This window comes from Notolabrus celidotus, chromosome 12 (genome assembly GCF_009762535.1).
Source record: "Notolabrus celidotus isolate fNotCel1 chromosome 12, fNotCel1.pri, whole genome shotgun sequence".
Classification (NCBI taxonomy): Eukaryota; Metazoa; Chordata; class Actinopteri; order Labriformes; family Labridae; genus Notolabrus; species Notolabrus celidotus.
The window spans coordinates 33,156,975-33,445,332 of record NC_048283.1 but is presented as its reverse complement, the minus strand read 5'-3'; the positions used below and the strand labels follow the sequence as shown (position 1 = coordinate 33,445,332).

At 41.4% G+C, this 288,358-nt stretch overlaps 4 protein-coding genes and 2 long non-coding RNA genes across 8 annotated transcripts in view; 2 read left to right on the top strand and 4 right to left on the bottom strand.

Moving 5' to 3' along the window:
• LOC117822367 (nuclear factor of activated T-cells, cytoplasmic 1-like) overlaps positions 1-40,162 on the top strand; it is a 77,698-nt gene extending 37,536 nt beyond the window's left edge. Inside the window, exons 8-10 of the mRNA XM_034697062.1 lie at positions 518-650; positions 8,598-9,233; positions 38,359-40,162. Of these exons, the coding sequence (XP_034552953.1) occupies positions 518-650; positions 8,598-9,233; positions 38,359-38,414 (825 nt within the window). The 3' untranslated portion in view covers positions 38,415-40,162. The remainder of the gene's footprint in view (positions 1-517; positions 651-8,597; positions 9,234-38,358) is intronic.
• On the bottom strand, positions 4,050-8,002 carry LOC117822368. Its single transcript, XR_004633159.1, has 3 exons — positions 7,917-8,002; positions 5,365-5,459; positions 4,050-4,177 (listed from the first exon to the last, which is right to left on the bottom strand). It is a non-coding gene; the product is annotated as an uncharacterized LOC117822368 (long non-coding RNA).
• Positions 40,163-62,680: 22,518 nt separating the features above from the next.
• zgc:91890 (solute carrier family 52, riboflavin transporter, member 3-B) lies at positions 62,681-74,016 on the bottom strand. Of its 2 annotated transcripts, none has more exons than XM_034696870.1 (4): positions 73,868-74,016; positions 67,092-68,178; positions 66,817-66,940; positions 62,681-62,946 (listed from the first exon to the last, which is right to left on the bottom strand). In XM_034696870.1, exons 2-4 carry the CDS (start codon positions 68,126-68,128, stop codon positions 62,734-62,736), a joined length of 1,374 nt encoding a protein of 457 aa, XP_034552761.1. In that variant the 5' UTR covers positions 68,129-68,178; positions 73,868-74,016; the 3' UTR covers positions 62,681-62,733. The 2 variants fall into 2 exon arrangements, with proteins under 2 accessions (XP_034552761.1, XP_034552762.1); XM_034696871.1 differs by lacking the exon at positions 73,868-74,016 and adding an exon at positions 70,973-71,260.
• An 11,253-nt stretch (positions 74,017-85,269) lies between these two features.
• Positions 85,270-139,514, bottom strand: macf1b (microtubule actin crosslinking factor 1b). Of its 2 annotated transcripts, XM_034697114.1 has the most exons (41): positions 139,423-139,514; positions 137,090-137,201; positions 119,767-120,500; positions 119,530-119,586; positions 117,343-117,513; positions 116,587-116,753; positions 116,340-116,499; positions 116,163-116,247; positions 115,759-116,003; positions 112,783-112,902; positions 112,513-112,620; positions 112,172-112,390; positions 111,686-111,889; positions 111,359-111,590; positions 111,007-111,233; positions 110,806-110,928; positions 110,622-110,723; positions 108,914-109,015; positions 107,509-107,673; positions 107,175-107,330; positions 105,487-105,684; positions 101,920-102,045; positions 101,630-101,800; positions 101,381-101,536; positions 101,074-101,280; positions 99,481-99,600; positions 99,227-99,396; positions 98,973-99,132; positions 98,557-98,751; positions 97,421-97,546; positions 96,616-96,759; positions 96,308-96,496; positions 94,266-94,380; positions 93,965-94,131; positions 93,665-93,827; positions 91,850-92,004; positions 91,664-91,738; positions 89,395-89,512; positions 89,042-89,187; positions 87,225-87,354; positions 85,270-87,094 (listed from the first exon to the last, which is right to left on the bottom strand). In XM_034697114.1, the coding sequence occupies exons 3-41, from the start codon at positions 120,418-120,420 to the stop codon at positions 87,069-87,071; spliced, it is 6,354 nt and encodes a 2,117-aa protein (XP_034553005.1). In that variant the 5' UTR covers positions 120,421-120,500; positions 137,090-137,201; positions 139,423-139,514; the 3' UTR covers positions 85,270-87,068. The 2 variants fall into 2 exon arrangements, with proteins under 2 accessions (XP_034553005.1, XP_034553004.1); XM_034697113.1 differs by lacking the exons at positions 137,090-137,201; positions 139,423-139,514 and adding an exon at positions 123,549-123,960.
• LOC117822411 lies at positions 87,755-99,670 on the top strand. Its single transcript, XR_004633166.1, has 3 exons — positions 87,755-87,835; positions 98,551-98,881; positions 99,023-99,670. It is a non-coding gene; the product is annotated as an uncharacterized LOC117822411 (long non-coding RNA).
• A 5,759-nt stretch (positions 139,515-145,273) lies between the features above and the next one.
• On the bottom strand, positions 145,274-235,494 carry LOC117822409 (plectin-like). The gene is made up of 35 exons (XM_034697115.1): positions 233,931-235,494; positions 231,594-233,795; positions 201,052-201,113; positions 194,138-194,227; positions 191,357-191,434; positions 190,029-190,133; positions 188,520-188,686; positions 182,869-182,984; positions 182,650-182,753; positions 180,262-180,381; positions 179,465-179,560; positions 179,244-179,371; positions 176,424-176,517; positions 175,402-175,556; positions 174,939-175,257; positions 174,765-174,842; positions 174,487-174,648; positions 173,152-173,256; positions 172,959-173,054; positions 172,708-172,833; positions 172,419-172,571; positions 172,172-172,326; positions 171,662-171,788; positions 170,532-170,715; positions 169,621-169,778; positions 166,725-166,903; positions 166,483-166,621; positions 165,911-166,267; positions 165,738-165,821; positions 165,526-165,630; positions 165,308-165,406; positions 159,330-162,683; positions 146,506-153,559; positions 146,203-146,319; positions 145,274-146,036 (listed from the first exon to the last, which is right to left on the bottom strand). Exons 1-33 carry the CDS (start codon positions 235,492-235,494, stop codon positions 147,389-147,391), a joined length of 17,232 nt encoding a protein of 5,743 aa, XP_034553006.1. The 3' UTR covers positions 145,274-146,036; positions 146,203-146,319; positions 146,506-147,388.
• Between the last annotated feature and the right edge of the window lie 52,864 nt (positions 235,495-288,358).

Genomic DNA, 288,358 nt, shown 5'->3' with positions numbered 1-288,358 from the left:
CCTGTCAGAGTGCCCCACTGTGGCCTGTTCAGGCCCCCACAAATTAGACACCAACACTCAGACAAATCCTCTACAAGTTCCCTTGTCATAGAGAGAGCAGTCAAAAGTTCACATCAGTCCGTACTTGCCTTGGTCTAGCCTGGGGGGGACATGCGAGCTGCTCCACAGGGATGCGTGGCTGTGCAAACAAATAAGATGGCTACCTCTTACGCTGTATGGGGACAAAGCTGATGCCCTGGGGTTCTCCTTAGAGACAAACACAGGCACTGGACCAACCTCAGGGGCTCTAATCATGCGTCTACACAGTCCAGACGAGCTCATTTAGACCAGGTCCCAGTCCAGCCTCTAGCAAAACAGTACACTAAGTGCACACCAGCTGCAAAATAAACACAGGTGTTGATTAATTTACCACACATGAAACCAGAAGAGCTAAAGAAGTGTTTTTATTGGTGATATTATGAGCTGTCTGATCTCATTCAGGTGAAATATCTTACGTTATGTTGTTTATTTGTTTTAGAGTTCCCTCGTGGTGGAGATCCCACCGTACAGGAACCAGAGAATATCCAGTCCCGTGCAGGTTAACTTCTACGTCTGCAATGGCAAGAGGAAGAGGAGCCAATACCAGCGCTTCACCTACCTGCCTCCTAATGGTAATCATCACTTACTACTTTCATTACCACTGACATTGAAATAAACTCTAAACAAGCGGCACACTTTACATAATCAAGTAGAGTATTTCTCCTGGCCTTGACATCCATCCACTGAAGTTTACTACAGCTGTCAACATGTCATGTGAAATTTGGACTCGTCTTTGCTTGGTGTTTTTGACACTTTTATGCCTGGCACCGCTCGGCCTCAGCCCACGAGCCAAAGCAGAAGATGTGAGGTGTGTTTATTCAATAGTGAGACCGCGTTCCCCAGCGATGAGGTGTACCTGCTGAGTGACAGCGCCTCCGAGCGCTGTTGATGAAGAAAAGTCAATCCCCCGGCGACCTGACTTTCACACCCCGCCTCACACAATGCCCCCCCCCTGGTTCACTCACACACCTATGAATGTGCAAACACACAGCCCAGCACGAGCACATACACCACCTTAGTGCATCTACCAGGCAGAGCTTCAGCCTGTCATTCATGTAGCAACCTGAAAACCTAGGAATACCTTCCTCTGATGTGTGTTTATCATGTGTCCTTGGCCTCAGTGTTTATAGACGGCTTTCACGCTGGAATTTGAAGAATGTATTGCTGAGAGTTTGGAGAAGAGTTCAGCCTCAAAATTAGATTGTGAGGTATTGACTTTTCTCAATGGGTGCAGGTGAAATATCAGCGATGGTATCACTTTCAACCACCCGACTACAGGACTTTATTTTTATCTTCATGCATACAGAGAAAGGTTGACAGAGCATGTTTGCTCTAAGATTGGCAAAACAACTTCACAAAACCAATGTTTCTGTCACCTGAACAATACTTGAAGACAATTCAGTGATGCTCTCACTTTAGGGATTCCAACCAGCAACCTTCCAACCCCGTCATGATGACCAGTGAGATCCATTAGATCCAAACAATGGTATCTTGTTTTCATTGATCAGTGTCTAATGGCTTTAATGCTGCTGGGATAGCATACTCTGTGTTTTGAGTCCATAGCTGTTAACAAGATGTGACTTTTAGATTCTCAGCAGATGTATTTATGGCCGCAGGAGATAAGTGATTAGGATTTTGGAAGAGGCTCTGAGAGAAAGTAGATCAGGGCAGAGGCCCTATTTGGAGATGCTTGATTATATGGAGGAAGGAGTGCATTATGGGTAACTAGACCAGCGCTGGGGCAGACAAACTATGGCCATATATAGCATATCCATTTCATATACTGCGTGTTTACGAAGAAAAGACAGAGAGAGAGAGAGAGTGGGGGGAGAGGGAGAAAGAGATGTGCTGTGCATCTCTAAGTCATTTCCCTGAGCGTAAACACGACTCTAATTAAAAGACGACTCGTTGTGTTCCCTCTTTCTCTGCCAAGTAAACCACAAGTACAGTGTGGACCACACAAGCAGGGATGATGTGTCCTCAAAGGAGCAAAATTAACTCACAAGTGTTATAACCAAAGAGACAATGAATCACAAGACTTTGGGGGTTCTATTTTGAGATTTATCACGCATTAAAAACACACAATGCACTTTTTCTCAATACAAATATTCAGTCTTCAAAGCAGAGGCCGAACTGCTCTTTTGTACAAGTTAAGAGTGCTGTCAGACAAGATACATGGGCGTCTCCATTTATTTCCTGTTAGATTAAGTCCAATTAGTGTCATGAGCAGAGCAAGTGCAGGCTGTATGGTATAGCCTGATGAAAAACTGCAGACTTTCAGTTCATTTTTTTAAATTTAAATGTCAATAAAAACACATTTGTAATTGCAGTAACCTGTTTCTCTTTTTTGAGATAGCAAAAAGCATAGAACAAAAGATAGCTAGCTGGCATTAAGACTAATCAGCTCTCACTGGTTCATAAAAGATTACTGTATACATGTTATAATCAGTGTAAACAGACCCTCTGTGGTAATGATGACTGTTATACATTCACGGTTTCAATACAGCAACAGAAAACAAGGAAATCCTTCTCAGGCTGTTTGCTTTTGAGGGTTTCAGTGTGTGTGTGTGTGCGTGTGCGTGTGTGTCAACACTGAGAGAGAAACGACTAACACTGTGGCCAGGTACCCAGGGTGGGCCGGGGAGGAGAACACCCACACACACACACACACACACACACACACACACACATTCACACTTACACACACACGGTTGTCAACAGGTTTTTGCTCGCTTGTATGAAAAGACTCTTCCGGCCCGCTGTCCCACTTCAAGCACAGTTGTGGTCACTGACGTTGTTTAGAGAGAACATTTCTTTCACACCCTGGTGTCTGTTCGTCTATAAAAGGCAAGCCCAGGCCCTAAAATAACCCAACTTGTTTGAAACAGCGGAAGGATGAAGCAAACACTCTCTGGGACACAGATGCTCACGAAAACCACCTTTATTTTCCATTCAGGTCATGTGACCTTTTTGTTGAAAGTGCAGTTGACACCTGTTATGTCCAATCACCGATGCATTTAAAGACCAAAATAAATAAATGAAAAGTGAGATCCAAAATGATGTCTGTTACATACACTCATAAAGACAATGGAAACAAAGACATGTTCTCCAAGCTTCATCCTGTATCTGACATGTAATTCATATGAAAAACACAGTGTAGTTAGACACTGTAACTGCTTTCTAGTAAAGACAAATTATCTTTAGGGAAGGACAGGGGTGTGTCCAGACTTTTTTAACTGGGGTGGCCCATCTGGAGTACTGACATAGGCACATATGCAGGGGTGGCCAGGATGTGTGTGTATACCCAAATAAATAGCATTCAATCTCACTGTCTTCAATATTCACTTTAATCACTATTATTTGATTATGGTTGTTAGAGTCCTGTGTTTCATTTTTAACTTTAAAAAGTAAGACAACAGAATAATGAAAGATAAATCTTCTACTTAGAACAGGGCTTCCCAAACATATCAGTCCAAAGACTCGTGACCCCCACTGTCCCTCAAAGTGATTTAATGTGGCTTCATTTAGCTGGTCTGCAGAAAATGACCGTACCTATATGAGCATGTGTCTCCTGTGCTGCTATGAATGAACCTGCTGCTACTGATGCTTTTGATAATTAACTGTTCACTAACTCTAAACTTAGGAGTCATCTGGAAACAAAGACAGGCAGAAAACTCATTACATATTCTATTTTCAAGGTTTTATATCAAGTTTAGCTACTATTTTTGTCAATATTTTTTATTACAAATAAATACAATTTACTATTTTTCGATCATTTTTGTCATTCAACTTTTTTATTGCATTTTTTTCAGTATTGCTTTGTTCACCACAAGTTAACAAATAATATGATAATACTAATAATAAAGAAATAATAGTAATCATATAATTAACAGTACAAACAAAAAGGAAGATAAACATAATAAAACAAGGTAAATAAACAAAAACTAATTATAATGGTGATAAATATTTTGAGATAACTTTAAAAAAAATCATTCTGGAAGACATCACACGACCCCACATTTGTGTCTCGCAACCCCCCAGGGGGTCCCGACCCACTCTTTGGGAACCCCAGACTTAGAAGACGGTTGTCCAAAAATGTCTGAAATACGGAGAAAAGCCACATTAAAAAGGACATAATCAATCAATCAATCAATCAATCAATCAATCTTTATCTGTATAGCGCCAAATCACAACAAACGTTATCTCAAGACGCTTTTACAAACATAGGAGGTCTAGACCACTCTATGTCAAATTATGAACAGAGACCCAACACCAAGACAGGGTAAGACTCAGTCTGACCCCACCTTAATCCATCATGAGCATTGCACATCGCAGTATTTAGGTAGTTACAGTGGAGAGGAAAAACTTCCTTTTAACAGGCAGAAACCTCAGGCAGAACCAGACTCATGTTAGACAGCCATCATGCCTCAACTGAGTTGGGTCTGGAAAGACAGATAGAGGGGAGTAAGAGAGAGAGGTGATAGTGATGAGACGAGTTGTAGAAGCTGTTGCCGCTGGAGTCCAGCACGTCCGTATCAGCTGGAGTCCAGATCGTCCACAGCAGGAGGACGTCTACGGCAGCTCAGAGGAATCTACGAGACAATGGAGCTCAGGGACTCCAGAAAGGTCTATGGTTAGTAACTTTAATGGGACAGGCAGAGTTAAAGTAAGTGATGAAGGGGTTGGGGGGAAGAAGGTGAGCTAGGATCCCAGTGTGTCAGTTTGCCAGTTCCCCCGGCAGTCTAGGCCTATAGCAGCATGACAAAAGCTGGTCCAAGCCTGATCCAGCTCTATCTATAAGCTTTATCAAAAAGGAAAGTTTTAAGTCTACTCTTAAAAGTGGAGAGGGTGTCTGCCTCCCGGACCCTGACTGGTAGATGATTCCAAAGGAGAGGGGCCTGATAACTGAAGGTTCTACCTCCCATACTACTTTTAGAGATTTTAGGTACAACTAGCAAGCCTGCATGTTGGGAGCGTAGAGTTCTAGAGGGGTAATAGGGCACTATGAGCTCTTTAAGATACGAGGGTGCCTGATTTTTAAGGGCTTTGTAGGTTAAAAGAAGGATTTTAAATTCTATTCTACATTTTATTGGGAGCCAGTGTAGAGAAGCTAACACTGGAGATGTCAGTAATGTTCAATTTTCAGTTGGTTAGTTTCTAAATTTAAGGTGAAGCTGCCCAGCCAATGGATCAAGCTGACATCTGCTGTTGGGATATACCATCAGCAGCAATTGTGGTCTGCTTGTCAAGCATAAGTGCTCGTCTGGGATGTTGAGATGTACATACAGAACAAATGTCCATGTCTGGCTCCCGGAATGAGTCTCCCTTTTCCAAGTTCTCGTCCAATCATTCTTGCGTGAGAGGGGATGTAACGTGTTGCTCTGCAAATAAGAAACAGTTTTTTACCAACCACATGAAACAACAAATGCCAAAAAAAAAGTGCTGGCAATGACCGAAGCTAGAACGAAGAACTTCTCGGAACCCCTTTATTTTTACAGGCCGTTTGGAGATTCCTCAGTAATATCAAGTTCTATTCTTAACGCAAACGGCTGCCCGCTCCCCCCCGCTGCATTGGTTTGTGGTTGGATTTGAAGAGCGGAGAGTCAGAAACATGTACTCTGACACATATAGGAAAAGTTGACGAACCACACATTGTTCTTTTTTTTTCTAAATATTTGAATAGTCATGTTTTTTCCCAAAACTGGACAAAGACTGGGCTGTTTCTGCCATGTCTTCAGCTCTGGGTTTAGTCAGCTCAACAGATACTGGGTGACCAGATTGGCTACACAGTAGGACATGGTGCACCAGGTACCTTTGAGTTAATGAATCACCACCTGCTCCATGTTAAATGTCACTGCAGATTCATGCTGTTTAAGAAGATGACTTAAGCACTCCTACAGCAAGAAATCTCAGATTTTATCCTAGTAGCACAGTAATGTCATATCCCAGCCAACAGGCGTTAGATATAAGGATCAGACACATTCTGATCCCCCAATCACTGCTGCTCCATGACTATCATTTTTACATTGCATATATTATCTCAGCCTTTCTAATGAAATGCATTGATAGACGCAGACACACATGTCCTGATTCCCGTTCTACTCAGAGGAAACAATTGCTCAATGAAATACCCAGATCAAGCCTGATGACTTTAATACAAGCAGACAGAGGGGGAACTGCCAGGGATAGAGAGAAAACCATATGCAGAACATCAACTGTCTGTGGGCCATAACCCACAGGTTGGGAGGAAATAAAAGCCAGCTGAAGTTGGGACTCGCCTTGTGAATCTGTTTTCTCACTCCACATACAAATTGGAAAAGAGACACACAGTAGGATCAAGCTAGAGGGAGACCACTGTTTATATATGTGTAGCAGAGGAGGGAGAATCTTTGAAATAAAGTGGTGATTTTTAAAGAAGGCCATTTGTCCAACATTGCTGGGTTTTCTTTTGCGAGTCTTGCTCAAAGCTGGGGGACTGATAAGGAGAAAGGCTGACAAAAGCACACCTGACCCTTCCATCTGGATTACAAAGTATATCCACAAAGGATAACAGTACAGAAGCACTTCTGAGCTTCTGCTGATTCATTTTTTATTTCTAAATTATCTCTTTATGTTGGTTGGTCTGAGACAGGAACATAATGTGACTTGTAACTCTAGATTTGTCGAAAGGCTAAGAAAGGAAGTCCAGAGAAAGCCACAATTAGAAACAATTTTCTACTCTTATGCTTTTGCTAATCTTTGCTATGAATCACTTCAAACCTGCACAAATGGTAAAGATCAATGGGATAAAACTTGACATCTCAATTAAGACCTCAAAGCCTTGGCCTTTTGCAGGCTCTTGCGTAGCTGCCTGAGTACGATGTTAAATACGTATTAGTAATGTCAGATCTATCACGGCTAACCATAATTCAAGGTTGTGACTTTTTTTTAACAGGATTTTTTACAGTAAAAGGTCAAAATAAGTTTCAGCACACAGAAAACAAGGCAGCTGTTGATTTAAACAAGGATTGGGAAAATGATCAAACTTGTTTATGTCATTTTCACATGATAACTCTCACTGAGCGAACCATGCACACTTAGGAGAATGCAGGGAGGAGGAAGAGAACCACTGAGGGAGATGATTGTGGATGTTGTGTGTGCACCATGTGCCCTGCACATTATTCCCCCGGCTGTTGAGAAAGGCCTGGAATCATGGGACTTGCCTTACGACGCTCCCCCAGACACCAGGCCTGGTCCCTGGGCTCTGAAAGCAGACAGGGTTGACGTAAATGTGCTCCCTGCTCTGCGTTGTCGCTGCATTGTAGCTTAGTACTCAAGAGGCTGCAGGCATGTCCTCTCAGATGTGCCTACGAAAATAATAACACATTGAAAACAGCCTGTGTTTGCACACGAATGCTTCAGACCTTTGATATACAGCTTGTGCTTTAAGCTCAAAGGTTCTAAACAGGTTCTAAACACATAGTTGAGACAGAAATCTTGTTCATATTGACATGTGTACGCCTTTGAGTCGATGTCACTTGGGGTAAGTTTAGCCAAAACCTCTTAATGGTTGGCATCAAACGCTCACCACACCCATTAACACATTTTAACAATGTGCAGAAATAGAAACAGTGCGCCCATTGTGACTCAGAAGCCTTTGCTATGCATCTGGGTGTCTTAACACTGCCCTATTAGTTTTGTGCTGGCACAGTCAGTGCATGTGTACTTTCATAAAAACTGACCGGCAAGTTTTTCAACGTGGATCCATCTCCATCACTCAACCCAGGCAATGTAATCCTGTTTTGAAATGTTCAGTTTTCAATAACAACTCATGACAGCAAACAGGAAGCAAATGATACCTGTCAGTCAGGACTAATCAGGAAACAGTGCAGACGGTCTGCCCTGGATTAGAAACTGGAAGAGCAGCAAGATGATCAAGTGGGGTCACAGCACTCTCCTGCATTAGCTGAGGCCTGAAGCTTCTGAAACCACAGGAGCAGCTCTTCAGCCTTTTAAGGAGCTCAGGCGGCCTAATCAAAATCAAATCATCTCCTTTTTTCACTCTCCCCACTATCTTTGGTCCTGAGAGAAACAATTATTTCTGCAGCGTGGAGGAAACCTCGGGGTCCTTGAGCAGCAGCAGCAACAGCAGCAGCCCAGCACTTTAAAGTAGTCTTTTATTGCATATCAGAGCTGGAGGATAGTCCAAAGAAAATAGGTCTTATTCATTATTAGAGCCAGCTGTGGCTTTCCACACTGATGACTCATCCATTTTTCTTTCCCCCCTATTCTTTCGCTTTTTTTCATGGTGTGGTAAAGAGGGGAGGGAGGCCCGAGGGTTTTTTTGTTAGAGAGCTCAGCCAAGTTGACACAGCGCCCAAATCCACTGGTGGTTGTTTGTTTGGATTATGGAGGGTATTGCTGCCGCAATTATGCCTGCTCACTGCTTTACTCAGCCTGACTCGTGCACTCACTGAGCCACGTGGACTCCCTGCACGTTTTTTAATATCTGCACCTTTCTTTCTACTTTTTCCCCCCAGTGCCGATAATAAAGACAGAACCCAGTGATGAATATGATTCTCTGGGGACTGCAAGACTGCCAATGCATTCAAAGCCCTATTACAGCCAGCCCAGGCTCACTCCCATCATGCCTGTTGCCGATCCTGATGCCTGCTTGGTTGGTGGCTACCCTCCCTGCCCGCCCCGTCATGCTGCCATGCCATCGCCATCTCCCAGCTCCAGCCCAACCCTGCATGACCTGTCCCCTGTGGTGTACACCAAGTGCCTCCCCAACAGCCCGACCCATGCGGCACCACCAGGCTCTGTGGTACCCCCAATCCAAGAGACCCCTGGCTGTCCAAGCCTTGGCCACTCAGCATCACCAGACCACAACACTTCCCTTGGTATGCTCCATTCCCAGGGCAGCCCCAACCACCTCAACAGTCCAGGGCCTCATGGTTACCATCCAATCTATGCCAACAGCAGTCCCTCATCATCCCCGGTATCCCATCCATCCACTCCCGGGGCATCAGCAGAGAGCCCATTCGTTCAGGCCTACAGCCCCAGTCAGGCCCAGGCAGCAGCCAGCTCACCAAGCCTGTTACCTGAAGATGCCAGTCCCCCTGTCACCGTCAAACAGGAGCCCCAGGAACTGGACCAGATGTACCTAGATGATGGTGAGTAAAGAGGAGCAAGGTGTACCTATACTCTTGGCAAATCTCCAGTTGCTAATCATTGGAGTAATGGAAGGCTTTTGGTTTTTCTAGATGAAAGCTTCTATTTATGAGCTCTTTGTCCAGGCTAAAAGCAGCTGTTCACGTAGCACATTACATTTTTTAGCACCTTTTTCTTATCTGCAAACCCTCACACATGGCCGCACCCTGCTGCACCTCTCAGTATTTCCTGATGGAATTGTGGCAGCAGACCTACGTCAGATTTGTATAAATTTAGACTCAGCACATTTATTTGCTTTTCATTGTAACATGCTGTCCGGCTTGTGTTGTCCAATAGGCTGCTTCACTTGAAAACAGTAAATTGCCTTGATGGGATTTTGAAACAATCTGTCAAAACATCAGAGCGCTGAGGTCATCCGGGGGTTCAGCAGAACTAAAACAGTGGCACACGCGTAGCCAACCAAACTGTTGACACAAGGACTAATGAAGGAAGCAAAACAATGGGTAGGGGTTTCCTGAACAGAACCATTTTTCCCCCCATATTTCTGGGAGGGATGCTGAGAGGAGGGAGGCAGAGGCTTTGTTTTCCCGTCTTTTCCCCATGGAGTCGACACCATGCGGCTGTCGTCATCAGGGGAGGCTGTGGGGTCACCAGCCTCCCTCTGGCAATGTACCAGTCACACCCAAGGGACCATATGGTCGAGCTTATTACCTCCTGTGTCCATCACACATCACGTCTCTCAGGTCACCAACCTGTTATCTCTGTTAGCAGAGGCTCCACTTGTTGTTATGATATATATTCAAAGTACACATCAATGGCACGGTGCCAGGTTGAAATGTGAAAATCCCCAGGCATCCTAAGGGAGGAGGGGGGAAGACAACTCCATGTGGATATTTCCCTTCCTGTGCACCTTTTGTTCAGTTAGCTGATGTAGTGTGTGCATGCGTATGCATAGCTGTGTGTGTGTGCATATGAGTGTGTGCAAACTTCACTCAACAGCTTTGGGAGTAGAAGGGTGATAGGCATGAGGGGACCTGGGGAGCTGCTGTGGAACTGTAATTGAGTTGAAATGTGGTTGTCAGCAAATCTGTCAGTCCTGATGAGTCCCATTAGTTCTTAGCTCATAAACACAACACAGAGACAAGAGGTATGTCTGTCTGTTATCGGCTTTATAAACTGATATCAGCTTTGTAGTTGTTGTGTTTTTCTTCGGCTTGTCTTTTTTCTCTGAGCCGAGCAGGATGTGCTGGAAATCCAATTTGAAAGAAAACTTCTCATTTAAACTTCTTCTTGGAGGTTTTGAATAGTTATAGCACCAAGAAGCTTTAATTTCAGCATTGATTGAATGAAGTGAAACTGTAGCTTCATTTAGCATTTTGTAATAAGGTTGGCAAGGGATCCTTTTACACCAGCAGTATAAAGATATACCAAATATACAAAGCAGTGCTAAGGGGAAATGGTGTAACCTTGTTTCTCCTGCCCACTACTCCATCCACTGTCACTTTAGCAGGCTCAATCTCTCTCCAGCCAGGTGGCCAAATGTATTCAGCCAGTGATTACAGCTACATTAGGGACGCACAGGAATGTGTATTGATTGACCAAGGACAGAGAGGCAGCCCCTTTTGGAAACCTCAGTGAGCTGCCGTTTTGAATCACCTATCGTCTGTGCAAGCATCTGTGGTGAGCTCCTGGAGTCCCTGTAAGTGTGCGGTGGTAACAGCATACTCCAAAGGCATCTCCTGCTCCCAGGCCCGGCCCAATCCCAAACCCCTCAAATGAGCCCTAAGCTAAAATAAATAAGATCGGAAGGCGGCTCACAGGGCGTCCCGCTCCCCGTCTGCACGCATTACCACCGTACGTTAGTGAGCTGAGCGCTCCATTAGAGAGGGAAGACAAGCGGATGACCTCATCGCGGCAGCAGTGATTTAACGCCAGCCATGCAGAGTAGCGTTCCTCCCCAGCAATTGGGGGCCAGTGATTTGGAGTCTGTGGGAGCGCACTTGATCTTCCCCAAGAGTGGAGCGCCTCCTACGCTTGAACGCTGAGGCCTCCTGCTCCCATCAACCTGAGGAAATGTGTCTCCCCGGCTAGGTCTAGGTTTTACTCAGCCCCTGAGAAATCACTCAACTTATCAGCGGTGAGCTACTGTACCGTCAGGAGCTGGGTTAGTATGTAGGGAGTCTGAGATGTAAACCCCCCTGGCTGCCGTTTGAAAGCTCTCATTGTAATCTGCTAAACTCTTCCCTCTGCTGTGATAGAAGCTTACTAACAACAATGTGAGACATGAGGCGATTATTCTTATATCTGCAAGGACGAGAAGAACCCAGCCAGCAGCAGGTTTGAGCAGCCGTTTCTTATCCTGTTGCTCGACGGTTCTCACCTGCGTCAGCCTCACTTCTCAAACCTGGGAATTAACATCACGTCAGCACAACTGAGGATGAAATATCCATGGCTGGAAGAGTTGTTGCATCGTTGAGTCACAGCTGTAAACAGCGCGTGGTGGGATTCACATAAAACAAAGTTTTCAGACATGTGGTGCTCACTCACAGACCACTGTACTTTACAAGACGTGACTGTGAGAATCACGCCAGTCAAATGACTTCAGTGTATATAAGAATAGAATTTATGAAAAACACAGCCTGAAGCATTTACTTTTGGCTTGTTAGCAATACTAATAAGGCCCCAAAAAAAGAAACGTGTGAATGATGGCATGCTTTGTCACGTCTGTGCTGCGGTGACATCATACCCCCTTTGTCTCAGACAACATATCACGCACATATCAGTCTTCGTACACACACGCAAACACAGTCTGAGAATATGTGGCCCACATTACTTATTGCACACCCTTTGCTTGGACCTCTGCTCTGGGTGTTTTTGCATGTGTGTGTGTGTGTGTGTGTGTACATAAAAAATGTCTGCTGGCTGCAGCCATAGGTGTGTGTTCCTGTTAGGCTGCTGCCGTGTGTCCTGTCTAATTAGCCGCGGCTGTGATGGGTGATATCATGAAGTGCAGCTGAATGCAGCACACAGTAAATGAGTGCTAATCAGAGCGGCCAGATTTCTACCAGCTGCCTCTCTGCAAAACAGAGGTCCTTTATTCCCCAGAAATAAGAAAAACAGAGTGCAACGCAGCCTCTGCCGATTTCTGACATTTGACATATGTGCTCTGATTGCCTCGAGTTGTAGGGTAGTTTTCCTTGTGATTGTTTCCTCCGTAATTCAAGGTTTGTGCATTCGAAACTCCTGGGCTTGTTTTCTCAAAACGAAAACAGAATTGTTGTCAGTCCTCCTTTCCTCCTTCCCTCCCTCTGGCAACAAAAAAAAAGCATTCTAACCTTCCCGAGGATCTCCGTCCGCCACCGAATCTGAAGGCAACTCCAGGCTTTCCTCATGGAAACTTTTACACATCCTGGCAAACTGCCCAGACCCCAGGACTCCGCAAAAACCCTAATGATGATTGAGAGCTCGTCCGCACCGCGCTGAAAACATGCTGAGTCGCTAACATTGGAGTGTGCCGCAAGGCTGGCTCTGGGATCGGAGGGGGGTAGAAGAGAGAGGATTTAGGGGGGTTAAGGGTGTTCATTAAAGTGTCTAATGGGACTCACTAAAGCAGTGCTGCTCCTGTATGTTTAGACAGTATGTATTTGTGTGTATTTGCATGTGTGTGTCTGTGTCTGTGTGTGTGTTGGTAGAGTCAGGGAGATGTGGAAGCACTGCAAGAGCCAGTGACAGCCTGGGCTTTCACAACACTCCACCTCTGACCTGCTGGCCTTTTGGGAGCAGGTCAATCTCCAGCTAATAGTGCAAAGAACGAGAGGCTGTCATGTGGTTAAGTGCAACGTCAAGAACGTAGTCTCCTCCTAGACATAGTGATATTGACAGGTGCAAGAAGAGGGGTGATGGCTTTTCTATTATTTATGATTGCAAAGAGGATGTGGATTTGAATTTTAGATTCTCGTTTCCCCTGCTGCATTCCCATATGGAGAATCTTGTTGCCCGGCAGGTCTTGACTTGATGAGGTATAAGATAAAGTTTGAGCTTGGAGATTAATTGTACAGAATAAAAGTTTGTGCTCTCCAGCTTTGCACTTTAAGTCATTGGCCACTAAGCTAGGGATCAGCAACTACATGTGGGATCATCAATAGTTCAGATTCAAATGTGTCCCTTTAGAGTCAAACACATTTACAGTGCAGAAAGAGCTGCTTTGGCCGTAATACCCCTTATCTGATTTTAGACCTCAGGGACTAAATATGTGGAGGGTGTGTATGACACCAATAAAGTAATGTATACAAGTTTATTAAAACTCACGACTGTGTTTAAGGGTCATCAACCCAATGACCACACACAAACACGAGTCCACTGTGATCTTTTCTTTACTTTCCTTCCACAACACGTGAAACACAAATCCACTTCTATTGCTCAGAAGCTCCAACTCAAAAACCTGCACGGCAGGAAACCGGTCTTGCTCCTCCTGCTCATCCCCTCTCTCTGCCTGGTCCAGCGTGCTACTGCAGGGAAGAGGAGAACAATCGATAAGCAGTCTTCACCTGTGTCAATTAACCCCGGCGCTGCTCCCACAAACCCCTCCCCCCATCTCTCCCGTGCAGCTGAGCCTACAGTGCCTTGCAAAAGTATTCACCCCCCTTGAACTTGAATTTTTATTTATAAAAAATCTTTAACACCACGTATAATTTTCCTTCCACTTCACAGTTATGCGCTACTTTGTGTTGGTCCATCACATGAAATCCAAATAAAATTAATTTAAGTTTGTGCTTGTAACGTGACAAAATGTGTAAAATTTCAAGGAGGACGAATACCTTTGCAAGACACTGTACACGATGCCCCACCACAGCTTATATGATAGATTTGCATAGCACAATCTAATTTTGTTTGTACCCTGTGGAAGCACACCTTTGAAAATGAAGTCACACTTTTTAATTGAGGCCTGATTTGTGAGACTGATACAGATTTTAGAGGGGGAGACTTGACCAAGACTGCTTCAGATTTTGTGAAAAGTTGAGCTAAAATGAAGAAAGACCTTGTCTGTATGTGGTCTGTGCACTTTATTTTCAAAATGATGACAATGCAAAGGCACTCAGCAGGCAGCCCCTGATCCGTCATGCTCTTCTGCATGAGATAGACTCAAGCAGCATCCTCCAATGTTCCAAAAACGAAGCCAATGCAGAAGGGCAAAAAAAAAGCACGTTTTTGAGTGTCCACTTAAAGCTGACTACAAACGCTGAGGAATTTATGTTGGTCCTGTATTAAAATGCTTATTTTTGCAGCAAAATTAAGCATGTTTGCAGCCTTGTACCAAAGCTCATATTTATTCTTACACACACACATATTTTAAAAACACATTAGGCACATTGTAGCTGTTTGTCAGGAGGTCTCAAAGCGACCTCAGCTCCGCCTCTTTGCTTCTATCTAGATTTGTTGACAGGTTGAGTCAGTGTTTCCACTATGGCGGCCATCATAGCTGGGCTTCCAACCATCTCATCCGAAACCAATTGGTGACATCACAGAGACTGTGTCCATGTTTCATCTAATCAATAGCTACACTACACAATGACACCATTTCTGAATCACCCCAAATAATGTTTTTTGCATTATCTGGTCTTTTAAAAATTCTAAATCAGAAAAATGACTGCCCAATACAGATGTATCCATTATGTCAGCCATTGATATGTTGGTCAGACTCAAATTGTAAAAGCAGATAACAGCTGAGTTAGGTTATTTTTTCATGTACTGTATGTTTGCCAGCTAAAAGACAGTGATGGTACCCAGACGTTTCATGGTGCCTCTCAATTAAAGAGGAAGACTCTCTCAGATAAGATCCTCATTATTGTCTTCACACTCTCTGGTTCCTGTTACATCTCTTTACCCTTGTCATATTGGCTGAACTCAAGAGCCTGAAAATTCCTGTTTGTGATCAGGTTTTTTTTTCCAGAGAAACTTAGTAAAGTAGAGAATCTTTAGTCCCAACTGCTTCCAGTTTGGCGAATAATTGGTTGTAAGTGGTTACGTATGACTTCGGCAATTGGGTCACAGTATTAGTGCTTTGATTTTCAGCTTTTTTAATAAAACCATTGGGAAAATTATTAGTTTTGATAAGTGCAGCTAGATGAATCTGTGAGAATTCAATCCATTCATTACCGCAGCGCTCAAGCTTTTATGTGTGCATGTGCGAGCCAGAAGCTCTGGTCTGGTTTCAGTCGCTCCGTCATAATATCCACAGTCACTGAGGAAGAATGTGTCTGCTGAGAAACTGTGCTAAATTATCTAAACAAATTGGGTTTCCTTTGTGTCTGGGATCTGATACACCCACATGTAGATGTGAGACTATGATTCTGATTTTTAATGAGTTTCCTGTTTGTTTCGCTCAATCGTCAAAAATGTGTGGTGCAGGTCTGCTCCTGTAAACTGTAATAGTTTGTTCGTTATTCTTCAGTCAAATTTAAAATCACAGAGCACAGTAAAGCCATAAGATGCATGCTTCCTTCCCCCATTCAAGGCCTCTTCATTAAAGCTATAGCCCCTCTGTTCACCATACGTCATGTATTTCTTACAGTTTCTCCTGATGCAGCACTTTGCAGGCTCGGTTAATGTGGCTCACATTCTGAGGTTTAAGAAACACGCGTTGAAAAGCCACCGAGCCACACGGATCACAGCAGGTCAGGACTCAGACAGGGCCTGTGGCTTGGCTGGGATCTTCTTGTGTACATCTGTGATTATAGAGCTACCACCTCATGCCAGACACACTCATTACTGAATCATTATACACCATATGTCAGTGGTGTTGACTGCTTTGACAGGATGATCACTAAGAGAGCCTTATTTCTTACAAAGCTTTGAGGTATGTATCTTCGCCTTGGTGAAGTTTAGTCAAAAGGTCTTTATGGCACAAACAGGACTTTGGTCCCTTCAGTCGAACATTCCGTAATAACCGCAAACGCTACACCAAAACCCTAAAATTCTGTTCCTCTGGGGAGATAACTGATGTTTCTGCAAACACAGAGGAGTTACAGAAACCATAAATCTGAAATGAATCTTGGATATTTCCTGCTGGCATTGAAAATATGAGCACATGGAAAACTAATAGAATCCAGCCACATACAAAACCCCAAACAAGCACATATGATTTGCAAGATTTTTGGACACTCTAAAAGGGACATCAGGGGTCAGGATGAGCCGTTGGACATCCTCTCTGGAGCTTGTGGGGTGCCACGCTTGAGAACACTTAAATAGTCACAGACAGTTAAATGTGGTTCAAATAACAGAAGAACCTCACTGAGATCCTGACCCCCTGGCAGTTGCATTGTTTTCGGGGTAGTATTTTGGGGATGTAAATACAGGCGTCATCGGTAAACAGGAGCAGGTCTGTGTCCCAGAGCACTTAATAACAGCTCCCCATCTGAAACCTGTTAGCCCAGTGAAATAGAATCCTGTAGTGACGGATGTCAACAGAGGAGTCTGATCCAGCCGGGTGGGATGGGGAAAGCCGTTGGGTTTTGCAACTCTTGGCAAAGTTTGCCGTCTCTTCCATGTGCAGATATCTCTGAAGGAAGGGAGTAGAGAGAGGGGAGGAGGGAGAGCAAAGATGGAAAGTATAAGAGAGAGTAAAATACAGAGACTGATATAAGCTTTGAAAGAGTTTGAGTCGCAGTAGAATCTGACACAAGGCTATAAACGTAATGCAGATGTCCCCTTTTTGAGTGTGACAGTCCATTGACTACATAAAATGCAACTATCAAAACAGTGAATCTGTCTAAAGTGGTTAAAATCATGTCGTTCTCCATCTCTCTTTTCAAAAACAAACTTAAAAAGAGAATCTGTCTTCTTTTTCAGTTTTGTATCTGCGGTCATCGCTCATTGGCCTAAATAAAAGGGACAGCCACCAGTCATGAGACTTATTTTAGTGTTTCGAGAGTTTGGGGTCAGGAGATTCTCATCATGTCCTCACATCCAGGAATATTCAGCGAGCATGAGAGAAAGCAGGTCAGCCATAGAAATGAAGGAGACAGACAGACAGATAGACTTTGAGAAAGAGAGGAAAATCTGAGGTGGAAGAAAGTAGCATGCGATCTTGGTGATTTTCCCTGGCAGCTTCTCCCACTGCCCCTGTTCTCCTCACACACACACACACACACACACATGGGGACACTCTGTGCTCCTTTTACAGCTTGAACTGTTAAAACTTAAACACTAAAAGTCAAAAGGAAGATAAACACTGGCAAAGTTCAAGATCACGTTTTCTTCCTCTCCCACCAGCGGCCGCTCGCAGTGCAGAGACTAACCAAGCAGTGGGTGAACGGGTTTACTTCAGGGGAGGGAATGATCATAACCGCTGAACTGTTAGTGTCCTACTGCTGACATACAACCCATGGCTGTTATAAACCTCAACGGGTCCCCCGACTCTCCTGATCGTACTCAGCTGAGCTCAAATCCTCTCAAAACAACAAACTAACAAATAGAGAAAAGCTGAAATGCTCACTAAGTGTTTTTTATGGTGAGATAAAATGATGAACGCGTACACACACCTCAAATTAATATCTCTTCCTTAAGACAGGCCAGGGTGCTTTTAACCAAGAGCTGAGCTGTGTTCGGATCCTTTAAGGTAGTTCAGGTCAATCTTTAAGCAGCTTACATCCACTCCTGTTATTTAACTACGCAGTATATTACCTCATCTCTTTTTACAACATACAGGAATATGTTGATGTAAGCATAAACCAGGGCATTTAAGTATCCATTAATATATGTGCTTACCATCATAGCACATTATTCAAATAAAACAGATTTGGAAAAATATGTATATTTTATTATTTTCTACAAACTCTGTTTGGGTAATTATATATATAATATTAACCAAGTATTTAATATTATTTTTTATCCACTTGTCAGATCTCAAAGCTTAACTTTTTGTGAGGTTTTTTTTCTCCTTGTATTTTATTATTACCATAATTACAACTGTTGTTTTTATTTTCCTTGGCTTGTGATTCCTTTATTGAGAGGATTCAGTGTAGCGGTGCAACGGATCATCGTTGATCCGTGATCCGTACGGATGCCTCTCCACGGTTCGGCACGGACGTGGTCCGCGGATCGGTTGATGAAAAAAGTTGCGCGTGTTCAGGTAATGACCGCATGTTCAATCCACACTCACTCGTTAAGCGCAGCAGTAGTCATGGCAAGTGAAGGAGCAGAGGAACTTGAAAAAACCTCCTGCATCTCTTAAGTCACATGTATTGGAGCATTTTGGTTTCCCTGTGAAATACAGTGAATGCTGAATGTGATTGAGCCACGTTATGAAATTCCGTTGCGCACCCACTAGACCAGAGGCTGTCAATACGCGGGCCACGGGCCGCACCTGGCCGCCTATATGTGGTCGCCGAACTGTTATTCCTTCACTCTGTGTTTTGGTCGGGTCACAGTGTGTTTACCAGGACTTGTCTCCATGCCAACGATACGCAGACAGGCTGTTACTGGGTCACTTAGAATCCAATGCTGCGAGTGCAATTTTTAACTTTCACTTTCGTTTATGGAGCAGTTCGCATATTGGCACTTTGCCAGCTGTAGGACCCTAGCATAAAACGTGTGTTCCAAGTTTGCAGCTCAAAGAAAAGTGGACGGTGAAAATCAGCAAATGAAAGAAGAATGGAGTGAAACTTTTGAAGTTCCTCTGCTCCTTCACTTGCCATGCCATGAAATACAGTGAATGAGGCAGGACTGGGTCCACAGAGAGGGTGCTTTGCACATGCAGTACATTTTGAGTTGAATCTTGTTTTTATTTAATGGGCAAAGTGTTTTACAAAATAAATAGAGGGACAAAGTTATATTTATCTTGTCTTCTTTCTTTTTTTTGCTGATCCGAAAAATGATCCGTGACTCAAAACCGTGATCCGATCCGAACCGTGAGTTTTTTTGATCCGTTGCACCCCTAGTTCAGTGGATAGTAGGAAACCTGAAGAGAGAGTGTGGAGTGACCTGCAGGAAAGGGTCCAGATTTAAACCACTGAGTTCTTTTTCCAGCCTTCTAATCAAACATTATCCCGCTTATTACCCGGCTACTAACTTAAAATACAAACATGTTGTCAAAACATTGATTGAAGATTATTTTATTGATTTTTTAAAAATAGTACCAGTGATTCCTCGTCAGTGATCGTCCCATGGTGATGGATTCTTCTCTGCCTGTTGTGGTGGATTGAACATGAAACTGTCCTCATTCAGTTCTCCTTCTTCTCTGAGCTCTGTGGTTCACACACCTTTAAAAAGAAACTAATGTCACAACTTTGAACCCTGCTGCTATCATCACCACCACTCATGGGTTAACTTTCTTTGTAGAGATAGCTAACCTAAAGTTTCTCTCACCTGCTCCACTCCTTCATCATATTGATGGACAGGATCCAAGATGTAAACATCCTTAGCCTGTTGATTTAGCATGCTAACAAAAGCTATCGGTTTAGCCACATTGTTTACCAATATGATGCTAACGAAAGCTAACATTTCCCCCTCACCTTACGGTCTATGGTGTCAACAAGCAGAAGCTAAATGTGTCTGAACTCTTTTCCTTTGGATTCATTTGACATGACGTGTGATCAGTTTGACTCTGGTATTGCTCATGTTAGTGAAAGTTAATAACCGTCGTCAAGGGGTCTGGACCAATCAGAATCAATATTCTTACACGGCCGGGAGATCTATAAGACAGCCGGGTATTAAGTCATTACATTTGACTCCAGCTGATTACACTGTGCTATCAATGACTTGCTAGCTGTCACTGGTTAATACAACATCTAAGTTATTGACAAGAAATCAAAACAACTATATTCCACCTGTTATTAGTGTACTCAATGTTAACGTGAACTATAGGAGGTTTTTATTAGAAAAGGCATTCTTTGTTTTAATGTTGCTACTAGTTTTTTATTAGCATTCTGACAGGATGAGGGGGAGTGGGAGGCAATTGTGGACCACGGGGGGAAGAGGTTCTTAAAGTTATTCCAAATGGAATAATCACTAAAATCACAAGCGATCAGATGGATAGGGATAAATAAATAAAATACAAGGTCAATACAGAGAGGTTCCTTTAATTAAACAAGGCTTTACAAAGATAAGGGAAAAAACTAGACCACTGCTGCCGAGCAACTGACAGAAAACCAAAGTGTCTGGAAACCCAAGAACACTCCTTAACTCTAACTCAGGGGCTATGAGAGACGCCGTCAAAGAGAACTAAAAGACTGTTGAATAAGAGAGAGGGGGCAAAACGCAAGAACGGTCTTTTAATGTTTAGGCAACAAACAACACAAAGAACATATAAGAGATCCACTCAGTAACTCAGAGAGAGAGCTGAGTCAGCACAGAGCACTGGAGTCAAAGAGTCTATATAAACTTCACACACCTGCTCCAGATCAGGGGCAATCGGGCTCACACACCTGACTGTGCTCTGGGATGACTCCTTCACTACACACAATGTGGCCAACATGAGTGCCCCTCACACATTCCTTACTTTCTTATGCATTAATTATTATATATTGAACATCAATGATATTAATAACATTGAACATATAAAAACGTACTCAGAAAGTAGTTCAATGTTTTTACACACTGATATATAAAACACACACATCTGTTAGATGACTTCAATCCCTCTGACCTTTTAGTACCTGAAGACAAGACAATTCTTTCTGCTCACGCTTGAATTGGAAATCTTGGCTTCTAAGCCCTGCGTGAATGAGAAAGTCCCGTACATTTTAATTAAATCCATTAGATTTACTGCATCCTGGAGTAAAAGAGGAGGCTTTTATTTCTGTTAAGGTAGTTATGAAGCAGATTCAGTCCCTTAACCCCAGCGACTGTAAAGTCTGTGTGATTTGAAACATTAAAACAGAAGCAGGTGAAAATGTGGTTCTATGATTTGTAGGTGACAGCAAATGTTTCTGTCTCTTTCACACAGCCTGCCTTTACTGAAAACAATACACTGTCCAGATGGATGGAGGTCTGTGTGTGTGTTAAAATCAAAGCGAGAAAGGCCGAGGGCGTCGGGGAAAAGTGGAACATTTGCCAAAAGCTGCTATGAACTTCCCCTGACTGGTCAACTTGAATAAGTCCACGACTTGACCTGAGGCGACCTCCTCCTCTGTGTCTTTGAATCCTCTCGGGTGCTGAAGATTTAATGTTGTAAGGAAATCCTTGGGGTCAACAGACAGAGCTTAAATCTGATCAAACTCTGCTTCAGCACAGAGTCAGGTTGCTCCAGCTCAGCTGGATGTTTTAGAGGCCCTGGGAACCCAAATCAACAAAAACGTTCTACCTATGATATTTCAGACCATATGTAAATACTAAAAACTATGTAACAATATTAGAACTCAACTTTAATCCAATTTTAAAATATGTTCAATTACATTTTTTAACACGTTTTCACACTGGGTTTTAAGGGGGCTGGTTTAACCTGATATGTATAACATAATAAATATCCAACCAATCAGAAATGAAACACTGAGTCACGGGACCGGTTCACTAACTTTCCCCAGGAATGGTTCGTTAACTTTCCTCAGGACCGGTCCACTAACTTTCACCACGACCGGTTTGCTAACTTTCCCCAGGACCGGTCCACTAACTGTCCCCAGGACCGGTCCACTAACTGTCCCAAGGACTGGTCCACTAACTTTCCCCAGGACCGGTTTCCTAACTTTCCCCAGGAATGGTTTGCTAACCTTCCTCAGGACCGGTCCACCAACTTTCACCACGACCCGTTTAATAACTTTCCCCAGGACCGGTTCACTAACTGTCCTCAGGACTGGTCCACTAACTTTCCCCAGGACTGGTCCACTAACTGTCCCCAGGACTGGTCCACTAACTTTCCCCAGGACCGATCCACTAACTGTCCCCAGGACTGGTCCACTAACTTTCCCCAGGACCGGTTCACTAACTGTCCCCAGGACCTGTTCACTAACTGTCCCCAGGACCGGCTCACTAGCTCTCCCCAGGAGCGGTTCACTAACTTTCCTTAGGACCGGTTTGCTAACTTTCCCCAGGACCGGTTCCTTACTTTCCCCAGGACCGGTTCCTTACTTTCCCCAGGACCGGTCCACTAACTGTCCCCAGGACCGGTTCACTAACTTTCCCAAACAGCTCAGAGTTTAGACAAACTGCTCCGTCTGACACCCGGAGCCGAGCTCCTCTGTATGCACATACTACACTTCAGCCTCCTCTGCTCTGGGCGTCCCATGGTCCTGATCCCCCGGAGACTACGGAGTGATAAAACTAATAAATGATAGAAGTCCTGATTCTGAAGTATTTTGTGACTCAGCACTCAGAGACCATTGTAAATGAATCATTTTCAGATTCTGGAGTTTTTATGTCTTTAGATTCAGAGTCAGACGGTTCAAACATGCAGGCTGTGAACTCTCTCTTGTTCTGTCAACAATCAAAGTGTTAGGCCACGCCCACACAGTCCTGAGAAATGCTCTGACCTGTAAAAGAAGCTGTTTTTGAACAGAGTTTTTTCAGAGTTCTTGATGTTTATTTTCACTCTGATTTTCATTGAAGCTTGATTACACATTACATTTTGATATTCTATTTGAATTTTAAATATTCAATTTACGTTTCCAAGGCCTTAAAGAAGAGAGGCCATACTCGTGTGTTCAACCTGAGATTTTTCACATTTAGCTTCTGCTAGTATCTTTTAGTGCCTTTTCTGGAACTTGAGCCAATAACAGGCCTCTTCCAGCTCTTCGACAGGTTTGATCAGAGTGTGTTTTCTTAAGAAGGAAAACAACCCATAAGAGACAAGAGGTGCCAGTTTGAGGAAGAGAGCTGCACTGGAGGATCTAAATTTGCTGCAGTTCAACTTCTTATATAGAAAAAAAAGAGGAACATGGTTTCCTAAACAGTTAACAAACTGAGCCAATTGTTTTAAACAGTTTTAGCTTGAAGATTAAATGAACACAGACAGGTTAACCCAAGGCCAGGATGTGCAGATACACACAGACAAGCAGTCATGCACATTTAAAAACAGGAAGAAGCCTCACTCAGCCATCTATCTGTGATGGATGGTGAACAATAAAGCTTGCACTGAGGTAAGCCTTTTTGGACACGCAGCACCCAGCGCCTCTGTGTATAAATAAAAGAACACAATTGTGAATCCCACGTACCAACTGACAGGCAACAGGTGATTTAAAGAAGCACAATACAAATGCAGCCATAAATCCTACTCTACGCTGGTGCACGGCCAAATTCTCACTCAGATGACTGTGACCCACCAAACTATGATTGTTTCAATATGCTCGTATTTTCTTCATCTGTGCCATTTGCAGAACCATTGAACTCCCCAGCCGTCTGCATCAGCCTCGGCTGGAGCATACGTTTCTAATTCTGAATCAATCACTGCAAGTTTATCAGATGGCTGAGTTATTTTACCATAAACCCACGAGTAATGAGCCGTACAAAGGGTCTGAATCTGTCTCCTTTCATATCTCAATCTCAGAGATGTGTGCATTTTGTAGTTTACTTTAAAGTCTTTGCTGTTTGCTTTATGCAGTTCTGCTCCACTAGTCGTGTGAAACCGAGCTTTTGATTTCTCACAGTCTTGAGTCAACAACACACGCTGTATGTCAAAAGCTTTTTGGCTTCTGTCTTTCATGTTTGTCTTGATAAACACTTTGTTGAGCTTTGTCGTGCTTTTTTTTCCTCACTGCTGCTAAATTTATACTTTACAACTCAGCTGTGTAATGAGTATAAGTGAAAGCATCATTTTGCTGCTGAGCTTTTGAGCCTCTGCTCAGCTCGTGTTGCTTCGGCCTGCAGAGCTGTCAGTGTGGGCGGGACTGTGGCTTCCTTCTCTTTTCCTGTTGGGAAAGTACAAACTCTGTGCAGATGTAGAGTCCCCTTGTGTCAGGTTTCTAGTTCAAAGCCTACTCTCTGAGGGGTGAAAACACATTTGAAGGATAAGAAAGCAATTCAATTAATTGATTAATGATCAGTACTCACAGACAAATTGATGATGTTTCTGTTAATGTTATTTTTTTTGTAAAATATCGGATAGTTCTACTGCTTCAAGTTCCAAAATGAAGAAGAAATAAATATGATTGAACCATCAACTGTATTTTTATATGGGCAGCGTGCCTCCATCTCCTCTCATTGTAAAAAAAGTGAAGCCAAAATACCACTGGGATGGGCATTAACACATTGAAAGCATGGAGAAGCAATTGGACTGGCACTGGAGGCTACAATGTCATGCCCCTTCCACTAACCAAAACACAAGTCTGGCTTATGCCTATTAACACACGTAACTAGTTTGAAGGAGATAGCATGTTAGCTTGTTAGCAGCCTGTTGGCTAAGCTAGCATGTTGTCATTATTGCCCCTCGGATATGTACCCGAAAGTTACATTTCTTTAACTTACTCCAGGCAAGTTCTAGACCCAAATACAACAAAGGGGAAGAGGCACATCGGATCTACATTTATGTAAGTGGTAATGAGGTGTTATGGATAAAATGTGGATGATCCCCCAGGTGTGCACGGTCCACAGCTGAACAGATTATTGTGTTGATTTGAAGTTCACACTCATAGTAACAGAAAGGTTGATGGAACTTTCTTGAGCTGTCAGTCATGATTTTCACATGATTCATCACAACAAACGTTATCTCAAGACGCTTTTACAAGAGCAGCCTAGACCACTCTATGTGAAACTATGAACAGAGACCCAACACCAAGACAGGATAAGACTCAGTCTGACCCCACCTTAATCCACCATGAGCATTGCACCTCGCAGTATTTAGCTAGTTACAGCGGAGAGGAAAAACTTCCTTTAACAGGCAGAAACCTCAAGCAGAACCAGACTCATGTTAGACAGACATCTGCTGAGACCGAGTTGGGTCTGGAAAGAGGGATAGAGGAGAATAAGAGAGAGAGGGAGCGGTGATAGTGATGAGACGAGCACTAGTAGCTATATGCGGGAAACACAATGCCGCCAAGCTGACCAATCACAGGGCTTGTGGTCCGCGTCGATTCTATGTGTAGTTACATTTTGGAGGAGGTGCACGTCAGCTACGTGTGTAGGCCTCTGCGTAGGTACGGGAGCTTAGGCTACGCCGTCAATGCGACGCAGAAGTATAAAGCAGCCTTAAGCCTATGGCAGCATAACTTAAAGCTGGTCCAAGCCTGAGCCAGCTCTAACTAAACGCTTTTTTAGGACGCTCTACAAGTTTTGGCGTCACTTTGGGTTGAGTAGTGGTGCTGTCCATATTTTTATATAGTATACAGGTTAAACAGTCACAAATTATGTCCATATAAGGGCCTTTTCAATTTTAATTTTTAACATTTTGTAAAATATTTTTTTATATTAATGATATTTGACCTTTACTAACTTTGCTAACTTAATAGCTGTATATATAATGTACAATAACAGTATAAATCTGTTTTTGTATTCATGTAGAATCATTACATACAACATCTTAAGACACTAAACTTGACGACAAATCTGAATCCTAGTTTTTTCTAATAGTGTCTCTGATGAAGATCAAGAACTTTGTAGAAAATCTGAACAAACCCTTAAAGTAAATCTAATTTTTAGTTTGGTATTCTTTGCTCTGCAGTCTAAATCAACTGCCCTACGTTTCAGAGAAGTCAGTGATGAGGGCACAGGAGAGCAGCTCCAACCATGTAAACACCTCCTCCTCATCCTCCCAGGAGAGCGACCTCAAGCGAGCACAGCCACGGCCTCCTGGGTCTGGGAGGAAATGAGGGAAGGAGGAGGAGGAGGAGGAGAGGGAGGAGAGGAGGGAAGTGGCACGCTCACAAAGAGAGACAGAGTGAGGTGAGATAGGGAGAGGCAGCACACCATGCAAGATCAAAGACTGAGGTTATGCTCCACTGCGGCCAAAATAAGCACATCAGTGGTGGGGCTTTCAGTAAGAGTTGTTGTCTTTAGATTTCTAATTTGGGACACTGCTGTTTTATTGTCCTCCAGCCCACATCACAGAAAGTGGAGCTTATTTGGCTATTTTCACGTGAGTTTAATCTGGGCCAGGCAGGCTCCTAAATTCTCCTGGGTCAGGTCGTTTGCTTTGGCAACATGTCAGATTCAGCTGACGACAGAGAGGTCATAAAGCACGTCCTCTGAAAAACGAGGTAGATCAGAGGCTCACAGGTGGAGATAGAGCTCAGCTCCACTCTGTCTCTCCACATGAGGCACAGCGAGTGTGTCATCGTTATTTCTCAAGACTGCTCCAGATCTCTTATCCAACTGAGCCAGGAGGCCCCGTCTAAAAACAGCAGCAGACGTATCGATTGGAAATCACTCTAGTGACATCAGAGTACTTACTGTTTACACTTTCTTCTCTTTTTCTTCTTTTTCAAACTCAAAGTTCCTGACATTATATCTCAAACTCTTCTTTTCTATAATCAGAGTCACTGCCCAGTCTGTCTGTGACTCTTAACATGAGATTTAGTTTCATAATGTGGGGGCTAAACAACTAGAGTTAGTGATCATAGTTTGCACAGTACTAGTATAATTAGAATTTAAATGCACTTATTGTACTCTGGAGTTTTTATTCTTTTTTAATTCATTTGTTTTGTTTCTTTTTCAGAAATGTCATACTTTTTGATTGATTTATATTTTCACTTAAAGCTCCTTCGAGGAGTGTTTAGCTGCTTATGAATCAGACTGTAATTAATATTGATTTCTCTTTATGACCTACAGGGGCAAAGTAGTCTATCAGCATAAAGATGAACAATTTCTTTATCACTTTATTTACTATCTGAAACCACTGAGAGGTTGTAGGTGCCAGTCATAGTCTACAACTAAGGTTCTTAATAGGCGTTTTTCGACCAGAGGACCTTTACCCCAAAAATAGGGACTTTACGCCGGAACTACGTGCGTCTCGACTGGTGGACCCAGGATCTAAATTTAGTTCAGGGGTAGATAATCTCCCCCTAGAAAAGCCCCAGCTAGGCCCCTGCAATGCTGAATGTGTCTGATTGGTAGATTAACCTCAGTGTTTTTATTCCTCCTGCCGTCCACAATAACATCACACACATCTGTGATTCTCTTGATTTCTCTTTCTTTCATTAGTTTCTATTTGTTCTATCTTTTTTTGTATGTGTGTGTACTTTTCAAAAGAAGAAGCTGTGATTCTCTTGATTTAGCAGCTTGTAACAGTAGTCTTCTCTCAGCCCACCGTGAATGCGTCTCTCCTCCCGGTGTTACAGTTTTAAAAGTGACCCTGTAAAGTGGAGACCTTCAGCTGAACGTGTCAGTGTTTGTGAAGTTTACACAGCTGTTGAAACACAGAGGGAGTTCCTGGGAATGCAAATTAGTTTAGTTTTTATTAAGATTTCAAAATATCCTCATCAGATATTTAATGATCGTCTAAAGACGTTTATGAGGGATGCATCCAGCTGAAAGTCTCCAGTTAACAGGGTCGCTGTTTAAACCAAAACACCGGGCGATCTCTGCCACGGCTTTTTGAGTTCAAAAGGATTTTAAAGGCGTGTTGAAACGTCTTTGCTACTCGCGCTTATCTCCTCTCACGTGTTGATTCAGTGAATCCATCTGTGATGAAATATAGCACCATCTAAAACAGACCAGCTGAGTCTCTTCATGCTAACAGGCTAACTGTTGAGTTGCTCATAATGATACCTGCCTGTCCGTCTGCTTCTATAGTGTCATCTGTGATGAATGGCATTCGTCTTTGTTTTACTGCACTCTACTGGTCTGGTGGTGTAGTGCATTTACTTTTCTCCCCCTCCATACGTCACTGGCCTGATTTACACAATCTACCCTATTTTGGTCGAAAAGCACCTAATGAGTGACATAATTGACCATCAAAATAAAGCAGGATGAGCTTATTTGTTAAAAAATATTACTTATTCATGTCTAGGACAAAATCACCTAAGAAATGAGAGGTACCATTCTGACCACCGGGGGCGCCAAAATCAACATAAACCAGAAGTTTCTAACTGGAGCTTTAAATTGATGATCTGATAATGTTGATAAATTCACTGATATTCATTCAATAAAATAACAGACTTTAAATATGGATTGGTTTGGGCAGTAGTGCCTGAGAGGCAAAGCCCTGGGCAAAGAAAATTGACCCCGCAATCACAGCTCACAGCTGCAAGTTAAGCTTGAAGCACTGAGAGCAAAGTAAAACTTGAAGGAGTGTCAGCATTTTTGTTCTACTCAGATCTTCTCTCTTATTGAATCACATTGTTTATGTCATCGCTGTTTACCTTTTAAGTGTGAGATGATTCGCTGGGCCTGTTGCACACATTGTTCTGGTGATATCACAGAGAAACTGCAGGCCACCTCAGCTCTCAGGGTAAACTCAGATTTTTATAAACAAACGCTCGCTCTGCAGCCATATCCCTTCCTTTTTTTCTGCTTTCCGTCTACTCCGTCAGTTACGGAGACTGATCGGTTCCACATGGAGAAGCCCGAAGCTTCACACATCAAACTAACCATGGGGTTGAAATATGCTGTCTGTACATATCATCACATCATTAGGTCCAAAGGGGCCTAAGCGATGGATTAGACGCTGTCTACCTGAGGGCTCAGATGAATTTATGAAGCACTTTATCATGATGAAGCATTAGTGGAACGCTTTGTCTCTTACCATGTGTGTTTATCTGTGAGAATAACGAGGATGTCTCCCACCTTTTCGCTCATCCTCTTTCAGCCTCTCCATCTTTATTTCTGTCTCTCTGTGTGTCATTAATGTGTGTGTTCTGACCTTTGACCCCACCCTATTTTTGACGCTGCCGGTTATCAGGGCAAGATAAGTGACGCTGTCCGAGCCTCTCCGTCCAGCCGTGCGTGGGAGGCGGCAAATTGACCATTGAGTGTTTGTGCTGAGGCTGAGAGAAGATTTGATATAGTGGGGAAACAAAAGTAATATGTAGCAGGAAATTCAATTGTCTCTCTCAAGCAAGTTTGAGCTTTAGTTTGGCTTCCCCAGCAAATCAATTTCACATGAAGCAGTTCAGATGAGGTTTAACTCAGTCTGTCCTGCAGCCAGTTCTTTGAGCACAGATTTGATGCCTGTGTTCATGTGTTTATATGAAGAAAAAACTGCTTTGTGACTCAGACTGCATGCCACAATAGAAGGAAACTACCTCTTTTCTCACAAACCTGATGTGTAGCTACAGGCAGGATTAGGAAACAACCCACTTAGCTGAAGTGTGAGGGTCCTTGACCCAAACACAGCTGCTGTTTATTCATGTAGTGAAAGTGAGATTTGTCCAGGAAGGTGCCCTCTGCTCATTCGGCATCAAGAGACTCCAAGTGAGAACAGAAGTCCCTGGCAGGGAGCCTCGGATACAACCTTGAGTTCAGAGGTGGTGTTGTTGATAGTCAGCTGAGGGAAGCCTGGGGAAAGTGAAGTCACTCTCTGCCAGGTCATTGCCAGTCAGGCCTGATTTGGCTGGAGGAGATCGTGTTACGACAGCAGGAACCTCAGAGGCTGGAGGCTCTGGGTCTCAGCAGACCACAGGGCATCCTCTGTTCTCTGAGGAAGCCCGGCTGTTATCGAACCCCAATGCACTGCGCTCGCCTCTAACAATGCTAACTAAATCCCCAGTGCAGGTCAGGTTCACACTGAACTCATACACTTAAGGTAGCCAAATGAAGTCATGACCTGGACGCCCCAGCTTGGATTACTGAATTAAAAGAAGGCCAGCATCATACGTTTTTGTTACTTATATCTGTCAGAAATTCTCAGCTGTGTCTCATTCACAAGTTTAAACACAGGCTGTTTATCATAACGTCCCCTATCTGTAGAATTGGTTCTAAACTGCCCTTAATTCCAACTCTGCTGTTATTCAAATATTCAATGTGGGCTGCTTCTTTATCTATTAAAGGTGTGGTTAGACTTATGGCGAGTAATCGTGCCAGAGCAGGAAAAAACACTGACGGAAAAAACACAACATAAATGGAAACCATAGAGCAGATCAACAGTCAGTTACACAAATCATAACCGAGCTCCCTCAACATGTATATGAACAGAACTGCATGCCCTGTGAGTTTACACACCATTATATAGCTGGAAAAATACAAACCTTAAGGTGTGCCCATCATTTCAACTCTACATCATCTGCATTATAAATAATTACTCAATGTAAATTGCTATACATTACCTGCCAGCGCTATGTGGTAGTCAGAAAGTTTGCAACTCTATGTTGTAAACATGAGGTAAAAGTCAGACATCCCTTTTAGGAGTCAGAAGTCACGTCTTAATGATGTTGATTGGTGATGAGCGTGGCGGTGTTCCAAAAACTACTTTTTTTTTTTTTTTTCAACTTTATTTATAGAAAATTTTCAACATTTTAGACAGACAGTGTGACATACGGAGGTATATAAAAAAAGGTAGAATAGACATCAATTGGCACATCTGAATGTTAACACCCTTCCCCACCAACCCATTACAAGGCCATTCAACAACAAACAAAACAAAAACAAGACAAATAAACAAAAACAAACAAAAACAAACAAAAAACAAAAAAAAAACAAATAAAAAAAAAAAAATAATAAAAAAACAAGAAAAATATGTGTATAATACAAACACAGACAAATAGCAAAATAAAACAATAATGGTAATAAATAAACGTTGCACACATCAGTCCTCCAACTCAGAGGAAAAATCTAGAGAATGTATCGTTCCAAAAACTACTTTAAACTAAGAGCGCTGTAAACACATCGGGGTCTTTCCTGTTTAGGACGCAGAGTGCTGAATATTTGAGTTGTGTCCATAGACTGTATAAAATATGGAGGTAGTATCCGTGATGTCACCCATCTGTTTCTGAAGTGCTTATTTACAGCCATATTGCTGCTGTCGAGCGATTGTGACGGAAAGAGGCGGGCTTTGAGCCTCCTAGCCAACAGCGACAGTGTTCCCACCTGTCAATCAAGTCAGCTGTGCCTCTCATTGGAAGACTTGTAGTCTTAATATCTTTGAAATTGCCACGTTAGAAATAAATTCACCCCCCGTACAGTGTGTGCCGATAGAGACATGAGCTATCCAGACTACAGTACACTCGTTTTTTGTACCAGACTGTAAACATGTTTATTTCTGCTGTAAAGATCGTCTTCTTTGAATTGGTGTGTATGTGGTTTCCGGTACTTCCGGAGCCAACCTCAAGCGGATCCTCGATGAGCTGCAGTTTTGAGCACTTCTGCATTGGACTCATATTTTTAGACCAGAGGTTTCCGCTTGGTTGTGTCACCATCAGGCAGAAACCTTGTATCTCCATAATCACAACTTTCCAGGAAGTAGAAAGAAACCCTGTTTTTCACATGACTAAACACGACATGAGAGTTAACAACAAGGTTATTTTTTAATCTTGTTATATTTTAAAAAGCCTACTGATTGAATAATGGAAAAAATGTTACAATGAGGAAACATTGAGATACGAGGTTTCTGCCCGGCAGTGACGATTGGTATTGTGTAGTCATAAAAAGCTGTTAGTGGAAACTGGTCGCATATTTGCTGTTTGGCTAGAAACACATTTTTTAATTAGTAATAATGCTGTTGTATATATGTAGGATGTGTCAGTATTTAGGATTTGCTAACAAGTTTGGTGCATCTCCTTGAAATTTAATCACATCAGTGTTGTGTCCACTGCATTTGTGAAAGGAAAGAGAGTTAATCAAGGCTAACCCTTTTCTTGTTGTTCAACCTTGGTAAGGCAGCACACACACGTGCATACACAAATGCTGCTAACTGACTGAATGCTAACTTTCTACAGTCACATCCTGGCTCATACTAGTAAACAACACTGTGTTGTGTTTTCTGTCTTTTAAGCCTTCACAGCATTGTTTACTCGTATGCCATCCACTCTGAATATCCTAGCTTTATCAAGATTGTATTTTCACAGCAGTACCTGTAGCAACATGCCCGCACCGACGCAGCCCCATATGTTTTTTTAAAGCTGAGCTATTTTTGGTGTGACAGCCCGCTGGGCCTTCTGCTACGGCTGGTCTCAGGCAACCTGTCACACACGAGCAGACTGTTACCCACCTGTGTGTACTTAATTTAATAACTCGCAGTTAATAAAAGCTGACCTGTACTGAATTGTTTATATATGCACCACAAGGGTAAGCTGGAATACTTTGCAACACCCGTTCTAGTATGTAGAAGCGAAGTACTCCATGTCACAGTTAATACAAACAGATTGTTTTAGTGACTAACACAGAGGTTCCCAAAGTGTGGTTCGGGACCCCCTGGGGGGTCGCGAGACACAAATGAGATGTCTACCAGAATGTTTTGTTTTTTTAAGTTATCTAAAAAAATGGAAAGGTATCATATCTAAAAAAAGCACATTTTACCCATTATAGTAAAAAATTTAGACAAAAATAGTAGCTAAACTTGAAATAAAACCTTGAAAATATAAAGTGTAATGAGTTTTCTGCCTTTCTTTGTTGCCAGATGACTCCTAAGTTTAGGGTTAGTGAACAGTTAATTATCAAAAGCATCAGTAGCAGCAGGTTAATTCATAAAGGCACAGGAAACACAGACACATACTCATATAGGTAGGGTCATTTTCTACAGACCAGCTAAATGAAGCCACTTTAAATCACTTTGAGGGACAGGGGGGGTCGCGAGTCTTTGGCACCTATATTTTGGGAACCCCTGAACCAACACATAGTTTGCCTGGCTGACATTGAGGTTTAGTTTCAAGCACCAGCCAAGAAACACCGGTGTGCTTTCACACAAAAAAAGAAAGCCTCGAACCGCTCAACATCACAATTCAACTCCATCATATTTGAACGTCTCTCTCACACCTGCCTGAAAAACATCTCCCAGCCACACAGCTCTGAGTGTACGTCCTGACAGTCTGGGCTGTGGTTTGCTGATTGCACTGGCACTACGGCTAATAATGGATGTCACTCTGTTTAACTTAGACTAACAGAGCATGTGTGTGTGTTTGTGTGTGTGTGTTATTCAGCAGGGGAATATTGGGAGTTCAGTTTTCCGCTGTTTTTGTTTATTCATGAGAGGGTATCCTCCCAGTTACAGCTTTCCATTATTAACCTGGGCAACTGAAAAAAGAAACAACACAATCAGTTTCCACTGAGACTTCATGTATGTACAGTACCAGTCAAAAGTTTGGACACACCTTCTCATTCAAGGGTTTGTATTTATTGTAATGCTTGTAAACACTGTAGATTAACACTGAAGACATCCACACTATGAAAGAACATATATGGAATTATTGAATGAACCAAAAAGTGTTAAACAAATCAGAATATGTTTTATATTTTAGATTCTGTAAAGTAGCCCCCTTTTTCCTTCATGACAGCTTTGCACACTCTTGGTATTCTCTCAGTCTGCTTCATGAAGTGGTCTCCTGGAATGGTTTCTAATGAATGTGTTTGAGACCATCAGTTGTGTTGTTCAGAGGTAGGGTTAGTACACAATGGATAGCCCTATTTGACTACTGTTGTAATCCAGATTATGGCAAAACCAGATTATTTCATAGTTTTGATGTCTTCAGTATTAATCTACAATGTTGAAAATAATTAAAATAAATACAAACCATTGAATGAGAAGGTGTGTCCAAACTTTCTTCTAGTAGTGGATGTAAGACACAATAAACATTATTTGGCGTCATAATTGTATAACATAACAAAGCCTTCTTTTTACAATAGCATAAAAAGTGGGGAGGAAAACATTCTGGCATGTTCTTTTAAGACACCACAACTTGCTTTACAAGGCTTAGCGTACAGAGGAGGTCTTGTGCTATACCCCTTCCATTCTATATTATACAAGACGAAGAAACTGTGGTGCCAAATTCCACCCTGAACAAAATGTTCCTGAGCACGTCTGACTGCCTTCCCTTATTCTGCATATTTGTGGTTATCTAGTCACTTTGTGGAAGGTGGGACAGAACCAAAAAAGGAGAAGTGTCCTGAAGGAGAGCTTCACTTAAGAGGAAAAACAGAAAAGTATGCACTGGCAGAATGATGATACCTTCACTTCACTTATCAAACTAACTGAATAAACACAAGTTTACCTAACAGAGCTACAGGAGATTGGAGAAATGCTGCCAAAAACAGTCAGAGGGGTTTCAAATCAAATGTTATTACCTGCATGCTTTATCCTGTATCATACATGTTTCATTACTTCTTTTAAAAATTCTCCATTTCCCAGAAGGTGTTGCAACTAAAAGGTGACACGAGTGCCCCATTAAACAGCTATAAATAGCAGCTTGGTGTTGCCTTGTGGTGTAACAGTTTGCCACATCCTGTTTCTGAGATTCTCACGTAGCCGACAGAGTACACAGATGAAAACACACAAGGGCCAGTGTCTCACCTTTCTTCTCTCTTTATCACAGTTTTTTTTTTCAGAGTGGAACATTTTGGGCCAGCCAATGGAAAATATTAGTTGATTAAAATGAGAGAAAAACAACAGTGCAGTTAATATGTGGGTGGGGGAGACGTCATTTTTTTGTAACCGTGACTGAAAAGCAGAAAGGAAGCCAGTGCTTTCCTCTGAGAAAAGTAAAGAGCGCGTTTGTGGCTCTTTGCCGCCGAGCTTTTGGGTTTTCCCTTTCTTTTATCAGAATTACCTGGAGCCTTCTTTTCTCACCTCAGCTAACTGTGAAGAGCAGCAACGTTTAATTTTTGCTCATTTAATTGTTGCATGTACTTGCACTTCCTTTTTCACTCGGCGATGGCAGAGCTATAAATAACCTGAGCGTGTAAATACCTGTTTAGCCCGGGGTGGAATAGAGTTGAAAACAGCAGAGTGTGTTGGCACAGATTGGATTTTTCCAAAGGGAGTTCCTCCTGTTTAGGGAGGTGAGCCCCAACCAATGTGTGTGTGTGTGTGTGTGCGTAAATAGGTGGCTGTTTATGGAAAGCAGGGCATGCTGTTATAGGTGTGTGGCCTACCTTTTAGAAATAGTAATCTGTGACCCATTATTAGCTGTTCATGTATTTTCATCTGTATTTTGTGTCCATCCTTGGTAACAATTTCCCATTCTGTTGTGATGTTCCTACACGGTACATCATGTCAGCTGACAGCAGTACCACAAAATGATACAAAAAAACAACATTTTTAATTTTGAATCAGCACCATGAACACCAAACGTGGCCTTTTTGAAAATCAAAAACAACAACATCAACGTGTTTTGCATTTCAAAGAACTTCATCTTGTTTTTGTCTGGATCAGTGCAGACACCTCACCAAACAGTATCTAGTGATAACAACCTGCAGGCCTCAGAGTGGGTGGACTTCCTGCCTCGGCTCCTTACCGCTGATGGTGGTTTCACCAGACTCTTGCGCTCTCTCTCTCTCTCTCTCACTCTCTCTCTCTCTCTCTCTCTCTTTGTCGACATCAGCCCTCTTTATCACAGCCGGCTCTATAACTGAGAAGCTTCTTGTTTGTATCCAGCCACAGGACTCAGGGTCTGCGCCATCTTCTCAGTCACTTCCCTCCGTTCTGCCAAAGAACACAGAGCAGATAAAGACTGGGGAGTGATCTGTGTCTGCCCGAGTGTGGGAAAGGCGCGGGCACAGGAACTAGTGCAGGAAAGACAAGACGGTGACTTCAAAAAAGAGATGTGTGCACGGAGCCGATAGGAGCCTCGTAATGACAATGATATGTTTGGATTGACTACATACATGACAAGTATTACTATGGGACATATATTTCATGCACTCAAGAGTCACATATCCCTTATTTCATTTAGAGTTTTTCTTGTTAACAACATCAGCCAAATGGAAGGAGAGTATCAAATGTAACACACAGCTCACAAACTTAACATACCTTATATTTATGACACACAAAGGAGTAAAATAGTAGCGGTGTCAAAGTACATGTATTCACAAAATGATTTGAAAATCATCAAATACTGTATTAATCAAAATTTGACACAGCATCCCAGCTTTTTTAAAGACGTTTTTATAGTCTTTGTCAACATTTTTGTGACGTTTAAGTTGTTATTTGTTTTTTTTTCTATTTTTCAAGCTGCCTTCGTTTCAGAAAAAGATTTAATTTCTTTAAAATTAAACTTGTGTACACATGGGGCGGCTGTGGGTCAGTGGGTAGAGTCAGTTGTCTATCAATCAGAAGGTTGGCGGTTCGATCCCAGCTCCGGCAGTCACATACCGAAGTGTCCTTGAGCAAGACACTGAACCCTGAATTGCTACCGCTGTTGTTCAGAGGTGTGTGAATGTGTACGAATGAGATCAGCTAATACTGATGGTCCCTTACTGTAGCAGCCTCTACCATCAGTGAGTGAATGGATATGAATGGGTGAATGTGAAAAGTAGTGTAAAAGCGCTCTGAGTGGTCAGATTGACTAGAAAAGCGCTATATAAGTACAAGTCCATTTACCATTCTCCATATGCAGGTGTATGGTTATTCATACAGCTCCATGACACACTACTTAACTCATTCAAAATATGGCAACTTATCTGATTAAAAGTATCAAATCTGCAGTGTAACCATTTTCAACTTCCATCCATCCATTATCTTGACCGATTATCCCGTTAGGGGTCACGGGGGGGCTGGAGCCCATCCCAGCTGGCTTCGGGCGGAAGGCAGGGCACACCCCGGACAGGTCGCCAACCCATCACATTTTCAACTTGCCAACACCAAATGGAATACAATGAGCTTGAGTTCAGGGTTCACTTTTTCTCATTGGAGATCGAGCCTTAGCTGGAATATAATTAAGGGATAATGTATGGTTAGCAGGTAGTTATGGGAAATAGAATCCCAACAGGGTGAGACAAGACCCTGACACAAAGCGTCAGGGACTAACCTTCCTGACCATACAACATCCCGTTTATTACCCAGCTACTAACTTAAAACACAAACACGTTGGCATAAAACATTGAGTTCAGTTTCAGTTTGCCTCTGATGTTTCTCACGTTATGAATTGGTTTTAACCAATCAGAATCAAGCATCTTACACAACCAGAAGATCAGTGAGAAAGACAGGTAATAAACAGACATATTGCAGGACACCAGTTTGGCGTTTAGTGGTTAAATCATGCGCCCCATGTAGAGCTGGGTGATATCACGATAAAATATTTCATATCAGTCGATGTCGATAATTATCACGATAAATATCAATTCATTATTTCATTTAAATGTAAAGTCAGATTTTTGCTCCTGAGTGAAAGTTGAAGACAGTTTGTTAGTTTGTATCTGGATTTAGTTTTCTGATGAACTTCTTGAATCCATCATTTCTGACGGTGCAAACAGGAAGCAGGTCTTTAATGTAAGATGAGATTTTTGGGATTTTTTTAATTTCTAGATTCTTATTTTTCTCAGATTGAGGTTATTCCATGATTTGATTAAAATTTGCAACAAATAAATATCAAATTGTATTCTGTGTATCAGTTGATAGAGTATTGTTTTGAGTTGTGCTCTCCCCTTTAAGATCACTAAGGATTACAGGCAGAGTAATGTTGTTTCCCACAGTGCAGTGAATGCATCACGGTTATTCAGTGTTCAGTTGTACTACGGACATTAAACGTGTTCACAGCAGAAGTTGTCTCTGTGCTCTTCCTTTACCCACATCCTGAAAGTATATCTAGTAAAGTGTATGAAGTTAATAGTTAAAGCAGAGTCAACAGTGTCAGACTAACGACTCTGCTTTGAGCTGCTAGGTTTTCAGTTTTCTTCAGTGTCGCTGGCCCTCGTCTCAGCTGTGTTTACATTCCGCTCTGAGCATCTGTAAGCCCCGCCTACCTCTCATCCTGCGACATGATTGGCTGTTCAATGCTGTCTTCTTCTGTCTAATGTTGGGTGGCATCTAGCACTTAAGGCTTATTAGTGCCCCCTCCATTTTAAGTGGCTAGGGGAAGTAATTACATGTTTATTCATATCTATTTTTTATTGAACATTTTTTATATTTATATCGAGAAAAATTATATCACTATAATTATCATTATCGAATTATCGCCCAGCACTAGCCCCATGTCCAGAGGTCGTAGTCCTCAAAGTGGACAGCCCTAGTTTCCTCCTCTATCCACCACCCTATCCTCTGAACATAGGTATAAAAGCCTTGCCTTTTGTAACTTGTAGGCCACCTCTCTCCATTAAATCCAATAGTGTTTTTAATGAAGTGAATTGTTATTCAAAGTGACAGACCAATAATGATCTGCAACCTCTCTTTTCTTTCCACAGTTAACGAGATCATCAAGAACGACCTCTCCAGCATCTCCGTGCACACACACGCATAGACGTCCAGAGGTCTTCTGCAGCATACACTCAAACAACAACATCAGAGGACAAACAAACAGAGATCCAGATGATGAGGAACAAAGTTTTGACCAGGATCTCCCACCCGACCACCCCTGCCCTCAGATCCTCCTCCCTCAAAGACTCGCTGAAGAAACACATCGACAATCACTGGGAAGCTCAAGTCGGGGGACAAAAAACAGATGAATGTCAAAATTCCACAAAGGGAAGTGATATCAGGGGCAAAGTATACAGCGACACTTGCCTTAATTCACAGCAGATGTTCTTTTAGTGGACCAAACAGCTCATTGAGACTGAATTACTCCAATCGTTGACTAATGACAATCTTCAATCTAAGTGTGATCTGTGAGTTAATGCATGGACAAGCTGACAGGACAAAAAGTGACACGTTTTATCACTTTGGTTCATTTGTTTGTGCAGTCAGTCCGCAACAACCGAGTCAGTGCCTTACAGCAGTGATATAGACAGCAAGCAACAGCAGCAGCAGTCACACAGATGCAAAAGGTTCATTGTAACCCAAAGTGGAAGTTTTTCTATGATGGTTTTGTATCATTTCAATGATTTGTTTACAGGGAAACAGGATTCAAAGCTGGAAATATGTAGGGATTATGTGAATAGATACATGTATTTTTTCTTGCTTCCTCATTATCTCATGGTTCATTTATACTGAATGTTATTGTATGATATTCTTTTGTATAAACATGTATTTGAAAATGTTATTATGTACGCCTTATGCTCATATCATGCAGTTTGCTATTTAGCCTCTTGTTAGTTTCATTTGTCTTCCCCTGATTTGATTTCTATTACTCTGCATACTTCTTTTCACCTTTGTGCCTATTTTTTATTACCCTGCCCCCGTCTTCCACCTGAACCATGACATGATGATGCAAAGACAATCAGAGAAATATAATGAACATATCCTATGGTGACAGTCCCTTGTTGCAGGGACGTTTAATGCAGGTATGAGAGTTTTCTCCTTTCCCAGCTGTCTGATAGTTAAACAATGGTATACTTACCTGCTGAATATAAATGAGAATACTCATGGGGAAGATGTATTTGTCTGTTACTTACTTGCACTGCAGGTCTGCATGTAAATAGGCACAGGGATAATCTAAGAACGCCACAGGCTCAGTTTTACTCGTCATTCTGCTGAGGAGTTGGCAGGACTGTTACTTACTGCTGGCAATAATTGATCTGAGTAAACCAAAGGATTTTTATCTTTGGTGAAATTATTGTCCAAGTTTCCGTTTTTCTGTCCAAGACTTCAGTGCAGAGCGGCTTAGAAAAATCATAATGCACTTTACAGAGCAGCTTTTCTTGCCTCCAAACCAAATAGACTGATGTCCTCTGTCATAAACTCACCTACATCCACTTCTGTCCCTCTCAGCAGCAGTCTTTTCCACGTGATCTGTCTTTTGGAGCATGCATATCGTACCGATGTTTGGGATCATTTAGCTGACAGTAGCTCACAGTATAGCTTCCTTATACATTTTTGGACAAATAGTATAATAGCATGACTAAACTGCATAAATAAAGTTTCTATTTTGTGCCTTACTCTCTTTCTTGGCCACAAAATCACTGCAACTCTGTAATGCTTTCTGTGTAGGCACAAGGTGAAACATATTTCTCTTTAATATGAAATATTTATGAAAAATGAAATGTGTTTTAAGTGCATTCAATGTGTTCTCAACAATGAATAAATAAATGGCATAATGGTGACCATAAATAACCATTTCTGCTTTCTGTGGGTGTTGTATAACATTTGAGGAAGTACACTACAAGTTCCTATTTTGGCACTTTGGTATAGATCAAAAAAGGTTGAAAAAATATTCACTCTTTGTGGAAAACTTTTGTACTCAATTTAAACCAAAGCTTTCCTTGACCTCAACATGTTTCATGCATGGTCCATATGGCTTTGCTTTACTTTAAAGGCCTTTTATTTGAACTTGGCTGCATGATTTCCTCGTGTTGTAAAGCTAAGATACGCAGATTTGGCAGCAGAAGCTGAACAGCAAGGATGGGAAGTCGGGGGTTTGTCATATAGAAGCGCGATGCAGAGGGTTCACGGCACAGTCAACTCTCTCATTAGTGGGAGAGCTTGGAACAGAGATTGTGAAAGACAGAAAAGGAGACGTCAAAAGAAGCTTTTAAAACATGTCAGAGGATTTACAGGAGGAGGAATAATGGCAGTTTGGGGATAAAACTAAGATAGAAGATAACCGCTCGGCTACTTTTACCTTTTTCTTCACTCACCTCATGAAAATGGGGGAGGAGGGAGAGGTGGAGCGTACAGCCTAACATGGCTAGGATGAGCACTAGCCCAAACAAGCTCCTCGCCCTGGCCCTGCTTTCACTGACCTCTTTCTAACACCGCTTGTCTCTCTGCTTTTGTCTGTCCGTATTCCTCTTCACATGCAGGTATGATGTGCAGTGATATGTAGCATGGAAGGAGGATGGTCCTGTGATGCTGGCATGACGCGGACATGAGCACTAGATACTTGTGCGTCGATGTGTCTGTGTTATCCAGCATTAGTCTGCCGAAACGCTTGAGTGCAGCGTGGTTTCTCTGACAGTCAGGTCGCCTGTTTCCGGCCCCTGTGTGTTTTCTGTTTGCTTTTTCACAGCGATTCTGAAATTATTATGTTAATTTAGAGCTGATACATGTTGCATATGTGCTAGGGGTGCATCGGATCAAAAAACTCACGGTTCGGATCGTATCACGGTTTTAAGTAACGGATTGGATCATTTTTCAGATCAGCAAAAAAAAAAGAGAAAAAGAAAGAAGACAAGACAAATATAACTTTGTCCTCCATTTATTAAGTAAAACACTTGTAAACGTGTGCCCATTAAATAAAAACAACATTCAATTCAAAATGTCCAATTCAGGCATTTAAATTATATGAAAACAACTTAAAGTGCAATTTAAAGGTGACATATCACGCTTTTTTCATCAATATGTATTGGTCTAAGAGGTCCCCAAAACATGTCTTTAAAGTTTATGCTCAAAACACTTTGAAATCAGATTTTGGTCTGCCTGAAGAACCCTCTTCTTCAGTCCTGCTCAGAACACTCTGTTTTCTCTCTGACCACGCCCCCTCAGGAAGTGGATGTGGCCTCGGCTCTCCAGCACGTTGATCTAATGTTTACATGTTGGCTGAATATACACGGCTGCTCAGAGATCACGTTACTTCAACCCTCTGAATCTGATCCAGAATCTGATCCTGACGGAGAGTCGCCTGTAGCAGGACCTTTCTGAAGGATTGGTCACAGATTTAGTGTTTCTTGTTGTTTTATTTATCAGTATGTAGACGTGTGTCTTGGTACACAGCTACGAACATGCAGCTATGTGGCTATGCTAACTAGCGCTAGCACTTATCCATGATAAATAAAAATCATCCACTAGATCTTCAAATCTGCAGACGTGGGGAGTAAAACCGACCTCTGCCAGAAAGACAGCAGGACCTTTATGAAGGATTGGTCACAGATTCTGTGTTTCTTGTTGTTTTATTTGTCAGTATGTCGACGTGTGTCTTGGTACACAGCTACAGCTATGAACATGTAGCTATGTGGCTATGCTAATTAGCGCTAGCACTTATCCATGACAAATAAAAATCATCCACTATATCTTCAAATCTGCAGACGTGGGGAGTAAAACCGACCTTTGTGTTTATTAAGACAGCCTACAACTAGCATGCCTCCCTCCTAAGCTCCTTGTTAGCACACATGTGTGCAGGGAATGAAAAACAGAGGAGGGGATTCAGTATTATTTTATACAGTCTATGGGCTGAACAAGCTCCGAGCTCTGACTCCGTGACAGACCGGATATTGTTGTTACGTAACAAAAACACTGAAGTCTGAAACGGCTCGTTTCACACACATTTACAGAAAGGTGGAGAAATCAGAACAGGGGCAGAATGGATTTTTTTCATTCTCGGGGGGTTTGTAGACATGCCAGGGAAACATATTTCAGGTAGAGAACCATTAAAAAGTCCATTTTGCATGATATGTCACCTTTAAGGGAGGTGTCCACTGAATAAACCCATTAGTTGGGGTATGGGGGCCATTAAGGGCCAAATGGTAAGGTGGTAGCATCATCACGGTCAGTACCTGGAGATTGCATAAATGGAGCCTAGGCAGTGGTGAACAGTAACAGAGCAAATGTACTTGAGTACTGTACTTAAGTACAGTTTTTGAGTATCTGTACTTTACTTGAGTATTATTTTTTGGGGAACTTATTACTTTTACTCCACTACATTCAGAAGACAATTATTGTACTTTTACTCCACTACATTTCTATCAGTGCTCTAGTTACTCACTACTTTAACTTTGAAGTCAGCTCATGAATGTCCTTCTCTTTTCTGAAATCTGATCCTAAGACAGTAAACTGTGTTTGTGTAGTTCTGTTTGTCTCAGTGGTTTAGTCTTCATGGTTGAACGTGGAGCAAACACAGAGCATCACTCAGATCAGACAGTTCATGTAGAGGTGGTAATGAAGGCTATAATTCTCCACCTGAGCACCCATGGTCATATCTTCAGCCCGGGTTAGAGGTTTTTGAAATGAAGAATGATACATATGGTTTGAAATGTTCTTCCTGTTTCCCACTCTGCCCAAACAAACAAACATTCACTGTCCAACCTGAGAGAGCGTGTTGAGCTACGAAACGTTTGTTTCATTCCAGATGAACATTTCAAACTAAGGTGTCTGTGCTTGGAGTAACTTAGTTTCTGTTTTTATTCCATGGTGTAGTTTTTAGAGATTTCAACTAATGGTTTCTAAATAAACATAATGTAACAGAATGTACTTCTATGTATTCTTGACTGCATCTATGTATTTTGAAAATACAACATTTAGAGATATTTTAAAAAGTTCTTTGAATATTTCACTTTTTTTAAAAGCAAGTACTTCAGGACTTTAACTCAAGTAATAATCTGACAGAGCAACTTTCACTGTCATTGGAGTAATATTTGGCATGGAGGATCTATACTTTGACTTCAGTAATGAAGCTGTGTACTTTGTCCACCACTGAGCCTAGGTCGTTTGAAGGTGCAAATGCTGTTTGATTGCAGTAGACACTAATGGCCATTTTGATAGACCCTGAGGGTACAACCAGGGGCGTTCCTCACTGAGCTCTGAACCGTTTCGTTAGGCCCATGTATCGGTGTATTTCGATCTGATTTGTTGGAGTTATATAAAGTTTGAGGAAGTACATTGCAGGTTACTATTTCAGCACTTTGGTTTTCGGTATAGATCTATAACTGAAGAAAAAAAAAAGTGCATTTTTGTGGAAAACTTTTGCACTCAACTTAAACTAAATCTCTCCTTGACTTGGACATATTACATGCATGGTCCATGTGGCTTTGCTTTAAAGTTTAAAGGCCTTTATGTGAACTTGGCTGTGTGATTTTCTTGTGTTATAAAGCCTGACCTCAGTAAACCTCAGACTGTTCCAACCTGTACCTGTATCTCTTATAAAACCTGAAATGAAGACAGTTTGACAAGTGTAGCGGAAAATTGTTCACTTTTTCTTTTTATCTGGCACACAGAGCTCTTCAGTATAATTATGATTGCTAACAGTTTTGGTAGCTACAAGTAAGGGTTTAACATTCTTACAGTGTTTCCTATGCCACTGCCAGAAAGGATGAGCCTTAAATCAATCAACAGATGGCATTTGGTCTTGTCTTCTACTTTAGTTTCAAACCCAATTACAAACCAACCTACACTTTACTTTAGCGGGATTAAAGGAACAATCTGCTGATATGACAGGTAGCCTACAAGCAGAGGCCTGTGTGTTTTCCAATGAGTATTGTTAGTAGTGGTTAGTTATAAGTCAAATGGCTCCTCGCCATGGGAGCAGTGCCATGCTCCTGTGTACCACCTGCCAGTCCTCCAGACTTTTTCCATGCAGCGAAGTTATGAAGCACCCATCCCCATAGTGACAGAAGGCAGGCCTAGGCGGTTCTCCCCCGTACGACCGTGATCAGCCCAAAATAGCTCCACTATTTGCAGATGCAGTCACGCCCCTTTTTCCTGGCACCCTGTCCTTCTTACCTTAGTCTTCCTCCAACAGCGCCGTTTGACACAGTGGAGAGATGACTCAGGGCCAGAGTTTCCATCAGAGCAAATAGAAGGCTAACTAAAGCAGCATATCCATGGTGTGCAACAAGCACAACACAAGTGGTGTTTGGTTCAACATAGCTGGCATAGACCCAGAAGAATAAAGGTTTTGATGTTGTTATTTTTTTGATAATATAAGTTTTGTTTTGTGGTTGAAAGAAACATATTACAGCAAAATGAAAAATTCAATAATGTTGTTTATTTAATTTTTATCATCTGTCCCTTGTTGTGGACATCAGGTCTTGATAAGTCACAGAATGTAATTCTGTTATTTCATGAACATTAAAACACTTACATGGTGGGAACACATCACAACATTAACATGTCATTTTAAACTGCATTCTCAACCCTTGATAGTCACCTAAATACAACGTATAACTGAGCATGTGTGAGTGTGCATACATGTGCGTGCATGTGCATGTGTGAGTTTGTGTGTGCGTGTTCATGTATGTGCGTGTATGTGTGTGCGTGTGTGTGTGCATGTGTGAGTGTGTGTTTGTGTGCATGTGTGTGTGTGCATGTATGTGTGTGTGTGTGTGTGTGTGTACATGTGTGTGTGCATGTATGTGTGTGTGTGTGCATGTATGTGTGTGTGTTTGTGTGTGCATTTGTGAGTGTGTGTTGTATGTGTGTGTGCATGTGTGAGTGTGTTCATGCGTGTGCATGTATGTGCGTGTGCATGTGCGAGTGTGTGTGTGTGTGTGTGCATGTATGTGCGTTTGTGTGTGCGTGTGTGTGTGTGTGTGTTTGTGTGTGCATTTGTGAGTGTGTGTTGTATGTGTGTGTGCATGTGTGAGTGTGTTCATGCGTGTGCGTGTATGTGCGTGTGCATGTGCGAGTGTGTGTGTGTGTGTGTGCATGTATGTGCGTTTGTGTGCGTGCATGTGTGTGTGTGCGTATGTGTGTGCATGTGTGAGTGTCTGTGTGAGTATGTGTGTGCAGGTAAAATCCTCTCAGCCTCACTCAGCCCTCTGCTTCCTGGAGTATGGACATTGTTTAAACACAGATGTATTTAGTCCTGCTGTCCACTACAAAGGACACTGAATAAAAGTTGTGTTTTGAAAGGGTTAAAATGACTGTACATTTGTGGAATCTTACTAAATTGATGTTAAGACTCTTACAGTGAAGAATCAATTTGATTATTAGCAAGAGAATTATTTGATTATCTGCAAAAAAAGATCCCTCACCTCCTTTGGTGCAATAAAATGTGGAAGTTGAGATTTTGAAAAGAAAGTTCATGTGCTCTGTTGGCCACACGTCCACCAGTGAGACATCATTAGAAGGCCCAGGATGTCCTCTTCACAGGACAGTGGGGTTTTCACAGACTGGATATATGGTGCTTGACTTAGGTGGCTAAAATTCATGTCCTCCACAGAGGACAACAATGAATTGCCGGGTCTCAGGAGGACATAGCCATGCTGCATGCATACTCAATAGCATGGTCAAAGCGACATATTCACAGACATGCATGCTATATATTCACAGCTCAAAAGGGTGCCTTGCTTAATTTAGTATGTATGAAAGTCAATGTTCATGCATTTTCATGTCTTGTATGGTTTCGCGCAAAGATAAGAAAACAGAAATCAGACGTCCATCCCTCGCAAAGAAACTGGCTTAATGAAGTGACATCATACTGTACTCCAGAGAAGATTCTTTAGAATGGGAGGAGAAGACCTGTAGGTGGCATGTCCACTGCCGGCTTTTTTTGCGCTGGTAGGGCCCACAACCTCATTTTCTGAGTGCCTCTCACCTTTCATTCAATGACATTTTAACATGAAGCTGTAAAACATATTGATAGAGATCATGTCAGAGCATCAGCAGCAGCTCTAAACCAGGAAATGATATCTTGAAAAAACGAGTGTGATGACTTTTCTCCTCTGCACGGACCTCCGCCATTGTGTTGACAAAGATGATTGCAGAAGTCCCGCCCCTTCTTGATTCTGATTGGTCGGTGATCAAGAAGTGACATTGATGAGCGCGGGCGGTGTTCCAAATGTTGAACTTTTTCAACTGAGAGCGCTGAAAACGCTGAATCACATAGAGTTTTAATAGAAAATCGTCGCTGCCAGCGCAAAAACAGCCTGCAGTGGACGCGCCGCCTTAATGTTCAGGCTGATTTGGGGAGCATTTATGGATGCTCTACCTCGACTAAAATGTGAGGAGTGATGCTGGATCATGCTTTTATTTTATTTTTTCCTTATAAATTCTGGACTTCAACATTATGTTATTTTGTATCATACTGTTCTGTCAATTATATAGTACTTTTTTACAACAAAAGAAATGTGTATGAAATGTATGTAATGAGAACCAAACCAAACCAGACCAAACCAAACCAAACCAAACCAAACCAAACTAAACCAAACCAAACCAAACCAAACCAAACCAGACCAAACCAAACCAAACCAAACCAGACCAAACCAAACCAGACCAAACCAAACCAAACCAGACCAAACCAAACCAAACCAAACCAAACCAAACCAAACCAAACCAAACCAGACCAAACCAAACCAGACCAAACCAAACCAAACCAAACCAAACCAAACCAAGGGTTAGGGTGGGTGGGGGGGTGGGGGGTATATGTAGTTGTTTCTGTTCTCAAATTTTTCTTATACTTTTTGTTTTGTATTTTATTGTCGTTCTTATTGTTTGTTTTCTCTTTTTCACTGTGAGGTTAGACTACTCCCTTTTTTTTTTGCTCTTATCCCCTTCATTTAATATTCTTATTATTGCTATTATTATTAGATTTTTGACTCATTTAATTTCAAACTCTGAATTTCAATTCCATTATAATTGATATTACTTTTTGTGTCTACATTTCCTTTATTTGCATAAAATGTAAAAAAAAAAAAAATCTGAGCACAAATGATTTTCTTTGACTGTAAGAAATAAAAATATCATTATAAAAAAACTATGATAAAACTAATACAGCTCTCATATCTTGTTGCAAAGTCAGGCTGTTTGTGTGACATCTTTAAGTTGTGAACTTCTGTAATATTTGGATGCAAAGCTATGATACAGCTGACCAAATATTTAATCCCCTGGTGCAATCAAAATTCAGCAGTGCTTTGTTTATTGAGTACTCAGCTGCAGCACATCAAACAGTGTGTATACAGCACATGTAGTACTTGCAAATGTCACTTCTATCCAGTTTGATTCTGATGTGGGTATAACTATTCATAAGAACAACATACATTTCAAGTTTGTCAGTAGCGGTTGTCTATGAACACAGACAATGACGCGCCCCTCCGGCCAGCTAAGACAAAAAGGAGTATATCTGAGATTTCCATGAAGAGCCTCTTTCTCCCTTTTCTAAACTCATGGCAACTTATAAATCAAATCAATTTAACATTATTTTACCGACAAATTGGGATCTCTTTTAGTTTGATTTCAACTCGGATAGACGCAGCAACTTCCTGCAAAACCATGTATGTTAGTTCAGTCAGACGTCTCAAGTTTGCAGTGGTTTCTAATGTTTATTGCAGCAGCAGCAGAGCATTGTTTGTGTCTGGCGTCTCTGCTCTGACCTCATCACTCTTTGCAGATTTATTTGACATGCAGAAATCTGAGGAGTGGTGAGATAATATCTCAAACCCTTTACTCAGAGCCTGCAGGTGCATGCTGGGGAGAAATGGGGCTGAAAGTAGGGGAGACCGGGTATGGTTGAAACACTTTTTGCTTCAGCATTTGTAACTCACAAAATGTGAGCTAAATTTCAATGTATTTATTTTTTACACAGCCCCCTCATTGCTTTAAAATACATAGAATCAATTCACACCTGTACAAGAATATCACGGACCCTGTGAGTCATGTCATAGCTGATTAACCAAACTTAATATAGTCTTTATCATTAATGTACTTTCCCTTCAAGTCTTTTTTTTTCTGTAGAAACAAGCTGTACCTGTTTCCAGACTTGCAAATCATGAGATTGGTGTTGAAGTGGGTTAACACTGAAATGATCATGTGACTCCAATGTTATCCATGATTGGTGGAAATGATGGTGTTGCAATCATACCTGGTCTCCCCCTATACGAGGCAGCACTCTTGCAGGACAGTGGTGGAAATGACAGTGCAGAGGAGACTGGATGTGGTGCAGCTATAGACTGCCAAATTAAGGGGATATATTTGTCAGGTGATTATGAGAATGACACATCATGGGCAGCTTGAGTTGCCTGCCTGGACTAGCTTGCAGGAGTTGCTGCATTTAGTGAGCATCAGAGGTCCTGGCTGACTTTGTTATCAATAAGCAGGACAGGCCTGCTGTGACATGTGTTTCTACCATGCTACATTTAGCTTACTGGTACTGACAGATATGATGGTATTTTTAATTTTCATGTATTTCTGCTTAGAAAATAAAGGAGCTGATTCTCCAAGACTGTAGTTAGCACTATTATAAAGGCAATACAGCTGTGATGTTTTGATACTTGTGGTACTGAAAAGGTTGAGAGCAGGATTCAAACACTGAAACAAATTGTGTTTAGATAGATAGATAGATAGATAGATAGATAGATAGATAGATAGATAGATAGATAGATAGATAGATAGATAGATAGATAGATAGATAGATAGATAGATAGATAGATAGATAGATAGATAGATAGATAGATAGATAGATAGATAGATAGATAGACAGATAGATCTTTATTTGTCCTTAATAAGGAGATTTGTTGCCACCGTCTGTACAGGAATACATGTATGAACACAATAACCATAACCATCCACCCAGCCTCACAGCAATGGTGCCCCGCATCCCACAAATATACACACCAGACACATATGCACACACTGGGCACATATAAAACACACCGAACACATATGAACACACTGGACACATATATGCACACCGGACACATATAAACACACCGAACACATTACAGTGGCATTCTGTTTAGCAGTGCTATGGCCGATGAGACGAAGCTTCTGCCAAACCGGGCTCGCCTACAGTAAGGGGATCTGTATCTGCGACCGGAGAGGAGTAGTGTGAAGACTGAGTAGAGGGGGTGTTGGGGGTCCAGTGTTATAGTGCGTGCTCTGCGTGTGATGGCTCTGTTGTTGAGGTCAGACAGGTTGGGTGTGGGGAGGCGGATGATTTTGTGGCAGTGTTTGTGGTGCGTATGAGTTTGTTTTTGTTGGTGACAGTTAGCATGTTGTAGTAGCAGGGGGAACAGTAGAGGAGAATGGGTTGGATGATGCTTTGGTACAGTAACAGTAGAAGGTGGGGGGAAGGTTTGAGTTCTGTTAGAAATCTTTGCTGCTGCAGCTCACATAATTATTGTGAATAGATGGCTCAAATGCATCATTTATTGTGTACTACTGTAAGAAGCTGTGGCTCTAGAGAGGTTTTAGCTCTTAAAGATGCCTAGGAAACATTAAAATAGGTGTTATGGCAGACAGTCCCTCAGCAGTGCATCACTCAGCTCTTGTGTTAGATTCTGGATCAGAGCTATGCTGATATCCTACAGATCTAAGTTATACAATGACCTTTGAGACTGAAATTTAAACTCAAAATATATTTTAATTTGAAAAAAAAAAAACCCATCCCATATTATTATTTTGAAAAAGTAGATGTGACTTTACTCATATGAATATTTCTTTGAATACTTTACCAAATGTCCAAATGACTGAACTGACTATTAAACTGACATATGCAGAATCTGATCAGAGCCAATGCAGCGCGTGCCATTTTTTCCCCGGGGTCCACCTGCACACAGCACCTGGCAGAGGGCATGACTTAGAAGTTTCATTGTAGGCTTTTATAGCATCTTTACGGTTCTGCCTCTTCCTCCATCGTATTCCCACAGAGCCCTTGATTTGGGCTTTTATAAAGTGAGTGCATAGGCACAGTGCTGAAGCTGCTGCCCTCTTCTCTCACTGGCCATCTGCAAGCAGTAAATCCTCAATATGCCTCTGTTATGAAGGGCATGTTGAGAGAAGCATGGGGGTGGCTTTAAGAGACGCTTTAAGAGATAATTGCTTGACCATTCTCAAGGACCTTTGATAGTTTTGTCCCGTAAGACAGTTCTACATTTGATCTTTTTTTTTGTCCATTGAGTCTCTGATTATTCTCTCTTCTTCTGAGACATACGTCAGCGGACTATAAACAGACCGTTTTGTCAATTACCTAAAGGAAGATAAAGGAAGAAGATGATGACCATATGTGTGTCTGAGTGAGCATGTGTTTACATGTGTTTTCTTTATCTGTTCAGGGTGGGGTTTTGGGGGCTCCACAGGTGTACACAGCCCCCTTTCATGGGGCCATTTCAAATGTGACAGGACCAGCAGATGACCCGCTGACATGCTGACATGGTCACATGGTTGTGGACCAGCAGACAAATCACCCTTTTAAAAGACACTTTAAGAGTCACTCAGAAAGGCAACCATATGTGTCCTGGAAAATCTTGTGCCGTCTTTTATTCTCCATCTGCAATCATTCAGCTTGATTTGCTCTCTCTTTGCGATGCGTGAAATGTTGTGCAAGGTTTTATAAAATTTTGCAGCAGGACATATGTTTGTGCTTAAGAAATGTGAAAAGTGAGAATTAACTTTAAAGGTCTGTTTATACGACGGTGACACGTGAGTTCTCTATTCTGCACATCAAAGTGGATGCATTCAAAAGCCTTTCTCTGAGTTCACTGTGAGAGCTCTAATTCTTCATTGACAAAAAGAAAATAAAACTCAAAGGCATCCCAAGCAATCCCTCTTCCATTGTTTGCTGTAAATGTATCGGGACATATGCAGAATGTTTATGTTGAAGTACATTGTAGCACACATTAGGGATGCTCTTAATGGGCTACAGTAAAAGCCCTTGCTAGTCAAGAGTTCAGGCAGGTGCAGACTCTTACAGTAGATAAAGGAGCCTGGCACTGGAGATGAGTTCACGACAATCACTGTGAGGCTTTTAGACGCCTTCTCCAAGCTCAATCTTCATTTCCCCTGACACTGATTTTGCAATAAGGATCCGGAGAAAAGGGGAATGTCCATCTATTCATTTTAATGATCCCTCATTATTGACTGCTGGCAGGGAGGGGGCGGGCAAAGGTAATGATTCTTTGTCTTTGCTGGCCAATCACTCCTCTTAAAGGAATCAGACTCTAAATAAGGCCACTAATGGATGCCCAGTGTGACCTTGATCTGACCCCATGTAAACCTATGCGAACTGACTTCCCGACATGAAGGAGGGAGCGTTTTCTGCTTTAGTCATTTCTCTTTCTCAAACTGGGTTTGTTATGATAAGTCAAAAAAGAATGAGGAATTGTAATCAGAGATGTCTGACCACAAATTCCATGTGGTTTCTAAATGTCAAATGTTTCATCAAGAAGAGTCATTGTATATCGGTGAAGGAACCGCCAGTGGCAGGTTTATCAACTCGAATAACAGCAGAAAGACTTTGACAATCAGGGAAATGAGTTTACTTAATGTCTACCTGAGAGCTGGAGAAAAAGATGTATTGTTTCTGTTTTACTTCAAGTTAAAGTTAGAGCATCTGTGAGGAACTTAAGGTTGGTTTTAGCAACATCACATGGTCAAAGCAGTATGTCTTATCTCTTTGTTGATTCTGTCTTGTACATGCAAAGTCCTGTTATCTAAAAAAAAAATTGTAATCCTGCTTTCTTTTAACAAATATATCACTTCAGCAGATTAACTGCGTGCTGTTAATCTACTTGTCTAACAACCAAGGCAGTGGTGACGAGCAGTGAAAAATAAACTAATAATAATAATACTGCCTCACTGATTTAAAAAACTGGATGAGCAACAACTTCCTCAAACTCAACCGCAATCAATCTGAACTCATTCTCATCGGCTCCAAATCCCTCCTCCCCTCCACCCAGAACCTTTCACTAAGCATCGACGACCACACAGTCACACCCTCCCCAGGAGTCCGTAACCTCAGCATCATCCTCGACTCCACTCAGATCCTCTCTCTCCTCCTCTGCTGCCAAAACATTCATACACACCTTCATAACCTCCAGACTGGACTACTGCAACAGCATCCTTTACGGCCTTCCCTCCACTGACCTCCAAAAACTCCAATATGTTCTCAGCTGCCAGGTTCCTCACCCACTCCCGCTCCAGAGCCCACATCACACCCATCCTTCAGAGCCTCCACTGGCTCCCCATACAGCACAGAATCCACCTCAAGATCCTGCTCAAGCCATCAAAAACCTCGCCCCCTCATACCTGACCGACCTCCTCAAATGTCACTCCCCATCTCACCGCCTCAGATCATCAGATGCCAATCTCCTGTCCCTTATCACCAAGTCCAAGCACCACACCATGGGGGGCAGAGCCTTTACCATCGCTACCCCGACTCTCTGGAACTCTCTCCCTCCAAAAATCCTCAACTCTGACTCTATTTAATCATTTAAAATCCACCTCAAGACCTTCTTGTTCAAAAAAGCATACAACACATGACCTCTACTCCCGCCCCACCTGTCTTTGTTCTGTTTTATTCATCTGCTTTATTTTATTTTATTTTTATTATTATTTTCTGTAAAAAGACTTTGAGTATCAAGAAAAGCGCTATACAAAACCTATCAATTATTATTATTATTATTATTATTATTATTATTGCTATTATTATTATTATGATGATGATGATGATGATGATGATGATGCTGATGATTATTATTATTATATATATTATTATTATTATTATTATTATTATTATTATATATATTATTTATACACATAAATAATAATAATATTAATACTAAATACAGAAAAATCATATCAAAGTATGATATTAAATAGTCTCACTGATGGTCGTGTGCCATAATCATAGTGTATAAAACATGGACGTCTCTGTGACGTCACCTGTTTTTATTTTGGAGAGCTGTCATGAAGTCCAACAATGCCTGACAACATGCTGTGCTAACTTAAGCTAACCTTCAATCATCCTAGACACAGACAAAGAGGTGGAGCAAAGACTGGTTTTAGCCTCCTGCAGAACAGCTACAGTGCACCCTCCTGTCAATCAACTTAGCCATGCCCCTGATTATGCAAACTAATATAAAACCCTTACCCTGTACATCATCTCAACAGGTGCATTCTAAAAACAAAAGCCCCGCTGTAAAAACAGGCATTTTAACATGGGACCTTCTTGGAGATTTCTTGGCCTTAGCAACAAGCCTTAAGTGGATACTTGAGGAACTGCAGTTTTTTGCACTGCTGCATTGTCTTCATTTATCAACTCTTAAGGCTGATTTATACTTCTGCGTCGAACCGACAGCGAAGCCTACGCCGGGGGTCCACGTAGCTCCCGTACCTACGCTGAGGCCTACGCACGTAGCTGACGTGCACCTCCACCAAAATGTAACTACCTGTAGAATCAACGCGGACCGCAAGCCCTGTGATTGGTCCGCTCGGCGGCATTGTGTTTCCCGCATTTACAACACTTCTGGGATCCCGGACATCGGCCGCACATCGGCCGTGTATTTCATCTCCTCCTCTCTATTCTTCATGTAATCATGTCTGTATGATAAACAGCAACATGTATCAGCTGTAGATTAACATAACACGCTCTGAATCTCTGTGGAAAAGGAAACAGAGATCATAGCAGGGCCGGAAGCAGGCGACCGGCTATCAGAGAGACCCCACTGCTCTCATGTCCACGTCAGCCCCTGCTGCGTAGAGGAGACGCAGAAGTATAAATCAGCCTTTAAGGTCGCAGCGTGACTTTTGAAGCTCCAAAAAGCATCAGCCTTGATTTCAGTCACTCACATAATCAATCTAAAATGTCACACAGCAGGGATGCCCCTGGCCAAATTGGAGCCCTAAGCAGAATTTGTTTTGTTAAAGAAACATCTAAAAAAATGTAAGCCGGAGATTTATTTATACAGACAATTTTTTGTTAGAGGTACAGTGTGTTGAAATGGAAATATTTATCTACCAACAGATTCTAGATTGAAATGCTCCCTTGCTCACCCTTCCTGTTGGTGAAACTCAACAAGCTATGGTGGCCTTTGAGGACAAGAAGCTGCTGTGATACATGAGATGTTGGATTCTCCATTTCTCAAGTTTAAAAACATCTATACAAATTATTTTGAGGACATCAACAATCACTCTCTTCTTCTTCTTCTTCCAACTGGTGCATTTCACACAGCCACTTTCTAAACACAAAAACGCACACATGTTACTAGTTTGTCCTTTCTATGCCACTGTACAAACATGACAGTGCAAGACTCCATGGAAGCGTATCCTCTCCTTATGTGGATATCAAAGGCTCATTCTACCTTAACAAAAACAAAGCTTTTTTTATATTCAGGTGATGATACACTTATTTAAACATACTTATGATTACCACCCCATAACTTTGCCAGACTCCTCTTCATCGACTTCAGTTCTGCCTTCAACACCATCCAACGTCACCAGATGATCAGTAAACTCCACCATCTCCACGTCTCTCCACTTCTCATCCACTGGATACACAGTTTCCTCAGCAACAGACCACAAGCAGTCAGAGTAGGCACAATAACATCTTCAACCACCATCACCAACACAGGTGCCCCTCAAGGCTGTGTCCTGAGTCCCTTCCTGTACACCCTCTACACCAATGACTGCATCAGCCCCTCAACAACCACAACATACTTCAAATACTCTGATGACACTGCCATACTTGCCCTCCTTAATGACAATAACTCTGTTCTAAATTACCAGGATTCCATCTCCCACTTCACATCATGGTGCACGGACAATCACCTTCAGCTGAACATTTCAAAAACAAGAGAACTGGTCATTCACTCCTCCAGCACTCACAGCCCAGCTCACAACCCCATCCACATCAACAATCAAGCAGTCGAAATAGTGGATCACTTCAAATATCTCGGACTCACCCTGGACAATAAACTCAACTTTGATCAACACACCACTGACATTCACAAACGCTGCCAACGAAGACTCTCTGCCATCCACAAACTCAAAGCACTTTCTGTCGCCCCCCACCTTCTACTGTTACTGTACCAAAGCATCATCCAACCCATTCTCCTCTACTGTTCCCCCTGCTACTACAACATGCTAACTGTCTCCAACAAAAACAAACTCATACGCACCACAAACACTGCCACCAAAATCATCCGCCTCCCCACACCCAACCTGTCTGACCTCAACAACAGAGCCATCATACGCAGAGCACGGACTATAACACTGGACCCCCAACACCCCCTCTACTCAGTCTTCACCCTACTCCCCTCCGGTCGCAGGTACAGATCCCCTTACTGTAGGCGAGCCCGGTTTGGCAGAAGCTTCGTCCCATCGGCCATAGCACTGCTAAACAGAATGCCACTGTAATGTGTCTGGTGTGTTTATATGTGTCCGGTGTGCATATTTGTGTCCAGTGTGTTCATATGTGTTCGGTGTGTTTTATATTTGCCCAGTGTGTTCATATGTGTCTGGTGTGTATATTTGTGGGATGCGGGGCACCATTGCTGTGAGGCTGGGTGGATGGTTATGGTTATTGTGTTCATACATGTATTCCTGTACAGACGGTGGCAACAAATCTCCTTATTAAGGACAAATAAAGATCTATCTATCTATCTATCTATTATAATATTTAATTCCCACCAAGTCTGTTCTGCTAAATGCCGTTGAATACTCCACACTGTGCCTTTAAGCTCTCTCTACAGCATCTATAAAGCTGAGTCAGGAGCACATCATACTTCCCTTTTTGCCTTTAAATAGTTTTATATTTTTTTCCCTGAATTCAGTTTGTCTGCTAAGCTAAATGCTAGCCATAGCTCTGCTTCTATCAGATGAATGTCATTCTCATCTTTCTCTCAGGAACTGATCCACTTTCCAAAATGTTGTCAATTCTCTCAAAACCTTTTCCCACCAAACTTTGTCGAGTTCAGGATTATCGGCCTCCACATCATCTTTATCACATATTGATTTGGATGCCTTCAGCAGATGACTTTCAAGTGAAGAAAAAAAAAAAGGAGGAGAGAAAGTGATGTTGCATTTGAGAGCTCCAGAACACACTGATGGGCTTTATTCTCTTCTCTGACTGTAGCTCTGCGGTTTTCAAAGAAAAGATCCTCCTGTTTATGCATGGAGCAAGGTGCGATGATAGCAAATTATTTAGCTTTTAATTCAGTATTTATGTGCGAGTGTGTGCACATCTCAGCCCGTCTGAGCTGTCATCAGTCTGTCAAGGTAATGAACCCTACTTTACTGCAGCCTCCAACAGCTCTTTAAGGCCTACTTCACACCACTGAAGAAATACACTCAGGTATCGGTTGTTTTGCCTGGACGGTCCGCCGGATGATGGGTGGGCGGGGATGTTATTAGGAGCGTTCATCTACAAAGCTCCCCAAGCCATACTATACTGAAACTGACCACAAGACAACCCTATCATCCTCAAAGATTACCTGTCTCCTGCACTGTATATGAATGTTTTATCATAAAAGCTTTTCTTTTTTGCTAAGTGCCTCCTTGAGTGTTTGCTTTTAACTTTTGATTACTTTATGTCTTGTTGTGAAGAAGAAAAAACAAAAGGGCCCGGGCCATTTGAATATAATGGACATAACGGGAAAGGTAGTCTCTGTTGCTTCATTGAAACGATATATATCACGGCGGTGTAATCCAACACAGCGGGTGCAAAAAAGTTTTCAGAAAGTGGTAATTTCAGGGCACTGGAGTAAGCAGATTGTAAAAGTTTTGATCTTGGCATCGTCAAAGTGGGCCAAGCAGGTGGAGATACTCAAGGGAAAAAACAGACATGACACATTCCTGTAAATAAAACAGTATGGCAGGCTTTGTATGAGATCCATATGTCTCCGTCTGTGAGGAAATATAGGATGTCATGCATTACAATGTAAAAAGACTCATTTACAACCATTAAAAGCAAACCAATTCACCATATCTACGTTTGATGTGGCGGATCGCTTCTCACATGCCTCAGCTTTTATATGATAGCTGCGTTTCTCTCTTTATATAGCCGTGAGTCATTTAGAAGAAAAAATATTTTTCTCTCGTTTGGTCTAGACTCTAGACGTTGAGGTTTCCAGGCCGGAGCACCCCCCCCCCCCCCCCCCCCCCCCCCCCCTCCTGCTCCTCAAGGTTTTACCAGACGTCGCGTTGTGAGAGGGGAATGGTCGATTGCATAACGGAAGGCGAGACTTGATCGTTCCTGGCCTTCTCACAAAATTCAATCATTCTCTGCATACTCCAATCCCATGACGGCCCATTAAAGAGCAGCGCGGGCTAGGATTTCCCCTCATGTGTTTTAAATTGAAATTACGGTCCCAAAGTCTGCCATATGCATGAATCGAGGAAGACAAGGAGCCTGGGGAGAAGGAGATATCAAAATAGTTGGACAGAGGGAGAAAAAGAGAGGGGCAGGCAGGAAGATAAGGAAAACTCCTGTCTCTTCTTCTCTCTCATTATGTGACTTGTGTCATCATGCCACCCACATTCAAAGGGACACACTGTCTGAATCTTAGTGCCACGTTTTGTAATGTTAAAGAGAAAACACTCTCCTTTTCGAACGTTAGAAAAATTCAGAAAAGCATTCAAAAAATCTTCCTTATCTTGACTGTTTTCCCATCTTAGATAAATCCTCCACAACAGGTCTGCAGCTTTTAAACTCAGCACACCATAAGTCATAGAAAGTACGAGAAGCGATAAGGAGAATAGGCGAAGTATGAGACATCAGGAGATGATCAACCCAGATGTTCTTTGAGGAACCACTGGGATCTGAATCAGATGCTGACTGGCCATGAGTTCCTCATTCTAATTTGTCCCTCCAGACTCAGATAAGACACACACACACACACACACACACACACACACACACACACACACACACACACACACACACACACACACACACACACACACACACACACACACACACACACACATAAATACTCTGACATGACACCCCCTCTGTTTTAGTGTGAGGAGGATATGATGCAGAGAAGATTCTGATGACCCGAGCAAACCCCTCACAGACACCACTTGTGTTTCTTAAAGGCTGCACAACAGATTTGAAGTTTCTGTTTATGTAGTAACATAATCTGAACTGAGTATACATTTGTGTATGTATAAAATCATAATCTAGATTCATTTTCACTGAGGACTCCATCTTTTCTAACTCAAGTTGTTCATGTGGCTCGACCTGCAAATCACAGAAGTACTTGCATCTCAAAGCGTTGATGTGCAGGCAGACTCAGGTCCTGTTGGGGAACCTTTGGTCATACAGCGACCTCTAGTGTTACTTTTGGAGACATGCAGTGCAAGAATATTGAAGTATAATTCAAACAGCACTCTATTTACAGACGGTTTATCAAACTGAAGTGTGCAAAACTGAAAATAATCTGGTGGCTTAGCATAGCAATAGTTTAGAGATTAGTTGATACGTGCAGGACACAAAGCCATAGTTTTTCTAGCTTCAAATTTCAGCAGAAAACTTGGCATTTTAGATAGTTTAGATCAGGGGTTCCCAAATATATCAGCCTGCGACCCCCAGAATATAGGTGCCTAAGACTCGCAACCCCCACTGTCCCTCAAAGTGATTTAATGTGTCTTCATTTAGCTGGTCTGCAGAAAATGACTCTACCTATATGAGCATGTGTCTGTGTTTCCTGTGCTGTTATGAATTAACCTGCTGCTACTGATGCTTTAGATAATTAACTGTTCACTAACCTTAAACTTAGGAGTCATCTGGAAACAAAGAAAGGCAGAAAACTCATTACATTTTCGATTTTCAAGGTTTTATTTCAAGGTCAGCTACTATTTTTGTCCATATTTTTACTATAATGGGTAAACCTGCCTTTGCTCCACCTCTTTGTCTGTGTCCTGTGTCTAGGATGAATGAAGGTTAGCTTAAGTTAGCACAGCATGTTGTCAGGCATTGTTGGACTTCATAACAGCTCTCCAAAATAAAAACAGGTGACGTCACAGAGACGTCCATGGGTACTATTTTTAGATAAGTTAAAAAAAAGAAAAAGTCTGGAAGACATCTCACGACCGCACATTTGTGTCTTGCGACCCCACAGGGGGTCCCGACCCACACTTTGGGAACCCCTGGTTTAGATAAGTAAAAATACTTAACATGAAAGGAAGAATCACTTACAAATAAATGTCTCCCTAATATTTGCATGAACAGTTTTACACTACCATATAAACCCATTTGGCACCTTGGTACCATGCAGTGTCAACAGATAGATTCATGTTAAAGGTAAAGCTTATTAATGTGTCCTTCTTATTTTAAAATGTGATTGATTTTCCAAGAGTAAGTAGATTTAATGTCCGTATTGATGGATCAATTAAAAAATAATTATTGCAGATAGCAACCACTAAAATTCAATATCTACTCTCTTTAACCCTTTAACGCCAAGCGTATCATATTTGATACATCAGTTTTTGAGACCTCTCCATCATCACAAGCAACATATAGTCTTTGTGTTATTTAAGAACATGTTTAAATGACATAATCAGGTACATTTAGAGGAGAAACTGAGATATTTATGACATAAATTGTATTTTTATATATTATGCAAACTGCTGTATAATGATGATTGATGACTGGTTGAATGCTGACATGGCTCCCTGGTAAATAATTATCTTTTTCTCATTGATTTAAACAAAAATTGAACAATTCAGAGAAGAAACATACAATAAATTAGTTTTTTTTTTGCTGTGTAGTGGATACAAAATAAGTATGACTTTGTCGTGCAATACGGAAAAAAATTACTTCTATTTTTTAAATTTTTTAAATTACTTTGGGAAAAAGTTAGTTTTTATATGTTTTAGTTTGTTTAAATTGCACCAAAATGCCTGATTTATCAAATATGATAGAAATTAAAACTCATATATGAAAACTGCTATTTCATTTCTTTTTTGTTTATTTGCCAGAAGGTCCAATAAACACTCCATTTTCAAATAATTAGAATTTTCTGGCAATTATTTAATGGTTCAGGCTTAACAGGGTTAACTACAAGTAAAAAAAAAAATGCTCATGTACCCAGGTCATTATTCTTGAATCTCTTTGATTGTCAGTTTGTTTTACCAAATATCACCATGAGGCACATATACACTGCAAATAATTTGGCACTTGCCAAGTTTTTAATTCTTAGATTGAGACATGTTAGATGAATGACCTTGTTTTTAAAGTTATTTACTTGTTTTTAATATTCGTATGTATGGTTAAATCTTAAATTGATTATGAACATGTCTTTTTTTGTCTCATTAGTCTGGGAATCTTAAATTGAGTGAATGTTAAAATAAGATACATTAGGATAATATAACATCAATAGTGTTCTTGATGTTATATGTTGTTAATCCTGACTTGTATTAAATGTTGCCAGTAATCCAGCTTGCTGTTGTGGTTTCTGTAGAAACATTTCAGAGGTATATTCTAAGAATAAGACCTGGTTCAAAGATTTTAGTTTAAGATGGATTAGGATTTATTTTAAGATGAGTCAGCTTATATCAAGAAACAGTGTAATCGTAGTTTTCTAACAGTGAGTCATTTTTACTTAAATTGGTGTTGTTGTTTTTGTCCCCATGCCTTCATTTACTCAAATTAAGTATACAAATAAATGAATGAGATTGTCTTTGCTTATATTCAATATATTTCACTTCTAACTGTGCTGTAGGAAGTTTGTTTTCAAGTAGTTTGAGCTAAAAATCATCATATTCTACTTATTTTAACTCTTTTTTAAATACTTTTCAGAGCCTGCTTATTTCTAGATTTGACAATCTCATTTAAGATTCAAGTTAAATTAACTTGCTGCATGGGCAGATCATTTCACTAGTTTTAAGAAGTTTTAAGAAATTGTTTTAAGCTACCCTTTTTTTCATGTGTGGGGCGTCTGTGGCTCAGTGGGTAGAGTTGGTCGTCTATCAATCAGAAGATTGGCGGTTCGATCCCAGCTCCAGCAGTCACATGCTGAAGTGTCCTTGAGCAAGACACTGAACCCCAAATTGCTCCCTCTGTTGTTTCAGCGTAGTGTGAGTGCATAATGTGCTAATACTGATGGTCCCTATATAGAGCAGTCTCTACCATCAGTGAGTGAATGTGGCGTGAATGGGTGAATGTGAGTGGTGTAAAAGCGCTTTTAGTGGTCAGAAAGACTAGAAAGCATCCATGTCTATTTACTAATACTACTACAACCTGAAAACCGTAATTGATACATTGATGGTTGTCTATGAATTGCATAGAGGCAAAAGGTATGACCTAGACAGTCTGGACAGAGGTATGATGATTCATGCAATTCCTTGTATTTCTTTCCCATCATTTCATTGTATCTGACTCTCTTTATATATATATGTGTGTGTGTGTTTATGGTCTCAGCAGATGTGTGTCTAACATGAGTCTGGTCCTGCTGGAGGTTTCTGTCTGTTAAAGGAAGTTTGTCCTTGCCACTGTAACTTGCTAAATGCTGCAAAGTGCTCTGCTCATGGTGGATTAAGATGAGATCAGACTGAGTCCTGTCTGTAAGATGGGACTGGATCTGATCCTGTCTTGATGTTGGGTCTTTGTTAATAATAGAACATAGAGTACGGTCTAGACTTGCTCTGCTGTGAAGCATCTTGAGATAATGTTTGTTGTGATTTGGTGATATATGAATAAAGATTGATTGAGTGATTAGCATGTAAGGTGATTTGCTCTGTAAGGCACTCATTTTGGAAGCTTTGAACACATTTTTATTTGGTATTTTTTAACAGTTTCTTCACTAAATAAACAAATACAAAGCAAACAATACAATCATGTACTTGAAAAAAGCACAGCTCTTTCAGTGTCTCAATTTAAGGCATTTTTTTAAAGCCAAAAGTACCATAGGTTCTTATAAAAGCAACATCCATCAGTAATACTTTCACATTGTGTTAACAGTTCAAGTAAATTGGCTTTAACCTCAGAATTGAGAAGGAAGTGTCTTATACCCAGCAAAAAAACGGTCATGTATAGTCTGACACGATCATAATTTAGCTCTCACTTGAAACCTTACTCCATGAGTAAATAAATACACTACATTAGTCACAACTCTGCCATCTGACTCTCATAAGAGTTCTTATGATCAACACATCAGGGTCTGTGGATTGTAACAGCTCTTACCTCTCAGCTGTAGAATAAGAACATCTGTAAATCTCATGACTGCAATAAGTTCAGTGCTACTAAAATAAGCTCAAGTTATGTTTCAGTTTTGTACAACAGTGTTTATACAGTCTATAACTTACACATATATTTACTACATTGGACACTTAGTGTTGCAAGCATCACCTGACTTAAAAAGTCCATAGACACTGACCAGTGGGAACATAGACAAAGCCCCAACCATGGAGCCCAACTGCACTACTGCTCCACACCACACGAGGGCGCTGTGGCCCTCATCCCTAAGGATCACCCCAATGATGACCTTTACATATGACAGGGACAGGACAAACATGATCCAGGCCAGCACCTGCAACACAAAAGAGGGGAATAGAAGACAGTGTAAACAGGGATTTCAAACCAAATCTTTGTTGTACAGACACCTCTAAAAATACTGCATGGCGACCCAGTTTGACCTCTATGGGGCGCCGTTTGTAAAGTTTTGCACACTGAAAATAATATCTACAATTCTCCACATTTAGCCCCAAAAACGTCATAAAAATGTAGTCAGAACTGACCGACTATAGGATATCGGTATCGCTTTATGAAGCTTTTATTTTGGTACTAACGGCGCCGAATACAAATTCACACTGCTGCCTTGCGGAAGTACCAAAATAAAAGCTTCATAAAGCGGTACAGATATAATAATAATAATAATAATAATAATGCATTTTATTTATAGGCACCTTTCTTGGCACTCAAGGTCACCTTACAACATTAAAAACAAACAGAGTTTAAATAACAAACAGAAAATAAAATACAGTTTAAACAGTTTTAAGTGAATGGACAGAGGAGTTGTGGTCAGATGGAGTAAGCCAGTTTAAACAGATGAGTTTTGAGTTTGGATTTAAAATGTGGGAGTGAGTCAGTGTTACTGAGGTCAGGTGGGAGAGAGTTCCAGAGCTGGGGAGCAGAGCGGCTGAAGGCTCTGCTCCCCATGGTAACAAGGCGAGCAGGGGGGACAGTGAGGTGGATAGAGGAGGAAGATCTGAGGGTGCGGACGGGTTTGGCAGTATGGAGGAGGTCAGAGAGATATGGAGGGGCGAGGTTGTGTATGGATTTGAAGGTGAGGAGAAGTATTTTGTAGTTGATCCGGTGTGTGATGGGGAGCCAGTGGAGCTGTTGTAGGATGGGTGTGATGTGGTGGATGGAGGCGGTGCGTGTGATGATACGGGCGGCTGAGTTTTGAATCAGTTGTAGTTTATGGAGGGTTTTGTGGGGGAGACCAAACAGAAGGGAGTTGCAATAGTCCAAACGGGATGTGACGAGGCTGTGAACAAGAACGGCAGTGGAGTGGGGAGTGAGTGAAGGTGGAGACAGTTAATATTGCGGAGGTGAAAGTAGGCGGAGCGGGTGACGTGGTTGATATGGGAGGTGAAGGAGAGGGTGCTGTCGAGGACGACACCCAGACTCTTTACCTGAGGGGAAGGGAAGAGGGGCGAGTTGTGGATGGGAAGAAGAAGAGAAGTGATGGAGTTTGTTTAATGTAGATTTTGTGCCAATTAGAAGAAGTTCAGTTTTATTGCTGTTTAATTTGAGGAAGTTTGAGGTGAACCAAGATTGTATTTCAAGGAGACAATCAGTGAGGGAAGAAGGTGGAAGTGAGGAGTCAGGTTTAGTGGAGAGGTAGAGCTGGGTGTCATCCGCGTAGCAGTGGAAGTGAATATGATGTTTACAGAAGATGTGACCAAGGAGGAGGAGGTAGATGATGAACAGCAGGGGCCCCAGGACAGAGCCCTGGGGCACACCTGTAGTGACGGGGACTGGATGGGAGGTGAATGATTTAAGTTGAATGAACTGAGTACGGCCTGAAAGGTATGAATGAAACCAGTTGAGGGGTGTATTAGTGATACCTATGGAGGAGAGTCGGTTCAGCAGAATGGTGTGTGAAATAGTGTCGAAGGCCGCACTCAGATCAAGCAGGAGGAGAATGGAAAAGTGAACCGGAGTCAGCAGCAAGGAGGAGGTCATTGGTGATTTTGATAAGTGCTGTTTCAGTGCTGTGGAGGGGACGGAAACCAGACTGGAATTGTTCATATAAATTATTGCAGAGTAGATGGGTATGGAGTTGAGCAGCAACTGTTTTTTCAAGAATTTTGGAGATGAATGGAAGATTTGAAATGGGACGGAAATTATTGAGGTCGGTGGGATCTGAACCAGGTTTCTTGAGTATATCCCAATCATAGTCTGTCAGTACTGACTCCTATGGGTTATAGCCAGACTGCCCGTCTTAAAAATGCTGGATAGGCAGTTTTGGAGGCCACAAAGAGATTTCACAACACTCAGAGACAGAACTGACCCAGTCTATGTCACGGACAAGCTGTTGCTATTGCTAAGTCTGTATCGCTTTAAGAAGCTTTTATTTTGTATGTCCGCTAAGTGGCAGTGTGAATTTGCATATTAACTAAATATTTAGGATTGCAGAGCAACATTTAACATTTATATTCATATTTAATATATTTATTTTTATTTAATATTTATATTTAGCGGTGTTATCATCTTAAATATATTTGTGGCGAGAAAAATAAATGTGAAAAAGGTTACAAATATTGCTCCAAATGTGATAAAAACTTAACTTAAAAATGTGTTGTGATATTTTCAAAGACGTTTTGGAGTGTGGAGAAATGTTGCTGTTATTTTCAGTGTGCACAACTTTACAGATCAGCCGTTTTCAATGGCTTGACCAAAGCCTGTATATTAAAACTTTGCAGCACAACAGTTCCCCAGAAAGGAAGCCAAAACCTTTAGGGCTCCCCCTGGTGGCTGCATTATAGGTCATTAGGCATGCTTCCTCCATTAAAACAGATAGGGGACATTAAAGTGGTGGAATACATTTTTCTTTAACATGATTCCCGTAGGGTTAATGTGAGATGTGTGGGTTGATGTGCACTAATGGTTGTGAGGTCGGGTGGAGGTTAAGTAGTTATGTTTTATATGTATGCATTCTTGTACAAATTTTCCTTGCTATGGACAACAAAGGTCTGTCTGTCTGTCTGTCTGTCTGTCTGTCTGTCTGTCTGTCTGTCTGTTTGTCTGTCTATCTATCTATCTATCTATCTATCTATCTATCTATCTATCTATCTATCTGTCTGTCTGTCTGTCTGTCTGTCTGTCTGTTTATCTATCTATCTATCTATCTATCTATCTATCTATCTATCTGTCTGTCTGTCTGTCTGTCTGTCTGTCTGTCTGTCTGTCTGTCTGTCTGTCTGTCTGTCTGTCTGTCTGTCTGTCTGTCTATCTGTCTGTCTGTCTGTCTGTCTGTTTGTCTATCTATCTATCTATCTGTCTGTCTGTCTGTCTGTCTGTCTGTCTGTCTGTCTGTCCGTCTGTCTGTTTGTCTGTCTATCTATCTATCTATCTATCTATCTATCTATCTATCTGTCTGTCTGTCTGTCTGTCTGTTTGTCTATCTATCTATCTATCTATCTATCTATCTATCTATCTATCTATCTGTCTGTCTGTCTGTCTGTCTGTCTGTCTGTCTGTCTGTCTGTCTGTCTGTCTGTCTGTCTGTCTATCTATCTATCTATCTATCTATCTATCTATCTATGATTTATTCCAGGGGTACATTTGGTATATTAGTTCTTATCATGCTGGTAAATGTGAGTTCATATATTTGAGAAGTTTAGTTTTAATTAGTTAATTGATGCTAAAAATTGGGGATGTGATGCCATGATTGGCAGCTCTGTCGACAAATGCAGGCACCTGTACTGGATTAGCTGAGTAGGAGAGGAACAGTGTGAGTAAATGTAACAAAAACCTACACAAGAGTCACTAAACTTTCCATAATTGTGAGTCTCTGCTTCAAATCAACACAAGAATCTGTTCTGCTGCACACTGCACATGTCGGCACTTGTATTGGCACCAAAATACGCTGCCAACACGATATATTGACGCCCATTGTGGTGGTATTTTGGCTTTGTTTACTGGAGGCGATGAAGGTGTGTTTTCCTTATCTTTGCACAGTTAATGGGGTTTTGATAGTATCGTCTTAAATCGGGTAAGACAGGTTTTTTTTTCATATTATAATAGAAATTGACATATGCCACAAGTAAGTGGTGCCTTTCCCAACAGTGAGCATGAGCCCCATTTGCAAGTCAAAACAGTCTGTGTGGCATAAACTGCACCTAACTGGTCTAATATCTGTGTCCCAGTTCATAAGAACAAAGAGTCTTACTATGACTAAAGTTCCAGAGGTACTGTGGACCAGCAGAGGGCAGGGACTGAGAGCAGCCATGGCCATGATGTAGGCTCCAAATCCAGTCCCAAACATGGTCAAGAATCCCATGAAGAAGAGAGATCTGAAAAGAAAAATCAATCATGTTATTTGGCTTAGCATCTCTTTTCACATATGCCAGCTTTGCTACCAAAAACACTCCTGCTACAGTTTGAATGAGTTCATCACTCATACATTTTTAATAGAAAGAAAGGATTCCAGGTTGTCATTTTTACCTGATTGGTACAAACATGGCGATGAAGCAGGCCACTGGGTTGGCAACAGCTGCCATGGTGGCAGCCAGATGGTAGGCCTTGTTCCCATAAGGCAGACAGGAGTACGACTGGACTGAGGGCAGGATCGCATTGGTCAGAGCATTGACCCAGGCCAGAATGACAAAGATGAACAACACCTCAAGACTGCTGTACGTCCCCATCCCGAAAGAGCTCCTTGGTTCCCTCCTCACAGCTTCCAGGGGGTTGAGCATGGGCTTCTGCTCTGGCGTCTGGGCGTGCAAAGACAGACCCTGTTCCCTTTTCCCAGGAGCCAGATCACCACTGAAGTACAGGTCGTTCATCCTCTCCCGTGCCACAGCTGGGTGATGGTTCAACAGGATGAAGGCCACCAAGCACACAACCATCATAGCACTGAGAAACACGAAGAAGACCTGTGCAGAGAATTTAGCTGGCTGATAGATGGCTTGTAGCACTCCACTACCAGCCATTGTTGTGTTTCCAACTGTTTTGTTGACAGCATCTGTCAAAGTGGCATTCTGACAGTGGACTACACCAACACCTTGAATCAGAGCCACCAGTGCAGGCACCAGACCGCTGAGGCCTTCGCCTACAAAGTAAGTGGTGAGGTACTGTGGACGAAGCCTCATCATGAAAGGCAGAAAGGTAACCGAGGAGGTGCAGTCCACCACAGAGAGCAGGAAGCTTAACACCAGCAGGGGCACGCTGTGCAACGAGCCCCCGATTGTCACTGTGTGCATCCAGAAGAAGGCAAGCAGGAATGTTGCAATGATCCCCAACCCAACAATGAAGTAGATCACCGGCCGCTCATCTAGTGCCCCTGGGCGAAAGCGGTGCATTAGAGTGATGAAGAGTGGGCCGACGTTGGCCATCTGGATGAGGACTGTGAGGTAGGATGGAAGATACCAGCCCTCCGGGATCGCCGGTACAACCAGGGGCAGCTCCACCCACATCCCGTTGATGGCCACCCAGGAGCCCATACCGAACAGGCAGGCCAGCACATGAGTCAGCAGCGACATGGTGGAGAGATTATGATGGAATGAGGTAATGCAGGAAATGTTCACTCAATCTGAAATGAAGACAAGAGAAGAGTGGACAACTTTGAGAATCTTTACCAAAATACTTTTAAAAAATACAGCTTACATTTTACTTTCAAAAAGGAACTGTTTTCTTGTTAGTTTCAATCAAAAAATATATTTACCTGCCTTACATTTTGGAGTTGTATGGGATTGCTGTGATGTGTGGGTGCAAAAGGACTCAGGCTCTACTGCAATGTCAGCAACTCTGTGAGGCTCTGGTGCAGCACAGGCGCAGCAGTTATTTGAGCTACGTGTGATAGCTGTTGGGTAACTGTAAATCTCTTGCATCTACCCTGGACTTACAGTAATAATTAAGCCTGCTATGTTCCTTTTTTTAGGTTCAGTATGTCAGCTTACTAAAGTTTGCTTTTCAGCATGGAATAATATATCAAATCATATCCCCATTTTGACACTGAACCTTTTGCTTTAGAAGTAATGATCCATTAGCTCTGCAAGGCTGCACTTAAGGATAGTGCCATTTGAGCTAAATGCTTTTAGTAACAATATATACACGCATTAAACTCACCAATATTTGCATGTTTGGTTTTTGGGACATAAACCAAAGTTAAGTGCTAATATTCAATTTTGAAGTAGTGATGCACTCTTTGGGTCTGCATTTAAGGCTGGTGTCCTTTGAGCTAAATGCTAAAATCAACGCATTAACATGCTAATACAGGGGTTCCCAAACTTTTCATCCTGCAAATTGGTGCCAAAGACTCCGAGCCCCCCCCCCCGTCCCTCAAAGTGATATTGAAGTATAGTTCAACAGCACTTTATTAACAGACGGTTTATCTAACTGAAAATAATCTTGTGGTTTAGCATAGCAATAGTTTAGATATTAGTTTCTACGTGCAGGACACAAAGCCATAGTTTTTCTAGCTTCAAATTTCAGCAAAAAACTTGGCATTTTAGATAGTTTAGATCAGGAGTTCCCAAACTTTTCAGCCCGCGACCCCCAAAGTATAGATGCCAAAGACTCACAACCCCCCCTGTCCCTCACAGTGATTTAATGTGTCTTCATTTAGCTGGTCGGCACAAAATGACCCTACCTATATGAGCATGTGTCTGTGTTTCCTGTGCTGTTATGAATTAACCTGCTGCTACTGATGCTTTAGATAATTAGCTGTTCACTAACCCTAAACTTAGGAGTCATCTGATAAAAAGAGAGGCAGAAAACTCTTTACATTTTCTATTTTCAAGGTTTTTATTTCAAGTTTAGCAACTATTTTTGGCCATATTTTTTTACTATAATGGGTAAAATGTACTACTTTTAGATCATTCAAAAAGAAACATTCTGGAAGACATCTCACGACCCCCCGTTTGTGTCTCGAGACTCCCCAGGTGCTAACAAAACCACATTTGAATTTGATGGCCCTGTTGAGCCGCATTTTGTAATAACGGTGCATTTTGTAATAAACGTCCAAAATGTAAAAACCTTTTTATTTCATTTTGTAATAAAGCCGCATTTTGTAATAATCTTCTCAAAATGTAATAACTTATTACATAATGCGGCAAAATTTATTACAAAATGCGTTGGGGCAGTTTATTACAAAATGCGGCAGTTTATTACAAAATGCGGCTTATTACAAAATGAAATGAAAAAGTTATTACATTATGGACGTTTATTACAAAATGCACCGTTATTACAAAATGCGGCTCAACAGGCCCTGTGATAGGTTGGCGACCTGTCCAGGGTGTACCCTGGCTTCCGCCCGAAGCCAGCTGGGATAGGCTCCAGGCCCCCATGACCCCTAATGGGATAAGCGGTCAAGACAATGGATGGATGGGGTATTATAAATTTTCACTATATTATGACTAGCATGATAGCATTTGCTAAATAACACAAAGCTGAGACTTATGGAAATGTGATTGTAAGTTTCAAGAGTTATTTATTTTTAAACCAAAGTTTTGAACAAAATGAATTTTAAGACAAAAATAAACCTTGTTTAGATTTCAAGAGGTTAATAAAGTTGTACAGTTCATCCTGTAAGACACATTGATGTCTTTGAGACATTTCAGTCTGAATGATAGCAACAATATTACCCTATAGCCTCTAAGCACCAGGTACAGATGAGAGAGATGATGCTTCCTAACAACTTAATTAACAGATACTGAAATCAGGGCTGTATTTAATATGTTTTAATGTGTATAAAAGCACATACACATGTGACTGGAGTTGACCTTCACAGTCTCTCCCTCATGTACTATTTGGCACGGGATATCTGACCTTTCACTTACTGACACACTACTGCTATAAAAAGCACCATGTGGTCGTGACATAAACACAAAACACATTAAGGGGAGAGTGATTGTGAAGCCAGGTCATGAGACCACATAACAACTGTCATTTGAAGCTCTACTTCAAAACATAACAGTATTGTATCATGGTTCATTGTGGTGTATGTCATATACCCACATACATCAGGATTCTATTGTCTTTCAATCAGAGTCAAACACACGCTGCAAAGTTGAAAAGACCCTAATAGACAGATAGTGTTTATAAAAATGATCCTCTGTATGGTTTAGAAATAAAAGTATCTTGTTCCAGTTTCTGAGAAAATAAGAAGCAGGCACGTGTAACAGTATTAAGAAACCATACAGTTGCTACGGAGGCCAGCTGTTCACACTTCCTGTTCCTCTTAAATTCATCCTTCATCTCTGATCAAACAAAAGTCTGGAGATGTGAGACTTGTGTTTCTAGGATCACCAGGAAGTCCAATAACCCTGAGGCCTACTTCTGTACTTCTTCCACAGTACTATAGAGGTGACAAAACATAACCTTACCTTGTTCAGAGCATAGCCAGGAAGAGACTCATCTCCTCTTCCTTCTCTCCATTCAAAAAACCCTCACTCCATCGTGACCACAGTTTTTTTTTGTTACATCAGCCGCAAGTATGTGTGTGTTTGCTTTCCCTCCCTCCCCCTTTTCTCCTCCACACACTATCCACAAGCTGACACTCCGTTTCCGTGTCCCTGCTGCACTTGACATGGGAGGGACTGCACAGGCGCACATGCTTCACACCACCATGACACTGTGAATGTCCTCCTATTGGAGGCCGGTTTCAAAATCAGACAGCCATATGCTCACAGTCTGCCGGGGGCTTAGTGATAGGAGGAAAGAGAGTGGAGGGGGTAGTCTTTCAAAGAGTAGCTCCTCCTTTTGCTTATCCCTCCCCCAATCAGCATAAGACCTTGAAGCCTGCCCTCCTTTTCACAACCAGACTGCTCTGTTGTGAAAAGGTTGGTTACACACTAAAAGAAGTTGTACACTAGATACTGAGAACACTAAATAGACATTCCTCCCTTTTTTGTACCAGTTTATTTCCTCTCACCTGCTGAGCCTCCATTGGCTGCTCACAGCATCAGCTGTTCGCCTGTACAGACCAGTTTGTTTCAGGTTGACTTCTCAATAATCTAAGGTGTGAACAGAATTGCTCAACTAGGAGGACCAGTTTAACTTTCATGCCACCCACAGGTTATTGCAAGTTAGATTTCCAAATATAAAACAGCTTACAGGGAAGCCTCACAATGTACAGTATGTTTGTTTAAGCTAATGCACCAACTGAATACAGGCAGAAACTCACTTTTGACACAGTTACTATAAAGGTAAAGTCCACTGTCTTGTATTGTATAAGCAGTATTGCAAATTGTTTTCCCCATAGCTTAAAGCTTAAACCTACACATATCCTAAATCTGCTGAGGTACTTCTTAACCTGACAAAGCTGTGGCTGTACACATGAGGCTTTTAACTCCTAAGTCAAAAGCAAGTGGTGTTTGAGAGGTTTCCAAAAGTCCTTCAATAAACCCCTTTAGCACCTCAGTGACACCAAGACCACCACAATAGGGCCAGCTCCCTTTATTCCCCCCCATTTAACCTCCTCCTACCATCACAGCAGGCTTGCATTATGGAAGTCCATGATAGCAGGAATGTGAGAGGCTCAGCTAGGATGAGGACCCACATCTTACCACCAGAGAGCCAGATAACTTGCCCCAGCTTTACGTTCCTTAACAAATCCCTACAAACAAACAAACAGTCTGCACAGCTAACCAGTTCACACACTTCACAATGTTTATGTTTTTTGACCATGCAGCAGCATAGATTCAAGATCATTTTGGAAAGTAAATTGGCCAAATTGAAATATCTCAAAATTTACTGAATGGCTGTGATCAGTTAAATTAGTTTAACATTCACAATTCCCTATGAAGACTCTGGTGGGCTGTTGTGAACCTTGACTCTGCCTATGGGTGACTCAATGTAAGGTTTGTAATCTGAGTTAGAGTGAAAAGTGTTTTGGATAGATTGAAGAGGGAATTCTTACATAATTCTTAAAGAAAACTTTATTTTGATCTTTTCTAATTTCCATAAATAATGTTATAATTTCATTAAATGGCTTTTTATTGTATTTTACAAAGAGCCTGCAGAGATCTGAAAAAGTCTCTGAAAATAAACCTCCCATGAATCTGTTGAGATATTTCCACAGACAGTCAAAACAGTAACTTTCTCAAGGTTGTTCACAACAACTAAAAAACATCTGCCACAGTAAGGTTGAGAGTGTGGGAGGAACAAGAATCTACAGCTGACAGCGACAGAGCAGTGTACATTATACTTTTAACAAAAACCAATACGAGAGAGCACACTACTCCTGTTGTAATGACCTTACACTGGCTGCCCAATGCTTTTAGAACAGATGTTTTAAGGTTCATCACTTTTAAAGCACTTCACGGCCTGAGCCCCTGAATATATATGATTTGCTTTCACCCTACCAGTCCAGGCGCAGCCTCAGATCCGCAGGCAGGAACCTCCTCAAAGTTCCCTTCACAAAGTTAAAATCAAAGGTTGACCGAGCGTTTGCTGTGCAGGCTCCACGACTTTGGAACGACCTGCCTGAGGATCTCAGGAGAGCTGCATCAGGATCTTCTTAATGGCCTTCTTGTAATATTGTTTTATCCACGATGCTACATTTATTTTTAATCTACTTTTATTAATGTTTTTCTTTTATTCACTCATTGTTTTTATTTGTTTTACTAATTTTTAATGTTTTATTGTTGTGGTTGCTTTAAGTAGTTTCTCTTTTACTCTTTTATTCAGCTGTTCCTCTTAAATTGTCTTGCTAGCTCTATATGCCCCCATGCTTTGTTTTTTTTAATGTGGGTTTTTTATGATGTAATGCACTTTGTAACGACTGTTTTGATAAGTGCTTTATAAATAAACTTTATTATTATTACTATTATTATTGAATTACATTATAGGCATCCATCCTTTCTTATGTAATGTAAATTAATTGATTAATAGTGCCTATGATGATCATTTTATTTTGCTAGTGTTATACTGCAATTTCTAACATGTACAAATGCATTTTTAAATATGGACATCAACATTTCTGAAGTACAGTGATAAAACTGATTTATTGTGTCATATTTGCCCCTTCTGTACTATGTAATAATAAAATAATCATTGGTGATACTTGCTGAGATCTTAAGTTCAGTGAGATGAAAGCAGTAAGAACGAGCCTACACTTAGAAACATTTCTAAAACTGTAAACTGGGACTTTAATGTCACAAGTTACCTAATTCCCAAAGAAAAAAACTTCACATTAACCACCATAACAACCATGAATTCCATGTGACACGTTAAATTACACCAATTCATCAATCGGAGTTACACAAGCTACCACCTACCTGCCCGTGGGAATGGAAGTGTGGCGTCAGGTCTGGTGAGAAGTTACACAAGTGCAGCGATGTCTGCTGAGCGTGGCTGTTCAGAGGCGTAACAGCACAGCAGCCCTCTGATGCCTCTGTCTTATGAACACACAACGAGAGCGGTGCTTGAACTTTACTACTCTCTCAATCTGTGTCATGTGATTGCAGAGGGCTGAGCCAGGGGTCCAGTTTGGGAAACCTCAGCAGGGGTGGGTGCAGGGAGGCGAATGAGGACAGTGAGAGGAAAGAAAGGACAGACAATGGATGAAGGACAGGTAGTTTAGAAAATGTCAGAGAGAAAGTACGGAAGACTCAAAGAAAGAATAGGATGAGTTACAGCGTGTACACTGTGGTTCTTTTTGTAGAGGGCTGTTGCCGTGGGCAGTCTAGTCAACCAGAAGACGACATTGGACGGTTCTTTCGGAGTGGGTGTTTGGTCGGGGTCAGTCCAGCTTTTGTGTTGCTCAAATTCCAGCCCAAACGAATGACCCCTGTGAAGCCGACTACATGGGGTTTCATTCCTCTGCCTTGTACCCTGACTGGCACTGAGTGTTCCCTCACTGAACAGTAACAAACACAACATTTCAAACTCATGACATTCAAGCAAATTAATCTGATTTGGTGAATTAAAATGCTTTCAGCAGTCTGGATGAGTGGTTTGGGTGGCTGTTGCATAACAAAATGTTTTACCATGGACTGTTTATAGCAGTGAAATCTTTGTTCTTACTTGCTTTCAAGAATATTTCGCTTTTGCTTAACTGGTTTGAAATGGAAGGAGTTAGTGCCCCATTCTTTCTTGTTTTCAAATTAGACGTTGGCATGTTTCAGGATTTTTTTATGTTTTCAGTTTGGGAATAAAATTCTGGTGCAATATTAATAATAATAATAATAATACATTTTATTTAAAGGTGCCTTTCTCGGCACTCAAGGACACCGCACAGATATATATATATATATATATATATATACATGCACAAATTTACATAAAAGGAAACAAAATCAAAGTCAAAATGAAATCAATATAAACTAACAAAGTGGTAAGAAAAAATAGAAACAATAACAAGATGACAATTGGAGTCAGACGGAGTAGGTGGTTTTGAACAGATATGTTTTGAGCTGTGATTTGAAATGGGGGAAAGAATCTGTGTTTCTGAGTTGAGGTGGCAATGAGTTCCAGAGACGGGGAGCAGAGTGGCTGAATGCTCGGCTCCCCATAGTGGTGAGACGGGCGGAGGGGACATACAGGTGTATGGAGGAAGAGGATCTGAGGGAGGAGGAGGTCGGACAGATATGGGGGGGCGAGGTTGTGGATGGTCTTGAATGTTAACAGGAGGACTTTGAACTGAATGCGGAACTGAACAGGGAGCCAGTGGAGCTGTTGGAGGACAGGAGTGATGTGGTGGATGGAGGGGGTTCGGGTAATGATCCGGGCAGCTGAATTCTGGACCAGTTGGAGTTTATGGAGGGATTTGTGAGGGAGGCCGAAGAGGAGAGAGTTGCAGTAGTCCAGACGGGAAGTGACAAGGATGGCGGCAGGGTGAGGGGTGAGGGAGGGGCGGAGACGATTGATGTTACGAAGATGGAAGTAGGCGGTCCGGGTGATGTCATTGATGTGTGATTGAAAGGATAATGTGCTGTCAAGGATGACACCCAGACTCTTAACCTGGGGGGAGGGTGAGACGGAGGAGTTATCAATGGTGAAGGAGAAGCTGTTGGATTTGGATAGAGTTGGATTTGCAGATATCAAGCCCTTAAAAATCAGGCACCCTCGTATCTTAAAGAGCTCATAGTGCCCTATTACCCCTTTAGAACTCTACGCTCCCAACATGCAGGCTTGCTAGTTGTACCTAAAGTCTCTAAAAGTAGTATGGGAGGTAGAACCTTCAGTTATCAGGCCCCTCTCCTTTGGAATCATCTACCAGTCAGGGTCCAGGAGGCAGACACCCTCTCCACTTTTAAGAGTAGGCTTCAAACTTTCCTTTTTGATAAAGCTTATAGTTAGAGCTGGATCAGGCTTGGACCAGGTCTTAGTTATGCTGCTATAGGCTTAGACTGCCGGGGGAACTGGCGCACTGACACACTGGGATCCTATCTCACCCCCTTCCCCCCAACCCCTTCATCACTTACTTTAACTCTCCCTGTCCCATTAAAGTTACTAACCATAGACCTTTCTGGAGTCCCTGAGCTCCATTGTCTCGTAGGTTCCTCTGAGCTGCCGTAGACGTCCTCCTGCTGTGGATGATCTGGGCTCCAGCTGATACGGACGTGCTGGACTCCAGCGGCAACAGCTTCTACGACTCGTCTCATCACTATCACTTCTCTCTCTTACTCCCCTCTATCTGTCTTTCCAGACCCAACTCGGTCGAGGCATGATGTCTGTCTAACATGAGTCTGGTTCTGCTCGAGGTTTCTGCCTGTTAAAGGAAGTTTTTCCTCTCTGCTGTAACTAGCTAAATACTGCAATGTGCAATGCTCATGATGGATTAAGGTGGGGTCAGACTGAGTCTTATCCTGTCTTGGTGTTGGGTCTCTGTTCATAATTTGACATAGAGTGGTCTAGACCTCCTATGTTTGTAAAAGCGTCTTGAGATAACGTTTGTTGTGATTTGGCGCTATACAAATAAAGATTGATTGATTGATGATGATATCAGCTACAGCAGGGGTTCCCAAACTTTTCAGCCCACAACCCCCAATATGTAGTTGCCAAAGACTCGCGACCCCCACTGTCCCCCAAAGTGATTTAATGTGTCTTCATTTAGCTGGTCTGCAGAAAATGACTCTACCTATATGAGCATGTGTCTGTGTTTCCTGTGATGTTATGAATGAACCTGCTGCTACTGATGCTTTGATAATTAACTGTTCACTAACACTAAACTTAGGAGTCATCTGGAAACAAGAAAACTCATTACATTTTCTATTTTCAAGGTTTTATTTCAAGGTTAGCTACTATTTTTGTAAATATTTTTTACTATAAATGGGTCAAATGTTCTATTTTTAGATACATTTAAAAAAAAAAATTCTGGAAGATGTATCACGACCCCCCAGGGGATCCCAACCCACACTTTGGGAACCCGAGCTACAGTAACAAAAGATGGGAGCGTGGCTTTACTAAAAAATAATAGTCCGAAGCAAACAACAACACAGCAAGTAAATAAATTAATGACAGGAACGTTATGAGTTAGTAGGAGGTGTGCATGTGAGGAACGCAGGTCACGGGAAGGAGTGTGATGGTGAAGTATCTGACATAAAATAAGTCAAAGAGAAATCTATGTTGTCTCAGACTCTCAAGGACTTTTAGATAGAGACCCCCTTCCTGTTTTGTGACTTGCAGGGATAAGTTTTGCGACCCTTAGGTCAGCAGAGCCAAGGAAAATACACAAAAGACTAGATGTTAAGATAAGTTTGTTCTCTGTAGTGGGCTATGTCACTGGCTCTCGAACCTATAAGAAGTGCTGGTAAACTGCAAACAGCAAGACACAGATTGACACGCTGTCTTTCAGGCATTCCGCGGTGCTTGTCAGATACTGGTATTGTTTTCTTGTAATAAATGCATTACTAAACAAGCAAGCCAGTGTCACGAAGATTCCCTCTGCATCTACACATCACGGGCAGTCAAGATACGACAATGGTGGAGGAGGTCAGAGAGTTAGGAAGGGGCCTGGTGGTGGAGGGCTTTGTGGGTAAGGAGGTGGATTTTAACCCTTCTATTATCCTTGGGGTCAACTAGACCCCATTCAATGTTTAACGTCTCTAAATTAATGACTAACATCATTTTTTTGGCTTCATATTTCATGATCTTTCCTAATTTAATGGGGACAACTGGGAAAACTAAAATTAAAATGTTGATATGTTCAGATTTCCTGTAAAAAAAAATTAAGCATCATGTTCCTTTGGGTCAATTTGACCCCAGGCTGTTTTAGCTGTATTTAACATAAGAAATATCAACATTTTACACACATTTGTTTTGGTTGTTTTTGATGATATTGAGGTCACTATAACTAAGGACACTTTCACATGTAACTGCAGGAGCTGGGATCAAACCGCCAACCTTTATATTGAGATATAATATTTCCAGCCACCATGTCTCTAAAGACATTCAATGATGAGTCCTGTGTCATACATTTTGATAACATAGAAACAAGGCTGTGTCAACGAGAGCATGACAAACTCACAGCAGTTTGATGTTCTGTTTTACAAATTAAGTCCTTCTAATGCTTTAAATTGTGTTCATGCTTGAAATATATTTTATTTAAAGGGTTATTTAGGTAGTCAACAAAGAAACACAAAGTACCTGACACATAAACCTGGGTAACAATCAGTTTCTGGAGGTATAAATTGCTGGGGTCAAATTGACCCCAAGGATAAAAGATGTTAGTAAATTTGAGGGTAACAGGAGGATTTTAAACTGTATGCGGTATGCCCATGTGGGTGCAGGTGAGGAGGCCTGCAGCAGAGTTCTGTATGTATTGCAGCTTATGGAGGATTTTGGAAGATGTGCTGTAAAGGATGCTGTTGCAGTAATCTAAACGGGATGTGATGAATGTGTGGATTAGTGTTTCAGCAGCAGAGAAAGAGAGGAATGGACGGAGGCGGGCGATGTTTCTGAAGTGGAAGAAGGACATTTTAGTGAGCTGGGTGACGAGGTGCTGAAAAGAAAGGTTGCTGTCAAAAATGATTCCAAGGTTACGGATGTGAGGTGCAGGAGATAGAGTTGAGTTATTGAATGTGAGACTGAAATTTGGAATAGGCAAATAATTATGAGTGATGTCAAAAGGACTCATTTGTGCCTCTCTGCAAAATAACAAACAACCAGAGCCGTCGCATGGGCTTTGCAAACTGTGCACCTGCACAGGGCCTCGCGCCACTAGGGGGCCCTGCACCTGCAATCCTGCTGTGTTCATTATTATTTAGGGCCCGAGCACCGCTGGTGGCGAAGGCCCTATTGTAACCCTAAGGATTGTTCTTTCTTCCGCCACTTAAAACGCATTTTTGGACCCCTGACCGTGAATGAAAGCGTGGATATTTTTGCACACTCATCGGGTCTGGTGAAAATTGCAAGTAATTATAGGTCTTGCAAAAAAAAAATCAGTAGTGCCCCCTAGAGGTAAAAATAACATGCTACACATATAGTTTTTTTGAGCTAAATGCATGAAAAGTCCTACACATATTCATGGCATCATGACGCACAAAAAAGCTTCTTGCACCCATATTTGAAACTCAACAGGAAGAGCGCCACCTAGCTTTGAACATGAAAAATGGGGACAAAATGGGTCCGTGCAAGGGTGCATACTTTTGCTAATTTTTCCTAGAGCTTTTCTCTGATTCAGTCCAAACGAGGCACATTCTATAGTAAACCCACTGACGATTAATACAAAGTAAAGGCATTCCATTCAGACGAAAGATGTGGGCGTGGCAGACTTTGGGGCGGGGCATCAAAAAAAAAATTCGGAAAAGGGATTTTTGTGACTTTAAAATGCACGTAATCTCACCTCATCCAACACACTCATCCGTCTTGGTAAAAATTGCAACATTTTATGGGTTTCGCAAAAAAAGTCGAAAAAATGTGCTCACTAGCGCCCCCTACAGTTTTCAAAAACCCCTCCCCATAGGGGTTATTTTGAGCTACATGCTTGAAAATTTTTACCCATATTCATGGCATCAGGACGCACAAAAAAGCCACTTGCACCCATATCCCAAACTCAACAGGAAGAGCGCCACCTAGCTTTGAACATGAAAAACGGGGCCAAAATAAGGGTGCATACTTTCGCTATTAACTTCTAGAGCTTTTCTCCGATTCAGTCCAAACCAAGGGAAACCTATAGTAGACACCTTGACGAGAAAAAATTCTCAGAACAAATTTTGATCAGACAAAAAATGTGGGCGTGGCAGGCGTTGAGGCGGGGCATCAAACACAAATACAGCTTTGAATGTGAAGAATGACGCCCAAATAAGGGTGCATACTTTTGAGAGCTACTCCTAGGGTTTTTCTCTGTAGCAGACATATTGACGATTAAATTATTGTTAAAAGAATTCTGTTCAGACTAAAATTGTGGGCATGGCACACTGTCAAGTTTTGAGGTTTTCTTGGCAATCTGCCAAAAACTTGGAACAATTGCACCACCTGAGGCAGTATATGCTCTCAGATCTAGCTTTCGCATCATGCGATGGCAAATATCAGGCCACCGTTTACATGTGGCAGCGGCTCGCGTAGGCGGCGGCCGCGGGTGTGCGAGGGCCCGTTCATCGCCGCTTGTATTATTATTATTATTGTTATTATTATTATTATTAATATTTATTTATTTATTTTTAAATAAATACATTAGTTCTATATGATTTTGTCAGTCAGAGACACTGGATGTGTGTCTGTAAAAGCTACTACTACAGAGATTGCTTCTGATATGGACACTGAGCCTGTAATAAAAGCAACACGGTGAACGTGAAACAAAAGCAAACATGATGAAAAAGAAAACGAGTGTACTCCAGACCCAGAGCAGGTGTATATAACGGACTGTTTTAATGTGATAGTGGACCAGGCCCTCACTACTCTCCATACCCATGTTAAACAAATGCAGGAGTTTGGCAACATTTTTGGATTTCTTTTTGATCTGACCAAACTGCGTGAAAAGGAGGAGACTGACCTGCAAAGACAATGCACAAGACTGAGTGATGCTCTGATCAAGTCTGAATCTCAGGATAAGAATGCACCGGACCTCTTCGAGGATACCTCGAGAGATAATCCCAAAGGGAACAACTACAGCACTTGAAACACTTTGTTACCTCAAAGGAATTTAAGAAACTTTCCTGTGAGATTGCACTCAGGGTCCATTGACTTTTCCAGTAACGGTGGCATCGGGTGAGCAAAGCTTTTCAAACTTGAAACCAATAAAAAATTATTTGCGCACCTCCAACTCACAGGACAGACTGTGTGGGCTTGCCCTGCTATCAATTGAGAAGGACATCCATCCATCCATCCATCTTCTTCCGCTTATCCGGGTCCGGGTCGCGGGGGCAGCAGTCTCAGCAGGGAAGCCCAGACACTCCTCTCCCCGGCCACTTCCACCAGCTCTTCTGGGAGGATACCGAGGCGCTCCCAGGCCAGCTGAGAGACATAGTCCCGCCCGAAACACCTCCCCAGGGAGACGCCCGGGAGGCATCCTAACCAGATGCCCGAACCACCTCATCTGGCTCCTCTCGAGCAGCGGCTCTACTTTGAGCCTCTCCTGGATGTCTGAGCTCCTGACCCTATCTCTAAGGCTGAGCCCAGCCACTTGAGAAGGACATTGTATCCAAATTGGATTATGAAGATCTTATTGCTGAGTTTGCGGCCAAGAAGGCAAGGAAAGTGACTCTGACGTGATCGGTTCCTCATCCTCCAAATCATCCCACCTTTCAAAACGACACTCGATGGCAACCGGTACCCCACGGAGGACTGTACACCTACTAGTGGCTAAGTGTAAGAATTAAGTTCTAACTTAGGCTGACGTTGGAACTATCTCAGCTGGTGCAATGCCCAAGACGTTAGTAGAGTGTAAACTCCATCCTAATTGAGAAATTAGATTCAAACTAGGCTACGTTTGAACTTAAGCACAGCTGGTGCAACAGGCTGCTGGAGTATATATAAGCTTCCCACACCTGCTCCTAATCAGGGGCAATCAGGCACATACACCTGACTCTGCTCTGGGATGATTCCTTTACTAAACTCAATGAACAGTACCATTCACCAAAACTACCAAAAAGTGTACATGCTGACATTACATGCCATTTTCTCTGGTGGCTTCTTTAAATCTTTACATTCATGTTGAGCTTCCAACATGCTCCTTGTTATACGCCTAATGTTGGTGCCTGTTCCTGTGTGACTATTAAAAAAAGTTGTATTATCCCCTAATATAAAATGATTGAATGCTGATCATGTTACAGTTCATTTGATTTTCGCATGATGTGTTAAAGGTCTGCAATATGATCCCAGTGGACACCTACAATAGCATTAAAACAAGCTTTCACAGCCATCACATCAAAGTATAATGATCTAAATCATCATAATTTATGTCTCCCTTTCAGCTCACATCTCAGCTGGGATCTCATTCAATGACCTCAATGGTCAAAACTAACAATCCATCATTTGTGAGCAGAGGACTCTGATGTCCAGTCACAGGACAGAGCTGTTTGATAAATCCTGAATAGTGTACAGGCTGCTCCAGTGACCTGCAGTCAGGGTGAGTATTTATGTAGAAGTACAATACTCTGCTTTCTTTCTCAGAACTGCTGGGCTCCGTGTTTAAACTAATATGTCTGTGTTTTTGGTACTGCATGTACATTGTGGAGTCTGAAAGAGTCACTTGTTCAACATCAACAGGAGGGGAACTTGATCTAGTTATTCACAAGAGAAACTGCTGCCTGTGAGAATGTATCTTTAAATATGAGAACACCTGACCTTAAGCCTCATTCTTTCTCTGTCTACTTTCATGGTGACCTGTTACACAACATGTTAACTTAACATTTAGGTGTTTTCATCCAGTATTATTACGTATTCACTTTTATTTAACCAAAAACAACTGAGTTTTACACAAAAAATCTTACAATGCAGAAACATTCATTTGAATGATGAATGGAAAGCACTTACTTTGTGCTTCCTCCAACCACTCAATGCACTCCATGCACTGCAGTACCTGTCCCATTCACCCTTTCATGCACACACTGTTCACTCACTGATGGCAGAGGCTACTATGTGAAGTGTCAATCTGCTCGTCATCCCTTATCTGATCATTCATTTGGGATTCAGTGTTTTGCCCAAGCGGCAACCTCTGGACTTAAAATATGAAGCCCATGCGGAAGTGTTATAAAGTGCAGTTCATTGAGGATCCGCTTGTGTCTGGCTTCAGAAACACCGAAAACCACATACACACCCATTCAAAAAGACAATCTTTACAGCAGAAATAAACATGTTTACAGCCTGGTTCAAAAAATGGCTTGGCTCTACGTAGCTAATCTCTCTATCGGCACACACTGTACGGGGGTGAATTTATTTCTAACGCAACGGTTCAGAAGATATTAAGATTATGAGTTTTTGCCCATATAAGGACATGACTGACTTGACTCCCATACGGGAACACATAGCAGTTGGCTAGGAGGCTCAAACCCCGCCTCTTTACGTCACAATATTCCTGGATGAGTTCTGCATTTCAAATATGGCTGCCGCCGCCGCCTGGCTTCAAAACAGCGCTCAGGAACAGATGGGTGACGTCACGGATACTACGTCCATTATTTATACAGTCTATGGTTTTGCCCAAGGACACCTCTGCATGTAGACTGAAAGAGCCAAAGATCAAACCACCAACCTTCTGAATAAGAGATGACCTGCTCTTCCACTGAGCTGCAGACAACAACGCTTTTATGGTTAGTGGGAGAAGCTGCTGCAGGCAGTATGTCAATGTAAGTCTTTGATACTCCTGAACCTTTGTAGAATAACATCCTACAGTGCAGCGCAATTTGGTCATTCTTTTTGAACAAGAAATGGATATAGTTGTATGTAGGCTGTGTCTGGTTAAACTGGCATAGAATCACTCATTCACAATGCATAACCAGCACAAGCATGTGGACAGGAACTTGCAAGTACTGCACTGCACTGTTCTTCATACTGAGTATGTTTTTTTAAATAACCTGGTGCAATTTTATCTGTGCAATAACTTACCTTGTCTATTTATCAGATAGAAGTGTACATAGTGTGTATATATCTGTAATAGTTGCCATATTTTTTATTATTATTTCATTTAATTTCATTTTATTTTATTATTTTCTATTTTATTTTATTTTATTTATTCAATTTTACTTTATTTTATTCTATTTTATGTTTAACATTGCTATTATTATTGTTATTATATTTTTTTACTATGTTAGTACATTGTTGTATTCCCCTGTCCCGTGTTGTAAGCTGCTGTAACAAAATAATTTCCCCCAATGGTGGACCAATAATGTATATCTTCTCTTATCTTATCTTAAAGGTGACATATCACGCTTTTTTCATCAATATATATTAGTCTAAGAGGTCCCCAAAACATGTCTTTAAAGTTTATGCTCAAAAAAACACTTTGAAATCAGATTTTGGTCTGCATGAAAAACCCTCTTCTTCAGTCCTCCTCAGAACACTCTGTTTTCCCTCTGACCACGCCCCCTCAGGAAGTGGATGTGCCTCGGCTCTCCAGCACGTTGATCTAGTGCTTACATGTTGGCTGAATATACACGGCTGCTCAGAGATCGCGTTACTTCAACCCTCTGAATCTGATCCTGATTTAGTGTTTCTTGTTGTTTTATTTATCAGTATGTAGACGTGTGTCTTGGTACACAGCTACGAACATGTAGCTATGTGGCTATGCTAACTAGCGCTAGAACTTATCCATGATAAATAAAAATCATCCACTAGATCTTCAAATCTGCAGACGTGGGGAGTCAAACCGACCTCTGCCAGAAAGGCAGCAGGACCTTTTCTGAAGGATTGGTCACAGATTTAGTGTTTCTTGTTGTTTTATTTGTCAGTATGTCGACGTGTGTCTTGGTACACAGCTACAGCTACAGCTATGAACATATAGCTATGTGCCTATGCTAATTAGCGCTAGCACTTATCCATGACAAATAAAAATCATCCACTAGATCTTCAAATCTGCAGACGTGGGGAGTAAAACCGACCTTTGTGTTTATTAAGACAGCCTACAACTAGCATGCCTCCCTCCTAAGCTCCTTGTTAGCACACATGTGTGCAGGTAATGAAAAACGGAGGAGGGGATTCAGTATTATTTTATACAGTCTATGGGCTGAACAAGCTCCGAGCTCTGACTCCGTGACAGACCGGATATTGTTGTTACGTAACAAAAACACTGAAGTCTGAAACGGCTCGTTTCACACACATTTACAGAAAGGTGGAGAAATCAGAACAGGGGCAGAATGGATTTTTTTCATTCTCGGGGGGTTTGTAGACATGCCAGGGACACATATTTCAGGTAAAGAACCATTAAAAACTCAATTATGCATGATATGTCACCTTTAAGTAGGACTGATAGCTGGAGGTGCTAGCTGTACTAACGTTTGCCACATTAAGCTAACCAATTTCCCATTGTTTACCCACAGACTCTGAAACCAAAATAGATTCAATGGCAAAAAACATATAATAATTTGTTAAATGAAAGAATGTGAAAGGGGCTGTATTGAAGGCAATAGTACATCAATTAAGTGTTAGCAACTTGTTCCCTCCATATCCAGAAAAAGTTGCCAAAAAATCAGTTTATTAAGCCAGACTGACCAGATGATCATGGTCTAGATTAAGTCTACAGGAACAACAGTTGTGTTATCACAAAGCTACACATAAAAACTCTACTGAAGAAGACTAAGAATTTCATTGGATATTTGTTTTTTATTACAAAAAGATTCATTTTTATACAAGTGGACGTAAAATCATTAGTGACATTAATCTACAGGTTTCCTAAATTAGACATCAGAAAGAGTGCTGGGTATAGAAACATTTACAGTACAGAAAGATCAGGGTGCATAGCAAGAGAAGTGAAATCCAGCCATTGTATTTTCAGAGCAAAATAAAAAGTACCTTCCCTAACATCACGTAGAGGCCAAGAGGAAAAAGTAATTATCACATAAAAACATTTTTTTTAACTTTAAAAATCTTTTTGACAACTGCATAGACAATATGCAACTTGTTACATCAGCTACTGTCTCCACTCTCAGGTAGATCTGGTACAAATGTTCATGTACAAAAACGGTACTTTTACAATACATTATTAAGAAGTATACAATGAAACCAGAGAAGAAGCCAGGCACAGTGCAACACTAAAGCCTGTACAGCAGACTGGTGGTGGAGTTGCAGTTGCTTCTCTCTAAGGAAAATGTACTTCAGGACTTTTTGCTGAAAGTATGCATATAGGTACCATCAGGATCATGAAAAAACCTTGTAAAAATATGTACATGTTTCTTTACACACGGTTGAAAGAATGACAATAGAATAAAAACGGAGGCAAGACTGACACACAGGAAACTTAAAATATACTGCTTTTGGTTAAAGTGGCTGAAAAAAAGGAAACAAGGAAACTAAAAAGTAGATTTACTGAAGGAATCCAACATTTAACCAAACATTTCCAGTGTGTTACCGTGTCATTTTTTCTGTTTCATATCATAGCAACAGCCAAATTCTCCTCTTAGCACAACAATATATCTACAGTAGTTGGACACAGCAAAGTGCATTTTTAATGAAAACAATGTGCTAAACAAAACGTTCCCAGGAAGTACAGTGTTATGAAGAAAGAAACTACATTTTCACAGTAATGTTCCATAGAAAAACATAAATCCACAGGCAACCAATCCTGAGAAATAATCTCTACAAATCAACAATGACTTTGTCGTACTTTAGTGCATTGCTCGTTACACAATCTCCAGTGTTTAAAACATCCTTACAGTAAAGAACAGTCTTAAAAAAATACACATTAATTTGAAATCATTGATTCAAAAAAAAGGTCAAAAACAAAAACAGCGTGGCCCTGCCAACAATGTCAACTTCATGGACTGACATAAAAACAAAACATCACAAAGCTGAAGGACAGCAAACTGTAACCTTCACATACTTATGGTTTTGGTATATGTTTGTTATTTTTGGATGGTATGTGGACAGTCAGACAGCATGACACCTTAACACACCATGTACTAAAGTGTTTTTCCTGTGTCCCATGGTGGAGTGTGATTCTCAGGGTCTGGTACTGTCTCACTGTCTCTTTAAACCAAATACAAATAAAAGCTGGAAATAACAATATTTGATTCAAGCAAGGCTCTGTCTCTCATGCAATAAGCATCCATGCAGAACTTATTGATTCTATCTTGGCATTCTGATACCTCTGTATGAGATGCAACAAGGAGCAAAAAAGAAAATCTTGTCTTGCACAGAGTGACGTCCTCTTTGTCCACACAGAGAGGACTTTATTCACAGATCCTTTAAAGGGACCCTTCAGCATCACCTCTGATGACCTTTGCTGTGCGTTTCTTCCAGTGTCTGCTCTTCAGATGGGGCTGAAGCATTCCTATTTGGCCCTCTATCACGTTTTTTCTTCTTATCGCTCTGTTTCAGGGCCCCAAGGCTGTGTTTGGGTTCAGCTCTGCAGCATTTACACGTGGTGCTCAGGGGCAGAGGTAATCATGTGGGTAACCTCTCTGCTTCTTCTGGAGGGGAACGGGAAGGAAAACAGAAGAGTCAGGGTTGTCAAGTTCGAGGTTATTTACATTTTTGTACATTCATTGAACACTGTAATTCTGCATGACAGAGCAAAGTTCAGGTAGATGATTTGCTAACCTGATGGTGAGGGAGAATTGTCCTCCCCTGTTGGTGTTGTTGTTCCAAATTGTAAATCAGAGCCCAAAGCAGCAATGGAGCTCCTGGGACGGATGCAGCGGTCACCTGAGAAACTTCTGCGCAGCAACGCCTGAAGAATGACATGCTTGATTAATAAGAGCATCAAGACAACACTGAAAGGTTACATGTTCCAGAAACACGATTTTTCTACTAACACGTTATCACTGTATCACGTTGTACAGGATAAGATTCTGCATTTTGTGTACATTGAATTATACAATGAAATAGTCAAACATACGGTGGCCCTGAGAGCTCACAGCACTGCAATTTAGGAATACACATGCAAAAAGACAAAACACAAGCAAATTAAGAAAAACATCTTCATAAATTTGACAACACATGCGCAGCCTTAAGAAAACGCGCTGCAAAGACCACAGCACAACACATTAGAAAAAACGCGCTGCAAAGACCACAGCACAACAGAAGTGTTTCCAGAGGACACTTAAAAGTGATGCACACGTCCGGACATGCTTGTTGTTGACGCGGATTTTGTTTCACAGCGCTAATAAGGTTATCTTACCGTCAGTGGTGTTGGAAAATGAGATAAAAAAGTAAGTGTCTTTGATTTATTTTTACAATGTGATCGCATGACTCAGCCTATTGCAGTGATCTGCTAAACTACAAGCATGTCCGTATATGTGCATCACTTCTAAGTGTCCTCTGGAAACACTTCTGTTGTGTTGTGGTCTTTGCAGCGTGTTTTTCTAATGTGTTGTGTTGTGGCATGTGTTTTCAAATTGATGAAGATGTTTTCTTAATTTGCTTGTGTTTTGTCTTTTTGCATGTGTTTTCTTAAGTTGCAGTGCTGTGAGCTCTCAGGGCCACCGTACAAACATATGGGGATGTGGGCTGAGATTTGTGCCACTAGAAACTGAAATTGAATAATAATATTGAATTTTAAAAGCATGTTTTGAAACTGAATTTATTTGATTTGAAATTGAATTTAACCCACTTGAAAATTCAACTCTATTTTCCTTACATTCAAAAAAAAAATAAAAAAAATTTCAGTTCAGCGTGGCACAACCATTACTCTTCCTCACGGACATACATGACGTAATGGTTGTGCCACGCTGAACTGAAATTGAATTGTGCAAACTGAAATTGAAATTTTATTTTTGAAGTTAAGGGAAATAGAGTTGAATTTTCAAGTAGGTTAAATACAATTTCAAAGCAAATAAATTCAGTTTCAAAACAATTTCTATTTCAAATCATGCTTTTCAAATTTAATATAATTATTCAATTTCAGTTTCTAGTGGCGGGCTGCATGGTGCTGCAGTGGGTAGCGCTGTTGCCTCACAGCTAGAAGGTTCCTGGTATGAATCCCCGGCTGGGCAGGTGCCTTTCTGTGTTGAGTTTGCATGTTCTCCCTGTGCATGCGTGGGTTCTCTCCAGGTACTCCGGCTTCCTCCCACAGCCCAAAAACATGCTCACCAGGTTGATTGGTCACTCTAATTTGCCCGTAGGTGTGAGTGTGTGCGTGAATGGTTGTCTGTCTCTCTGTGTTAGCCCTGTGATAGGCTGGTGACCTGACCAGGGTGTACCCTGCCTTCCGCCCGAAGCCAGCTGGGATAGGCTCCAGCCCCCCGTGACCCCTAACGGGATAAAACGATCAAGATAATGGACGGAGTTTCTAGTGGCACAAATCTCAGCCCATATGAGGATTACTTAGGTAGACCCTGCAAAACTTCTCTGGGGTGGATAGGCAAGTCTAAGGATATATCAACAACATGGCCTTAGCAAAAGGAGTGTGGTCTTGCCTTGCGTGTCATGGGGCTGGTGGGGGCAGAGGCACTGCTGTAGAGGCTGAGGCTGGAGTTTGACCTGCTGACAGTCAAACCCTTAGAGGAGCTTCCAGCTGGGGACAAGTACTTCTCCTTGATCTTCAGGTTGGTCCGGCCTTTTACTGTGGGCGGCAGAGCGGGGGAAGTTAGCAGAATACACTGGAGACTGTGTGTCGAGCTCTTATAGATAGATGCATGCATTCTTAATAATATGAAAGTGTATGAAAACATTACCTAACATCAGCAATGCACTCAAAGATTGATTGTGCACAGGGTTTTTTTTTTATGAAAGCTAAGTTTGCAGGAATTATTTGGAGTAGGTTACTGACCTCTGCAGGGATCGTTCTTGACCAGGAACTCATCCAAAGCAGTCCAGCCTCCGCCAACTCGGACCATCAGCGTGCTGCGCAGAATACGAACCATTCGCAGCTGTTGGGAATCTCCAAACTACAACAAACAGACGGAAAACCAACCATGAACTAGTGTTGTAGTCAAGACCACATTAACCGAGACCTAGACATGTCCGAGACCAGAGTGCACCGAGACCAAGACAAGACCAAGATATTTAGGGACAGAGACCGAGTCAAGACCAAGACCAAGGCAGGGCGAGACCGAGACAAGAACAAGACCACATATATCAATGAAAAATCATGATGAGAGTTCCCATATGAAAATAAATTTAGAGAGGAGATCTCAAAAGTGTTTCATTTCTGTCTCCTAGACAACAATGAGATCTGTTTGAAAGCAAAATGAGATTATAGCTTATGTCTCCTGTTTCTCATTCTTGCCTCCAGAAAAAAAGTTGTAAAAAGTCTCAGCTTAGTCTCCCTTTCAGTTCAAAAGTAGATCTGGTCAGAATCTGAAATGATTCTCAGGTATTCCTCAAGTGTTGTGACTCCTTTAGAGCTCAGGAGGAGAAATCAGGGAGCTCTCTCAACTGTCTCAATCTAACCTCATCCATTTGTTTTTGTCAGACTCAGTTTTTGTGTCTCAAGTTGAGCTCAGATGGAGCGAAGAAAGAGCCTGAGCTCATCTTTTCATCAACATTTATAGTGCCCTGCAAAATTAACATTTCAATGTAATTGTCCACAAACTTACAATTCTCATTAAAACATTTGAACCACTTGAAAGATCAGCTATTTAGATGTCAAATGATCTCTTCTTTGACTTCACAGTCTGGTCCTTCCTTTACAAGTCTGTTTAGAACAAAACAACTTCACAAAGATTTAGTGGATTTGAGAGAAATTGCAAAAGATAGAGATTTCATACAACAGGTATGACCGACCATTTATTTAAAATATGGGCTGCAAAAGGGCTGACCAGATTTAGCCAGATTATTATAATTAAAGGGGTGGATTATTTTGGGCGCTGGTGGCCTAGCGGTCTAAGTGCCCCACATACAGAGGCTACAGTCCTCGTCACAGGGGTTGCCGGTTCGATTCCCGGCCGGTTGACCATTTCCTGCATGTCTTCCCCCGCTCTCTACTCCCCACATTTCCTGTCTCTCTTCAGCTGTCCTCTCAAATAAAGGCAAAAATATATTTTTAAAAAAAGAGAAGAAAATTAGCCAGTAATGAGATCTCTCATTTAAGTCTCAAATAAGACTCATGTCATGGTCTCAACTATTTCTCCTAGTGAATTTTAGGAGAAACTAACAAGAAACCAATGAGAACAATTTGAAACTTGAATGAGGCTGAAGGGAGAATCTCAATTTTGTCTCCAGAGACTTAGAAGAGAAAGCCTTGAGCAGTAAAGTTTTCCTCTGGGTTAACAAAATGAAAGACTTCTGTTTATTTTATTTAAGCTTGATTTCAATACAATTAACAGCAAAAAACAAGGTTTGGTTTTGTCTTTGTTGTCTTTCTTTTGACGCGCTGTGAGAGACTTTTGACTCTTTTGTTTTGGTCGTCTTTGGTTTAACTTTCGCTTCAGATCAGAGATAAAACTGTGTTTTCTGTTTCCTGTGATCTCAGCAGAGGTTAGAGGTCGTAGCTGAGCAGGATTATTTTGTCAAGCCTTTTTTTCCTCATTAGTTTTGTGCATTTTTTATTTTCTAACATTTGTAGTGTTTTTATCTGATGGGTTATAGGTGTTGACTGTGGTAATCCTGTGGCAGGTATTTAGCTTTACCCTTCTCTCAGTGTGCCTCCAGAGTTTGTTATTGATTGTGTAATTATTGCTTAATTAAATGTTTTAGCAGACGTCTCTGGTCATGGGCGCACAGTCTCTCTCCTGTCGTCTGTCTCCATTCATTAATGTCTGAGTGCAGGGGAAAAATCAGGTGGGAAAAAAATGAATGAATTGAGAAAGGAGGGGGGGTTCTCTCTTATCACAGTAATGACAGGGACACAGAGTGCATCATTGGTGGTCTCAACTAGTCTATATAAAATACGGAGTCCGCCCAGTCCGAGACCGAGTGAAAATGCTTATGATTCCAAGACAAGGCCGAGACCTTAAATAAGCGGTCTCAAGACCAAGACTGGTCTGGAGTACTACAACACCACCATGAACTACAAACTATATCACTTGCTGTAAAATCATTGGAACTCAGAGAGCAGAGCACAATATGTTTTATCACATTCAAAAAAAAGGACTCACCCTGTATCTATTGGCACTTATTTGTTCCACTTGAAACCTCTTGGGACAGTTACACTGTGACACCTGTCGACTCACCTAAAGAAGGAAAAATAGAAAAGATGCGTCACATTAATATAACCTGCTGTGAACAATCAGACAGTATTGTTTTTAATGGTGGGTGTTTCCCTTCACTCTGCAGATCCATACCTCCTCGTTTATTTGATCTGCATCCAGTGTTCTTCTGTACGGATCTCTGCTGGGGTGAAGCGCGCTCACAAACTCGTAGTAGTCGATGAAGCCGTCGCTGTTCATGTCAAAGATGTTCGCCACTGCGTTCATCTCCAGGGAGTTGGTAGGGAATTCTGGAGAAGGGAGATATTTGGAACTGTGAGGATTTATTTACATCAAGTAAGATTCCTCATCAGTTATCATTCCATGGTGATGGATTCTTCTCTGCCTGTTGTGGTGGATTGAACATGAAACTGTCCTCATTCAGCTCTCCTTCTTCTCTGAGCTCTGTGGTTCACACACCTTTAAAAAGAAACTAATGTCACAACTTTGAACCCTGCTGCTATCATCACCACCGCTCATGGTTTAACTTTCTTTGTAGAGATCGCTAACCTAAAGTTTCTCTCACCTGCTCCACTCCTTCATCATATTGATGGACAGGATCCAAGATGGAAATGTCCGTAGCCTGCTGATTTAGCATGCTAACAGAAGCTAACGTTTTAGCCACATTGTTTATCAATATGATGATAAAGGAAGCAAACTGTTTTACCTCACCTCACAGTCTATGGTGTCAACAAGATAAATTTGCCAAATTTCGTGTGACGTGTGATCAGTTTGCCTCTGGTGTTGCTCATGTTAGTGAAAGTTAATAACTGTTGTCAAGGGGTTTGGACCAATCAGAATCAAGCTTCTTACACAACCGGAAGATCAGTAAGAAAGCCGGGTAATAACCATAGACTGTATAAAATATGGACGTAGTATCCGTGACGTCAACCATCTGTTCCTGAAGCGCTGTTTTGAGGCCAATCGGCGGCGGCGGTGGCAGCCATATTGCTGCTGCTGAGCGATTGTGGCTTAATAAAGAGGCGGGCTTTGAGCCTCCGAGCCAACAGCTACAGTGTTCCAGCCTGTCAATCAAGTCAGCTGTGCCTCTCATTGGAAGACTCGTAATCTCAATACCTTTGAAATTGCCGCTTTAGAAATAAATTCACCCCCATACAGTGTGTGCCGATTGAGAAATGAGCTATCCAGACTACACTCGTCTTTTTGAACCAGGCTGTAAACATGTTTATTTCTGCTGTAAAGATCAGCTTCTTTGAATTGGTGTGTATGTGGTTTCTACTTCTGGAGCCAGCCTCAAGCAGATCCTCGATGAACTGCAGTTTATAACACTTCTGCATTTGACTCATATTTTTAGCCCGGAGGTTGCCGCTTGGTAATAACAGGCATAACAGATGTTTAAAACCTCAACATGAGAAACAATGGAGATATTCTCATTGGCATCAAAAGTGGGGATTGCTCTCGTTCAGGCAGGCCATGGCGTCAAGCTTGTCCTATCGCACATCAGCTGCTCTTAACACCAGCCCCAATCAGCTGACAGCTCAGCTCATTACATATGCACATCTAATTGGCAAATAGCAATGATTTGCAGTTATTTTTACCACTGTCATATCATCATTAATGCCAGCTCTGCCTTCACTCTGTGGGGTCTTTGCTGCTACTGCTCTGCCTGCCTTGGCTTTTCATGTATGCACATGAAAGAGAGGCGAGGTGTGCTCTCTCTACCTCAGGTTATGCCCTTCCATGTAGGCACATGGAAGGGCAGGGAGCTCCCAGAGCAGAGCCGTACCACCAAATATAACTTATTGCAAGCAAATAACTGATTATTTATGACAGAATCATTCATTTAGTTAAGATAATAATTAAAATTGTGTAAATCAGGTGTTTCAGATTTGAATTCTCTGAAATGAAAAATACAAGATTGTATTTTTGGTTGTGACAAGTTGGTCTTACTGGAGCAAAGGACATAATCGACAAACTCCTTCTGGCTGATGCGTCCGTCCTGGTCTCGATCGATGCTGCGGAATACGTCCAGGATCCGTGACTTCAAATGACTGATCCACTGCATGTAACGCTTTCGCCAAATATTGAAGTCAAAGTTTGCAAACTCTTCCATCTGTGTAGAAATGTAAAATAAAACATCTTTATCCAACATATCATTATATGAATGCAAAAGAACCAAAAAGGTCTTTAAAGCCATGGTAGCTTATATTGTAAGATGTTAAGCTGTGTACATTTTAAAAGTACAATTACCTCTTTGAGCATCTGCTGGTGTTGCTCCAGACGGGTTTGTCTCGCCACAGCCAGCAGCCAGAGTTTCTGCCACTGACGGACCAGCTGACTGAGCTCTGGGGTCTGGGGGTCAAGGTGCTCCAGGGGAATGGGTATGACAGGCTGAAGCTTCTGAGCGCTCCTCCTCTCTGGATAGAGAAACAGCAGCATAGGGATCAACTTTATGACCTTGTTGGTACTAGTATTGCTATTGTCCTCCAGCAGTCACTTGGAGGAATTTCTTTTCACATGTTAGTAAGATGCACTGTTCATGGTGGCTTACTCATGAGTGGTCGTTTGCTGGGGGAAACTTGATGTTTAGGAATGCTCTTGTGTCTGCAGATCTTGGTGGCCTGTTCAACCTCTGGAAACTTTTTGTTTAACTCCTCCATGAACACCTGCAGAGAGGGATGATCAGCTGAGAGAATTAAAACATTTTGGTGCAAACTCATAATGACCGCTCTAGATAACAAAACAAAGAAAACACTTTGAAGAGAGTGAGATTTACTTCAAACTGGAGAATATGAGTTGTCTATGTAGTTTATATATTCACCCTGTTTTCGGCGGTTGAACGGACACAGGCAATTAACTGTTATTTTGTGAAGTACTTCGGTTCCTTACTTCCGGCCAATGCTAAATGCCACAGTTATGTCTTTGCGGAAAACAGAGTGTGTGTGCCGTCAGAGGTTGCCATAACAGCTGGTACAAAAAGCTACTCAATGACGAATATTTTAAACCGGATGTCCGGCACAAAAAGCAGATGTATTGAATAGATTAACTTCAAGGTACTTAAGGTGAAGAGCTTGACAGATAAGTTAAGAGTAGTACAGAAGTCACTAAAAATAGATTGCGGCTGCTGATAGCACCAATATTGCTCATCAATTGTTCCTGCTATCCATTCCATCTCAGGGTATTGTGAAGTTGATTCATGACTGAAGTGATACAGATTTCATCATTATTGACAAAGTTTTCTCATGGGCAGAATTTTCTTTTTGTTTTTCTTGTGCACACCAGAAACTATCCTGTGCTCACGAGAACATTTCTTGAGATCACCAAATATTATTGCGTGCTCATGAGAAACTTTGCCATGCGCACAAGAAACTTTCTCGTGAGCACGTAATAATTTCCAGTGAGTATGAAAAAAGTATTACGTGCGCACGCGAAATAAACTGCATATCCCATCGGATAAAAAACACACTTCAGCGAAGCAGAATGTATGTTTTAGGTGATGTTCTGAGACAATAAAGTGGTGACGGTGTGCAAGCAAAGCCGTAATATCTTTATAATGAAGCCCAATGTTGAAATAAAACTCAACTAACTGCAGTACTGTCATTTTTAGATTAGAAGACAGCGATGCACTGGTTGATCTCAAGTGCGCACATGGTGCCTAGTGCACATGGGAAACTTTGTCGTGAGCACGTCAAACTTTCTGGTGAGCACGGAAAACCTTCTCATGAGCACGCAATAATTTCTTGTGATCTCAAGAAATTTTTAGTGTGAGCACGGGAACATATCAAAAAAAATAATTCTGCCCATGTCACTTTAGGGGCTCCGTAAGGTTGTTCAGATTAAGAAAAAAAAATTCTATAAATAATAATACATTTACATTTTAATAACAATAATGATAATTAGAATAATAATAAAATCCATAACGAAAATAAGAACCCTAATAAATCAATCAATAAAAAAACAAATAAATAATACATAATCATAATGATAATATTAATTCTAATGATTATTATTCTGATTCTGTTTAGTATTAGTATTATTTTAATAATTATAATTCTAATCATACTATCTATAATGATAATAATCACCCTAATAATAATGTCAATTATAATGATATCAATAATAATATCCATAATAATAAAATACAGTCTTTACACATGTGAATAATGCACCAGGGTATGTCAAATTTTGAGCCATAGATGTATCTAACATCTGGTTATAATAACAACAGTAAAGTAACAGGCTTGATGTAGAGGTTAACTGTCAGAGGTCATCCTGAGTTGGATTTATTGACATGATCACTAAAGTAAGAGTGTATTTTTTAATTGGGCGTGTTTGGCGATAAGGTCCATTTGTATAAAATGCTTTGCCCAAATGAGTGTATATAAGCTCATTTAAGTGTATGCAAACTACATCAGCACAAAGAGATACTATTTGATATGTAATACAGTTCAGGGTGCATTTAACACTGTGCATGCTCTGTGTGAACTAGACAGTGTTGTGTTAGCTCATTCAAGCTCACATGTTTAATCTGCACAGTTCTTTTCTGAATCTTGCCTAAAGTGTAGTGAGGGAAAAGAGAAGAAAAAATCATACAATGTGCTGCTGGATCAGTTCTTGGTTCTGCTCTGTGGTCTCGGCCAGGGGCTCCTGGTCTCTAAGGCTGAGGGACTCCTCTGCTGATGAGATCCAGTCCAGAAGCCTCTGGATCTCCTCTTTCTCTGCTTCAATGGCAGCTAAACTAGTCTGGATCTTCTGGCCCTGCTGCTGAGCCCAGGTTTGAACCTGAGTCAGAAAACAAGAAAGACAGGGACAATCCACCAGTTCGATTTAGATGCTCTGAAAGGCTGAGTCCACAGTTTGATGGTGACTTTTGGTTCCCAAAATGAAGAAGTCACACTCACCTCCTCATAGCGTGTCTTGGTGACACTGATCCAAGACTTTAAGGTTATAATGGAGTCTGGGTGACAGGAGGCCAGGATCTCCTCACCTAGACACTGGATGTTTTGCAAGTCCACCGCCTGAGCCTGCAAGGCACTCATGGATTCCTTTGAGGGAGCAGAATAAGATTCAACATTTTAATCAGTGAAATGCGTATTGTCATGGAGAGGCCTTATTTCAAAGTAAAACCACATGTTTGATGACCAGTTAGAACAACAGCTAACATTAGCATCCAACTTAGCAAATGTGACATGAGCTAGAAAGTTATTTCCTGGGAAACATTGTGCTAGCTTAATCCTATTGCAGTTTAAAGCAATACCAAACAATAATATGACCAATAAGCAGGGATAACAGTTATTCTAATGGAGTAAATGCTAACATTCATTGTTTGACTGCAGCTAACAGGTTAGCAAATGTTTTTGTGACAATCAAACTAGCCTCTGTGTTATGGTGGATTCCAAACATGCCGTACATTTTGATTATTATTAAACAGTGGTGGAACAAAAGGATTCTGTCTCACGGCCACATAACTGCTCCTTCATCAGGTTGAATGAGTTCAAGCATGAGCATCCATAAAACCCACCCTCCTTCACTACCCTTGAGCCAAACACTGAATCATTATCCACATTAACTTGTTGTTCTGAAGTACATCCTGACCCTTGACCTGACCTTTCAGGACACAGACAAAGATGGGGAATAAGCATTTCCCCATAGGGTGGGGGGGGGGGGCGGGGGCGTGGGGGTGATATGGTATCATGTTATACTGACCTTGTGTTGTTTGCGGAAGGCTAGCAAGCTTTCCTCCTCCTCTGGTATGACTCCATACTTCAGTATTCTCTCTGCCTCAGTGAGCCGCTCCATGAAAGAGTGCACAACGCCATCGAACTTTTCAGCCTGACAAGAACAAAGACAGAGATAAAGATAGAAGTAGAGCAGGGGTTTGTGGCTTTGAATATTTCTATTTAGATTCACCTGAGACCAAGACTTGTAGTTTGTAATCATTAATGGTTACACTTCATTTTTTGGACACTGTTTTTCATGGAGCTCTGAGGTTCATTACAAGTTTTAAGTCTCTAACTCACTGCTCCCTGTATGCTTGAGTTGGCTGGTCTGCATTGTTTACCCCTAGACTACATCACTGGCATGTCCTTGTTTATAAGGCGATCCATAGCTTGCTATTTATGTGATTTTATTAAGTTAAAAAATACTGGAGGCTAGAGTCTCCACGTGTGTCTTAAAATGGTTAAAAAGAGTTTTAGATGCGCTGCTCCTGAGTTTGAGTGAGCTTGTCTCTTTAAATGTTTTTAAAAGCAGACTGAAGGCGTTGGAGGAAGATGCATCAGCTTGTAGAAGCTTTGACTGATGACTTTTGTTCTGAAATTCATGATATGTTGTCATCTCTTAGAATTCTGTGTTGTTTGTCTGTAACTTTGTTGGAACATGCTGCTGCAGATCTTGGCCAGGACACACATGTTAAAGAGATTCTTAATCTCAATGTGGTTTTCCTGGTTAAATACATTAAAATATATATATACATTTGTAGTGTTATGGTTTCACTTAAAGCTACATTCTGCACATCTCCAATCCTGCAAACTGACCTTCATTCCAAGGGCATGAAAGTATATTGTCCCTGTCAGGCCGAAACCTTGTATCTCCATTTTAATTTTTTTTTGCATGAATCAATGCTAATGATCTCCCTTTATGCCTGTCAGTAAGCGTTCTAAAATGTAATGAATGCAAAGTATTAAAAGAAAGCATATAGTTGAATCTCATGCAGTTTTTAGTCATGTGAAATACATAGGTATCTTTTTACTTCCTTGAAAGTAGTGGTTTTGGAGATACACGGTTTCTACCTAACAATGATGACATGCACATTTTTTTTCTTCTTTTTCTCTGAGGAGTACCTGCTGAAGTGCAGCCTCCAGTCTGTCCTGCTTGCTGACCGACAGTTTGCACACAGCCTCCCAGCGGCCCTCCAGCTCATCCATCTGCTCCTGAAGCCAGTGAGCATCAGCTGTGCTGCTCCGGGTCAGATCCCTCACAGAGCGCTTCAGAGTCCTAATGCATCCAGCCCTCTTCCCCAACTCCTTCTGGAAGGCCTGCAAGAAGAAAAAAAACAGTTCTGCAATCTTACACTTTTAAAGTCTGGGATATAGAAATTAAATGACAAGAAGTCATGTGGAGATTGGAAGTGGGAGCTAATCCTTGAAGACTATCATAACCTTCATTGTGAGTTTGAACTTTTTGATTCCAGCAGTTTGAGAAAGACTTTTAAGTTATTTTTTACAGATGTACAGGTGATAGATGATAGGTATTGTACCTTGTGTTTGTCTATCAGGTTATGCACCATGTCTTTGTCTCCACCAACAGGAACATCCTCAGCGAGTTGGGGCTCTGCTCTGTACAGCCAGTCATTCAGAGCCTGCAGAGCGTCAGTGAATCTACCTGAGAACAGCAGCGCCTCCTCCAGCTTGTGCTGCCTGAGCAAATCATATAAAGATAAGACATCAATATTCAAAGATCAAGATTGTGTACTTAAATGGTATTCTTAATCAGCTGTTGGCAGTTCCATACCTCTCCATAGACTTCCCACTGATGGTGTCCCATGTGTCTTTGAGTTCAGCCAGCAGGTTTTCAAGATGCTGTCTATCATGGCTGGTTTGAGCTCTCTCATGAAGGGTGCGTCCACTCTTTGATGTTGCATCATACATCGGCCTTTTTGACCTCAGTAGTTTCTGGAACTCCTGTTATCAAATTAAGTATTCAGGTTAGGTATTCATAAAAAATCTAATATTACCAAAGAGTATCCCTTGTAATGTTTACTGCACCTTTTGCTCAGTCAGTTGTTGTTTAATCTCCTCGTGGGACACAGCGATCTCTTTGTGTGTGTCCAATGTCTGTTCTACCTCCGTCATCCAGTCCACTAGCAGGCGCCATGATTCAAGGAACTGAAGTATGATAAATATAGACAGATTTAAAACTCAAGTTCCTCTGAGTCACACTTTAAGTCAGGGGTTCCCAAAGTGGGGGTCGGGAGCCCTGCGGGGGTTGCAAAACACTAATTGGGGGTCACAAAATATCTTAAAAAAATGTCAAATTAAATGTATTTATTTTATCAATAATTCTACAAAAATGTAATTAAAATAGAAGTTGAATTTAAAATAAAAATATGTGAAAAAAAAAAAAAATGTAATCTGTTTTTCACTTCTCTTTAGGTGCATTTCGACCAGGAGTTCTGGGGTCTTTTAGCCCCCAGAACTACTTTGCCCTGAACTAAAAGGTTCCTGTGCCCCATTGTTGTCTGCATTTCGACCACGGGCTGAAGTCCCGGGTAGATTGTGCAAATCAGGCCAGTGACGTATGGAGGAAAAAAAAGTAAATGCACTACACCACCAGACCAGTAGAGGGCAGTAAAACAAAGACGAATGCCATTCATCACAGATGACACCATAGAAGCAGACGGACAGGCAGGTATCACAACACAACAGTTAGCCTGTTAGCATGAAGAGACTCAGCTGGTGCTGTTTTAGATGGTGCTATATTTCATCACAGATGGATTCACTGAATCAACACGTGAGAGGAGATAAGCGTGAGCAGCAAAGACGTTTCAACACGGCTTTAAAATCCTTTTGAACTCAAAAAGCCGTGGCAGAGATAGGCCGGTGTTTTGGTTTAAACAGCGACCCTGTTAACTGGAGACTTACAGCCGGATGCATCCCTCATAAACGTCTTTAGACGATCATTAAATATCTGATGAGGATATTTTGAAATCTTAATAAAAACTAAACTAGTTTGCATTCCCAGGAACTCCCTCTGTGTTTCAACAGCTGTGTAAACTCCACAAACACTGACACGTTCAGCTGAAGGTCACTTTTAAAACCGTAACACCGGGAGGAGAGACGCATTCACGGTGGGCTGAGAGAAGACTACTGTTACAAGCTGCTAAATCAAGAGAATCACAGCTTCTTCTTTTGAAAAGTACACACACATACAAAAAAGATAGAACAAATAAAAACTAATGAAAGAAAGAGAAATCAAGTGAATCACAGATGTGTGTGATGTTATTGTGGACGGAGGGCGGAATAAAAACTGAGGTTAATCTACCAATCAGACACGTTCAGCATAAGTCCCGGGACTACCCCCTAGCAGTTTTTTTTAGGGGGGGAGACTATCTACCCCTGAACTAAATTTAGACCCTGGGTCGAAACACACATAGTTCCGGGGTAAAGTTCCTCTGGCCGAAAAACGGATTTGTATGTTAGTCTATGAGGAGGAATATTTCACCTCCTCCTCGGCTGACAATGGGGGTCGCTAGTCTCCAGGACTGCTATTACAGAGGCTGCGGGCTGAAAGGTTTGGGGATCCCTGCTTCAAGTGAACCTACAGTTTTAGAAAAAGAAAGGTTTGATATGGTGGTATACCTGTCTGGCGTTCTTTTTAACCTCCTCCAGCATCCTCCCTCTTTCTGAAGCACGTTGCTGTAACTTTTTGAAGCGATCCTGCACGGTCATGATCAGGTTATGGATGACATCACAGTCTTCCTTCCTGCTCAGCTCTGTCAGTCTACGGGCCGTGTTCTCCACTGTGTTCTTCTTCTCGCCATAACCTTTCACCTCGTTCACCAGGGTCTGTGTAGATAAAGTATTTAACATCACCACAAATGAATATTCAGAATGTGTATGTTACTGCGGATTTAAAGCAGATGCACAGCAGGGTAAGAAGACGTACTCTGTGATCCTGCAGCTGAGTACAGACTGTGTCCAGAACAAAGCTGGCAGCAGGCAGAAGCCCGATGTACTCTTCACACTTGTTCATTTTAGTGAGAAGTTCCTGCACGTGACTGTGGAACTCCTTAGCCAGGCTCAGTCCTTCTGTGAGCTTTGCCTGTGAAATAAAAAAACATCATAAATCTTTCACCCAACTATTGTTAAAACAACAAACAGGAGAAAGAAAACAAGAGGATGAAGAGTTAGTAACCTTTCTGTCCTGGACTTTGCTGTAAACAGACACCCATTTCTGTTCAAGTATGGACAGGCTGTGTTCAGTGCTTGATCCCCGCACTACATTGCTGCTCTCCAGCATCCTGTGGATGGCATTCTTCACATCTGTGTAGGCGTGGTGCTTTGACTCCATCTCATTGCACAACTCCTTTTATGGTGAGAAGAAGGAAGGCAGCCAGATTTTAGCAAAAAATATGTTAAAATTGGGTTTTTAAATTATTGCATATCTTTTTATTTTGTGAGTTAAAAAAGTCATGCAGGTTTTACCAAATGAGCACTAAGCCTCTCGGCGGCAGAGTCCGGCATACTCCATATGGTTTTAGAGGACAGTCTCAGGTCTGTGTTTTCCAGCCACTGCAGAAGATCCTGAATCTCCATCGTAACATCTTGCACCTGCAATGAATGCAATACAACAGAGCAATGCTAAATGCTGTGGTGTCCTGAATCAATAAAACCTTTTTACAGTACATATATTGATGTATTTCATGTCCAAATATTACTCTTTTTTTCATGTACAGTACATATAACAATCAGAGCAAAAGTCTGTGTGCATGATGGGCTGTGAGAGTATGAAGAGGGATAATTCTGGGACACTCAGCTAGCTATCAAGCTTCCCTGAGGTGCTGTCGGCCTAACTTGATGTAGGGAAGGGAAGGGAGATTGATCATTCATTCAATCATTCAATCATTCAATCATTCAATCAATCAATCAATCAATCAATCAATCAATCAATCAATCAATCAATCATCTGTATAGCGCCAAATCACAACAAAAGTAATCTCAAGACGTTTTAATAAGCATAGCAGGTCTAGACCACTCTATGTTAAATTATTAACAAAGACCCAACATCAAGACAGGATACGATCCAGTCTGATCTCATCTTAATCCACCATGAGCAGAGCACTTTGCAGCATTTAGCAAGTTACAGTTGCAAGGACAAACTTCCTTTAACAGGCAGAAACCTCCAGCAGGACCAGACTCATGTTAGACACACATCTGCCTCGACTGAGTTAGGGTTGGAAAGAGGGATAGATGAGATGGTGGGGGGATCCCAGTGTGTCAGTTCCCCAGGCAGTCTAAGCCCATAGCAGCATAACTAAGAGCTGGTCCAAGCCTGATCCAGCTCTAACCATAAGCTTTATCAAAAAGGAAAGTTTGAAGCCAACTCTTATCTGATCTGTATATGTCCCCGGACTGGAAGACATATACAGATCCTGCTGCAACAGAAGAGCCTCAGCCATCATAAGAGACTCCACACACCCTGGAAACTCCTTGTTTGCCCTCCTGCCATCTGGGAAGCGCTACAGATCACTGTACGCCCGCACAACCAGACTAAAAAAACAGACTTTCTACCACAGAGCTGTGACACAACTCAACTCCCAAAAGACACTTTCCGGCCCCTCACACCAATGACCCCCCGACCACCCCCTGGACTCATAGCGGTCACCTGCCTCCCTCCCTGTCCCACCCCCTCCAACTGACTTCTCAGCAGCCACCAGTCCCCTTCCCTCTCTCCCTATCACCCCACCCCCTCCAAGAACCTGTGCAATATTTCAGCACCTGCCACAACTGCCAACAGTTACTGTATTTGCACACACTTGCACACTGTACATACTCTACTGTCAATGTCTATACTGTTTAAACTGTTATGCATATATATATATATATATATATATATATATATATATATATTTTCTTTATTTCTATATAGCTTTATAATTTATCCTATTGTACATTTTATACAGTGTATTTGTGTATATTTTTAGAGTTATACATTTATTTTCTTATAGTTAAATACTTTACTTTAGACTATTTCTTTTTAAGGCATCTGGAGGACTGCTCCTTACAAATGTCACTGTTACACCGTAACAATGACAACAAAGATATCTTATCTTATCATAAAAGTAGAGAGATTGTCTGCTTCCCAGACCCTCACTGGTAGATGATTCCAAATGAGAGGTGCCTGATAACTGAAGGCTCGACCTCCCATACTATTAGAGACTTTAGGTACGACCAGCAGGCCTGCATGATGGGAGTGTAGTGCTCTAGAGGGGTGCCCACTAGATAGCTCCACTGATTTACCTGCTCTTCCTGCCAATCTATCTTCTGGATTAAGTTCTGGGGTCATTAGGGGTCATTTGGTGGGGTAGGTGGTGTCAGGGTTGTTGGTACCTGGAGTTGTTTTAAACAGATCCCGGGTCAGGATGCAGTGGCCACAAAAGGCCATGTGGTAGATTATATGTAGCTTATTAGTTGGGTAGAATTGTTGGGATGAGGACGACACACATGTATTTAGTGTTTATTTCAAATATTTTTAGGTTTTCAAGATATGTTTCATAATTTTAGTCTAGATTTTTCCCTTCCTGGGAAATAGAAGACACCAGTTAATATTAAGGCTGTTCAGCGTTATAATTACCACAAGAGGGCACCATTGTACACTGGTAGTGAAACACTTAATAGAGTAATAGAGGAGATTATTCTATAATATGATATAATATCCATGCTTTGTCAGAACAAAGCATGGAGAAGCAGCATTTTGTTATTATGCAGCACAGACCTGGAATAACCTCCCAGAGAGTATTAGACAAGCCCCGACTCTGACCACTTTTAAGTCCAGAATAAAAAAGTCCCTCTTTCATGCTGCTTACACTGCTCAATAATGGATGCAACCCCATTTTTAAACCTTTTAACTCATTTTACGTCTTAATTTTGTCATTTCATGTCTTTTTTTTTAAAAGTTAGATATTTTTATTTAATGTCAGATTTTAAAATCTGATTTTGTTGGGCTGTTGGGCACCCTGCGGGGGTGTCAAGAGGTCTGAGTCAGCTTCGGGCAGCGACTCGACACAGAAAAGACTCAATGTGTGAGTCTTAATCCTTGGGATGAAGTTCTGAGATGAACTGATAATTAAAGGGTATTTAAAATAATCATTCCCAATTAAAAAACAGACCCAACATACTAAAAAACATTCCTTTTTTTAGCTGCTTACTCCAACCCTTAAATGGATGCAAACTCATTTTTAAACCTTAGGTTTTATTTCTGTAACTACAAACTTTTATTTCTTTTACCAAACTGAGTTTTAATGACATTTTGTGAATCATTTTACTTTCTTTCTTTCTTGATCTTAGGTTTTAAAATATTTTATGTTTTCATGCTTATGTTTGTTTAATGTCATATTTTAAATTGGATATTTTCTGACAAGGTATGGCGTTATGGAATGAACCTGATATTGGATCTATTAGATGTTGGGCATACGGGCACCCTGTGGGGGGGTCAAGAGGTCTGAGTCAGCTTCGGGCTGCGACTCAACACAGAACAGATTCAATGTTTGAATCTTAACCTTTGGGAAGAAGTTCTGAGATGAAACGAATGATTTAAGGGTTAATTTTGGTTAAGACAAGATCAGTTGTGATTCTGTGTCCGGTGGGACAGTAAGACTCTGCAAGTTACAGACTTCAGAGCAGTGAAGGGGGCTGATTATTTATAATAATCCCTCCTAATTTAAGTAAATAATAAGACCCAACACTATTAAGTTACATAAGTACAGAGAGAGAGTAGATCAAACATAACTGGCCGCATATAAAATGTAAATGTTTGAAGTGTTTGCTGTGTGTTTCTGTTGATTGTTACTGTTCTGGTTTTTGTTTCTTAACTCTGTAAAGCCCTTTGAATTGCTCTTTGTATAAATGGTGCTTTATAAATAAACTTGCCTTGCCTTGCCAATATTCTAAATACTATAACACTCTGATAATGTACTGCTTTACAACGAATTACATGAACCATCCTCTGTATTTCTTTGTATCAGAGAACTGGGCTTGTAAACATCCCCTCACCTGACTCAGTCTGTTCTCCAGCTCCAGCTGCCTGCGCTCAGTCTCACAGCGGACAAACTCCCAGCTTTCATTAAGTTGCTCCAGCAGAGACTGCAGACCATGCGGGCTGTCCCCGGACCCAACCTCCAGCAGCCCCCTGCCTGCCGTGTTCAGTGACTCGATCGTGCGAACATGGGACATGACATCATTACGCAGCACCTTGGAGAAGGAGGAAGCATTTGAGGTTAGAGATTTGTTGACTCTTTGAATGTTTGTCAAAGTTTTGCACTTATTGGCTAAACTGTGTGTGGCAGGTTCGACAATTTCAAACATTGAAGACAGTTATATCATGAAGTGTGTGCTGCTGGTAAAGTATACACTTACAGAAATAATAGACAGTAGGGATGTAAGGATATATCACAAGACGGTAAAAAATCAATACGAATAAGGGTATTGTATTGCAATATTATTTTTAAACAGTAGGAGGCGCTATCTGCATTTCACTCCACTTGTTCGGCATCATGAAGTCTCTTGCGCTGCTCTCTCATCACTCGCTGCGTTGAGCATAACAGACGTGGCAGCAGGTGAAGACCGAGCAGTTCAGGATCATAGACTGTATAAAATATGGACGTAGTATCCGTGATGTCACCCATCTGTTTCTGAAGTGCTGTTTTGAGGCCAATCGTCTGCGGCAGCCATATTGCTGCTGTCGAGTGATTGTGGCATAAAGAGGCGGGCTTTGAGCCTCCTAGCCAACAGCTACAGTGTTCCTGTTCACCCTCCGTACAGTGTGTGCCAATCCAGAAATGAGCTATCCACACTACACCCGTCTTTTGAACCAGACTGTAAACATGTTTATTTCTGCTGTAAAGATCGGCTTCTTTGAATAGGTGTGTATGTGGTTTCCGGTACTTCCGGAGCCAGCCTCAAGTGGATCCTCAATGAACTGCAGTTTTTAGCACTTCTGCATTGGACTCATATTTTTAGACCGGAGGTTGCTGCTTGTTCAGGATGCACCTTTGTGTTTCAGGTCTGAGGTACGGCAGCATTTTGACTTTCCCTGATATTCCTGAAGAAAAACATGTCAATTCACAGCAAGGAGCAGAAGCTGCACTTTAGTTTAGGTAAAGAGATTGACCTTATTTGTTTAAGTATTTAATACTTTCATTTGGGAATCGTTCACTTTCCATTTCTCTAGAATTGTTCTGAAATTTTCCAACAAGGTATTTTTGTACGGTCATTTTAGTTTTTTTGCAAGGTGCTGGAAAAAAGTGTGCAGTGGTTTTATTTGAGTTACAACACCTTAAAAATGAAAAAGGATGACTTTGTTTACAAAGAAATATAAGAGAAAAAATATATATTGCAACTGTCTATATCTGAGAATTGAAATAAATAATTATTATTTAAATTTTGAGTTCAATCCATTTTTCTTGAAAATCGTTAGAGAATGTGAGTGAATTGTATCATAAACCAAAAAATCAGGATTCAAATCGAATCATGTGTCTTTACATCCCTAATAGACAGGGTAGAAAACTGTAGACACAATGTTAAAAGCTTTCAGATGGCAGAAGTAATTCATTCAAGGCTGTGTATTCAGTGTTATCTGGCAGATAAACCCAAGGTCTCTGAGAGATGTGAGAGAGCAGCTGCATGATGAGTAATTATTCTGTAATGTTAGTCAGTGTTATTATATTTAGGCTGCCACCTACCTTGTGTTTTGCCAGCTCTATTTCACAGGCCTGAAGGTCGATGCTGATTGGCTGGCTGCCCTGAAGTTGTTCTGCGGTCCTGGACAGCCATGTGTGCAGTTCATCCAGAGTGTTTTGGAACTGACCCAAACCCAGCAGAGCGCACTCCAGCTGATGCTGATGACAGCAGGGGGGAAGACATTTATTTTTTTTTCATTTTTACAGTGTTTTTTCAGCTGACAGTAGTTTGTACGGGGCTCTTGTTCAAGTAACATATCTCAATAAATAAAATTGACGTGTGCATATAAAGGGTTGAGCTGGTATTTCATAATGGTATCTGCTTGTGTGTTGTTACCTGTCTGTTGACAGTCTCTGACTCCAAGCTATCCCAGCGCTGTCTGAAATCACAGAGCGGTGAGACAGAGCCTGGACGCTCCGAGCCTGGAGACAGCCGGCACACAAAGCGATGGTTCTGACTTTCTATATCGATCTTCTTCTGGTAAAGTTCTCGTTTGAATTCCTAAATGGGGAAATATAAAAACACAGAAAATATACAGTATTTGTTATGGTCCTGATTTGTTGTGTGATTTGCCCTAACCCTCTCTCTCTCTGCCTGCAGGTTGCATGGGTAGGGGCGGGGCCGGTCTCCTCAGCAGTGAGGCTCATCAGGCACACCTGTCCCTGATCTGCTCATCAGCACTGGCTTCTTAAGCCACCACCAAACACTCCTCCAGTGCCAGATTATTCCTCTAGCCGCATGCTCCATGTCCCGTTGTAGCCTTGCTCCTGAGGAGATTCAAGCCACGCTTTTCTGTTTACTTATCTCGAGTTGTTTCCAGAGGATTGATTCCTAGTTTTGTTTGTGAGTTTTTGATAGAACCTTTTTCCCCTTTTGGGTGATTTTGTGTTACTCCTAGTTTTGTACTTTTTCTCAGTTGTTTTTACCCGCAAGGCGCTTTTTGTTGAACCTTGGTTTTTGCTTAATAAATACTTTTTCCCTGTACTCTGCATTTGGGTCCTAGTCCTTTGCTCAAGCCTTAACAGTATTTGTTATTTCAGTTTTATGGGACAAGAAAACACTCTGTGAGGTAAATTTTATATTCTTATATAGCACTTTCTTGGGTTTTCTGACCCCTCAAATCCCTCACCCATTCACACTACAGTACATTCGTACACTAATGGTGTTTGGGGTTCAGTGTCTTGCCCATGAACACTTAAATCTGGAGTTGGTGGTCAGATTTAGATCCACTTTTTGTTATACTGGTTAAAATGGTCTTTATGTCCTGATGGCAATCAATACATAATGTGTTCTTAAAAAAGAGGTAAAAAAAGCTGCTATCTACAGCCAGAGTAAACCTGTGAAAACACCAACCAATCCCTGCCATCAGGAGCCAAATGATGAAACCAATCAAATCCCGTCCTGTCGTTCTGCCCGCCTCCTGCAAAGCGTACATTTCATGTTTGTTTGTGTTTTCAACTTTCACTGTGAGTATGTTTTGGTGTTTTCTTAAGGTCGTGAATCAGCGGCAATCGTGCATGTGAGCGGGGGCGTCATTTTGGAGGAGCTCTGAGGGGAAGGGGGGAGGGGTTAGACGGAGTCCTGTGGAAATGCTACATTCAAATTCATGCTAGTTTTCCGTGACTACCAACCCTAGCTTTAAGGATGTAACATTGGAAGCTCACCTCTACATGAAATGAATAACTGTTTGCAAAGTTTTGATCCCTGCGTTCTCTGTGTGTACTTCAGCACCTGAACTCACCTTGAGATCACACAGCTGCTCTTTGACAGACTCCAGATCAGGTCCAACCATGAACTCCTCAGTAGACCTCAGCTCAGCTGATTTAAGCCACTCAAAAAGACCCTATGTGCAAAAGAAAAATAAAACAGAGTGTGTGTCAAAGCATAATAAATGATGCTGTACTCAACCCTTGTTCCAGGCAGTCCAGAACTATCAGTGTCCCATTCCAAATGTTGCTCCTAACAACAAAAGTGTATCCCCGTTGGTATAAGCAGCTGGATTCATTCACAGTTTGCCTTCAATACTGTCCCACACAGTTTGCTCCATTAAACTCATTTGCCTTTGGAAGGGGGCCACACTGTCTGTCAGCACACATAAAAAGCTGCAGGGAGTAAGAGTCTGTACTCTGCTACCACAACAGAAGAAAAGACTAGCTCTGTTTTTGGCAGGAGGCCACAGCACTGCTTGAGTCAGGCAGTGGTAGCCAAAGGGCCAAGTTTGAAATAGCCATGATACTAACCAAGGACTGTTTGGAATATTTGTATTTCAATCAATCAATCCAGCTTTATTTATATAGCACCTTTGATACAAATCTAATGCAACCTGGAGTGCTTCACAGCGATTGAAAACAAGAAAGAAGCAGAAATCAAATAACATTACAAAAATAAAAATGGATTTTAAAATAGAGACTAATGCACACAGACAACAATAAAATATGTGTAATTGAAATAAGTAAAAGCATTAAATTAACATTAAGAATTTAAATAGTTAAAATAAATACATTTAAAAAGGGTAAGGATAAGAGTTGGAAATAAAATGAGGGCTAAAAATATCAATAAAACTAAGTAGATAAAATAAAATTAAAAAAATGAATGAATAAATGAATAAAAATGAAATAAGTTAGAATTAATAAAATAATAAAGCAACATTTAAATCAATATAACAGGAAAAAGTAAGTAGTAAAATTGTTAAACCCTACATAAAAGCCAGACTGAATAAATATGTTTTTAGTTTACGTTGAAGAATCTGAATATCTCCATCAGCTCCTCTCAGATCCTCCAGCAGGCTGTTCCATCGCCTCAGAGCGTAGTGGCTGAAAGCAGCATCACCAAATGTTTCTGTTCTCCTCTGAGGAACAGCTAAAAGAGAGGAGCCGGAGGATCTGAGAGGCCTTCCTGGTTCAGACACTAAAAGCATCTCTGATATGCAATTCTGGTGCACGGCTATGCAGCGCCTTTAAAACTAGTAAAATAATTTTAAAATCAACACTGAAAGAAACGATGTCTGCTCTCCTTCTGCTCTTCTTTAAAACTCTTGCTGCTGCATTTTGTATTCATTGCAGTTTGTTTATTGTGTTCTTTGGAAGACCAGAAAGGAGAGCATTGCAGTAGTCTAACCTGCTGGTTATTAAAGCATGCATTAGTCTCTCTGTGTTGCTCAGAGAGAGAAACGGCCTCACTCTAGAAATGTTCTTTAAATGATAAAAAGCTGTTTTGGTGATAAAACGAACATGTGGTTTAAAATTAAAATCAGAGTCAAATAAAACACCTAGGTTTCTGGCTTCTTGGCTTGGATTAAGTCCATGAACATTTAGTGTGGAGGCCAGTTTCTCTCTTTGAACCTTTGAGCCAATGACAAGTACGTCCGTTTTGTCCTGTTTGAGCTGTAAAAAGTACAGCTCTATATTTGGGCACATACATCCAGTTATAAAGTGTACAAAGGCACAAACCTGCATGGTGTCCTGATAGTGTAGAGCCATCTGCAAAGACTCCTCCAGCTTTTTGTGACATTCATTCCACAGTTTGCTCAAGTTGTTCCACGTGCAATAGAGCTTTAAAACACAAGAAGAAGTTATAAGTTATACAACACATTATTCTGAGTTAAAAGGGATTTCATTGAGATGCATTTCTTACTTCATCCAGGCTCTTTGTGACATCTGGTTTATCTGTATCCCCACATGCCGACATCAGATCCATTCCCAAAACGCCAAGTGTGTCCAGATCCCCCTGTAAACTGTCAATGTCCTCCCTGAGAGTCTACAGACAGCAAAGGGTGAAAGGTTATATAGAACTTGTATATGACAATTGGGAATTCTTAAGGGCTTCCAAACAAACCTGCATGGTTTCAAGGCTCTGGCGGATGGTTTCGGAGTCTGTGCGGCTTGCATTGAGATCCAGCACTGCCTGCTGAGCATCATTGAGAGCAGCTGTGACATCGTTAACATCGCTCCAGAATTTCAAGGCCAGATCCAAAAGTTTCAGCAGCCAGGTTTCCCTCTCCTGGGCCTGGATGTGCGTCTCATCCCACAGCTGGGACAAGCTGGACACTCGCTCCTGGATTGCTAAGGTGAGAAGTATTAACAGAGCTATTGCTTAGAATCGTCCCTTTTCCCCACAGTGTATATCATCTGTGTCATCATGTGTCCGAAGACAGGATCAGATCTGTTGACGAGTAACACCAAACTACCTGTGCCGACTGACGCATCACCAGCTGCCTGTGTGTTAGCCAAAAGCTCATCTGCCTGTGTCTTGACACTGCTGAGGCCCAGCTCTAACTTGGACAGCTCAGCCAGTGTGTGTTTGTTGTCCTGCAGCTGCTCCTGGATCCTCGGAGTGAGGCCTTGAAGAGAGCTGGGACTCTGTATGCGATTATGCAGTCGGTCGAGACTCTCTCTGATAAGCGTCATCCTCTCATTCAGCTGCATTGGAAGAGATTTGAAGATGTGTGTATTAGCATAGTAGTGAAGTTTAGCCTTAAAAAATGTTGACCTTTTATCTACCCAAGTGTTGTTACCTGTGTGAATCTCGGCAACGACTCCTCGAGCAGATTAGCCGTCTCTCTGACCCGGTCTCTGATGGCTCTGTGCTGCTCCTCGGCCTCTGAAGCCTTGCGACAGAATTCATCCCCATGAACTGGGTTAAGTTCTGACAAGCGTTTTGCCAGGGAGCACAAGCGTGAGATCAAGGGTCTGTGCTCTGCAATAGACTCTCTTAGACCCTATGCAGAGGAAAGAAAAAAAATGAGTTTAATAAAAAATAGGGGATGCCACTTTTTCCTGGCCCACCTGAAATCTTATATGCTGTTATTTTACACTGGCGGTAAAAGTAACCCTGTCAGGAAGTGAAGAACATCAGGGAACTATGTTTGAACAAAACACCTTATTTGCCCAGAGGAATTGTTGCAGACTGGGATTTATAAAAGGACCTCTTTGTTGAACTGGACAAAAAAGAAAAAGAGAGAGCGCTGGCACTCTAATGTGGAGAAGCAGGTTTCTTCTACCTGTAAGAGGTCCTGTTGTTCCCGAAATGCTTCATAGCTAATTGTGCTCAGGGAGAGCTGGCCAATTAGGGATTGGGTTTCTTCAAGCCAGGGTGAAACTTCAGCAAAGCCTTCTGAGAACTGAAGAAGAAGCGACTGAGCATGCTCAAGCTGCAGGACCACATGGGAATTGGTGGCTGAGGTGGTGTTGCATTGTTCTTGTAAGGCCTCCATAGGTGTCTGCATGAGGAAGTGACAGTGATGCAAATAAATACAACATTCAAACTTTTTTTTTTTTCACTTTAGAGTTATTATTTACATTTTTAGAGAAATAATTGCATGACATGAAGTGTAGAGTATACCCGCAAATCGCCTGTTTCTCCTTCATCACTGTATGTCAGTAAAATTTCAGCAATCTTTGCCATCTTCTCAATATTAAACCTGTGCTGCAGAATCTCCACTGCCAAAATCTGGACGGGAGAGAAAATAAATCAAATTAAGACACTTATTTTAAATCATTGAAATTCAGTTCTACAACTTTTACAATGAACACAAACCCATTTCTTACGTAAAATGGGAAAATTAGTTTTTTTTTCATTCGTTTTGAAGTGATAAGTGTATGATGTCCTCACCTTCTGCTCATAAAGTTGTTCTGCTATGAACTCTGGATTCAGATTGATGGTTTTCAGCCTCTCCAGATTCAGCGCTGTGTTTCTGAACCAAGCCATCTCCTTTATCACTGCCTGGTCCAGCTGAGAAAAATAAACATCATGTATGTTAGCGAAACAGCACTTCAGAAAACCTGACACTGTTTCATCTAAAATCACAGGGTCAGCCCTATGCTCCCACATTTCTAGGACATTTTTAAAATTAGGTTTTGTGTTCCTGCATTTCCCTTCAAATTAAGCCCTCTCCTCCCACAACATTTTTTGGAAGCACTTTATAGTAAATGAATGAATGAATGAATGAATGAATGAATGAATGAATGAATGGATGAGTAATTTAATTTCGAACAGCAGCAGAATGTGGGAACGTAGGGCTGTGGGAACATAGGGCTGTGGGAACGTAGGGCTGTGGGAACGTAGGGCTGTGGGAACATAGGGCTGTGGGAACGTAGGGCTGTGGGAACATAGGGCTGTGGGAACATAGGGCTGTGGGAATGTAGGGCTGTGGGAACATAGGGCTGTAGGAACGTAGGGCTGTGGGAACGTAGGGCTGTGGGAACATAGGGCTGTAGGAACACAGGGCTGTGGGAACATAGGGCTGTAGGAACACAGGGCTGTGGGAACGTAGGGCTGTGGGAACATAGGGCTGTAGGAACACAGGGCTGTGGGAACATAGGGCTGTGGGAACACAGGGCTGTGGGAACATAGGGCTGTGGGAACATAGGGCTGTGGGAACGTAGGGCTGTGGGAACATAGGGCTGTAGGAACACAGGGCTGTGGGAACATAGGGCTGTGGGAACATAGGGCTGTGGGAACACAGGGCTGTGGGAACATAGGGCTGTGGGAACATAGGGCTGTGGGAACGTAGGGCTGTGGGAACATAGGGCTGTGGGAACGTAGGGCTGTGGGAACGTAGGGCTGTGGGAACATAGGGCTGTAGGAACACAGGGCTGTGGGAACATAGGGCTGTTGGAACGTGGGGCTGTGGGAACGTAGGGCTGTGGGAACATAGGGCTGTAGGAACACAGGGCTGTGGGAACATAGGGCTACACAGTTTCATTTGGAAGCTAATACTTTTATTCTGAGCTGCAAATAATCTGAATGAGGGGTTACTTTTTTATGATTGGTTGGCATTTTATGGTTAAATGTGCAAACCTTCTTCTAGCAATGAAAAATAATCATAATATCAGTTTGAACTGATAGCGCTTTCTTTCTTTTAAGAGCGGTTGTATGAGATACTTGTCAATAGTAAGTTTATTACCCACAAGGGATGCTGGCCTCTCTGTAGAGAAACAGGCAGAAGAACCAGCACAGAAGCTAGGCTATCAACCGCAACCAGGACATATGGTCACCATACTCATACATCAAAGACCTGATTAGCTGATCAGTTTCTTCAAATTAGCTAAATTACATGGTAGAACCAAGTGGCAACCTCCGATCTTTACAGCAGAAATAAACATGTTTACAGCCTGGTTCAAAAACGGCTTTGGTCAAAGTAGCTAATTTCTCTATCGGCGTACACTGTATGGGTAGTGAATTTTTTTGTAACGCGACGGTTCAGAAGATATTAAGATGATGCTAGTTTGGCCCAAATAAGGACATGACTGACTTGACTTTACAACCCAACTTCTATAAAAATGAACTATCCCTTTAAAGCAGTCCTGGGCATTTTACAGCCCCCAGGCCACATCCGGCCCTTTGGGTGTCCCTGACTGGCCCGCATCAGGTCAATGGGTGATCAGATTCAGAAATAAAATGTACAGTGAATAATCATACACCATGCATCCAATGCCAGTCAAATGCTTTTATTTTGAAGGCAACTTTTTTTGTTGTGATTTACTTGCGGATGCATGCCCGTCCCATACATGCGTGGCAGGTGGCAGCGTGTGAATGTATATGCCGCAAAGCATACAGCACGTGATTGGCTAAGTAGGCTAACTGCTAGCCCTCAAGGATGTCCGCTCCCATTAAAAAAAGAAAGATTGACACTGAATGTAGAGTTTTTAACAAGACATGGACAGCTAAGTGTTTATTTTATGAACTCAAAGGTAAAGCTGTGTGCTCAGATTGTGGAGAACAGATCTGTGTTTAAACCGCCACTACATGACAGAACAAGCGGAGTTGATGTTACGATTGGTTGCAAAGATGTGCACATTTTCAAATCTGTACTATTTATGAAAGAGTGTTACAATATTGGTATTTACACAATGCCTGTTTTTGATGATACCTCAAATGTTTTGAGTTTCTAGTCAAAACCCCAAAATGTGCTGCTTTTAATAAACAGCTGTAATTTATGTTGAGCAGAGTTGGGTTTAGGTTTTTGTCCAGCCCTCCTAAACAGTCCCTGTCTCTCATGTGGCCCCTTGGGAAAATGAATTGCCCACCTCTGCTTTAAAGTATGTACAGTATACTAGAAATGAAATAGGTTATATGATATCAATGTACATACCTTTCAAAAATAATGACTGAAATTACACCCTGAGTTGCTTTACTCAATATCCTGTCTGCTAAAGCTAGCTCGTTAGCTTGATGGATAGCAGTGGAACCCCAAAAATAAAAACAAACCAGTGGAAAAACTGAAGCTAAAAACTAGCAAGCCAATTATACTGAAAGTTAGCACTAGCGTCCAAACCCTTTGATGCAATCTAAAAATGATGTTAGCAAATGTAATGTTTTTATGCTATGCTATGCAACACAAGCCTGAGCTACATGATTATGCCAAATCTCAAAATGAGCCACATTCCATGACTCGTCAGAAATAGCTAGGAGTTATCAATAACTGTTTTTAAGTTGAGCTATAACAGCTGATTGTGTCCTACTGTACATCTACCTGTATTAAGTGCTATGTGCTATGTGCTCCAGGCTTTAGCCATTGTCCATTTACAGTATACACTTCTGCTAAAAGTTCAACAGGTTAATTGTAGTTCGTGTTCAGGACATTACCCTCTGCCTCTCAGCTGCACATAGCACTGAATCTCCAGCATGTGTCTGCGCTCCTGCTGCCCCAAGAAGCTCCCTCTCTATGCGGCCAAGCCACAAGTGGAGGTCCTCCTGGCTGGACGTACAGCGACTGGAGGCCTCCAGGGCCTGCTCCAGTCTCTGCAGCACATCCAGACTGCTCAGACTCAGCACAGAGCAACGGATACGCAGAGCATCTATCTTCTCCTGCACCTGCTGAGCTTCCTCCTCTGAAACAAAAACACAATCCCCAAAACATTGAGCAAATCACATTTTTGCATATTTTCACACTATAAACAATGAATGTAAGACTGCATTAGGATTGATTGATATTTGAAACGACCAAATAATGACTACAACCTTCAGCTTAGCTGTGTAGTAGACTTTACCTGAGATTGCTTCCATGAGATCATGCGCTGAATTTTGTATTTTTCCTAGCTCTGCAGTTTTGACTTGAATCTCTTGAACAACAGCCTTAGAGAAAGTGAAAGCATATCAAAATTAAAATCCTATGGCCGTAAACTTAACTGTACATGCAGCTGAATCATACATGAAACATTTCCAACCTTGGCCCTCTCTGTTGCCTCTGAGAGATGCAGCATTACTCTCTCTGCGTTCCGTAGCTCAGCCAGAGTCTGCTCTGCAGACATGAGCCATTGTTGCAAACTGTCTACTCCTTCCTGGAAGAGCTGGGCCCTTGGAAGAATGAGCTCCAGGGTGGCTCTCCTATGAAAAACAGAACATCAACAGATTGTTAAGTTACATTTTTTGGGTGTAATAAGCCATGTGAAATTGCCAGTAAAAGAATCCGACCTTTGCTCTGCCTCCAGCTTTAAGGCCTCCCACTTCTGTTGGAGAGCTGAGAGCTTGACCTTGGCCTGCTCCCCTTCCTCTCCTGGGTGGGCTTCCACCAGCCGAGGGCCCTCCAGCATCATACAGTCCATACTACGCCTTCGGTCCGTGAGGAGACGCTGCAAGAGCTGTGAAAGAAGAAATTTGCCATGCTTCAAATCTATGTCATTGATGGTGGAGTCTATAATATGTAAGCCTTATCTGTAGAAACAGAGAGAAGCTTCAAGAAAAGGCATGAATAAATATTTTCATGCCTTTGCAGACATTCAAATTTCAAGTATAATTTCTGGCAGACAGATTTAACATTTATTATAACTCTATTCTTGTTGGGGTTTTTTCCATTTTCTGCAATTCCATCATTGCGGAAAAGCACCTGTCTCTTGTGACAAGCTTACATTGTGATAAGCAAGCCAGGTTTCACCTCATTCAGGAGAACCCACAATGGGTGTGATTACAGCTGAAAGGTGAGATTGTTCCCTTTTTCTCGTACCCCCAGGAAATGTTCACAATGACTCACTGAGGCTCATTGTGGCTCTGAACGCCACCCATCCACTGCAGAATAGAACTGCATTTAAAGTCTAAAGGAAGCAGTTGAGCAGTTTCTAAGACCTGCAGCACACTTTTCTATAGGTGAACCATTCAGGTGTATTCCCCTGGGATCGCACTTGAGTTTTTTGGAACAAGAAATGAGGTTGTGTGATGTCAGGGATAACAGACCTTTTGTTCTTGAAGCTGTGCCTTCACCACTTTGACCTCTGAAGATGGAGGTTTCTGATTGGCAGTGAGCTCCTCAATCTCGCTGACCCATGTGAGCAAAGCGTCCAGGTTTTGGAGAAATGACTCAGGATCTGTTGATGCATCCCTCAGCGCCAAGGCAGATCTTGTTCCCTTAAGAAAGACCATTGCCAGGTATTAGCTTAGGTATGTATGAATGAAATGTACTGAAGGTGAAACATGATCAGACCGGGTTTGTTCTGTAAATACAAGAAGAGGTTAAAGGCCCTGGAAACGTAAATGGAATATTTAAAATTCACATAGAATATCAAAATTAAATGTGTAATCAAGCTCAATGCTCTGACCTGTAAAATAACCTGTTCAAAAACAGCTTATTTTACAGGTCAGAGCATTTCTCAGGACTGTGTGGGCGTGGCCTAACTCTTTGATTGACAGGTCAAGAGAGAGTTCACAGCCTGCATGTTTGAGCCGTCTGACTCTGAATCTAAAGACATAAAAACTCCAGAATCTGAAAATTATTCATTTACAATGATCTCTGAGTGCTGAGTCACAAAATACTTCAGAATCAGGACTTCTATCATTTATTAGTTTTATCACTCCGTAGTCTCCGGGGCATCAGGACCATGGGACGCCTGGAGCAGAGGAGGCTGAAGTGTAGTATGTGGACGTAGAGGAGCTCGGCTCCGGGTGTCAGACGGAGCTGTTTGTCTAAACTCTGAGCTGTTTGGGAAAGTTAGTGAACCGGTCCTGGGGAAAGTTAGTGAACTGGTCCTGGGGAAAGTTAGTGAACCAGTCCTGGGGAAAGTTAGTGAACCAGTCCTGGGGAAAGTTAGTGAACCGGTCCTGGGGAAAGTTAGTGAAGCAGTCCTGGGGAAAGTTAGTGAACTGGTCCTGGGGAAAGTAAGTGAATTGGTCCTGGGGAAAGTTAGTGGACTGGTCCTGGGGAAAGTTAGTGAACCGGTCCTGGGGAAAGTTAGTGAACTGGTCCTGGGGAAAGTTAGTGAACCAGTCCTGGGGAAAGTTAGTGAACCAGTCCTGGGGAAAGTTAGTGAAGCAGTCCTGGGGAAAGTTAGTGAACTGGTCCTGGGGAAAGTAAGTGAATTGGTCCTGGGGAAAGTTAGTGGACTGGTCCTGGGGAAAGTTAGTGGACCGGTCCTGGGGAAAGTTAGTGGACTGGTCCTGGGGAAAGTTAGTGGACCGGTCCTGAGGAAAGTTAGTGGACCGGTCCTGAGGAAAGTTAGTGGACCGGTCCTGAGGAAAGTTAGTGGACCGGTCCTGGGGAAAGTTAGTGAACTGGTCCTGGGGAAAGTTAGTGAACCAGTCCTGGGGAAAGTAAGTGAACCAGTCCTGGGGAAAGTTAGTGAACTGGTCCTGGGGAAAGTTAGTGAACCAGTCCTGGGGAAAGTTAGTGAACTGGTCCTGGGGAACGTTAGTGAACCAGTCCTGGGGAAAGTAAGTGAACCAGTCCTTGGGAAAGTTAGTGAACTGGTCCTGGGGAAAGTTAGTGAACTGGTCCTGGGGAAAGTAAGTGAATTGGTCCTGGGGAAAGTTAGTGAACCAGTCCTGGGGAAAGTTAGTGGACCGGTCCTGAGGGAAATGAGCTGAGCATGTGCGGGACTGCTTTAGCCACTTGGCCGTGGCTCAACTCAACCGCGTCCCAAAGTTTCCCCAAATCTACCACAGTTATGAAAATAGAAGAATGACAACAAGCTGTCATCTTCAGCGGTGGATGTGCAGACAGGGACACACGAGCACAGCGGTGCAAAGAGCAGAGAGACAGCTATACAGACAGATTACAGGCAGGACATGATTAACAAACAAGCTAACAGCTAAGACAACACTGAGGGGAATTAGCTGAGACGTCAGGATACGGTCTGAGCAGGAGCGGAGTAGATTTGTTGAACATGTGTGCACGTGACTCAGTGTTTCATTTAATATTGGTTGGATATTTATTACGTAGCCTAATAAATATCAGGTTAAACCAGCCCCCTTAAAACCCAGTGTGAAAACTTGTTAAAAAACATCATTGAACATATCTTTGAAAAATTGATCAAAGTTGGGTTCTAATATTTTTACACAGTTTTTTGTATTTACATATGGTCTGAAATATCATAGGTAGAACGTTTTTGTTGATTTGGGTTCCCAGGGCCTCTAAGGGTTAAAACATACCCTCCATCTATCCAGGCTGGAGTCCTGGTCTGAGCTTGAGTGGCCATCACTTTGGAGCTGCAAAATAAAGACATACCAGTTTCATATCGTTTAGTTACCATCTCCAAAAGACCCTCCCCAACATCATGGATTCAAAGAAGAGAAAAGGTCAGAATGGAAGGATCAGATGAGGAGAGGTAAGAATGAATGGAACACAGATGAGCCGACACGTGTCTGAAAGTAGGTGTTTTTATAAACCTCAGCGAGTTCCTCGGCGACACCATTCAGGACTCTAACGGTTCTGGTGACTACAGGATCACCTCCTTGTCCTGACGGATATTCAGTAACTTCCACAATCTCAGTGACGGTCGTCTCGGTCACCTCGGTCACCTCTGTAACCTCTCTTGATGACAAAGTCTTCCAGGACCAGGGACTTCCTTCTCTGGAGTCTCTTCTCTGGAAACTGGCCCTCCTCTCTGCAGAACTCCTCTCTGGATGAGCCAGGGGGGATCTGGTGTACTCTGGTGGCACTGTCCTCCTTGTAAGTGTCCCATTACGTGATGTTTTTATGGGAGAAGGGCTGTTGTGCCACGCATTTTCCAGAGTACTGGTGCTCCTGATTGTGGAGGCAGGAGAGCTGCGTAGGAGTGTGTCTGAAACAGGAGTCTGCGTCCCCTCTTCTCTCTTGAGCTCAATTTCCTCCAACTCCTTGTCACACTCCAAATCTTGTTCTGTGATGGCATCCTCCTTTGGGTCGTCCTTGACAGAAACTTCCTGTTTGGCTTCTCCATGATTTTCTGGAAGCTGCCACTCTCTTCTTCGTTGGTAGCACTCCTTTATGAAAGCCTCGTCCGACCTCACATGCTTGGACTTCTGGCCCAGGCAGCTGGGCCTGCTGATGAGGTTACCCATAATCCTTCAGCCCAGAGGCTAGTGAGGTAACAGGTGAGGTAAGGCCCCTTGGCCATGCATGCAGGAGATCCTTCAGCTACCTAAAATAAGACAAGGGGGCTCTGGGTCATCATGCAGTGAACAAATGCTCATTATGTACATCACCAGAACATATACCATCACTCCTGTCTTTAAGAGTACAACTTCCCTGTTTTAAAGCTACAAAGAATTGATTACCACTGCTTATATTTTCAGGAAACTCACATTAGACAAAATGCAACCAGTTACCCTTTACTTGTTAAATCTTTGTGCCAACATTGCTGTTTCTTGGCACAGACCTTAGGGAACTACAGCAGGGATACTTGGCCTAGATAGTCCCTGACCCTTTGTCTTCCTCTAACTACATAAACACATGCTCCCCATCTATCCCACATCACCAACTAAAATATTCCGGGCTTAGAAATCAATGTGACAGGCTTGTCGAGGATCCCACTGTTGCGCCTGGCACAGAGTACCAATGGCAAACAGCCAGCTTTTTCTCTAACTTAGCCTGGACCAGTCCTGGGAAACCCGTTAAGGTCCTGATCAAATATGACAGCCATAAAAACGCAAACATGGACTCATTTCTCCTGGGTGACAACAAGAGGGGGGGGGTTGGAACACAGGGTGGCATGGCGGAAGTTTGGGGGAAGGGTAAAGAAACCATACAGCAATCAACAAAGCACCTAAGTGTGCAACTAATACGGTATGTTGGGGAAGAACAGCAATGTGAATGCTATTCCGTCATGATCCAAGTAGAGCTAGTAGGGTTCCCATCAGCATCTTGCTGGAGCAAAACTTGTACATCACTGAAAAGACTGATTGGCAGTGACAATTTCAAACTGTGTCAGCCCGTCTGCTTCCTCTTCTGCTCTGTGCCTTCAATGCTTTGACAAAAGGGTTAAAGGTGAATGTAATTATCTTGATCTAGAGGAACTGAGGTGAGCCCATCAGGAGATCACAGGGAGGGTCCCTGTCGGAGCCGGGTCCTCTCTCTGAGGCGGGGTTGGACCACTCCATTCAGAATTATACAGGTCACCTCAGGTCAAGCTTGGTGACTAAAGATCTGTTGGGGGGCAATATGGGTTGACAAGGGGGCAATTGGGCTGTTGGTTCTCCAAATCATGGCGAGGGATTTTTTGGCTGGCTTGAAAATCCAGAAGGGGTGGATTGTAAGTGCTGTATGGGTACAATCACATGCTGCAGTCATGCTGCTGTCAGACGGGATTATGCTGAATATGCAGCTCTTTAATCTTGCCAGAGGTTAGACACAAAGAAAGTCTGCAGCCTATGAGGACTCAAACTGTCAATATCCATGCCACTTCTGAAATAGATCAGAACTCATTAGCGTGTCTCCCAAGTATGAAACTAATTATAATTACCATATATCACAGCTTTTAACTAAATGGGACTGTAGAAAATGACCCAGTTTTATGTGATGCCTCCATGTGCATTAGCCCAGTAATTACCAACATCATGCATGTCTCTGCTGAGCAGATGATGCAGTCAAGAGATCCACAGGGGAGCACACAGTCTGATCAGAGAGTGGTGCCCAGACAAAGCCTCAGCCTCTGGATCAATGATTACCCAGTTAGCTCAGATCACTGCCCAGCGGTCTCCTGAGGAGGACAGAGAGAGTGCCTGTGGCCGTGTTCACATGGGTTAACAATTCAAAAGAGAGGGTGTGCCGTGTCTGGTTACTGCTCAGCATGTGCGGTTGTTTCATAAATTACTCGCTTGCCTCTACAGTAATCTCACTGCAGCGTACAGTAAGCCACGATATGCTGCTCATTAGAGAGCACATGGCGCACTACCAGAGGGATGTTATTAGACATAAACATGCAAATATACTGCCATGTTGTAACCATGAAGCGGCTCAGACACTAATGTACAACCTACTTTTTTTTAAACTAAGCATTAATCACATGAAAGAGTATTAAAATCCCATGACCTACATTCTCCTACAATCAAAGCACACATAAGCCCTCTCAAAATGCCCCAAGCCTGCGTTTGATATGCACCTCTCTTTCTGGTATAATGGTACTAGAGGGGGAATTGGAGGACCACTTTACCATTTGACTCATATTGCAGATGACCTAACCATCCCATCACTTAACCTGTTTTGAAACGGCCCTTAATTCAGCCCAACCCTTTCTCTGCTCTCAACTGATTTATGACACATGACTGCAGTCCATTTCCTGATGAATTTGATTACAACCATAGTAAAGGTTTTTTTCTAAGAAACGTCAAAGATAATATCAATACGAATCTTTAAATTATGGCTCAGAAAAGAGGAAATACTTTGCTTCCGTTGTTCAAATCTAATTCTTAGCTTAATCTCAATGGGGTGACATGCTTGCTTGTATTCCAATGTTTGGGCTTACACTTTCATCAATATTTTCATGAAAGATTAATTTATTTATAATGCCAATTGAACCAAATATATCAATGCATATGGAAAAACAAGTCCCACATTTTAGTAATTGCATGATAAAAGAGGGCAGTATTAAGTAGAAGAACAATAATCATCAATCACAACAGTAGAGCCCCATCATGTGGTGTCACTGCTGTGTGTCTGCTTCTGTTAAGGGAGGTCCTGAAGTAGCAATCAGGGTAGTGGTCCCTAATCAGAGGTGGCAGCTGTGCACTCACCCATGAGACTCATAACATCTTAGGGTGGATATTGTATACAAGGTCACAAAGTACATCTCAAAGACAGCCCTCTAAAAGCGCAACAACAAAAGGTATTTTATGGAACCAAATATCAGCGTGGATGTAGTGAAATTATGTGAATAAGATTTTTTTCCTAAAGTGTGCTCATGTTATTTGAATCCTGCCATAAAAACTGCTAACAAGGAACTAACTGTTGAATGAAATAAAATGTACTTACATCAGAGGGATCCATCCACACTAATGTTGGATCTACTGGAGTATTTCTTTGCCTCATGCATTTGCTTTTTACACTTGTTCAGAATTAATGAAGAAAAAATCCTCCAGCCACAACTAATTCAATGTCACATGGATCCCTAAATCACTGACCAACTCTCCCTGGACCAATCCTGACTAACTGGCAGTTTTGGCGGTTTGAAGCTCACGAGAACCACACTTACCCCTGAAGCACAGTTGAGCCAAACAGCATGAGTAAAGGAATCCAGCCAGTCCTCAATCACCATTCAAAAAACAGGGGGAGAGAGAGGGGGGAAAAATCCAGCTTTGTTTGAGCATCCTTTGAACGGCCTCCCAGCTCCAACATCCCAAACTGAAGGCTCCTCACACACACATACACAGGCATACTTTAAACAACACACACTCAATCAAGTCTGCTCATTCACAGATGCTCACATACAAATACACTTCCCCAAACACACTCACACATGCCCTGATAACTCATGCTTTCCCGTTGCCCACAGTCACAGGCAAACAATGTCCTCCCTTCCCCTCTCAGTGCACCCCTCCCCTCCCCTCCCCTCACTTCACTTCTCCTCCCACCAGCTCTGCTCCTCTCCCTTTCTTCTTTGTTGTGGGAGCTGTGATAGAGGAATTCCTTCCTTGTTAACGCCGCCGATGGGATAGTGCGCCCAGATGGAGACAATGTATTCCAACGGCTCAGTTGAACTCCCACAGTTCCCAGCCAAGAGCAGTTTTCACATAGAGTTCAGATCGTGCCAGTTCCATATAACGACAAGGCGGCGGCAGCATTCTGCTCAGGTTGCTCCTGTACCCGGCAGCTAGGCGGCAAAGTGTCCCCTTTACCTTCCCCAGGCTTTTTCTCTCACTCTCTCCCTCTTCTTATCCAACAAAGCCCCTCCTCTGGGTCCGACTGTGGCTCACAAACTCCATGCTGCTTCTGCTTGAAAAATGGGTTGGGTGGGGGGCAAAAAAAAAGGAGAGTTTTCTAAAGACCCCCGGGCCGCCCCTTGGAACATTCACATGTTAAGTGACAGCTGCCTCAGCCCATTCCCTCTCTCGATGGCGAAGGAGAGAAGTGCAGGCTACAAAAGAAGACGGGACCCACACCCACCCTGCTACCATCCCACTCACACATTCACCCCCAACCCCCTTGCAGTTCCCCCCCTTCCCCATTCAGAGCCAGTGCAGCAGTCTCCACAGCAGCAACAAAGACGACTAATTACTGTAAAACATCTCAGATTACTTTTCAACTCACTTCCAGCCATTGCAAACTCTGTCCCATAAACAAAGGGGCTGGAGGAAAACACACATACACACAAATAAAAGCAGTGGGATGATGATGCAGAGTCTTTTCTCTGCTTTTGGCATGGTAAAGCAAAGGAAGAACCCCTATGGTGAAGTTCTATCATTCCACTTTGCAGGAAGTCACAATATTTGCCTTAGAAATGCACAACACCAAACATACTGTAAGCAAACTCCACTACAGCAACATTAACTCTCAATGTCTGGAGTCGTTGCTTTACATCTCAACCAATCCTGTCCAATGTGATTCAACTTTACATTCCAGTAATAACAGACCAACAATCACACCGTGTACAAGGTGCAGTAACATCAAACAAAAGCTTACAGGTGACTCTTACACAGAGAGTCTTCACGCCCCAAATCCTGCCCTCTCTATTCTTTTCCTTCTGTCTTTGTCCAGCCAACCAAATGATCAAGCAATCGCTTGATCCGCCGAATGCGTGCATGCATGTACAGCACACACCCACACACTCTCTCTCACGTTGTCTTGACTATAAACACACATTCATGCACATACCAGGGACTTGGCCTCCTTCCTAATTTGAAAGGTCATTCATTTGAGGGTTCAGATTGGTTAGAGGAGAAAGTATAAAAAGAGAAGTTTAATTATTGATTTTATTTGCAGGTTATATTTCTCAAGACAGATACAGTTTGCATGTATTTATTCTGTCAGGCATTGCTTTCAGGGAATAACATCTTCTATGCGTGGGAGGAATGTATCCCCCTCTCTCTTTCCATGCATTCCATTGTGTACGTACATATATCACCTCGTAAAATATCACATAATCAATACCACTCGCTTCAGCAGAGTGCCTTCAGTGTTACATGTGAGTGGGATGTCTCTGAACATGTCAATACAAACTGAGTTTATCCTGTATGAGGCTTGTGCAGAGACCTGATTTATTCATTGTAGACAACAGGATCATAGTGTCACTCCATGAACAAAGACCAGCATATTCTGCCAAAGTGTCTTTCAGGGTTTGTACCTTTTAAGATTTGAATACTATCAAAGATGAATATTCTTACTTTATTCATTAAAGGACTCTCCGCAGCAATGCTAGCAACCATGGGAGGCTCCTTCATTTTTTCTGGTATTGGCTCATTAAAAGTTGTATTGGACAAATTAGAATTCGGTCAAATTAAGACCTAAACTCTTTCAATTTCGTCTGAGACTCTTAAAGGTGTAGTGTATAGGAATGGGAATATTTGGTGGAATCTAGCTGTCACATTCTGGATTGAACCCTCCCCCCCAGCACATTGGTGTAGTATCAGTGATGTCAAAATGTTAACCAACAAAAACACCTGGGATCTATTTTCTAGAAATATGGCGTCTCATTTCATTGTTTTGCTGATGATGTGCAGATTTATATGCCGTTGAGCTTAAAAAGGAACGGATCCCTGCAGTCCTAGTTCAACTGTTTGAACGACGTCAAGTTATGGCTGAGCCTAAACTTTCTGCACCTGAATGAGAAAAAGACTGAGGTCATTGTGTTTTGACAGCCCCAACGGTTCTATGGGAGCACTCTCAGCCCTCTTGCAGCAAATATTCACTCCTAAGGAAGAGCCTTGGTGTTTATTACAACAGTGCCTTTAAATTTGAAAAACAAATCTCTTCTGTTGTTAAGTCCAGCTTCTTCCAGCTGAGACTTATAGCTGAGGTAAAAAACCTCCCTCCCAAAGATTTAAAGAGAGTGGTCCATGCCTTTATTACTTCTAGGCTTGATTATTGCAATTCCTTGTATGTGGGCTTAGACGTGTCGTCTATTCAGCGCCTGCAGCTTGTTCTAAACTCTGCAGCTCGCCTCCTGACTGGCAGGAAAAAGAGGGAGCACATCACACCTGTGCTGTGTGCTCTCCACTGGCTCCCAGTCCGTCACAGGATTGATTTTAAAATTGCACTTTTAACATACAAGGACTTAAATGGATTGGCACCATCCTACTTGACCGATATCCTTTATGTTCACAACCCAGCTCGAGCACTGAGGTCAACAAACCAGCTGCTCCTGGATGTGCCTAAAACTCGTCTTAAAACCTGGGGCGACCGAGCCTCTACAGCAGCGGCCCCCAAGCTCTGGAATGGCTTGCCACTCCAATTACGATCGGCCCCCACTGATGAATGTTTTAAACCTTTGTTGAAGACCCATGTCTTCTCTTTGGCCTTCTCCTGGTGAGGAGGACATTAATATCCTGATATGTTGTGTTGTTTGTTTTTGTTTTCATGTACTTTTGACTTTTTACCTTGTAAAGCACTTTAACACTGGTTGTTTTTAAATGTGCGATATAAATAAAGTTGACTTGACTTGACTTGACACCTGTCCGTACAAATTCTTCAGGGCACTGAATTAGTGAGAGGTGCATTTCACATTGCCACTCACTAAATACAAAAACACGTATGTTACAGATTGTCCTCCTGTGAAACAGAAACATGACAGTGCAAGATGGCGGCCTCTGTAAGGGGACCTGCTCCTTATGTAGATATTATACTAGATGTTATTTATATTAAGGTGATTAAACACTAACTCAAACGTACCTATGAGTATTATTCTACTTCTATCAAGTCTGTTCTGCTAAATGGTGCAAAATATTACATATTTACATGCCTTTAAGTGATTACATTTCATGGCAACACATGTAAAATAATTTATTCAAACCAAAGTTTAAACCTTGTGGTTTATTTTTAACTCATTGAATTTCGATATAATGTATATTTTATGTCAATTGTACCATTAGTATTTGTTTTGTCATATAAAACACAATAAATATATTGTTAAAAAAAACAAACAAAAAAAACCTCATTCAATTTCAACTAATGGTAATAATAAATATGTGACAAAATTGGGTAACACTTTACAATAAGGGTCCCTTAATTAGCGTCAGTTAATGCATTATTAAGCATTAATTAACAGTTTAATAATAGTTAAATAATCGTTATAATGTATTACCTAACATTAACTAACACAGTAGTTAGTGCATTAATAAGCAGTTAATTAATGTCCACTGCTCAGAGTTAATTAATACATTATTAAGCATTAATAAAAGTTACAAAACTTAATTAGTTAACCATTAGTGAATGCTTTCTGGACCCTTATTGTAAAGTGTAACACATGCATCACTTGAGTAACACATTATAAATGCTAAACTGCCTCATAAGCATTACTTAACCATAATTAAGCATTAGTGAATGCTTTTTGGACCCTTATTGTAAAGTGTAACACATGTATCTCTTAGGTAACACATACGCTGAAGCAAAATGAGTTGAAATGTAGTTGAAGCAACACATATAAAGAATTCAACACATTTTATTTAGAATAAAACAGATAATCACAGATAACATCTCAACTGGCACAGAGAAGTACGGTGGCCCTGAGAGCTCACAGCACTGCAACTTAAGAAAACACATGCAAAAAGACAAAACACAAGAAAATTAAGAAAACATCTTCATCAATTTGACAACACATGCGCAGCATTTAGAAAACGCGATGCAAAGACCACAACACAATACATTAGAAAAACGCGCTGCAAATAGACAGCAACACAACAGAAGTGTTTCCAGAGGACACTTAAAAGTGATGCACACGCTTATGCTTATGCTTATGAGGCAGTTTAGCATTTATAATGTGTTACTTAAGTGATGCATGTGTTACACTTTACAATAAGGGTCCAGAAAGCATTCACTAATGGTTAACTAATTAAGTTTTGTAACTTTTATTAATGCTTAATAATGTATTAATTAACTCTGAGCGGTGGACATTAATTAACTGCTTATTAATGTATTAACTAATGTGTTAGTTAATGTTAGGTAATACATTATGATGATTATTAAACTATTATTAAACTGTTAATTAATGCTTAATAATGCATTAACTAACGCTTATTAAGGGACCCTTATTGTAAAGTGTTACCCAAAATGGTTTATTTGGATACTTTATTCTGGACCAAGCGGTGGAATAACAGAAGCCATTGTGGTCTATTGAGAATACTTCCTGCCATTTGAGATAACAGCTAAGAAAGACCTTGATAAGCAAAATTTAACAAGGATGGAGCAAGTTTTTTATTTGCACTATTACATTTTCCATAAAGGATTGCCGTTCTAGATTTTTAAATCAGTTTATCAGTCATTTTTGTCCACTCGGCTGTTCTTTCAGTAGCTCTGCAACCTCAAGGAATGAGCACTAAAGCTGCTTGTGGTTGTAAAAATAGGTGGTTAATTCTTCCTTTTCCACAACATCACTGCCCCGTTTTGACCCACACCCCCCCTTGAAAAACACACACACACACACACACACACACACACACACACACACACACACACACACACACACACACACACACACTGCTCCAGCTGTAATTTATGCAAATGGTGATAAAAACAAAAGAAAAGGGTGAAAAAAAGTGAAAATGCCTGTCAGTGTGGCCTACAAGACGGAGAGAGGGAGTGAATTGAATAGAATGACCCCTGCAGGGTCAAGTTATTTAACCCCTGAGTACTCCAGTGCTGATGCAAGAGTTCTCACTCTCAGAAGATGTCCTGAATCTCACAGTTTTGGAGAGTTTTGAAGAGTGGTTAAAAAAAAAGGGCGGGAGGGATGTCATATATTGTGATCAGTTTTGGACACAGATCAGACATTTAGCTGTAAAAGATTCACAAACTCACAGATAGAAGTGTCTTTGGGTCACTCAGGGGGCTAATGTCTTAAGCTGTTTAATGAGCAAGCAAGGCCCACATTCCCTGTGCCCCCTTTCTTTATCTGAATTGAGCTGGCAGTGTTGACGCACCACTTTGCCAGGAAGACATTGTTGTAAAACCACGACACCTGATCCCAGCTTTCAGGATCCTCCACTCCCCTCTGTACTAATTAAATGATTTTGCCAAAAATCTCTCCTCTCCATTTCACAGTTAGGTGCACACAGAGCATGCACAGAGTTCTTAAGAAGACGGGAGCTGATGTGGCTAAAGAGCGACTGGCACGCTGAGCTATGTGGTGATGCAATAAGCTGCTACTGGCTGCAAGAAAGAAAGCTCATTTCTCTGCCTGCAGCCTTCATTATGCCTCCAACATGCAGTGATAATAGAGCGGCAAGGTCGGGAGATGGAATAAAATGAGTTTCCAAATGAATGTGATTCAAAATTAAGGCCCAATGGGAGTCTAAATGTGATCACAGATCCCATGTGTCAAAGGACCAGAGAGAAAGAGAGAAAAAAAAGATTAATTTTACGGGCTGGTTTTCCCCCCCTCCTCTCCGATCTCAACCTCTCCGCTGCCTCCAAATTAAATAAGACCTCAATGGCTCCTCTACAGAGCATGGTAATTAGTCCTCTTCATGAGACATGAAAAAAAGAGGGGGTCCCTTGAAAGGGTCAAACCAGAAGCACCATTCAGCATGCACACTGTCATTTATCACCAACAGAAACTGCTTCCAAGAAGAGTGGATGAAAGGCTGATGTGCTTCCCCGCTGAGTTCCTTGGGCCCTGCTGGGCTCCCCGGACACTGGAAATGTACCACAACAATCGTGAAGGAGACAAGGATTTAGCCACTTGGGGACGGAGGGGTACAAACACCATCTTCTCTGTGTTTTATGCAACTGCTCTCTCTCAGGAAGTAGGGATTTACACCCAAAAGTCCAAAAGTTTTTCCTTTGAGCAAGGGAAGCAGTAAAGAGGCCCTAGATTGCCGATAACTCTGATAAAGCGTGTGAATCAAAAACCGTCCCTTTGAGGGGATCGAAAGGGCAAAAGTTTAAAATCAATCTGACTCACCAAATAGGACAAAAACAAGTGGATGTAAGATTTAACCTTATCTTAAGATGGTAAAACAAAACTGTTTCACTCCATCTTATAAATCATCTGTTTTGTGAGTTATTCACAGCAAGAAAAACAAGCCCCGCCCCCTCCCTTATTTGTCCCTAAAGGTTATGACAGCGTCAGACGGCGAGGATGCTGTTTGCTGGCTGTCAGAAACAGAGAGCAGAGGATAATAGGCTGTGATCTCTCACCCCTCTTCCTGGGTCTGTTTGTAAGTAGTGTGTACACGGCTTATTTGGGATGCAGCATCTGCCACATCCAGGGAAACCAGAGACCTTTAAGAGACACAGAGAGCCTTTATCCAGAGGAGTCTCATCAGCAGGGGGGGTCCAGGAGACCAAAAGGAGAACTTTTGACCTAGAACTGACTGTCAAAGTGAAGAGATGTCATTTTGACTTGTCAGTGACATGATGTTCAGACACTAGGGGGAGAGAAACGTTGCATTGATAAATTGGAATAACTCTGCTGACATTGTATCCAAGAACATTTGTAGAAGTAATCTGTTCCATTAAGGATGCTTTAAGACAGTGTTGTAGTCCAAGTCCAGGACTCAGACTCAAGTTCAACTCGAGTCCTGATTTTCATGACTTGTGACTCAACTCGGACTTGAGCACTTGTCACTGGGGCTTAGACTGGAGCTGGAGCATTGACTGCAGTAGGACTAGGAAGATTGAGGGGAGGACTGTTTTATCAGTTTTTTTTAATATATACTTTATACAAGCAAGAGCTTCGTCTGCACCTGCATTCACATGCTGTCTTGTTCAGCAAAACACCTCCTACCAGGATGCCTTAAAGCTAGGGTTGGTAGTCACGGAAAACTAGCATGAATTTGAATGTAGCATTTCCTCAGGACTCCTTCTAACTCCTTCACCCCTTGATTCAAAACCGGTCCTCAGCAGATGGTTTGTGTTTTGGCACTACGTCAACTCATGTCTCATAGTGAAAGTTAAAAACACAAACAAACATGAAATGTACGCTCTGCAGGAGGCGGGCAGAACGTCAGGACAGGATTTGATTGGTTTCATCATTTGGTTCCTGATTGCAGGGATTGGTTGATGTTTTCCCAGGTTTACTCCGGCTGTAGATAGCAGCTTTTTATACCTCTTTTTTAAGAACACATTATATATTGATTATTATTTTAATCATTGCTTTAAAATGTATTTATCTTATTTAATTATCTATTTATCTATTTATTTCTTGTACTCATCTGATCTTGTCAATGCCACCTTATTTTTATCTTTTCTTTCCAATATTAAGTATTTTATTAATTTTTAGAATTTACAATTTTAACTGTGTTGATTTATTTCATTTTTAAGTATTTTATTTATAACCATTACTGTTGTTTTCTGTCTCTCTGATTATTTTGTGAAGCACTTTGGGCTGCATGTTTATATATATATATGAAAAGTGCTATATAAATACTGTAAAGTTAAGTTGAGTTGATTGGCATAGTATGATCGGGACATAAAGATAATTTTAACCAGTAGAACAAAAAGTGGATCTAAATCTGACTACCAGCCCCAGCTTTAGGAAGCGCCACAAATCTTGCATTCTGATTTTGAAGATTTGACAGTAAATGCAAACAAGAGCAGTGCAACATGTATGATATGTTAAAGAAGTGCTAAGAAGAAGAGGGAGGACAAACTTCCACAGACGTCTGTCCAGGATGACCATTGGGTCAGTGTTTGGTTAGTTAAAATTCTGGTGAAGGTAATTTTGAGCTTGTTAGACACCTGTTGTGATCCCACCACATTAGGAATGAGCCTCACTGAGAAAGGCGTAAGGCACGTTTGTGGACAACAGTATTAGTCAGAGAATCTTCATTTTTTTTTAACACATGGAAAATTTCCTGCAGAGTCATCCAAAGTTCATACAGTGAACAGTTCAGAGCCCAACTTAGATAAACAGTACTATCTATAATGAAGACTGGACTTAGACTCGGACTCAGATAACAGGGACTTCACTCCTATTCTACTTTGGTGACTGCACTTGACTCTGACTTGAATACTAAGGACTCGACTTGCAAAAAAACACTGCTTCAAGACACTTATAGGAAACTGTTTCTGTCTCTGATAAATTCATCAGTCCATCAGATATAACTGATGCAGTTTTAAAGCCTTAAGATGATAAAGTTCTTCTTTTCAACCATCAGACCTTACATGTTTTTTTAATGGCAGTATTGACCATAAACTGTGAAGCATTTACAAAATATCTGTAAAATTTTGAGGTGATTTTATTGGATTAGCTTACAACACATGGTCTATCTGTCTGTATCACCAAATATCAAGATGTAAAGCTTAGTTATTTGCCAGGGAATTAGCTTTTGACAAAAAAATTGAAAATCTAAAGATGTCATTCAGCATCTGCTTTGGAGCTCATTGCACCGCACATTCTTTCTTAAGGAAACTTTTCCTGTAATGAATCCTTAATGTTCCCAAAGGGTTGGAAATTTGAACATCTTTAATCCCAGGGCATCTGGAGAGCTCCATCTGCCAATGGATACTATGTGACACCATCAAAAGCCCTAGAGTAGCTACTTCATGGACCTCATGGAATAGCTGCCATGATATCAAACTGAACAAAGAGTAGAAAAAAAAAGTGTATGACTACGTCATCCATCCAGGGCTAATGTGATGTCATTCTGGAAGTGGGTGCACCTTTTTTAATGAATTGCTCCTTGAGCTCTTGGTCCTGCATATGTTTCTCATATTTATGCTCTCCTAGTCTATAAGCTATGAATTTACAAGCTGAATGGTATTTGCATTTGAGAGAGCTTATTATCAATGCTTGACAACCTCCGGTTTGAGGCTCCTGTGTATCCCAGTGTTCATGAGAAAAACAGCTTAAGATGTGTCGGTGCATGCCTGGTGTTAAGGAGCAGGTGTGTCTCTCTCCTGTGTATTGAGGGTCTGTGTGCAGGGGGCTGCTGAGGGATATCCTCATTCATGCTGCTAACTAACAAGTCCCCCAGGCCCAGACTGAAACCAGCAGCGCAGCAGACTAACAGCATTACCATGACAAAGGTCTGTGGTCGGATGCAGTATGATAAAGGCATGGTGGAGATAAAAAGACCCGTCCAGCTTCACACATTCTCACTGGGGGTCAGACTGAAGCTCTCCTAAGTGTCCAAGCTTTTGTGACGTGATAAGACATGCCTGTGCATCTCACACATCAGTCACCAGAGAAACGCAAACAAACGAGTTACAAAAGAATTGTCAACTTAAGGGAACGTCATACTGAAAAATGTTCTCTTTAAATCGTTCCTAGTGATGGGAATCAGTGAGCTTCTTCAAAGGTCACACGGGTTCACATACAGATCGTATTTCGTCCCTTGGCTCTCTTGAACCACACAATCAATTAATGGCTCAAACATTCAGTCAGAACAATGGAACACATTCACATGAATGGACCATATAACTAAATCAGCCAACACCAATTTTTACTATAACAATAAAAACATCAAGCACTCTTGATCCTTTTGTGTAATTGATTCACAGCTCATTGTGGAAGGCGAAGTCAGCCGACACTGAGGATATTCAAATCAATTATTAGCACACCATGTTGCTGCACTTTGGAGCCCTTTGGTGATAATATTTGATGCTAGAATGGCTCTCACTTGATGCTGTAAAATAATCAAGCCAGATAATTTTTTTTTTTTTTTTCTTTATCTTAAGGCTAAGTTAATTATTTTAGCATCAATGCAACGTAAAACTAAGAGATGAACAAAACAGTTCCAGGGTGCTATTAGCAAATAGCTAATCCAATTAGCACTATTCAAAGTCAGAGGAGGCAGAGCTGCTTTTTTAGAAAGATGTGATTTGATTGGCTGAGTTCCACCGAATGGGAGGAACCCAATTTTAACAGGTTTTATGACCAGTTAGTCTAATTGGAAAAGAGAAAAGGTGACATTAAAGGTGACATTTGCTAAGCTGGTGCTAAAGTTAGCTTATTAACAAACCCCCTGATCTGTAACGACCAAAACTAGCCTTCATGAAATAAATGGTATAATTCTAAAGGCTCTTGCTGGGCCTTTCCCAGAGCTCTTTAGCCCAAACCAGTGCCACTGTGTCAGACTGTGGCTGTAACTGACAAATCTTTGAGCAAATATTGGTATAAAAGGCTGTACTACAAAATCTACAGTTGGTGTTCAATAAATGCCTCAATAGACAGATCAGAGTCCACTTACCATAAAGATCCAGCTCTTCTTTTTTCTGTCCCTTTGCCTCTTCCTCCCATCGGAGTCTAATATCTTTTCAGTATGTGCGCTCATGTGTGCAGGGGGCCTCCAGTGCCAAGCACTTCTGTGGCCTGGCTGTCCAGGCCAGGCACAATGGAGCCTGATCCCCCATCCCCTCTGTCCCCCTGTGGCCTAAAGAAGTCTCTCTGCAGGAGTGGAGGAGGACCACCTCGGTAACCTTCCAAGTATGTGCAACTAAAACTACTGCTTTTAAAATAAGAGCAACTAGCAGTGATCTGCATTGGGGAAGTATTACACTGCCATAGCTAAAGCAATAGGAAGGTATAATTACAGGGTGCTTCCTGGGGTCATTTAAATGTAAACAGATATTTATGTCATGAAAAATGTGAGATAAAAATGTTAAAATACTGTTGTCAATGACCATCCATCTCTACAATACGCCATTTAGATGAATTGAGTCCAGAATAAAACATGAGTTTGCACCTTTTTTGGATGAATGAGTCTGAACACAACTCACTGACTTCATCCGGAGTCTCATTACAGAGTAACCAACATTTGTCAGTTCACATCCTTCAACTGAGTGCCCAAAAATTCAACCATTTACAGTAGAGCCTGTTTCTTCTGAACAGTCAAAAAGGCTTATAAAACCTTGTATCTTCAGTCTGTTTGATAATAGTTTAGTTTTACTTTTTGTTCATCCCTTTGGATTTATTAGCTTTGTTAGCATTTTTACAATTATAAGGCTATTGGTTTGTTTGTCTGTCCACCACTTCGGACCAGACAGGAATACTAACAACTTTAAGATGGCGTACCATGAAATTTAATGTTGCTTAAAGGGCCTGGAAACGTAAATGGAATATTTAAAATTCACATAGAATATCAAAATGTAATGTGTAATTAAGCTTTAACAAACATCTGAGTGAAATTAAACATCCATAACTCTGAAAAAACTCTGTTCAAAACCAGCTTCTTTCACAGGTCTGAGCATTTCTCAGGACTGTGTGGGCGTGGCCTAACTCTTTGATTGACAGGTCAAGAGAGAGTTCACAGCCTGCATGTTTGAGCCGTCTGACTCTGAATCTAAAGACATCAAAACTCTAGAATCTGAAAATTATTCATTTACAATGGTCTCTGAGTGCTGAGTCACAAAACTTCAGAATCAGGACTTCTATCATTTATTAGTTTTATCACTCCGTAGTCTCCGGGGCATCAGGACCATGGGACGCCCGGAGCAGAGGAGGCTGAAGTGTAGTATGTTCACGCAGAGGAGCTCGGCTCTGGGTGTCAGACGGAGCTGTTTGTCTAAACTCTGAGCTGTTTGGGAAAGTTAGTGAACCAGTCCTGGGGATAATTAGTAAACCAGGCCTGGGGACAGTTAGTGGACCGGTCCTGGGGAAAGTTAGCGAACCGGTCCTGGGGAAAGTAAGTGAACCAGTCCTGGGGACAGTTAGTGAACCGGTCCTGGGGAAAGTTAGTGAACCGGTCCTGGGGAAAGTAAGTGAACCGGTCCTGGGGAAAGTTAGTGACCCGATCCGGGGGAAAGTTAGAGAACTGGTCCTGGGGAAATGAGCCGAGCATGTGTGGGTTTTCTGAACATGTTAGCATGCTATCATTTAGTAAATGGCAATGGTAAATGGTGCTTTTCTAGTCTTTCTGAGCACCCGATGCACTTTAAGACTGCCAGTCACATTCACCCATTCACACACTGATGGCAGAAGCTGCTACATTAAGGGCCCATCAGTATTAGCTCATCTAACTCATACACATTCACACACTGCTGGGAGCAATTTGGGATTCAGTGTCTTGCCAAACGACACTTCGGCATGTGACTGCAGAAGCTGGAATTGAACCTACCACCTTTGGATAGAGAGACGACCCACTCTTCCACTGAGCCACAGCGGCCCGTTAGCCGGAAGCACCGCTATGCCTGAAAACAGAGCCAGCAGCTATACTGTAGAGACCTGTTGCTTGATGACAGCAATGTTGTGACATAATTCCCCATGTGATGGAAACATAGGGCTGCACACAGTTCTTTGTAACCTTCAGAATAAAAGGAGTTGACACATTTTCACAATGAAGGGAGAGAAAGGAGGAAGAGAGAAAAAACATGGTAGATGAATTATGTAGCCTACCTTGATAAGATGTGTAGGAGTATAAAACCTCTTCATTATAACTCATTTTCTGACAGAAAATATACTATAATAAATGTATATTGTCAAATTCCACATTGCCTTTTCAACCAGGTATGATGTTTTTAATCTAAATTCCATCTTAATGTCTAGTAACTTGAAATGTGACTGAAAATTCTCCTTTAAGTGTGAGCAATAGATGTAATACATTAGATGTAACTGTTCTGATAACTTCAACATGGTGTATAGTGGAACAATAGAGTGAATGGTTGACAGACAGCAAAAATCAGACAGTAAACTCAACAAACCCTGGGGTCCAGAGGAGGCAGCCTCATCTCCATACTCTTCAGCCACTGCCTCAGTGCCCGGATTTGACCTCTGAACTCACACTGCCATTGACTTAAGTCTTCCTCATCCCTCCTGAAACAGAGACAAGTATGTTAGATTGAATTTAGGTTGTATTTTCTTTGTCATGTGTGTGTTTTTATAAAGAGATGATGATGCCCACTGCTGTCAATTCTTTTCTATGAAGTTAAACAATATGATCTCTGACTGAAGCAACAGGAAGACGAAAATTGGAAGGACAAACACAATGGCAAAACTGTGACCTGAACTAGGCAGGAAGAGGTAACACAAAGCTGTCAGGGAGCATTATTCTTATCAAAAGATCATGTAACAAGGCCTTTGGAAAATATCTCATTAGGGAGGCATATGCTCTTTCTCTCTCTGCTGGGCTGGAACCTCAGTCTTCTTGTTTCAGTATGTTTCATTCAGATGTGCTCACTTCACTATTCACTGTGTCTCTTATTGTTGGTGAATGCAGACGAACCGGTCTACAAAGCTGATACAGTTGACCAACTGTCTTCACAAACAGACTGTTGATGGACACTTTTAGGAGAGCAGGTCCAGCTTTTCCCAAATTTGTCACTTATTAAATAATAATGTAAGCTTTAACTGGAAAGTCAGTTTGTAATTTGAGTTAGGGTTAAAATATTTTAAAGGTGACATATCATGCAAAATCGACTTTTTAATGGTTCTCTACCTGAAATATGTTTCCCTGGCATGTCTACAAACCCCCCGAGAATGAAAAGAATCCATTCTGCCCCTGTTCTGATTTCTCCACCTTTCTGTAAATGTGTGTGAAACGAGCCGTTTCAGACTTCAGTGTTTTTGTTACGTAACAACAATATCCGGTCTGTCACGGAGTCAGAGCTCGGAGCTTGTTCAGCCCATAGACTGTATAAAATACAACTGAACCCCTCCTCCGTTTTTCATTACCTGCACAAGTGTGTGCTAACAAGGAGCTTAGGAGGGAGGCATGCTAGTTGTAGGCTGTCTTAATAAACACAAAGGTCGGTTTTACTTCCCACGTCTGCAGATTTGAAGATCTAGTGGATGATTTTTATTTATCATGGATAAGTGCTAGCGCTAGTTAGCATAGCTACATAGCTACATGTCGTAGCTGTAGCTGTGTACCAAGACACACGTCTACATACTGACAAATAAAACAACAAGAAACACAGAATCTGTGACCAATCCTTCAGAAAGGTCCTGCTGCCTTTCTGGTAGAGGTCAGTTTTACTCCCCACGTCTGCAGATTTGAAGATCTAGTGGATTTTTATTTGTCATGGTAAAGTGCTAGCGCTAGTTAGCATAGCTACATAGCTACATGTCGTAGCTTAAGCTGTAGCTGTAGCTGTGTACCAAGACACACGTCGACATACTGACAAATAAAACAACAAGAAACACTAAATCTGTGACAAATCGTTCAGAAAGGTCCTGCTGCCTTTCTGGTAGAGGTCGGTTTTACTCCCCACGTCTGCAGATTTGAAGATCTAGTGGATGATTTTTATTTTTCATGGATAAGTGCTAGCGCTAGTTAGCATAGCCACATAGCTACATGTTTGTATCTTTGTACCAAGACACACGTCTACATACTGATAAATAAAACAACAAGAAACACTAAATCTGTGACCAATCCTTCAGAAAGGTCCTGCTACAGGCGCCTCTCCGTCAGGATCAGATTCAGAGGGTTGAAGTAGCGTGGTCTGCTAGCAGCCGTGTATATTCAGCCAACATGTAAACATTAGATCAACGTGCTGGACAGCCGAGGCACATCCACTTCCTGAGGGGGCGTGGTCAGAGAGAAAACAGAGTGTTCTAAGGAGGACTGAAGAAGAGGGTTTTTCAGGCAGACCAAAATCTGATTTCAAAGTGTTTTTTGAGCATAAACTTTAAAGACATGTTTTGGGGACCTCTTAGACCAATATATGTTGATGAAAAAAGCGTGATATGTCACCTTTAATATAATGTACAGAGTGAACTATATGGAACAGGATTAGGGCCACTGAAAAAATATTTCTCAAAAGTCTGAATTTAATCTCAGAATTCTAACTTTAATCTCAGAATTCTGACATTTTTCTCAGATTTCTGCCTTTTTTAAAAATATAATAATAATACAAAATATATATTGGACCCTAATTGTTATTATATTTTCAGTGGCCCTAATCCTCTTCCATAGAACTATTACATATAAGTTTGCTAAAGTTATTATTTATGTTTTATGATGTTAGAATTATTTCTACGGCATCTTGTAGTTGGGACCAAAACATGATAAATGTACTTATGTGGTTCTCATTACATTTCCCTGAAGCTCGGTCATCCTAGCCTCTGATTGGTTGGTTCTGTGACATGTGATTGAGTGACAAGGAAGTGTTGATGTTATGTGGATCTAGTGTGGCTACAGTAAAGTGCTCTTGAGAAAGTTATCCATCTCCATCCTGCTGTTTCTTATTGATAGAGTGACCTAACCGCCACACAGTGAACCGTCATGTTACAATGACAACAATAATCATACATTTTAATTATGGGCACCGTTCAAGACACTCAAGGTCAATTTATGAATGCGACAACAAAGAGTTAAATAAACATTTAAAATAACTTACATTCAAAAGTATCTAGTTAGGATGTGTGCAATTAGTTAACTAAATGATTGGCACCAGAATTACAAGTGTGTTCTACAAATTATCAATATTTGTATTTATGTATGCCCCTAAAGCTGCTCATATGTTGTTTTGAAGCTGTAGCACTGCCACCTGCTACTAGCCAGGGCTGTAGCCCGTTAATGGCTAGATGTAAACAATCACTGATGACAGGTGGAATCTCAAAGCATGGCCCAGCCTGGCAGGATTTTAATGTAGAAAATGGAGATAAAGTTGTATGTAGGCTATGTCTGATTAGCTCCATTGAAGCATAACCAGCACAGGGATGTGGATTTTAACCTAAACCAATTTGACATTATTCAACCACAGACTGTGATCTCGTGTTTAGCCATGTGAAATTAATTGTGCTTAATATTGTTTGTCCCTTGAGTTTTTCTTACTTTTAGAATTGTCATTTAGTTGGAATTTACATTTCTGTTTAAACAACTAAAAAATGAGTCGCCTCAGAACACCCCCAATATCAACATACACTTATAAGCCAACATTATGACCACCTGTGCCATCAAATGCAGCCCACTTTGCAGCTTTACCATTAATTCTTCTGTTACAATGCCTCTACATTTAAATTTTGAGTTGATGTGGTCAGAGGTGATTTTTATTTATCATTGCAGACATAGTTGTTGGTGATGGTGTTCATGAGTGAATTATGGAAAGGTGTTTTGTCATACATGTTCAACATAATGCTATCCAGTATACCACCATCACCCACAAGACTTCGATTATGTATACAGTCATGGCCAAAAGTTTTGAGAATGACACAACTATTAATTTTCACAAAGTCTGCTGTTTCAGTTTTTAGAATGGCAATTTGCATATACTCCAGAATGTTATGAGGAGTGATCAGCTCAACTACAATTAATTGCAAAGTCCCTCTTTGCCTTGAAAATGAACTTTATCACCAAAAACACATTTCCACTGCATTTCAGCCCTGCCACAAAAGGACCAGCTAACATCATTTCAATGACACACAGGTGTCACACACATTAACACAGGTGTGGGTGTTGATGAGGACAAGGCTGGCGATCAATCTGTCATGATTGAGTGACTGGACACTTTAAAAGGAAGATGGTGCATGACACCATTGTTCCTCATCTGTTAGCCATGGTTACCTGCAAGGAAACACGTGCAGCCATCATTGCATTGCACAAAAAGGGCCTAACAGGGAAGTTTATAGCAGCGAGTAAGATTGCACCTCAGTCAACCGTCTATCCAATTATCAAGAACTTCAAGGAGAGAGGTTCAATTATTGCCAAACAGGCTCCAGGGCGCCCAAGAAAGTCCAGCAAGCGCCAGGACCGTCTCTTGAAGGTGTTACAGCTGCGGGATCGGGCCACCACCAGTGCAGAGCTTGCTCAGGAATGGCAGCAGGCAGGTGTGAGTGCATCTGCACGCACAGTGAGGCGAAGACTTTTGGAGGAAGGCCTGGTGTCAAGGAGGGCAGCAAAGAAGCCACTTCTCTCCAGTAAAAAACATCAGGGACAGACTGATATTCTGCAGAAGGTACAGGGACTGGACTGCTGAGGACTGGGGTAAAGTCATTTTCTCTGATGAATCCCCTTTCCCATTGTTTGGGGCATCTGGAGGAAGGCTTGTTCGGAGAAGACGAGGTGAGCGCTACCATCAGTCCTGTCTCTTGCCAACAGTGAAGCATCCTGAGACCATTCATGTGTGGGGTTGCTTTTCGGTCAAGGGAGTGGGCTCTCTCACAATCTTGCCTAAAAACACAGCCATGAATAAAGAATGGTACCAGAACGTCCTCCGAGAGCAACTTCTCCCAACCATCCAAGGGCAGTTTGGTGATGAAGAATGCCTTTTCCAGCATGATGGAGCACCTTGCCATAAAGCAAAAGTCATAACAAAATGGCTCGGGGAACAAAACATTAAGATTTTGGGCCCTTGGCCTGGAAACTCCCCAGATCTTAATCCCATTGAGAACTTGTGGTCAATCCTCAAGAGGCGGGTGGACAATCAAAAACCCACAAATTCTGACAAACTCCAAGCATTGATTATGCAAGAATGGACTGCCATCAGTCAGGATTTGGTCCAGAAGTTGATTGACAGCATGCCAGGGAGAATTGCAGAGGTCTTGAAAAAAGAAGGGTCAACACTGCAAATATTGACTTATTGCATGAATTCTGTGTAATTCTCAATAAAAGCTTTTGATACTTATGAAATGCTTCTAATTGTATTTCATTATACCATAGAAACATCTGACAAGAACACCTAAAAACCCTGAAGCAGCAGACTTTGTGAAAATGTAATATTTGTGTCATTCTCAAAACTTTTGGCCATGACTGTAGAGTTATCACCTTTCCGACCATGTCAGTGACCATGCTTCTGAAAAGCAGAATTTTGGAAAGAGCTGTTTTATTGGACTGCACAAGTGGTCTTGATGTTATGGCTGATCGGAGTACAGCATTTGATATTCCATCAGTCTCTCCATTGGACAGAAAGGTGATTTATAATTCTTTATTGTATTTCCCAATTAAAGATGATCAATCTTATTTCAGCACTTTGGTGAGAAATAAAAAACAAACCACTACAATGACATACCCATATGTATGATCCAGGGATGTAGGTGTTGGTGATCCAAATACAACACTTCCTTTATCCTGCAAAGGACCATTGAAAAAAGAAATACAAACCACTTTACAATTATTGTTCTCCTGACTTTAATAGCCTTCGCAGCTGCTCCAGCTGGCACAGTTCATTCAACACTCTAAACTGTGTACAGGATTTAATGATGTGACTGCTTTACCCTCTCTTCCTGCGTTCTTACCTCCCTGCCTGCAGCTTCTGGTGGAGTTAGAGGTGGCAGAGAAAGGCTCAGATCAGAGTAGTCAAGGGAGCTGAGTGAAGAATTCTGGGAGGTGAGTGCCCCATTGCGTCTGTTGGCAGGCTCCTCCATCAAAACCAGCGGCTAGTGTTGGCACATAGAGCCAAAAGTTACTAATGAAGGACCCAGGAGGTAAAACAACATGCATACAACTAATGTGCAATGGGGAGGTAATGTTTAATGGTGGTCTTAAAGCAGTATCAGGGGTTTTGAAACCATGATCACTTTTTTGATTAAAACTCATGTTGAGGTGAGTTAAAATGTTGTTATACTGCAACATCCACAGCCCTCCAAAACTTAGCCCATCAATTGTTAATCTGACAAATGCATTAGCATCATATTGACAGCTCTATAGAACAGGTATTAGACCACTGTTGTCATTAATGTTGGGCATTTCTGCTTCACCTGACTCCCAGGCTTCCTTTAGGAGGCACTGGCTCCCTGTTTCTTTTAGAACTGATTTTAGAGTTATTTTACTTGATTTTAAAACTCCTAACAGCCTTGCTTCTCCATACATCACTGATCTCCTGTCATTTTATGTTCCAGCTCGATGACTGAGGTCCTTGAATGCTTCCCTTTTAAATGTTCCTCGTGTGTCTCACACACAGAGAGAGAGCTTTCTGTTTTTATGCCCCTAAGCTCTGGAACTCTCTGCCTCTGGACATCAAAACGGCGAGCTCTCTGAGTGTTTTCAAAACTATACTTAAGACTTAACTTTTAATCTAGCTTTTAATTTGAAGTAATTTATTTTTAGCCCTGGACTGCATTATTATTTTTTTTATCATTATTTTAATCATTGTTTTAACATTTATTTATCTAATTTATAAAAAATGATTATTTATTTAACTTTTTATTTCTTGTATTCACCTGATCTTGTTAACGCTTCCTTATTTTAAACTTTTCTTTCCACTCTTACTTATTTTGTTAATTTTACTGCATTGATTCTATTTTATTTTTAAGTATTTTATTTATAATCATGCCTTTTATAACTTTACCGTTGCTGTTGTTTTCTGTCTCTCTGTTATTCTGTGAAGCACTTTGGGCTGCATGTTTACATGTCTGAAAGGTGCTACACCAGGGGTGTCAAACATGCGGCCCGCGGGCCAAAACCGGCCCGCCAGAGGTTCCAATCCGGCCCGCTGAACAACTTTGCAAAATGTAAGGGTTACATAGAAGACATTAAGACTGCAACTTTTCAATAAAAGTAACTGCGATTTCGGATTTGTCCTCTAGGGGTCGCATTTAATTATATTGTTGACGGAGCGCACCTGAAAGGAGCTTTTTTTCTTAAAGTGAGGAAATAGATTAGGCTACTTGCTGTTTGCATAATCCGGTTGAGATTCATAAAGACTTTTTAGAGCACTATATGGTGATCCACTAAATAGTCAACTTTACCTTCTTCATTATTATAATCTATCTTTTCTTTTGCAGTAAACATTACACTCTGTCAGGTGAATGGGTAACCTGTGTGTTTGATGTGTTCACAGCAGGTTTCAGGGCTTAAAGAGTAAAATATTCGGCCCAATATGAGACTCATCATGGCAGAAAATACAAGAGTTTTTGTAGAAAGATATTTCATTAAATGTGAACATTGTCAGAATGTGCTTGTACTTTTTTGCACTAAAACAAAGGGAACATTTAGAGTTGTCATTATTTATAGGTTGTTATGTTGTGATTTTACTGGTCCGGCCCACTTTAGATCAACTTGGGCTGTATGTGGCCCCTGAACTGAAATGAGTTTGACACCCCTGTGCTACACAAATAAAGTTGAGTTGAGTTGATAAGAGAGTAGACCAGGCTAACATTGCCCTCATGTGGTCAACTACAGTTGTTTCCTGAGGCCAGTTCCATACCACTGGGAGGCTGCTTGTTTGATCAGATCACATTTACATGATCAAGAATGTTTCACTTAATGTTCATTAGCACAGGCTGTCACAATCCACTTTTTGACTCTACTCTAAACAATGCAAAAGATACCAAACTACCTACTTTTATTGTATGTTTCTTCTGTATTCATATAAAGAATTAACTACTCTCTTATGGTTGTGCTCTGATTTTGCTGTGGTTGCACATTAAGCAATCTAAATTGGGCATTTGAAGCATCTTATTTCTGATTCTGCAGTTATTTTTTGTCTTTATTGATATTCCCTGTCCCTTTGTTTATCCTCATGTAATCTTTCTTTCACTTTCTCTTATTTTTTTTTATTTTTTTTGGCCCACCTAGGTGTGCACGCCCTCTTTTACAGAACATGATATTAGCTGTCAATAAAAGATAAGCCAGAGTTCTAAGAGGGATGGTGATGGTTGCATGCACACAGTCACAAGCACAGAAGAAAAAGGTTTTCTTTCTTTTCTTTTGCTGCAAGAATAAATTGCATTAATATTTGACAGTTTGTGACAAACATGACACAAACCAGAAATATATATGCAGACAAGAGGAAAAAAAAAAAAGAAAGAGAGGCAGGAAATGTGGGGAAAGTGGTTGAACCAGTGACTGCTGCCATGAGGACGATAGCCTGACACTGCTAGACCAACTGGATCCCCAGATTTCTTTATATTCTTACACAACTTCAAAAATGCCAAATGAAAGACTTATTTTAAAACTTAAAAATAGCTTTGGATTTGTGGGTATTGACATATGAATGACAAGTGGGTCTCTCCAGAGCATATTTATTTACAACATAGTGTTATTTTCATTAAGTACATCAAAATCCACTCACCACATCATTCAAAGCAAAATCTGCCTCATAAGCAAAGCGAACCAGTTAGTTTGTGAACTTCTACATTTTACGTAGATGGAAATCAGGACAGTGACATCTGCTGTTGTCCTTTGCTATTTTACACTAACATATTTCCCAAATATCCTTTATAAATGTGGTTACGCATGCAAGGCAAATAAAAAATAAAAAGATTTACAGAGGTAAAACACGTTAGAGATACATAAAGAAACACTTGCAGTGAAAAATAACTGAGCAAAATAAAACTTAAAGGAAAAACGTGGCAAAATGTCAACTGAAATGAACTGATATATGTGATACATACATTCATGCAATGTGGTTCTTTATCAAATATGTCAAAAACCAAGTGTGTCTTATTACCACTTTGGTTAGATTCAATTTACTGAGAGATAATACAAAAATATACTCAGTGGACTTAGGATCAAATTTATGAAGACATGCTGTTCTGCCACTATAATCTCAATTCAAATGACAAAATACAGTTTGCTTTGGGAGTGTTCTCTAAAAAAAGTAAAGATATCACAGCATAAAAGCACATTAAGCATTCAAGTAATAAATATATGAAAAAAAGGTCATGAATGAAGAGTGTCTCTAAAAAGCATCCCAAGATGATGTCAGGTTGGTTCAGCCTCTGTTTTCTTCATATATGACGTGCAATGGAAGAAAGGACATGGCAGATCTAGAAACAAAAGAAAGTAACTATGAATCAAAATGAAAAATAAACGAAGCCATGCTGCAAAAACAGAAACAAAAAATAAAATAAAAATGTTTAAATATTGATGAAAAAATGTCTTCATATATTGCAAATAAGAATGATATTCATAAGATATATTTTGTTTATTTACCTGTGCAACTGGAGGAGGATGACATGGACTCCCCAAACCATCCAAATTGAAGGGAGTGGCTCCAGCCAGCTGCTGATCCACATCTGTCATATGTTGGATTCTGAGGGACTGAGGCAGCTGTGGAAGCAGCAGAATAAAGAACACTCAGTAAGCAGTCATGTAAACTTTCTACGGACACAGTTCTCCAGTGGTGTATGGAATGGAGACAATGACATAAATGAATGGACTGCTTTCTGTTCTAAGATGTGATAATCAACAGAATAAACAAAAGGAAAACAAAACAACAAAACAAAGTTAACTTACAAGAACCAAAATAACAGGAGGCAGGTCTGTATGGGGTTCAGGATCAATTCTGACATCATCTTGGGATTTACCAGGGACACTTGGTGGATGGTGATTATAAAGAATCCAAAACTTGGAGTGTGTAAAACAATGGCTTAATGAAGTCAAAGGATGCATAAGTCCACAAAATAAAATTTGTAACAAGTACAAAGTAATGACAGATATGAAATTAGATTCAGAACAGTCTGCTTGTTTTTAATTCTGGCACTTTTTTCAGTGTTGCATTTCTTTAGTGTCTCCTTTTGTAGTGTCTGACTCGGTATGATATGTAGTAAGGAAACATTTCAAATAAAAACATTAACAAAATCTGTCCATACTCTGTACAAAAAGTCAGAAATTTGAAGGCATCTATGTATTTCTTAACCTGTTAGTATTGAACTAAGTTGACGTACAGTTTCTTCTGAAGTAGCACTGTCATACAAAATAGACAATTTAAAAGGAAAGAAGTTATTCTGGAAAAATATTTCTGTTTGACATACATACACTATATATTAGTTTCAGAAAGCACAAGTGTACAACTTTTTCACTAGTGTGAAATGAAAACTATAAGGTCACTTTAAAAAAACAGCACAGATTTCATGCTTTGGAAAATATAAACTTGGTGATCAATACTATGAAAATGAATGTCCTCTATATCTAGCAATGCTTGTTATGTCTCCATAGTTGAGGCACGTGTTTAGACATCATTTATATTTGATAAAAATTCAGTAAGCTATGTAGTTCTGTGACCATTTGCAGGGTAGAATAAATAAATCATATTTGTCTGTTAATGTAAATATTTCTTTTCAGGTGCATTACTGTTTTTGGGCCTAAGTAAAAAGTTGTTAGGAACAGAACTAGCTAACTAGAATCTGCGGCCGTAGCCAGTTGAAGAGGATGTGTAGGAAGACGATGAGAAGTTCATGCTGAAGCCAGAGCCAGCATCAATGCTGCCTCTCCTGGAGCCTGTTCGAGATCCAGTCCTTGAGCCGGTCCGAGAGCCATAGGCAGATCCAGGACCACTTGCATTGTAGGGACTGTACAGGCCTTTGCTGGATGTTGAGGAGGCCTCAAGAAGCCTCAGGCCGGATCCTTCCTCAATCATGCTTTTGTCCATGGCTTCTTTAAAGGAGATCTTTAGTTTGGTTTTGGGACACGTCAGGTATTTAGAATATGAAGTGACATCTCTTAGTTTCTGGGCAGTTCTGGCATCAATTGTGCCCTTCTTTATGGATTCATCTATTGGCACTCTGTTTTCAATATCAGGCTCAATAAGTCCACCAGTCAGATATTGGACCTCAAGGAAACGTTGCCCAGCCTCATAGTATAACCAGCCTTTCTTGAGAGCCTGGGATGCAGACATCTTGACCTTTGATTTAGGGTCTTCAAATCCATTGAATGCTTTTTGAGCCAGGTTGAGGCGATCAACCATGATTTTGTCCACTAGGCCTTTCTCTGTGGCCTCAGCAACTGAGAACCTTTCTCCAGTTGCGGGGTCAATAATACCTCCTGTGCAGGCTTGAGCTTCCAGCAGTCTTTGGCCTGAGATGTTGTCAACCAGGTTTCTGTGTATGGCCTCAGTAATAGACACCTTCTCCAGTGTGTCTATGTCTAAGATCCCAGCTACAGGGCAAGTCACCTCTGATGGATCATTCCATATGATTGCAGGTGGTTTAATGGAGGGTACGGGGCTCATTGGAGAGGAGTAGGTGGAACCAGTGGTGGAACCAAAGGAGGATGAGCGTGAGCGGAGGCCTCCCACATTTCCAGAAAGCATGTCAGCAAATTCTGTAATGGCCAGGTTTCCGGATCTGTATGTATCAAGAGCATTCTGATCGATGAGTCCACGGTTAAGAGCATCATCAACATCATACTGTCTCCCTGACCGCCTGTCAATGATGATGGATTTGACAGTGCCATCAGAGGAGGTCATTGTGATCTCTTCCCATTCACACTCTTGCTCAGCAAGCTCCAAGTAGGTCTGATGATCAATGAGTCCCTTCCTGTAGGCCTCATACACAGTCATTTCTTTCCCGGTCTCTGGGTCTACGATGACAACTCTGCGTTTACGAACTGAGGATTTGGAGGAGGTCTTTCTTTCCCGCTTCTTTTCTTTCAGTAGCAGGAGTGACAGGCCGGTGTCAGGATCTGTGATGCATCTATCCATGAGCTGGAGGTAGGTTAGATTTTCCTCTGTGTTGGGATCAAAGAAGCCTTTGGTGTCATCAGATGGATCTGTCAGGATCTCATTCATTTCCTCGTCAAAGAAGCCACGTTTGTAGGCCACCTCAACTGGCAGACGATGACTTTCCTCAGGGTCAATGATGCCACCTGTGGCAATCTGTGCCTCCAAGAGTCGGATACCGTGGTCTTTCAGAATGAGCCCCTTCTTCATGGCCTGGAACAGGGAGATCGTTTTGCCTGAATAAGGATCTCTGTATCCTGTCACTGCACGCTCAGCAGAGAGGAGCTTGTCTTTGAATTCAGGTCCTACAATTCCCATTTTCACTGCCTCATTGACAGTCAGTTTGAGGTTCTTGATTGGATCAATGACATACGCTGTGGCTGCCTGGGCCTCAAGAAGTTCAAATGCTGTGCCTGGCCTGATCATGTTCTTTTTCATTGCCTGGTAAATAGATAGACGTTCCTTTGAGGACTCTAAGAATACGCCAGCAATACAGCTTGTGCCCTCAAGGTATCTGGATAGTTTATCGCTAACCTCCTCCACTGTAATTAGACCTTGGTTCAGGTCAGTGACAGTCTGCTGGTCAATAATTTGTGAGCGGAGCAGCTCCTCCATTGTGATCTGTTTCCTCAGACCCTTGAACATCAACCTCTTGTCTCCAAGAGAGAGTAGGCGCAATCCACCATCCAACTTGCATCTCTTGAGCAGCTCTGCATAGGACACATCCTCTTCAGTGACAGGGTCAACAAATCCCTTGACATCATCAGTCAGCTTCTCATTGGTCTCCTTGTTAATGTAGCTTCTTTGCATGGCAATGTCTGCTGGCAGGTGGAACTGGAACTCAGGATCAATAATACCACCGGTGGATGTTTGTGCCTCCAACATTTTCAGAGCATAATCCTCTGGAACAAGATCTTTTTTCATGGCCTGGAAAAGAGAGATGACTTTCCCACTGTATGGGTCTTTGTATCCGGTGACTGCTCTCTCAGCTGAAAGAAGCTTATCGTGGATCTCAGGGCCGACGACACCTTTACGAACAGCTTCATCCACAGTGAGGGTTTCATTTTTAACTGGATCAACAATGAATCCTGTCGCAGCTTGTGCTTCTAGGAGGCTGAGTGCGATTTCTGGTTTAAGGAAACCTCTCTTCATTGCTTGGTATATGCTTATCTTGGATGTGTCAGTTGTGACCCCAGCAACACATCCTGTGCCATAGAGATACTGCTTCACACTGGTCATCTCCATAATGTCATGGATGTCCCTCTTGCCCTGTTTAAGGAGGTTGTATGTCTCCAAGTCAATGATGCGAGCATTGTAGAGCTCCTCAATAGTGATCCTTCTCCTTATAGTTTTACATGTCAGTGGACTATCCCTGACGACCTCTCTCTGCTCCATGATCTCGATAATAATGATTATCATGCGCTCTTTGGTGATTTTTCCAGAGCGGTATTCATCAATGAGTTTCTGCCTCTCCTGCTCTGGAAGTAAATTGGAGTTCATGATATCCCAGAGGTTCATTGATTGGTCTGCAAGACCCTCAATTGGGATGTCAATTTGGGTGTTGATCAGATCACTCTGTGTTTGTTCCTCTGTGTAGAGGTATGTCTTCTCAACAACAGTTGGAGACTGAGGCTTTGAGAGTGGAAGGATGTTCAGACCCGTCTCTGGATCTCTTTGGCACTTGTCTTTAAGCTGTCTGTAGGTAACGTTCTCATCAGACTCTGGATCTGAGAAAGCCTTGTTATCATCAGACGGTTCAGAGAGGGTTTTGGCGATTTCTTTGGTGAGAATCTTCTTCTGATATGCCGCATCAGTTGGGACACGATGGCTGTTCACAGGGTCGATGATTCCTCCGCTAACCATCTGTGCTTCCAGTAGGGGCATGGCATGCTCCTTCAAGATGAGATCTTTTTGCATTGCTTCACAGAGGGAGATTTTGTTGCCTGTGAATGGGTCTTTATAGCCAGTGACAGCCTTTTCTGCAGAGAGGAGTTTTTCATGCAGCTCTGGGCCAACAAGGCCGGACTTCACTGCCTCATCCACTGATGCACACTGGTTCTTTACGGGATCTACAAGGAATCCAGTGGCAGCCTGGGCCTCAAGCAGTGAAAGACCTGTGTTGTGTCTGAGGAGCTTCTTCTTCATAGCCTGGTAGATGCTCACTGTCTCTTTTGTGGGCTCCAGGTAGATGCCAGCTATGCTATCAGAGCCTTGCAGGTATTTATTGACATCTGGATTCTCGCTGACTTTTTTAGGTGTTGTCTTGCCTTGTTTAAGATTGTCAAAGGTTTTTTTATCAATAATTTTGGAATCATACAGCGAGCTAGCAGGGACAGGAGATCTGAGCCCCTTGAAGCTGGACTGTTCTTGTTTCTTGGCCTCTTTCTCATTTACAACTGTGATTACAATTTTGATTAATTTTTCAATTGTAATCTTTCCTGATCTGAACTGTCTTAACAGGTCGAGCCTTTGCTCCTCAGTGAGATACTCAGAGTTGAGGATATCCCAGATGGTCATCTTCTTGCCCTTAAATGGTCCAGAGTCAAGCTCAACAGTTGCCTGAGTCATAGCCTCTTTAGTCTGGGCCTCAGTGAAGGCTGGCTCTTCCTTTGCATTGATTGCATCGTCAGAGAGAGGCAGAAGTGGGAGACCAGTTTTCTTGTCAGGGACGCATCTCTTGAAGAGCTCTGAGTATGTGACATTTTCTTTTGCGTTGGGGTCATAGAAGCATTTAGTTTCATCAGTGGGCTTGGCGAGGAGCTGTTTCATCTCATCATCAAAGTAGTTTCTCTTGCATGCCACATCGTGAGGGATGCGGAGGCTCTTTACAGGATCGATAATGCCACCGGTGGTTGATTGGGCATCGAGCAGGCGTATTCCTTGTTCTTTTGGTATGAGATCCTTTTTCATTGCTTGGAACAGAGACACAGTTTTTCCTGTGTAAGGATCTTTGTAGCCTGTTACAGCGCGTTCTGCTGACAGGAGTTTCTCATGCAGCTCAGGACCAACAACACCGGCTTTGACAGCTTCATCAACGGTGTACTTCTGATTCTTAACAGGGTCAACCACGTAACCTGTTCCTGCTTGGGCTTCAAGCATATGCAAGGCTGGTCCTGCTCTCATCATGTCTTTCTTCATAGCTTGGTAGAATGACATAGTCTCCTGAGATGAGTCAATGACTACACCGGCAATGCCATTTGTGCCCTTCAGTGCTTTGTGGACAGGCTCCATTTGAGACACCTCTTTGACTGTCTTATTGCCCTTGTGCAACTTATTGTACAGATCTTTATCAATGATTTTGGACTCAAGGAGCTCAGTGGCAGGTACAGGTGCTCTCAGACCATCAAAGGCAATTTCATTCTTCTTCTCTTTGTCCTCTGCCACAGTAATCACAATCTTTATGATCTTTTCAATTGTGATTTTGCCTGTCTTGTATTGACGGAGGAGGTCCTTCTTTTGATCTTCAGTGAAGTACTCAGAGTTGATTATTTCCCAAATGGTGACAGTCTTTCCTTTGAACTTTCCAAATGGCACAGACACAGTGGTTTTGCTGAACACATCCTTTGTCTCCTCCTCTGTGTACATACTTGAGCACTGGGCAGCTTTGTCTGTAATTGGCAGGAGTGGCAGACCGGTGTCAGGGTCAGTTGTGCATCTGGTCATTAGCTCAGCATATGTCAAAGGTTCCTGAGTGCTGGGGTCAAAGTATCCCTTTGTATCATCTGTGGGCTTCTCCATGATTTTGTTCATTTCTGCATCATATTGTCCCTGCTTGTAGGCAATTTCATTGGGTACACGATGACTGTTGATGGGGTCGATGACACCACCGGTTGCAATCTGTGCCTCAAGGATTCTGATGGCATGGTCATGCTCGATCAAACCTTTCTTCATTGCTTCACAGACCGAGATCTTTCCACCAGTGTATGGATCTTTGTAGCCAATAACTGCCCTCTCAGCTAACAGCATTTTGTTGTGCAGTTCAGGGCCAATCACGCCTTCTTTGACAGCCTCATTGACAGTCAGTTTCTGGTTCTTGATAGGATCTATAATGTAACCTGTGGCTGCCTGCGCTTCAAGTAGGACCATGGCTGTGCCAGGAGTAATCTTCTTTTCCTTTGATGCTTGGTAGATTGACATCTTCTGTTTGGATGGCGACAAAACACCAGCAATGCAGTCTTTCCCTTTAAGAGTTCTTTTCAGATTTTCACGCTCACCAAGCTGTTGCACAGTTGTTTTGCCATTTTTCAGCTTGTCAAAGTCCTTCTTGGGCAAAAGACCAACCTCATGAAGTCTACTGGCAGGTACCTTTTCACGGATGCCATCAAAAGATAAGGGATCTGGTTTCTTCTCTGCACCGTCCATCAAATCGCCTGTATTTTGACCATTGAAAACTGACCCTGTTGTCCTCACATTTGTAACTTGGATGAGCTCTTTGTCTGGAATGTTGCTCTTTTGGTCTTTCTTTGCTTCCTCAAGCTGGTGCAGCTGCTCACGCAGTTTCTGGTTCTCTTCTGCAAGAACTTTTTCCTGCTCTAATCTCTTCTTTTCTAGTTCTTGCATTTCTTTTTGCTTGTTAAGCATCTCTTTCTCAGCTTCTTTTTGTTTGTTGAGGGCTGCATCCATGTTAGCCTGGAGTTTCTTCTTCTCCTCCTCCATCTGCCGTTTTTGGCGTTCTTGTTCTTCTTTGAGAGCTTGAGCCTTTTTGAGTTCCTCTTCAAACTGGCTCTCCAGCCTCTTTTTCTCATCTTCGATTAGTTTCTCCTTCTTTAACAGCATCTCCTTTTCTGTCAGGAACGTCTGTTGCAGGACTGTCTTCTCATGCTCAATTTGTTTCTGCTGTGCGTCAGCCATCTGGTAGGAGAAGAAGTAGAAAAAACAAGTTAAAGTAGGAATTAGGTTCAGGCAAATGTATCTTTGACATGTTTTGTTTATGTAACAATTGTAGGTTTTGTATCTAAATGTTTTAACTCTAAGTTCATTTTAAATGTTTACTTTTTCTACAATGCACTCTGCTTATGCTTATTGAGATATAGATAACCCTGCACTGAAGTGATACAGAACAAGTGGTTCTATTTTAAAAGGGGATTCTTAATCAAAAATGAATTCTGCTGCACTTATTTTAAAAACATACTTTTACTCTAAAACCATCAAATGGTCGCTTTTGGTACCATAGACGACATATTTAAGTTCAGAAAAAAAGTGAAAATTAAATAAATACTGTTGTCTGTAAAAGCATTTATGGCTGTGCTACTAAGGTAAGATGCCTTCACATTTAACAAGCCAGAAGAGAAAACTACTGGCACTGTCAACCTGCATAATAATAAATGTAGAATGCTTCCAGTGTTTTTGCCCACCATGTCACATGTTTCTTTTTTTCCTTTTTTATAACCGTGCTCTTTTTCTTTTCTCAGATCTTTAAGACAACTCCGGGTTTTTATTTTCTCTAACTTCATGTTCTGAAAAAGTTAAGAATAAAAGTATGGAGCTAACTACTGTGGACAACACAAGGAAAAAGCTGCAATAGCCCAAATTATTTTTGGTATTATACACCCCAGACTGAAAAAACAGATATAATGCAAACTCTAATAGTCAAATATAAATTCCCTCCCAGGACTGACTCTGCCAAACCTCTTCTCATGTTTCCATGGCAGGGCATAAACTGATGTCCAACCTCAGGGTTCCTACTAGGGATGTCAACAATTAATCGACTATCGATTAATTGATTGTTAAGAACTTACTCAAACACATTTTTTTGTTTGGATCTTCTATCACGTGGAACAAACATCATGTGGTCTCATATTTGGATTATCTATCAGGGAGGTGTTTAAGTTTAAAGCATGTTTCAGAATCAGCTGACTGAAGGTGTTGCTCACAGCAGAGACACTCAGCTGGGGGCTGCAGTTGAGTGACAGGTCTCCACGAGCGCTTTTTTCCTCCGCCGCCGGACTGATTCTGACCCGGTTGCGCTCCCGCCTGACACATAACCTTGTTCACATGCTTATTTTACTCAATAAGAAAGAGACAGAAAACTGGACACTGTGAGTCTGAAATATGTTTCTGTTCAGTTCCCTTGTTGAAGTCTGAGCCTTCACTTTTATGACTGTATGTCCACAGAGATTATGAGCCTGCTCCACACGTTGATATTCAGCATGTTTAACATTTTGAACACCTCAATACGATCCATAGATATTCAATACTGTCAGTTATACACATTGTGTCGTGAAGGAAAATTTGATTCAGCGGAAAAACGCATTTGGCATTATTTCTGACATGGAAAACTTTAATTTTTTTGAATGATTAATTGATAATTGATCTTTAACATTTCCAAAGATCGATCACGGAAAATACTTTAAATTGACATCCCTAACAGGAACGCATCATGTCTTCATACAGTACATTTAACCAGAACAGTGACACACTGCATTTGAGGAGACAATCCTAGCAAGGGAAAATAAAATAGTACTATTCTCCAGTATTTAGACTGTTTGACTTGTTCAGAGTTTGGCTGCCTTTTATATTTTTAACCTCATTCAGTCTCCAAACAATGCCCAACTCATTTGAAACTAACCCTCCAAGCCAGATTTGATTCACAAACCTTAAATCTTTGCATGCTAAACAAGCTAACTAGCATGTCAACTTTAGCAGCTGAACCATTTAGCATGGTGCACCTAATAAGAGCTACAGTAAGCAGCCAGCAGTGACTCATATTTGTTCATTTGAAACATTAATCTTACATTATATGAAGTTTGGGCCACTGCAGCTGTAACGTTACCATAGTGTGATCCAGCCTGCAAGTTCACAGTGTCTTTTTTTTTTTTTTTTTAACAGCATGTAGCCCATTCTTAACACTACTGTCCATAAACTACTGCCACTGTTTGATATGATCCTTTACATAATTTAACTCTGCTATCAGTCCCTTTTCAACTTCAGCATGGCTCCTGCATCAGTTAGAGGTGTGAAGCCCACACTCTTCCTTTGGTCATGGCTAGCAGAGTGAGCTAATAGTACTACACAGCTATCTAAGTTAGGTGGCTAACAGTAGCAGCTTGTGTATCTTTAGTGAAGCTACCTGTTCATCAGAAGCTATTCCTACATGAATGACCCAATTTCACAGAAACCAGAATTGATGTTGTTTTTACATAAAAGTCAGAGTTGTGTTTCTGCACAGCTGTCAGAAATACATCACCCATTCTGACTAATGGAAATCATCTGGGCCATTGCAGCTTTCCCCTCCTTTGCCATTGTAGAATATACTATTGCACCCCATTAAATACAGAAATAAGAGTAAGCTATATGATGCTTCGTAGGGGTGTGACTCAGCTCACAAGATAAGACGATGCACAAGACTGGTTTGGCGAGAACGAGACGACAATATATAAGAACTCAGCTGCCAGGGTTTTAACCAGAAACATACAATTCGACCATATCTCTCCTGTTTTAGCTTCCTTGCACCAGCTCCCTGTATGTTTTAGAATTGATTTTAAGATTTTACTGATTACTTTTAAAGCTTTACATGGACTTACTCCGAGCTATATAGCAGACCTTTTAACACCCTACAAGCCGACGCGTGCATTGAGAACCTCAAGCAGAGGTTCATTGTGCATTCCAATTACAAAAATGAAAAGGGGGGGTGTGGATTTAGCCTAATGGTTAAAGTTGCACGCTCATGTAGCGGGTGGCCCAGGTTCGAATCCAGCCTGCGGCCTCCCTCCCGCATGTCATTGCCCCCACTCTCCCAGTTTCCTTCACTATCCACTGTCTTCTTCTCTATAAAATAAAGGTGTAAAAGCCCCCAAAAATAGAGCTAGCACACTGCTTACTGCAGGGCTATTGGGACCACATACTGTGCATTCCTCCATCACATGCACAGGTGATTTCTAGAATCCTGCAGAGGCTAGGTTTCAGAAGCTTGAGGGAAAATGCTTTTTTATTTAACATTTTAAATGGGACTTTGTTGGAGGGAGAGGGTCTCTTTTCATTTAACATTTTGAAGGGGACTTTGTTGGGATTGCATTGTTGTTAATTTTTTTAATGGGTTGGGTAAGGAGGATGAGTAATATTTAACTCAACATTCATGTTTTTGTTCTTCAATGAAAGAATTGATTGTTCAATAAAATATTTAACACTTGATAAAATTCTACTTACAAATAAATCTGTTTTAATTGTGTTATTATGGATGGATGTCTGCTTATAACAAAACAAATATTTATGCTTGGATGTGACACCTTTCCATAAATTCCCATAATTCTCATGGAATATTTCCAAAATTTGGAATATTTCCAAAATTCCCCAGCTTAACTTCCCATGGAAATTTACCGGAAACTTTCCAGGAATTTACTGGAAATTTTCCACCCTACCAGATTCAGACAAGGGCCAGTTTGGATTTGGAATTTTGGCTTGGGTTTTTCTCATAGTTTGTTATTGTCCTTCACTGCTCTCCCAAGACAGCTTATCACCTTTAATACAGTCTTTAGTATTGTGATCTCGCCACACCCCTAATGCTTAGTGTTGGAAGGATAATACCTCAACATCTGTTTGATAACTTAATATAATCTTGAAAGGCACTGTTTTGTATGGTTTAAAATAATGACAAACTTCACTGATCAAATGTCCTTGGTGTAGTAGAAATGAAAATCCTACCAACAACACTCCCAGTTGAGTACATGGTGCAGAACAAACTAAAGGGTGGGGGATGTGGGGTGAAGCCAAGAGAATGGTGTCAAGACAGAGGTAATGACGGTTACATGCCTTTTGTGTCAAATGATGAACACAAGTGCACATGCCAGTCGGGGGGTGGGCAGGTTCAACTGTGTTAAAATTGATGTGTACGGCTTTTACTTCTAGAGAAGGTTTTAGCCTCTTAATGTTTGGTGCGGTGATGTGCTTGTCTATCTGGGGTGAAGGCTAATTGGTGGAGTTATCTGGATCCTTTAATGCACTTTTGGGCTTCTGTGGTGATAACTAATAAACACTGGTCATTGGAACAAATTGGAGAGCCTTGGGCACTACTGGCTGTTTGAATGTTCTTTTTGCTCTACATGGTTCAAAACTCAAGATTGGTCTACTTTTGGTGATAAATGCAACGTACATTATATTTAAAGGTGACATATCATGCAAAATTGACTTTTTAATGGTTCTCTACCTGAAATATGTTTCCCTGGCATGTCTCCAAACCCCCCGAGAATGAAAAAAATCCATTCTGCCCCTGTTCTGATTTCTCCACCTTTCTGTAAATGTGTGTGAAACGAGCCGTTTCAGACTTCAGTGTTTTTGTTACGTAACAACAATATCCAGTCTGTCACGGAGTCAGAGCTCGGAGCTTGTTCAGCCCATAGACTGTATAAAATAATACTGAATCCCCCCTCCGTTTTTCATTACCTGCACACGTGTGTGCTAACAAGGAGCTTAGGAGGGAGGCATGCTAGTTGTAGGCTGTCTTAATAAACACAAAGGTCGATTTTACTCCCCACGTCTGCAGATTTGAAGATCTAGTGGATGATTTTTATTTGTCATGGATAAGTGCTAGCGCTAATTAGCATAGCTACATAGCTACATGTCATAGCTGTAGCTGTGTACCAAGACACACGTCTACATACTGACAAATAAAACAACAAGAAACACTAAATCTATGACCAATCCTTCAGAAAGGTCCTGCTGCCTTTCTGGCAGAGGTCGGTTTTACTCCCCACGTCTGCAGATTTGAAGATCTAGTGGATGATTTTTATTTATCATGGATAAGTGCTAGCGCTAGTTAGCATAGCCACATAGCTACATGTTCGTAGCTGTGTACCAAGACACACGTCGACATACTGATAAATAAAACAACAAGAAACACTAAATCTGTGACCAATCCTTCAGAAAGGTCCTGCTGCAGGCGCCTCTCCGTCAGGATCAGATTCTGGATCAGATTCAGAGGGTTGAAGTAACGTGATCTCTGAGCAGCCGTGTATATTCAGCCAACATGTAAACATTAGATCAACGTGCTGGAGAGCCGAGGCCACATCCACTTCCTGAAGGGGCGTGGTCAGAGAGAAAACAGAGTGTTCTGAGGAGGACTGAAGAAGAGGGTTTTTCAGGCAGACCAAAATCTGATTTCAAAGTGTTTTTTTGAGCATAAACTTTAAAGACATGTTTTGGGGACCTCTTAGACCAATATATATTGATGAAAAAAGCGTGATATGTCACCTTTAAATTTTGAGTCCTAGACGTATGGTGGTGCATGTATTGAAATGGTAAGTTAACTTTCCAACTTTGTACCTAATTAAGTTAATTTATAACTCAATTTCTCAATCAGTCTGATCTGATTTAAACAGATGAGGTCTTTGTTTTGGACCTGAGTTGTAAACGAGGTTTTAAACTGTAAGGAAAATGAAGCATGTCTGAAAAATGAAGACACATTCCAGGATAGGAGGGAACATTCCGGATGCGATCTGCATGAGCACAGTGCACTGTAAAAAGATCAATCTAAATCAGAATTAAACATTGACAATCAGAGATCTGGATTGATGATTAGTATAATCAGATAAGGAGATAGAGGAAATTTAAGAAAGAAGTGGGTTAGTTTTAAGATAGTTTCAACAATGACATAAGCTGCTCTGTTATGCCATTTTTGACACAATACCTCTTTAGACTTATTTTGTAGTTCTTCAGCCTCCTTTTTCAGTCTAGCCTTCTCGTTTTCTAGGTCTGCAATAGCTTTGCGTAAGGTGTCTGCCTCTTTGCTGGTGTTTTTTCTGTCAACCTCCAGTTTTTCCACTGCCGTCATTTTTTCTTTGGTGGCTATTTCGGTCTCATGAAGACGGGAAGCGATAGTATCCGCTTGTTTCTTGAACTTCTTAGCCTCCTCCTCGGCTTTGGCCTGGGCTTCACTGAGCTGAGAAACTTGAAGTTTGAGTTTTTCCGCCTCTGCAATGATCTCCAACTGCCTTTTCCTCTCTGCTTCAAGCGACTTCTGGTACTCCTCTGTTTCCTCCTCCAGGCGCTGCTGCATCAGTTGTTTATCCTCCAGCAGCTTCTGTGCCTGCTCCTGAGCCAGGTCCTTCTGCCTTTGGAGCATCTCCGCCTCAGCTCTGAGTTTAGATGCCTCTTGTATGGCCTGCATTTTCTCTTTCAGCATTTTATCTGCAATAGCTCTTTGCTGATTCAGGTCGTCCTCTGCGGCCTGCCTCAAGCGCGCAGCCTCTTGGGCCTCTACACTGAGTCTAGCTGCATCCTCTGCAAGCTTCTTCATGCTGTCAGCCTCCTTAGCCAGGAATTTCTGCGTGTTGTCCTTGTCTTTCTTGATGAGGCGTTGATTTTCCTCCTCCATTTTGATCTTCAGTTTGAGTAGCTCCTCCATCTGGACCCTGACTTTGAACAGCTCCTCCTCGACCTGGGCCCTTTGTTTGACGGCATCATCGACTTCATCCTTCAAGCGCTGCAGCTCATCGTCCAGGACAGACTTCTGTTTATCCGTCTCATCGAGCTTCAGTTTAACCTTTGTGAGCTCTTGCTCCACTTGGAACTTCTGTTTTAATGTCTGCTCTGCCAGTTTTTTGTGCTTTGCCATTTCAGCGTCAGCTTGCTGCTTCTGCTTGAGCGCCGCAGCTTCTGCCTGTGCTCGCTTGGCAGCTTCAAATTCAGCTTCCTTCCTCAGCCTCTCAGCGTCCTCCTGGGCTTTGGCTTGGTTTGCTGCCTCTTGCTCGGCGGCCGCCCTCTGTCGTTCTGCTTCCTCTGCTTGTTGACGGAGGAGAGCTGCTTCTGTCTCTGCCTTCTCCTTTGCAGCCTCGGCCTGTTTGGCGAGCTTCTTGGCTTTTTCAAACTCCTCCTTCATCTTCTTCTGCATCATGGTGTCTTCCTTCTGTTGAGCGAGGACACTTTGGACTTGCTCCTCTGCCGCGTTGCATTTCAGCGCTGCTTGTTGGGCCGCAACAATCTGTTTTTCCGCCTCTTTGTCAGCCTCTTCTTTCTGCTTCCTGGCTTCTTCGGCTTTCTTTTTCAGGCGATCCAGTTCGTCTAGGGCTGCTTTGCGCTGCCTGGCTGCCTCTTCCTCTGCAGCTGCGATCTTCTTGACCTTCTCCTCTGCTTCTCTCCTCCTCTTCTCCTCCTCAAGGGCAAGCTTCCTTAGTTTCTCCGCCTCCTCTTCTGCTCTAAGTTTGCTTTGTTGAGTTTCCTCTGCGATGTTCTTGAGTTTGTTGAGTTCGAGCTCCAGGTCAAGTTTTCCAGACGAAGCTTTTTCAAAGTTGACTTTGAGAATTCTGATCTCTTCTTCTACAACTCGTCTCTGTTTGAGCGTGTCGTCCACGATCGCCTTCTGTCTATCCATTTCAGCCTCTGAGGATTTTTTCAGCTGTACTATCTTCTCCGCGATCTCTTGCTTGTGCTGGTTGGCCTGGTCTTCCAGAGCCTTCCTCTGGTAAGCCTCATCCTCGGCATGCCTGCGGAGTCTTTCGTTTTCTGCCTCCTTCTCCTTCAGGGCGATTTCAGCCTCTGTTTTCATACGAGTAGCGTCGCTGATCGCAGCAAGCTTGTCTTTCAGGATCCTCTCAGCCTCCAATCTCTGGCGAGCTGTCTCCTCCTCAGCGACCTGTCTCTGATGTTTCGCCTCCTCCGCGATGGCCCTGAGCTTGCTTGCTTCCTCGGCTAGGTCCTTCATCTTGGTGGCTTCGGCCTCGAGGAGCTGTTTGCTCTTCTCTGTGTTGGACATGGTCTCCTTCTCTGCCTTGGATTTAAGCTGAACGAGTACATCCATTTCACTCCTCACTTTGGCCAGTTCATCCTCCAGCAGTTTCCTGTCTTGTTGAGCTGCGACGACTTCGTTCTTCAGACGGTAAAGTTCATCTTCAAGGAGGGATCTCTGCTGCTCTGCGTTGTCAAAGTCTGCGCGAAGACGAATCAGCTCCTGCTCTGCAGTGAGCTTCTGCTGAGCGGTGCTCTCGGCGATCTTCCTCTGCCTCTCGAGCTCTTTCTCAGCCATGTCTTTCTGCTTCAGGGCGGAGTCTTCGGCTTTGGCTCTCTTTTTAGCCTCGCGCTCGGCCTCATCCTTTTGCTTTTCAGCGTCTTCCTGAGCGAGGCTCTTTTTGTGAGCTTCTTCCTCGGCCTGCAGTCTCAGACGGAGAGCCTCGTTGGCTTTCTGCCTCCATTTCTCCAGCTCTTTTTCTGCGTCTTCTCTGGCAAATTCGGCTTCCTCTTGTTGCTTCTTGAGACGTTCGGCTTCTTGTTGCAGCTGGAGGACGGTGCCATGCTCTTGTTTGAGTGACGCTTCCAGCTTTGAGGTCTTTTCCACGAAGGAAAGGTGCTTGCTCTGGAGCTCAGCCGAAGCGCTCTTCTGGGCTGCGACTTGAGCAACTTTGATTTGTTTCTCTTTTTCAATTTCTGCTTGCTTGACCTGCCTTTCAGCGTCCTCTGCTTGCATCTTGAGGTTTTCAAGGTCTTCAAGTGCTCTTTGCTTTTGCTTAGCAGCTTCCCTCTCGGCCTCAGACTTGCGCTTGAGTTCCTCCTCTGCCATGCGTTTTTTCTGTGTCTCCTCACTGACTTGTTTGCGGAGCTTCTCGGCTTCTTCCTGCGCGGCCTTTCGAAGCCTTTCAGCCTCAGCTGCTCTGTCACGAAGCTGCTTGAGCTCAGATTCTGCAGTGGACTTCTGGTTGACTGTCGTCTCCAGTTGGAGCCTGACGATACGGATTTCCTCTTCAATCTTGCCCCTGCTTTGAAGCGCTTCGTCCACCTGTTGGCTCTTGTCCTTAATCTGCTGCTCCGACAGGTTTTTGAGCTCATGGAGTTCAAGCTGGATGTTCTGCTTTTGCTTTTCTGCATCTACAGCAGCAACTTCTCTCCTGCTCACTTCTTCCTGCATTCTGAGCTTCAGCTCTTTAGCTTCTTTCTCAGCTTTGGCAATGGCCTTTGCATGAGCTTCAGCTAACTGCTTTTGTTTGTCTAACTCAGCCTGCATCTTGGCCATTTTTTTCTGCTCTTCCGCTTTGAGTTTCTCTGCAGTTTTCTGCATTAGTGGAAGCAAATGGTAAAGAAAGGATTACAATCAAGCATGACATGTTAAAAGTAACACTTTACATTAACCAGCTCAAAACAGCGTGGGATGAAACTGGAATCACTTCAGTAACCACAGCTTCCTCACACCGGAATATGAGCAGCTTAATGTACTGTATTACCCCAGCAATGTTAATGTTAATGTTAAAGTTAGCTTAGAGATCAAGTCAAAGTCAATCACTAGATGCAAATTAGATGCACATTCATTAAGGTGATGTTAAATTCACGATGCGATTAAAACAATACATGACAAGACAATTCAGAGAAAAAATGGATTCGGGGAAAATGTAATGATTAATGTATGGAAACAAAATATCACTTCACAACACAGCAAGGAAATCATATGGCATGCAACTGTAGCTGTAGCAAATTGTACTGACTGAAAACTGCACTGAAATTATAATTCCAATATTAAATTTAAAGGCAAAAAGACTAATTTTTTTTAGTTTTAACGAAATATTTCATTAAATAATATTTTATGTAAATTAAAAAATATATTTATATTTTTTATTATGCAATAAGGTAAATCCCACATTTGTTTTAATGTAAATTCAATCATTTATTGATTATTTTATATATCTAAAAGTGTCTATTCTACATTTTTATATATACTATATATGCAATAGAGTATTACCCACACTTATTTTTTATATACTTTAAATTATTTAGAGTTAATTTATAGATATGCAAAAGCTTTTTTTATATATGCATAATAGTATATCTTGCTTACTTTTTATGTGAATTAAATTATTTACAGATTTTTTTTATATATATACAGAAGTGTCTATTCTACATTTTTTTATTTAAAATAAATCATTTTTATATATACTACATATGCAATAGAGTATTACCCACACGTATTGTTTATGTAAATTAAATTATTTACAGATATTTTATAGATATGCAAACTCATATACTCCACACTATTCTTCATGTAAATTAAATCATTTATAGATTATTTTTTATATATGCAAAAAAGTATATCCTAACTTGTATTTTATGTAAATTAAATTATTTACAGATTTTCTTTATATATAAAAAAGAGTCTATCCTACATTTATTTTTGTATGTAAAATAAATCATTTATATATATTTTTTATTTTTGCAACAGAGTATATCCCACAATTTTAATATAAATTTAATAATTTATAGATTATTTTTTATAGACACAAGAGTACATCCAACACATATTTTTTTATATTAATTAAAATAATTTATATATTTTTCTATATATGCAAAAGAGTATATCCCACTTTTTTTAAAATATAAATTAAATCTTTTTTTGCCACTTTACAAAAATATATACTCATGTTTGATGTTGTTATGTTCAACAGGCATCAGTTCCTACGTCTTCAGTGCTAATGTGGGAACTTTTATTAAATGATACTTTTGTTTAGTGAAGATTAAATGCTTAATGTTATAGTGTTATTCAAACCACTCGCTTATGCACAACTGTATCTCATCCCATGCACTGGGGGTTCTTTAAATCACTATTAGCCTCAAAATGAGATTGAAAAAGAAAGTAAAAGTCAAGAATAAAAGGTTGAGATGATGTCACCAAGGTTAAGAAACCAGTTTATGCCTCCAGCAAGAGAGAGTGTTTTAACTCCACAGAGAGGATACTAATGACACTGATTTAACGGCAGTGTGGATAGTTAGTGTAACTCTACCAAAGGCTGCAGTTAAAGCAATAAATAATTAAATAACATGGAATGAAAAGAAAGACAAGAAAGAAGACGTTTAAGAGGCAAACAGATGTTAGAACAACAGGAGGAATGGGGGTTATAGAGTGGAGACTTGTGAACAATTTACCTCGTTAATGCTCAAACAAGTTAAGCATTCATCATGGCAAAGGACTGGCAAGCAGTTAAGAGAAGCAAAGAAACAAAACAAAACGTTAGGGTTAGGAAAGAAAAGAAAAAAAAAAAGTAAACCCTTCAACCTGTGTGAATTTGGGGGAAAAAGGAGAGCTGAAGACCATGAGTGAACCATAGAGACTTAGCTTTGATTTCAACCTCAGGACATAAAGTAACCAGAGGGATGAGAGAGGAAAGGATAACAGCAGTGAAAGAAAGAACCCCTCACGTTTTAAATCTACAACCACAAATGAGACACAATGAACGGAGATGAGGACTGATACTGACGGTGTAATGAATTCATAGAGATAGTTTTAGAGGCACATTGAGAACTCTAGTCTCAATGTGGCTTCTTTGTGATGAATCTATTTGAACACTGTGTATATGTACACACTCTCAAACCTCATGCAGCGTCTGTGCTTGCCACTGTTTTCACTTCTTAGTCCTACATGACGACTATAAGAAGTATAGATCTTCTCTTGCTAACAGATGAGCCACAGCATGCCAATGTTTCAAGTGTAACCTGTGCAAAGGAACTTTTGTCGCCCGTACATTAATGTACTCTGTGTGTGTGTGTGTGTGAGAAAAGTGGGTGCATGCATGTGTTCTGATGATCGGCGAGTTCGAGTTTGTTTTTTGTTTGTTTGTTATTATTTAGTTTGTTGGTTAGCTTCATGTTAGAGTTAAGTTTGTTTGGGATCCTCAGCCAGTTGTCACGCACCTCCTCGTCGTCCAAGCGGCGCTGTGTGTCAGTGATGAACTTGATGTACTGACTAGTCAGAGTCATCAGCTCACTGTACCTGGTCCTCAGAGTTACATACTGATACAGGGAGAAACAAACAGCACTTCAAATGTTAATTTTAACAGCTTCATGGGAAACAGTTTGAAGATATTCACTACTAATAAAGTGTATCCTGTAAAGGCTGTAAGATAAAACACCTCCTGAATGATGTTGTCAGAAGCAGAGTCCATTTTGGTTTTCTTCAATGGAGAAGCAAGTGGCTCCACCTGGGCTTTGTAGGCGACCAACTGGAGTTCGTAGTCCTATTTAAGAAGAAATACAGTCTCCATACGTTAGCTGTGCTGCTTTTAAATCCTCAAAGTTGCAGATTTACAGGATTTAATTTCAAAAAATGTCGTTTGAAGCTCACCTTGATAGAATCAATGTATGCCTTAGCATACTTTTGACATTCATCAACGTTGTCCTTGTTGCCCTCAATCTCCTCCAGCAGTTTCTGGTATTTAAAAAGTTGAAGTTAGACCTCAGCTCTCTCGTTTCATGTGAAAACCATTACAGCAACGCTGCTAGCAGAACAGAGCTCACCTTCTCCTGGGTCAGCTGCTCCTTCAGGGTTTTGCTGTCAGTGATGGGCACCGCCTGGATCTTCTCCTGCCTTTCCTTGGCGTCGCCAATCCAGCGGATCAGCCAATCGTAGCTCTCACGGTAGTAGCCAAGTTGACGGCCAAGCTGGTCCAGCTCTCTCTGGCGAAGGTCCACCTGCGTGAACACGGCCTTCCAGCGATCCTGGAGACTAGACTGCTGCTGGCGGTAGTGGTCCAGCTCGGCGTCGCGCTCGCTGTGCACGCGGGACATCTTGTCGCTCACTTTGGAGGCCTTCTTCAGCTCCTCGTCCAGAGAGTCGAACACCGGCTGCTCACCCTCGGCTTCAGCACGCATTTTCTGCAGATTGTGTGCAAACAGAAGTCAATTAGCGGGGCAAATGAAGTCAAACACATCAGTTAGTACAAGGCTGAATACATTTTTATGGCTGATCCCTTTAGGCTTTAAGGGTTGATTTGTATTTTTATACCACTATACAATCCCTTTATGAGGTTTTCCTCTTATTAATGTTATTTATGGACCCAGAAACCCAGGAACAGAATCACGCTGGTTACCTTAAGCTTTGATCTGTAAGTCTCCACTTCCTTGATATCACTGGGCACAGTGTGAACCTCACGCAAGCAGTCCTCGTACTGCTTGAGAACTCCCTCAGCACCCTGTGTGTTACGAATCACCATTTCCACGGTCTTCAGCCTGGAGCACAAGAACAAGTGGTAAATTAAGCAGCAAAGCATCGCTCCATCGGAGAACAGTGCGTATTCTGTTCATCTCAAAGAGTAAGTGTGTGGGGACTCACTTATCCAGATAAACGGAGGAAAGCATGTGGGCATGATCCATCTTCTGCACGGTGACGTCAAGCTCTGAGCGCAGGACGGGAGCTGAGGCGGACTGCTGCGGAGAGGCCAAGACTTCTTCTGTCTTTGCAGAAACCTTGTTCAGGTCTTTCTTGAGGCCATCGAGCGTCACCTGGACTTTCTGTGTGACAGGAGAGGACGAGGAAAGTCAACAACACACGACGAGAGTTTGAACAGAAGTTAAACATGAACACTGAACTGATACATAGACCCCGAACAGCCTGGTATGAGGAACAGGTTTGACAAATGTGCTACAGGGCGGCTTTAAAATTTAAATGAACATGCAGAGAGTTTCTCTGCATAAGGACTGGCCAGAGGCAACGCACCAAATATCGACGGTCTGAGATCAGCAGGGATCTCAGCAACTGTAGTAAGAAGTTCGCCAGCAGGCCTGTGATTCCAGCAACTCTCTTTGATCTGAGCACTAACTCCAGATCTCAAAGCAAATCCAATTCTCTGCTGTATTTTCACACTTCACACCATTTAACACCACACCCAGTGATACAGAGGAAGCAGGATATTCAATCACTACTTGTTCTTTTCCTCAAATCAGACTCCATCCTGTATGGATTCTGCATGAAACAAACAGTAAAGCAGTGTTCGGCCTTTTCATTCAATTACAGAATCAAACCGTTATCAATTTAAATATAATCCAGTCCTTGTGTTTCAGCATCAGCTGCTCCTTTCATGCCTCGTTCCCTGTTGAGTGATTTGCTCTGTCTCAGGTTTAACAGGCTGTGGATCGTTTAAGTTGAAAAATGTTGGGTGATTATGCTAAATGGAAAAAACAGTGCCACGAGGGGTCATTTAATGCAACGCACACAATGACCACATTGTGTGTAATAAATTCAACTTATTCTATTTGTATACCTTTGCCCTACAAATACATTTACAGTGAGGCAAAATAAGTGATGAATTAGCCCTTTAGATCATTCTCTATAAGTGCAGTGCTGCCAGATGTTGACTTCTAGGAGAGGACAGGAGAGACTGCTAAAAATAGACTAGATCAGAGGTGGGCAATTTATTTTTCTAAGGGGCCACATGAGAGACAGGACTGTTTAGGACAGGGGCGTCAAACTCATGTCAGTTCAGGGGCCACATACAGCCCAAGATGATCTGAAGTGGGCCGGACCAGTACAATCATAACATAATGACCTATAAGTAACAACAACTCTTAATGTTTCCCTTTGTTTTAGTGCAAAAAAGTAGAAGTAAATTCTGAAAATGTTCACATTTAATGAACTATCTTTCTACGAAAACAGCTGTTGTATTTTTTGCCATGATGAGTCTCTTGGTGGGGCCAAATATTTTACTCTTAAAGCCCTGAAACCTGCTGCGAACACACCAAACACACAGGTTACTCATTCACCTGACACAGAGTGTGTAATGTTTACTGCAAAAGAACAGAGAGATTATAATAATGAAGAAGGTAAAGATGACTATTATGGACCCCCCGCAGCACAATGATTTTATGCAAACCCCAGAGGACAAATTTGAAATAGTATTTACTGTTATTGAAAAATGGCAGTTAATGTCTTCTCTGTAGTTTTTTCACTTTGCAAAGTCATTCCGCCGGATTGGAACCTCTGGCGGGCCGGTTTTGGCCCGCGGGCCGCATGTTTGACACCCCTAGTTTAGAAGGACTGGACAAAAACCTGAACCCAACACTGCTCAACATAAATTACAGCTGTTTATTAAAAGCAGCAAATGTTTTGGTTTTGACCAGAAAACATTTGACGTATAATGAAAACAGGCATTGTGTAAATTGCAACACTCTTTCATAAATATTAACAGATTTGAAAATGTGCACATCTTTGCACTATTTCAATCGTAGCATCAACTCCGCGTGTTCCGTCATGTAGTGGCGGTTTAAATTGTAATCCTTAAACAGAGATCTGTTCTCCACAAACTAAGCACACAGCTTTACCTTTGACTTCATACAATAAATACTTAGCTGTCCATGTCTTGTTAAAAACTCTACTGTGTATATGTACACACTCTCAAACCTCATGCAGCATATGTGCTTGTCATTGTTTTCACTTCTTACTCCTACATGACGACTATTAGAAGTATAGATCTTCTCTTGCTAACAGATGAGCCACAGCATGCCAATACTTAGCTGTCCATGTCTTGTTAAAAACTCTACATGTCAATCTTTCTAGCAGTTACACAAAGAGCTAGCAGTTAGCCTACTTAGCCAATGACAGACTGTATGCTTTGCAGCATATACCGTCACACGCAGCCACCTGCCACGCACGTATTGGACGGGCATGCATCCGCACGTAAATCACAACAAAAAAAGTCGCCTTCAAAATAAAAGCATTTGACTGGCAATGGATGCATGGCGTATGCATATTTACTGTACATTCTATTTCTGAATCTGATCACCCATTGACCTCACATGGGTCAGTCAGGGACAGCCAAAGGGCCGGATGTGGCCTGGGGCCATAAAATGCCCATGACTGGAATAGATAATAGAGTTGCATATGATTTTTCTTAATATTTTTAAAATCAATAGTACGCAGCATAGAGAGCATATATACAGACTGTATGTAGAAACAATCAATCATGTAAAAAAAAAGCTGTTGGTGACCACTATTTGGAATTTATTTGCAAATTAGTTGCACCTTTTAAACCACAGGCACTGTTCAGTAGTCTGTCTTTCTTTTAAGATGAAGCCAAACGCTTCAAGTGAAATACAATCAGACAATTTCAAGTCCTTCTGGAGTGTATTCCAAGCAGAGGGTGCAGCAGAACGGAATACACCATATGTTAGATCAATGTTTAGAAGATGGTTTCTTAATGTCAAATAATTCCAGGCTTTGTTTAACACCGTACCTTCTGCTCTGTGTTCTTCTGGATACACTCTTTCAGAGGTTCCTTCTCCACAGGTCTGCGTATGCGAGCCACAGTCCCAGTTTCACAGTCCTCGATGCGCAGACGCAGGTCCTTTATCTCAGAGATGTAGTTCTTACACAGGGATTCGTTCTGTTGACCTGTGTAGAAACATGTGTTTGTTAAGTATCTCAGATTAAACCTTTTACTTTTACAATACATTACCAGGGTATCAGGGTATCAGGGTACCACTACAATTTTGACATTTCAAAACCAAACTGCCACAAAGCTTGGGAAAGATTTTTTGTTTGCTTTTCTTTGCAGAGTGTGATAACAAGCAATGTTCATGAGTTGGTATTTTTTAAGATGCATCTATTTAAGGACGTCCTTATTACTTTTCTTCAAATCACTCTTTTTGCAACATCTACCACATACTGTATATGCAGTGCACGATCATACATGCATCTCTTTGAGCGTTGTGTCAAACACACACAGCACAGTATGCACTACAGTAATAGCATACACTATAAAGTCTTCTACCTGGTAGTAGTTATTGCTTTATTAGCTGAATAACAAAAGCACAACAAACTATAAACTAATGAAAAAAAAACATTTTTTGCAAAGCTGCAGAAAAGAAAAGCATCATGGGAACCAAAACAACATGCCGCCACTCTGAATTCTACTCTAGCAGTCCTCATCAAGGCTCATCCAAGGCCTAAAGCGTGTACACACTTCAGCTTGGTGAGCTTTAGCTTTGACGGCCTTGACATGACTTACCTTTGAGCCTAACAATCATTTCTCCTGTAAGGTGAATGACAATTATATTCTGAGGTGAGGTTGCTGCATCATAATTTGTATAATCCTCTTTTACCTTATGCATAAATGATCATGAGCTAAGAGACAGAAAGGATTACCTTTCTCCATGGAGCGGAGCAGGCCGTCGAAATGCTGGGTAGACTTGGAGTAGTCCTCCTCGATCTGCATGCGGTCATCTGGGCCAAAGAGCTGCGAGTCCTGGCTGTCGCGCATGTAGTCCTGGTAGTGGAGCTCCAGGTTTCTCATGATCAGCCTGTATTCCTCTGGTTTCATGGTCTTCAACTGGACAGGGTGGAAAAAAAATGGAGGGACATTAAGAGATGGGACTTTAGTGGATCTTCTCCTTCATAGTCTGAGGTTTTAATACTGTGAGTCATTTAATGATGTCATTCTGAGAGCTGGGTTTATTGCATTGACAAACCTATTCCTGGAATCATTAAAGTAGCAAAAAAATCCTCAAGAGTACTCTTGTTTTTAAAAAACACTAGCTTTGATAATTGTGATTTACGTGTACACTTCATATCACCCCTCTTAAAGACTCTGGAAACTTAAATGGAATATTTAAAATTCACATAGAATATCAAAATGTAATGTGTAATCAAGCTTCAAGAAAAATCAGAGTGAAAATAAACATTCATAACTCTGAAAAAACTCTGTTCAAAAACAGCTTCTTTTAAAGGTCAGAGCATTTCTCAGGACTGTGTGGGCGTGGCCTAACTCTTTGATTGACAGGTCAAGAGAGAGTTCACAGCCTGCATGTTTGAGCCGTCTGACTCTGAATCTAAAGACATCAAAACTCCAGAATCTGAAAATGATTCATTTACAATGGTCTCTGAGTGCTGAGTCACAAAATACTTCAGAATCAGGACTTCTATCATTTATTAGTTTATCACTCCGTAGTCTCTGGGGCATCAGGACCATGGGACGCCTGGAGCAGCTGGAGTGTTGAACATGTGTATGTGACTCAGTGTTTCATTTCTGATTGGTTGGATATTTATGACGTAATAAATATCAGGTTAAACCAGCCCCCTTAAAACCCAGTGTGAAGACGTGTTAAAATCTTTATTGAATATATTTGACAAATGGATCAAAGTTGAATTCTAATATTTTCACATAGTTTTTAGTATTTACATATGGTCTGAAATATCATAAGTAGAAAGTTTTTTGTTGATTTGGGTTCCCAGGGCCTTTAAAGGAATTTTGCTGTGTTAAAGGTAATTCTACTCACTGTGGTGATGTTCCAGGTGCGGATCTGTGTATAGTCTCTCATCAGGTACTGCCATGACAGCAAGCTCTTCATGTCTATGTGGAGCGTCTGCCACAGCGTCACCATCTGCTGATGACCTGTATCCAGGCTGGAGTAGGAGAGGGAACACAGATATCGCAGGGATTAAGAGACTTTGACTTCTACTACGTTTTTAATTCAAAATCTGTTTGATGCATCAGAATTGAACTTTCAACCAACTAAAATAACACTTGGCATTACATATCTTTAAAAAAAAAAAAGAACCACATTTCCAAGAAGCCTTGCAACTGAAGTATTACAGAGTTGTCTTGACCTTTAAATATCTAAAGCCCACCAGTCATATGATGACTCGTGGATCAGTGATCAGAGATAATCAAGATCTCTTATTTTTGCTTCTGTGTTAAAACAGATAAGACCCTGAGTGAAGCTGAGTGGCTGAAATCCTCGCCTTCACATGACTGACTCTCATGTTTTGTGTTTCTGTGTTCTCACCTGTTCACACCATCCACAGCCTCCTTGTTAACGGGAGGCACCAAGAAGCAGACGGAGGGCACCACGGCCTCGTTTCCGGAGCGGTTCAGGACCTTCCACTTGAAGGGCTGGGAGTTGTTGAGGAGCGCACACTCGTCTCCTTTGTGGACGGTGATCTGAAACACGTATGATAAATACGCATCAAATAAGGGGGTCTGTGATCACTCTGATGTTAATGATAATGATATATACCAGCGGGTGCTCTGACCTCTTGCTGTTTGAAGTCACAGACAGCCTGAATGGGCAGTTTGCCTTTAATGGATGTGGTTGGGTTTCGTGGTTTCAGCTGGATGATGGATTTGGCTCTCTTGTTCAGGCCGGTGACAAGCGTCTTATATTCATTCAGCTGTTCTTTCTCCTCCTGTGGAATCCAAAAAATCAGAATGAAGCAATTTCATCCAGAATTGATCCCATCCCATTATACCTTGTTATTCTCTATATGGTTTCTTTACAAACTCATCATTGTGAGAATATCAGTGTCAGCAGTCATTACTCACCGAAGCATCCTGCAGCAGATCCTCCAGACGGGTGGCTGTAGTGGAGCGATCGCAGCTGTATTTCTTTTTCATGTTCTCCTGCATCTTCTTCATCTTGTCCTGAGCATCTTTAACATCAGCAAAGAACTGCAAGAAGACAACATCAAGGAGGACAGGGAGTTTAAATCCAGCTCTTTGAATAGCAATTCCTGTTTGGAGTTGGGATATTGAAACCATTTGAATCATTCTATTCTAAAAGTCCTGTTCCGTACCTGGTAGTAGGCTGTGTTTTCTTTAAGATGAGCCTCAATGCAGCAGCACAGCTGCAGGATCCAGCTCCACTGAGTCTGCAGGGCAGCTGTGAAGGACTGGACAGGACGAAGATAGACAAAGACATCATGACAATGAATGAGAGAAACTTTTAAATGGCTTATAGATTGTCACTGGTTTTTCTAGAGCTATTACCTCGACTGTCTTCTTGCCAGGATGTCCATCTTTGACAAGTCTGTCTCCTAAGGCCTGGATGTCATTGACCTTCTTCTCCCTCAACTCCAGCTCTCGCATCAGACCCTGCACGATCAAGTTAAAACACTTAACAGGAATCCTTGGAGGAAAATCATGCGCACTAATTCATTTACTTTATCGGTAACACTTTACAATAAGGGTCCCTTAATTAGCGTTAGTAAATGCATTATTAAGCATTAATTAACAGTTTAATAATAGTTTATTAACCGTTATAATGTATTATCCAACATTAACTAACACATTAGTTAATGCATTAATAAGCAGTTAATTAATGTCCACTGCTCAGAGTTAATTAATACATTATTAAGCATTAATAAAAGTTACAAAACTTAATTAGTTAACCATTAGTGAATGCTTTCTGGACCCTTATTGTAAAGTGTAACACATGCATCACTTAAGTAACACATTATAAATGCTAAACTGCCTCATAAGCATAAGCATAAGCGTGTGCATCACTTTTAAGTGTCCTCTGGAAACACTTCTGTTGTGTTGCTGTCTATTTGCAGCACGTTTTTCTAATGTGTAGTGCTGTTGTCTTTGCATCGCGTTTTCTAAATGCTGCGCATGTGTTGTCAAATTGATGAAGATGTTTTCTTAATTTGCTTGTGTTTTGTCTTTTTGCATGTGTTTTCTTAAGTTGCAGTGCTGTGAGCTCTCAGGGCCACCGTACTTCTCTGTGCCAGTTGAGATGTTATCTGTGATTATCTGTTTTATTCTAAATAAAATGTGTTAAATTCTTTACATGTGTTGCTTCAACTACATTTCAACTCATTTTGCTTCAGAGTATGTGTTACCTAAGAGATACATGTGTTACACTTTACAATAAGGGTCCAAAAAGCATTCACTAATGCTTAATTATGGTTAAGTAATGCTTATGAGGCAGTTTAGCATTTATAATGTGTTACTCAAGTGATGCATGTGTTACACTTTACAATAAGGGTCCAGAAAGCATTCACTAATGGTTAACTAATTCACTTTTGTAACTTTTATTAATGCTTAATAATGTATTAATTAACTCTGAGCAGTGGACATTAATTAACTGCTTATTAATGCATTAGCTAATGTGTTAGTTAATGTTAGGTAATACATTATAACGATTATTAAACTATTATTAAACTGTTAATTAATGCTTAATAATGCATTAACTAACGCTAATTAAGGGGCCCTTATTGTAAAGTGTTACCACTTTATCTAATAAATTTGGTACAACGTGAAACAGTGAGCAATTACAAAGATGTTAAATTTTGAGGCTTCTTTTCTACATCATTAACATACCGAGTAGTTGTCCTTTTTAGCCGTCATGTTGCTGTTCCTGTCACTCCAGTCGAAGTTGACCTCCTCCTCTTCTTTGTCGTTTAACCACATCAGTTCCTTTGTGGCGGCGCTGACGAAGGCATGAAGTGAATCCAAGTTCCTCAGGCGAGACTTTGAAGAGTTCTGAGTAAAAGAACAACAACAAAGACTTAAAGACTTCATATTCTGTGCTGAGCTAAAAGTGTAAACACAAATCCAAATATTAGCATCATTAAATGTTTAAATTTAAAATCCTGTACCAGCAGTTTGCCGTACTGAAGGTCCAGTTTGCCCAGGTAGTCTTTGTAGGCGCCCTTGCTGACAGGGGAAATCTGGCTCTGAAGAGTACAAACATGCAGCATTTGTTACTTTAAAAGATCAACAGCACACAATCCGACAGAATATAATCCCTTTCATTGGTTCTGATAGGGTACCTCGTCGGCTCTGGCCCGTTCAATCTTAGATTTGAAGTCCTCCACAGTTTGGTGCAGGCCTCTGTGGCTCCCCAGCTGGGACTCCACAGTGGGCAGATCAGAGCCCCACTCAGACTTATCAATGCGCAGCTGGTTCTCCTCCACCCAGGCTAGAAGGTCTTGGACATAGCGGAGGGTGACATCATCCATCTCAGGCCGCACCTTAATGGTTTGTTGGGTGGTCTGCACCAGGTTAACCGTGGTTTTAGTCATAGATGACTTCAGGCGAAGGTTGTAGTCACTGCGCAGGTTCACCAGACGCTCATGGAGGCGGTAAACCCTGTGATAATGAGAAACACCATCACCTGTTAGTCTCCCTTTTATCTTAGCCTCTTTGACAAAACTGTTCAGACACCTGAACGTAAACACAACAATGCAGTAGTATGTTATATTAAATCATTACTGCTACAAACATAGCGCCCACCTGCGGTACATCTCTTCAGCCTGAGGGTGGCGCCCATCCTTGAGAATCTGCACATCATTGAAGAGCAGGCGGATCATGTTGTCAGCCTTGTCCAGCTCTCTCTCCACTTCTGCCGTGTGCTGAGGTGGTTTCCCTGCATTCATCAGACGGATATCCTGAGGAGGCAAAAGTCAAATAAAGTATTCATTTACATTCTCTTTTCTTTATTTACACATCTGGCACATCTCTTAAGAGTTTGCACTTCTTTAAACATCTGACTGGAGGATATATGACCTGACTTTGCTTTAAACTAATCTTATTTATAACTCTAATGTATGCTACTACCTGTAGCACTCTGCTAATCTAAACCAGGGGTTCCCAAACTTTTCAGCCTGCGACCCCCAAAATACAAGTGCCAAAGACTTGTGACCCCCACTGTCCCTGGAAGTGGTTAAATGTTTCTTCAAAATGAGTTTACCTACATGCACATGTGGCTGTGCTTCCTGTGCTGCTGTGAATTAACCTGCTGCTACTGATCCTTTAGTTAATCATCAGTTAGCTAACCCTAAATTAAGGAGTCATCTGGCAACAAAGAAAGGCTGAAAACTAATGAAATGAACTTTTTTGCAGGGTTTTATTTTAAATGTAACTATTTGTGTCTACATTTTTACAATAATGGGAAAATAAGCAAGTTTAGATTATTGGAAAAAAAAACAATAAAAAATGGAAGACATCTCGCGACCCCTCCATTGGTGTCTTCCGACCCCCCAGGGGGTCCCGACCCACACTTTAGGAACCCTGATCTAGACCCCCATGCAACATCACCGTTTTTAATATTTATCATTTATTTATATTTAAATCTAAACTAAGTTCCAGGGAAGGACCACAAAATCAAAAAAACAGACAAAAAGTTTCAATAGTTTTAATTTAGTCAAAACAATGAGTAAATAATGTTTGATCATTATCTAGATTCTTAGCAGTCTGTCCCTTTTAAGACATATCAAAATGTAGTTATTCTAATACTTGACAATGACAGGGCTCACCGTCTGCAGCAGGTTCTCCAGGAGGCTAAGCTGGTCATCACTCGTCCTTGTCTCCATCTGGACTTTAGTGACGATCCTTTGCAGCCTCTCAAGTCTGGATAAGATGAAAAAATTAACATAGTACATAAGAAAAGTAAAACAAAATACAGTTTGTTTGACCCTGTCCCAAAAATTCCACAGGTTCCTAATCCTCCCAAACATTTTAACTATCAGATGCTGGAGCTCACAACTTACTGATATCTGTTGTGCAGCAAATACTCCAATTTATGAGGGTCGCCCACAAATGCCATTCCTCAGCTGTTTTATAACTGATACAGTTCCAGCTACAAAAAAACATGGCTCTTCTCACAACCTCATTACGCCTGAGGACAATCTGCTATGTAGCAGCCCAAAGTGCGACACAAATCTCTCTGTTTTTTTCTGACAAAGACATCCAGTCTGCAAAATGAGTCATTCTGCATCTCACAACCATCAGATTGCAAGAAGATCGGACTTTCTCGTGACTCTAAACCATCCCATTTCCCAGGAATGACGCAATTCTTAATACATGGAAGATGGCTCATTTTTATTCATCAGAACTAATTACATATCCAATCAAGAGAAAGAGGCCTCTCTCATGGTACTACAGACCAACACAGGAAGAACAAGGAAAACAGTCTTTCACCAATCTTTGTCTATCTTCTACGAGAGCAGGACAACAAATCTGTAACTTCAATCTGTGACGGCTAGTAGTTTGATAAAGAGGACAACTCCATCGAGGTAAATGAAAGTGTAAGATGTGTTTTATATCATTTAATATCACGTCTTTGTTAGCGTAACTTTGGTTAAGCAAACGGGCCAGCTAACACGCTAGCTAGCTAGCTAACTCAACAACCTTGACGCTAAAGCTAGGCTATCAGCTAGGTAACAATCATGAGCCATCTTGCGGCCTTAGATCCTCAGGTGGGGCATTTTTGGGCATTGTAAATGAAATTATTTCACCTTGTGGATTTTAAAACTACACAAATTGTGAATAAGGCAAGGAAAAATCTCCTGCCAGGAAATATTCAAGGGTTGTTCTTTGAAAGAGAGGGGGGTTATAACTTAAAGGTGACATATCATGCAAAATTGACTTTTTAATGGTTCTCTACCTGAAATATGTGTCCCTGGCATGTCTACAAACCCCCCAGAATGAAAAAAATCCATTCTGCCCCTGTTTTGATTTCTACACCTTTCTGTAAATGTGTGTGAAACCAGCCGTTTCAGACTTCAGTGTTTTTGTTACGTAACAACAATATCCGGTCTGTCACGGAGTCAGAGCTCGGAGCTTGTTCAGCCCATAGACTGTATAAAATAATACTGAATCCCCTCCTCCGTTTTTCCTTCCCTGCACAAATGTGTGCTAACAAGGAGCTTAGGAGGGAGGCATGCTAGTTGTAGGCTGTCTTAATAAACACAAAGGTCGGTTTTACTCCCCACGTCTGCAGATTTGAAGATCTAGTGGATGATTTTTATTTATCATGGATAAGTGCTAGCGCTAGTTAGCATAGCTACATAGCTACATGTCGTAGCTGTAGCTGTGTACCAAGACACACGTCTACATACTGACAAATAAAACAACAAGTAACACAGAATCTGTGACCAATCCTTCAGAAAATGTCCCGCTGCCTTTCTGGCAGAGGTCGGTTTTACTCCCCACGTCTGCAGATTTGAAGATCTAGTGGATGATTTTTATTTATCATGGATAAGTGCTAGCGCTAGTTAGCATAGCCACATAGCTACATGTTCGTAGCTGTGTACCAAGACACACGTCGACATACTGATAGATAAAACAACAAGAAACACTAAATCTGTGACCAATCCTTCAGAAAGGTCCTGCTACAGGCGCCTCTCCATCAGGATCAGATTCTGGATCAGATTCAGAGGGTTGAAGTAAAGTGATCTCTGAGCAGCCGTGTATATTCAGCCAACATGTAAACATTAGATCAATGTGCTGGACAGCCGAGGCACATCCACTTCCTGAGGGGGCGTGGTCAGAGAGAAAACAGAGTGTTCTGAGGAGGACTGAAGAAGAGGGTTTTTCAGGCATGCCAAAATCTGATTTCAAAGTGTTTTTTTTTAGCATAAACTTTAAAGACATGTTTTGGGGACCTCTTAGACCAATATATATTGATGAAAAAAGCGTGATATGTCACCTTTAAGAGGGAAGTTAAGATTAAAGATGGTGAGTGCTCGGACCACAAGGAGATGTTTTTATATTTCAATCTATGGAGGAAAACTGTGGAACAGACTCAATATGGAGCTACAGCATGACAGGACATAATACAGTTCAAGAAGAAGTATAAAGAAATGATTTTCATGAGGTACAAGGAGGAAGACAACTGCAGATAATCATGAGGGGTTTGTTTTGATTGTAGGAGTAAGTATGAAGATAGGATATGAAGATTTGTTTGGTGGGAATGCTCTCGTATAATGCCAGAAAATAGTGAATAAAGGGGGAGGATTAGATCAGTTTGAACTTCTTCCTACTCCTTTTTGCACATGTAGAGTAAATGTTTCAGTGCTTGCTAATGGAACTGAGTGATTTGTGTTTTTTTTGTATTTCACTTTTACATGATCGAAATAAAGACATCAAATCAAATCAAATCAAATCAAATCAAATCAAATCAAATCTAAATCACCTAGAGCTGGCTGATATATTTCAATACTTGTCTGTCTTCTTAACACTAAAACACTTTATATTTGTTCTCAATTTTCCCCGCTGCAGTCCTCGCTTTAGCATAATTCGCCAACATTGTAATAACATAGCATATCTTGTTACACATACACCACTGTCCTTACCTCTCAAACTCTATCCTCAGCAGCCTCTCTCTTTCCAAGATGGCCACATGAAGCCGGCCCCATTCTTTCTCCACATCAATGGGGTGGTAGCCTGGTGGGACCTTCACCTGACCGGCCTGCACGGCGCTCTGTGGGCAGATGGGTGTACAATGCATTAGTCACGAGTCAAAGACTCAGAAAACAATCAAACACAAAAGAGTAGAAAACCAGGGTCAGCTTGCCTCAAAGGACTGGTAGATGTGTTTGGACCGGTTCTTGTCGGTCTCTTTCACCGGCAGCTCTGCCTCTTTGAACTTCAGGAACTGGCGCCAAAGAAGCTGAAGAAAAAGGACATTAGAGTTGAACTCTTTATATCTACACGCCTTCACAGAACAAATACCAAAACCTGGACTTCACTGATGATCACTGTGCTGTCTTTTTTTAAGTAGAAGTTATGCAACCGCAACAGTTAAAGGAATCTAAAATCCTAATTTCCTAAATTAGATAAGTACATTAAGGTGGCACATCACGCCGTGGTTAATAGTTTATATATAGTAGGTTGCTCCTCTCTACATGATCATGTTTTATTCCCTGCTGATAAGCTGCCTTACTTTAGTAAAACGTTACCCCTCTGTTACCAGACTTTAAAGAAATGCACCTAAACTGTAATTGTGCTGAAGCAGCTCCTCTGTTTATTTGACTTCAAAGGAAACTGAAAGAAGTACTAAAGTCACGCTATGCTTTTGTTCTGCAGCTCTGGCAGGGAGTGGCACAGTGGTGTCTCTTCTGAGGATTAGATTTTGTATCATTTGCCTTGTGGCTGCATTTTCTCAGCCCAAGCAGTGCCCCACCTACAGCACATCAACACATTTGGATCTTTCAGCAAAAACTGGATGGCTAACAAAACTTGCACCTTAGAATAACATTTGTAAGTTTGATTTTTTATTCTTTGGTATTGCTAAACTCTGGACCCTACATGGGAGACCAAAACTCTAGCTTTTAGGTATTACATCAGATTATCATCAGCATATAAGCTTACCTCAATCTCCTCATAGCTAGCTGGGAACTTCCTCTCCTCGAAGATCATGACATGGTGGCGGATCCACTGGAGCAGGAGAGTTATCAGCTCGTAGTACTCCTGCCAGCGCAGCTCCAGCTCCTGGAGTTAACACAGGAAAACAGACAGTTGGACACTAAACAACAGCAGGCAGGAGAGCTCTTCTTCTTCTTCTGCAGCTCTGTTTTCAGTCATTCACACACCACACTTAACTCAATTAGGTAGCAACAATCCAGGTCTTGTGTGAATGCACAGGGAGGCAGACAGCAGGGCAGGGGTTGATGGAGGGGGCAGTGTATGGAGAGAAACAATGGTGGGAGGCAGACAGAGAGACGTATCTCTGTAGTTTTTTCCAATATGCAGTGTGTTCAGTTGTTTTTGGAAAGACATTTTTAAGATAAGCTTTCATCTTTTAACTAGCAAAGATCATGATCAAGAATGTGCCGCCATAACACGTCTAATGAGTGAGCTTGTAAAACCCCCTACAGTGTGTTTAATGTGGACAGATGATGCGTAACAATGCATGCTCGCCCCTCCCTTTGGCCTCTCTACAGTAAACACCACAGGTTGCTAATTTCCTGCTATACTTGGTTTCACAAGACTTCTATTTTTTCTTTGAAATTCTCAAAGGCTTGGACAGTAACAAAAACTTGTTTATAAGTAGAGTCACATGTCTGTTAGAATCTGATTGAGTCTGAACAAGCCTACAATCAGATTTAATTACAGCAAACACTTTCATCACCCTGAAATGTTTGTTTTTTATCCGTTTTTAAGAAATCAGTTTTGAGGAACATTCAATCTGATAAGACTTTGGCAGACCCTGTGAACAGTCTTATATCTTTACTCTGTCAGCCCTTTGTCTGCCTGTTTAGTGCACTCCTTATGCCCTTATGCCTGCCTTCTTATAAAGGTCCCATATTAGGCTATTTTCAGCTGTTTAAAACTAGTTGTCTTTCTAGCAAAATGTTGAATTTGGAGGATCTGCAACCTCTCAGTTTCCAACCTCTAAAGCCTGATTTATATTTCTGCGTTGAGTTGACGGCGTAGCCCACGCCAGAGGTCCGCGTAGCTCCTGTACCTACGCAGAGGCATACCCACTCATAAATGTAACTACGCATGGAAGTGACACGGACTGTAAGCCCTGTGATTGGTCCGCTCAGCGGCTTGTATTTCTCGCATTTACAGCACTTCCTGGATCCCCGCTCATCGGCCGTGTATTACATCTCCTCCTCTCTATCCTTCATGTAATCATGTCTGTATGATAAACAGCAACATGTATCAGCTGTAGATTAACATAACACGCTCTGGATCACTGTGGAAAAGGAAACAGAGATCATAGCGGGGCCGGAAGCAGGCGACCGGACTATCAGAGAGACCGCACTGCCCTCAAGTGTTTCGGAGGAGTATTGCTGCTCGACACGGTCACATCGACGCACAAGTATGTGGTGCTCATGTCTGCATCGACCACTGCTGCGTAGGGGTGATGCAGAAGTACGAATCAGCCTTTACTCCATGAAATGATCTAAGTGGGCGGGGATGTTATGATAAGGAGGTGCTTTGCTGATAGGCTGCCTGAATCTTGTCTGAGAGGGGAGGGTGCAAACTAGAAGGACATATGCAGAGGTGGAAAAACACCCCCCAAAAAACCTGGCGAGCACTCCAGGAGAACTCACGCCACTACACTACACTACACTGTGATCCAGGAATCTGACCCTGAACTGGAAGAGACAACTTATGAAGTGCTGAAGCTGCAGTCACAGCAGAATATCTCTGAGTGGTATGTCAAAACTTGAGTTTCATTCCTACTTTCTTGGCTCTCTGATGGAACTTGCTTGCAACAGTGAAGCAAATTGTGTTGGGGGAAGTGTACTTGCTGGAAGTGTAGGAGTTGGATTGTTTTTGCATGCATGCCTATGCATATCACTTCTGACATTAAGTCACTACAAGAGCCAATTCAATTTGCATGCAGAGGCTATGTTTTCTGAATAGGTGGGCCAGAGAAAAAATGCAAAGGCTTCTAAACCTCCACATACAAAGGGTTGGTAGGCTGGAGGATAACACAAGTGTTTAAGTATAGGCAGGGAACAACATGTTTTTTATTGTAAGGGACCTTTAAATAGGTAATGCACCCCTGTGTAACTTGCAGGTAAATATCTGGATCCTTCAGTTTGCATGCTACAAATTGGTTTGTCCAAGAAGCATACAGATGAGGGATGGGAATTACAATAGAGGTATAGTTAAGCCTCAGGCTCATGGCCTAGTCTTTTTCAGGTCAAATAGAAGCAGAAGCATCAAATCAAACATTTTCAAAAGCAGTTAAAACTCTCCAAAGTTCAAATATTGTGAAAGTGTCAGATCCATGGTGCTCACATTTCCTCTGTGGCCATCATGTGCGTCCATCCGCGGCATGACATCATACAAGGATGACACGTAAGTGATGATGGACTTCTCATCAGGGTGTGCAACATCAACATCTAAAAGCAGAGGGACATAAATATATTAGAATGCAGCACAACATGAAAAATAAATACTGCATGAAAGTGTCATCATGTGTCTGGTATCTCAGATTAAACTCTGGGTCAGCCTTACCTTCAGGGTCCAGAAGGCGTGTCACTCCAAGGTCTCTCTCTGCCACACCAAAGGCCTGTTCCAGGTTCTCCAGGTTGGTCTGTCGGTACACTTTGCCCATGTCGATGAGTCTGGGACTGGGAGAAACAAACATAACATAGACAATAAATCACCAATGACAGTCCAAGTGAGAAAGCTATGATGCTGTTATCACCAGGTGTTGTATACTGAAATAAGTCAGAAGAGTATGTTGGCTGTGAGCTACAATGTAAGCACAGACATTAAGAGTTTCCATTATAGGTGCACAGGGTACTGCTCAGGCAATAATTCAAAGTATAGTGTGATGAAAGCTACCTTATGTTCTATCTATGAGATTTAAAGCTAGGGTTGGTGGTCACGGAAAACTAGCATGAATTTGAATGTAGCACTTCCTCAGGACTCCGTCTAACCCCTCCCCCCTCCCCTCAGAGCTCCTCTGATTCACGACCATATGATGGGGACTGATTCCAAACCGGTCCTCAGCACATGGTTTGTGTTTTGGCACTACGTCAACTCATGTCTCACTCAGCGGTAAGAAAACACCAAAACATTCTCATAGTGAAAGTTAAAAACACAAACAAACATGAAATGTACGCTTTGCAGGAGGCGGGCAGAACGGCAGGACGGGATGTGATTGGTTTCATCATTTGGCTCCTGATAGCAGGGATTGGTTGGTGTTTTCCCAGGTTTACTCCGGCTGTAGATAGCAGCTTTTTTTTACCTCTTTTTTAAGAACACATTATGTATTGATTACCATCAGGACATAAGGATAATTTTAACCAGTGTAACAAAAAGGTGGATCTAAATCTGACTAACAACCCCAGCTTTAAAGTCTCAGACATAAAGAAACACAGTTCAATTACAAAGACTTGTAAGATGTAAACCTTCCTTAAAAGAAGAAAGAGAAAGTCTTGTTATGTAGTGTTCTTTGATTGACATTTAAAGTGGTAGGGACTGAATGTTTTATTAGCCAATAAATGTGTGTACGCCCTGAATTGCTGGATGAGTCATCAGTCTTTTTTTCATGAATTCCTGAAATGGAAATCTGCAAAATAACACTCATCATACTTAAAGGTAGGAACTTTTGATCTGTGTTGATTTTGGCACTGCGAGTGAAGGTGTACATTTTATCACTTGGCTAACTTTGTCCTGCACATGCCATGGTAGTATTTTCTGACACGAAAGATCTCACTGCTTTCATTTTACAGTCAGCTGGTTCCAGTGGTGGACAGTGACAAAGTGCATTTACTTGAATACTGTACTGAAGTACAGTTTTTGAGTATCTGTACTTTACTTGAGTATTATTTTTTGTTGAACTTCTTACTTTGACTCCATTTAAAGACAAATATCATCCTTTTGACTCCTCTACATTTCTATCAGTGATCTAGTTACTCACTACTTTATCTTTGAAGTCAGCTGATGAGTTTTCTTTTCTGAAATCAGATCCCAAAGACCGTAAACTGTTGGTGTCCTTGTGTTTGGTTTGTCTCAGTGATGATGATGGCTATGACTGAGAAGGATGATGATTCTCTACCTGAGCACCACGGCCATATTTTAAACCCACGTTTGACGTTTTGAAATGAAGAATGATTGTTTCTATTGTTGTAAATCTCTGATCTGTTTACCACACAAACTTCATCACAGCCTCCAAAACATCAGCATCTAACCTGAGAAAGCATGTGGAGGTCTGGAGCTAACACACTGCTTTGATTCCAGAGGAACATTGTAAACTTGTCTGTGCTTGTAGTAACTTAGTTTAGATTTCATGGTAGACTTTTTACATATGAAATCATGTTTTCTAGAGAAACAGAACGGAGCAGAATGTTCACACATGCATTCTTGACTGACCTCATGCTTTGTGAAAATACATTTAGAGATATTTTAAAAAGTACTTTGAATACTTCAGTATTTTTTAAAAGCAAGTACTCCAGGACTTTAACTCAAGTCATGATCTGACTGAACAACTTTCACTTGTATTGGAGTAATATTTGACCAGGAGGATCTATACTCTGACTTCAGTAATGAAGCTGTGTACTTTGTCCACCACTGGCTGTGTCACTAAATCTGAATATTTGATGTTGAAAAAGTAAAAAAGGCATTTCTTCATTGTGCCGTGAATCGTCTATCTGACACCCACCCCCTCACAGCGTATCAGGCATCAAAAAATACAATAAAGAAATTGTCAGTCTTGTTGATGATTGTCATATTTGCTTGTGTAGGTCATACAGAGGTGTCAGTCAGTTTCAATGTGTTTCACAACCAGGTGATACGTTTTCAGGCAGGATACAGATGTCTGTGTGCCAATCAGTGAAGGACACTTCTTATTTGATTACATGGAGAGTTTAAAACTTGGCGGATGGGATTAAACCCAGGGCTAAATTTCATTAACATTATTAGATGTACAAAATTAAAGCAGTCTGTACGTGTCTGCTCACTTATAAGGTATGACACTTACTGCATTACAAGCTCTGAATGGACTTTTTGGCCAATGGCTATATGCTTTGAAAAGCCCACCTGTTCATCTTATGACAAGCACCTGCCTCTTTCTGTCCTCTGGGTGTTTGAGTTTCTCTGGTACATGTCAGAGCATCTATAGGTGGAATGTAATTTATAGAGCAGCTGACATAATCAAAGCTGACAGTTTGAAGACATGAACTTTAAGCTATGGTTGGCCGTCAACTTCAGAGTGCAGGACGCGTGATTGAAAGCATCACAGAATCTCAACTTTGATCCATACATCCCTGACTGTTGTTTAACTTTTCACCACAACACAAACTTTTGCAGCTTCAAATGCAAGACATAATCTACTCACTAAATAATGCATTGCACTACACATCAGCACTGATTGTAATATTAGGAATGTGAACTCAGCATGTGCACGAGTGACAGTGGGTGCAGTTTCATACAGTTCTCTGATGCAAAAGGCTGAGCGGCTCGGATTTGGCACGTAAACAGGAGGAGACTCCACATGGCGGACTTCCCGAACAGAGTACTGCTTCACTGGCCTCATGGAGCTGCTCCCGCTCTGTCTCTCCCTCCCATGAAAGCTATGAGACCTCAATCCATGGCCCAGTTCCTCACTGCTAGAACGGGCTCCCGAGCTCTGGGATCCTCGCCCAGAGTCCGCGGAGGATGCCTCTGACGGGATATCCTCACACAACATGACCACCCGGTTGTCCACATCGCTACTAGATCCTGACCGACTAGAGAAGCCCAGGCTCCGTTTCCTAGCCTTTGACTTCTTCCTGATACTGAGCATCTTAAAAATCAAGGAGACGGTCTCTTTCCAGTGGTTTTGATGGCTGGTCTTACAGCCTCATTCATTCATGCTAAAAATAAATTTGATGTCTTGATAGTTTCCTGTAAATCCATTCAAAAAAATGTCTCAGGTGTCCAGCTTCATGTGAAAATCTTAATCCTTTTGCAGGGTTTCTGTGACTAAAAAGCTTCCTAGTGGCACAGCCAAGTCACTGCTCCTCCATTCTGCTCTTTACCTACAACCTGATCTCATCTGAGGCTTTGAAATGTAATATTTAAGCCCTGAAATATCTAAAATTCTGCTGATATACGCATACTCTGCGCTAATGCCTGGACACAAAGTAACACCTCAGTGTTCATGCAGGAGCCACCGAGCACTACAGCTACGCCCACACACCACACCCCTGCCCATTATGAAAAGCAGCACTAATCCAGCCTCAGGTGTCACCAAAGAGGGAAAAAAAAATGCAGGTACATGTCCAAGTTCAAGAAAACTTGCCCCTGCAGGCATATCTTCTGCCAAAGATAATGGCTCTAAAGAACATCTTGTATGGCATCTAAAACTGTCTCTTATTTTATTCCTCTTTTTTCCTGTCTGCTTCAACTGTTTACCTTCTGGTCTGGCTTTGTTAAAACGTCTAAAAGGAAACCAAGCTGTATTGACAAACCTTCCTGAGAATCAAATGTCTATAGAGTTCCCATGATGCTCCCAAACAAAGCAATCCTTAACCGCCAATTCAACTTAGAGACGCAAAACAACTTCAGGGGAATCCGTGTATGTGTGTTTTCAACAGCAAGACTTGCAAAGTTTACTCTTAATCCAATGTTTCCAAATGTTCAATGAGCTATGCATTTGTAATAGAGAATTATATCATTTAAAGGCCATGTGATATTACTCACTGCAGACGCCTACCAGTGGTATTTCTAGCCTGAAGGTCTGAAAGGTTCATGTAGAGGTATTAATACAGATTTGATTAAAGCAGCATGAGGCCTGTGCTGTCGGGAGCAGGCATGTAAATGGGTCAAAGGGAGTTTTTTGCTTTATGGGCAGAGGAGATCAAGAGGTTTAAGTTTTAAAGACTTGTTTTTAAAATAAAAAGACAGCTTTTCAGAGGCTCTTCATTATTATCTGTAACTGTGCTGCTGCCTATCTTGGCCGGGACTCTCTTGGAAAAGAGATTCTTAATCTCAATGAGCATTTCCTGGTTAAATAAAGGTTGTTTTAATAATTAAATCAACTAAATACTGCACCTTAATACCCTAAAGAAGTCATGTTATGGTTATTGAATTTCTTCCTTCATGTCTCAAACACAGCTGCGTTGAAGTTAATCTGGATTATGTGTTTAACTTCTATATCTTTTTCTAATATCAGTGCAGTGTTTAAGAAACATGTCGGTGTGCTGACGGCAGACTGTCCGTGTCTGTGATTGGTCACATGTTGTCATTCATGTGAACACGCTCAAGGTAATTCTGGATTGACTCAGCATGTTGATAACCAGCTTCTTGTGACAGCTTAGAGCGATCTCCTTTGTTAGGTTCAGTGAAGCCACATCAGGAGAAGATATCTGGGATATGATGAACTCACTTGGTAGTATACCCTTCAGGTTGGAGCTGGCATTATGGGGTTTAATTTGACATTTAAAGTATTCTAAGGTCTCATTTCTGCCCCTAATATTCAATAAACTAATGGATGGTGAGATGTTGTGACATGGCCGTCATATCACAGGGGCAAGAATACATCACATTTTGACACTGTATGGTGAAAATTGCGCTTTTCTAATTATGTTGTTTAGAGCAGGGGTTCCCAAACTTTTCAGCCCACGACCCCAAAATACTGGTGCCAAAGACTCGCGACCCCCACTGTCCCTCAAAGTGACTTAATGTGTCTTCATTTAGCTGGTCTGCAGAAAATGAGCCTACCTATATGAGCATGTGTCTGTGTTTCCTGTGCTGTTATGATTTAATCTACTGCTACTGATGCTTTTGATAATTAACTGTTCACTAACCCTAAACTTAGGAGTCATCTGGCAACAAAGAAAGGCAGAAAACTCATTACATTTTATATTTTCAATGTTTCATTTCAAGGTTAGCTACTATTTTTGTCCATATTTTTTTACTGTAATGGGTAAAATGTACTATTTTTAGATAACTTAAAAAATAAAAAATCTAGAAGACATCTCACGACCCCCCCATTTGTGTCTCGCGACCCCTAGGGTGTCCCAACCCACACTTTGGGAACCCCTGGTTTGTAAGGGCCCATGCTGTGTTAACTCACATTCGTTTGTCATAGCTATATGATTCCACGATAGCAAACCACAAGATATGCTTTTAATCATGTGCAGTCACAAGCCCTCAGCAGTAAATTGTCCACTCACTGGTGCTTGTGAATGACGGCGTTGAAGAGCTTGCCGTCCCTCCAGCTGGTGCTGAAGTTGTCGCAGCGGATGCCCTGGTAGTTGTCCGTCATCCTCTGGGACCAGAGCAGCAGCTTCTCCTTGGCCGTCATGTCCTCTGACTGACCATTGATCTGGATGTCTGAGATCTGAGGTGAAATATGAATAAGATATTAGGACGGTGGAGATGTGCAGAATGAGTGATTGATCCTTGATGAGGGAAAAATGAGGAAATTAGTTATTAGTGGAAACCAAAAGGATGTGAATCAGTGGACACCTGTGATTAACAATCAAGGAGGCATCATCATTGAATACCTTTGCTTGGAATCTTATTTGAATCAGCAGTCTCATTGCACATCATATATTTATAGGTTGTTTTCACTGCTTCTGACTTTGCTTGTAAGATTCAGAAGGATTTCTTTCTCGCCCGGGGAGACGGGGCTGTGACTGAGGGATCAAGTTCACTTTTTATTCTGGAAATTAAAAGGTGTGGACGATGAGTCACTGGCATCAGGTTTTCCATTTGTGTGTTTATCCTCCTCTCCTATCTCTGCCATTCAAATCTAAAGATATTCTTAAACCTTTCATAGGTTTTCACATTCAAATCATTCATTTTACCAACAAATTATTTCCATTTTCTTGCAGAATTTTGATCTGCTTCCTAAAAAAGCACACAGAGTAGACACATAATGGATGTTTTGATAATCAATGCACTTTTTTAAAGAGAGTTTATATAATCTGTGTTTATCTGTAAATGAAGTGAAATTTGGATAATCATGATGTTGGATGCAACACTAGATAGCATTTTAAGGAGGATTTCACATCCCCCTTTGATCGCTGTGACTCATCAGAAACCACAAGCAGTCATTATCCCCCCTATTCTCTGAAAGTCTAAAGACACTGGGAACACTTTATCTGCAGGACTCAAAGGCACCATCACTAGATTACCTCACCGGAGCCTCTCTGAACACCAACATCTCTTTTGTTTCCCGTGTTTAGTTCCAGCTTTATTTGCAACCCGAGCCTGAATCATGTGACATCAAAGGGTGTGGCGCTGCCTATTGGGCTGATACCCGGGGATTTCTGTCTGTCAGCTCTTGGCATACACAAGAAAAGCAGGAAAAGGCCTGGGTACATGAGTGTAGCCTGACAACACGTTGTACAGTCAGCCAGACACACCCTTCTCTTGGGAGTCAGACAGAGTGACTCATTCGTACACACCCTGAGAGTGTTTCATTTCTTCAAACTGCTCATAAATTACCTTACTAGGTTCTTCATACTTGACTGAAGAGTTAATTTGTTTTCATGGCTGTAAATGTTTCTAAGAATCAGGTAGGGTTATCATGTTATTTTCAGAAAATGGTTTCTAGATGAATTTTGAAGAGTAGAACCCATTGGGATTGGTTCCAGGCAGATGGAAACAGCAGCTGACAGGTGCAGATCCCAGAGACAGATGAGGGGAGGGATAATAAAATTACAAACAACACTGACAGAGGAGGAGACCTGGAAGTGGAGAATGATGGTCCAGATCAACCCCAAAGTGAGCTTGGGGTTTCCATCTGCGATGTCATCGTTTCTGATGTTCACCAGCTTGACCTGAGAAGACAGAACACAGCAACAGTCTTATCCGTTAAGCAGGAACACACAGAAGGTGCATTTCGACCAAGAGTTCCGGGTTCTATCAGCCCCCAGAACTACTTTACCCTGAGCTAAAAGGTTCCTGTGCCCCCATTGTTGTCTGCGTTTCGACCGTGATTGTGCAAATCAGGCCAGTGACGTATGGAGAAAAAAAAAGTAAATGCACTACACCACCAGACCAGTAGAGGGCAGTAAAACTAAGAGGAATGCCATTCATCACAGATGACACCATAGAAGCAGACGGACAGGCAGGTATCATTATGAGCAACACAACAGTTAGCCTGTTAGCATGAAGAGACTCAGCTGGTGCTGTTTTAGATGGTGCTATATTTCATCACAGATGGATTCACTGAATCAACACGTGAGAGGAGATAAGCGCGAGTAGCAAAGACGTTTCAACACGGCTTTAAAATCCTTTAGAACTCAAAAAGCTGTGGCAGAGATCGGCCGGTGTTTTGGTTTAAACAGCGACCCTGTTAACTGGAGACTCTCAGCCGGATGCATCCCTCATAAACGTCTTTAGACGATCATTAAATATCTGATGAGGATATTTTGAAATCTTAATAAAAACTAAACTAGTTTGCATTCCCAGGAACTCCCTCTGTGTTTCAACAGCTGTGTAAACTCCACAAACACTGACACGTTCAGCTGAAGGTCTCCACTTTACAGGGTCACTTTTAAAACCGTAACACCGGGAGAGACGCATTCACGGTGGGCTGAGAGAAGACTACTGTTACAAGCTGCTAAATCAAGAGAATCACAGCTTCTTCTTTTGAAAAGTACACACACATACAAAAAAGATAGAACAAATAAAAACTAATGAAAGAAAGAGAAATCAAGTGAATCACAGATGTGTGTGATGTTATTGTGGACGGAGGGCGGAATAAAAACACTGAGGTTAATCTACCAATCAGACACCTTCAGCACTGCAGGCCCTGCCCCCTGAAAGTCCCGGGACCTTTGAAAAGTACTACCCCCCTAGCAGGGGCTTTTTAGGGGGGAGATTATCTACCCTGAACTGAATTTAGACCCTGGGTCCACCGGTCGAAACACACATACTGTAGTTCAGGGGTAAAGTTCCTCTGGTCGAACAATGCCTAGAGAGGTGACTTATGACAAGTCAGTGAGATTGTTTAGTTTAGAGGTTTTTTAGGATTCAAGGTATCTTATATTTCTCTTACCTGCCGGTGTCTGAGGAAGTCCAGTGCTATCTGTACATTCTGCAGCTTGTGGAATCTCATGCGGCCTTTCTCTCTGGGCTGAGGAGGAGAAAAAAAGAGATGAGAGGATGTTCAGTCAAATGACTCCTACAGTCAGAGACAATCCGCTTGTACACTCACGTTAAAGAAATGAAACATTAGATTGAAAAAGTAGAAATCAACTGAATGGAAGACAGAAATAAAAACAGGAAGAGATAAAGAATAAACGTAAGGTTAATGGTGAATCCTTGTGATTTTATACCCAGGACAATATTTACAACAGAAAAGGTTTCATCTGTTTTGAAGTGTTTTTAAAATCGGCCTCCAGTATTTACAGCTGATAAAGAAGGCGGAGTCTGTTGTGGTTCTGTAGCTGGACAGGCCTGATGCCAGATAATACTGGGGAAACAGTTGGATATGACGTACAATGACTCCCACCCTGTTCACAGCATGTTGAGCATTGTGAAAGGCCTTTATATGTTATTGAACATATTGACCTGGCTGTCCATCACTGCGCTGACCACTTTGCTTTTTGTACATCTGGTGTCTCTATATTTAGAGTATATTTAGTAATGTGTGATATCATCTTTTTCATATTACAATATAAATATGTTGTATCCGATATCATCTTTTAGGATATTATCAAATATCCTATCGTAGCATATCATAGCTGTAGCTTTAAATGTTTATATATTTATTACTGGGGAATGAATGTGCAGTGTTTCTCACATGATCCACCAGCACACATTGAATTCAGCTCACCAAACCCCAACAGACCCACTTCACCGCCTCTGATCTGAACACGTTTTTAACTCCAGGGCGCAGGTACAGCATACACAGGGTGCAGACTTAAAGGGCCATCACAGCCTTCGTCTCACTCTGATACACAGATACTAACCTTTGCATGCTGCACTTTATCCAACGTGGCACTTGATAATCCTTATAAGTAATTATGCAATGCTCTAATAACTTACTTTTTAATGACTTTTCTCCTTCGCATGAAGTGCCGACTTGTACGGTTGTTGATGTCTTTACCATTTATGTGTTTGTATGACCTTAGGGCCAAGCAAATTCCCCTGGGGACAACTAACTTTACATTCATTGCTTTAATTCTTTCTTTCTTTCTTGTTATATTATTTGCACATTCTTATCTATATCCATTGGTCTGGACATGTATGTGATATGATAGCTATTAAGATGTATATCAGCATCTTTATATGTATTTGTGTCCTTTTATACTCTGGTGTTTTTCACTTTAATGTTAAATGTCACTGGCTGCTACAACAAAGCAGCCCCCTTTTCTCTAGCTCTTTATCTATCAGTCTGTCATTAAGTCCATCTGGTCAATCCATCGATCCATTCATCTTGTTATCTATGTATTTATCTGTAGGGCAAATAGGAGTGGTGTATTAAACTTTTATCTAAAATGATTTTACTTCTTCTATCAGTCCTGTTCACTACTTCCCCACTCGTATGAAGGCAACTGACAGGCAGCGGAAATAATAAGTTGGGATCAGCAGGAAATTCACATTGGATGAGCCAGTCACAGGATTTGTATTACTTCAGCAATCTGACAGCAAATCAAGATGGGCTCATATTGTGAAATGCTTACTTTTTACACTGAACTTAATAATAATAGTACTAATAATACTAATATTATTATTATTATTATTATTATTATTATTATTATTATTATTATTAATAATAATAATAATAATAATAATAATAATAATAATAATAATAATAATAATAAATAAAAATAATAATATGTCCATGATAATAAAAATACAAATAATAATAATAATAATAATAATAATAATAATAATAACAACAACAACAATAATAATAATAATAATAACAATAATAATAATAATAATAATAATAATAAAATTAATAATAATGATGCAACCATAATAATAATAATAATAATAATAATAATAATAATAATAATAATAATAATAATAAAGGAAAAAGGCAACAAAATGCTTGAACTGCAATGGAGCTGTGATCATCATGCACAGCCAGATATTTTGTGAAAGCTGGGATGAATAACAATGGTTAAAAAGAAGAAGATGTCTACCATAAGTCATGAACCCACTCACCATCCGAACACTCCTGACCATATCTCTCTCCCTCGGCTAGATTCGAGCAAGAGCAGTGCAAAGAGAGGAGCAGAAGGCCAGACATAGACACACAGAGAAGTTAGAGGAAGGTAAAAGGAGGCAGTAGAGAGAAGGAGAGGGTATTGGAGTAGTAGAGAAGGAAAACAGTAGATCTGATAAGAGTATAGTTCACACACAGGCCAGTGACCGGGTTAATGTGTTGAGGCTATGGTGAAAAGATGCTGAGCTTGAGCTGGTGAAGGAGCAATGAGCCACAGCAGCAGAGAAGCTTCAGCACAGATCTGAACACCAACATAATGCCCTGCTGCTGGCTTTGAAAGAAGTCTGATCAGTAAGCCATGAGAAGAAGAACAAAGCTAAACAAAGGTAACAAAAAGAATACAGCAAGCCAGAAACTTGAGATGGGAAGGGTTTGCAAACTCAAAAGCCGCCAAAGTTAATTATTAAGCACTCTAAGAAAGTTCAGCTCAGGTTAAGCCTTTGACTGACACATTAGCTCTGATCGGTTACATTTTGTTGCCACAGGTGTAATGCAACTGATGGTTCCAACTGTGATTAGTCTGGATTAGATTTTAACTGAAAGAATGTGGGATGACAGAGTTAGGACACAACGCTTGTGTGCAAATGAGCAGAAACTCACCAGTGATTCCCCGGAGAGGACCTCCAGCAGAGAGATCAGGTTATGTCCATCTCGAAGGTCTTCATACAGGTCTGTGACGTGACGCTGTGACTGTGGTGACAAGAAAAAGAAAAGAAAGAAAGAACGTTCATGTTAAAGGGATTCAATGTTGCAAAATAAACCAACGTCTCTCTCCATTAAAGTTGAGAACTAAAAGTTGGCATATTCTTTTTACTCTTGAGTAGGACAGAAAGTTAGCTTGTGACAATTATCATACTTAATTTGCTTGTAGCCACAACATGACAAGGCTCAGACAGTTAGCCTATTTGATCAACATGTAGGTCAGGAACATAGTGCAGTTGTTGTAGCTAAGGATGTGTGTGTGTGTAGCTGACTAAACTTAAGTGCCGGCACCCTTGCTAGTCAGCACTAGAATTACTAGTAAGTGAAACAGATCACTAATATTTTATAATAGGTTGTTTGTATCTTGCTAAACTGGTATATAACCACTCGACTGGTGCAGTGTATAACCAGCACAGGCATGTACAGTTGACTCGCACTGTCCTGCTCTACTCTGGGAATCTGTGTTCAGATCTTGAGTGACCCAGCACTTGGTACTTTGGTCATTATTGTGCTGATGTTAATTGTTGATGATGATAATGGAAGGTCTTAAATTGTTGGTTGCTTCATTGTAGATGTTCCTTATTTTGAAAAAAAAAAAAAATAATAATAATAATTCCTTACTTACTTTTGTGCATTGCCTTTACACTGCTTGGCAGTACCTGCACCCAAATTGACTTGAAGCACTTTGTTACTCTTACTGATCTTGTTTCCTCTTGTCTAGATCTTTGCTTGTGTTGTTCTTGTTCTCGTATGTACGTCGCTTTGGATAAAAGCGTCTGCTAAATGACATTGTAACATTATAACATGTAAATGTAAACCTGCAAGGAGGACAGAGAGCCAGCAGTGCTAGCTCTGCTCATGACAGCCATCCTCAGCTAACAATGCAGACTCTGTAATCCTGTTTATGTGTTATATTGTGCTAAATTTGGACTGTTTTCTGATTGTTTCTTGCCTTTAGACTAGGAAAGTTGTGATTTAAATTTGCATTCAAACGGCTAGGAAATGAGTGGCTTTAAAACACTCCTAGATGTAACTCTGCAGTATATTGCTAACCCTGTACATCTTCAAACTCTATGAGGTGTCAGATATGGTGGTGAATTAAAAAGCAACATCTTCATCAGTTGTAACAGAGGCACTTTGTGACACATTTCAGACTTTTTTCTAGCTGTTATATAAGTTGACTTTAGTAGTACAAGGTGAGGAATTCATCGCTGTGAGCAGCCAAGTCTGGCTCCTGCTCCAAACCAAAGTGCAGCTGTCATTTCTGACAAATGATAGAGAGGTATACATAACACATCAAGTGGGATGAATAAAGGTGAGCTGGTGACCTCAAAACAAACTAAACACAACAATACAGAAAGTATTTCATGACTGTTTTGGAATTCAATTCATTCACAGTCATCACTTGTGTACAAAACTGAGGTGTATGCGGCTGCAATCAGACGGTGACACAAGAGAGAGGTGATTGGACGTGTGGTGACAGTGCAAGAAAACAGGGAACAACAGGAAGGAAAGTTTCAAAAACTGACGGATGGGACATCCTTCATGCAAAGTCTGCATCACCACACAGACATGTAGTAGAGTCATTAGAAGTGGCAGTACTTACCTCTATACTATAATAATGCTGGCAGAAGACAGATCAAATATGGAGGAATAAGAACATTTGGATGCGTGATGGAAAGAAAGCAAACAGGTTAGAGCGATTAGAGATTATGAGGATGAGAATTAACTTGAAATGGGGAGCAATTATTAGGAGAAAATGTAAATGTAGTTTATTACAAGGAATCATAATGAAGTAAGATAAAGAGGAATGGATATTCATGAGTCGTATGAAAAAGTGGAGTGGATCTCTTTGACTGTGTTTGCTCATGGAGGTGAACAAGGCCTCGGCCCTGAATTGGAATGGAAGTAAATTTCCCCTGCAAGTTACAACAGTGTCTGATTTATGTTGGCAAGAATTTCAACTCAGTTATCCAACCTTGTGTGTGCTCCTCCCTGCCTGCAGAGACAAGACTGAAGCTACAGGGTGGATCTGAGTGAGCGAGTGAAGGCAAGACAACACTGCCACCACTAGGGTTCAGTGTCTACTCATGTAAAAATACTTCTGACTGTTTGTTGTGCAATGGAAAACAAGCAAACGTTCTGTACTACAGTCCTCAGCTTGGGAAAATATATGCATGTTTGAGCTGCAGACTCAAACATATGAAGCTTTAATCATCATAACCCAACACTTAAAGGCATGATGGTTCACTTCCTTTGTTCAAACAATGATTTTTAGTGTGCTGTGTACTCATGAGCCATCCATCACCACCCCTCAATTACTTTGCAGTGAAAGGCGGGGGTCTTTGAGGCACACTGTCACTGCTGAAAGGCGTGTGTCATGCTACAAATTGCCCTCTCAGAGCTGCTATGTAAACTTTTCAAGGTGAAAACAATTAGCACACGTCTGACAGCTCCTTCCTGGTCCCCCTACAGAACGACTGTCTGCTAACAACCACTTAAGCATGCCTCAAGTTTTACGTAATGAGAGTATCTTCTAGTGTACCTCCTCTAAGCTCCCATGGGTTCCTTCATTAATGGGTAGGTAAATCACCCTGCAGTAAAAGCAGCTTTTAATCTAATATGGTGTGGCTTCAAGGAATCAGCTTTTATTCTGCAGCTGCTCTGACACTTAGCTCTGTCTGACACAGTGAAAAAAAAGATTTACTGAGCAGAGGAAACCACTGGATGGCCTATTTACAGCTTTCGTGATGGCACCCAACCTACACTCTGCTCCTGTCGGGTCAGTCATAAAAACATTAAATCAGTTTAACATCAGTTTAGTGTAAGGGGAGCAGTCCTGCACAGTCAGCCAGAGTTAACACTCTCTACTGCATGGATGCTCCTTGTGATTTCCTCTGCTGTTCAATACAGGTGGTGGGATGCTCCCACTTTTTGGAGTTGATGCTGCTCTTAGCTAACATATCAGGATGGGGGGGAACTTGTTCTTTAATTTAACAAACTGGGTTTTTTCTTTATCAATTAAGAGCATTTTTTTCTTTATCAATTAAGAGCATTTTTTTCTTTATCAATTAAGAGCATTTTTCAAACCTTTTTTGCATTTTGTTCTCTTCACAATTAATAAATACAGCTCCAGAGTAAATATGTGTTATAAATGTGATAATAAAGGGGTTAAAAACTCAATTTCTACATACAAAATTTTACTAAAAATGATATTCAATGCCAAAAATCTGGGAGTGACTGCTTCCTTTTAGAAGATTATTGGGAAAGCAAATAAATCTGTGATTGTTTTCACCACAACCTGTGACTGTGCTTCAATTTTGATTCTATTTTTTGCATATATTTGACATGACAGCTGAAGAGAGACAGGAAATGTGGGGAACAGAGAGCGGGGGAAGACATGCAGCAAATGGTCGCGGCAGGGAGTTGAACCAGCGACTTCTGCGGACTTCTGCGGATTTCTGAAGACTTCTGAAGACTTCTGCGGACTTCTGCGGACTTCTGTTGACTTCTGAAGACTTCTGAAGACTTCTGAGGACTTCTGAGGACTATAGCCTCTGTATGTGGCACGCTTAGACCGCTAGGCCACCAGTGCTCCAGTGATTTATAAAACCCAAATCACATTTATATACGTTTTAGGGTATTTTACACAGAATAATAACACAATCCTAATCATTGTGTATTTTTGTACCTTTTGCCACTTTCTTTCAGTCTTGCATTTCCATCAATGAAAGCATTAAGTTTAAGTTGGGCATGAAGCTAGCCTCCCAAACTCTGGAGTCTGTGCAGCCCATGTGCAGCGGTAGACCCTCACCATCATGGGGCTCTGGAGCAGAGGCTAGGATTTGCCATTTCAGAAGAAGCTAAGTGAGTCCAGATGTTTATGACTCACCCTCATCATTCACAGAGAACACTTAAGAGAAACTCTGTGTGTTCACATAGTAGCAGAAAATATTAGCCCTGCACATTCATGGAAAGGAAAACATTCGCTTTGTGCTTCTTTTTTCTCCCTCTTATTCCATTTCTGAAATAATAAAATAAAATGAATGGCCTTGTGTTTTTGAGTGAGGATGCAAATAATGTGGAAGCACTTAATGTCGTAAAGTTGTAAATGTGCTGCTGCCAATGGGGGGAAAGGGATATTTTACTGCTCTGTGGGAGGGGAGTTGTGTTATAGGGGATCATTTTTCACTCTTAATGAGGAGCTCCAGAGTGAGGAGCACCGCCTGTTTGACTTCAACCCCCACCCTGACCTGTTTACCTTGCTCAGTGCGTGATGCATTGGAGGGCTTTCAGGTCAGGGGCGAGTGAGGTAGGCGAGAGTGGATGGATGCTGATGGATATATCACACGGTCTCTCAGTTGGTGACAGAGTGGACTTCTGGTGGGCCTCCCCATCACAGGTGATGTTGGCAGAGGAGTGTGATGTGCTCATGTGTGTTTATGTGAGTAGGCAACGGTTGGTAGTTAGAAATTCCTAGTAGTCAACTACAGTGCACAGGTGTGGTGATGACTATATTTCAGACAATGATAACCTGTGAGTCAAAGTAATCATCTTTACAAGGCAGGCTGGGAATCTGATGACTCTATTGTTCTATATAGTTATTATGTATAAAATCTGGGTCATTTTGTTCAAGGACTGTGATGTTTATACCATAGACTCTATAAATAATGGACGTAGTATCCATGACGTCACCCATCTGTTTCTGAGCACTGTTTTGAATGGGTGTGTATGTGGTTTCTGCAGCCAGCCTCAAGCAGACGCTCGATGAACTGCAGTTTATAACACTTTTGCATGGGCTTCATATTTTGAGACTGGAGGTTGCTGCTTGGTTTATACTCACATTATGTCATAAAACCTCTCACATGTCAAAAGATTATCTCCCTTATCTAAGGGAGATAATAATAACTGCCAATTTATCAAGGCAATATATCTCATTACCTCGATATGATCACATGAGTATTTGTTTATCAGTTAGACTTAAGGCTGATTTATACTTCTGTGTCCAATCGAGGCATAGCCCACATCAGTGGTCCGCGTAGCTCCCGTACCTACGCAGAAGCCTACGCACGTACCTGACATGCACCTCCTCCAAAATGTAACTACCCGTGGAACTGACTCGGACTGCAAGCCCTGTGATTGGTCCACTCGGTGGTATTGTATTTCCTGCATCCTGCATTTAAAGCACTTCCCGGATCCCCGCTCATCGTCCGTGTATTTCATCTCCTCCTCTCTCTTCTTCATGTAATCATGTCTGTATGATAAACAGCAACATGTATCAGCTGTAGATTAACAGAACACACTCTGAATCTCTGTGGAAAAGGAAACAGAGATCGTAGCGACCGGCTATCAGAGAGAACACACTGCATTCAAGCGTTCAAGGAGAATTACTGCGTGTCACGGACACATCGACGCACAAGTATGTGGGGCTCATGTCCGCGTCAGCCACTGCTGTGTAGGGGTGACTCAGAAGTAGAAATCAGCCTTAAGAAATGAGAACTTGTGGAATGTTGCAGAATGTTTTTTTCTGGTCACCATCTCATTTTGTAAAAGAAGCAGCAGGTAAAAAAAGATTAAAAACTTTCTCTGAAGGGAGAAGCAAAACAAAGCTCACTCTAACACACTGGCAGCCATTTAGATCAATAGGGGACAAATAGTTAAAGCTCATAAGTCATGTACATTGAGCACAGGCAGAAATCTTTAATATCAAATTTGTACAGTAAAACCAAGCGGCAACCCCCCGTCTTGAGAAATTAACCCAATCAGGAAGTGTTGAAAACTGCAGTTCCTTGAGTGTCCACTTGAGACTGGCTCCAAAAGCACCAGAAGATACATACACACCCATGATAAAAAAAAGCCCATCTCTACAGCCTGGTACAAAAACAATATTGGTCTGAATATCTAATTTCTCTGTCTGCACCTGCTGTACAACTTGACTGACAGATGGCGACTGGCAGCCGTTAGCGAGGAGGGTGAAGTCCCCCCCTCAGCTCTGCTTCTTTGTCTCTTGTAATCAAACATTAGGATGAGTCAACATTTCCAGTACAGTAACCACCATCTTTGGGCTTCTGCTTCAGAGACCAACGAGTGATATTACTAATCAATGATTCATACAGTCTATGTATAAACCGCACATCATGCCACATTACTCTTCCTGTTTTACCGCAAAGCTTTGAGTCAAGGACTGAATAAGCTAGCTAGAGGCAACATCCTGTCACTCAAAGCAACCATGCCCTTAACTATTCATTACTTTAAGCTTTGAGACAATGTTGTATGAAACTTGTAATGAGTGGATTGCAAAACTGACAAAACAAACAGATTAAAACAAGCTTAAAAAGGTGTTTAAATCATTCTGAAAACAGGACATATTAACATTGTGCTCTATGGGGATTAACTCACTTTTGGAGTAAGCCTCATGTGGCCTCTTGAGGAACTGCACTTTTTGGCACTTTGCTTATTCTGACATTTTCAGCTGCATATTTTGCAACATTTATTAAAGACTCAACACAGCACCCTGTGGCTGAAGGCAAATCAGTGTGATGACTCATTGAGAGAAAATCTGCTGTGTGCCTAATGTATTATTAAGACCTGAGCCACAAACAAGGAATGTCAACCTTAGATGTTATGGACATTTCATTGACTGCTTTCTTGCATAACAATCATGGAAAGTAAAACTCTTGATCACTTTTGTTTGGGTCTCATTTTTTTTACATATGCACCTGATCTGTGTTTAAATGAATGTGGATCATGATGCTGTAGGCATGTGTGAGCATGAATTTAGGAATGACTACATCTCAAACACAGGCTCTTACCTTTATTAAGTGCTTGTTCACCCATTTTGTGAAGGTCTTCTTCTGTACTCGATCTCGCTCATCTGCGAAACAGAGAAATTACGGTTAAAGATCAGGCACTCATAAAAAGAAATACAAATATTCACACACTTTCTTTTCAAGGTATGAATTACATCTTGGGTGCAAATGAAAAATAACAGCTTATGAATGCTGTATGTATAGAAGTTTGAGGTTGTATTTATCTGAAACACAAGCTGTGAACAAAGGAGGACATCCACTCGTCCATGTAGGACTAACAGATTCATGCACGCCTGCATCTGAGTCAGACCACATCAGAGCTCATTTGTTGTCTGCAGATGCACCCTTATTGTCTCAGAAACATTGTGTGTGTCAGGTCACGACACCGGTGCCAGCTGGGCTCTTGCTGACAAAAGGATTCCTTCACCAAATGTTCTTGATGAGTGGAGACATGCTGTACGATCACCACAAGACCTGGCTGGTATAACTATTAGAGTGCAATTTTCGAACAAGAAATAACAAGATCTTGGCAAGGAACACACCCACTAAAACAACAACCCTGCATACACCCACTCAGTGATGTGTTATTGGATTCAGGTAAAAAACCCACAGGGTGTGTCCCTGCAGCATTTATTATGGACACATCGGCCTGTTTTCAGGTCTCTGATGTGGACTCACATGATCTCCAGTGTCAGGTTCAATGAGCAGTTTGAATTTCACAGGATGGAAAGTGTCACTGTGAGACTGAAAATTCAGACATGTTTAGGAATTTTCCTCACTCACTAAAGAACCATCCTTCATTGACTCACATGCAGGGTCCCAGATAGGACTCTAGACACAAACTCAAAGTCCTCTGTCTTATCACTTTAAAGGGAGTCATCACACTGTCTATCCTGACACACCCTGCAATGAAGATCATAGGGCAGTGATTCAAAGCTAAACTGGCGCCCACAGGCTACATTTGTTTTCTCAGTCGGGTGTCAGCAACCACTTCTGCAAATGTGTTATGGAACTGCGTTGCCATGGAAACCTCATACGGAAACCACAGACCTTTAACCTCATCGTTTATCATTTCAGCCTAAGCTTCGACACCGCGATCCCGTGTGGTTCTATTTTCTGTCAGGGGGGTCAAAAATGTCATCCTGAGTGGAAGCGTTGGTGAGCGGTGGAGGGGATGTTGCGAAATGCTGAAGTAAACAGCACAGTTTCCCCGGAGGAGTCGCACCTTGAACTGGTGGGTCTCTGAATTCTGTTCGCACTACATTACCTGATCAGGTTTCAACCACTGAAACTCTTTATGGCGCTGTTTGCACATTGTAAGTGGAGGGTATGTGAGTGTATGGGGGCAGAGGGAACTTCAGGATCAAATGTCAGCAGAAACAAACAGGTTTCAATGAAGTGGAAAGTCTACAGTGTAGATCTGCATGGATGTTAACAGTCCATTTCCTTTTTGTGCCACTTCATATTTCTACTCCACTAAACATCAAAGAAATATACATTTTTATTTTACTTAACAGCTTTAGTTCTTACTTCCCCTGCTGACAGGTCAGTGTTTTGCATGCAGATTACAAGATGAGCTGATCAAATATGATAACAGCTCAGCTCCACTATAACCAGCTACCTATGCATTAATATCACAGGCTTATATCTAATCCCACCCCAGAGGAGCATTTCTTATTTACTTTACTTGTTGAGTGATAGTAGTCAAACTATATCCACCAATGATCAACAGTTCTCAGACATTATTATAATGACTGTGAGACACAAGATAAATACAAACAGATACCTGCAGGATCCTATCGTGTTAGTGAAATGACTGCTTTTGTAAAATATTCAAGTTACTTCAAGGTGTTATGTCTAAATTTGAAGTTGAGTTTTAAGAAGAAATGGAAGAGAAAAGGAAGAAAATGTCAAACATCATTCACTCCGGCTGCTGTACAGCTAAAGGGAAACAGTCCAGTGACTCACTCGCCCCAAAACACACACACACACACACACACACACACACACACACACACACACACACATGCTGCTCAAGAGAAATTGTGAATGGGCTTTGCTGACCAATACAGAGGGAGGAAGCTGCTGATGCATTAGGAAAGGGGTGTATCCTCTTGTAAGTCAGTGTTGAGAAACACTGGACAGTAAGACCAAGCATGAAAACTGTATGTTTAAAATAGAGCAGCAAATTGTGCTGTGACATCCAACTGATGTACCAATTCATGATATAGACTGCATACAAGTTTCACTAAATAATCCTCAAATGATGCAAACACTCATCACGTCAGTCACCTCATTACAGGGAAAAACCCACTTAATTCTTGCCTGGCAGTATCTCACACAAACAGGAACAAACAGTTTAAGATCAAGATAATCTGGTCTCCATAACTACCATAACACCGGTACCTTTTCTGCCGTCTGTAGCCTTCAGCATCCCCTGGTAGTACCCATCGTCTGAGGGCAACCTGCCTCTGCCCACGCTGTCAGAGGAGTAATTCCTGTACCTCTGCTGCTGAGAGTTCATTGTCAGCGTTTGTCAGCACACACAATAAAAATCCTAATGATAAAATATCCTTGGTGGTTTTTCCCCTTCGATGGCAACTTCTGCTTCCCTCGCTCCTATCTGTCCCTCTGGCCCTCAGCTGGTCCCAAAGTATGCAGTCCTGCGGCCAGCACTTCACAAACCTATGATTTCTCTCTCTCTCTTTCCTCTTCAGCCTCCTCACTCCCTCATTCAGCTCGACTCTGCCCTTCTTTTTCCTCCTCTTTCTTTTTTTTTTCTCGTCCTCTTTCCTCCCGCTTACTTTATTCCTTTCATTGCAAACGGTGCCTGTGGGCTATGAAGTCTGGGCCTGTCCCTGTGAGTGATGCGTGAGTGTGTATTTAGTGGCGCTAGTGTGTGGAGGACATGGTGGGTAGGGCTCTGAACACACCCCTTCCTCTTACAGCGTGCTGTGTTTCGCTGAGGCGAGGAGGAAGAAGGAGAGGCGGGCGAAGGGTGAGGTGTGGTAACCTGCATGCGCTATAACCTAATCTCTTCTTTTGCGCAAGACACACAAGCTGAGTCATTAAGACCACTAAAAAAAACCAGGATGACTTTGAAACTCATTTAAAGTCTGTTTAATACATTATGCACAGAGAGATACTATATAGATTTTCAACAAGAGCCTCTAAAGGTAAAAAGGTCTTTACAGTCCAACATAAACTCACATCTCACTGTTAATCATTACTTATTCACAGCATTCCTCAGAACTCTGACACTGAGAGTTACTCACTGTGTCCAAAAAAGAGAAGTGAGAGGGGGGAGGAGATGATTTTGGGAAGGGCTTCAATGGATTCCAGAAAGTGATGAATGACCACACCCTGAACATCTCTGATTTACTGAGAGACTTTATTACTGAGTGTAACTTCATCTAGGTATGAGAAGGGCTATCTTCAACCAAAAACACACACTCTTTTTCTGTTTCTGTCTATGTTGTACCTCTGTAATCATCTATGTAATGCACTTCTTATTTTATTTTGAATGCAAGCATTCATCCAGGTGTGTGGGACACTTTGCCTTTTACTTGATGGAGTCTTTGCTGGTTGAGTTCCTGAAGCCAGAGCTCCTCTCTATTGCAGCCACTGTAGTTTCTTAGTCTAAATGATCATTTCCTGCTCTGTGGCATTCAACCCAAACAAATTAGAGAACAGCAAATGCATCACTTCCTGTGGACCAGTGTTTTCCCATTGTGGCGTAGACTGATTGCCTAAAAGAGCAAAAACTGTTCAAGATTACTCCCTAGATATACAAGATATTTTCCATGAATCATTTTGCAGAAAGTAGAGGAAAGTAACTCTTTGGATTCATCAACCAGTGACTGGTTTAGCTTAGCATTTACACTGCACCCCATTTGCAGAGGCTATAGTCCTCAAAGTAGGCGGCCAGAGTTTGAATGTTGTCCTCCATTCTCTCTTTCCAGTTTCCTGCACTATCCACAGTCCTATTGCTAAACTAATGCATAAAGAAGCCCCAAAAATAACTAGAAAAAAAATATCTAAATGACAAGTAAAGGAACTTTTCGCAGTTTAATCAGCAATGGTTTTATTCCATCAACCCCTATTACCTTCTGCCAAGAGCACCTGGATAATGATAAATACTGAAACATGTCAGAGAGTCAACTTAGTCTTCCAGACATAACTTACCAAACAATGCCATGACAGATAACAACTGAGCAGAGTTTGGTTTCTGTGTTTCTTCTACTGAATACAGAGGATTTTGTTCCTCATCGTACAAGATGCATAGGTTTTTTTGGGGGTGTCCCTGCAGCACGTACCTCCAGTAACAGTGATTCCTGATTCCTGTCTATTAAAATCCTTGGAGCTCCATTACAGTCCCCTATAAGTCTAGTATATGTGCTGTGTACTGCTAACCTGGAGGGCAGGGTGTGTCCTCCTGCCTCTGCTAAATCCTGCCCCTCCAGCCCTCAGGTGAGTATATATCCCCGACTGACATCACTTCATCTGGCATCCTGAGCTACTCTCTTCTCTAAGAGCACTGGGTGTTGAACCACGACCTGCATGAACATGAAGGCACTTAATGTGTCAGTGTGAGTGTTTCTGTGTGGGTGTGCGAGAGAGTGTGTGTGTGTGTTTGTGTATGTATGTGAGTGTGTTTTTGTGTCCGTGTGAGTTGACTCATTTCGCAGCCACGTTAGCAAATTTGGAGACACACCTTTGTAGTTCCATACAATGTCTAGGCAAGCTGAGGAATTAGGGAGTGGTATGTGGGCAGGTAATTAAATGAGAAAAGGAAAGGACTCATATCAAGTACAGAACTGACTGTAAGAAAAAAGACAGGACTCCATTGGGAAATACTTGCAGCTTGGAACTGTGCGTGCCCTCGTTCAATTCATTTAGTGCCAAGGTATCAGGCTTGATTGAACCACAAAATGCCTATAAATATTTAAGTTCATTAAAGGTATTCACTGCAGAATACAATAGAAAGTAGTTGAATCAAACAGGATATTACTGGTTATCTGAGATGTAGAAGGAACAGCAGGTTGTAACGTATATATTAGGAAACACGAGCAGGGGGGACCTGACTGGGAACAGGCGAGGATGCAGAAAAGTGTGGAACATCTTAGTCATGAGATCTTTCCACCAAAGAGGAGACATATCATTAAGGTCTCAACATGCTTATTACTCTGTTCCCTCATCTGGCCTCATCAAAACCAGATGGAACACTTGGGCTTTTTATACGAGCACAGAGGGAGAGAGCGCTGGCTAAAAATACGAGGGGAGAGTATTTTCTTTCTAAATGACAAGTTTGAGGTTTGATGCTTTCTGGGGGTATTGATGTGACGAGGAAGTCACTTTTCCTCTAACAACACTGAGTTTGCATCGCTGTGTGCACATTTGGACCTGGATACAAATGACTGTGTTAGCTAAAGTGACTTGCAAAACTAGTAGGGATGTAACGATTCATCTTCTACATCGATGTATTGATTTATATTCCTATGATCCGACTACATCAATCTGTGCTCGGCAAGTTGGCCTTCTGCACGACATATATGGATCTAACATCGTTTTAAAAGGTCATAAATGGATTGTATCCATACTAGGAAATAGCACATTGGATTTAAGCACGGCAGACTTTATATGGATGTGTTTTTTTTACACTTTTAATGATAAAGACGTTAAACGTTACTCAATTCAGGCTGCCTGTGTGTGACGTCATCACCACGCGCCAGCAGACAACAAAACATAGCATGGCGGACGGCAGAGAAGAAGCCAGGGGCTGTTTCCGAAACGGCCTGCTACATACTACTTACTAATGTAGTAGGCAGTAGGTATTGCCTACTACATACTGCGTTTGAATTTAGTCTGTAGTATGACTGTTCTGTTCGATCTGTCATGCAGCATGCTGAGCCAGACTTCGCTGGATTTCCGGTTTCGGAAAGCGGAAGTAAACAACGGCGAAGCCGATAAATAAAATGCTTATTTAGCATCCATTTATGATTTAAAAAGTTAGGAAGTGGTTTATATGTAATTTGATAACTTTCACAGCACCCAAAAATGGATTTCCTCCCGTCAAAAAATGAGGACAAAGAAAAAGCAGAACGAGCGCTGTGCATTATGGGAAACAGTACGCGAGGCAGACTGGTCCGATGCATACTGAGATATTTTCCCGTATCAGTACACATCCAGGGAGTTTTGGCATACTGCAGATTTTGCTCTTGTTCACATACAACTTACTACATACTGAATTTTGGACATATCAGTACGTACTGCTAGTATAGTAGGCGATTTCGGAAACAGCCAGGGAGTGAGAAATCACCAAGCCATCATTGCGGTCCAGTGTTTGGAAACACTTTGGCTTTTGTAAAGACGGAGATGTTCTAAATAAGTCGCTCACTTTCAATATTGAATATTGAAATACTGAAAACGAGAGCAGAAAAGGTTAACCTCCTGTTAATTCAACCTGAAGTGTTGGTTGCACTTTATTCAAATAGAATAATGAATGGATTTGCAATTAATTGTTGTTTACTTGTTTGTTTGTATCCATAATTAATTTATACCTGATTCACAAGAAACAACAGGAACCTAGAACTGTCCAGTATCAAGGGATTTATTTCACAGTCACTCTGGTTGAATTTTTGGGTAAAAAGTGACTGAATCGATTTCAAGTCACTGAATTGTTTTGGATCGTATCATTCTAAATGAACCAATATCCTCCTTTAATCATATCTGCAACCAAGAATCATGATACGAATCGTAGTTAAAAAGAATCGTTACAGGAGTACAGTGGCCATGCAGTAGGACTGTCAACGAATATTCTAAATTCGTATATATATTTCAATATAAAAAAAAAAAACGGAGATTCGATTGTGAAAATTAATATTCGATTGTGGAAAAAAACACATCAGCGGCTGCTTTGCGAGTGGGCGCCCTGCATGACGGGTCAGGGACAGGTCACAGGAGTCACACATGCACAGCATGAAGCAGACGGCAGAGAGAAATCTTTCCGTCCCCAGATCCTCAGTGCGCTCTGAACGCGGCTGGGAACATAGTGAATAAAAAGAGATCGGGCCTCTTCACATGTGGACTGTCTTCTTCACATGTGGACTGTCTTCTTCACATGTGGACTGTCTTCTTCACATGTGGACTGTCTTCTTCACATGTGGACTGTCTTCTTCACATGTGAACTGTCTTCTTCACATGTGGACTGTCTTCTTCACATGTGAACTGTCTTCTTCACATGTGAACTGTCTTCTTCACATGTGGACTGTCTTCGTCACATGTGGACTGTCTTCTTCACATGTGGACTGTCTTCTTCACATGTGAACTGTCTTCTTCACATGTGAACTGTCTTCTTCACATGTGGACTGTCTCGTGTTTTTGGCAAATAACCTGTCAGGCCTAAGACCCTGCATTGACAGTGGACTAAAAGAGCGCGACAATCAGAATCAGAATCAGAATCAGCTTTATTCGCCAAGTATGCTTGAACACACAAGGAATTTGACTTTAGTAAACTGTGCTCTCTTTGTACAAGACATAAGAATAGGAATAAGAATAAGAACTACAATAAAAAATAAAATATAATAATCAGTGACACTGGGATAAAATGCAGTTTTTCCTCTCTTTTTTTTATACAAGCGCCGAGAATGTAAGTGGACTACTTTTTCGTTTTTTACTTTAACTTCAATTAATGTTAATAATATTTGCTTCAATCACTGAATGAAGCCTGCCTATATTAGGGACAAGAGTCGGGACCTTTAATTGCTCGCACAAGTCTTGTTCAGCACTCACTCAGCGCATTACGCACAGAGAGGGGAGGGGGGCGAGCAAGCGAGAGGTCTCCGGTCTTAAAAGTGATACAGTATAGACCATTAGGTCATTTACTTGTTTTGTAATGTGTATGTTTTAGCCATGTTAAATCTGAACTATAAATACATACACAAGTAGTTCTCCTTGTATTAGTTTGTCCACCTGTTATTGACATAATGCGCAAATATAGATATTCGAATGGTTCGAACCTATGGGATTTTTTTAGAGCGAATATTCAAATGTCATTTTGGAGCAATTTTGACAGCCCTACCATGCAGCTTTGCTGAGGGTCCTGCTTTTAGTTGCAAAGAAAATCATCCCAATCTCCTGGTTAAGGCCACAGCCCCCCACAGTCACACATTGGAAGAACAAGTTGAAGGACATTTTTTATATGGAGAGTATATCTGCAAGATTACAGTTAAAAACGGATCTTTTCCAGATAAGGTGGGCGCCTGTTGCTTCATTTCTTTTTGGCTAATTCTCTGATGGGCTGATCTGGGGTATACAGAATTATTATTATTATCTTTGAAGTTTACTGTGAGGTTTTCATTTTGTTATTATTGTTGTTATTGTTGCTGTTGTTATTATTATTATTATTGTCCTAATGACTATTTATACAATTATTTATATTGTTGTTATTGTTGCTATTATTAATATTTTTTAATTTTGTGTTAATTATTACAATCTTGTATGTTTGTATTCACTTCTTTTTAATTGTGTACTATCTATTTATTCATATCTTTACTTCCTGACTATGGACTAGGTGTTTTCAAAAATCTTGTCTCTATCTGTTTTGTCTCTGAGTCTGATGGCTGCATTGTTGTTTTGTGATGTTGGCTGAGTCTAATAAAAACGTTCAAAAAAAAAAAGAAAGAATTGTTACACCCCTTTAGAAAACAGATGTCAAAGTTCTACATGACACCTCACCTTCCCCTTTAATTCATCCATTCCTCACCATGACAAACTTCTACCAGCTTCTTTATGAGACACTAGTTTCAAACATGTATATCCTGATTCTGCAGTCTCAAAAGCTCAGTTCTATTCCTTTAACACCATTTCTAACAATCTGCTGAAACAGACTCCAGCTACGAGGAGCTAAACACGATGCTGCCCATACATCTGTAATACCTATAATACCCACAAACACATGGTTGAGCTTGCAGGCACTTAGGCCTAGAACAACCTATATTTAAGCTCTGGGGAGTCTTTGCCAAACTAAGCAGACAAATAAGGCGACAAAAGAATTCCAAGAGTGGGTCATTATGGTTTTTGAAAATGCTGAACTGCAGGGCATATCCAAGAGTTTACACAGAGGGAGGGTGGACACCACCTTTCATTGTGGAGGAAGGGTAAAGCCCCTGAAAGGATTTGCTCTTAGAGGTAACTCTCTATCTCCCTCTCCCTGTTTTTTTTTACCTCATCCCTGCCATTAACCTGGAGTCTGCCTTGGTCAATTAAGGTGAAAGTGTAGGCTGTTACTGCAATATCTGGCAACCACAGCGCACAGGGAAAGGAATGTTGATAAAAGTAGGAGAAGTCTAAACACACCCTGGATTATTACCTTGGTTGCTCTGTAACGTAGAGGAGGAGGAGGAGGAGGAGGAGGAAGAGGAGGAGTTGTAAGGAGTGAGGAGCTTCCACTTGAATCACAGTGGATTACATTTCTGCTGTTCATAGCATACAAAGCAATACAAACAACACACACAAAGATCCTTGGTAACACTTTCATTTAAAGAGATTCATGGAGGTCAAGAGGAGTGTTAGCAGAGACGTGATCCCCATTGGGTTGCATGACTCAAACTTCAAATGCACAATACAAACATGATAACTGACTTCTGCTTAAGAATGTTGAAATACACCATCAAGGGTGGATTGCTGTCCAGTCAAGCAAATGTTAACAGCACTAAGGCGATGCTACTGGTTAAATAAATCAGGTAATTTAGCTCTTTAAATGGAAACTAACCCGGGACTTCTCACGGCTATATATTTTACAATTTGATACTTTTAGGATCTTTATATTTAGATGTTCAGATATAAACTCATCCAGCTGGGCATTCATTCTAATCACAGAGATGTGAGCAGTATCACCGCCGTCATGAAAGGACCAATTATATCCACGCTGACCTCCAACCTGGCAGCAGACTTAAGATAATGTTGTCACAGGCAGATCTACTGATGAAGCTGCAAACCCAATTTAACTCAGACTCAACAAGCCTCTGGATTAGACACGGCAGCTGAGTTCTAAAATAGCTCCGTGCTCAGCTCTGGAAGCCCCTGTGGAAAGCCCCACATCTGGGACTGTGTCAGGTGCTAATGTTTCATTTTGGTGGATTTCTGATGAAACATAGTGAGGGGGAGAAAGCTGAAGGAGCTGCAGTGTGACTGGCATGGTTTGGAAAAGCATGTGTCTCCCTCTGCAGGTGAGAGCAAGGAAAAGCAAGTTGAGTTGAAATTTCTTTCATTGCTAATTAGATGAGGGAAGGAGTTCATTTAGTGTTTTGCAACTAGAACAAAAGGCAGTGATTGTAGCAAGAGATTATATCCACTACTTTGTTCCCACTTTTCTACTTTCCTTTCCTTTCCTTTCCTTTCCTTTCCTTTCCTTTCCTTTCCTTTCCTTTCCTTTCCTTTCATTCATTCATTCATTCATTCATTCATTCATTCATTCATTCATTCATTCATTCATTCATTCACCCATCTTCACAAAATAGAGTATACACTGTCCATGAACAAACAGGAGCAGGAAGAAGAAAAACTTATAATTCCTGATCCTCTCCTTAATCACAACATCATCTACCACTAAAGTCAAAGTCAAAGTCTTCTTTATTGTATTATTGTATAATAAAATACAGTTTAAAACAGTGTAAAAACTTTGCTATAGTGCAATTTAAAATCAAAGTGAGTGTGTGCGTTTCAGTCCTGAGGATGACAGACCTCAGCGTTGATTTTGGGGGGGTCAGTGACCGGGTTAAGTCTGTGAAGTGAGCACTATGGGAAGAGGGGGCAAAACAGGGAGAGAGTTCAGCATCCTGACTGCCTGGTGGATAAAACTGTCCCTCAGTCTGCTGGTTCTGGCCCACTAAACCAGACGGCTAACCTGTTGGTAATCCCCTTCTCTTTTCACCAAACATCAAATATAACAATAAACACTGAACCATCAAATACAGATTTACTGGATGAGTTTGTAGTTCCTCATGACTTCACCTTATAACACTCTTTTAAACTGTAAAATTTTAGAGCAGCGTTTTATATCATCATCCAGAGAATTCCAAAGTTGAACTCCACAAACTGAAACACACATTTGATTTAATGTAGTGTGTGTATGGACTTTTGGAATTAAATGTCCTCATGAGATGTAAACACTTACAACTTCTGTAAGTTTTCAGGTAATAATCTGTTTGTGGCTTTAAACATGAATAATAATGTTTTAAAGTGAACTAGATCTTTACATTTCAACAAATATGAGCTGATAAACAAACATTCTAACATTCACCTTATTTATAAGTCTGATTGCTCTTTTCTGTAACACATTCAAAGGGTTAATATTAGTCATATAAGTGTTGCCCCCCATACCTCCTTCTCCCCAGAGTGAAAATATTTCTCTGGTAAGGAAGTCAGTTGTGATGTTGCTGACATTTTCCTCATTTGTTTGTGTTCATTGTTGAGCTGCAGCACACTTCTGTTAGCTATGAACATTTTCTCCACTTAAAACTGCAAACATGAAATATATTCTATCCTGTTGTATCCTTCCTCTTCTTTAATCTTCCTTTTCTTCTTATGAAAAACTAAAAAAAAGTTTCATATCTGACTGAATCAGCAATAAATACATTGTATATATGTTCCCCTCTGGAACTAACCAACCCTGAAATATAACTGAAATTCTAGTACTGTCAAACTGAACACCTTTGGCTGGATTGTCTTACTAATAAGAAACTTGAAGAAATGTTAGACCTCATGACTAAACCTCTAGCAGACACTCTATATTCCTTATTTCCCCTGTGTTCTCTTACTCTGTTACTCACACACACGTGGTTCTTCTGAGTTATCTTACCCATGACACTTTCCAAACACCAAAGCAAATGTGAAAAAGAAGGGGGGAACCTGAGCGGGGTTTCTGTGACAACAGCTGTAAATAAACACAACCATGTGCTGTGGTAACTGCGTCTGACTCTTACTCACGGCTATATTTTTAGACCGAGGAGTCTCCTGTAACGTATGAAGTAAAACACCGGCCTCCACCCAACGCTTCAACGCTTCAACGCGCTGCTCTCTGCAAACGGCAGGAAGCAGTGAGACAGTTTCACCACAAGATAGAGCCAGAGCTCAACCACCGAACACGCCCATGTGCTTGTGATTCTGCAACTGTGAAGGTGTGGCTTTACAAATCTCCAGGTACAATTCCACCATTAGATTTGCTCTTGATAAACTCTATATCAGGGGTTCTCAAAGGGGTCCCGAGACACAAATGGGGGGTCGTGAGATGTATTCCAGAATGTTGTTTTTTTTAAAGTTATCCAAAAATAGTAAATTGTACCTATTAAAGTAAAATATATTGACAAAAGTAGTAGCTAACCTTGAAATAAAACCTTGAAAATATAAAGTGTAATGAGTTTTCTGCCTTTCTTTGTTGCCAGATGATTATCAAAAGCATCAGTAGCAGCAGGTTAATTCATAACAGCACAGGAAACACAGACACATGCTCATATAGGTAGGGTCATTTTCTGCAGACCAGCTAAATGAAGACACATTAAATCACTTTGAGGGACAGTGGGGGTCGTGAGTCTTTGGCACCTATATTTTGGGGGTCCTGGGCTGAAAAGTTTGGGAAACCCCTGATCTAGAGCATGTTTCGAAAGTCTAATATTAACACAATATTTTCCTTGAGGTATTTGAGGTAAATAAATAGGTTGTGTAGGTTAGTGTTTATACAAAAAATAAGAAATGCACAAAGTTATAGGCATAACAAAATTACATCACCTATATATTCAAGCATACAGTTCATTTGATGTCACTGAAGCTATTTAAGACATAAATTTGTACAGCAGCAAAATGTATCTTCAAACCAAATCTGAAGGAAACAACAGATGTGAAAATGTTAAATCATGAAGTCATTTTGTATAGACACATGACAAATCCTAAGTAAATATGAACTCACTAATGTCCCATCTATCATCATACAAAATGATCAAATAGATGGCTACAGAGAGATCAAGTGATATGGAGGTGAACCCATGATTGGACATATTTGATCACACTGTTGAGTGAGTAATGGGTGAACGTTTGAACCACTGTTCCCATATGAAAACCTGATGAAACCTGACACTTTCAGAGTGGACATGCTGCTTTTAAACTAGCTAACACTAAATACAATGTTTCCTTGAGCAGGTCATAAGGGCCACTTCATTTCCAGTGGAAAAACAAACCCATCATGTTTTGCTGTGAACTATAAAGCCTATTATACTGTACATAAAACAGACCTTTGCTGTCATCCCGTGTCATTCTAAAGTCTGCACATCCTGTCATTTAAAGTGACACAAACTTTTAGTATTTTCAGACATGTTCCAACACCTGACATAGACAGACAGTTCCCACAGGAATGGCACCTCCCTCATCATAACACAGGCATGCTGAAGCTGTAGTAGATACACGTAATGTATGGGTTGCGTGACATACTTTTCCAATCAGGTGAGACTTAATAGCATGATTTATGGCATCAGAAGCAGCCAGAGGCAAATTTCTGCATGTCTTTGTGTTACAAAATGCACAAGGTGAGCAGGTGTTTGGAGCGAAAATACTAAGTCCTCATTTAACTTGAAACATTTCATCATTTAAAATCAGAGAAACCAAAAAAATGACTGAGTTTTCTTTTTTTCTTTTACTTGTTTCTACTCTGTTCTTTATTGATTTAGCAAGACTGAATGTTGCTCGTAAGGGATGGAACTGAGCCAGGGGTGTCGTTGTGGGACTGACTACCTGGGGCCCAAGTGAGGAGGGGGGCCCCTAATGGGTCTGAAAGTTTTCTACTACACTTTTCTTTTCTTTTCTTTTCTTTTGTTATAACAGCAATAGGATAACTAAAATTGTCTGAATAAATAAACAAACATTCAGAATTCCTTTCTGTAGAAAAGGGGAGTCTCTGTTTACAGTTGGACCACAGCTGTATGTCAGCAGCAGGCAGCTCCTGGGGTGCTGAGTGGACAGCGGCTGCAGAACAGACCGTGAGCCTTGATCAACCAATGTGGATGCAAGATTAATATGTTAAAAAACGCATGGGCTATTAGTGTGATTTAAACAGCTGTCTATGCATACAAAAGCTTGTCATTGTCATACTTTCAGAGCATCAAGTGTGACTGAATCTGAGTGAAAGTAAACTGTAGGTTTTTGGAGATTTATTTGACTTTATGAGGTTAGATTATACCAAATAATGCCTCCTTGTCACTTGGCTTCAAATAATCTTGTTTAAAGAGCTGGACAGTCTGAAGGTCAATATTTTGCAGTTACATTTGGAGACATTGTACAAAAAAAAAAAAAAATATATATATATATATATATATTGATATATAGCTTAGATTTGAGTCAGTTAACCAGGATAGTTTTGAGCATCTATTTTTGTTTAATGCAAATAAACCAGTATTATAGCAGCAATGTTATATTTTGTAGGGTTGGCTGTGGTGATGCCTGGCAACGCCCCTGAACTGACCTAATAACACAATTATTTTGTTCATAAGAATGCATTCCTTATAATAGTTTGGAAGAAGCTCACAGCCTGATCTTGCAGCTGGGTGCGGCCATATTGGATCTGAAAATCTCACATTGGCGCTCTGATGACCTCACAGCATGCTTCTCCTTCCCACCTTTAAGGGAAACATTATCAAACACATCCCTACTTCCATATATGAATGCATTCAATAAAGGTTTTTAATCAAGCATACAGCATTTATAATGTGAGTTTTTTTTATAATATAATATTTTAATGTTATAATTGCTTTGACTGTTTAGTTGAAGGGGAATTATGTTGCCAATGAAATAATTCACCAATTGATTGGATTTGATGATACAGTATGTGTGATATTCATGTCATTATTGTGTTAATATTTCAGATATTTTCCTTTGCTCACCTTCAGGGTCCGCACATTAAGTGTGAAGCTTTTGGAGAGGTCAAAAACTAGACATCTACTCTACAAACTACTCTATAACTGCTGTCCATTTGTAGTTACTCTACCTGTGAATAAGTGTCTGTATTTTCTATCCTTAGGGTTTTACATCTCAGGCTTCATGCAGCTGCTCTAAAAAGTTCAGTGAATGTCAAAGAAAAGACTGCTCAGTCATTCTCAGCTCTGACTCCTTGTGTTGTTCAAACTGTTTCCAGAGTGCCCACAGTGCGCTTTTTAAAAACGCCAACATTTTGGTTGTAGTTCTGATGTGGTGTGTTCTCCAGTCTTCGCTCAGTGGATTTGTCTTATAAACAAACAAGCTTTGTTTACACCTAGAGTTTCTTACCAAAATGCATTTGTACTCTTGAGGTCTGTGTTAAGAACATTTTGTTTCTAGAAATAAATGTGCAAAACACAGTTTGAATTCCTCAAATCTTCCATCAGTTACATCCACGAGCGCTTCGGTTTGTATTCTACTGCAACCAAATGTTAATTGTTGAATAGCATAAACCATACTATTATTATTATTACTATTACTATTATTATTATTATTATTATTATTATTATTATTATTATTATTATTATTATTATCATTATTATTTTTTTATTTTTATTTTTTATTTTTATTTTTTAATTTATTTGTATTATTATTATTATTATTATTATTATTATTATTATTATTATTATTACTATTATTATTATTATTATTATTATTACTATTATTATTCGTATTTTTATTATTATTATTATTATTATTATTATTATTATTATTATTATTATTATTACTATTATTATTATTATTATTTAAAAACTGACACTAACAGTTATAATAATGATAACAATAATACAAATATAAATTATTATCATTACTATTATTACAACTCTTAGTATTGTAATAACATTAGCAGCAATAAGTATTATTATTATACTAATAATAACAATAATAATACAAATAATATTTACAAATAATTATAATATTTGCATCATTACTATTTTTATAATTATGAATGTTTTTTACAAATAATAATACTACTGATTATTATTATTAATATCATTATTATTGTGGGTTTTTTTTTTACAAATAATAATAATAATATTTGTATTACTATCATTTTTCTTATAATTATTATTATTGTTTTTTTTAAATAATGATAATAATAATACTAATAATACTACTACTAATAATAATAACAATAATAATAACAATAATAATAACAATAACAATAATAATAATAATAATAATAATAATAATAATAATAATAATAATAATAACAACAACAACAACAACAACAATAATAACAATAATAATAATAATAATAATAATAATAATAATAATAATACACATTTAGCTAAGCACACACTAGGATACAGTAACACGTAGTCCTTTCACTCCCACTGTACATGGCTCCTGTAGTTACACCCATGCATTATCATCTTGTGGACACATCCATAAACTGTAACTCCTCCCCCCCAAGCCCACACACATTTCTCCACAGTGTCTCCACTCACCTACACAACACATCTTACTGTACAGAAATCTGCTCCTTTCTCCGTATGAGCTCATCTCATGCAGGTAAGTCCCTCGCTCTCGTCTCCCAAATGAAGCCATTATGATCCCGCTGTTAAATCCCACCCGTAGCCCTCTGTGTTCCCGGCACACTGTGCCAGCTGGTGTGAGGACACTAGAAAAAGAAACAGGAACCACTTTCCAACAGGTGAGAGCTGGAGAGCTGGCCCTGCCCCCCTGGTTTATGGACTCAATGAAAGTTAACAGGTAATGCAACATTACTTTCATGCTGTCTTTGCTTATGTTGATCTTTGTTTCATTTTCAGTGTAAATACCATGCTGCATACTGGAACACCCACACATAGAGAATGTGTCACTCATAAATGAATAACTCTTTTGTGTAGTAACATTTTTCCAGTCAATTTGAAATCTATGAATCAACAACTCTTCATTAACCAAGCAAGGGATACTTGTTTGATATTAACTATGGTGCAATGTTCAGCCTGACCTCTTTTTTTTATCTGAAAATGCCTCACTGCCCTGATATAATCGACTTATCAGTGTAACAGTTTCAGAAATGTTCCCACAATCAATGTTTGTGTTTCCATCGTTGCTGCACAAGCACTGAAAAGAGGAGGTGTTTAAGGACCCTGAAATGTGTTGGTTTTTCCACTTCTTTACTATAAAAACGAACCGCTCCACAACTTGTGAATTGATTGATGTGTTTGACCACAATAAAACCACAAATAATAAACTCTGACTGCTTTAAGATCACTCAGGAATTACAACGTCTGCTCAAAGCAGCAGTGTACTCCAGCTGGCACACGCAGCCACTGTCGCCAGTCAACTTTAGGAAGTGACAATTTACGACGGGGCACAGCTGAGCTCTTCCTAGATCACATTTAAAAGGGAAAGTGACCTAAATATGCTGCGTTCTCCTCTTACAGGGCACTGAACTCTGACCCCGGACCTTACAGGTTGCTCTATGATCTTGTGTCACACTGAACACAATCACTCAAGGAACAACATTTTTCAGTGACCTGCTGCTTGGAGTCTATTTAAAGCAGATTTAACTTGTGATGGATGTGAGAAAACAATAATATGTTTCATGATGCATTAGGTAATAATCTTTGGTGTAGTATGCTATCTAAGTCTATAAAGAACTGTATGATAGGTATCTGGAATTGACTCAAAATGAATATGAATTATATTCTTGAAACTTCTGAATGGGCAGTGCTGCAGCTTGGAGATTAAGAAATACATTTTAATGATGTGAACTCAAAACATGGCCACAAAGTACATTTTTTGCCATAGAATGAAATATAGCAGTTAGGATTATTTATATAGGCATGTGCATTAAATGTAACATTACATTTTCAAAGCAAATGAGCTTTTTAAGATTGTATGCGTTTTATTTTAACATTTCATTTACTATTTACTCCCTAGAATAGGGTTTTCCAAAGCCATCGTATGATTTTTTTTTCAGCCAAAGTCCTGATGCAAATTAAACATAATTAAAAGACAGACAGGTATGATCTGTACTGTGTGATTGAGGACATTAACACATGACATATTCAGACACTGCCTCTCATACATGGCAAAATCCCACCAAAGTGAAGTATGGTCAGTGCTTTAAGTGGACTAGTGACCACAATACCGCCACTTCTACATTTAACCCCCTGTTGTGTCACAACTGTTTTCTGTGTAAGGGAAGTTCTTACCAGCTGTCTGTGCATTTTCCTATCCTCACCATATTACAGCTTCTCTTGGTGATTCATAACAATAACTAAAATTCATCAAAACAATATACTCATCATTCATAACTCTGTATATTCTGTATTATTCATATTATTGAATTTACTGCTAAAGCACTTCTGGTTAGATGCTATCTATATTGCATTGCTTGTACCTGTTACATGCCCAAGGAATCTAATCTATTAGCATGGTGCACTATGAAACACACACGTCCTTTCCCAGGCGCTCACTTGTCTGTTTTCGCCAAAGGGTAACGTCAAATCAACACAAAATCTGAGTGTGCACAGTGTTGGATAAATTAAGAAAATCTGGGTAAAAAGATGAGGACAGAAATGTTGGCCAGGCTCTAAAAGAGAACAAAGAGAACACGAATCGGAGCTGAACGGGATGATGAGACAGGCCTGTTCAAATGTAGAACAGTATACTAACGATTTACTGATACAGGCTGCATGATACACACACCACAAAGTGGATATGAGGACTACCAGCACTCTTTTCCCCACTTAAAGCACAAAGTATAGTCATAAGCTGTGATTATGAGTAGAATCTATTATATTAACAAATCAAACCAAAGATATCAAAAATGTTGCTGCGACATACCAAAACCTGAGATACTTAATGAGCTTACTGTGTCTAACAGTACCAGTGAATATCCCTGTTTTACCCACCTCTAGTGAACCACACCTGTAGCTGTTGCCAGCAGCTGCATAGCTTAGATTTGCATACATATGGAAAAACAGCCAGCCTGATCAAGAGACAACAAAATCCACCTCCAAACAAATCCTCTCTTATCAAGAAAGGGAATCATTTCTGGAAGAGCTTGGTCTTAGTTTCTATTCTTCAAACATGTCAGTGTCAACCAAAAGTGCACCGCAGGATTTCAGTTACACTACCAGGCAAAAGTTTGGACACACCTTCTCATTCAAGGGTTTGTATTTATTGTAATGATTGTAAACACTGTAGATTAATACTGAAGACATCCAAACTATGAAAGAACATATATGGAATTATTGAATGAAGAAAAAAGTGTTAAACAAAGCAGAATCTGTTTTATATTTTAGATTCTGTAAAGTAGCCCCCCTTTTCCTTCATGACAGCTTTGCACACTCTTGGTATTCTCTCAGTCTGCTTCATGAAGTGGTCTCCTGGAATGGTTTCTAATTAACATGAGCCTTGTCAAGAGTTCATTTGTAGAATGACTTGCCTTCTTAATGTGTTTGAGACCATCAGTTGTGTTGTTCAGAGGTAGGGTTAGTACACAATGGATAGCCCTATTTGACTACTGTTGTAATCCAGATTATGGCAAAACCAGATTATTTCATAGTTTTGATGCCTTCAGTATTAATCTACAATGTTGAAAATAATTAGAATAAATAAAAACCATTGAATGAGAAGGTGTGTCCAAACTTTTGACTGGTAGTGTATATCACAGCTCAAACTGAGCCACACAGAAGAAGATGAATACATAACCACGTTGTGGAAAATGTCTCTGAAACTTTACTGATATCTAATCAGACAAAGAAGCGGTTGTTTTTCTGCAGCACATTCATCACTACACAACCCTGAGGTCCTAACGGTACACTTGCATACAATATGTGAGCTCCTTAACTTAAACAACTGATGTCACTGTTTACTATATGCACCAGTATGAGGAATCCCAGTTGTACATTTTCGTAAACTCAAAGTACAGGCTGGAAATGTTTCCATGTTCCCACTGCTGCTCATAAATTAAAATCAGGCCTAAATGAGCGTCCTGTATGAGCTCCATGTGTCTTTCTGTCTCATCAGGATTTGTTCATTCCTCCCACAGGACATGAGCTGTGTATCTGGAGCCCCTTTTGGTCTCTTTGAGCCCCTGAGACAGACGTTCACTGTTTACATTATGAGTCATGCCCACTGGTTCACCAGGGGTAGCCACAGTGGTGTAGGCCGTCAAGGCTGTTTAATACACACTGATGAGTCCTGGAAAAAATAGGCACCCACACACACACAGTGGTGAACAGTAAGTGGTGGCTGGATTTCTCCAGAGCAGGAGTCATGGTTGTTTCCAGGAAGAATGCTGGCTTTTCCACAAACCAGGCCAAAGCCAAAGAGCCAGAACTTAACCACCAGGACCCACACAGCTCAGAGTCTCACATTTATCTCTTACAGAGCCTGCGTTTTGTAATGTGTATGCTGAAATTGTACTCAACAGGATGGTTCTATTTATTAGCATTGTCAGATTTGACTTGACACATTCTCAGCTATCAGCTCCTGAAAAAGAGCGATGGGGAGTGAGCTTACTTTAGCTAAAAAGAGCCACCTGTTCAACCAGTAACGCCTGAGAATACAAGCCATGAAAATCCTTCACAGAACACTTATGCAAAGGAATTTAACAACTGATTAACAGCCTGGGAAAAACCTAAAACAGCCATCATGGAGTATAAATGTCAAGACAGAAGTTTGATATCGCTGCAACACCGAGACTGACAAGTGTTGGTATGAGTTAAAGGAAATCTGCTCTGGCCCATGAGGTTAACGCGCCAAATTTGGCACTCAGCTAAAGAGCAAAAAACACAAATGAAAGGTTAAAGTTCAGCTAGGAATGCCGAGGGATGCACCTGACAAAAGGTATTTACAGTCCAACTTAGCCCGGCCCTCTACTGCTTGACCTTTTGTGCTGACCTCACTACAACAAGCCCTGGAGGAGGATGTTAATATTCATGATCCCACCTCTGCATGCGGCAGCAGCCAGCTTTTTGGGTTTTAGTCTGACGTATAAAATAGCTTGATCCTCCAGCTGAGGAGGTAGTGAGTGTGCAGAGAGCAGAACTGTCATCATGCAGAATGTCTGCCAGCGGATAAGGGACAGCTAAGACCGGAAAGCCCCCGTGGCAGGCCTGGGCCGAAAAGCCCAGATCAGGATTGACAGCAGCTGCATTAAAGTCTTTAGTATCTCTGACAATAAAACATTAGCAGAGGGAACATTATAATGTCAGGGTCAGGTAGAACGCAGTAAATAAGCTCACGTCAAATGCATCTAAGATTAGAGTCACGTGTCCTCAGTATATGATACCAATTCAGCTTTGAAAGTTGAGCATTGCAGTACGTGCAAAATAATAAGTTGCACAATGTTTCCTTGCATGTGAAAACTGACCGTAGGCTCACTTCATCACAGTTAAAATGCTTGACGAATGTGACCCTAACATTGGTCTGTGCTGATCAAATCTTTGCTTTTAGTCGCAGCACAAACATTGCTTGTGTCTACTTTTACTTATCACAGATAGCTTACTTACTTCTGCATCCTAGCACATGATTTCAACTGAGTCATATATTAAGTATAACTTACCCCACTTGATCCCTTTCAGCTGAGTCACCCTGTCATCTCTTTCGGCTCTTATATTAGAAAGATTATACCAACTCTTTTGAAAAATGAAGGCAAAGCTGTGCTTAAACATCCAAACATTCTCACAATAACAAAGCTAACAGGCTAATATCCTGTGGGTATACCATCACAATGATTCAGGTCAGGGCATTAGCTTTATGTTATAGCATGCTAACATTAGCACTGATGATAATATGATTATTGTAGCGAATATGGAAACATTTCAATCTGACACCATGATTGCACGAGAGGATGAGTCACTAGACTCAAAACGCTTCCTCCTTTTTGGACCATGGATGCAAACACTCCACTAGAGCAATGTGTAACCAACACACCAATTTGTCATTATTTGTCCAGAATTTAAATTTGCATTAAAATGAGAAGCCGGTTTGGACTAGGGATGTCAACAATCAATCAAGTGTCGATTAATTGATTGTTAAGAACTTACTTGAACACATTTTTTTGTTTTGATTTTCTATCATGTGGAACAAACATCATGTGGTCTCATGTTTGGTTCAGCTATCAGGGAGGTGTTTGAAGTTTAAAGCATGTTTGGATGTGAATCAGCTGACTGAAGGTGTTGCACACAGCAGAGACGCTCAGCTGGGGGCTGCGGCTGAGTGACAGGTCTCCACGAGCGCTTTTTTATCTCTGCCGCCGGACTGATTCTGACCCGGTTGGGCTCCCGGCTGACACCTGACCACGTTCACATGCTTATTTTTCTCAATAAGAACGAGTAGACAGAAAACTGGACACTGTGAGTCTGAAATATGTTTCTGTTCAGTTCTCTTGTTGAAGTATGAGCCTTCACTTTTATGACTGGATGTCTGCAGAGATTATGAGCCTGCTACACATGTTGATATTCAGCATGTTTAACATTTTGAACACCTCAATACAATCCATAGATATTCAATACTGTCAGTTATATACATTGTGTCATGAAGGAAAATTTGAGTCAGGGGGGCATTATTTTTGACATGGAAAACTTTTACGTTTTTATTTTGAATGATTAATGGATAATTGATCATTAACATTTCCAAAGATCAATCACAGAAAATACTTGAAATTTATATCCCTAGTTTGGAGTGTTCCTAACGTTAATCTGGATAGAATAATTGGTTACCTTGTGAGTGTTACAGCTGTAACAAAGGCCAATGTGATGACATTGTATAGAACAGCTCACTGTCTATCTGCAGGGCAGTGCCTGTTTGTGGTTCTGTGCATGCAAATTCAATATCAGTCCAGGGTGAGGCCAAGATAAAGTCATCAAAGGGTTGCCCCTGAGCAGACACATTGATTCACTGCTTTTGTAAGGCTGGCTGTTTGTTCAGTGGCTGGCAGATGGTTAGGGGACTGGCAGTGGCTCCAACTTGGCAGGTGTATAAAACCGGCGTGTTTTAAGTAAGCGACTCATGTTACTGAAGAAGCACTAAAACACACACGCACACACACACACACACACGCACACACACACACACACACACACACACACACACATCTCTGATCCAAAGCGCAAACTTGACTAGACAGGTTTGGGAGGGTCACGGTAAGGCATTGTTGCAACGGCATCACAGCTTCTTTGCAGGGGAACAAATAAAGTCAGCTAAGTTCAGCTCACTTCAGCCATGCACTATATATCCAGAGTTTCAGCCACTGCAACATGGGCCAAACAGAAGGTCTCTGTCAGAGTGTAATAAGGGTTAATCCCTTTGCAGCTGCAGACGCTTCGTGACAGTGGCACAGAAAAGCCTGGTGGCACCTTTGGATGGTCAGGGTTGCAGGCTGACATGTTTCAAGGTTACACATGAACGTGACTAATGCACTGGGTAAACATACCATACTACACATGAAGCTGGACATAAGCCTGCAGACCTACTAAAATTACCATTATGAAAAAGTCCTGACTGTATTAAGATAAAAAAAATGGTAAATTAGTTCAATATTAATCAATAGAATGATGACACACGTAATAGCGCCAGAATAAGTTTAGAATTAAGTTTCAGACAGGCAGAGGAAGGAATCAAGCCAAAGCTTATCTACCATCCATGTACCTGGAGACTTGAATATTACTCCACTTTTTTTTAGCCCTTAGAAAAAAAACAACAACTCAGTACTAATATCCTTCAGCTCTCTTACCTTTCCCCTTGTGTTTTCTCAAGCGCCAGAATAAAAACAGGGTGACTAAGTGCCCCAGCACCACCAGGGCGGGGAGAGTGGGTCCAGGGGGGTTTGCAGGCATTTGTTGGGACAGATAGAGATAAGAGAGAGAGGATGACGGGGACGAGCCTGGGCCGGAGATAGTGACAGGTGGGCCCTCGCAGGGAAGGGGGAGGTGGGGGTAGTGGGGCAGTGTGGGTGTGGCAGGGACATACTTAAAAAAAGGACGCTTCAAGCAAGAATTCCTGCTGTTTCCCCCGCCCTGAAGCTAAGCTATTAGAGAGCCCTCTTCTCGCCTGGTCTGCCTGTCCTGATCGTTCAGCTGTTTTCAGACAGTTGCATTCTGCACAACACTTCTCTGTGTCATCTTTTTCCAATCCTCAACAGAAAAACTGAAACATCTTTGTTCTTACTTTCACTAAGTTTACCTTCAATTAGTTTTATGGGTCTCACTATCAGTTACAACATCTTCCTGTGTCAGTAATAGTGAGGATACGGGAATTAACTACATTGTTTTTATAATCACTAAGTTTATCTTCAATTAGTTTTATGAGTCTCACTATCAGTTACAATATCTTCCTGTGTCAGTAAGGGTGAGGATATGGGAAGGAACTACATTGTTTTTATAATCTGGACTACATCTGTGACTCATTTCATCTTTTGCAACAACCACTTCATGTTATCGTGTGGGATGGGCCTGCTATCAACATTCTTGGCTGATAACATATTTCAGGAGAATAAAGTCAAACCCACAGAAGCAACGGTAGGAATGATTGTTCTCTGGTAAAACCAGTTTGCCTCTCTTAGTTTGTTACAGTCTATCTAAAAATGTGGCCATCTAGCTCGCAAGCTAGTACTATCAATATCTCCATGTGATTTAAAAACACAACTAAATATTTGTCACATTCATAAAAAAGGAATTCAAACTAAAACCTAATTATTACTGATGGCACAAACTACAAACAACAGATGCATTGTACAAAGAGGAGGACAGCAGGTGGTTGTGGTTTCATGATAATCTGAAATAGCCCCGAAACACCAACACAAAGCCGTCTCTGATAAACACAAACTGGAAACGTTAGAGTAAACACACTCTTTAGAAGTCAGCCCTCCTTGTTGACACCCATCAAAAGACAGACTGACAGGAAAGACACCTCCTAATGAGAGAGAGGGGGGCGGGTGGTGACATTGCCCCCCTAGACCTCTGCCCTGGTCCACTCTTATCTACATAGCATCAAATAAAGGAAACTATAGTAGGCAGCCAACCTCACACGTAATTCAAGTGAGTCACATTGTGGACAGGTTTAAATATGGAATACACTCCGCGCTGCACTAGGTGAAGGTTGCTCTGTGTTAAATGTGAATGTGTGCGTGCCTCTGTTGTGTTTGTTTGAGTGTGCGCGAAGAACGGGAACACAACAACACTTCACACTGTGTGTTTGCCAAAAACCCACCGACAGTCATCAGCCAGACAGACATACGCAGTTAGACACAGACAGACACGCCACGGCAACCCCACTCTGTGGACCTACCAGGTATGATCTTCATCTAAGAGACGGTACAGAGGAGGAGAGGAGGACGAGGAGGTAAAGGAGAGCTGGACAGAGGGGGAATGAAGAGAACAGGAGACGCTCCTGTTTGTTTGCTGAACTGCCCTGTTTCTCCCCCGTGTTGAACTGTGACAGGCTGTGCCTGCTGTTTGGATCCGTCAGCCTGCTCTCCCGTGGCCACGGGAGGAGGGACGGCACGCACAGGCTGGAGAAGGGGGCAGGGGCGAGAGGGGCGCGACGGGGGCGAGGGGGGAGGTTGGGGTGGGTGGTCTGGGGGTTAAAAATATCCACCAGAGCCAGATGATCACACAGTGTCACAGTTAGAAACTGATGGAAGAGCTCTGGCGGGACACTTGGCTTCACTCGCCCCCTGGAGACACACCCCACAAACGCAAGCAGAGGCCCCCCTTCACCCCTTCTTCCCACTTCTTGCTTTGAAGATGATGGTAGCCGGTTTATTCTGTGATATTAATTCACAGCACTCAGCAAACAAGCAGCTCTGACATGAGAGCCCCACACGACATGACCAACATATGCTAGAGTCATCATTCCCACAGCACATTCAAAAGGAGACTCTTTAACAACAAAAAACAACACAATATTCAATTATTGTAACAAAAAGAACATCCACTCTGCTGCTGAGCTTCCAATCTGTCATTTATGATGATGATGAAGACATTTCAGCTGAGACTGTTTGCTCAATATCTGGTGCTTAAATTGTAAATGACATGTGTTCAACTGGATATGTTCAACATCATTATGGGACAAATCCCTGGCAGTAACATTAGCAAGCTAGTTAACATGAAAAGTGAGAGCTTCGACTGATAGTATATTAACTAGATCAGATTCAGCCTCTCACAGAGTTTAGTGATGGACAGGTAGTAAGAAAGCTTGGCATGGTCTGCGTTCATCCCTGATTGCTTTTGGGATCACCGCGATGCGCAGCATTCTCTAAATATAGTTGTCTCTAATATATACATACAGCTCTGTTAATGGCAGCGTTGACTGGTTGCATGTCTCCATAATGCTAAAAGCAAATTCCACCCAGTGTCTGGAGTGAAGAGCTGGGATTGTCTCCTCTCATGCAACCTCAACGCTGAGGACTGATGCCCAACGAGAAATGAGGGCAGCTATACTGAGACACCATGTAGGGGCTTTGTAGAGGATCGCAGGGAATTCATCCATGAACATCCTCATGTGGCTTTACAAACCTCTGAACCTAACAGTTGCCTGAGCTCCATGCACATATCTTTCATGTTAGGACACAACGCTGAAAGGTATTCTGAGCTTGTGTCCAGAGGGGCTCATGCCTCAATCGATACTGCTTGGACTGTGTGGTAAAAGTTGCTGTTGTGTTCTACTCTACTGAGAACATTCGATTGAGAGTAAGGGCCAAAGCAAAAGTTGAAACACTTCACTGAAATCAGACAGAGCACTGAACATGTGCAACACTGCAACTACTTTCCCATCTCAATGAAGCTGATGGCGTGTTAGTCAGCCAGCCAACGTGAACCCTGGGAAATGACTAACATCAAAACCATCTTGACCAAACCCTCGGTGTATTCCACATGTTATCGATTTCTCTGTTTCCTCTGTTCATCCTACGAGGAGTTAACTGTTTTATTGCTTAAGCAGATTGCTGAATCAGTGCAGAGTCCTAGCCCAACTCATGACGTCGCAGCAGACAGCTATTAAATTTGATATCAAAGGCTTCCAGCACGCTAACGCGGTACTTCAAACTGGCGGGTGTTGGATCACACACAAACAGAGAGCTGATTAATGGGAAGGATTATGTTTTAGCTGCTCATTAAATTGCATGCTTAATCACGCACACTTCACAAAGTCTGCTTTTACCTGCTGATGAATTTTTAAAAATGCTGGAAAATACATGATTCCAGTTTTTCATGATACATCTCCATCATCAGCATACATTAACAGAAATTAAACAGTAGCTTTAGAAGACCAAAGTGACCTTCTCAAGTTTTATTCTCACTGTATTTTGGGTACTGGCACAGTTTGTTGTAACAGCATCCCTTTAATACCAAAATGTTTACTTGGTGTGCCTGTGTGTCAGTTTGTTCAAGGCTGGCTAATGTGTTATTTCGCTTACGTTCAGTCCAATGAAATGGAAGATGTGATTCTGCAGGTGGAGTCAGCAGTATAAGATAGGCAGGATATCACAGCTAAGGTCATTAACTTTGTTTTGAGCAAAACAGAAAAGCAGCAGATCCTCTTTAAGCTGCCAACTCAACACACAACACAGGCTACTGATAGACACCATGAGATTCAGCATTCACAATAACTCCCTTTTAGAGCGTTTTTCTTCTCCCAAAGGTCAGGCTTGTAACTCAAGCCTTCAGATTTGAGAATGGTCCGAGTGAGTCATAACATCAAAATGACGTGCCGCCATAATGACAGGCGCAGAGCTGCAGCACACTGTAGCTCTTCGTTTAACCAATCACACAAGAATGCATCGGGCACATTCTCAGAGATGAAAACGTGGAGGACCTCGGTGACATGTCTGGGATGTGATTTAGTCTAATTGCTCTTGGTGCCATGGGTGGGCAGAGTTGAAATAGCCTCTCGAGCTTGTCCATTTCATACAAAAGAGCACATAAAGCATGTAAATAACTCTATTCAGCAGATATGAACGGCGTCACATGCAATGTCAAAATGTTTCTGAGAAATCTAAAACAGTAAAAAGAGTTCTTATTTTGAAAACAACATTTTTGTGGCGCAAGTCAGATTTTCAAATACTTTCCTCTCTCCTGGTTTCCACATCACTGAATTAATAAAAGAGAAACAGTAACTGACGCAGGACAAGGGGTGTAGAAATAACTCACTGCAGCTTTATCTCAGGGTGAAAGTGAGTCTGCTGCCTGCTTTTCAATTAGCTAACATACCAAGAATACCAAACTTCACTGCACAAAAACTTATCTCTGTAATCTGCTGCCCTGTGTGGTGCTCCTCATCTCTCATATCTGAGGTCAAAACCCAAGAAAAAATGCTTTGGCAGCAGAGAAAAATGTGGCTAATTCTTAGCTTCATGGCAAGAAAGAAATGTTAATGATTTTATAAAACCATTACTTGCAGTTTTTAGCACCAGCTCTTGTTATGTTGTAGCATTCAGTCTGTGTGACAGATGACAGTGGTTGTTAATGGACAGCAGATGTCAGCAGTGTGTTACAGCACAGTGTCCATCTGATAGACGAGCACTCCTGTGTCCACATCTGATAAGAACTAAAATCAGACAACCCCAATAACTTGTAACACTTAAATCTTCTTGAATGTTCACAGTTCCAATTAGCAGTGCTAGGAAGAGTTCTCTTTCAAAGCTGCAGGGCACTGGAGTTTATTCTGTGTATGTTAGATCGCTGCTTTCTATATGTGAGTCATGCGTGTGGTTTTATCACACTGCAAAGGGGACTTATTTTCCTGATGAGTACCACAGATTGAATAAAGGAACCGGGCTGCTAATTGAATCCAGACCTGCTGTCACGTGTGGAACCAAACAAACACACCCAGAGAACTGTGAGCAAACCATTCCAGCTTCCTGACTCTTTGTCCGTTGCTCACACCCACAATTGACAACGCCCATGTGAAGTCCCAGCTTTTTACTCCCTGCTAGGATTACAAAAAAATGCACATGATAGTCACAACATCATATTTTATGTGCCAAAGTTGCGAAATCATAGGCATCATACAAAATCTGGAGTCACATGAATATGCGTCTGCATCCTGATATTAATAAACACTGCGAGTTTCACTTCAGTAAAGCCAACCACAGCATCAACTGGCACCTTTTCTCTGGACTTAATACACGTGGTATTCTCCAGAGAAAATAATCAACCGAAATCAAACATGAAGAAGAGTTTTGAAGTTACAAAGTGTAAGTTGAATGAAATGAACACAAAGAAAAATGCAAATTGAATAAAGAAATCTCATTTATGTTGGGTTTTTAAAGAAGAAAATTAAACACAGGTGGGAAGTTTTTGTCTCCCACTTTAAGATTCAAATTCATAATCTTCTGAAATATAAACTAAGAATGGAGAAAGAAAAAATCATCTTTGGAAGAAGTAAAAGTTTTTCCTTTAATAGACTATCCACTACAGTATATGGAGATGCCGCTGCCCAGTTATTCATTTACCTATATTTCTTTCGAGCCTCCAGCAAGAGGCCCACATATACTACTGTTATCACTTTGTTGACAGAACTCCCAAATCCTACGCATACCATTGCATAATGATATGCATGGGGCATGCATGTCTTCACTGCAACACACACTGAAGGCAGGTCAAAAAAAATAAAAAGAGAGAACTTAATCTGTGCCAGGAACACAGTCTTACTGGAGCAAAGAGGAGTAGTGCTCCCAAAAGCACCACACCTCCCTCTCATCGTCAGTCTGGCTCTGACATCTATCTCTACGGGGAACAGGCGAGGCTGAATCTCAGCAAACAGCCCCACCTTGTTGGAAGGACTGCAGGTCTGCATAATCTCATTTGGCAAACACTCAGAGATGGCTCGAGAGATTACCGTTCGCACTGACACATGTGCAGAGCTGAGTTTAATAGCAAACAGAGCTGGAATTCCCCACAGCAAAAAAATAGATATTTGATCTTACTTGGATATGTTTTACTTAATTGTCTGAATGCTCTGCATGTAAACAGCGTAGTAGATTACAGGTTGCATCCAGTAATGAGGACGTAATATAACTTTATGATTAGTTCTAAGTATAACTTTCACCTGTAAAAGCTTCTTGAGGAAGAAACCATGTCATAAAGAGAGTCTAAGGATCTGACAGTGTCTCGAATACACAACAGGGTGTGCTATGACAGTGTTACTGATACTTTGTCTATTTTAACACACGTAATTAAATCACAGCCACATCTGAATGGACTCTTCTCACCAGCTCACTGAAACTACATCAAAAGAGAGACTGCCTCTCGTCCACATCACAAAGTAAAAGCAGGGATGTGTAATATGTAACTTAAAGCCATAAACTGCAATCAAATAACCCCAAATAATACTTTGAAGATAAGGAAGAGACAGACAGCGACAGCATGGGAGTTTGCTCCGGAGTAGTGAAACACAATAGGGAAATGACAATGTGGAGGATCAATAACAGAGCTGTCATGTCATACCCTACCGGAGACCTCCCACACTTCAAACAAGAAGCCAGAGCAATTACATCACATGCACAGAGAGAGGGCAAGATAAGGCCGGAAGTAGAGTAATACATTCAAACAAACCTTCAATGAAGTTAGGCCACGTCTTCTCCTCTGGATCCTCCAGTGAGTGGTCCCAGTCTGAATCAGGTGAGGCCCCGTAAACTAGCGTCTCTGGTGCCCCTGACAACAGTGCCCGCTCTATGGCAATGGCTTCCAGAACATCCAGGTCCAGTTCTTCATCTTCCTCAGGTATCACAGGGGGCGGAGGTGACTGCTCCCCTGTTGCTTGAGGACTAACAAGATGTTTCACCTCAACTATCTCTTCAACCACAACAATTTTCCTCTTCATGGCGTCAATGTCAGGGTTGTCAGACTCACAGGTGTCCCCCTGGTCGGGCTGGGCAGTTGCGGGAGTGGCAGAGGCAGAGGGTGTGTCCTCCTCCAAGTCCTTCTTCTTCTCTTGCTCCTGTGTTAAGGCCTCAGAGACAGAGAGCCTTTTCTCTGTGCTGCGCTCTACTGACTGACTGGCTGAATGTTGTGCAACTTTGGGAGGCTCCTCTCGCTTGGTGAGGGGGCTGGCCTGAGCCTGAGCTACAGCTGCCTCGGCTGTTAGCGCTGGTGCTGCTGACGCTAATTCTCCGGCTGCGTGTGCTTCCCTTGCAGTCGAGGATGTTTTTGGTTTCGGAACCTCCCGCTTGATTTTTTCTGCATAGAGCGGAGCTGACTCCACCTCCCCTTTGTCTGCAGGGGCCTCAGAGAGCACAGCTGCTGCCTGCCTGGTTTCCTCACTGCACATTCTTTCAGGAGTCATCTTTGGGAAAACATTCTCTTCAGTCAGTCCAGAGGCCATGTCAGGGCTGTCTTTAACTGTGTTCTTGGACAATGATGTAATATCAGTGGACAGAAGTGTTTTGGCTTCAGGCAAACGGACAGACTCTGCAGTCATGTTGTCTGTTGCTGGTGCCTGCGCCTGCTTTTTCCCTTTCCCTTTCTTTTTACCCTTTGAAGCTTCGTCTGCAGCTTTCCCTGCACTTACTGGGGATTTGGTCTCTGATGTGAGTTTGTGCGACTCTGAGACTGTTGCAGGACTTTTCTCCTCAGGTTTAGGACTGGCCTGCACATGCTGCACATGAGTAATTTTCTGCACCATCACCGTTTCCACTTTGGTAACAGTCATTTCCTCAGATTTCATCTGCTCCACGTGGGTCAATTTAACATCTGATTTGTCCACTGGAGATAATGGTCCCTGTGTTATCTTTTTGACACTGCTTCCCTCTGTGTGTTCCTTAACATTTGCTTGATCCGGAAGCTTTACTTGGGTCACTGTAGAGACTAATGGTAATGCTTTGACTTCAGAATCACACTGGTCCTCTGTTTTTTTAGGAATCTCCATTTTCAGCTTTCCACCCATTTGTTTAGGGACTGCCTTTATTTCTCCCACTTGGATCTCTTTTTTAGACTGAGTCTTGTTTTCCTTAACAAGGGATGCCCCCTCAGTCTTCAACGTGGGCACTTTTGCTGGCTCTGAGTTAAGCATGAGTGTGGGTTGCAGGGCAGTTTCTGCCTCCTCCTCAGGGGGCGTGTCTGTACACATTTTTTCCTTCTCAGGCACTGAGCCATGTGGTCCCTCATCAGTACTACTCTTAGATATCTCTCCTGGGGATTTCTTTTTCTTCTTTTTGGATTTAGAGCTTCCTTCAACCAGTTGCTTGGTTTCCACTATTACCTCCATATCAGCTTTCTGACTGAATGGGGCTGAGGACAGATCTTTTTGCTCTAATGCTGGGCCCTGTACTGACACTTCATGTGTTTCCTGCCCTACTTTTTCTTCTTTCTTGACAATTGAAATCCCCTTCACATCACTTTTCTCCTGTTTTGTAATAATCTCTGTCACTGTAGATCTGACTGTTTTTGCATCTTCTGCACTTGGTGCTGAGAAAGTCTTTGTACTAATGGAAGTTTTAAGAATTGAGGATTCCCCTTCCACTTTGGTGGTTTTCAGGGGCATGTCATCACGTTTGGGCTTTACCGACACACTCACTCCAGTCACTTGAGCATCAATGGGTGCCTGCGTCACTTCCACTTTAGCGGTCTCTGACTCACTGGTGGAACTTTGGGGTTGGGGTTGGGTGGTATCCTGAGTGAAAGACACTTTGGTAGCTTTCTTTGCCTTCTCATGCTTCATCTTAGATTCAACTGGGGTCTTCACTTCTGGAGGTTTAATTGATCCCTCATCAACCTTTGTTCCCTTAAGCTTCTCTTCCTTGACTTCCACAGTGACAGGTTCTGAGGTGACAGCGGTCACTCTCTGGGTCTTCATTTCTTCAGTTGGCTTTTCAGACACGACTTTAGCAGCTGCCAACTGAGAAAGATCCACACTCACTTTATTTGATTTCTTCTCCTTGAAATCTTTGTTGTCAGGTTTTGTGATCCCAGGGATCGGGGTGGAAGTGTCAGTGAGGGGTTTGGAGGTTTCCTGAGAAGCAGTCATAGATATAACTGCTTTGGACTTGATTTTTTCAGTCGTTGGTTCCACTGTAGCCTTGATCTCTGCAGGTTTAATCAGATCCAATGCAACTACATTTGGTGTCTCGTTCTCTTTGACATCTTTGTTGGCAGGTTTTGTGATGACGGAGGAGGTGGTAGCACTGTCAGCAGGAAGTTTGGGAGTTTCTTGAGCAGGAGGTATTATGATATCTGTCTGGGCTTTCAATTTGCTTGCTTCCTTCTTAGATAGAGGCTTAACTGCTGCTGGTTTAACTGGATCAACAACTGGTGTTTTTGTCTTCTCATCCTTGGCTTCTTCAGTTGTAGATTTTGTGATGACAGGGGAAACACTGGCTGCTCCAGGAGAGAGTTTGGCGGTTTCCTGAGAAGCAGCCGCTGCAATAACTGTTTGGGCCTTTGCTGGTTCAGCTGTAGCCTTGGCCTCTACAGATTTAATTGGATCCACAACAATTGCCTTTTTTGTCTTCTCCTCTCTGACCTCTGTACCAGGAAGTGTTGTGATAGCTGAATGGTATGTTACCACTTTGCTAGACTTCATGGAAGCTTTTTCATCTAGGATATTAAGCTTCTGGTTATTTGTTTTGGGAGCAGAGGGTTCTGCTGTAATCTTTGATGCTGCAGCACCTGTAGCCAGAGCAACAGCAGCAGCAGCTAATGGTAGGGCTGGTTTGGAGTACACTGATGTCAGAGTTGTCTGTGACACATCCTGCTTCAAATCTTCTCTCTTAGCCTGGGCAGTAATTGGGGCCTTATCCTTTTGGACTTCAGACACTATATTCTCCTGTGTTCTCGCGACTGGCCTCTCAATGCTCGCGCTAGGAGGCTGACGAACAACCGCTCTCATCCTGCTCTCCTCCATCATCCCTGGTTCTCTTGGGAAGCTGTTCCCTTTTCTAAATGAGGACTGAGACTGGTCCTCAACTTCCCATGATGCTCTCTGCCTGACAGGGCCTGCAGCTTGTGGACAACCCCGAAATCTTGGGGTCCTATCAGAGTAGCCCTCTCTTTCTCCAGGACCCATCATCTTGTGGCGGTAGCCATGGCGTTCGGCCAGTCCCTCTTGGCTCTCTGATTCGCCCCAACGTCCTGGCTTGGGAACATAAGATGTTGGACCTTCCACAGATTGGACCCGTGCAGCCCGTTGGGCAACAGAAAGCGTTGAAGCTGGCTTCCTAATCCTCTGCAGGGAGGCAGGGACGATCTCAGGGGGCAAGCGGAGGAAGTCACGCAGGTAAACAATGCCCTCATTGGTCAGGTACCAGTAGAAATGTCTCCAAGCAAACGTCTCCTTCACATAGCCTCTTGACTTAAGAGACCCCATCGCACGGATTACTTGTAGATTGCTTACACCTTCTACTTCTGGGTGCTTGGCCTGGGGTCTCTTGTCCTTCTTGGCCACCATGACACCATCTCGAAAAAGGACCTCATAAATGGCCCTCAATTCCCTCAGGGGCATCAGCATTCCAGCAACCATTGTGCTTAATCTGATTATACTCTCTCAAAGCAAAACTGGAAATGACAACATGAAAAGAAAATAACTAAGACAAGCTCACATCTTGTTGTGTAAAAGAATCCAGTGGCAAAACCAGCTGTCACGTGTTTCTTAACTCAATTAGAAAAAAACTGGTAGAAGAATTCCTTGTAATCTTTTCTCTTACTGTTTTCCTCTTGTCCTTCTTGCTCCTTTGGAAATCGTGAAGAAAACAAATATTCCTCTGTGAATTCTGACTTCAACAAAGTCAAAAGTTTGCTGTCCCCCCCTTCATTCAGCGTGGCTGGGAATGAACAGTCTCCGTTCTGCCGAGATGGCAATGACAGAATGGAAGAGAGGCAGCGTGTGTGTGTGAGAGTGTGAGAGAGAGAGAGTGAGGCACACTTCTCAGTTCGGCTCCTCCCACCTTCTCTGTGTAATACTTAGGAAAAAACTGGCATGGAAAAAAAGTCTCACTAAAGTAAACAGAGCAGCAGAAAGTTGCAAGCGGAGAAGAAAAAAGCGGCAGCCATAAATTGATTGAAAATACAGTGAGAGCAAAGTCAAAAGAACGGTGCAACACACCTGTGGAGTGTGTTTGAGCACATGTTCTGTGGCTCTGTGGCTTTTACAGAGACACCCACTCTCACACGAACGCACACGCCTCCTATGTAATTTACACACACCTCTAAACACACATTAAGACTGGCTGATACACACCCTTTGGCGTGTCACACACACCGTACCGATAAAAAGGCTGTTCTTAAGAGATTAGTGTCGAAGAAACAGAGTCGACTAGTTGGTATACGTCTATCCTGCCCTGGAACGACTTGCAGGGCGTCCATGTAGGTTATCAAGTCCATGGCGTCTACTTTTACGCATTTCATGATCAGGTATCACTGAGGAGCTTTTACTCTACACACAAGGTGTGGTTTTTCAGAATTCAGGTCGCATAGTATTGAGTGTGCAATGTCTAGGGACATTTGGAGCTGTATTTTGAGACACTGAACAAAGATTTTATGGACAGGATATGAGAGCATAGCTATTAGGAGAGCTTTTATTAAGTTTGATTCTATGAATGTCTGTCTTTGCTTGGAGGTTCATCGTCCCACCAAGTACAAGAAAACACATAGATGGATCAGTATTTCCTGTTGCAGCTCATTGAAATAAAAAAAAGAGGTGGTTAAAATGATGCAACAGGCTGTAAAGCACTATAAAAATGTGCTGCTGCGCCAGACGGCTCACATTAGGGCTCCATGCCTCCGTTTAGCTGGGAACTACAAACTATATAAAGGACTGAGCATTATAGCTAACCTTTCCAGCACTCCCAGGAACATGATATCAGATTTCTCTCCCTAGATCACTTCTCTCTTCTGTACATCTGTCTCCCGTTCGTCTCTCTGTGTGTCAGTGAGTGTCCTCTCAGAGCGGGTGTCCAGTGAAAGCCAAATGGCAGGACAACTCACTATTGTTAGATTCAGAAGAGAAAAGTTGACATGGTAGACTAGAGTACGCGGGCTGTACTCTGCTGGAACACAGTGGTCTAGTTGCGCAATAGTAGTGGTATTGAAATGACGCTTTCCCCACTACTGTTAAAAAAACCACACACACACACACACACACACACCACACACTATGGTGCATCCAAACACTGGCTCGAATCTGTTTTTATTTGACTTGCCATGGTAACAGTAAAATGAAGTGAGCCAGCTCTGTGTTAAGTTGCATATCTGCTTACAGGGCTGCAGTGGAGCAGCAGCAGGTTGTAAATCTGTTGTCCTGAACAGCTGGACTACACTGTCATTTAACAGACCACTCCAAGTAAAGACACTGATGTGACCTGAAAGACACTCTTAGCACATTGTCAAACTCTTACCAGCAATGAGGAAATATACAAAAGTATCTGCAGCAAAATGTGAGGTGATACAAATCTGAACGAGTCCTTTGAGGACAGCAGACAGACTTTTTTGACAGTAGTGGTTAAGCCTGCTTTCGCTTCCCCCCAAAAAATTCCCTATCCCACGACAGCTCTTTGAAACTCATCGGCAGGTACAAGGTGATGCCCCAGGCCATGTACGCACTCCACCTATAGCAAATATGCTCTAAAAACATACCTGATTGTGCTATATATATAATCTTTTGTGGCACACGTCAAGTTCATCATTCAAACTGAAGGTATGAAGGAATTTTCAGGTGAGGTACAAAGGGATTCTCAGGTAATTGTGCAGGAAAGGCATTCCTCTGTATTACGACACATATGTTTTATTGTTAACATGCTGCAGTTTGCCCGATATGGAGGCGGTGAGGCGGTGAGGCGGTGAGGTGGTGAGGTGGTGGGCTTGGCAGCAGGTGAAGCTGGATGAGTATGTACAGGTGAGAATATGCAGGCTGTGGTTAAGTCAGTAGAAAGTTGGCTGTTAAACACTTCATTCCTTAAACAGCTTGTTGTGTGGTTCATTATTATGGATAAGAAACATATCCAAACATCCATTGCAAACAACACAAATCAGCCTTAGTGACACGCTGCTTAAAACCCAGCCCAGAGCTATCTCATTGGGGTAATATTCACCACCATGCATGGTGCCATGCTCTCCAGGCCGCATATCAGTGTGATTTCATGCACTGTTTATACACAAAGTGTTCACTGAACTTCAAACTTCCCTTATTCTGGCTTGAGGCCTGGTCCCCTCAGCCATCCAGACATGAAATATGCCGACTTCAAGAGAAAGTGTATCAGCGAGCCTGATAAACCCTGGATATGAGCGTGGTGTGCTGCTGCTGCTGCTTTACACAGATAATGTGAGCTACAATAGCTGTATGCAGGTTTAAAGTATTACTATATTAATACATGATAGAAAATAGACTCTCAGGAGGGTAATGGGATACAAGCTCACTGTAGAATTAATAGTGCTTGCTTTAATTCAGTCTATAAACAGATATGCATTAGCAGACAGTCACAAATGGAGGCTGATGTGATTGACTGAAGCAGATAAAGAAGAAATAAGACATTGAGGAAGAGTATCTGAATAGTTTCCTGCTTAGTAGTTTCAGACCTCCGCTAGTCCCAGAATAGACTTGTCATCGCCAACTGATGGTGGTTGGCCGCTGGCCCACTGTAAAGGCCTGCTGCTCCGAGGCCTTTTGGTCCTGCATCACGTGCCCTCCATTCTGACATCAGATCCAAGCCTCTCCAGCCACTTCCAGGGAAAGCAAAGGTCAGAGGAGCCTTTCTTGCCCACTAATGCGTGTGCTTACATTACAAGATTCTCGTACAAAGTCAAGCACATGTTGTAACTAAAGGACAACTGTCTGAATATGTCTGGATGATGGTTCTTGTGAATGAATGGCACATACAATCCTCATGTACAGGATAGTTTGAGACATATCTATGAAGTTTTGAATGAGGATTTACAGCTTGAGGTGATTTGAGTGGAGGGTTTAAAATCAAGGACAAACACTACACATTAGGGATGTCAATAATTAATTGATTATCAATTAATTGATTGTTAAGAAATTACTTTAACACATTTTTTTGTTTGATTTTCTACACGTGGAACAAACATCATGTGGTCTCATATTTAGTTCAGCTATCAGGGAGGTGTTTTATGTTTAAAGCATGTTTCAGAATCAGCTGACTGAAGGTGTGGCGCACAGCGGAGACGCTCAGCTGGAGGTTGCGGCTGAGTGACAGGTCTCCACGAGTGCTTTCTTTCTCTGCCGCCGGACTGATTCTGACCCGGTTGCGCTCCCGGATGACGCCTGACCATGTTCACATGCTTATTTTTCTCAATAAGAATGAGTAGACAGAAAACTGGACACTGTGAGTCTGAAATCTGACTCTGTTCAGTTCCCTTGTTGAAGTCTGAGCCTTCACTTCTATGACTGTATGTCTGCAGAGATTATGAGCCTGCTCCACATGTTGATATTCAGCAGGTTTAACGTTTTGAACACCTCAATACGATCCGTAGATATTCAGTCAGTTATTTACATTGTGTCGTGAAGGAAAATTTGATGCAGGGGAAAAAAATACTTGCAATTTACATCCCTACTAGACATCTTTTCCACGTGTCAGCCACTGATGAGAAAGCACCAAAGCTTTGTAGCAGAGCAATGCCAGCTGGAACTAATTCCCTCACACTACCTTGAAAGCTTCCATGTGACAACACTGCCCTTAAAATAAGTTCTTAAAGGAAAATGCTTGTGGATATAAAGAAAATGAAATAGATACAGAAGCAGAAGCTGATTCCAATTATACATTTTTATAAATGGGCATCCATTAGACCGACCCAAAACATGACTTGCAGTTTCCTATACATGACACATCCTTCCACAAAGCATGGGGGCTCCCTTTTCAACTGACCAGAAGTCTATTTTCATTAGAGGGGCTGGTCTCCTGGGTACAATTAGACCAGCGACCCCTCAGTAAAGAACAGCTGTACCCCCTCACAGAGCATATGAGGCCACAAACACCTCAGAGGGAATCGGCTAAAGTTAGACATATTATAAGCAGCTTTGTACGCAGGCAATGGTTGACCCACAGTAATTATAGGCTTTCTCGTGAGTGAATTGAAAGTGATTAGTGAAGTGGTGCAAATTACAAAGAAACAATTTACACTGGTACATTAAAGAAATGGTTCCTCCTTACATTAAGATAACACTGCATGGAGTAGGATGGCTGGACATTTGTTTGTAAAAAGCCTGAAAGTCACTCCTGCTCCTATCCTGTAGGGCAGTTCATTGAATGACTTTGACCCAACTGAAACTTTTCAACAATTTGATTTGATTACAGAGAACCATTCATGGTCGCAAGGAGATTAACCCCACTGACTTTCCTGATCCATTGGTTCTTCCTCTGCTGCCACCACAAGCTTGACATTGTTGGTTCCAAGTGCAACCATTGGATGGACTGCCATCACAGTGTTGAACACACACAGATGCCCCATGTCCCACTCAAGAGGAAGTGGGATAACTTGACCCATGACATTTTTGTACATCCTGGGATGTCATCTGGAAAAATAGACCTCTAGTTTATGACTTAATATTTGGTTTATAATCTGACACATAGCTATATATAAGCTTATAGTTAGAGCTGGATCAGGCTTGGACCAGCTTTTGTCATGCTGCTATAGGCTAAGACTGGCAGGGGAACTGGCACACTGACACACTGGGATCCTAGCTCCCCCCTTCCCCCCAACCCCCTCATCACTTACTTTAACTCTGCCTGTCCCATCAAAGTTACTAACCATAGACCTTTCTGGAGTCCCTGAGCTCCCTTGTCTCGTAGGTTCCTCTGAGCTGCCGTAGACGTCCTCCTGCTGCGGACAATCTGGACTCCAGCTGATACGGACGTGCTGGACTCCAGCGGCAACAGCTTCTACGACTCGTCTCATCACTATCACTTCTCTCTCTTACTCCCCTCTATCTGTCTTTCCAGACCCAACTCAGTCGAGGCATGATGACTGTCTAACATGAGTCTGGTTCTGCTCGAGGTTTCTGCCTGTTAAAAGGAAGTTTTTCCTCACCACTGTAACTAGCTAAATACTGCGATGTGCAATGCTCATGGTGGATTAAGGTGGGGTCAGACTGAGTCTTACCCTGTCTTGAAGTTGGGTCTCTGTTCATAATTTGACATAGAGTGGTCTAGACCTCCTATGTTTGTAAAAGCGTCTTGAGATGTGATTTGGCGCTATACAAATAAAGATTGATTGATTGATTGATTGACATATTACATTAATTTAATGAATCTCCATTAGAGTCAGCTGTTGGGTTTTTAGCACTAATTAACAAATGTTAGCATGATAGCACAGTAACATAAATGATTACCAAGCTTAACACCAGAGCTACAAATCATCAGCATATAGCATGAACACTGTGAGCATGTCATCATGCTGATGTTTCCTGTCACTTGTGGTGCCCCCTGTGGGCAGATGTACATAAGATGTACATCTTATGTCTATGCTTTTTTCTACTTCAAATGAGTCCCAAGGAAACGTCCCCTCAATTGTAACCTCACAAGGGAACCCCATAGAACTTGTCGCTAATTACAAATACTTGGGTTTTATTCTCGATAGGGGGCTTTCATTTAAAACTCATATATCCAACCTGGTCTCCAAACTTAGGGTGAAACTAGGTTTCCTTTACAGGAATAAATCCTGTTTCTCCCTCAGAGTGAGGAAACTTTTAGTCTCTGCAACATTCTTGCCTCTTATTGATTATGGTGATGTTTTGTACTTGGGAGCCTCGGCTAAATGTTTGTTGTCTTTAAATAGTGTACATCACTGCGCGCTGAGGTTTGTCACGGGTTGCAAACGCCTCACTCACCACTGTGAGCTTTATGTCAGAGCCGACTGGCCATCCCTGAGTGTGCGCAGGCAAACACATTGGCTTCACCTAATTTACAAATGTCTACTTGGCTTGATCCCAATGTATTTATGTGTTTATCTTCAGAGATCAGGAAGTCACTATGCCTTGCGCTCCTGCGACACCTTGCGGATGTGTGTTCCCCGTGTTCGGACAGAGTTCGGTAAGAGAGCGTTCAGTTTTGCTGCTCCTACTGCTTGGAATAAACTCCAGAAGGACTTCAATCTGTCGGATCTCATCTCTCTGGACACCTTTAAGTGTATCTTAAATGAAAGAAAGACCCCAGAACAGTGCCTGTGTTTTTAAATGCTGTTTTATATTCACAAACTGCACTTTACTTGAAAATAAGTTGCACTTTTAAATCATTATTGTTTGCTTCTACATACTGTCTGCATTATATGTTCCATGTTGTTGAGTTGTGCCATTTATTCTGACGTGTGTTGCTGACCTCTTGGCCAGGCCGCCCTTGAAAATGAGGTCTTGATCTCAATGGGACTTATCGGGTTAAATAAAGGTTAAATTAAAAAAAAAAAATTCTGATTATGTCCTGTATGTGCCAACAGTAATTTTCTGACAACTACCTCATCCTGTTTATTTTTAACACTCAATTGTTTCAGTCATTGTGAATCTCTGCTGTTAAAAACACAAAGGAAAGCTTGTTCTGTCAGTCGTCTAGTCCTTCACAGCAACAGAAATGGTCAAGCTTATTGCTGCTGGTCTGGTCTGGTCTGCTTTTGCACGTCATACAGAGGCAGCAATATTGATTTCAGTCCGTTTCACAACCAGTTAAAAACTCCCCACAGAAACTTTAATAAAGCTTAGACCGTAAACCATTATTACTTTTTTCATATTTTCAGAATTTGTATCTTATAAGCTAATAATAACTGTTATGTTGGACCTGTAGATGGTGTCATATGCTGAAAGCCAAACCTTTGATACAGAGCTTTATATAAACCTGACTTCACAATTGTAATATGTAGTCCAATTGTGTGTGAGGCCTCAATCCCACACAAATACAACCCTATGATAACCTTGAGTGGTATTTGTATGTGACACCATGAACAACAGTGTCAATTAGGGTTTAAACAGAGAGAGAAAGTAGCCTTTGAAATACAAGAGGGATGCAGCTGTGAGGATTAACCCCCGACACTTACTCGCCCCAGGCCGCTCTGGGAGTTATTGGGATGATCCAGGGGGTGTTAAGATGATTTGAGGGAACTGTGCGTCCCATGTACAGCCAATAGAACTCTACATATGTAGGGGTGGAGAGCAGAAAGAGAATCTCTCTATATGTTCCCAGCAAACACAAACCCACAGAAGTGTGTTAAACCACAGAAAGGCTTCAGACAAAGAGGCACTGTGTGTGCTGGTGAGTCTGGAAGCAGACTGAGAGGTGTCTTTGGCATTCCTCAAACTGCTGTAAAAATAAATAATCATCTGTTCTTGGGAAACTATGGAACAAACAAGGGAGAAAATTAAGGGAGAAAGAGAAAATTCTTCCTTTGTTCAGAGCAGAGGGGCAAGAACAATAGACCAAGTAAAGCTCTGAGATTAAATAAAGACACTTTTTTCTTGCCCCATAAATATATGTGGTGTTACATGAGGCTTGTTAAAAGCAAAAGGTGGTTAAATATCTGTTTTACAAAATCAAATGTTTGTAATTGTGTATAAATGGGAACATTGCAGCAGTCCGTTGTCTGGTAGAAAGCTCAAGCTAAGCAATAAAACACTGTTCTGATGTCCCAAGAAGAAAAGCCCACTGTTTTAAAAGAGGAAAAAAAGCCAACTCTTGGCTTTGCATTACCAATATGTGCAGAAATGTGAATGGAAAATCTATAAACTGATGTACTAGAGGTAAAAAAAAAAAAAAAAAAAAAAAGTCAGGCCCTGCTTGTGTTCTCAACTCCACGCGTCACAGATCACACCGACTTCTCCTTTTCCAGAGTGGAAAGAAATGAAGTCACAGATTATACCTCCTTCACCCTCCTTAACGACCAAAAATAAGCAGGAGCACCCAAAACAACTGCCAAGTCCCTTTCATTCTTTCTTACCCTCTCTCCAACAAGCTGCCTGTCATGGTTTAGTAGTGTTGTCAGTGTAGACACAACCACTACAACGCCCCCTACAGCTTCTCAGACTTGAACATGAGCCCGCCCAGGAAGGGTAAACGAGGACGAGCTGAAAGCGGGAACAGTAAAGTGACAGATTTGGCATGTCTGACTTCAGGAACAGCATCAGCAGTGGATAATAATATATAATGTTCCCTTTAATAGATCTAAAAGATGCCAAAGTGTTCTTCACTCTAACACTTTATTTTTTATTATACAGCACTTTGGGAAAAATAAAAACATATTCAGTCAGCAGAATGTGTTTTCCCCCCATTCAAACCAGAGAGACTGAAACAAGTTTTGGTGGTTAATTCTGCCAACAGCCTGCAAATACAAAAAAGGCTTTGTGTTGTAAACAAGTTCCAGCAGTGAGATCTGGACAGAAAATTTGAACCAGCCCTCGGCTCTCCTGTTCTTTCTCCTGTGAGAGCCGTATGCCAGCTCAGCTAAACAGCAGCCAGGGATCAGAATCAGCATGCAGGAGATGTATTGAGCCATTTAAGAGCTGCAAAAGGCTTAACCATTGTTGCATAAGACAGATCCATGACTGCTATTGAAGACTTAAGATTCCCAAATGTGTCTCCACCTCTTCATGACAATCACAGTCACTCAACCAATGATGACAACCATTCAGCTGACGCCTCCTCTTCCAGTAGTGTATTCTAATCACTCCGGGTTTGGTCCTTACCTTTCTTCGGGCTGAGCCAGAAGCGATCTCCGAGCACATCTCCGCTGTCCATGCTGCTCTTTGACATATCACACAAAGACGTCCCCAAAAAACAGCCAACGTTCACAACCCAGTCAAAACCACACTGCGACTTCTTTTCACCCTTACGAGACTCACTGGAAGTCCAGCGGGAACATCATGGCATGCAACATGGGTCTAAAAGAGAGAGGGAATGAGTGTGGAGGGGTACATTCAGGGTAGGGAGGGTGTTTGTGTGAAAAGAACAAGAGAATCTTTTCATCTGTGGCCCATAAATGCAGAGGGACATCTACACCATAAATCCACGGGCCTTGCCAGGGTGGACACATCCTCTCCGCTGCCCTGGATACCCTGCTCCATATCCCATACATCTGAGGTCGCCCACGCTTTATTCCAGCAACAGCTCACTGGGAGAGACACACTGGATGCCTTGTTTGAGAAACCTCACAAAATACAGCCCAAGAGATTAAGATGAAGGGTGCACAAAGGGGGGAAAAGTGAGGACAATGGAGCTAATAGAGAAAGAAATAAAACAACGGACTGGAAGTCTTAATGCTAAAGGCACCAACAAGGAATCTAAAACAAAAGCCACAACAACTCTAGCTTTGTCTCATGTGTACTTATTGCCTGGTTTATGGGCAGCAATTAACTTTTTCTAAGCTGATAAAAAAGGTAGTTCATGTCCAACTGGAACCAAGTACTGGCTAGTCCAAAAAAAGAGACAGTCCAACCGTGTAGATAATTTCAAAGAGCATCTATAAAGTAAACATATTCACAGAGTTGCGTGAGCTCAGGTAACAGCAAATACTCCTGAGTTCTTATCTCATCTGGCTTGTTTCCAGTGAGTAGAGTTCACCCTGAAGGGTACAGCAAAGTGATAAAGTTAAGACTGAACTGAACAGGCAGTACTTTGTTCAGACTAATAAGAGGGGTGCCTGACCTGTCAAAATATAACCCCCCTTTCAATAACTTCTGATGGCTGTGTTAAAAACAACTGTGGCCCCTTCCTTGACACTTTAACTTGAGTGTCTTGATGTGTCAGACAAGACAACTGAGTGAGGATTTTCAAAGTAGAATGGAAAATTCAAAGACACCAAAGTCTTCAGGAAATGAAAACTATTTCAGTCTTTCTCAGGCCTGGGATAATACTTGCTGTTTAACCATCAGTTCACAGACACAACTGGCTGTGTCATGAATGTCATTGTAAGCACACTTACAATGACATTGTGTTATTTTTTTCAGGTTGTGCACAGCAATGCACCACACCAACACTTGGAATGCATGGCTGCTGTGGCATGCGTAGTTGACAGCAAGAACATCTCCAGCCTTGAAGTTTCTGTGTGTAACTTTCAGGGCCAGCCATTTCACAAACGGGACCATTAGTCTTAACGTACCATTATGGAACGGCCCATTTGGCTGTAGCTTTAGCTGCATGCATGACTGCAAATAATTGCCCAGTTAACTAATTGTGCCATGAAAGCGAGGCTGGTGCAAAACGTCATATGTCCAGGGAACCTCCTGGAAAACCCTGATCCAACAAATTCAAACTGCACATGCCTACTACGCATAAACAACAATAAACATGGCAAGCGGTACTGCAGTGACTGAGAGGAAGAAGCAATGGACATTTGATTAGAAGAATGTAGAATGAACAAACAGCTGTTATCAGCAAGTCAATCCTCAAAGATAACAAACAAGGAGAAAGGGAAAGTTTGGCTGAAGATCTTGAACCGGGTAAATGTGTGTGGTGTTTCTGAGCGCGCTCAGTAGAAGACCTACAAAATAAAATAAGCAACATGAAAGCAGCTTTGAGCAACAAGCACCACCACCAACGTGGTCCAGGTGGGGGACCACCTGTCCCCCCCATTGAAGGATGAGGACTTGTTAACGGAGTTGTTTAGGATGGATTCACTTCACGGGATTGCTGGTAGGTTACCTAAGAATTATGTTGTGTCTCCTGAATCTAAATTTGCTGTATATTTCATCATCGTCATACTTTTCCAAAGGATTTGTTTGATCCCTAAATATCTGTTGTCATCACATATTTGGTCTTAAACGGTAACACATAAGCACGATGTCCTCCATCCTTTAAACAGCCTAACAGGTGTGGTAATCCTGCTGTTAGCACCTGTAATGGTGGGGTCTACCTCCATTAAATGTAATGCTCTGTTGGGGCGTTAACCTGGCTCATGCAGACCGCTAATCCCTTTTCTTTTCATCGTTAGCACAAACAGCCCATTTTCATCACTAATGGCTGGATGTGCATACGGGCCCAGTTTGTTTTGATTCTGCTGCCTCTTGTGGACAAAGCAAGCAGTGCCTCTTAGTTCTGTACTGATTTTGTCCTGTAGATGTGTCAGTCAACAAATAAGTATCACGCTGCTTTATATCAAGACTCATTGAAATTCTTTGCTTTGGTTAATGTAAAGGACTGTTACGGCTGCATGCATATAACCACTTTGACTGACGTCTACCCCCTGCCAGATTTTTCAGACATTTAAAATAACCTTATATTAAAAGTCAGGCTTTTGTCGGTCATAAAGAAATATCAGCATTCATTTCAATCTGTTTCATAACCAGATACAAAGTCCTCACAGGAGCTTTAATATACTTTTTGCAAGAGCCGTGCATGCAATTGGATTGAAGAGTCTTGTCTTATGCCCTTGAAGGCACAATTACAAATGTGACTGCTCTGGAGATGACAGAGTATACCCAGTCATTTTGCACCCAGTAAGTTGAGATCAAGATGATGAGTTCAGTCTGTAGTCTGCAGTTTTAGTCAGAAAAAAGCACAGTTGGGAGTTCCCAAGATCCCCCAGTCTTTGGGTTACTGTCAACTCGCTGAGGATAGACAATGAAAATCTGAACAATAAAAAAGAAAAAGTTAAGAAAAGAAAAAAAAGAAAAAAAGTTAAAGTTATTAGTTTTTTTGATTTAAAAAAAAAAAAATAGTGTGTAAGGTTTAAGTGTCAATGTCAGACTTGGGTGTGAACTTGAAGGTGGTAGAAGTTTATTTCCCACACTTCAAATTGTCCTGTATATTCATTGTCTGAAGACAAGCCTTGGACATTGTAAAGCTATCCATTCAGTAGCAGTCTAAATCATATTAAACCTATCCCTCACAAAATGGAGCTCTGCTGTGGTTGGTGAGGAGGAAATAAAATGGCTGTACAGGGCACCAGGTCTGGCACTGCCAACACGGATCAGCCTGTTTGTGCCACACTGAGACACAGACTAATGCAACAAGTGACAAACACATTCCTTCTCCTCCACACTGAGTCTGAACGAAAAAGAAGCAGCAGAGGAAGTATCTGTGAGGATATGAAAACATGTCCCTAACAATAAAACAAAGTCCCATTATTAAAAAAAAGAAGATTAAACACAATTTGAATATTTGTGTGATGAGTCAGCGTCTGCAAAACCACTCGTGGGTGTGGCTTACTGGGCTTTGTTGCTGTAGCAACGCAACCCACAGGTTAGGCAAATACCATGTGCTGTCCATGGTTGAGGAACTGTGGGCCTGCTGCTCCTGTTGCTGCCAGGAGCAACCGCCTATCAAACAACAAAACCTGACACAGGATCTCTGGCTTCCATGAATGGCTGCCACCATGTGCAGATTTGCATTGTAACCTGAAGACCGAGTTTTATTTTTACTGAGCCATCCTGACTGTCAGCCTCAAAGACATTACAAACATCACACAGCGCTGCTCGCTAAGGCACACAGAAATATCATTTACTATCCACACTCTCATAAAAGCCCTCCATCTGGAGAGAATGAATCAGTTGCATTCTTTCTTTCCTCTGAGCATAGAGGGAAAAAAAGACTACATGTGCTGCCCCTTTCACAAAAAAACAAAAAAAGACTTGCAGTAAATTTACTCAGTGTGTGTTTGGCTGAGGAAAGAAGAGGAACAATTCTCTCACAGCTTTAGAGCTACGTTAAAAGACAGTCATGACTCACCATCATTATTATTTCAGAAACATTCTTGAAGGGGCTTTCACTGAGCTGAACCACCCACCAGGGGGCTCTAAAAACCTCAGAGTGCTGGACAAGAATCACAACAGCCGAACAAGCAGAGATGATGACATTATAAATGAGTGCTGCTGCTCTTTTAATTGTTTTTTTATATATATATTTTCTAGAAAGTGTCTAAGTGTGTTTTTTATCTGACACAGTAAAACTAAATTTACTGCACTTCTGAAATCCTGTCATTCCAGTGCAGGGGGGCGGGGACTAAACACTGCCCCCTTGTAGATAACAGACAGGTATGACTAGTAACAGATCCAGAGAGCCTCTATAAAAGGCTTTACAGACAGAGTAAATGTGACAAGCCATCCATCTGCAGGACTAACATTTGATAGTTGATGATCGCAACTGTCTGCACAGTTCTTTCTTTTTTCAGCTGCGGACTCCATGAACTGTAGGAATGCTCTGGCTGTCTGAATCACTGCCCCTCTGCAGTGCTGTATAATTAGTGGAGGATAAAAAAACACTACAAAATGTGCCCGACATGCCAGTTCATGCAGCAAAGTGACAAAATATCTCCCAGCCTTGCACTTATGTTGCAAAAATAGATTATATTGTGTGATGCTGACTCATACCTGCTAACATTGGACTGTGATAAACAGGGAGACTTTCTGGAGTATGGTAAAATCAGCCTATACCCAGAAACCCCATCCATATATAACCCTGAACTGCAGATTAATACATTTAATAAACAGATATGTAAGTCAAATAATTTAAATGTCTCTTCATTTCAAGGTTTTCAGTTAAATATAACAATGAAAACATACAACATTAAAAAAATCCATGTCTTATAAATGTGACAAAATTCATAAAACATGTTGAAGAGTGAGAGTAGAGTGAGCCACTGCAGTGAGGAGTAACACACATATTCCAGGTAGAGGGGTTTGTGTTGACACCATATTTTGTTGTTAACACCATTATAGTATTATTTCAGTTTTGAATGAAGGAGTCTCTGTAACATGAGTCTACATCTCTATGTGCTTTTTAAAGTCATTTATCTGGGTCCTCTAAATCCTATTTATTACCTACAGCTAAATGTTATCTGACCCACAGTAACCTCTGCATCCTCAGCCTCTGCTGCTTTCTGCTCTTTATTTAAAGAAGGAAGAGATTTCCTCTGCATCTCCACCTGAGGTTATCAGGTAGAGTTTAGTGATGTCATAACTTTACCTGTGATATTGTGATAGTGACACTGTCAGCACTCTGTCATCAGATTCACACAGCTCTAAACTCTCCTGATGAACTTTAAAGAGGATGCTGTGTTATTGCACGTCACAACTTAAGTTAGCAACAAGAACAGGGCTAACTCACTTTAATGAGGGATGGATCAAATCTTTAAACAGAGCAGAAGTTTGTTGAACTCCGAACAGTGGTAGACTCCCGCCTGAATCGGGAGTGTTGGCAGGTCTGCTGACTCTGTGCTTGTGACCTCAATAACAGCAAGAGGTGAAGAGGTAGTTATGCAGGTAGACAGCTTCACCCAGTAGGTGGAGCAGGATGTAACTGATTTGCATTTGGCACTTAAATTCATTTCTAATTATACAATTAAGGTTATTTGTTTTTCTCACAACACTGTCTATGTGACTGGATAGAGTCCAAGATATGAAAGCTGGGAGTAAAACACCACACCCTCAGCTGCAGTGGCTGGATTAATAAAAGAGGAGGTGTTAACTGTTAAGGTGCACGCTCAAAGTACAATACACTGGAAGCAATAAACACCTACACTGATCCGCCATATCCAGGACTTTTAAGGCCAATTTTCAAACTTATCAAGACATACAGTTAGAGAGGCATGAAGATTGGGTTGGGGCGCTGGTGGCCTAGCGGTCTAAGCGCCCCACATACAGAGGCTACAGTCCTCTGTATGTGGGGCCGCCGGTTCGATTCCCGGCCGGTCGACCATTTCCTGCATGTCTTCCCCCGCTCTCTACTCCCCACATTTCCTGTCTCTCTTCAGCTGTCCTATAAAATAAAGGCAAAAAGGCCAAAAAAAAAAAAAAAAAAAGAGAGGCATGAAGATTGGGACTGGGTGAGCCAAATGATATCAGATGTCATTTTAAGACCTGAATGGTGCGTTCACACCAAACGCGAATAGAATCATTCGCGCGAATGAAGTACATGTAAAGTCAATGCAGAGGCGCGAGTAGACGCGAATAGAGGTCTGGCGGCGCGTATCGCGTGTATTCGACGACGCGAATGGCGCAATTCGCGGGAATGGCGTGCATCATTCGTGCGTACATTTGCGCGAACGATTCGCGAGAGTTGAAATATCTGAACTCAAGCGAATGAATCACAGCGGGATAGCCAATCGGCGTGCAGATCCCCCGGTGACGTGTGTTGTGTGACGTATGGACCAGCGGAGATTCCAACGGGGATTCCCTCATCTGGAATATATGGGACACTTTGATTCTATCACCGTGCAGCTTCCCCACACTCTGTGACTCTACCTGTTCTTATGGGATGAGGAATAAACAGGAGCTCACTGTGAGGACAGAGAGGGAGGAGGATTATGTGGTGAGTTGTTAAAAACTTTGTCTGTCAGCTATCGGTTGTAGTAGCAGGAAGTTATCTCTGCCCACTTTAGTATAACCGGCTTCCCCATTCAATGTCCGAGAGGTCAACCTTGTTACTGAGGTCAAGCCAGCCTCCACTTCAGAAACGAAAGACAAGCCAGCCTCCACTGTCTTCTGTTTGATGACAACAGACAGCTGTGGCGTGGGAGCCCCCCTCCCTCTCGCGTATATTCGCGTCTTGGCACTCGTTTACACGAGATTTTTTACGTGCGAATTGAGCGAGTCATTGACGCGAGTAAACACAAATCACAAAGCGAACGAATGATCGCGCATCTAGCGTGATCGTCCGCGTTTGGTGTGAACGCACCATAAGGAGAAATTGTTTCATTGTTTCATCTCCTGTTAAATTGATATTGTTATTGATCCTGTTATTACTAAGCCTTCAATGTTCAGACACAAGCAGCGGCCGCACCGCTGTTACTCGCGGGGTGTTTGTAGTTTGGGGGCGGTCACCGCCAGGCTGTGGTCGGTCTGTGACAGGTCTCCATGAGAAACACCGGGTCGTGCCTTCGTATCCAGCGGGAGAGCCTCCCACTCTGCGACCGCTGGCTCAGGCGATTACCTGCCCCGAGCTACAAACACCCTCCTGCTGACAGCGGTATGGCTGCTGGGAATCATCACACCACCTACACGTTATATGTCACAATGCTTCTACTTCAATGCTTCATGCCTAGCATGTAGCATAAACAGGCGGTTAGCATCAACAAATAGAAGGCTAATTAACGTGTAGGGCTAACGTGGTGTCACACTGTCCTCTAGGGGGCGACGTCACGTCACACATGACAACAGACCAGCATGTCACACACACAAGCCCATCAGGGAGAGCGGTTATTATTGTTTTACATTTGATTATTTTATTTTTCTCCATTGAATGGATCTGTTGAGTCAGATTGATGTTAATTGTGAAATATGTCCTTTGGCTCCGTCTTGGGGGGCTGTGGGGGTGGTGTTGTGGGGGTGTCCCTTGGGGGGGCTGCGGGATCTCTCCCCCCTTGCCCCCCTTTCCTCCTGCTGGGTGACCTGGGGGTTGCCCTGGGTGCTCCGGCGGTACCTGCTTGCTTCCGGTCTGGGTCCTTGGCTTGTCCCCTGGCCTGGGTCTCCCGCGGCGGGTTGGGTCCTTCGGTCTGACTGCTCTCGCGGCCCGGGTGCCGAGCCGTACCGCTCGGCTGATCTGACCCAAGTGGTTTCATCTGCACCAGTGGTGGTCTTGTTACACAAATAGAACACAGCACGGCGGCAACCCTCTGCGACCCAAGCTTCAGTAATGATTGTGGACACTAAGGGTTGCTTAATCATTAGTATCACCCCACGGAGTTTTTTTTGGCATCATGGTGAGATGGTCCCTCTCCATCTAAGTGTGTTAGGTCTCTCTTCTCTCTCCCTGTCCCTTTGTATATCCTTATGTAATCTTTCTTTTACTTTCTCTTTTTTTTTTTTTTTTGGCCCACCTAGGTGTTCACGCCCTCTTTTACAGAACATGATATTAGCTGTCAATAAAAGATAGGCCAGAGTTCTAAGAGGGACGGTGATGGTTGCATGCACACAGTCACAAGCACAGAAGAAAAAGGTTTTCTTTCTTTTCTTTTGCTGCAAGAATAAATTGCATTAATATTTGACAGTTTGTGACAAACATGACACAAACCAGAAATATATATGCAGACAAGAAAAAAAAAAAAAGAAGAAAGGAAGAAAAAGAGAAAAAAAAAAAAAATAAAAAAAAATTGTGAAATATGTATGATTACAATTTCAAGCATTTACAAGCACTAAGACCCAAAATTCAAGCACTTTTCAAACCTTGAAAACACAACATTAAAATGAAGCATTTTCAAGGATTTCAAGCACCTGTATGAGCCCTGTGTATTGATTCTCCCCATGAGTCAGTTTGTTATTAATTCATACTGCTCAGCTAATCTTCTTTATAACAGACTATTCATATCAGGGCCACAACCCCACCCACAATTTAAGAGTCCTCAGTGCAGCAACAGTAGCAGCAGATGGCATTTCTCTTTCCTTTTCCCTTGTTCTTATCTGCATGGCTGGACTGGTTTTGCATCCTGTTTTCCACCAAACAGAGTAACTCCTGCATGAAAGATAGAATAACAGGCCAAACAATGGGCAGCTTCCTTTCCCAAACTGTAATAAAAAACAGCCAGGAGGAGCTGTTCCAGTGTGGAACAATGCAGTGGAGTTATTTACCGCTACTGGCAATAAAAAAAAAGCAGCCTCAGAGCACTTCTACACCAAGGCCGTTAAAGAGTTTACAGTGAGGGCATATTCACAGCATGTCCTTGATGGCGTGTGGCCCTTGAGGGGACGAAAACAGCAGAATTACTGCAGCCGACAGCCGATCAGGTTACTCCCCGGCATTTTTGCCAGGGGCCATTGCATTTTCAACTGACACCTCTGTTCATGGTACAGTCTTAGAAATGAAACCGCATTATGAGATGTTAAAGAGTAATGAATCCAGCAGTAGAACAGAAGTGAGGTGCCATGAGTTGCCTGCACATTTATACAGTTGTAAAGCAGTAAAGCAGTATTTGGATGAACACTACACTCTTGTGGTAAAGCTCAGGCTTGCCAGTGAACGCTGCTTCCCTGGAGCACATGCACAGCAGAGGGGTTACACATAATGGAGTATCAAATGCATTCAATAGCGGCATGACGTGAGGGTGAAAAGCAATCCAGACGGATCACCTTCACCTGTGATCTACCTCTCTTTGTTCAGCTGCCAGGGCACCCATGTGAGGTGTGACCACGTCTCTGCAAGAGTAATCACCCCCCTCAGGCGATGAAATGTGAACCAGTGTAAACTAGATATCACATGGTCAAACACCTCAGATACTCAAGTAGAAGTTCACCGCTGCACTGAGATGGGCCGGCCACACAGATGTAAACACACACACGTTCTTGGCATTTTTGCTTTACGAGTGAAGTCAAGAGTAACTGAGCGAGCATTGTTTCCCCCGCCCCACTCTGCAATCACACCCACACATTCGTCACAGCACAACATGCTGGTATTTCTGCTATCAACTGCTTTTACTGTACAAAAGTCTTGATGACATCCCAACACTACAAGAAAAATCACAATAGCACCGTTTTGCTTTCTCCATGCATGACACACCTTGACTTGTTTCGATAACTTAGACCTCAGCAGTGAGGTGACCTGCTCCTTTACGGGGGCCAGGCTACACCCAGGTGTTGCCGCCCCTCCACTGTTTCATCACACCGCTTATAAAACATTCCAGATGCACTTCAGAGGAAAATGATGGCCTGTAAGGGCAGGCCTTGACCCGATTATGTGCCAACTCATGAGAACCTTAACTCTTCCCAGAGAGCATAGTATAAGCAGGGGTTCCCACAGTGGGAGTCGCAAGACACAAATGGGGGGTCGTGAGATGTCTCCCAGAATGTTATTTTTTTTCAAAGTTATCTAAAAATAGTGAATTTCACTATTATAGTACAAAATATCAACAAAAATAGAAGCTAAAGTGAGTTTCTGTCTTTCTTTGTTCCCAGATGACTCCTAAGTTTAGGGTTAGTGAACAGTTAATTATGTTGAAATGCTGAGTCAGCATTTCAACATATTGTTATTCCTAAACTTTATTCTTATTTTTCCACTTCCGTGACCGCTTTCACAGCCTTCAAATTTTGTCCGATTTTCACCGTTCAACTTTTCAACTATTCAGCTTCTTCACCATTTGCAGGCTATTACTGTTCACATATTCAACCCTTATACACGTTTCACTTTTCTTAACTTGCTGCCCTGACTACATTTCTGACTGTACAGACATGAAAAACACATCACTGTGTTCATCAGAGTCTTGTGACGCTCACGGTTTGATCCTTTTTCTGATAGCTATTACGGTTATCGCACAGTGTGGACATATGTAGACCCAAATTTACTCCATGAATCCTATTCTTAATCAACTGTCACACATCAGTTACACAGCTGGTCCCATCACCATGGCAACAGTTAATGACAGTTGGAGACACAGGTGTTTCAGATGACCTCATCAGTGCTGACCAAGCGTGCCGGATACAGCCCTGGTGGTGAGGCTTTCAGTAGTGTGACTGCCCCCTGGTGGCTGGCTGCAGTATAGGTAAAAAAATCCGTCTCCCCCATTCATTTGAATGTTTCTTTTTCGTTAGTTATTAGAGTTTAAAAAACGGGGTTTTACTTCCGGATTTCATTTGATTCACAGCCGCCGTAGAACGAAACTTCAAAGGGCACACAGCGTCTTGTGACGGCGGAGCTTATTACAAAGGCTTCACAGGCTCTGGCTGCACAATGGCTGCGCCCAGGAGAGGGCGCAGCAGGTTAGACATTTCCATAGTTGGTCAAGGAGTTTATAGGTGCTACTGCTTCTAACACTTCAACTTTTTCAAATTTTTCCACTTCTTCTCCTTTTCCATTCCTTCCACTTCTACTTTTTCCACTTCTTTCACTTTTTCCACTTCTACTTTTTCCACTTCTTCTACTTCTTTTACTTCCACTAATTCAACTACCTCTACTACTCTTCCACATGTTCAGCTGTGTTTCACAGCTTTCAGCCTTCAGCTTCAGCATTTCAACGCATTTGCTTTCAGGAAATGCAACCTTTCTAGTTATCAAAAGCATCAGTAGCAGTACAGTAGATTGATTGATAATGGCACAGGAAACACAGCTACATGCTCATATAGGTAGGGTCATTTTCTGCAGACCAGCTACATGAAGCCACAATAAATCTCTTTGAGGGACAGTGGGGGTTGCAGGTCTTTGGCATATTTTGGGGGTCACGGGCTGAAAAGTTTGGGAACTCCTGCTATAAGCATGTCAGGTGGGCAGTATGGAGCATTTACCACTGAAGTGCACACGTATATTCTTTGCAAACCCGGGTATGCAATAGGAACAAACATAACAAGTATCTTCCTTTCTGTCATTATAAACAAGCTGATAATCAGAGTACTTATTGGTTTAGATGTTCTGGATCATCCTCTGACCACAATGAGGCAGCACAAGAAGAAGGACTCACCTGAAAAACACAAAACAAACAGATCATTAGTATAATCAGAGCTACAATATAAATAAACACAACAATAACCCTCTAAAACACGGGTACAAATTTTGCTGTATGATAGGAATCGGTCTTCTAGGTGTGTTGTATTCTGACACCTGCAAAGACTTTCATGAAACGACTGCATTTTTCTGCACATGCTGGAACACTTGGGTTTTTACAGCAGCCCAACAAAGAGCTCAAAGATTTATGGTGAGTCTGGAACCTGTAGGTTGAGTCCATCTTCTTTAAGGGATTTATTTTAGATGCAACAAGAAGGAGGTAAAGATTTTGTAAAAGTTGTTGCACATGAGATTAAGCAAGAGAAATCCCAGGGTAAAGATTTGAACACCACTGCAGTGAGGTAGGCTGGAGATAACTGGCGTATGTCACCATCTACTGGACACACAGAGTACAGGCAGGTTTGTGTAGCCTAGAATAGAGGAAAGAAGTAAGAGCTGTTTCATGCTATGAAAGTCCAATTCTGTTAAACTAAATCTTCAATGACTGTTGTAATAAAAAAAAAAGAGTGTACAAGGACAAACAGACAAACTGAGTGTCATGATTTATCAAGTAAAGGCAGGTGTGTTGCTCGAATGACAACAACCTGATCTGGTGGTGTCTCAATCGACTCTATAAGTGGCTGCAATCAAACCACATGATTCACAATTTAACTATAACACGGTTTTATGAATGAAAGTGAACCTGTAATCCTTTCATTGTCACTCAGCTGGTGAGGTGGGCTCAGCTTTTTCCTTCCCAGTCGATAGAAAGAGGGTGAGTGTGTGGGTGCGCACCACATCTATAGGGTGGGGCAGCGCACCCACAGGTGTGGTTGATTAGGTATGGCGATTGTCGTAAATTCGCCTCAAACCACTTCCTGTCTTGGTGCAGCTGAGGTGGCGTATGTATCCCACTAATACCTGTTGATGCACACCCAACACATACTGAGGAACACATTTGAGGCTTTGGCGCCATCTAGTGGTCCGAGTGAAAACCACACACGGTGGACGAGGGCGGAAGCGTTAGCTTGGCAGCGCGCATGATTTCGGCGGCTCAATTCGGGAAATTTTCAATATATGAGGTGAGTTTTGATAAAATAAAAATACATGGCAGTTTATTGGTTGCCTCTACTGCTGATATATCAGAAAATGGAATAAAGGGGACAAAAATTGTGGACGTTATTTGCAGATTTAGCTTTGATGCGTTTTCGCGACATTAGGCAGTTATATCTGCAAATGAATGATGTTGCATTTAGGTGCAATATCCTATAAATTGGAATTCCTGTGCATATATTTCAAATGTTTTGATATATTTAAAGCATAATTCATATGTTTAATTATCAAATATTCAAAGTGTTTTTTGTCATGTGCATAGTAAGGAATACGTTTTTCCCTGGACAATGAAATGATTTGCTAGTCCACAATGAATGCACAGTACAAGTAGCAGTATAAATGGTATAGTATGCAGAAATATAGACTATGTACAGCTGTATGTGTAGAGTAAGTGTGCAAACACATAGTACTTTTTTTTAAATCATAAAGAAATTCAGTCAGTGCAGGGATAATGCTCCTGACCCAGGGTGAAGTCATGTGGTTACAGGTTCACTGAATGAAATAAAACTAGCTTTCAGTTCAACATTGTAAACAGGTTTCAGTAGACCGCTGGAGAATAACACGCTCTCAGCATCAATATGTTCCAAACGTCTGCAGTAAAGCGACTATTTCAGATGAGCGGTCACATTTTACAGCTGTCTCTCCCACCGGGGGTCATTACTCTCTGCCCCCAGAACACTTACCACCCACATCGCCTGCTACTGTGTGGGTCATACCTCACATATTCACTGCTACAGTTTCCTGTTGATGTGAGTAACACATGAATACCAGCTACCAACCAACAGGCCTGATAGTGTTTCTTAGGAGTAACCAACACTGTGTTAAATCATCACCTTATGACTCTGCTGCTCTGGGTTTTATCTTGATCTAAAAAAGACTCTGGTGTGGTTTGCAGCAGCTGTCTGTCTCTGCCTGAGTGTTTATGATGATCTTTTTATGGTAGGGTTTTTTTTAATGTTTATGTACATTTAGTTTACAGCAAGTATAATAACCTTTAACTACATGACAGCAGCTTTAAAGCTGGGGTTGGTAATCAGATTTAGATCCACTTTTTGTTATACTGGTTAAAATGATCTTTATGTCCTGATGGCAATCATTACATGATGTGTTCTTAAAGAAGAGTGATAAAAAGCTGCTATCTACAGCCGGAGTAAACCTGGGAAAACACCAACCAATCACCGATTTTTGGCTCCCCAAATTTTAAACCAATCAAATCCCGTCCAGCCGTTCTGCCCGCCTCCTGCGCGTACATTTCCCCGGCGTGCACTCCTCCGAGTCCCCGTCTCCTGCCTCTACTTCCCCTGACTCTACTGACTGCCCCTCTGGCTCGTCCACGGGCCTGTCCCCTCTGACCTGATGAGGTGCTTTGCTCAGGACTGTAGTCCGGATCAGAGTCTAAAAAGCTCTCACCAACAAGCAGAATAATTAATGACGTTCAGTAAGTCCTACAGAAATGTAGATGTATTGTAGCGTCCGCCCAGACGCTGTAGTGATGACGAGCAGATTCGTGAACACGTTGAGTTTTAATAACCGGTCACTGTCGGCCGTGATCACGCCAACCAACAAAACAACAATCAATGTTTGAATGAATGAAGAACTTCTCCTCTTGTCTCTCCTCTCTCCCACTCACACACTCTACACCTCTCCTGATGCCTTCACTGACCGTCAACACTGTAGGAATTAAGAACATCTACACTGAACACGTTTAACAAACAGTAGAGCTGTTACAGTATTATATATGTGTTATAACCTTTCTCCTGATATCGTGTCACCAGAACAACTGGATAATGCTAGCATGACAGTTGTGAGTACTAACAGCAGCCATGTTTGTTTGTGTTTTTAACTTTCACTATGAGAATGTTTTGGTGAGGAGCGGTTTTGAATCAGTCACCATCATATGGTCGTGAATCAGCGGCGCTCGTGCATGTGAGCGAGGGGGCGTCGTTTTGGAGGAGCTCCGAGGGAGGAGGGGAGGGGTTAGACGGAGTCATGAGGAAAAGCTACATTCAAATTCATGCTGGTTTTCCGAGACTACCAACCCTAGCTTTAAGGGTTTATGATGCTCCGTTATTTCAGTGCCAAACTGGAAAATGCTTCCCAATTTTCAGCTTGACTTCAATGGTTTGGCACTACGTACTACATACTACATACTGCATACTGCATACTGCATACTGCATACTGCATACTGCGTTTGAAGGTAGCATGTATGTTCTGTTGGATCTGCTCTGCTGGATGCTGGGCCAGGCGTCGCTGGATTTCTCGTTTTGGCAAAGGGAAACTTTTTGAGCATCCACTTGTGATTTAAAAAGTTAAGAGGTGGTTTATATGGAATTTGATCATTTTCACAGCACCTATAAACTGAGTGCCCCCCATCATAAACAGAAAAACATTAACGTGAACGTAGCAGAAAGGTACTTTTACACAAGTAAAGGAGTCGACTGTATCTCAGACTTTATAAAATTATTCTGAATGAAGTGGTCTCAAAAGAAATAGTTTTTTAAGTGAATTTTAAATAATGTATAAAGTAATGTTATAATATATTTAATAATGTTAACTACATTCCAATAAGTTTGCTAATCCAAAGCACATTTCACTGTTTTCAGCACTTAAAGAAGGCCAGGCTTCCTTTGAATTATCCTGATCCTCCTCCTCTTTATAGATATCTGACAGTGTTTCTTCATCATTCCTCAATCTTTCATTTTTTTTAACAGATACAAAAGAAACCTTTTCTTTCTTTAAATTTATCATTTGAGCTTTTAATGCCTTTATTCAGAGAGGATAGTGCAGGAACCAGGGCTTGAGGGCTGAAGCCTCTCTACACGGGGCACGTTGAACCACTGGACCAAACAAGTGTCCCAAACTGAACCTTATTTATTCCTGTTACTTCTGTTCTTCTGAAAATGAGTGGCTCCAAAATGCTTTCCTGCACTTTTACCTGCAACACGAGATAAAGCGAATTACTTCAAAGCTACAGCGTATGCATGTTCTCCTGCAGAGGACGGAGCAGGTATTAGTTTCCCCCTAGAACATGTCAGACATAGACTGCAGGTCGGGGGTTTGGAGGCAACTTCTCATTCAGGGGTTTGTATTTGTTTTGATTATTGTAAACGCTGTGGATTGGTGCTGAGGACATCAAGACTGTGAAAGATCTTGAACATTAGCGCCATGCATTGTAGGAAAAAATATGTGAGGAAGACTGGTCAAATGCATACTGTGAAATGTTCCTGAATCAGTAGACATCCGGGTAGTTTTGGCATACTGCAGATTCTGCTCTTGTTCACATACTACATACTGAATTTTGGCCAAATCAGTACATACTGAAATCAGCCATTGACTTAGTGTTCAGACAATCAAAATGCCTGATCGGCATCATAATTTAAAGCCTTAACCTTGACCCTATCTGCCATACACACTACATTTTGTCCAACTAACGACTTGAATTTTGAAGAATTTTTTAAAGCACCACTCTGGTGAAAGTTGATATGGGTAACTAACAACTGCGTCAAGAGTAACACCATGCATTCAGCATGATAACTTCTCCAATCGATTTTAATCACTGAACAACAGGAAGTGTCAGGGAGGATGCTAGAGGAGCTTTCAGACTCTCCTCTGGAGCATCACGGGCACATTTCCTGGAAGAACAGTCTGCTGTTCCACACTGACGTATTGTAATGTGTGTATCAAGGACAACATCAGGGGGCAGGGAAGTGTTCTTTATTTCCTGTCTCCTTGCAACATTTTGTGATTACATAACATGTTGTGAGTGTTTAAGGGAAAGTGATGTATCATTTCTAAGAAAATATATTTTACTTCAGGAATTCTCTTTTTTTTAAATCTTGTTCTACTGGGCCTACTCCTCTGAGATATAAAAGCAGTTATTTGAACGCATCATATTCTATTCATTTCCATCATTGTTGTGGTTTATTTACAAAGTTGGGCTCATTTTTAGAGCTCTGACAGTGTTTATCATCTGATTCAGGCATTACTTCTATGACATCTGATGAACAGATAGTGAGCAGTGACATGTGTTAGTCATGAAGCCAGCAGTTAAGTCTGACTTAGACATCTCTACTTAGAGGTTAGACCAAAAACTTTCACCTACAATTTCAGTTTCTAAAAAGAGGGGGACAAACCTTAGTGTTCATAGCTATGGCAGTTAAGGTCAAAGTCAAAACCAGGGTTAACAGAAGTATAAATCCTGATCTCTGGGGACTTCAACCATGTATTTGTCTCCCACATAGCTTATTCTGTCTTCTGTACATATTTTATTGTCATTATTTTCATTGTATTGTATTTATATATTATTGATTACTTTCTTCTATTAATATTAGTCAATATTTTTACTTATTGTATATAGGAGCAACTGTAATGACTGAATTTCCCCCCCAGGATAAATAAAGTATTTCTGATTCTGATTCCTCTCCTTGGTTGCCCACTGGGGGGGATTGGGACTGCAGACTAACTCTGTTCTAGAAAAACCTCACACACACTCCACCAGTGAATTCAACCTCAGAAATGTGCCCTTGGCTTTCCCTCTATATTCTACTGCAGTGTTGGGAACACTGATCACTGCCAGACAGACGAACCTCCACCAGCCAAACCCCGACAGACACACACAGTACCCCGCTTCTTCTCACTCTGTGGGGGGTCTATGAATCGCTCTGCGGCCTAATGGAAGCTCTATGGGAAATTTCCCCTCAGTAATCCCGCAGAGTGTGACAGCAGCAAAGGGCCTTTGAGTGAGGGGAAAATCTCTCCTCTGTGGACTCTGGAGAGTCAGCAGCATGGCAGCATCACACTCAGCAGAGCACACAGAGGGTAATATACTGCACAGGCTGCTGAAACAGACTTAAACTGGGAAATTAGAGAGCCATGAGTGAAGACAGTAAATCTCTGCAGGGCTGTAAGGCTGCAGTCAGCATCCATTCACTGAGGTACACCTCAGAGAGATTCATCTTCTGTCTGATGCAGCATTATGAGATCAGAGATGAATGCTGAATGATGCACTGCTAACACATATGGACTGTTTTAGCATGGCACCTAGGTGCGTCTTTGACACCATTATCTAATGACTTTTGATTTCCTTTGCGAGGTCTGGCATATAGACTCTGCATAAACCTATAATTAAAGCTGTAATGCATCACAAACTCAGCTTTATTTATAGAGCACCTTTCAGACGTATAGCATGCAGCCTAAAATGCTTCACAAAAGAACAGAGACAACAGAAATAGTAAGATAATAAAATAAATAATCATAAATACAATTCTTAGAAATAAAATAAAATCAATACCGTATAAGTAATAAAGTAGAAAGAAAAAGAAAAAATCAGTTAAAGCTTAAAAGATCATATAAATACAATAAATAAAAAAAAAAATAAATAAATAAATAAATAAATAAATAAATACATAAGAAAATATAAATGAATGATGTGAAAACAACGTTAATATTAAGAATATTAATATTATTAATATTCATATTTATGGCAATCATAATAATGATGAAAATAATAATAATAATAATAATAATAATAATAATAACAGTCCATGGGTTTAAGTAAATGACTACAAATTAAAAGCCAGATAATTTTTTTTGTTTTATAAAAACTGAACTGTAGAACTTTTCTTCTTACATGTGCAATACGTCTTTCTACCCATCCTCCCAGTTCTGTTCTGTACATTGTTTTTACCTAGGCTACAAGTCTGTGCACATTTTCACCACATCACTTTTTTTTTGTAAATATTTTGTAAATATTTGTAAATTGACATATTTAGTTGTGTATATACGTTGTGTATATATGTTGTAAGATATGCTTATTTTTACTTCTTTAATTTTAATTATAATAAAAATAATAATAATAATAATGCATTTTATTTATAGGCGCCTTTCTTGGCACTTTAAATAGCAAACAGTTATAAAATACAATTTAAAAAGTGTTAAGTGAATGGACAGAGGAGTTGTGGTCAGATGGAGTAATCCAGTTTAAACAGATGAGTTTTGAGTTTTGATTTAAAATGTAGGAGTGAGTCAGTGTTGCGGAGGTCAGGTGGGAGAGAGTTCCAGAGCTGGGGAGCAGAGCGGCTGAAGGCTCTGCTCCCCATGGTAACAAGGCGAGCAGGGGGGACAGTGATGTGGATGGAGGAGGAGGATCTGAGGGTGCGGACGGGTGTGGCAGTATGGAGGAGGTCAGAGAGATATGGAGGGGCGAGGTTGTGTATGGATTTGAAGGTGAGGAGAAGTATTTTGTAGTTGATCCGGTGTGTGATGGGGAGCCAGTGGAGCTGTTGCAGGATGGGTGTGATGTGGTGGAAGGAGGCGGTGCGTGTGATGATACAGGCGGCTGAGCTGCTAATAACCTTTTAATAATTACTATTTTAAAGGCTCTTGTTTGCTTTATATTGTTTTGCACTGTCTACTTTGCTGCTGTAACACTTTCATTTCCCCGTTGTGGGACGAATGAAGGATATTTTATCTTATCTTATTGTTTGTTTTTGTCCTGTTTTTTATTATTATTATTTTATTTTATTATTTTTTTTGTCTATTTGACTAACTGATCATTACCTTATCATTTGTAACTATTCTGTGGCTGTTTGTTCTGTATATCAATTGTCATGTGCTTCTGTGTTTTGTGACGAGTGTTGTTCAATAAAAAGACTATTGAAAGAAAAGCCAGATTAAAAAGGTAAGTCTTCAGTTTACTTTAAAAACACTCAGAGAGCTCGCCATTCTTATGTCCAGAGGTAGAGAGTTCCACAGTCTAGGGGCATAAAACCAGAGAGTTCTCTGACCGGTGCTTGTGTGAGACACACAAGGAATATTTAAAAGACTCAACAATTTAAAAGGCAACTGCATGTATTTTAGAAACAGTGTGTTTGAACATAACAATGCATTCAATTGTAAAGAAGTGTGTCCGGACATCCTAAAAGGATCTTTGAAAAGAAGCGCTTCTTTGTCAATGCATGTAAATGATTTGATTCAATGGTAATACGTTAACTCTGTGCTCAATTCATGACAGAGGAGACAAATATAGATATGCAAGAAGTCATTTGGTTTGGTTTGCATTTTGGTTTGGTTCCTGTAAAATGTCTCTTCCCTCCAGAGCAATGCAAAACAAACAAACCTCTGAGTGGAGAAAATGATATGTTTTGAAGTGCGGTATGAGGACAATAAACCTGTAGTCTGCTATACTTTAGTAAACACAATCATTACCAGCTCTAAAGCATGTTGTCTTTTGTTCTCTGCAAGCACCGACAGGAACAACAAATAGCCCATGGAATATAGAGGTCATATGAATTCAGTCTAAAACAGAAGAGAGAGGTTCTACAGGCGCTGTGGAGAATTTATACTGGACGCTTGCTCACAGGCTCTTCTTGCAAGGATTTACAATTCCACTAGTAGATCTTAAACAATTCTACCTCACAACACTTTGAAAAAACAGATGTTTTAGTGCAAGTTTTTGATGTAACACTGTAATCACTGATGTCTGTCATTTTCATGTATGTACAGGATCTCTCTTTAAAATCTTAAATGTATTACTTTGCTACCCCGAAGGCACCAAAAGTGTCACCACAGCCTGAAGCAGCAAACATTCTCAAATCTCTTCTTGACAAATCACAACGTCTTCATTCTTGCACTCTGACACCAAACAGACTGGTGGGCCGCTAAAATATGTCCCCTCAGGCCAGACACATTGTCAGCCGTATTATAATGTAATCATTGTTGCACAGTTGCATATTATGAAGGTTGTTAGACCATTGTAACTATTAAATTCCAATGCACTTTCAACTAATGATTGAGTTACATTTGGAGCCCATATGACAAAACAGACACCAGCTAAGTTACAAAGTGGTTTCCTCATCACTCTTTCTTTATACGCATACTTTAAGAAGCATTATGCATCGAGTCATTCTTTTATTTCTATTTAATATCAATCAGTGTGTATGTGTCTGAGGTTTTAGGTCATGATATTGTTATACAGTATATGGACATTAAGCTAAATCAGTGACTCAAGTACGTCAAATTCAAAAGCTGGCACAGCATTCGTGCAAAAAAGCTCCAATTTGAATGCAGACGTAAATCAGTGCAGTGTATTGATTTGTAGCATAACCTGGGTCAAAGCTAACACAATCAACTAAGAGATATCCAGCACATTTTGATTGTCTCACGATGCACCGTTAACTGTCAGCTCTAAAGGTGAACACAGACCCACACAGACACCTGTTGCATGTTAGCTGCTGCTTTATAGTCTGACCAATGTGCAGTCCCTCCCACAGCCCAGAAATCCTCTCTTCGTCTGCTCCGCACCTGTATCAATTTACCTCCTGGCTTGGTTACCTGTCTCCTTTCTCTCCTTTCAGCTGCAGCTCTGCTCCCTCAGAGAATATAAACAACAGCAGGGCTTACCTTTGCTCGACCAGTAGGACTCCAAGCTGAGCATTTTCAGAAAAAGTTCAAAGAACTTCAAGAGTGGCTGCAGCGACTATTCCCCCTGACAGCTTTCCTTCACAGCGAGCTCCCTGTCTTCCTTTTTTGATCTCAGAGTGTCACGCCGGATCTTTGACTTTCTTTCCCTATCTGTGTTCCCTCTCCGCTCTCTCTTTCAAACACGTCACGCTGTGTAGATCAACCGAATGGGAGTCTCCCCCCTCCTCCTCCTTCACAGGTCAGAGCCGCCCTCCATAATAATACCTCTGTTCATGTGTGTGTGTGTGTGTGCGTGCACAGAGCTGAAGTGTTTGAAAAAGAGCTAAAATTTCACAGCAGAAACAAAAGCTTACAAGGGCGTAGAGCTGAACAAAAACAAAGAACACAAGTGAAAAGATCAAATTAAATCTGGAACAAGCACTCTGGGTTCCCGCTGGAATGAGAGGCGAGATGTTTCATTCAATAATTACAGTCACATTAGATTATTCATGAGGCAAAACGTAACGTTTCCATGCAGCTTTGTGCGGGACAAAAGACATTTTCTTCGCCTAATGCTCCGAGATATCGTGTCAAAAGTCTCTTTCTCTGCAGACGTGCACAAAAAAAAAATTGAGACCATTACACGAAGACAGAGTCTCCTCTGATTAAAGCTGCAGTGTTGACATGCTGCAGAGCAGAGCCACACACTGTAGTCTCAGTGACATGGCTTTGTGCCAACACCTCTGAAACTAAAGAGGGACCAGCGTGCATTGTGTAATACACTGTAAAGAGAGGGTGTGTGTGTGTCAGTGCAGGTCAAAGTTATACAGAGTGTGCACAATCAGGCTTTCTCACTCAGCCTACTAAATTTAAACACGCATTCATAAATATGAAGCTGTGAGAGTCAGTATTCCGGATGAATTATTTCCTGTATGTAATGTGAATAGCAGCATTTTATAATCATGTGGTATAAAACCTGTCTGGTCAAGCAGGTGTTAAACTGAATGTGCTTTGTGCACAGGGTTAATGATTAACGGTCATTGTTGAATTGCAGCATAGCACCACACACATTAACCCAACCTGAGATATCAAGTGGACCCAGGAGAGAGAGTGCTGGGAAGAACAGGGCTTTAGTTGATCTAAGATGATGAACGGCACATTTATTTAGATACCATTGAGGCGGATTTTCCATGACTATTCAAATAGAAGCTTTGACAATTAGACATGGAGGTTTAGTCATGGACCGACAAAGTCTTTCTTTGTTTCTGGAGTCTTCTCTGAGTCTGATCAGAGCACTCATCGTCCTCTGAAAAGCTGATAGATTTGGGGTTGTCTGTTAGCTTTTATCATGATTCCAGTGAACTCTGCATGTCTGGATATTGCTGGGACTGTCAGCTACACTGCAGAAATAACACCTGGGATTTACTACCTCAAAGTGTATGACATCATCCTCATTTTACCCAGTATTAATCACAAACCAAAAGTATGTATTTTACAAATGCACTGATACCTCTTTTTCGACCAACGCAAACCCGGGCTGGTGCTAATGCTGGTTCGGTTCCCAATTGAGCACCGGCTCCAAACCGGCCCTGAAACTGCCTCGGTCGAAAAGGGGTATGATTGTGCTCAAAAGACTGTTTCATTATAATCCCATCATTCTCCATCATGGTCACAGACCTCTTCACAAATGACTCCTGGTTAAACATGACTGTGTAATTATTATACATGTTGCTTTCTTAAAGCTCCTGTGAGGAGTTTTTGAGTGGTCATGAAATGGACTGAAAAGAACAGTGATGCCTCTTTATGACCCAGAAAAGCAAACAAGATTGTTGGAAAAGGTATTGATCATTTCTGTTTGGTTATTTTAAAGCCTGAAATCACTGTGAGAGGGTAGGTGTCAGATGAGGTGATGGACAGCACGTTACGAAAAACCCATTTTCTGCAGTAAATATTCTTTAATGAGTGAAATAGTTGACTGTTAGTTGAAAGCAGGAGGAGATAACATAATTTACACATTTACAGGACAAAATAAGCAAGATCACTTAGTCCACAGGGGGGCGCCAAAGTCAACACAAACAGAAAGTTCCTCATAGGAGCTTTAATAATAATAATAATAATAATACCTAAGTTTTATATAGCGCTTTTCAAGAACTCAAAGACGCTTTACAAGAGAGACAATAAATAAATACAATAAAGACATATAAGACAAGCAGACGACAAGGGAAGAGGTGGAATAATTAATGTGTGGGGAATGCCTGTTTGAAAAGGTAAGTTTTTAACTGTTTCTTAAATGAATGAAGTGAGTCAGAAGCACGGGTGTGTGGGGGGAGAGAGTTCCAGAGGGTGGGGGCGGCTAAGGCAAAGGCCCGTTCCCCCAAGGTACGGTGCTTGGATTTAGTAATGGGAGTGAGGAGGTTGGAGTCAGAGGATCGGAGGCGGCGGGAGGGGTGGTAGTACTGGAGTTCTTGTCTGTTTGACATTACTGGAGGGGCCTAATCTCACCATGAAGGGATTCTACTTCACATAACCACCTGCTCACTATACATTATCCCACTTATTGATTAATTTACACCTGTTGTGATAACTCAACATTCAAAACACAATGTGTTAATTCAACATCCTGCTGATGAGTATTGTCACAACATCAAACACTGACACAGACTGTATGAACTGAGGCAGAGTGAACTTATAACCTAATGTAAAATAAATGGGGTAGTACATCTTCAATCAGCAGAACCCCGTTCTATTACCATACAACATTCTGGACAGCACGCTCTCATTCGCACCACACATTCGACTGCATTCTTCCACCTCCGCAACATCTCCAGACTCCGCCCCTCACTGTCCCAATCCAGCACCGAAATCCAGGGTTCATTCATTTGTCACTTCCCGTATCGATTACTGCAACGCCCTCCTCACCGGACTCCCCACCAAACTCATCAACAGACTGCAAATCATTCAGAACTCGGCCGCCCGGATCATTACCCGCACCAAATCATCTGACCACATCACTCCTGTTCTCATCCAACTTCACTGGCTCCCTGTCCAATACCGCATCCATTACAAAAACCTTCTCCTCACCTACAAAGCTCTTCACAACCTGATCCCCACTTACCTCCAAGACCTCCTTCATGAATACACTCCCTCCCGCTCCCTCCGCTCAACCTCTGCTGGACTATTAACAATTCCACCATCACACCTCATTACTATGGGTGCCCGAGCCTTCAGCTGCTCAGCACCCAGACTCTGGAACTCCCTCCCCCCACACATAAGACAGTCGGACCCCATAACATCATTCAAATCCCAACTCAAAACTCACCTGTTCAAACTGGCATATTCACTCTAACTGGACTCTCTGCACCTCACTAGTTTTTAGTTTTTATTTATTACTTTTTGTTTGTTTGTTTGTTTGTTTGTTTTTATGATGTTTTAATGATGTATGCTTTTATGATCTGTAAGGTGACTTTGGGTGATCTGAAAGGCGCCCAAAATAAAATGTATCATTATTATTATTATTATTATTAACATTATTCTGTTAGACTGACTGGGACTTGTCGCTGCTATCATGACTTTGAACTTGACTTTGACTTACCCCTTAGTGACTTGGGCTTGTGACCCAGTCTTGAAACTTGGACTTACAAAAAGTCACATGTGTTTTCAAGGAGAAAAGCAGGAAGGCAGATACGTTACTTCTGAAAAAAACATGGATGCCTGGAAACACTTTAATCAACCGTTATCACAAACCAAACCACTGCTAAAATCAGCAATAGGTTTAAAATGCAGCCTCGTGGGCACAGGCCTAATGGTTAAGTTGCAAGCCCATATAGCGGCTGTGGCTCAGTGGGTAGTCTATCAATCGGAAGGTTGGCGGTTCGATCCCAGCTCCGGCAGTCACATGCCGAAGTGTCCTTGAGCAAGACACTGAACCCCAAATTGCTCCCTCTGTTGTTCAGAGGTGTTTGAATGTGTACGAATGAGATTAGCTAATACTGATGGTCCCTTACATTAGCAGCCTCTACCATCAGTGAGTGAATGGGTATGAATGGGTGAATGTGACAAGTAGTGTGTAAAAGCGCTTTGAGTAGTCAGACAGACTAGAAAAGCGCTATATAAGTACAAGTCCATTTACCATAGCAGGCGGCCCTGGTTCGATTCCAGCCTGCTGCCCCTTTCCCCCCCGCTCTCTCCAAGTTTCCTTCTCTATCCACTGTCCTCTCCAATAAAGGTATACAAGTCCAAAAGTATTACCTTTTTTTTTTTTCTAAATTGGCCTCATTCAGATTAGATATACTTTAATCTTAAATAGTCATTAATTTGATTTCACATTTCATTGCATTATATTGTGTTATATAAAAGGTGAAGCTCATAAGAACTGGTTTATCCATCTTTATTTGGCTTTAAACTCTAGAAGTCCATTTGGGATTTATTAGGAGGCTGTTCTGACTAGCTAACTGTTGCACTAGTACCAAATCACTGATAAATTAGAGACTAGCTAGCGGACAAAAGCTACAGCAGTCAGTTTGATGCCCAACAAAATTCATGACCTAACAGAAGAGGAAAAAGAAAACTAAGTACATGTATCAGGATTCAGAAATGGACACCAAATACATGCTACTGCTAAAGGCTGATTTATACTTCTGCGTACAACATCAACGCACAAGTATGTACTGTAATGCTCATGTCCACGTCGCCCCTGCTGTGTTGGGGCGACACGGACTCGCAGAGAATAAATCAGCATTAATTTGTGTCCACAATATGGAAAACAAGTTTGCTAAACACACTTGAATATAGTTTGTATAACTTGATGTGCTGCCTCCAAAGTGGCAGAAGATATTGGTTGAAGTTTTTTTTGTTACCAATCAAACCATACAGATTTTTTTTGGCTAGCACTGTGCTTCTTGATTCTGTGCCTAAGGTCATTGTAAGAAAACACAATACTATAGAACACATGCCAAACACTTTCACCTCGGAGTCTAAAACTGTCAGAATGAGGAAGTGAAGCGTGCACGCCGGACTGCTCCTATTCTTACAGTAGCTTCTGTCATGTTCGCCATGAGGGAGACACTAAGTGAAATCCCAGCTGCTTGGCTGTGGAGCAGCTTAATGCTGTCAGGTCTTTCCCCTGGGTCCCTCTATCACCAAAAATAGCCCAAGAACAGAGAGGGGAAACTACCCATGATGCATTTCCTAGCAAAGATACTGGCCGGGATCACTGTGTCACAGGAATGTCCTGAATTGTGTACAAATTGCTGATGGGGTTGTGGACGTGGGTGTGAAACCAGATGCGTAGAGAGCCCGTGGCGGACTGTGCTGACACGCCAGGTCACAGAAAGAAGTGAGAGGAACAATTAAAAGCCTTGAAATATGTTTTTCTCAAACTACAACATATAAAGTTAATACATATTGAATTTGAAAACAACTGATGAGCGTAACCAAACGGACAAACAGAGGAGAGGCTGTAATGTTTCCAGAAACACACACATTTATTTAAAGCAGATATCACAGCCTTTTGTGTTCTTATGTAATTGCCCTTGCACTCGTTAGAATTGTGACCATGATTAGATTAATCATGCAGCACTACTTCAACCGCAGTTCTTGGAAGGGTTGATTCAGGACGCGGTGCTGTTGTGCCACAGCTGTTATGTGCTCGAGGACATCTCACACACAATAGACAGCAGAGGAGTTTAATATAATCCCATGTGTTGGACTACAAGGAAAAATGGGAGGATAAGATGGAGGAGCTGCTCCTCAGATCAGCAATAACAAAGGTTACACAATCCATTGTCCTGCCCCGTCTTCCAAAATAGACCACACAGAGCTGAGACCACACAGAAGACAAATAGTTTGATGATAATCAGAGTTTACTCTCGGTCACTTAAGACTTGTACACATCTACAGGATCGGTTTGATGACTAATGATTGATTAATGTAGTGTAGCAATGTTGAACGTGTCTGATTGGTAGATTAACCGCAGTGTTTTTATTCCGCCCTCCGTCCACAATAACATCACACACATCTGTGATTCACTTGATTTCTCTTTCTTTCATTAGTTTTTATTTGTTCTATCTTTTTTGTATGTGTGTGTACTTTTCAAAAGAAGAAGCTGTGATTCTCTTGATTTAGCAGCTTGTAACAGTAGTCTTCTCTCAGCCCACCGTGAATGCGTCTCTCCCGGTGTTCTGGTTTTAAAAGTGACCCTGTAAACTGGAGACCTTCAGCTGAACGTGTCAGTGTTTGTGGAGTTTACACAGCTGTTGAAACACAGAGGGAGTTCCTGGGAATGCAAACTAGTTTAGTTTTTATTAAGATTTCAAAATATCCTCATCAGATATTTAATGATGGTCTAAAGACGTTTATGAGGGATGCATCCGGCTTAAAGTCTCCAGTTAACAGGGTCGCTGTTTAAACCAAAACACCTGCCGATCTCTGCCACGGCTTTTTGAGTTCAAAAGGATTTTAAAGCTGTGTTGAAACGTCTTTGCTACTCACACTTATCTCCTCTCACGTGTTGATTCAGTGAATCCATCTGTGATGAAATATAGCACCATCTAAAACAGCGCCAGCTGAGTCTCTTCATGCTAACAGGCTAAGTGTTGTGTTGCTCATAATGATACCTGCCTGTCCGTCTGCTTCTATGGTGTCATCTGTGATGAATGGCATTCCTCTTTGTTTTACTGCCCTCTACTGGTCTGGTGGTGTAGTGTATTTACTTTTTTATTCTCCATATGTCACTGGCCGGATTTACACAATCTACCCGAGACTTCAGCCCACAGTTTAAACACAGACAACAATGGGGGCACAGGAACCTTTTAGTTCAGGGGAAAGTAGTTCTGGGGGATAAAAGACCCTGGAACTCTTGGTCGAAATGCACCTTTAATCTTTATGAGTTCATTTTCTGTGCACCAAAGAAGAGCTCCACCTCTGCTGTTCCTGATTAAACATTTGATTTCAACTAAAAGGGCAATCACTCTATGTCAAAGGAAGTAAATTAACTATTGTTTGTATTGTTATTAAAGGGGTTTTGTCTGAATTATAACACAGAAATGATTTTGATTAGTCATTACACAGCAACATTTCACTGCAGCAGTCTGCTTTTATTCGAGGGCTGACTTTTGCTAAGCAGAACAGACCGTTGCTCACGAAGTGGCTGAAATCACAGACTCTGGAGGACTGATCACATCAGACAGAAACCTGGTAAGTTTGACCAAAACCAAGAAAAGAGACAAAAACAGTGGTAGAGGCAGGAAGGTTTAAGACACAAAGACTGAGGTTTATGACAGAAAATGTTTTTAGAAATCATAGATTGTGCAAAAAGAACACACTTAAGCAACACGAAGGGACTCGTACATTGAAACGAAAATGTCAGACTGACAATGAGGTTGTGTTCACCTTGTTTTACTTCCATTATTGTTGAAATGTTAAATGTGAGAAGTAGAAACTAGCTTGTTTTAAGAATGCTAAAGAGTTAACCACACTGAGAGATGCAGCTCAAACTATGATTGTTAAGTTGTGTGTTCTGTCTTTTTTAATAATGACCTGGGCCTGAATGCACGTCCAGCCATTACACAAGTAGTAGTTGTTTGTGTTCTCAAATTTTTTTCTTTTGTTTTGTATTTTATTGTTGTTGTTGTTTGTTTGTTTTCTCTTTAATTTTCACTGTGAAGTTAGACTGCACATTGTTTTGCCTTCATCCCCTTTATTTAATAATCTTATTATTGCTATTATTATTATTATTATTATTATTATTATTATTAATATTATTATATTTCTGACTTATTTATTTTCAAACTGTGAATTCCAATTCCATTATAATTTATATTACTTTTTGTGTATCTTTAGTCCCTTTTTTTGCATAACATGTAAAAAGAAACTGAGCACAAATTATTTACTTTGACTGTAAGAAATAAAAATATCATCATAAAAAAAAAAAAAAAAAACAACTTGACAACTTGTTTTCATTTTGAATAACAAGAACAATGCTAGTGATAACCACATTTCACCTCTGCTTGTTGACACAGAGGTGATGATGTTGTGTCCAGCCAGAAAAAGCCTAAATCGGTAGGCTATGCATGGAGGAGGACAAAATTAGAATCCTGTATTGCAATCTAGGCAACCGCAACAGAGCTGGTGAGTGTATCTCTAATGTTGTGTTCACACAAAACAAAATTCAAATCATCTAATCGAGTGAATTACATGTAAAAACACAAGAAGATGTGAGTTCTTGTTGGGCCGATGACACAAATTTGGCCCCACAAATTGCAAGAATGGAGTGAGTTATATGCGCAAGTGAACCAGCAGATACCATAATTATCCTCCAATAACAATATAACATAATCCTGTGAAAGCTGTTGTTTTAAGAGACAAGGCCCAAGTAAATGAACAACTGGCTCTGAAACTTTCCCCCTTAGCTCTGCAGGACTTCACACCATCTCCCAGCTCCATTCTTTAACCAGCCTCCTGACCAGCAGTGTTCCGGCTGCAGGAGGAGCTGTTTCTGTGAAAAAGATCTAAAGACTTACTTTGCTGTTAGTTGAATGAAACTTATTCATTCTTCTAACATGTATTTCCTACCAAACACTGGAATGTCTAAGACGTTTTATCTTCACCTCTGCTGGACTATTGCTCCCAAGGACATTCAACTTTACATTCATGGCTCGATTGATGTTATGGGGAGCTTGAGTCATTTGTTGATTTGTTTTTTTCCTTATAAGAAGTTCAAATAAATAAACAGAGATGCTTGGTCATTGAGTCACTTCCTGTTTGATATAACACTGTGTCACTTAGTCTTAAGTGTTTGCTGTAGCAGCCGGTCATTGGAAGTCAAACTGGAGGAAATAACACACCCTGGTTTATCTCCACATCTGAAATCCTTCAGGCCGGCAGCCAATCTTTTTTAAGATCAGAGTCCAGAAGCAGTAACTCTGTCATACAAAAAAATCAAACACCAGCTTCTTCAACCGTTTCTTATCTTCTTCTCATTCCAGCTCTTATTAACTCGAGCTTCATTCCTTTCCTCTGACATGCAGCTTTTGCTAAACGTCTTTTGGCCTTTTTTGGCAGCTGGCTGTCTCTGCTACGATGAATGTGGACGCAGTCATGTTATCATTTTCTTTTTGTTTAGCTTCTCTTTAAAATCACAAAAGCACACTCTGCTCGCTTTGCTCCTCTCACTCTTCACTGTACCTGACACACACATCGATCATGGCATGTCACCACTATGTGAGCTCACAGAACAAAAATGATCACAGGTAAAAAAAGAAGGAAAACTCAGCCTGTTTTCAGGTGATTTGCTGAACAGTGATTCGAGACCTCCAGCAACACACCCACCTCTCATGGTAGAGGAGAAGAGGGCCGAGGAATCTCTCTGTTGTTGTTGTTGAAGATTTGCATGGTGAGCTCTCTGTACTGAAGCCAGTGTTTCAGAAGCCTACATGATTGGCTATACATGCTGTGTGTGTGGTGTGCTTCCTGTTTTCTGGAGCCTTGGATTTGAATTAGTGTTTGTCTGCTTGTATTTGGAACATTATGCATCTGCACTGACCAAAATAGTTCAGGACAAATGCATGTACCTTTACACCCAATTAGAATGAAATGAGTGGTCTTGTTTTTGGTTTGTAACAGAATTAGTTCATTATCATTATTTAATATTTTCACTAGAGTAACATTCAGATTACACCTGTACCAATATAGGTATTAGGGATGTAAATTTCAAGTATTTTCCGTGATTGATCTTTTGAAATGTTAAGGATCAATTATCAATTAATCATTAAAACAAATGTAAACGTTTTTCCATGTCAAAAATAATTCCAAATGCGTTTTTCCCTTGAATCAAATTTTCCTTCACGACACAATGTGTATAACTGACTGTATTGAATATCTATGGATCGTATTGAGGTGTTCAAAATGTTAAACACTCTGAATATCAACATGTGGAGCAGGATCATAATCTCTGCAGACACACAGTCATTAAAGTGAAGGCTCAGACTTCAACAAGGGAACTGAACAGAAACATATTTCAGACTCACAGTGTCCAGTTTTCTGTCTACTCGTTCTTATTGAGAAAAATAAGCATGTGATCGTGGTCAGGTGTCAGCCGGGAGCACAACCGGGTCATAATCAGTCCGACGGTGGAGAAACAAAGCGCTCGTGGAGTAGGGATGGGTACAATTACTCAAGTACTTGCCATTGACCCCATTATTCGAATAGCATTTTGTTACTCGCCCACCTGGCAGCATAACTTGAACTCATACAGCGTTACATGTTTCACCATGTGCTTTTTGTTTTCACCTAACTGAATATACTAGGTAGGAAAATAATTAACGGGTTATAAACATATGACTTCTCCGGCTACCGCTTCAGCTTTAGAACACACCGAGCCAGATTTCAGCAAAACAGCAACTACAGCAACTCTCTAGGAACATATTATTCCACCAAAAGCAAAAGCACAACAAACACAGAAAAGTCTGTGACACCTGTGGCATGTCAGGTAAAAAGAAGTAATGTCTGGAAGTACTCATTGAAAAAACTATGAAGTTAATGTGCAGTGCAAGATATGTGGTGTTAAACTTGCATACCATAGAAATACTAGTTTGATGCTTAACCACATGCACTTAAAGCACAAGGAGAAAACAGAGGAGACAGATAACAGGCAGTCTTGTCTTTTGCTCGCCCTGTTAGCACACGTCGTTGTGATGAAACCAGAGCGGAGAAGATTAGCCTGATAATAACCAAAATGGTAACTGGAGATATGCTCAGTTTAAGTTTTTTGGAAGGAGAAGGCTTCAAAGAGCTGATCGTGAGTACAAGCTGCCATCACAGAGAACAACTACGAGAGTGGAAAAGATGTCTGAAGAAAAGGCAGCAGAACTTACTACAACTCTGGTCTGGTAGGTCCGTGTCTGACGGACTTTTATTTATTTGTTTTTGTTTACGGTTAAAAAATAATGATAATTGCGAGTACTCAAGTAATCGTTCATTAGGAAATTCGAGCAATCGATTACAAGGATTACTGTAAATTCCCATCCCTATAGTGGAGACCTGTCACTCAGCTGCAGCCTCCAGTTGAGCGTCACTGCTGTGTGCAACACCTTCAGTCAGCTGATTCACATGAAACATGCTTTAAACTTCAAACACCTCCCTGATAGCTGAACCAAATATGAGACCACATGATGTTTGTTCCACGTGATAGAAAATCATAACAAAAAAATGTGTTCAAGTAAGTTCTTAACAATCAATGAATCCATACTCGATTAGTTGTTGACATCCTTAATAGGTACAGGTGGGTATTTAAGCACTGAGGTATTGTTACATCAGTCTACAGATATAGATCATGTCACTCTTTTCCACCACCATAAAGGACTATAGCTGCACAGCAGCACATTATAGGTTGAGCAAGTCTCCATTAAAGCAGCTACAACTTCCTGAGACTTCAAAAGCCTTTTGAAACTTGTCCTTCCTTTCTTTGTGTTTTCTGTTACTTCAACTCCCCAAACAAAGATTGTTGACATGGATCTGTACAGCAACTCTTATCAGAAACAACAGCAAGAAAAAAAGACAAAGTCAAACAGAAGTTTACACACAGCATGTGGAGACAGAGTTCTACAGAACCATCATCACTGAACTGTTTTGCAAACATACATTAAGATTTATTGAAACAAGCAAACTAGCAACATCTACAGTTCTCTGTCTCTTTGTGTTACCAGTTGATATTTGGCCTTTTCCATGGAGCAAAAGACAGGGAAACTAGCTCTACAAAGACACACAAAGCTTTACTGGATTAGGTGCACAGTGATAGGAAGTAGTGACGAGTGATGTACAAATCGTTTCAGGATTACTGTTACCTGCAGGATCCTCTCTGCTGCTCAGATTATTGAAGTGAGGGAGGAGCCTTTTCTACAAAATCTAACCCTAAACTTTTGAAAAATACAAGGCTGAGGGAAATAATCAGGGAAATATCCTCCCAAATAAGCAGCCTAGTCCATCCATATGCAAACTACAATTAATTAATCACAGTAAGCAGATCTCTGTGTGATGTTTAGCCATGTTAGTGGCATGCATTTATTAAGTGCGGTAGTTTGTGTTCTGTTTTCTCCCTCCCTCCTCTGTACAAACTACAAGTGTAGCTCTGGGCCGCTCTGCAGCTGTAGGTGATTGGTCACGCCTGTTCCTGATTGGCACTCAGGAGCAGAGTAATTAAGCAGGAGGGAGGAGGCAGCTAGAGACAGTGAGCCTTCAGCCATGTGTGTTCCTTAGTTTAGTGCGAGCTCCTTCTATGAAAGGAGTGTTTTTGGTCATCTTCTTTTTAGTTGATAGTGTTACGGGTTCTGTTAGGAAATGATAACTGTGTCAGAAGGTAACAGGACAACAAAACAGAGCAGAATTATTATTATCAAACTCATCTAAACCTGCTTAATCAAAACTTTACAGTTCTGCAGCATACTCAGTGATGATTAAAGAACAAAAGTAATGGAATACTGTCCAAATGAGCAGAAATTCAAGCACAGAAAGGCTCTGTGACCTGTTGTTTGTATGTGGTTCTCTCTATGCTGGACCCAGCTGATCCTGGCTGCTTTGAGCTGGTGCTACGCTCCAAACACGCGTCCTGTGGAGCAGGGCGCAAGCAGCCGGACGGAGCAAACATGCTGCACAGCCGTAACGCAATGCTGCGCATCCTGTGTAAATTGGGGGTAAGCGCACGCCCTGTATACACAGGCTATAGTTTTAGCCGCAGTGGTCGCAGGTTCGACTCCCAACCGCTAACATTTACTGCATGTAATCCCCCACTGTCTACTCCACACATTTCCTGTCTCCCTCCAAGTTTCCTATCCAATGAAGGCAAAAATGCCCCCAACCCAAAAAAACCCCTGTGATAATTCAAACCCCATCAGTTGCATCCTCTCCGCAGGTTCGACTCCCGACCTCTAACATTTACTGCATGTCATCCCCCACTCTCTACTCCACACATTTCCTGTCTCCCTCCAAGTTTCCTATCCAATGAAGGCAAAAATGCCCCCCCACCCCAAAAGAAACCCTGTGATAATTCAAACCCCATCAGTTGCATCCTCATGCATCTCAACATACAGGTGTCACCAAATGTGTGCCTCATGAGGTTACAACCCAGATCGGGGCCTGATGATGACTAGATGGAACATATCACTTCAGGGTAAGAAAACCTAAGGGCAGAAGCCAGACATGCACTCACTCTCTCTCACACACACACACACACACACACACACGATGAAGTGTGACATTGCAAGGTAAACATACACAGAAGACGTAGTACCTCTCACGCTGTTGTCAAATGAACATTCATTCATCATTATCCCGCACTGTGGCGCCTCCTCATGCCTGACAGCAAACACAGGCCTGAGACCGTCCTGAATGCTAACAGTGTTCTCTGTAATCAGCAAACTGGTGATAATGTGAGCAGCCGGTTTGTCATCGGCACCGCTCATCATTCACATGAATGCACCATGACGGCAGAGCGGGGAGACACTTCAAAGAGTGTTCATCACGCAGAGCTGTAAACGCTGACACAACGAGCTGTTATTACGGGGAAATGATACACATATCTACATCTATACATGCATCTACTCTTGTGTTTTTGAAGAAGAGTGGGGAAACACAAGGAGACATGAGAGCCATTGATTCAGTGAGACAAATTTAGAAGTCATCTCTGAGTTTTAAAGGAAAACAAACAGGAAGGCTGCAAAGCTTCCCATTACAACACCATGAGACTCTCCCTGCGTCTCTGTCCTTTGTCAGGGCTCACCTACTTTCACTCTGTCTAACCTCACATGAGACATGACGAACTGTGCAGAATGAAACGTCTGCCACAGATTGTTCCACTCAGGAAATAGAGGGCCAGTAAATTGTGACAGAAGGAAACTAGCTCTACGTCTGTCGAGTAGGTCAGCGACTTAAATTCCTTGGCTGTGGCCCAGGTCAGGGAATTCCCTCTGACTCTGATTAGTGTGTGAGAAGCATCCTGATTGTGAGCATACAGGAGGAACAAACAGTACAGCTAATGTAAAGACAATATGGCTTTTAACATCAGTTCAAGTCAGAGCAGGGGGATCCTGTGATTTCCAGACGCGACTGTGGTAAAATAAACATTTAATCTCAGGACACATGTCATGAGCTTACACTGGGTTTTAGCAGGCTGGTGCACAAATGTTCAAACAGAAGTCAGACTTACGCACTTAGGCATCCACAAGTTTTCCAAACAGAGTGGAATGCCATGCAAACACATTTACAATCCTCGGGAGATTTCCTGCATAATAGAAGTCATTTCCTTCAGACAATAGAGGAGAGGAGGTTACATTCATGTGAAGGTCTCACGCTACTCCTCACTGTACTCACTGTTTCTCTGCTCCCTCCCGATCAGTTCTAGTTATGTATCACTGAACTCTTCATTGCTGTTGGTAAATGCAGTTAACATAATGTTCTAAAAAGGAGAAAACATTTTGTAACACTAGTTGTGTCTTTAAACTTGTCTCCATTTACTGAGACTAATTTTCATGCCTATTTATTGCATCTGTTTTTTTTCAGAAGCACATTTAATTGTATCTTTTTGTGAGAAAAATGCTGCACATATAAAGTGTATTAGCAGTTACGTCAGTAATTATCATTGCTTATGTAGCATCTTGTGTCTGCAAAGATGAAAACAGAAGGTGCTTGGTTTCAAACCTCCAGTAGAAGCATTGGGTATCTTTTGAAGTGAGTTTATACTAGGGGAGGACTCAGTATGATATACGTTACTTTAGTAATATTTGTATACATAAAGTACATACTAAGATAGCTGATGTTGCAACAAAGCAACTTATATGGTGGCTGTTGCTCAGGGGTAAAGTCGGTCACCCCTCAAGGTGGGGGGTTAGATCCCAAGTCTCACTGTCCACGTGCCCAAGTGTCCTTGGGCGAGGCACTTAAACCCTAAAACTGCCCCCAGTGGCTGTGCCAGCAATGTGTGATAACACTGATGGGCTCTTTACATGGCAGCCTCTGCCATCAGTGTGTGAATGTGGTGTGAATTTGTTGTGAATGGGTGAATGTGACATGTAATGTAATTTAATGTAATGTAAAATTGCTTTAAAGCTAGGGTTGGTAGTCTCGGAAAACCAGCATGAATTTGAATGTAGCTTTTCCTCATGACTCCGTCTAACCCCTCCCCTCCTCCCTCGGAGCTCCTCCAAAACGACGCCCCCCCCGCTCACATGCACGAGCGCCGCTGATTCTCGACCATATGATGGTGACTGATTCAAAACCGGTCCTCACCAAAACATTATCATAGTGAAAGTTAAAAACACAAACAAACATGGCTGCTGTTAGCACTCACAACTGTCATTCTAGCATTATCCAGTTGTACTGGTGACACAATATCAGGAGAAAAGTTATAACACGTATATAATACTGTAACAGCTCTACTGTTTGTTAAACGTGTTCAGTGTAGATGCTCTTAATTCCTACAGTGTTGACAGTCAGTGAAGGCATCAGGAGAGGTGTAGAGTGTGTGAGTGGGAGAGAGGAGAGACAAGAGGAGAAGTTCTTCATTCATTCAAACATTGATTGTTGTTTTGTTGGTTGTCGTGATCACGGCCGACAGTGACCGGTTATTAAAGCTCAACGTGTTCACGAATCGGCTCGTCATCACTACAGCGTCCGGACGGACGCTACAACACATCTACATTTCTGTAGGACTTACTGAACGTCATTGATTATTCTGCTTGTTGGTGAGAGCTTTTTAGACTCTGATCCGGACTACAATCCTGAGCAAAGCACCTCATCAGGTCAGAGGGGACAGGCCCGAGGACGAGCAAGAGGGGCAGTAAATAGAGTCAGGGGAAGTAGAGGCAGGAGCCGGGGACTCGGAGGAGTACACGCCGGGGAAATGTACGTGCAGGAGGAGGGCAGAACGGCTGGACGGGATTTGATTGGTTTAAAATTTGGGGACCCAAAAAACGGTGATTGGTTGGTGTTTTCCCAGGTTTACTCCGGCTGTAGATAGCAGTTTTTTTTCACTCTTTTTTAAGAACACATTATGTATTGATTACCATCAGGACATAAAGATCATTTTAACCAGTATAACAAAAAGTGGATCTAAATCTGATCAACAACCCCAGCTTTAAGTGGTGAGAGGACTAGAGAAAGCGCTATATTAACCTTAAAGGCACTGTGAGGAGTTTTTTCAACAGACTGAACAAAGTATGAAGAGATTATCAGCAGCAAGAATAGTTATTTCTTTATACATAATTTAGGTGCTTGTGTTTGGGTTGGATTTTTTGGAGGAGTTAAATGTGTGCACATCTACATCATTCCAAAAATTGTTGGAACACCAGAGCACAAATCATTACATCAGAGCTGCGAGGGGTGAAGTTAAACTGGTACATCTGATCATCATTTGTTAAGTTTGAAAAGTTTTATCATAGTTATATCAGTCATTTAATTGACATAGCTACAAATCAATACATTACTTCATCACTCTGAATCCTGCTAGCAATAGTCTTGAACAAAGAAAAGTAGACTTTAGACTTTAAATATTGTTTTAAATATGAATCCCTCTTATTAATCTGCTTTTGTTTTGTTGATTTGTATGTTGATATTCTGTTCTACATTGATGCTTTGTCTTAGTGTTGATTGGTTTCTTTAGGAGGGCCACTTGACATGACACTCCTGCATGCTACATGTTGGTGTAATGTTAGTTGTATTATTTAATTTACCTGTTATATCTTGTCTTGTGTTATTGAACAAAAATGTTTTGTTTTGTTCTTTTATAAAAGAACAAAATAAATAAATTTAAAAATAAAATTAAAAAAAGACTTAAAAAGCGGGCAACAGCAGGTGATTGTGCTCATGGGAAATGCAGTCTATAGCCTGGAAAAACACTACTGATTTTGTCCAGAGGGGTCACCAGAATCAACACAACATGAAAACTCCTCACAGTGCCTTTCAAACTCAAGGAAAATCACAGAAGGTAAAAAGTTCTTGCAGTTCTTGCTTGCTTTGTACAAAACTAATCCGGATCTTAAACCATTAGAGCTAGTATCTTAATTCAACACCTCCCTGCAAGATCTGATCCTTTTCAAAACAAAGTATACTCTAATTCCTCGAATGACAGGAGGATACTGTAACTGTAAATCTATACCTGCCATATATATTGGTTGCTAACAGGATGCTTAAGCTGTCTTACCAATGCAAGCAGTAGCATTATGTTAACAACTGTCATGTATGTATCACATCAACACCAGAGGTATCTTATATGTCTGCAGGTCTCTATACAGGAAGTGCAACCAAGAAGGAAATCGATCCAAGGATCAGATACAGAGAGAAAGAGAGAGAGAGAGAGAGAGAGAGAGAGAGAGAGAGAGAGAGAGAGAGAGAGAGAGAGAGAGACCCCACTGGAGAGATCACATTAATCACACACACTGTTTATGTGGCAGCTTCCTGGAATCCAGCATCATTGCATGGAAGTAACCATGTAGAGGCCGGTGCTGTGTAGCTGAGGTATCACACAGGCTTCTGAGTATCTAGACACTGCAAAAATGAAAGACGTGTTGTATTCCCATCATAGAGCAGGGAGCACTTTCATTAATCACACAAGCTCTTTGTCCAGTGTTTGCACCTTAGTGAGATATAATAGTTTCCTCTTAGTGAGAGTGTGTGATGACTCACACAGCATCTACAGAGAGAACAAAAGCTTCAGACAGTGACACTCTCATAATTACACAAAGCTTATTCTGGGATGCTGATGGACTTAGAGACCTGAAAAGCCCTCCTAATCATCACTTATGTTCCTGCATAAAGCCGTCTTTTTGTTTCTTGTGGCTGGTAATGAATTTATTCTCTGACTTAGATTCAGAATCGCGACTGAGCACACATCTGAGGAACAACAAGAGTGAGGGTACAGGTAGCTGCCTGCTAGTTAGGTCAGCATGGCATCATCCATCCACAGGGAAATCAAGCACATCCAACCACCGCCTTTAGTTCATTCGACTGCGACCACCATCACCTCAACCTAAGCTGGGAAATGCTATAATGACATCACCAGACCAGGTTTCATCTTTAAACAACCTCCTGTCCAAGGAAGTGATCAGAGTGTTGAGCAACATACCCCCTCCTCTATGTCTGGTACAGGAAGTGTTGCTGTAAAGCCTGTACTGTGCACACTGTTCCTTAAAATTTGAATGACCTAGAGTAAATTCCCTTATGCATGATTATGTCAGAGCATGTTTCAGGAGTCTTTGCCATTATTAGCATCAGTGTGATGAATAGAACATTACTTATGGTTTGTAGTAGTAGTAGCAACTAAGTCTTGAGCAACACATGCGCATAACTAGTTCTGTGCAGTAAACCTGACAGGTCACATGTTTTGTACATGTAGACGTAACTATGGAAACAACTGAAACAAATAGGCCTGTGTTCTGGCACAAAAAAAAGTGAGCAGCTTTTTGTCATCCATCCTTGCGTTCTTTGTTTCATGTAAAAGTAAGTCCTGCAGATCTTGTGACGAGTTATTCATCTTGCACAATTTCACTATTTTTAGTGTTAGAGGTAAGATGTTCAACTTTGCATGTTGTGTTTGAATGGCAAATGAGAGGCCTGAGTATACGTCACTCAAATACCAGCGTGCTTCCCTCCATCAGTATCGCTCTGTTTGCACAGGCTGGCATACAGTGACACACTTTTCTGTGTCAACAGCACAAAGGGAGTAAACAGAAGCCGAACAGAGTAAAGCAGGCATGAGCAGGCGTATTCTCTGCTTTGATCCTCAGCGGCTGCACCGAAATGTTGGTTTTTAGTCAAACTACAATGAAGAAAGCTGAGTTGAAAGTGTCTGAGCAGGGGGGGATATTCTGAACTTCCTTTGCTTTTCAAACAATGCCTGTGTCGGACACCCCTCCCTGTCTGCCTTCCTTACAGAGGCACAATAACACAAAATACTACACCCAAAATCTACAAATCTGAAGCTCTAAACCAGAATATGTAAATACCTTTAAGTGAATTGATCTCATTTTGGATTGACCTGAAGCTGTCCATCACTTGTTGACCTTCTTCTGCAGACTGATGATGATGACTGATGTGAATGTTGAAGCTTCAAAAGTCTGGCCCCCTTCCTGTTCAGCTGAACTGATTCCTTGTCTGAGTCGAGTCCTGTGCCGGCTGTTTGAGTCCCTTCTTCCTCTCTTTGGTCACTTTCCCTCTCTCTCACTGTCTGACCGGGACGCTGCTCTGTTTTGGTTTCTGCACATACATCATGTGCACACACACACACAAACACACACACTCACTCACACCCACAAACATTTTGCGTGTGTAGGCATTTAAACGGAGCCAGGCTCCTCCCTTGTCCCCTCCTCCTCTTCCTCCACCTCCATTTTCACCTCAAACTGGTTTTTCAGTCAGCGGGCAACACAAATGAGCCAGTCACAAACTCAGACAGCCAATCAGGATACAGAGTACTTAATCACTTGCTTTGTGAGTGTGAAATTAGGACGTCAGAGGATACAGATAGAGGAATCCACAGGTGGTATTAGGCTCAATGTCTTTGTTGTTGTGTGTGTGTGTGTGTGTGTGTGTGTGTGTGTGTGTGTGTGTGTGTGTGTGTGTGTGTGTGTGTGTGTGTGTGTGTGTGTGTGTGTTTGTTCATGCAAAAAGACAGAACCTCAGTGCCACACCCAGATCCCATCCCTGCAGTAATTCCAGGATGAGCCCTATGCTTTCATAGTCCAACCACAAACATACAGAAGATATGACAAGTCTCTCTAATACCTAACCAAACTAGCTTGGAGCTACTTACACATTCACCAGCTGTCATTACACACCTCGGTTATACACTTGACTCTGATTGGTCAGTGCTAGCAGTGCTCTGTTATTCCTCACAGCAGACTATTGCTATATAGAAAAGACTTCTGCTAAGGATGCAGCTCTTATCACAGACTCTGGTGGCCTGGTAACGGGTGTCATGTCCTTCCCCGTAGAAGTGCTTATAATTAGGGCATTATTCATTCAGCACAGAGGCCATTGACTTTAACCTTTGAATGACTGTAGTAGGGATGTTAATTTAAAGTATTTTCTGTGATCGATCTTTGGAAATGGTAACCATCAATTATCGATTAATCATTAAAAAAAAACATAAATGTTTTCAATGTCAAAAGCAATGTCAAATGCGTTTTTCCCCTGAATCAAATTTTCCTTCACAACACAATGTATATAACTGACAGTATTGAATATCTACGGATCATATTGAGGTGTTCAAAATGTTAAACACACTGAATATCAACATGTGGAGCAGGCTCATGATCTCTGCAGACATACAGTCATAAAGTGAAGGCTCAGACTTCAACAAGGGAACCGAACAGAAACATATTTCAGACTCACAGTGTCCAGTTTTCTGTCTACTCGTTCTTATTGAGAGAAATAAGCATGTGATCGTGGTCAGGTGTCAGCCGGGAGTGCAACCGGGTCAGAATCAGTCAGAAAAAAAGCGCTCATGGAGACCTGTCACTCAGCTGCAGCCCCCAGCTGAGCGTCTCTGCTGTGTGCAACACCTTCAGTCAGCTGATTCACAACCAAACATGCTTTAAACTTCAAACACCTCCCTGATAGCTGAACCAAATATGAGACCACATGATGTTTGTTCCACGTGATAGAAAATCAAAACAAAGAAACATGTTCAAGAATGTTCTGAACAATCAATTAATGGATACTTGATTAATTGTTGAAATCCCTGGACTGTAGTGTTAAAGAATGTAGAAATGCTACCTGGGTGAGAGTGATCAGAGAAGTGAGCAATTTTGGAAATTGACGGCATCAGCAGGTGGATTATTGCCTTTCTCATTTATTTTATTTTATGTCCTCAGAGGAGAAATAGTCGTTAAAAGACTCATCTTCCAAACCATGTTCAAATAACACAAAATTGAAAATGAAATTGAAGATTTTGTGTTACTTCTTTAAAACAAAAAAGGACTGGCAAGTGTAGCACAGAACTCACTTTTCTCCCATGCTTGCTGTTTGGAGGAGTGATGGCTCGGAAGCTACAAGGAATGATGGATTCAAAATGTTTACCTGAAAAATTAGTCGCATCGCTGCATACAGACACAATGAGCTGGTGAGGAAAAACTTGTTTTCACTGTCAAGGAAGTGAGAGAAAGACAGGAAGAGAGTTTTCCTTGTTGCGTTGTAGTGTTGTGCTGGAACATTTAATGCTGTTCAGCTTCATTAACTATTCAAAGCATGATGCATTTGTTGGCACACCGGCCCAACATGACCACCAGGCACCAGAAAAATCAGATTGACCCTCATTGAAGTCCACCTGTTCACCTTAAATCTTCAGTTTCATTTGAGTGCTAACAGCTAAATTCGCTCATTTTCTGAAGGCTGTAGAGTCAGTCAGTGCATCGCATGCAGCTTAACAGTGAGACCAAATGACAACTTTTAATGGAAGGAATACATAATCTGTATTAAATCAATAAAATCTTCATCAAATCAATATCTGATGTCAAGTTGTGGCTACGGAGTACGTGGGATAATGTGACGTTAAAGCAGATTGGAAAACCTTCAGTGTGAGCAAGACACCTTCAATTAGTCAGGAACCTTCTCACCCAGTCCAAGTTCTATTCTGTTGTTCCCTCACTGTATACTATCGTTTATACTAGGGACTATTTGAGTATTCGTTCACTTTATAAAACTCTAAGAGTTACTTTGAATATTTTCTCATTTTAAAAGTACAATTTTTCATCGTTTTTACCGGTGCCTGGTTGTAATACAGTATTCCTGTCAGACGGTGGCTACAGAGTGTCTTAAAGCTGTTTGCTAACTGCATTAAGTAACAGAAGAAGAAGAATGCTAACTGCATTAAATAGCAAAAGAAGAAGACGAAGGGCGCTGGTGGCCTAGCAGTCTAAGCCTTATTTGTCCTTATTTGGGCAAAACTCGTCATCTTAATATCTTCTGAATCATCACGTTAGAAAAAAATCCACCCCCTCGCACAGTGTGTGCTGATAGAGAAATTAGCTACATAGACCCAAGCTGTTTTTTGAACCAGGCTGTAAACATGTGTATTTCTGCTGTAAAGATCGTCTTCTTTGAATGGGTGTGTATGTGGTTTCTGGTACTTCTGGAGCCAGCCTCAAGTGGATCCTCAATGAACTGCAGTTTATGACACTTCTGCATTGGACTCATATTTTTAGACCGGAGGTTGCTGCTTGGGTAGAACCTGATGCAGGAACATAAAACCAAGAACAATGTAATACATCAAACAGCTGTTTGCATGAGGGGGAAAAAAAGGTTCCATAATAAAAGCTCAAAGTCAAAAACCATCCAATGATTAGGTTCATAGGTGTCCAAAGTGTGCAGGGACCTCAGCAGGGGGCATCAAACCTGTTTTTAAGAGCAACTGTATCCACTAACTTTGAGGTAAATGAGGAAACAAGAATGTAATACGACTGTGGTACCCGACATCAGCAGGAGCAGCAGCTCCAGTTTAAAGGTTACCTCCACAGGCATTCGAACAGAGTCCAATAAAGAGCCAATAAAACCCTCAAGTGC

Excerpts from the sequence above, each read along its gene's own strand:
- zgc:91890 (XM_034696870.1), bottom strand. The coding sequence starts at position 68,128 with ATGTCGCTGCTGACTCATGTGCTGGCCTGCCTGTTCGGTATGGGCTCC. Across the intron at positions 66,941-67,091 it reads GCCATGTTTGTACCAATCAG|ATCTCTCTTCTTCATGGGAT; the intron begins GTAAAAATGACA and ends TTTTCTTTTCAG. Across the intron at positions 62,947-66,816 it reads CCTCTGGAACTTTAGTCATA|GTGCTGGCCTGGATCATGTT; the intron begins GTAAGACTCTTT and ends TTTGTGTTGCAG.
- macf1b (XM_034697114.1), bottom strand. The coding sequence starts at position 120,420 with ATGGGTAACCTCATCAGCAGGCCCAGCTGCCTGGGCCAGAAGTCCAAG. Across the intron at positions 112,621-112,782 it reads AACAACTTTATGAGCAGAAG|ATTTTGGCAGTGGAGATTCT; the intron begins GTGAGGACATCA and ends TCTCCCGTCCAG. Across the intron at positions 99,397-99,480 it reads AACAACTGACTGAGCAAAAG|GAGTTCCAGAAACTACTGAG; the intron begins GTGCAGTAAACA and ends ATTTGATAACAG.
- LOC117822409 (XM_034697115.1), bottom strand. The coding sequence starts at position 235,494 with ATGGTTGCTGGAATGCTGATGCCCCTGAGGGAATTGAGGGCCATTTAT. Across the intron at positions 180,382-182,649 it reads ATGATGGCCACAGAGGAAAT|GAGCTGGAGCTGCGCTGGCA; the intron begins GTGAGCACCATG and ends TGTTAACTCCAG. Across the intron at positions 171,789-172,171 it reads GCTGTGGATGGTGTGAACAG|CCTGGATACAGGTCATCAGC; the intron begins GTGAGAACACAG and ends CTCCTACTCCAG.